This window comes from Microtus pennsylvanicus, chromosome 3 (genome assembly GCF_037038515.1).
Source record: "Microtus pennsylvanicus isolate mMicPen1 chromosome 3, mMicPen1.hap1, whole genome shotgun sequence".
Classification (NCBI taxonomy): domain Eukaryota; kingdom Metazoa; phylum Chordata; class Mammalia; order Rodentia; family Cricetidae; genus Microtus; species Microtus pennsylvanicus.
The window spans coordinates 41,267,378-41,555,735 of NC_134581.1; the positions used below are offsets into that span (position 1 = coordinate 41,267,378).

Genomic DNA, 288,358 nt, shown 5'->3' on the forward strand with positions numbered 1-288,358 from the left:
GCTGCGGATGGCATAGAGTGAGGGACCAGGGGTTATCCATTCCGCCGTTCTGAAACTAACAGCAGCTTCCCACTTCTCCATTGTTCTTAGGAAAGTAAACGTATTAAAGAAATTCATCAGGATAGGGAAACCCGAGCCCCTTGCCCTCCCCAAGCGGAGGAGTCCGCGGCGGCCTCCCTTGGCAGGGAACCCGTCTGCGGCTGTCCCCCTCTCTCCCTCCCTCCTCCCCGCCCCCGGAGGGGCATTGCTACTACGGCGATCGCCACCTCACGCCGATGGAATGCTCGAAGTATGCACACGTTCCCAAAAGTAGACCTCCTTCACCGCCGAGTAGCATACATCACCCGTGGCAGCCTTCCACCTTCTCAGGCGTTTCGTAACCGAGTAAACTGAGAGCCGGGAACAGCCCTCTATTAAGTAGCCCGCGGCGCGGAGCCTCTTCCCAGTCGGCGAAGGCGGCCGCCGCAGACGCGTCCGCCCTCAGCTGCAGTCAGTCCCCCTGCCTCGGCTCTGCGCTCCAGTCGCCACTCCTGTGTGCTCCCGCTGCCCTTCTCACGCTGGTGGCCGCCAGGTGTTCCCAGAGCGCAGCGCTCTCACCGGCCCGGGGGGTCCCACACGCTGGCTGCAGGACGCCTGCTCCCTCTGTCACCACCGACTCAGGTCAGTATGGCTTCTGTTCCCCCCTCACCCCAACCTCGAGCGGCCTTCCCCAAAGATAACTGGGAAAAGTCGCTTCATGCTAGTATCTTAACCCGGGCCAGGCAGAACGCCCGGCGGGAGCCCGTTCGCTTTGGAAGTGATTGGTTCGTGTGTCTGAGATAGATCTGCGGAGCAACAAGAAACTTTGCGATTTCTTTGGAGTTTTGAAGGGCGAAGGAAAGATGGCTTATTCGGCTCTATTTTGTCCATCTGCAGGGGATTGTCCCCTATAGACGGTGTCGCCTCCCTTGAAGTGCATGGGCTCCGTAGGTCGCTTTTTATTATCTGGTGATTGCAGCTTTGCCAGGGTTGCCGGTTTGCAACATGGGCACAGGACATTGCACGAAAGCGAAGAGAAGTTCTGCACGCGCAGGGCTGAATTACTCGGAGGGCCAATGGCAAGCGCTCGGCGCGGCGAGGTTAGGCGCGAGTGGCATTTCCAGATGCTCCCGGGAGCGGCCCTGGCTTCATCCTCTACTGCTTTCAACGGGTTGGTGGCTTAGGCTGGTTTTTCACAGCTGCTGAAACATCCTTTTGGGCTTCCCCTGAAGGCACTGGGATTAAGTCCTATTTAGGATCAGTCAGAGGGACCCCTGAGACGGCTTCTTCTTCAATCCCTGGGTGTAGAGACTGAGTATCAGACAGTGAGGATTTTGTGCATTTACAGAACTATGCCAAAGGGGACCTGCATCTGGCTTCTTCAGCCACCCTCCCTTGACCAGTTCGGATCTCTGGTATACCTGCCCACCCCCAACTTCAAGGTTGGATGGAGTTTTCTAAGGAACCATGGAGAGGGTTGGGGGATGGGGGGAGAAATGAGACTGAACTCGTCCTTGGCTAACTAAGGTCAAGATTGCAGTTATAGAAGAGGCATGTGGCGCCTGGAATCTAGGTGGGCCCATGGAACATGTGTATGGCTGTGGGTGCGTTTGAAAAAAAAAATTAACTTGAGAGAGTTAAGGAGTTGGCCGTTTCCAGCAAGGTGTGGGGGAGGGGCGAGTTGTCCAAAAGGGACCAGTTCCCATAGCGCCCCCATTCCTGGCAGCTGATGCATTTTCATTCATGAGGGGGAAGTGAGGGAAATCCTACTGCCACGTAGGGGCGGCCGCTTTCAGCCATCTCTGTCTGAGAATGCTCAATGAAGTGTTGCTAAGCACTCCGATAAATGTTTTGGCTAAGAAGGAGAGAGACGCTTTTCTTTAAAACATATACGGACGGAAATCTTGGCTGGCTAAGACGGTTGAGTTATTCATCGGATACCCCAATGAGAGATGATTCATTCTTGATGCTGAGTCAGGAAGCCGATAGGTGGCGCACTAGACCCAGATAAACGCACTTCCAAGACTCAAGGTTTTGTTCGGCTTATTAACAACTCCCCCAAAAGTGCAAACGGATTTTTGTGAGCATATTGCCACACTTTAAGTCTTCGTGAACCCAACTGCCAACTTCATTCCAAATTATTATATGAACATTATGGTCAGGTGACGGCAACAATGGGCCAGTCATGCTTTTTTTATTTAATTTTTATTTTTTAACTAATGTAGGAAAGGGTTAGAATGTCAGAGTTGTTAATTAGGAAAAAGACATTACTAAAATCCCCTAGATCTCCTCGCCGCGCCAAAATTTTAATCTTGGCTTCATAAAAAGGAGCTCTGGGCAATTTGGCTTGCCTGCTCATCAGACATGTAAAATGCAATTTACACTCAGATGAAGAAAGCTTCCCTAACCTGTGTGCCAAAGATTTGGAAAGCCATGGTTGGAGACTGTCAGCTGCTTTTCTCAAGGAGAACCCAACCTTTGGCTTATTTTTGGATTCCCAAGCACCAGTTCCCCTCCCCCTTTCATCTGTCTCGAGACCTAGGGTGCTGCCTTACAGTAATGTGTGTGCCTTTGAATCCACCCCCCATCCTGTGTGTGTGTGTGTTTGGCCACAGGCACCTTCTCAGTCCAGCTCACTGATGGTAACTTTTGTTTCTGGATTGGGCCTTAGACTATTAGGACAGCCCATTAAACAGCCACCGTGTGTTCGGGAAAACTACAAAAGAAGAGTAGGCCTCTTGACCATTAAAAAATCAACAGAGTTGCAAAGTCAGGGAAAAGTCAGAATAGAACCTTCTTGCTCTGGAGCTTATATCAGTTGTAATCTTCCAGCATTAAAAACTAGTTAAAAACAAAGATGAGTTATTGAGGATTTTAAAACTCTAAGAACGCTTAGAAAACAGACAAAGGTATTTTGCTTCTTTATATTGTTTTGACTCTCTTTATGATGCATTTTAGAGTTGGTTCCCCCTCTTCTTTGGTAAAGGGTTTATCAGAGATAAAAACAGCATAGTTATCAGAAGAATTGGGTTTCAGTTGGGCCTTGCATATCCCTGTATAATCTATTCCAGACCTTAAAGAGTTGCATAGCTTTAGTCAGGATAAACTGAAGAAAAAAGAATAAAAGAGGTTTATTATTCTTTCCAAATTATCTTGGGACCACTAAAGCACAGTTACCTAAAGAGTTCAGCAGTTAGGAAAAAATGGTCAAATGAAATCCCCAGCTGGAAGAGACATTTGGTTGAGTCAGGGATAAAAATCGCCTCTAAATGATCCATCATCCTGGCAGGATGAAGCCATGTGCGGTCTGGTCAGGCATTCACAGAGCATAGTACCCTGGAGAAGAGTAGCTTCTTTAAGCCAGAATTTCCTACTAGGTCCCCGATTAAACCTATCAGCTCCACAATAGGTCCATTATGTGCTGGGCTAGCCGCCGTTTTTTATGATGGCAAATTTGACTGGGTTCTGGACCACGTTTAGGCTCCTGTTTGACCTGTCCCTGGCCTGCTCAAGATGGGTGCTGATGGATCACTGCTTCCTCCTGCAGATCCCTTCATGAGGCTGTGAGCCTGAGGCCAGAGCATGCAGACCAGGCTTCCCCGAGCGCTGGCCGCCCTGGGCGTGGCCCTACTGCTGTCTTCCATTGAGGCAGAAGGTAAAATGCTTTTACTTTCTCTATGGCAAGTGATACTGAAGAATTCAAGAAAGGAAAAGGCTCTCCTCTCTTCTGCTTCTGTGGCTTGCTCTGTTTCCTCTGCACTTCTCCTGTGCTTTCTCTTCTCCAGAGAAATCGCCTCCTTCTGAGGTGTGTCCGTTTCCAGACTTTCAGGTCCAGCTCTGCTATTCCGCTTCCCCTACTCTGTGCAGTGCTGTCTGGTCTCTCTGTGCTTGTCTGCAGTGTGCTGTCCACACTGCCACCGACGCTGCTGCCTTCCCTGAGGACCAGTCCCCTGCATAGGGCAACAGCTGCATCCAGCTCGACCAAGAGGATCCCTGGAGGGCTGGGTACCAGGAATCTCAGAATATGGACATCCTCACAGGATCACCTGGGTCAGGACTGTGACCTTGGTGACAACATGAAATAAAAGACTCCAACATCGCCAGCTCCGCGCGTCTGGTTTTCTTTTCTTTTCTTCTTGAGCAGATTAGGGGACTCCAATTGGCTCGGCAGACTTTTAGGCAAAGGATTCAACTGTCAAACTGACTGTCACTTGATTTGGTGGGTAGGGGAATGAGTGACAAGCAGAAACCAATTCCTAGGGGGTACCCACTCAATCTAGGGACTCTGTTGTTGGTGTTTGGTTCCAAAGTCTCTAAAGCATGTGTCCCAGAACAACCCAGCTCAGGAGGATTGGCTCTGGGCCAGGGTTTCCAGCCTGGAGGCGGCTGCGAGCCGGGCACCCCCTTGGCGTGCTCACCCTTGCTTGGCTCAGGAAGACCTGGCCGCGTCTGACCTCAACGCCTTGGCACTAGGTGACCAGGCACACCACAATGCAGCTCCGAATTGGCTCCTTGTGACCCTGCCCTCTAGAAGACTTCTGTTAAACTTTTAACCTAATTTTATTTTGTTTGGTGCGCTTGATGCTTTAATATCTTAGTATTTATTGACGAAGCCACTTCTAAGTTATGACCTCACCGGCTCTTTGAAACTATCATTTGAGATTTGGCAAATTTATCATATTCTGCAATATTAATGAGTTAATCTTAATTTTTTACCCTTTCCAATGAAATAAACACCTTTAATGAAGTTGGGGAGGAGACATCTGTAGCCTCTGGAAATTCCAGGGTGGAATGCCCTGCTTGTAGAAGGGTAGGCATGTAGGGATGTTTCTTGGCAACCCTGATTTGTTTTTTTTTTAAATGTTCTACTTCAAAACTGTGGGTACAGAGAACTAATGTTAGGAAAAGAAAGAGTCCCCAAATGTGTAGCTGGTCTAAGATTCAGAGATGCTTGCTGGTTCGGCCCACCTGATGAGGAAATACAGAGGCTACCCTGGCTTCCTGAAGGAGTTTTCGGATGAGGTGGCCTTGCAGTAATCTTTGCTGTGTCGTCAGTTAGGAAGGAATTTTATTTGAGAGGCTTCTGGAAGCACTACTAAAGATATTTTTAGATAAGTCACTGAAGTGGCCCGTTTCTTGCTCATTAAGAAAATGGTTCTTTGGAAATAAAAGTTTTGAGAATTCTCCAGTATAGGGTTAGGCTGGAGATACCGGTAAGTGGAAAACGTGGGTTCTGAACTGGCAATGACCAGTCAGCAAAAGACGGTTAAAAAGGACATTATACTATGTGCCTTCCTGATTATTCCCATTGTTTCTCATATTTTATCTTATGACCTTGTATTAATTTTCACATGGTGTAGTTCTTTCTTTCTTAAACTCTTGTCTTTTGCTCTCTTAGGTCAGTATCTTTTAATAAGATTCATTTTTGGATTGTTTTCTGGTTTGGCAGCATCAAACAGAAATATGATTCACATTTAAAAGTCATATATCTAACTTAAACATTTTTTATAGTCATATAAAGAAATTAAAGGGACCAGGAAAATTGATTTTTATGAAAGGTTTTTAACATAATGCCATTGTTTCAACACGTAATGGATAGAAAAACCATAGGCCAGCTCCTCTGAACTTCTGGGCTAAGTTTTGGGAGCTGGGCATGCGCTTCCCACTTGCAGCCTTTTTCATTTCAGACTGGCCACACTTCAAGGGCTCAACGGCCACCGGAGACTCTTTGCTCCTTGTTGGGCAGCTCAGCTCTGGTGTTAACTACCAACTAAGTGGCCCCAGGAGCCTGTGAAGAGCTAACAAAATCTGTGGCCAAAGTCTTACTGAAGACGTTGGGCTAGAAAATAGATTTCTTTCCCCCCTGAAATCTCTCTGTTGGGGCATTTCAAAATTTCAGCTTGTCCCTCTGTTTGCAACTTTCTGCTAAGGTAGCCAAGGCTACTTTGCTTTCTTTTGTTGACTCATATGTTCTTGTAGTCCTATGGTTCCTGGCTCTTTTTAATATACTTTTTTATATGCTAGAAACACAGTTTTTTAAATGTTAATCTAAATTATTTTGAAATTTGCATTTAGAAACCATGATAATAATTTTCCACATTGCCTCTATTTGCATGATGAATTATATTTCCATGCCAATTTACTGTGTCCAATAGATATAAAGGCAAAGACTGCTTTCTTTTTTGGCCTTAAGTAATTATTAAATAGACTAGCAAACTTTAATCTTTCCAAGTGCTCTGTATGACCTAGAGTGTATGCATTAGGCTGGGATCATGTATTTTAAAAGGTTTTTAGATAAGTTAACTTTGCATTAAACAGTCAAAGGTCAGTGTTCCTCTTTCCTTTATCTAGAGTTTGAGATGGACACATATTTTGTGAAATACAGAGTTTTAATTTTTGTAAGTTTTATTTATAGTTTATAACATAATAAATTATTATTATCAGTTCATTAACAATTTAAAGTCATGCTTTAACTATTTCTGTGTCTAGATTAAGGGACTAATTTAATATATATTTCTATAATTCTGTAATCTGACATGCAGCAAAACATTCATACCAGAGAACATAGATGTCATGTATTCTGACTGTTTTATTTTCTAAATGAGGAGGTGAGAATTCCTTAAGTTGATATATCTTTTTAAAAATATATTTATTTTTATTTTTGTGAATTGGTGTGAGGCTATGAAATTCACTGGAACTGTAGTTACAGACCGTTGTGAGTTGCCCCATGTGTGCTGGGAATTGAACCCTGGTCCTCTGTAAGAGTAATCAGTGCTCTTAACTACTGAGCCATCATCTCTCCAGTACCTCAAGTTGATATTTTAATGTTGCTATTAGATTTTTTTGTCTATAAAATATTATATTGTACCCATCTATTAATCTATCCATCCCTTCATCCACCCACTCTCCTACTCCCTCCCTATTCATCCTTCCATACAAATACTTGCCATGGTTAATTCTTGGATATAGATTCTTGTTGGGTGCTCCAACTGGAAAAAAAGGTTATTTTTCCATTAGAACAAGACAGACACACCAGTTTTAAAATTGTTCAAACAATAATGTGAAGTTAATATATCAAATTCTATCTATACCTACATTGGTGGTACAGTGGTGAACATTGCTGCCTTCCCAATTCTATCTATATTTGAGTTGCAGATGTCAGCACGCCACATGTGTATTACTGCACAGACACAATTTCTTCTAACAGTGACTTTGAGAGAATAGAAAACTATGTATATATTAACAAGTACTGTGTGCTGATCCTAACGTTTTTGACTGAAATATTTCTTCTATTTACTTTTAATCTAATGTGATAAAAACGATATAGATTATAAGATAAAATTGTTATCTATGAACTGTATTTACTTTTTTGAAGTTAATTTGTAGATCACATCACAGATTACAAGGCATATAGTTAGGTTATTATAAATACAAAAGGAAACAACAAGTAAAATGTCTACATGTCTGCATGTTGTATAAAAGACATTGAATAGTTTTTACATAGTTTGATTATTTCTACCATGTCCTAAATCCTACCAGTATGTGTAACAAAAATCTCATCATAAAGATACTTTTATATCACAGTATTTTGATAACAAAAACATCCTGTTTAATTGTAAAATTAAACTACCAGTTACAGATACTTAATGTTTCCTTTCTTTCATGCACCAGATTGCTAGTTATAATGTTAATTCTGTTTCCCTTGTCTTGGCTATGGTGGCTTGTATTTGCAAACCATATGCAGTCAGTTAGTGCTTGTACAATGCTAGCTTCAGCATTACTTTTGAGAACACCTAGACTCTGCGACAATGTAATAATGGTGGTTGTGAATTAATGTAAAACATTTTCCAAATCCATAAAAACAAATATGTGTAATGATTTAAATCAATGGAGGCCATACCCTCACACCTACTTCATTTTTTTTTAAATGATAGCTCCCAAGCTTTGTAAACGAAATGACAATCTTGAAGGGCTGTATGTTTGGTAAACTCAGTGAGTACAGCGGGGTAGGTTCTGATTTTCACACTGATAGGTCATTTTTCCTACTTTCGAATCCTGTGTGCCACATCTGACTTCCCATGAGCACCTTAAAATCCTCTAAAATGTTCAAGACTTTTCCCCCACAGTCATTTTTTCAGTCTATCTGGAATCCTGGTCACTTGGATATCAACAAGGTGGGCCGCTGCTGGCCTTCAGCAGTTTTAACCTAATGTCCGCTGCTTCAGGTCTATTTCCTCCAAGGTTGGTGGTACTATTTTTCCATGTACTGAGTTTTAAAAAGCTGCTCAGGCCAGTTGTGTCTGCCTTTGCATTAAATTTGTCCTGAGCCATTGCTATCGGAACAATATTTTATAATGATATTCTTAATACCCATCGTCCTATTAACATCTGTTGCATGCTTGTTACATATACTAAGTGATGACTTCAGCTAAACGTTGCAATACGTAACAGACAGGAGAATGCTGAATGATTAAGCTGTGCATGCAGATTAATCGTCCTAATCTCACTGCCTGTGTATGGATAGGAAGAAAGTAACATTCGTTCTTCTACTAGCGTAGCCAATAAAAATAAAGACCTCTCCTACAGCTGGAGGTGGCGATTTATTAAAGCAGATGTTTGCCTAATCAGTTCTGTTTCCTTTAAAAATGTGCTATGAATGTTAAAGACAGCTAATCTAATCCCCGTTAAATTCTGAACCGTGTCTCAGAGTCATTACCGCATTTTGATTGACTTTCATAAAATTCTAAAGGGAGATGGTACCCTCTTAAAACAGAGGTAAACCACCCCACTCAGAAGAAGTAGTACCTGTAGACTAAGGTATTTAAAGTAGAATATGGTTGAAAATCATCTATTTTATTGAACTTGCTTCAAGTGTAATGATTTTCAAGGCGTCGACCATGCACTGACAGTGAGTCAGTATAAGGCTGCATGAGGAGGCATGACCATTGTAGAGAATATCATTATAAAATATTTCAGGAATGTCTTTGTGTAACGACTATTGTACATGGAAGCTGTTGTTCATTGTGGGAAACTAAAAATAAGCCAACATTTCATTGACACATGCATGATGCTGTACAGTTTTGTATGTAAGCTGTTCCTTTCCGTACTTTGCAGTGATTTCTGTCATTGATTTCTCCACGTTTTTATACAGTCATGTCTTCCAATGCTGATCCTTCATCACTGTGTCCTCCAAGTTCTGTAAATAATTTCCCATAAATATACATTGATGTTGTCTTTTCATAATGAATCATTGTTTTGTAGAGGGCCATACTGGCATTTTAGCTTAAAATGCTACTTCTAGTATGGAGTATGCCTACTACCAAGGCAATGACTGTGTTGGTTTACACCTTGGGAGCACAGAAAATTGGTGTAAACAGGCAGAATATGGTTTTATAAACATATCTAGTACTGCTTATATACTCATAAATTATTAACATCTCATTTTAATATTTGCCTATATTGATATCAATATACACTTCATGTATATTTCCTTGAAAGACATATTTCACTCTTTTATGATTTCACCTTTCCACTCAAATACATTTTTAAAATCCTCTGCCCCAGACTGAGATTTATCAAACAACAATCATCAAAGCAACAACGCGGAAATTGAACCTAAACCATCAGTGATTTTCTTTCCACATTATAAAAATGTATGATGTCACTGTTCTAAATTAACATCCATGGTTGTAAGCAGGTTGTGATTTGGCATGCTTGTTCAAAGTGCACTCAGCATGTATTGAATTTCCTTAATCGTTATGTGAATTGTTTGCATATGTGGTTATTATATGTGATTTCATTGTTCTTGTATCCAAACACATTTCTATTCTGCTTGATTTTGCTGGCCATTCTTGAATGACCTAGCAACTCAAGAATCAAGTGTTCCGTGCTGTCTTCTGTAATTTGTACACTTTCTGATGTTTTGTCATATCTTGTCAGCTTTTAATTTTATTCTGATCCAACAAGATATTTTTTATACTTGTTGGAAACAAATTTATGCAAAGACAACTTTAGTAAGCTTTGCTCATCACAATTCTTCATTAATATATTAACCATTTTCGGATGCTGGAAAATGCAACTAATTTCAACTCTCTTTTTGCAGTTGACCCACCTTCCGACTTGAATTTTAAAATTATAGATGAAAATACTGTTCATATGTCATGGGAGAGACCATCTGATCCAATTGTGGGTTACAGAATAACGGTGGACTCTACAACAGGTGAGTTCTGAGGTTTTGGGACAGATACCAAGATCATACAGTCTGTTTGCCTAACCTCACATTTAATCACAAGGAGGTCAAGAATAAGCAAGCCAGAGGGACTTGGTTGATGTCACCTGGTATTTGGGGGACTCAGGGCTACAGAGTCCAATCCTCATATTTATTGTAAGCAAAGCGAGGTAAAACAGAGCTTCTTTCAGATGTTCTGTTGTGTGATCGGTAGTGTTAACCATGTTGGCCAAGTGTGGAGAACCAATGTCTAACAGATGGGAAAGTGACTATTTGTATTGTCTTCTATCTGTATTGAAGATAAGAAATCTTTGGTTGGCAATGAATATGGCCATTGCCCATATTGCTAACCACTTGAGCTGTGCTTATTCACTCTCTGACCTTTAGAATACCAGTGGTTTAAAATGCTTCCTCATCAGGGAGCTTTTAAAAATAGGTAGTATGGCTAAAGAACTGAAGAAGGGGTAAAAACTCCCCCGTTTGCCATTTCTCTCTAAATTCCTTTGGTCAATGGCTTCATCTATTTTAAAGAATATTCTAAAAGAGCCCAAAAAGGATCCAGCCCATTTCTAGATACTGGAATATTGGCTTCCAGTCTTCAAAACAGGCATCACAAAGATCCAATCTAATATGTCCCCAATGTCCTCATGTCCCATGGTGCTCTGACCCACATAGATACAGTACATGGCCTATATAGATATCAGGAGCATTTCTCAGAGTTTTCTTACATATGCTACTTTTCTTCATTATGCTTTGTGAATTGTTTTATATAATTTAGTATTAGCAGACACGCAGTCCATAGGAGCTATCATGCTTTCTTATTGAACTGAGAGTTAAAAGAATCTAGATGGAAGTACACTGTCATTATGTAAGTAAATACTCAGAATATGATATCATGACATATGTGGTACCCAATTTAATAAATTCAGAGGACTATTGGTACCTAGCAGAGTATGGTCCACATTTGAATATGGTTCTATTTTTCTGTTCTCTTCCAATTTATAATTTAAAATTGAGTTACTTCTTGAGTCATCTTTTATTTATAACTTGTTTTATTATTTCATGTTTTTAACAAAAATGATGCTATATTTTTGGTCTGATAGTCTAATGTACCTTGAACTTAGAGGAATTTCAAGCTTTTAAAAAGTATTGAATGTGACTGTCAGATAAAGGCAAGACTATTGTAAATATTGGGTTTTCTAAAAATGCAGCATCTTCTTTTTGGAAGACAGTTAAAATGTTGGGATGTCTTGGCAGAGTACATGGCAAACCTTTCAGTGATGGGGATACATGTCGACTTCCTTTGTCATATGTTATTATTGGGATACATTCATATTTTTCTTTTTGTATTTACAGAGGGGCCTACTAAAGAGTTTACCCTTGCAGCTAGCACCACAGAAACTCTATTAACAGACCTTGTTCCTGAGACAGAGTATGTGGTGACTATAACTTCCTATGATGAAGTAGAAGAAAGTGTGCCAGTTATAGGTCAACTGACAAGTAAGAGCACATACACATTGGAGCACTTTCATAATATCATTATATCTCTTCCTTCCCTCCTTTTTATCCTTTCAGCCCCAGCCAATCCCCTTCTTCCAACTCTGTCCATGTCCTCCCCACTATCAAATTGATAACCTCGTTTTTTTGACTATAACTGTAACATAGATAACATGTATATACATTTTGCAGACAATTTTCCATCCTCAAATTTAATCTCCTATTATATAAGTAACATATCAGCACCACTTTCTATGACCCTTGTTATTAGTACTTTACAAGCAATCCATTCATGCTTTTTAACCTTGGTCTCTGGAAGTGGCAGAAATGTTCTGAATGAAAATGATTTGAAACATCAAATTTTCAAGCGATGAAGTCTTTTTGAAATATCTCGGACATTTCATTAAATAACTTATTAGTAAGGAAATTGTTGTTTGTCATTCTAACAATCTGGGCAAGACCAAACATTTGAAACACAATATCAAAGAACAATGTATATGTTCTACACACACACATCCATACACACACACACACACACACACACACACACACACGTACATATATTTGGTTATTTCTTTTGTTAATGATGGGTTTTTGACTCAGTTCAAACAGGTGATCCAGCGAAGACAGGGGAGAAGAAACCTGGGAAAACAGAGATACAAAGTGAGTTTCTTCCTATACTTTTGCTTGGATTTGTAGAAGTTACAAGTGTCCTGCCGTAGATGTTCTAATTATATATAAAGCTTGATTATCTTCTCTGTATTAATAGCTATAAACTTTTTCTAGAAGGAGTTAGCAAGACGAGAGAAATGTATAACTAAATAGTTATAAACCTTGAGATCTGACCTCCTGGCTAATATGTCCTCCTAAGACAAACTATAGCAACAGATGGTACTTACAGAGGTTTGGGGAAAGACTGAGATGGCCTTAGTGCTCAAAGCAACTCAACTGCTATGAAACACACTTTAAGTCTATTTATATATTGAGCTCATCTCTGGGATATTTCTGAGTTGGCTGATGGATGTCAGCTTTCCCAATCTTTCCAGAGTTCCTGCAGCCCATCTCTAAGAAATTGAATATATAACCAGATGAAAAGCACTTTTATTTAGTCTTGGCTATGAGGCTGCTAGCCTTCTTTTGTCTGGCAGTGCTTTGTGTGACTTGCTAGAGTGAACTCCTTAGGAGTTTCTTGGACTTCTGATTTTGTCACTTTGTAAGTTGTCTTTATGACCCAGATTGATCATAAAAACATTATAAACACAGAGGCCTCTTTCTCTGGAAAAATTTCCTCTAAATCACTGTTTATCATTCTCTCTTAGAAGTCCAATAATCTGAAATGGAGTTTCTCCTATGCAGTTACATTAATATTTTCCCAAACTATCAGTATTTATCCTAAATCAAAATATTCTGCCAGATATGGGTTTTAAAAGACTAAAATTGCTCTCTCTATTAAATAGCATACAAAAATTATTTAAGCATGCAACTTGAAATTGCCTTGCACAATTTTCCAGGACCTTTTTCTGCTTCTCTTTGCCAAAATACTTCTTTTATTATCTACCAACTAACTTCAAGGACAAAAACATCTTCAGAAATCCAGTAAATGTTGCCTTACAAACGCAGATTTTCATGAAAACCAATGTGCTTCTTTGACCACGGAAGAAGGAAAGATAACGTGTGGTCATAAAAGCACACTGCATTTTAATCCCTTAAGGATACCATGTGGCCATATGGACTCTTACATCAACAACATTTCCTCTTAGAGTTTAGTAATGGAGGTCTTAGTTGTCAAATTTGAATATAAAGATAATGAAGAGAAGATATTTTGGCTACTTTGTGTGACTGTATGTGTAGACTACCTTGACTATAAACTTGGACATTTATATTGGGAAATACGACAGACTATGAAATATTTGTTCTTCTCTTCAACTTAGACTGATCTGCTTAAAGAGCACAGATTATATTTCCTTGTTGATAAGTAACAAGGCAGGAGACACTCATTTCTTGTGGGTCTCCCAGATGTTTTATTGAATCTTCATTTGGGGAAGCATAAAAATGTAGTTTAGAAATACAGGTAGGCAGGGTGCATGCTGGGACTGCGTTCTCCTGGGCAGTGTGTATCGGGTGTCTAGTTATTTCTTTGCACAGAATGTCTTACCTAGCAATTTAAGGACATCCAATCGCCAAATTGGATCTTGGTAACTGAAAATTCTTCGAAGTTCTAAGGTTTTATGTTGTTTTATGTGTGCAAATGGAAAATAATGGGTCCAATACATTATAAGCAATAGAATGATTTGGAATATTTTTTGCAATGTTAGCCTGTGTTTTTTAAAGGTGGACTGTTCTAACTATTTAAAAATATGTTTAATGTGTTACAGAGTGCTCGGTCAGTGCCTGGACTGATTTAGTCTTTCTTGTGGATGGCTCCTGGAGTGTGGGAAGAAATAATTTCAAGTATATTTTAGACTTCATGGCTGCTCTTGTGTCTGCTTTTGATATTGGGGAGGAGAAAACAAGGGTCGGAGTTGTTCAGTACAGCACAGATACCAGGACTGAATTTAACTTAAATCAGTATTACCGAAGAGATGATCTGCTTGCTGCAATTAAAAAAATACCATACAAAGGTGGCAACACAATGACAGGTATGTTTAGAGAGATTCCTTTATTGTTTAAAATAAATGAAGTGTCTATATTGATTGCATAGCAAGTGCCTTTGGAATTAACCTCTTAGGCTCTAACCTTGGCAAAGGCGTGAGAACCTAGAGTACACGAGCCTGTTTCTTTTTTCCCTGCAGGGGATGCCATTGACTACTTAGTTAAAAACACTTTCACTGAATCTGCTGGCTCAAGAGTCGGCTTTCCTAAAGTGGCAATAATTATCACGGATGGCAAGTCGCAGGATGAGGTGGATAGTCCAGCACGGGAGCTTCGCAGTATTGGAGTTGAGGTTTTCTCTCTGGGTAGGTGACGTCTGACCAGCCATTTTCTTTCTAGATCTCCTTCATTGCACTTAATGCTTCAGAAGATAAAGGTTGAGTCCTCAAGGAAGGATGCTGTCAAAAGTGCTCACTGTATTTTATAGAATGGTATTAAGCCAAGTTGTCTTTGAGTAAACATTCTGCTTATCTGTTTCCTAATAAAACTCTAGTAGCATATGGATTAAGTGAGGTGATGTTAACGTGCTTCGCCAGCTCTCTACTTTTCAAAGAACATTCTGCCAACGATTCTAATAAAGACCCTCCTTGTATTATCATTAAATGGATTTTATGCATTCTGCATTACATAATACTTCAAGTATTCACAGTGCTCTAGCTCATTCAGCACTTTGGAATAAAACATATTATCTTCACAGATGTCAGAGACAAGTGATGGCACAGTTAAAATAGGGGGCTCTCTCTATTAACCATTTGTTTTTCTCTTTGGCTGGTTACTTTTTGTGAAATTATAAAATCCTTTGTCATTGAACATTTGTTTGCCATTTATCTATCATCTATCATCTACCTATTCGAGATAGGCTTTCACTATGTAGGTCTGGTTGTCCTTGAACTCACAGAAATCTTCTGGCCTCTGCCCTGAATGTGGTGGGATTAAAGGTATGTGTCAAAGTAACTCTGGATTTTGACTTAAAAAGGGTTAATAGTATCTTCAGTTTGAGACTTAGAATTATTGCAAGGAACTTCTTGCAGTTGGTAGGGTTCCCATTTTAACATAGTTTAACCCTTTGTTTTCAAGGTATTAAAGCTGCAGATGCAAAAGAACTCAAACAAATTGCATCCACACCTTCCTTGAACCACATTTTCAACGTGGCCAATTTCGATGCGATTGTGGACATTCAGAATGAGATCATCGCCCAGGTGTGTTCAGGAGTGGATGAACAACTTGGTGAACTGGTTAGTGGAGAAGAAGGTGAGTGCTTGTTTGTTGAGAGGTATTTAGATACCAGAACTTTTTGACAGCAGTTCTTGCTTTATAGGTATTCTAGAATAGATCCATCTTAACTGTATCCTACAGTGATTGTCTGGTTTCTGAACTCAACTTGTTAATACAATGGTACTATTTCCTCCATCCAGGGGGAAATTTGACAAAATACTTAGTTTCTGTGAAGTTCCTGAACATTTTTTGGGAGGGTAAAATTTGATTAGACTTAGTTTATTTAACATTTTTAACTTTAATTAAAAAATTAAAATATAAGGACATAATTTCTGCTCTCTATTTTATTCCTCCAACCCTCATATGTTCCTCCTTGCTTCCCTTCAAATTATGGATTATTTTTCTTTGTTGTTGTTGTTGCATTTATGTTTGTGTGTGTAGATGCATAGATATATGAATACAGCCTTTTTATTTATGCTGAATTTGTTTAGTGTTGCTTGCATGTATATGACTTCCAGGGTCTACTTGGTATTGGAATAACAGTTGGGGGCTCACCTCTAGGAAAAGCTACTCCCACTTTCAGTCTTCCTTAGTTGCCTGTAGTTCTTTGCCTGGGGTGGAGCCTTATGAGATTCCCCTCTTCCACTGATTAGACTTTTATAAAAAAGTCTTTTTGTGCATATTGTCTATCCACAGTCAGGCTTTTCTGGTATATGCTTTAATTATTTTATATGTGGACCTAAACTTTGGCAGATTGCAGACACAACAGCATCCTAGAACATGAAAGACTGATAGCATTGTATCCATCAACCGCCCAGGGACAAGGGCTTCCCATTAGTGTGTGTTCCCTAATGCATTCAAAGCTTAGAGCTACTTCGAAGATTGGTCTGTTTGCTACTCCCACATTTGAAAGGTTTTCCCATTTCACCAGTTATTGCTTCTAAGTACACAGAAGAGAGGGCAGTCATTGCAAAAGGCATTTTATAAGTATCTACTTGAACCCCGAAAATCCCAATATTTTCCCATGGTGGTCTTCCTCTCACTGTGGGAATGGACAAGGGGTTAAGTATAGTTTCCATGTGGTTCCATCTTCAATCATATTTTGGTAAATTCTTTGGCTTTGCTTCTCCCAGGACTTCTCCACGCTTCCTAGGCTCTGAATTCTTTCTTTATCTTTACTGTTGAATGGCTAACTTTCCTCCACCCCCACTCTGCATTATCACAAGATCCATATGCCCGCTTTGACTTTCCTACTTTGAACAGGCTAATTCTTAGACAAGTGTAGTTTTGTGCTCGCCAAGATCAGGCAAAGTTTTTGTTGTGTGGCTGTTTGAACTTCCTGCATGAGTAGCCACGACCACATCACAGCTACGTCCATCTTTCTTCAGGGCCTGTAGTGATTAAATCATCAATACAGAGAACAGTTTGCCAACATCTCTATTGGGACATGAAAATAAAGACAATGAGTAAAATGCCAAGTTCAAAATGAAAATTGTGGTTTCAGAGGATTAAACATTGAATCTACTTTCATAAGTTTATTTCAAATTTTTTTCTTCACAACCAAATTATTCAGTCTACTAACTACAATCCTGGCCATAGAAACAGTTTGCTTTTTCATACAGGTGGATTAGGGGGAGAGGGTATGCATGAACACGTTTTGATGTAGGCATCATCAATGTGAATAAAGAGAATTGGAGGTTCAAATGTAAAACCTAATAGAGCTGTACATTAACAACCACCGCATTTTTTTTTCCTAGTCGTTGAGCCTCCTTCAAATCTAGTTGCCACAGACGTGTCATCAAAATACATTAGGCTGAGCTGGAATCCATCTCCCAGCGCTGTGACGGGCTATAAAATCCTCCTGACGCCAATGGCTGCAGGAAGCCGACATCACGCCTTGAGTGTGGGGCCTCAGACGACCACACTCAATGTTCGCGACCTCTCAGCTGACACGGAATACCAGATCAGTGTTTCTGCCATGAAGGGACTGACATCCAGTGAGCCGATTTCCATAATGGAGAAGACTCAGCCAATGAAAGTTCAAGTGGGTAAGTCAGTCATTTGATCACGGGGGTCGGAATACCACAGTATGGCCTACTAGTCCAGACTTTGTTTCAAACACAGTATTTGCGGTAGTTTTCTTCTCCCGTTCTTTTGTTTTGGAATGGATGGGATCTTTCCTGGAGCCTGGAGCTTGCTGTTTTGGCCTAGACTGGCTGGGTAATAAGCCCCGGCATCTGCCTGTCTCCATGCCCCCGGCACTGCATTAAGGTCTACTTGATTCTTATGTGGGCGGCTAGGATCCAAACTCAGATCCTCTTGCTTGCTCAGGAAGCGCGAGACCCACCAAGCTGCCTCCCTAGTCCTGCAGCAGTTTTTGAAAAGAAGTAGACTTATGAAGAAAGTGAGATATCTAGAGCTATTTATATCTTAATTTTATTATATTTTAGTTCACGTTTGTTTATGTGTGGATTTTCTTTCTCTTCACAGAATGTTCACGTGGTGTGGATATAAAAGCTGATATCGTGTTTTTGGTCGATGGTTCCTATAGCATTGGGATTGCAAACTTTGTTAAAGTTAGAGCCTTTTTGGAAGTTCTTGCCAAAAGTTTTGAGATTTCACCAAACAGGGTTCAGATAAGCCTTGTCCAGTACAGCAGAGACCCTCACACTGAGTTCACATTGAAGGAATTTAACAGGGTTGAAGACATAATCAAAGCAATAAACACCTTCCCCTACAGGGGCGGATCCACAAACACAGGCAAAGCAATGACTTATGTCAGAGAGAAAATATTTGTGCCTAACAAAGGCTCAAGAAGTAATGTACCGAAGGTCATGATTCTCATCACTGATGGGAAGTCATCAGATGCTTTCAGAGACCCTGCTATAAAACTCAGGAATTCGGACGTGGAGATCTTCGCAGTTGGCGTAAAGGATGCTGTTCGCTCCGAGTTGGAAGCCATTGCCTCTCCTCCCCCCGAGACCCATGTGTTCACAGTGGAGGATTTTGATGCCTTTCAGAGGATATCGTTTGAACTCACACAGTCCATCTGTCTTAGAATTGAGCAAGAGTTGGCAGCTATAAAGAAGAAAGGTTGGTAGATTTTGGGAAAGTTATTTCGCCGTAAACAAAGTTTCCCAATTCTAAAACCCTGGGTAGGATTCTTCTTCGATTCACTGGGTACAGGGAAACTTCCCACTGCCGTTGAAAACCATCAAATTTAGCGTATTTGGGTCTGACACATAACTTTCTCCAGGGTATGCACATCATTTCTTATTTGCTGAAAAAGATTGTTTACCCAGAGAGTCATGAAAGTTCCCTCCCTAGATCCCTGGGGGAGTTCAGGACCCAGCTCCATCACACTGTTTGTCATAGCCAATTAAGCAACCACTTACTGAGTTTCTACTGTGTAGCTACAGATCCAGGTCCTTTGAACCCAAGGCAACTAAAAGTCTTGGACCTTTGGATTCTTTTTGTGCATTCTCTTTTCTTGTTTTGGGGCTCGATTCTTCACATCTGGTATTCGCTATTCTTTCTTCTTGATGTGTCTAAATTCTGCTTTCCAATGTTTAGATAGAAATATTATCCCCTTTCTAAACTCTCCTTCAGTTTTCTGGTGTATGACATATTTACACATGTCTTTTTTTGTTAGTAACTTTATACATTCCCATCTCTCCTGTTTGTATGTCTCCCAGGGCAATGTGCAGTAAGCATTGTCTCTTCTTCGGATCAGTTTAAGGCATGCTCAATTTAATATTATTTTGAAAACCCTTCCTTTGTAGATGTGTATATGTAGTTGTATGTGTTTGTGATGATGGGCATGCACATGCCATGGCACGTGTGTGGAGGTCAGAGGCTTGAGGTGTTGTCCTTGACTCCCACCTTATTTGAGACAGTCTTTGCTGCTCAGTCTTCAGGCTGAGCTCTCTTGACTCCAGACCCTCTTCTTTTGCTGTGGAAGCACTTGGGTTACAGAGGAACCCCACTGCACCCAGATAGAAATGGATTTGGGGCATTCACACTCAGTCTCATGACAAGTGCTTTCCACACTGAGGCTCCATCCCAGTTACTATAATTATTCATATGGCAGAAAATGCCTTACTTTGAAATATCTGCCTACCTGTCACTAAGGGTTAACATGCAAGGACCAGGGTGACTGGGAAAATTGTTATGGTTCATTTAAAACCTGCTACTGTTTAGACAGACACTTGTGGGGGAACATTTATCCCATTACTGTTTTGTCTTGAGAAGCTCGGAATTCAAGTTCCATTTTAATCAATTGCTTCCTTTGTATAATATCATCACTGTTGTGGAGAGTCAAGGAAAATGACCCGGACATCCTTTTAAGAAGGAGGCCTTCTCTCAGCGGCCATATGCTTGATTCTCAACGACCCTGCTCCCAAATCAATATCCACAATTTCAGAAGCACAGAGGCAAGGGGTCTATTTTTATTCCATAGATTTGAAAAAAATTCAATTATTTCTTTTTTATTCTTTTAAACAGCGTATGTGCCACCAAAGGATCTGCGGTTTACTCAGGTGACTTCTAATAGTTTCAAAGCTGAATGGTCTCCAGCTGGAGAAAATGTTTTCTCATATCACGTGACATACAAAGATGTCAACGGGGATGATGAGGTCACAGTGGTGGAGCCATCTTCAAGCACCAGTGTTGTTCTCAGCAACCTGAAGCCGGAGACCCTGTACTTGATCAATGTGACAGCGGAATATGAGGATGGCTTCAGTATTCCCCTGACTGGAGAGGAGACCACAGCTGAAGGTACGGTGCCGTCTCTCCCACGTTTGCTCAAAACCTTGGGATTCATTAGATAGCAAAGTTATAGCATGAATAAACCACTTGCTTTTAGTACCTGATAATAAAATGAAAAACAAACAAACAAACGCTTTTCAGCCATTTTAGTCAACAGGTGAACATTTCAACTGCACGAAGTGTATTGACCTTGTGTAGCCATCACCAGCACCACCCATGTGCTGAGCTGTGTATAACCAAAGCACTGTAGCCATAGCCGATCTCCATCTCCCAACGCCCCGTTCTCAGACTGTCATCCTACGTTCTGTTTCTTTGAATCTTCTATTGTAAGCCCTTACCCAGTGTAATCATGTGATGCTTGTCCCTTTGTCTGACTTCTTTCACCTGGAGTAATTCCTCATCCATGATGCAGCTTCTGTCAGAGTTTATTTATTTATTGAAACAAGGTCTCACTATGTAGTCCTGGTTGACTTTAATTCTCTGTGTAAATCAGGCTAACGTTAAACATACAGAAATCTGCCTGCCTCTGACTCCTGAGTGCTATGGTTGAAGGCCTGTGCCACCATACTTGGGCAGAATTTTATTTCTTTATAAGGATGAATGCTGTCTCATTGAATGACTGCACCATGCTCTGGTTATTTATCTATTTAGGCTGTTCCCACTTTTAGCTACTGTGAAAAACGCTGCTGGGATGTGAGTGACTCAATCCTACTGGTGTCTGAGATATATCATCTTTACTGATTAGAGCTGAATGCATTTAGGCATAATTAATTTCATTTGACATTTAGTCTGGCCAAGAAAAAAAATTAAGATACGACAACTACTCTTAACATGGAGACAGTGATTACAAGAGATGTGGCTTCTTTTCCCTGTTTTGACCGGATGCAAGGGAAAGGATCCAAAGGGCATCATGAGAAGTTAAGATGTACAAGAAGAACTTGCAGAGAGATCCAGCATTTATTGCATACCTTACTGATACAGTTATGGAATATCTTTGTTGCTAAAACATTTTTCAAAGAAGATTGATAATTTTCTTTTGTACAAGATAGAGGAATAGTTATGACTGTAGGCCAACTGAAATATCTAACACATTTTTTGTGTGTTTTTATAACTTAGATATTTGCACTTAAGATATTTCTGCTTCTTTGTTGATTGCTGATACTGCCTAACACAGCTCAAGAAGAAACTTGAGTCTGACAGCTTTTAAAAACTGAGTGTGAAGCAGTCTGCCTAGCTGTTGAATTGAATTTTCCTGTTTACTTCTGATATCTTCTGGCACAAATAGACTCACTGTTTGTACTGATGGTTTTGCATTCTCCCTGAACACTAAGGTTTGATGCTGTTGGGTTTTATTTCAGCCCTCTCTTCAAACAGAAGAGAGCAAGTATAGTTTTCTGTAGTAACAGGTGAAAGGCACATGAGACAACTATACTATTAGTCACTTTAGGACACTAACTTAGGAATTAAGCACCTTAAAAACAGTTGTGTTTTCTGTACTTGGTTTTATTTTTCTTCTTTTTTTATAGGCTGAAAAACTACCATGTTTACAAATAAATTGACATTGTTTGTTTTTGGCCTCAAGGCTCTGTTTTTTTATGTAATATTACGTATAGAGTTCTTTTTATTATGACTTCTTTACATAAAAATAAACGCTGGAAAGAAACACACCACATTCTCACTTTTTGTCTTAAAAAAAGAGGAAGAAGAAAAGGGAATTTGAGTGGTAGTCATAGATACTCAAGTTTTTAGACACTTGCGACCACAAAAGAGCTTGATGCCTATGCTTTTCATGAAATTGTGGCATCTAAATTTCATTTGTAAAGAGCCGAGTTTTGACATTTAACATCTTAATTGAGCGGGTGGTTTTTGAGCCTGTACTAGGTGTCATATGTATACTAAATGTTTCCCATGGATTATCTTATTCAGATATTTTAATAATCTAATAAGTAGTCATGTTTAACTGCTGAACAATCTGTGCCTCAATTTATGCATCTATTAAGCTTCAGAGCCAGGATTCACAGCCATTAGTCATTCATTTGTTTTGACTAATTGGTCTTTCTTCTTGACATAGTCAATGAATCATAGATAAAGTTTGCAAACTACAACTTCTCCCCTTCCTTCCTTCCTTCCTTCCTTCCTTCCTTCCTTCCTTCCTTCCTTCCTTCCTTCCTTCTTCCTCTTTCTTTCCTTTCTTTTCTAGGGGAGGGATCAAAGTCTCACTATTTAGTTCTAGCTAGCTTGGAACTGGCCATGTACACCAAACTGGGCTTTAACCAACAGAGATCCACTTGCCTCTGCCTTCCGAGTACAGGGACTAAAGTATACAACCACTGCACCCCACATATTTCTTTTACTGATGGATTTTTTCTTTTCCTTTTTCTGTCTGGAGTAAGCTAGCTGTGTGTTGAACTTTTCTTTTTAAATTTTGATACATTCATTTTACTTTTGTGCATTTGGGTGTGTTTCCTGCACATGTATGTACCAGGTGTGTGCAGTGCCCTCAGAGGCCAGGAGAGGGTATTAGATACCCTGTAACTGGAGTAACAGGTGGTTGTGAGCTGCTGTGTGGGTGGTGGGAACCAACCTGTGTCCTCTGGAAGAGCAGCCATACTTTCAACCACCGAGCCATCTCTCCAGCACCATGATTGCTGACATTTTAAGTAAACTTTTAATTCTGTTTGTTGGCCGCATACAACCACATTACACTGCAGCTGTATCTCAATGAGTTGAAAACTCGATGACTTCGAGTTCACCATTATTGAACGTGTTGTCCATATACACAGTCTTTTTTCTTGAGCATGTTTACCAACCATAAAGTCCAATGGTTTTCTCATTTGAGCTCTTACTTGAAAATTTAACTGAAGACCCTAAGTCTGTGCTATACACATTGCAATTCAACTTTGAGATTTATATCTAATGATATTCATTAAGTGCTTATCACAGACTTCCCATTCACATATATGTTTTTCCTCTACAGTAAATGACCATACAAATAAAAAATTATTTGCAGAACGGCTTCAGAATCTATTTAAGATTTGGCTAAACAAATGTTGTAACCAGAATGCTTACAAATAAAGCTGGCCCTGGAATTTAGTTAGAAAAATACTATAATTAATGTTCAAAAGCAAGTTTTTTTGTACTCACATAAAATCGGCTAGTTTTAAAAAAGAATTATGCATTTTTAAATTTCAGTAAAAGGAGCACCACGAAACCTGAAGGTGACAGATGAGACTACGGACAGTTTTAAAATTACCTGGTCTCAAGCTCCAGGGAAAGTCTTAAGGTATCGAATTATATACAGACCAGTATCTGGTGGAGAAAGCAAAGAAGTCAGTACCCCAGCCAATCAGAGGAGAAAAACACTGGAGAACCTGACACCAGACACAAAGTATGAAATATCTGTAATTCCTGAATATTCCTCCGGACCTGGCTCTCCACTGACAGGAAATGCAGCCACCGAGGAAGGTAAAGGAAATACACGGATCACATTACAACACACATTACCTGGTTCCACTTATGGGAAAGCTTTAAGGAGAATATTTTATATGGCAGATTTTGCACAAAATATTTTTTTCCTATGAGACAGAATGCATATATGCATCCAGGCTAGCCTCAAACCTATGATATCTCTATCCTACCTTCCTAAGTGCTGGGTTTGCAGAAGTACGCTACTGTCTGACTTCTGTAGAAGATTTAATTTGTATAAGCACAGAAAAGGAATTCGATGCCATTTGCTCATTGTTTACTATTGTGTAAGACCCTATTTAGCAAAGCTTATATTTTGTTAGTGAGGCAGTGGTGTATACTGCCATAGAGTCATTACATAGGATGTAAATTGATATAACACATATATGAAAAAATGAGTGTTTTCAAGTCATTTTAAAAAAACTAAATAATGCCTTTTGATACTATTATATTTTTTAATGAAGTTAGAGGGAATCCAAGAGACTTAACAGTTTCTGACGCTACAACATCAACTCTGAAGCTGTCTTGGAGTGGGGCACCAGGAAAAGTGAAGCAGTATCTTGTCACATACACCCCAGCAGCAGGAGGCGAAACTCAAGAGGTCACTGTGAGGGGAGAGACAACCAACACAGTGTTGAGGCGACTGAAGGAAGGGACACAATACGACATATCTGTGACAGCCTTGTATGCGTCTGGGGCTGGAGAAGCCCTTTCTGGTAAAGGAACAACCCTTGAAGGTAAGTAATGCCCTGTGTTCCAGCAAATCTTGAGTCTGTGTGATTCTGCATGAAGAAGCTGGAAGTGCTTTTAGAGAATGAAATATTGACTGTGTAGTCTTTTTTCCTTAAAAGGAATGTGTATTTAAGATGAATACTATAAATCAACCTACTCTATATAGATAAAGTGTGAACAACTGCCATAAAGACACGGGCTGCTGCAGTGAAGAACATGGACAATACTCAAGGGAAGGGACCTGGGGAAACTTGTCATCTGAGGAGCTTTTGGAGGGTTTGTGGCCATGACTCCATTTGCCTGTGGGGGCCACTCTCTGACTTTAGTTATGCCCTTTTCATAATTGCTTAAGGACTATGACACCACACTATACTATTTTACATTACTTATGCAAATTGGTAATTAGAAAAAAGTTAATCAGAAGTACATTATGAGTGAAAAAAAAATTGAAAGAAAACACTGGAGTTGGGCAAAATACCCATCATTAGTTTGATCCAATAGTTCAGAGGCTTTCCTCCCCCTTCATTGACTGATGTTGGTAGGGCTAGTCTGCAGGTAACCACAGTTGGTGTGAGTAAATGTTTACCATAGCTGCATCCAGTCTGAGAAATGGTATTGCATAGCCATTCACCCCATCTTTTTAAAAATAATTTATTTATTTGTATTTTTATGTACATTGTTGTTTTTGCCTGTATATATGTCTGTGTGAGGGTGTCAGATCCCCTGGAGCTGGAGTTACAAACAGTTGTGAACTGTCATGTGGCTGCCGGGATTGAACCTGGGTCCTTTGAAAGAGCAGTCAGTGCTCTTAACCACTGAATCATCTTTCCAGCCCCCACCTCATCTTGATTTAAAAAAAATGAAAGCATCCTTCACCAACAATAATGTACTAGAAATCTCACATAGCAAAATGCACTTTGCAATCTTCAGCAAACATTTTCTTGTCCTGTAAATTTTCTTAGTTCAGATAGGTAGCATAATATTTATAAATTTATAACTTTATACATCAAGAAATTGCCAAATCATCTGTGTGTGTGACTGTAAACACACACACACACACACACACACACACACACACACACACACACCCCTACATGTATTTGACCAGAAACTGTTTCTGAGGAAGATGCACAGGAAGTAAAATATATAAATAAAAAAAGCATTGTTTCTCATTTGTTGAGAAGGAAGAAAGCTAAATAGTTTGTGAACTCGCTGAAACTAAATTGTGTCAATCAAAGACGTCTTTGCCACTTTAGTGGAGCTCTTGGCCTATCATGAAGATTACAAAAGTGCTGTCCTCCTGCTTTTATGGACATATTTATTCTATTGTGTTATGTGTGGTAAACTTGACGAGTCTGTGAAAGTGTAGTTGTGGCTAGATTAGTAGAAGATTTTTGCCCCTGCTTCTTCCATTTCATTTTATTATACCAGTTCAGCCAAATCCACATACCATGTACAGGAATAGGATACGACGATGAATGTAGGGAGTGGAAAGCCCAAAGAAGAGCCAGGCAAATGCTTTTGAGGGCTGCTGTTTTTCTAATCTGGTTTTCTCCTGGGAGAGGAGGTGGTAAGAGCAGACCTTGAAGGAATGCTTCTTCTATCCAGGGCCTGGAGTCAACCAGCAAGAGCTTTCTGTAGGTTAAAAATTTTGCAGATTATCTCGAGAACATGTGGCTTTCAATTCAAAGAACAAAAGTTCTGCCTTATTCTTTTTTAGAATGCCTTGTATGGTCTACAACCATTTCTAGCCGGAATTTCTTTCCTCGCACTTTTTCCCTTTGAAATGCAGGCGGTGCTCTGAAAAGTTCCCCTGCCTCTGGAAGAGAGATTTATTAGCACTGGCACCGGGCAAGTTCATGGTTGGCTTAGGACTGTTGTGTGATAGAATCACAAAGGCAGAGTTTATGACTATTTCAGATCCGAACTTCGGAGGAATCTGAGCAGAAGCCATTACTTTTGATTTATATTGTCCCCAACTGCCGTTGTTGTCATTAAAGTAGATAGACTTAATGTAATTAAAAACGCGGCTGTGCATGCAAATGCACTTTACGTCTGGATAGAACTCTTAGCACTGACTGTTGGGATGCGACAGAGAGGGCAACCTGCTTTGATAAATCTAAGTGAATAATGCTTCGCTTTGATTCAGGGATTCGCCACAAAGGCATGGATATATCAGTTTGGGAATAGTACAACTCTGTTTTTGAGTTTTGAGTATTTTCTAGCTATGGAAACCATGCCCTTTCAGGATTTCCTTTGTTTCAGTTGCTGTAGCAACCTGCTAGTGCCTGACCTATGGATGGCTCCCTACAGATCAAACCAAGTTGACTCAGCTGACATTTTGTTACAGTGAGGTCTTCAGCACAGTGCAGGGGTTCTGCTGTATGCACAAAACCATGGGCTTCTCCAAGGTGGACTAAACAAGGCTTCTCTGTTTTCTTAGATTTATTGCTGTCTCATAATTTGAAAAATCATACATTGAGGGTACAAGCACTCTGACATTGCCAAGGAACTTTATCACGATCACTGAATGCCAATTCAGTTTCTTGTCTGTGATTTAATTGCTTGCCAGAGAACTCCAGCTAAGTCAGATTTGGAGAGGCAATAATTAGGGAAGACAGACTTCTACTCCTGCAGCTCTGAAGCTGCACTGCAGTTTTGGGAGATATTTACAAACTGCTTATTCCTTTAAGTAGCTAAGCTGAGTCGTCAACAGTGAACTTTGCCCTCTGGAATGGTGACTCTGGTTCTGTTCCCACATGAACGCTCTCCAGAAGCAGGTCTTCTGCAGTCTGAGTTGGAAATGCTTTCCAGAAGCAGGTCTTCTGTAGTCTGCGATGGAAAGTTGGATGGCGTTTGAGCTGAGCTCTAACGGAAAAGACAAATTGATTTAGAAGAGCATTTACATTACGTTTGGAATTGAACTTCTATTTTTAAAAGTGCTGTGTGAAGGCTGGCTGGAACAATCTATAAGATGAAGCACAGCTTCGTTACAGGGTGACTCATTCTTCAGCTATCATCGTTGGTTAATTTATATTTTAATTATGTTTGAATTGGATGCTAATTTCCTTTTCGGAAGGCAAATGGAAAAGAGCTAAGGAAACATAGGAAAGTTACTTAAATGAGACATTGGTTCTTTGGCATAGCGTGTGGAAAAACTGTATAATTCAACCCTTTGTGGATGTTCAGATCATGAGGAATACACCTGTCTGCTGCACCAATTCCACAGCATCAGCAATGAGGTGATGCAAGCAGGCACGAGAAAAAAAATGCATTTTGAATATATATTCACATATATGCTCATATATTGTTAATATATAGTAATATATATTATATAATCATGTTCATATAAATATGAACATTATTTGTAGTCAGGAGATGCCAAACACCAAAATTGTTTTAAAGAATATTCTTATTTTTTAAAACAATTTCATACACATATACAATGTATCTTATTCTGATTCTCTTCCCATTTTCCCTGAGCATTCTCCCTCTCATACTACAGACATCCTCCTCCTACTTTTATGTCCTCATTAAAAAATACAACCTCATTAAAAAGCTACTGGAGTCCCATTGGTGCTACCTGAACGCACTAATGAATGGACATGAGGCTAGCTACCTGAGCATAGACAATCTACTAACGGCCATTTGCTCTTAAGAAAACAAAATGAATCGTCCTTCCCCAGCAGCTAGTAACAACCAATAGCTTCTCAGCTAAGGGTGGGGCCTCATGAACTCCATTTTGAAATATTAACTGGCTTGATTCTGTGCAAGTTGTTAAGGTAGCCACAGATGCTGTAGGTTCATGAGTATAAAGGCCATATCAGGTCCAAAAGATGGCGTTCCACAGCTCATTTTGCCCTCTCACATTCTTTCTACTGCTCTTCTGCAATGTTCCCCTGAGCCCTGGATGTTACAATAGGTGCTCTATTCAAAGCCAAGTACTCAAAAGTCACTTATTCTTAGTCCTTTGGCTCAATACCAAGATTTCAAAATCCGATTGAGTTTTCTACTTGAAAATCTTGGACAGAAAGATACTCCTATTCCTTGTACTTACACTGGTGCTAGGAAGATTGTATAGGAATGCGACTGAGATGGAATCAAAGGGAAAAGAAGAGATGGCACTTAGAGAGACACTTGAAACAAATGCCACAGATTCTTTTCCAGAGATGAATGAAATATAGAAACACAAGTTCGCAGTTCAGAGCAGGAGAAAACAGGCACTAGGAGATTAGCATTATTGAAACACACCACTAAGGAGAAACCCCCTGAGCAATCTCAGGGCCATAAAACAAACATTGGAGGAGCTCACGCAAGAGGGAGGGAGCAACCCCTCCAGCAGATGTGGATCTCCTCTCAGCAAGGTGGGGACAAAGGAACAAAGCCTGCTGGGCTCTGCTCACTGCCAGGAGACCAGACTCTAACTTCTGGTTTTCTTTTTTCTCTTCTCACTCCTAATGTATTCCAAACATGGATGCTTGTTCAAACCCAGTCTTACCAAACTAAAATATTTTCTGGTAGTTACTGGTAACTGGAGCTTCCCTGATGGCAGGGACTATAAATAAATTAAACAATCAAATGCCTGCCTTGACAACAATGTGATTAAACTCACAAGAGTGCCATTGAGTGTTCAAAAACAGGCATGTGTTGAGAGTCGGTTTCTTTTAAGCAGGATAGGCCAGAGAGAAGAGAAGGAGACATCCCACATCTCACTGAAAGTATGTGACGGTCAGTTAAATCAGCTTCCCAGGTCTCTGAGTGTCAGTCTTGAAGTGACTTTGAGTCACGTGCATGGCAATAAAGCTATACATACAGAAAGGGCCAAGCAATCATAACCATAACCCCCATTTTAACCAGTTTTGCTTCTCATGAATTCTTCATTTTCAAGGAGCCATTATTCTAGACCAAAGCAAGAGTGAAGACTCAGTGACACCCTGGCCAAGTGTATCTTTTGCTCAAACAGCTCTCAGAGAGGAGCAACAGAAAGAAACTAGACATGAGTGGTGTGTGTGTGTGTGTGTGTGTGTGTGTGTGTGTGTGTGTGTGTGGTGTGGGGGGCGGAGAGTAGAAGGAGACTGGAGAGTGTGTGAAGGAAGACACCAAAGAGTGAAGAGCCCTGGAGGAAAGAATCACAGGGCAGATTTAAAAGATTTTTAGGAACTGCTAGTATTTAGACAGAGTCTCATGTGTTCTGATCTGAGCAGGGCTGAGCTTTGCCTCTCAAAACATTGTTATGTTCCTAATCACGTTGAGTCCAGATTTTGCTGCGAAGGCACTAGGGAGTGACATAGCTTGCTAGTGGCCCACTCAGGTGATTGCACCCTTAACCCCAACACCAGCCTAATGCTACCCTGTGTCCTGCCTGTTAAACCTATACGGTTGCTTAGCTTTTGGTAATCTAATGTTCGACCAAACCAAGACCCCACTTATTTATTTATTTTTTTTTTTGTTTTTCGAGACAGGGTTACTTTGTGGCTTTGGAGCCTGTCCTGGAACTAGCTCTTGTAGACCAGGCTGGTCTCGAACTCACAGAGATCCGCCTGCCTCTGCCTCCCAAGTGCTGGGATTAAAGGCATGCGCCACCATCCCCGGCACAAGACCCCATTTAAAAAGAAAACAAAAAACATCATAGGTTGTAGGCCTGATACCTAGTCTCCTCAAGGAACTGTCTTTTCTAAAAATCCACATGTTACAAAGCATCCTGTATTTCATTAGAATGTGTAGCCTCCTGTTGTGGAGGCAAAGAGCAGTATGCGGGATAACAGCCTAAACAAGGAGGGATACTCTTATCACTCTGACTGATGAAAGAAACTGGGTTGAGCATTTATCTTTGCGGTCATGGCTTCTGAATTAGACTTTCGTCTCCTTTCCTTGGGGTCCGAGCTGCAACTTCTGTGGGGATGTGGTGATGTGTGTCTACAGATGATGTTCATATACCTTTGTCAGAAGCTGGGCGTTAAAGGCCCGTTCCTTGTAACTGAGAATCTTCTCTGGGGTCACTCAAGTCATTGTTGGTGTGCCTTTAATGAGAAGTCAACTATCCTTTAGTTGCTATTTCATTTGTATCTTAAAAAGGCCTTTTGCAAATAAATCCCAGGGCATTAAGGCACTTGACAAAGTCTTTATTGTGATTTTGTTTGTATTTTGTTCTAGTTTTACAAGGTTTTTGATTCTTAAAATAGTTGGTTAAACTCATGGGAAGACATGTCTAGTGATGAGGGAACGTTTTGTTTTAAGCTCAGAAATGTCTCCGTGAATACATTTTTGCTTCAACCACAATTCTCTTCCTGTTATTTTTCTCATAGTGAAATTATTTGCTTGTGTTTGTGAGACTGATGCTTGTTGTCATGGAAACAAACAATCCCACAAATTCAGTGCTTTAGAAATTAGGAAGAAAAGCAGATTGAAAGACACAGACCTTAGGAAAAGTAGACATTGGTGATTACTCTGATATTAATTTGGTAGAAAATTTCTATTTTCTATATGCTTGGAGAATATCATTAATGCATTAACTAGCTTCTTTAAATCCAAAGTCACTATTAAGTGAGTTCATTTCCCTGTAGTCCTCCTGACTGCAGGCCAAGAAATTCAGAAGCAAAGGCACATGTGGAAAAATGGCCTATAGTAAGCAAAGGGAAAGTGTGTTGCAGACTTGAAACGTTGCAGAATTGTGGGAAATCAGTCATCAAAACAAGTAGAAACCAACAAACAACCAAACTAAGCCAAGAAGCCAGCGACAGGAAGTTGCACTTTCATATTCTGCAAGTGAAGAAGATGTAGCGGTTATCACCATGCAAGCAACAAATTCTCAGGGCAAAGGGTTTTCATCTTTAAGTGCTGAGGAAAAAAGTCACTATGTTCTTGAAAATAAGTGTTCTTGGTTTCAGTGAAATATGCAGCTAATTCCGTCCCAGAGATGAGATGGCCTGTCTACTTTCAAAGTCATTTATAATGGACTAAGAACTTTCCATTAGGATCTGGTAGCCTTTCCAGCTTCTGTTTTATTTATCTTTCCCTCTACATTCTACCATGTATGAGGAGAGTGTTTGTGCACTGACATTTTTTCATTAATACTTATCTTTATTTTTGGTTGATGCTTAATTGTTTATGAGTAGTTCTGAAATGTTCATTGCACTCCGAGTTAAAAAAACAGCAGCTTTCAAAAATCTAGTATGTGCACTGTCATTTACATGAATGTAAAACAATTATTGGCATAATGTATGCTGAGGAGGCAGATAGTTTTATAGTTATGTCACAGTGTGGTATAAACCCTAGCAAAAGCATTCAATATAAAGTGACTAGTATATTTATATTACATTTGAAATATGGAAAATGAGGGTTTCAGTAAGAGACATCTGTGCCTATCATAAGTTTAGGTTTCTATGTCTTTCCATTTAGGGGAAGAATAGATTAATGAAAGAGCCATGATTTGGTAGCAGACAATTTTGATCAGACAGAACAAGAAGTGTGCTCTATTTGATGACTCATTACATTTAAGTTGTCCAGAATTATTGGTGACACAGTTTCATTGGAGTGAAGCTGTGTCAAAAGTTTGTACTTTTGCTCTCTTGAACCAAATACTCAAATTAAAGTTTATTCAGAAAGCTGGGGTGGAAGCTAAGATTTGCAAGCAGTATACGATGGTTGTAGTAACTGTAATTCATAAATTGAAATGAATATATTAAAATTAGAGAGAAAGGAAAACATCCTGGTAATGACATGGAGACCTTTGTGGAAGTGGGCTTTGTCCCAAAGTACTCTGACATCTGATAAAATATTGACATTCAGACATTGTTCCTTTTAGAAAAAAGTTAAAAGCATTCATTTCTTCGAATCTGGGTGTCTGCCTTGACCTAGAGGGCCCCGTAATACAAATAAGCACATGGGGGTTGATAGTTAGGAATTGTGCAGCATGAAGTTTTCTTCTGCTGATTTGCTCCATTGATGAAAAATAGCCCCAAAGCTCAGAAACAATGATCAATTTTAGAGAGACTGAGTTTGAGTCCAGTAAGTTAGGATGTCTACCAGGATGAAGGAATACTTAACTATTCAGGTGACATTTAAAAAGTGATACTCTTTTAACCTCTGTTCTAGAACGTGGTTCACCCCAAGATCTAGTTACTAAGGACATCACGAACACATCGATTGGGGCCTATTGGACATCTGCTCCAGGAATGGTTCGAGGGTACAGAGTCTCATGGAAGTCGCTTTATGATGACATTGAGGTTGGAGAGAAAAATCTTCCTGGAGATGCAATTCATACTATGATAGAGAATCTACAGCCAGAGACCAAGTACAGAATTTCAGTTTTTGCAACTTACAGCAGCGGAGAAGGAGAACCCGTGACTAAAGATGCCACAACCGAATGTAGGTAACTTCCCAAGAGTGTGGGGATACATGTTGGTGCTACCTAAGAACTAATCAGTTCAGGTGACATGAAATTGAGCCACTGAGGTTTTTTTTTTCACTTGGGAATAAGAACTGAACATGAATGATGGTTAAGTGTGGCTTAAGTTCCAATTAGGTTCTCATCTGAAAAATAATATATTTGGACCATTTTGAATTCTTCCCAGCCATGCGTATGTGTCCATTTTGTTTTCTAGTAAAAGGGTCAGCTAGCTAGGATACTAAACAAGTGAAAATACAGCTCCCATGTAGACCAAGCAAATTCAGGAGGCTTTGTGACTGCATGACCTTAGTCAAGGGCCTTCGCTTTCTTCTGATGTCAGTTTCCTAATCTGTAGAATACAGATGATAAATGCCTTCTCTTGCAGTGCCATGAGTATTAAATGAAATGATAGTAGACAGAGCACCAGGTACAGTGCCTACCTAGCCACTTAAGGATGTTCTTCCTGTTTTCTGAGTGACAGTGTATATGTTCAGTAATTTTAACAAGGGTACCACCTTGGTAGGGGTGTGGAGAATGGAAAAAATTGTGTGTATACGGAGGCAGGGAAGGATACTTGGATATATCTGTGCTTTTTGATCACTATTTTCTTTCTTTTTTTTTTTTTTTTGAGACAGGGTTTTATTACGTAGCCCCTGCTGGCTTAAACTAACTATGTCGATGAACTAGTTCCACATTCACAGAGATCTGCCTGCCTCTGCCTCTTGAGTGTTGGGATTAAGGGCGTGTGCCAGTAGATCTGGCCTCTCTTTGCTCATTTTTCCTGTGATGTGAATAGTGGTCTAAGGGATCACACTGGAAGGACTGTCTCAGGGAGGAATATACTCAGTTCACACTCTATCTGGTATGAAGATGTCCTTATCTAACACTGTAGCATGTACAATGCATAGGCATAACAAAAGCCAAATCGGAGCAACCCCAAGAAAGCATAGAATATTTAAACCTAACAAAACCAAAGCAACCAAGCCAAACCAAACAAGAAGGCAGCCATGATAAAACCAAATAACAACAAGCATCTGTTAGTCACAGACATTTCTACACATTTAGAGAAAAGCCTTTTCTTCGTTTGTTTTGGAAAGGTTCACAGTTTTACATGGGCTTCTTCACGTGTGCTTAGAAGTGTGTCCAGCATCACTTTAAACTGAAACTTAAGGACATGTCCCATGAATGTTTATGCCATGAAATAATGAGCTGGGATTAGAATATGGGTTGTCCCTCTTCACGATGACTAGTTCAGCAGTGGCATGGGGGCAACACCGTGAGCTGTTGAAGCTACAACGGTGCCTTTCAGAAAAATACAGAAGCCTACTAATTTTAGTGTTTATAAACATTGGTGATGATCTAATGAGAAGAACTTTCACTTTTCTTCTCTTTTACTGTAAGATACAATTAAAATATTTTTAAGGTAGCACATAAGGGAATGAGTTTCACTGTGGCATCTTCATAGACAGGCTCAGGATGCGTTTTATTTTGTTCTCCTCCCAGACTATAATCTCCGTGTTTCCAGCTTTCTTTCCCTAGTTAGTTCCCTTCTACCGTTTTCCAGTTACAGATATTTTATTACTCTATTTCCTCCCCCAAAATCTCTTCTTCTTCTCTTATGAATCCCCCCTTTGCTAGCTTTATGACCTACGAACACACACATACACACACACTTAGGTTCTTTGCATCAGAGTTGGGGATAAGGGAGGGTGAGTTTGACCTGGTTGGTATCTCCACTTTCTCTACTAAGGTCACTGGGCACTGATATCATTAGATTAGGACCTCATCTACATAAGCTTATTTAACCCAAAGGTCCTGTGAGCATCCACATTGGAGGTTAGAGCTGCAACATGATTTTTGGGGAGAACACAATTGTTACATCCAAAATTTAGGTCATAAATTTGTTCTTGGTGTGCCATATAATTTTTATTTGAGACCAGATATTTTGAGTTTTATTTTATTGGGTTCTGGAAAGTATATTACTATAAATATTAATCTTGTTCCCCTACCTAGAATGTAGTTATTTGGAAATAGTTTGATCTTTTTGAAATTCATGTTAAGACCTGTTTTATTTTAGAAGTACTTTTGCTTTGTTATCTGTAATAGGGAGAGGGTCTGCTTTTGGTCCCAGCCACCCCTTTATCTTAACCCCCGAAATAAGCTCACAGAAATTGTATTAATTAAATTACTGACTGGCCCATTATCTCTAGCCTCTTATTAGCTAACTCTCACATATTAGTTTAACCCATCTCCATTAATGCGTATCACCACTTGACTGTGGCTTACCAGCATGAGTCTAACCAGCGACCGCCTAGGGCAGGAAAACCATGGCATTTGCCTGACTCTGCTCTTCCTCCCAGAATTCTGTTCTGTCTTCCCCGCCTACCTGAATTCCACCCTATCAACTAGGCCAAGACAGTTTCTTTAATAACCAACGAAAGCAACACAAATACAGAAGGGCCTCCTACACCAGTTATCGAAGCAATCCCCTGCTGTACACCTTGCATGGCATCACCTCAATTCTAAGGTTTGGTCTTCTGGCTGGGGGAAGCTTTCTGACCACATGTGAGCTTCAAGAGTGGTTCTGTTTATTTCGGGTGATGTGTTCTCTAGTTTGTGGTACTTTCCTCATACACATGCCCTGACTTACCCTGGGTTGGGGACCCAAGGAGAATTTTCTGTGTGTTTGGGGACATTTTCTCTGTGGCCTTCTCTCTGCTGCAGTTCTCTGTCTGTGGACTCCATTCGATGTGGACTCCCACTGTCTCATCAGTTAGGAAAATCACAGGGCTCCATCTGGGTCCCACCTGCCTGTGTTGGTGCCTGGAAGCACACCAGCAACAAAATGGCCAACACAGAGTCAGCCCAAGTCTGTTCCTAAAATCCCAGGGTTCACTGGTGCTAACTGACGATCATTGTCTGAAAACTATTTTAACAAAGTTTTTTCCCTCCCTATTTAAAACTGTTTCGTTATGATTCTTACCCACTTGACCATGAAAATTTCTTCAAAATCAAAGAATACAGTTGATTTTGTTTCCTTCAGCTTTAGCGTACTTGCGAGTCTTCTAGTATTGAATTAAATGATTCTGATGATAAACTTATTATTTATAAGAAAGGGGATATTTTTGTTTGAAGATATTGGATGATCTATTTCTGACAGTTATTCATAATAGTTAAATATTGCTAAAAGAGCTAGCTGAGTGATGGTATTAGCTTCATATTAGATACATGTTAACACACAGTGCTCCCTAACATACTTGGTATGTATGCTTTCATCTGCCAGCCTTGAGATGTTTTCACCTATTAGAGTTGCTATTCCTTTGTGTTCATAGTCTTACATGCACATGGAAATCAGAAGATGGCTGTCAATCATCCTGACTCTGACCAGTTACTTACAGATTGTAGCTTCTTCTGAAAAGGCCTGAATAAAATTTCTAACTCTTTATTTTTGATCTTTAGTATTCCTTGTGGCTTTATTACTAGAGGAATTCTTTACAGAGAAAGCACAATAAAAATTTAAAACCACATCTTTGGAGATGAATTTCTTTTCCTTTACTAAAGTTTCTAGAATGCAACTAGGAAATCCATGCAATATGAACTTTCATTTTTTTAGTATTAACTGGATAAAGCAAAAGCATCCCCACCGAGGCCATCCTGAGATTAAGCTCACATGCCATCATGAACCCAAGAGACTATGATGCTCAGCATTTGTGTCCACACTTAAGAATACAGTTTCTTCTCATGTGAAGGAGGTGGCAAACAAAATTAGTTTTCTTTTGACATGCTATAGATTATTATTTTTTTTTGTTTCACAGTATCCCAAGATTCCAAAACCTTAAAAGTGGATGAAGAAACAGAACACACGATGAGAGTTACATGGAAACCAGCACCAGGGAAAGTTGTCAACTACCGTGTTGTGTATCGCCCTCAAGGGGGAGGGAGACAAATGGTCGCTAAGGTGCCACCCACAGTCACTTCAACAGTGCTAAAGAGGCTTCAACCCCAGACCACATATGACATCACAGTTCTCCCGATGTATAAGACAGGAGAAGGAAAGCTTAGGCAAGGATCAGGGACAACAGGTATACAACAATAATAATACGAATCATGCCTTTGGGGGAGAAAGTATGCTGCCTTTCAAAAAGAAGGTTAGAATGTATCGATTTCATCTGTAAACATTTCAAATTGAATCTGGGGTGGGGGGGTCTGTAGCTGAGTTGTCGAGTATTTGCCCAACAGGAGGGAGACCCTGGATTCAAGCTCCAGCACCATGCATGCAAACACTTTCAATTTGTAATACATTAAGTTGTATTTATTAGGGGGCATGTCTAATTAGTGCATTATTTGCTTTGCAAATCTAGTTCCTGGTAAAATGATTCTACCGGCTAATATATTAATCTAAGACTTGCCTGAATCGCGAGACTTGTTTATGCCGCTCTGGCAACACTCCATTTCACAGGGCTTTTAGCGACCCTGACATCTTGTGCTATTGGACTTGACTCTCTATACAGTCATATTTTTGTGGGTGTGAATAAAAAACACGTAAGCCTATCTTATTGGTAATCTTTTTAAAAAACCTTTTTCATTTTACAGCTTCTCGGTTTAAATCACCAAGAAACCTCAAAACTTCTGACCCGACAATGTCAAGTTTCCGCGTGACTTGGGAGCCTGCCCCTGGGGAAGTGAAAGGTTACAAAGTCACATTCCACCCCACAGGGGATGACAGAAGACTAGGGGAGTTGGTCCTTGGACCATATGACAACACAGTTGTCTTGGAGGAGCTTAGGTACGAATGAACTGTATTTGTGCTTAAAGATTATATCACTTATATAAATGATCAGGTTTGGCACATAGAACCTCCTCTTATCTGTTTTCAGAAATAAGCAAAGAATTAAGATTAAACAAATAGTTTGTATTTTCAAATATTTTTTGTTATTAAGTGATCAGGGATAACTTTTAAAAAAAGGAATCCCTGGATTTTAACATGTCCTTATCACATAGTTTTCTTACAATTGCAGCCATGTGGAAATGTGTGGCCAGGTAACTCATTCTGAGACTCCCAGTGTGGGTGTCCCTGCAGTGAAGCACACTGGAGCTCAAAGGCCAGCGTCTGAGCTTGTTGCCAGCTGGCAAAACAGCCTTGGGTTGATTCAAGGTCTAGTTTCAGACAGTGAGCTGGGAAACAGAGGAGTGTGAGTTTGAACAGCAGCACTCCACATCCATCCAGTCATACCGACCTGCTACTGGGTGTTCCTCTTAGAAACTTCCTCTGTTCGAGTGTGCATTCAGTAACATTAAACCTGTTAATGCTTGCTGTTCATGATCACTTGTGTAGATTGGAAGAAAGTTGGTGATGGCACTGTTTGACGCTGCCCAGTGCTTAGCATCCTGGGTTACCTTGCAGACATCAAACATTTCAATCTCCTTAAGCCTCTGAGATTCACTCAGAGGCAACAGAAGAAAGGCAGCTCCTTCCTCTCCTTTCTGAGGCACATCGGGGGAATGCTGCCTCTGGCAGCAAAGCCAGTCCAGAAATGGTGCTGTGAATCCCCGGAGCTCCCTGGAATGCTGGGTGGCTGCTTCCCTGTGAGTCAGGCTGGAATGAGATGGCAGCTATTTTTCTTCTTTCACAATACTGAACATTTTAAGTTCCTGTGGGTGAAAGTTTGTTAGTGAAGGCGGATATCTTTAACAAGTTGGAAACTGCTTCCCTGAACCCATGGTCCATACCCACTGTGCACATCCCTGTTCCAGGGCAGGCACCACCTACAGAGTCAATGTCTTTGGGATGTTTGACGGAGGAGAAAGTTTGCCACTTGTTGGGCAAGAGATGACAACCCTTTCTGATACAACCGTGACACCATTTTTATCCTCTGGTAAGAAACTGAGTTATATTTCTATAGGAAATAGTATTGTGAAACTATCTCATATGTGAAGTGTTAGGTTATTAAACAGTGACAAGTAATTATAATTTTTCACTGCAATATATTTAAATAATTCACATACTATTTTATGTTTGAATGAACTGCTTCAAGAAATCCAGCTGAGTCTATTTTTGGTTTTTTCTTTCATTTTTGCATTAATTAAATACCGTTATTTAAAAATGGGTTTTATTCAGTGTGACAGCAGTAGTTACACTCTCTAATTTTTCTTTTTAGTTATACAATTTTCTTTTGGTATAACGATTATATATTTTTACTTCAGTGGCTTATTTGGGCTGAGAAAGAAGGTTTTACATATGAAAAAGTGGGCAATCAATGACTTGCAAACAAAATGGTAGCACAAACCCTTTAGACATTCTGCCCCTTGCCATAAATACAGGTTTTATGTGAACCAAGACAGCATTTAATAGAACTGAAGTTGAGAGGAAGAGGTAGAGTTTACTTCTAAACTTTTAAAAAGTCATTTGCTAAAACGAGTCAGTCTTAGCACAGCCAGAGATGTTAAAGGTGTAGGTCCTAGGAACACTGGGAGTCTTCCGTCTTGGGAAAGGTATGACACACATGGCATTGTGTAGTTGGTAGTGTGATGGGCATCACCTAAGTTTCTTTCCTTTTAAAACTGAGAGAAAGATGATCTGATAACATTGCAATGAATGGGGAAGTTTAGAGCTGGGGACTCAAGCTTCATGAAAAAAGAGGATTTAAAGTTAGACGTGGCGGGAAGAAAGTCACATTTTGATATTTTGCATTGTTTCATTGTTTCTCTTATGATGACATTAACTGGCTTATATTTTTATTTTGTAGCTTGTCACTGAGGATATTGGGATTATTTTCTCTTCCCAAACACCTTCGCTTTGTATCTGTGTTTGTCTGTCCCACAGCCCTCGATTCGTGTATTTCTTTGCATATTTTTCCTAATTGTCTTCCTCCTTCCTCAATTCTTTGAATGTGCAAACTTTGCTGTCTGAAATTATCTACAGTAGATGAAAAAGTTAGAAAAATAGCAGTGAAACAATAGAACAGTGTGTTAGATTTTCAAAGCATGTTTTTACTTCATAAAGTTCTGATTTCAAGAGTCATGTGTCTAATCCTTATAACTTGTAATAGTTACCTGGTATCTTAATTATTATAAGGGATATTTTTGGCTCACTTAAACCATTTATGGTTTATATATTTAATCAGTTCATCTTATATTTATTTGCTAATATCTTAAATAGTGAAGAATGCAATATCCAAATCTTATTCAAATTATTTATAATTATTGTTAGATAGCTATGCATTCTCATTGATTATTTTAGGTATTGATTGTGTGAGCCTTTCAAACTGACCATCATGGTTTAATTAAAATCTCTAGGTTCTATGATCATGGTCAGGAAATAGAGTCAAAGATGAAGATTTGCCACTGAAAGAATCTTTGGGGAAATTGGTTTTTGTGTGACTTATTTTAGGTTAATAAATTATAGCTGTGGCTTTGAATATTAAGCTTACCTGGTATGTTGAACTAGAAAACTTGGGTAGCAGCAGCTGCAAAGGGAGCGACCTGCCAACTCTGTGTTCCTTACCGTCCTGTCTCACGATTGCTGTGTCAGGGATGGAGTGCCTCACCAGAGCGGAAGCAGACATTGTCTTGCTGGTGGATGGGTCATGGAGTATCGGCCGCGCAAATTTTAGAACCGTGAGAAGCTTCATTTCTCGTATTGTGGAAATCTTTGAAATTGGTCCCAAGCGAGTCCAAATTGGTAGGTTTCCGACAACACTGAAGATCTTTGACAACTTAACTGCGATCTTTAATCCATCCTAACGTCCATGGTTTCATTTTAGCTCTCGCTCAGTACAGTGGAGACCCCAGAACAGAGTGGCAGTTAAATGCCCACAGAGACAAGAAGAGTTTATTACAGGCTGTGGCGAACTTACCGTACAAAGGAGGAAACACCCTCACGGGTAAGTCAGGACGCTTTGCTGCAGATTTGGCACGTGCTTTTGGTCAGGCAGAGAGTTGAGAAACGATGTGACTGGCTGTCTTCTAAAAATCCCCCTAGGCATGGCTTTGAATTTCATTCGCCAACAGAGCTTCAAGACCCAAGCTGGCATGAGGCCTCGCGCTCGCAAAATTGGAGTTCTCATTACCGATGGGAAATCACAAGACGACGTGGAGGCTCCATCAAAGAAACTCAAGGATGAAGGAGTGGAACTGTTTGCTATTGGTAAGACCTGGAGAAGATAGTGATGCCCTGGGTGGCAGATGGGCTGAGGACATTTTTGTAGTTAAAAATATTATTGGATTACCATAGTCACTCAAACCAACGAGGTGGTAGAATTCTTGACACTTCTGAACAAAAGTCTCGTGAGAGAGGAGTTGAAATAAATTAACAAAGGGGAAAAAGCTAATACTTACTTTGACATTTCAGCTCTAGTTGTTTTGGAGTGATCAAGACCTGGCTACATCTGAGAAGAATAAGATTCCACCAGGGATTTATTTGCCTACAGAGGCCTCTGTGGGCGCTTGGCGCTCATCTGCATGTACCCTTATACAGACTCAGTGGCAGAGCACTTTCAAAAGGAAAAGGCCTGAAGCATTTGCCTCATTCCATCACCATGTCCTGAACGGTGCTTTCAATTTGTAATTAACTGTTTTCCAAGGTATTAAGAACGCTGATGAAGCTGAGCTAAAGATGATCGCCACGGATCCAGATGACATCCATGCATACAATGTGGCTGATTTTGAGTCATTATCCAAGATTGTGGACGACCTCACCATCAACTTGTGTAACAGCGTCAAGGGCCCTGGTAAGCTTAGCTAGGTGCTGCTCTGTCTGGGTGGGGTCCTCACTCTGAAACGCTCAGCAGTGTTAGAGGCTTTTGCTTCCTGGCTGCCAGGAGCATCCCCTGAGTTGTGGTGAGTAGATATGACATACAATTTAGGTTACCTGCATCTGGCACACAGTGGACAATCGAAGGCTTTTAGGAAATTAATTGTAAAATTTTGTCCTTGTTAGTGAAAATTCCTTCCTTTTTATATAGGAAGAGTTTGGTAAAATTGTTCTTCATTTATTTTTCTTGGTTCTGGGAAAGTTAGTATGAGTTTAACCTTACAGAAATAGTAGAAACCATTCTAGACTTTTGTAGAATTGTCTTTACTGGTGCCAAATGTCTTCTTGGGGGGAACTTCCTAGTTAAGAATCTCTATTTTAGTTCATTTGTAAATGATATATTTTGGGGGGGGTTGGGGCGGAATCAAACTAGAAAATGGCTTCTAGTGTATTTAAGGATTTATTTAGGCCATATGGCTCAGCAAATGCACAAAAGTGGGAGAAGAGAATAAAGGAGAGTTAAGAGACACCCTTTCTGGTTCGGATCTGTTCTGTAGTGGCGCAGTTTCTTGTTAGTGCTATGTCACACAGATGGCAACGACAAGCTCAGAGATTTGGATTGCTAAGTAATGTTTGGTAGCCTCTTCCAGCTTCCTAAGACATAGGCCTGGGAGAGGCATCCTATGCCTGCTTTCTTTTCTTCAATTGTAGACTGTCAGATCTGCTGCTCTACGCTGATAACCCCTGGATGTGAAGAGAAGTTACAGTCCTAAACTTGAGACTTTTAGAAATAGTGCAATCCTTCTTTACTGGCAGAGACATAGATACCGAGAAGTTACTCAGTTGGGGTCAAACGCCTAGGGATGTTGTTGTGGGGCTTTGAATGAGGTAACCATGGAAAGGGATTAGGGGTTAGAAACAAAATTTCAGAACTGGGTTTGTAGTGACAGGAGAGGGCCCAGATAGATAGGACATTGAAAGAACCAACACTGAAGGGCTTTGCAAAAATAACGACACACAAATCCATGCTCCTTAGGCTGTGAGGACGTCTCTGTTAGACATGTGAATTGTGTGCAGACAGTCTGTCATTAACTTGCAATGGTTTCAGAGAAGTAGGGTGGTTCAGTAAACAGAGTGGCAGAAATGCTTCACAATATTTGGGTCCTTGGTTACACTCACATTTTATTTTTCATGTTCCTTCTTGAACTTCTGTCTCCAAACTTTTAAAGATTTTCTCTTTTGGATTTTGAACAACAGTCTGACCTTTTCCCTGGAGAAATAGACCAGCTGGGCAGCCAGAATTTGTAGGCTTCTGGCTTTGGGTTAGCTGAGAGAAATGTCTTTTTTTATTCAATTGGAGTGAACTCTGAGTGGGGATGAAAACATCTTTTATCTTTATTTATTTATTTTTTTAATCAACCAAGTAATAGTTGCATTCATTGAAGTTTCCCAGACAGTAAAACTACTTGATAATTTTGTAAGCTTGACTTTGACCCAAGTAGACATGCTCACCCAGTTTGGGCTCACAAAGAATCCCAGAAGAGTTTATAAGAAAGTGATTTGTCATGGTCATGGACTCATAGGAGTGACTCCTTTCTCTTTAAACTATTTGCAACATATTTGCTATTGTCTACAATGCATTTGTCATGTCCATTTTTATTGTTATTTTATAGACACTGTTATTTACTCTTATCTACCCACAGACTGGCTATTTTAAAATAGTTATTTTTATATTTAAAAATATCAATACGTGCTTATTTTCATTCTTTCTTGAGTAAAAAATAATTAGATTTTCTTATTGCCTATTTAGACCTAAACACATAAGAAGCTTAACATAGACAGCAACTAGTGTTATCTTCATAGAATATAACATGCCTAGGAATAGTAATGGGGTAGTGATCTTGGTCTAACCTCAGACAATGGAAAAGTTGAATTGATTGGTCTTTTCCTCTGATTATGCGAATGGGTTGAGAGGGGAAATGGTGCCAGAGATGACTCAGAGGTCTTGGGTCGAGGTGACATTTTGACTAGTGGTTTCATGAAGAACAGGAGATCGTGTTTAAAGAGCTCTAGTTTGAACCTTCTGAGATTAAGGAACCTTTTGACCATTTGTTCAGAAAGGTCAGTGAGCAATAGGTCTCTATATAGATTCATTACCCTCTTCCCATGTGAAGGAAAGGCTGTAAAAACTTCTATGTAGATCAGTGCTGTTTCAGTCTAATTTCCTACTTCCCCCCTTGCTACAGAAATGAAAGAGTGTGTACACTTTATCTCCGCACACAGGTGACTTGGAAGCACCATCTAACTTAGTTATTTCGGAGAGGACTCACCGTTCCTTTAGAGTGAGCTGGACACCTCCTTCTGACAGTGTGGACAGATACAAGGTGGAATATTACCCTGTTTCTGGAGGGAAACGCCAGGAGGTGAGTAGATGACTCTTAAGCCCTCCTTCCTCATGCAGAGATTGGGTGCTTCTCATTAGAGCTCAGAGGAAAATGTTGGGTGAGAAACAATAGATGAATGGAGAATGGTCCTCTCTGTTCCTCTCAAGGCACTGCTCTTTGAACTTCATGAAAGGGAAATAGTTTTTAAAAAAAATGTTCCTAATGCTCAGAATATCAATATGATTTTTTCAAACAAGTTAATTGATTCATAAGTTTGAATTAGATGCATAAAGTTGACAAGTGAATCTTATTAAGGATGAGAATTTATTAGTTTTACAAATACGGCAATGAAAGCTGGGAAAAATTATGTTATCACCTCCTAAGTAAATTGGGAGCATGGGGACCTTGGGAGAGGCCTAAAGGGGAAGGGAGAGGCAGGGAGGGGAGCAGAGAAAAATGTATAGCTCAACAAAAATCAATAAAAATGTCAAAAAATAAATTATGTTATCACACCTGAGATCTTTCTGCAATCTAGTAATTTCTCAAAATAAAGGACAAAGCCTCGTGAGATACCTTCTAAACTTACTTCAGACAGCTGCTTGGAGGTCTGGCTTGAAGAATGGAGTTGACTGTTCTTCCATTTATTCTCCCCTCCAGTTTTATGTGAGTCGACTGGAAACCAGCACAGTGCTGAAAGACCTGAAGCCTGAGACCGAATATGTGGTGAATGTGTACTCTGTGGTTGAGGATGAATACAGCGAGCCTCTGAAGGGCACAGAGAAAACCCGTAAGTCCCATGGGGAGCAGCAACAAGGATGTAACTCCATTGTTTCTTTTCCAAGACAAAGAAAGAGGTCATGGCACATGGGAAATTTTTGCCAGCCTTTGACAAACTCACTGTGTTCCAGTCATTGATGTCAACTCACATCTTAAGTATGTTCTTCTTTCTTTCTTTCTTTCTTTCTTTCTTTCTTTCTTTCTTTCTTTCTTTCTTTCTTTCTTTCTCTCTCTCTCGCTCTCTCTTTCTCTTTCTTTCTTTCTTTCTTTCTTTCTTTCTTTCTTTCTTTCTTTCTTTCCTTTCTTTCCCTCTCTCTGTCTTCTCCTCCTTTTCTTCTTCTTCTTCTTCTTCTTCTTCTTCTTCTTCTTCTTCTTCTTCTTCTTCTTCTTCTTCTTCTTCTTCTTCTTCGAAATGAAGTGAAATAATGGGTTAGTAACTTCTGTCTGAAGTTCTATGACAAAAGAATAAAAATAGCTTAGTGATGTTCCAGAAAAAGGGATTAAAGTCTCAGAAAGCTTATCTATTTTGGCTTTCATATGGTTCCATTGGAATGCCATTTGTAATCTGAACTTTGAGCGTTTTCCTCTTTTTAAGAGTTGGAATGTGTATCCTGGAGAATGAAGTGCAATCAACACTGACATTGGGTCTTTATGGGTAAAGGGAGCTATAGTAAATCATCAATTTCTCAAGCAACACACTTTCTGTTAACATATATGTTATCAACAAAATAGGAAACATTTATTTGAAGGGATTCCACTGATGTCCACTTTTGTGTTTTCATAGTGCCAGTTCCTGTAGTTAGCCTGAATATTTATGACATTGGCCCCACCACCATGCATGTGCAATGGCAGCCTGTGGGAGGAGCTACTGGCTATACTGTGTCACACCAACCAGTTAGAACCCCTGAAGCAGCAAAACCCAAAGAGGTGAGAGATACCTGTTTCTTAATCACTCTGCTCTTCTCAGACTTTATAGGTTGACAGTTCTATTATACTGCCAATACTTATGAATCAATTTATGACTCTATACCCCAACCAAAATAGAAATGAGGTTTGTGACCTGTAACCCATTAAAAAAAATACATTGGTATGAAAGAAAAAATAATCCAGTTCTTTTGAATGTAAAAGCTGTGTTCTAACCTAGTGGTTACTAACAGGCCTCTGCTGCATCTCCCAGAAATTGGAAGCCCTGACTCACATGTTTTATTTTCCCCCGGCATGCCCTTGTGCAGATGCGTGTGGGTCCAACAGTGAACGACGTGCAGCTGACTGGCCTCCTTCCTAACACTGAATATGAGGTCACGGTCCAAGCTGTCCTGCATGACCTCACTAGTGAACCTGCCAAAGCTCGGGAAGTCACATGTAAGATGTTACTGGCTTTTTTCTTTTTCTTATTGCTGTTAAAGTTAACATTTGTTGGAATATTTCCACACGATGTTAGTGATAGTTTGATAATTAATGCATAATTGTAGTTATTATTTTTGTTAATATATGAAGTAGTAGGTGTAATTTCATTATTCCATATATTTATACCACGCACTTTCCTTATATTTGTCCTTCACTACTCTGTCCCTTTCCACTCTCCTTTATTCCTCCAAGTAGAACCTTTTCTGAGACTGTATTCTGTCATATCTGGCCATGTCAGCACTGATCAATCAATCAATCAGCCTATCTTTTTGTTTTGTTTTGTTTTTCAAGACAGTTTCTCTGTGTAGCTTTGGTGTCTGTCCTGAAACAGGCTCCTGCAGGCGAGACTGGCCTTGAACCCACAGAGATTCTCCTGCCTCGGCCTCCTAAGTGCTGGAATTAAAGGCAGGCACCATTACCTCCCGGCTATCCTTTTTTATGTTTAATGAACCTTATTTTGAGGCATAGCCTATCAGCAGTAGAGTGTTAGAGTTGCTCTAAGCAATGTGTTAATCAAGGTAGAGACATGATATAACACTGAATGGTTTAATCTCTGAAGTACAGCATGTAAGACACATGTGACCAGGACTATTCTGTGGCTACAGTTTGGAGAAGGGTATTTAAGTTAAGTTCAGGCATTTTGAGTTCCTGTTGAAGTGGAAACTGGCACCTATGAATGCTCATTTCAAGTATGTCAATTAGTCAGTCCACTCCGTCCTACAATTGAACACGCACTATGCTTGGAGTTGGGGACATGCCACTGAGTGATAGAAAGCAGTGTGTAGGAGGCCTTTTCTTGATCTGCAGTGATTCTGTGTGCTGGTCGGTGTCTTGGGCTGATGAGGGTTGTTCCCTTGAGGGTTTAGTGAGTTCCCTTTATGAGAAGTGTACTTTGATTTTGCTTGGAGAAGTAAAAATTTCTGAGATATATTTGTCTTAAATGTAGTGCTCCTTAGCCTACCTTCTAAGGAAACTGAAGAAGGAACTTGATAGAAAAAAAGATATTGAGGAAACATAAGCATCATGTGGCAGAGAAAAGAAAGAGCCTGACAGGATAAATTTGTTGACGGTGTATGAAGATTTATCATTTTTATGTGCTAGATACTAACCAGGGCTGGCGGTTTTGTGGATGTGGGTAGTGATACAAGAGAGGGTGGGATTTAGTTTAGATTGGAAACACATGTTGGAAAACCCAAGACTCGCAGTGAGATGGCAGATAAATAGTACCAGCGATTTGGGAATGGTTCTAGACTACAGCAGTCCAGGAAGGAGATGGGAGAAAGACGCCAATGCAGAAAACCAAAAGCAATGGAAATATAGAGGGGACAGAAGATGGTGGCAGAAATAGGGATTCAAGATGAGAGACCCACAAAGCTGAAACAAAAGACAAAGAGAAATGGTCCAGTGGGCAGCTAGAAGGAGGTAGATACGTAAAACAAGAGAAAAATAAAAATAAAAAATAAAAAACCAAGGGTGGTAGTGTGCAGCTTTAATTCCACCACTCAGGAAGCAGAATCAGGCAGATCCTGTGCATTCAAAGACTAGCCTGGTTTACATCATGAGCTTCAGCTAGCCAAGGCTGTATAAAAAGACCCTGTGCAAAAAACTAACGATGTTTTTCTTTTGTTCATTATCTTCTTTTTAAAGGTAATCATTTGTTTGATTTGGCAAAATTTTGTTATTTATATTTTCTTCCAACAATTTAGGCAAATATTCTTACAAGCTTAGTGGTTACCTAACATTGGTCCATTTTTATTTTTATTTCTCATAACTGTTTTATATAGTAACCCCTATAATATTCTTTTATTAATTCTTGGAGATTTCATGCAGTGTATCTTGATCATATTCCCCCAGTGTCTCCTAGATTCACCTTCCTTCCCTAACTACCTAACTTTGTGTTCTGTTTTCCTTTTAAAACCTATTGTGTCCAGTTTGTGCTGCTCATATACCCTTGGCATATAGGTAGCCAACGAAGCACAGGTCCACTCACTTAAAGAAAATTGACACACTCATTCTCCCAGAAGGTATCAATTGCCAATGGCATCTCAGCAGGGGTGGGACTTAATGCCCACCTCCAATCTCCTTTTTGGATTAAGTCTGGCTCAAGTTTGCACAGGTCTTGTGCATGCTGTCACAATTTCTGTGAATTCATATGTACATTTTTTTCTGTTGAGTTTGGAGAATACTGTTACCTTGTAGTCATCTACCACATCTAGCTTTTAAAAGCTTTCTGTTCACCTTTCTCAAATGATTTCTGAGGAGAGGTTGTAATGTAGATGTATTGTTTAGGGCTAAACCTTCCCAATATCTTATTCTTTACACCTTGACCAGTTGTGGATTTCTGTTTTTAGTCACCATCTGTTTCCCTGGTGATGGCATTAATTTATGGATACAGTGATAAGTCATAGGGCGTTGATTTAATATTTTATTTATTTATAAGAGTGATAGTAGTACGTTCTCATCTATGGCTTATGACCTGCCCAATCACAGGTTGTTGGCTTTGATAATGGTGGTGATGAGTGTGTATTTCATCTTTTGGAGCAAGACAAATCAAATCAGAAAGTAGTTGGTTATTCCCATGGCTTTCATGCCACTAGTGGATCAGTGAGCATATCTTGCCAGCCCGGTCATTACTGTAGCCCTCAGCATTCACAGCTGTGTAAGGATGATGGTTATGGTAGTGTATAGAACCCTTTCTACCACTATGAAAGTTAATCAATAGGGATTCAGTTCATAGGTTATGATCAGCTGGACTTATTCCATGTTCTACGACTCAGGTATTTGGTGATTTCAGGAATAGGGTCTTACTGCCCAGTTATGAAAAGTAATCAAGAGAGGATCTGTAACATCCTTAAGGGAGCACGCCTTGATTGATTAATTTTTTAGTATTATCTTATTTAAATATCTGAAGGCACATCATTTATGGTGAATTTATGATTCATTATGGCTGAGCAGCAAGCAGTTAATGTAAACAAGAAGTCAGCAGGGCAATGAAAGAATATATCCTATTTCTAAAAGACCTTCTAGAGAATAAAGCAACTCTGTCTGGTAAAAAAAATGGTATTTCTATTATTTCATTAAAAATCAAGCTTGGCATGGTGGTGCATGCCTTTAATCCCAGAAACAGAGAGGCAGAGGCAGTTGGATCCCCGAGTTTGAGGCCAGCCTAGTTGAAAGAGTGAGTTCCGGGGCAGTCAGGATTACACAAAGATACCCTGTCTCTAAACAAAACAAAACAAACCCAAAACCAAAATAAGACAAAACAAAATACCAACAAACCAGTAGCTACGCACCTTTAAGTTTTCTCCAAGCAACTTCCTGAAGGCTTCAGATGCTGAAGACTGTGGTGGAGGCTCTACATCTGGTTTCTAATGTCTTGTGCTTCTTCAGTACCCTTACCCAGACCTCAAGATGTGAAACTCAGAGATGTGACTCATAGCACCATGAATGTCATCTGGGAACCTGTGCTTGGGAAAGTTCGTAAATACATTGTTAGATACAAAACTCCAGAAGAGGAGTTCAAGGAGGTAGGTTGGAGATAAGACGATATATGGAAATAGTTGTTTTCCTGCAAGGCTTAACAACATAACTTTATCAAGGGTAGACAGATGATAGTGTGTTTTGAACACTTGCCACTTTGTTAATGAAAGGCGGAACATTTGTGAGGTTAAGATATTTTTTTGAAAAATCAGTAAGATATTGGACTGTGTTAGATTTAGTTTGGAAGTGTTCTGCTGTGTGGTGTTCATCTCAAAAACATCATCCCTCAGTAGATAAAGAGTTATAGAATCCACGCGGCATTTCCTTCCTGTCTAGTTTCCTTATATGGTGTTCTCTAGTCTATGGAAGACTAAAAATGCACAATGTTCTAAAAATCCGAGGTGGTGAGAAGATGCAGTTGAGGGAAGGGAGTGTAAAAAAGATAGTAAGATGGTACAGGTGGGCAGTTCAGTGAGAAAGGCTGTGAGAGTGAGGTGCCTTTTGGGATGATATTTTTGAGGTGATGTTGGGGTGCATAACTTTTTATACTGCCATGTGGGAGCAAAAAGGGGTGGCTTCCTAGGAATACGGGTTTAAAAATTGGGTCTGCTTGAGGGCTTTTAATGCCAGAATTCTAGAGGTATTTTTGAAACCAAACCTTTATGCCTTTGTATATCTTTGTCATTTATGTAGTGCACAAATTTTAATTTATATGTCTGTACACATTTATTTTATTTTGGATTTTCATTTCAAATGAATTTAATGGACAGTGGGCCTCACAAAGTTCTTTGCACCCAACAAATGAGATATGTATAAGAGAGCATTGCTGAAAGTAATAAACAATGATATTAAAAGACGCAGATAAAAATGGCTTGGTTACTTGAAGCCACAGGCATTCAGTGCTTGCTTGAAAATCAGACCATTATGACTCCAGTCCATATGATTTCTGGAAGCATTTAAGTTGTGCCCATGTTTTGGATTCTTAAGCAAATTGAAAATTCTCCTTTTTTTGGAGTCACGACTCTTCTGTTCTTGTGCTGAGAGCTCTAGTGAACATCAGAGAGGCCACAGCAAATCCTTGAAGGAGCGGTCCCACTGTTTTCTTCCTGTTACAGGTGGAGGTGGATAGATCAAGGGCCAGCACCACCCTCAAAGACCTCTCCTCTCAAACCCCTTACACAGTGAGCGTTTCTGCCGTGTATGATGAGGGCGAATCTCCCCCGGCGACGGCTTATGAGACAACCCGTGAGTTGTGCCCTGTTTTATGGAAACATAGGGAATATTTAACGTGCTTGCAAATTTGCTTACTAATTCCGTTTCTAGTGCTCTTTGTCCAGCCTTTGATTCTAGGGTTTGTAGATAACTTTCTCTGATTTTCTTCTGAAGTAAAACACTATCAAACAGTAAATATCAGCCTCTTCCCCTTCAGCAGTTCACAATTTAGTTGTCAAGATCAAAGATTAATGGAGAGTTTCAAGGTCATGGCAAGATCAAGTGAGTGGGATTCAGAATGAGTGGTCAGATCCCAGAAGAGGAGAGGAGGCCTTAGTGGCAGCATGGTATAGAAACACAGGATAACCGGCAAGAGCCTCCCCCACCCCATCTTCCTTACTCCATTCTGCTCTAACTTCTGTGGATGTCAGCTTTTCTCTCTTTTGGTATTTCTGTAGTGTTTAACTTAGTTATCATGCCTCCTGTTCCATTTTTTTATTTTAAAATTTTTGTTCATTTTGCAATATCAGCCACAGTTCCCCTTCCCTCCCCTCCCCATCCCATCTTCTGAGAGGGTAAGGCCTCCCATGGGAAGAAAACAAAGCCTGACATATCAAGCTAAGGCAGGACCAAGGCTGAGCAAGGTATCCCAACTTAGTGAATGGGTCCCCAAAAGCCAGTTCATGCACCAGGATAAATCCTGGTCCCACTGCCAGGGGCCCCACAAACAGACCAATCCACACAACTGTCACCCACATTCAGAGGGCCTAGTTCTGCCCCATGCAGGTTCCCCAGCTGTCAGTTCTGAGCCCATGAGCTCCCACTAGTTCAGGTCAGCTGTCTCTGTGAGTTTCCCCATCACGATCTAGATGCCCCTTGCTCAGTTCTGTTGTTCCTTTCATAGTTACTGGGTTTCCCGTTTTTTTCCCCAACGAGACAGAGAATTTTATTTTGTATCTCTAGCTCCTGTAATTTAATTACTTAACCTAGTGCTAAGCATATGATGTTCTAATCAAGTGTTCCACTTATAATAACTTAATCACAATATTGATTAAAATGAAAGCTGAGAGCCAGTAGTATTCTAAACAAGTAATAAGAGCTTCATGTGTAATTTAGAAATCTCCAGCATCTGCTTTAAAGAAGATAAGGTGACACATAACATTAATAAATGATTTTATTCAAACCACAAAATGATAAACCACAAAATGATTTCAATTCTTCAGTATAACTATAATAAAGTATTTCACTATTTTTAGGGAAGTTCTTATATTTTGCCTTCACAACACCTCTTAGTTAGGACTAGCCACATTAATTTCTCATTAGCTACATCTGCCTAGTATCTCCAGCAGGAAGCACAAGTCTAGAGACTCTAAATAGCTTTCCGTGCTTCATTGGTAATCTACTGGTGGGCCAGCACTAAGGTCTGGAACTTTTGCAGAGGCCAGGGTTCAGAATCTTTGCCTCTGATACAGTAAGAGGGCTGGCAATGATCCCGAACCCAAGCTCAGCTGCTTAGTTGATGCCGGTTTGTCTATATTTGATAGACATTCCGGAATTCAGGCATGCACCTTGTTCTCTCTTTTTAAACTTTGCATTTTGTAATGATGTGACATTCTGTAGTCACTTTGTTGTCCTGTTGTCAGTTCTTATGTGGTAAAATCGTAGGCAGAGATGACAATGACAGAGCCGAACTGACCCCTCTGTGTAAACAACAGATAAGAGAGGAAAGTCAGGAAACAGATAATTCAGTAATGACATTTATACTTTCAATGTGTGTTATCCAAAGCTAAGATTTTAAATTTAGGTAGCTCTAAAGGGCCACTTTAACAGTTGAGTTGTTTTGAGTCATAGTGTGGAGGTGGTATCTGCAGTACTATTTCTAAGATGAGATATCTCTTAATCTCAACCTTTGGAACTCTAACGGACTGGGTGAGGTCCATGAGCTGTTCAATTCCGTGTCCAATTGCAAGTCACAGTTTGTGCTTTGTATATGGTTGCTACAACAGATCCTCAAAGTACTGAAGACACAAAAACTTTTGGGAACCACTGTAATAGAAGAGTATTATGAAACAGTACTTTAAAAAGGTCATCATTATAGTAAACTTGCATATTTTACATATTTTAGTAACCTACATTACTCATCCTATGTTTTTCAAATGAGCTAAGCTGGTAAAATAATTTCATTATAATGCTATGTGTTTTGTCAGTTTTTACCATATCGCTTAAAATAAATCATTTTAATTGTATTAAGTTGAGTTTGTATTCCCATTGAGACATGGACTCTTGCTTTTTCTATGATAGGGCCTGTTCCAGCACCAACGAACCTCCAGTTTACTGAAGTGACACCAGAGAGTTTCAGGGGTACTTGGGACCACGGAGCTTCAGATGTGTCTCTGTACAGAATAACCTGGTCACCTGTTGACAGTCCAGATAAGATGGAGGTAACCTTAGCTCGCCGTCTCTCCCTTTTGTCTCACTCTTTTTCCATTTGCTTCTAGGGAAGCATGGCCAAAATATTTTTTACTTCTATGTATCAGTTACTTTTGCTGTTATGATAAAACGCCACAGCCAAGGTAACTTACGGAAGGAGGAGTTGACTGGGCTTAACCTCCCAGAGGGTTAAAAATCTTTTATGGTGAGGAGACATGGCTGCTGGCAGACATGGCAGCTAGAACGGGAAGCTGAGGGATTATTGAGGACCGAGTATTCAAATATCCGAGCCTATGGGGGACATTTCTCACCCAAAGCACTGCATTCTGTTACAAATAAGCATCATTTCTGGCTAGTAGGTTTGGGCTCGTGTCTTAGAACAGTACAGAGGAACATACCTAAAGATGTCAGCTCAGTGTCATTGGGTGTGCCTGATATGAACGGATTATTTATTTAGTGTGCATATGATCTTTCCTCTTTGCCTAAGACCATCTTAAATGGAGATGAAAATACCTTGGTGTTTGAAAATCTGAACCCCAACTCTCTGTATGAAGTTTCCATTACTGCCATCTACCCCGATGAGTCTGAAAGCGAGGACCTGAGTGGCACCGAGCGCACACGTAGGTGTTTAACTTCCAGATAGGACCTTGATAGTTTGAAGTTAAATGTGAAGAAACAAAGCTGCAGCTGTATTACTAACGTTTCTCCAAATTCTGTTTTCTTTTAGTGCGTTTGATACCTTTAACAACACAAGGTAAGACACTGACCTATCAGGTTGTCTGAATGAACAAGGTGTAAATTAACAAACAGGGCCATAAAATGCATTGTGAACAAACCTTCTGCATTTTAATTGTAAGGTGTTGCTTTCCTCGAAACCAACCTTTCTGGAGACACTTTCTGTTGCTTGTGGAAGGATGTGTGAGTCGGCTTGGGCTTCCATAACAAAATGCTGGACTGGATGGCATAAGCAGCAAATATTCATATACCTATAACTCTAGAGAACAGAAGCCAGATTTGTGCTGCAGGCCTGTAATCCCAGTTGCTTGGGTGGCTGAGAAGGAGGATCATGACTTCGGTGCCAATCTGGCCAATTTAGTGAGACCCTGACTCACAATAAAAAAGAATCAAGTTTGGGCAAAATGACTGTAGGTTAAGGTGCTTGCCATCAAGCCTGGCAGTCTTAGTTCAAGCTTCAGTATTGACTGAGTCAAAGGAGAGAATTGACTTCTCCACATTGTCCTATGCCTACCACACATAAGATGTGGTGGGCATGTGCTCTGCTCCAAACAAATGAAAACCAACAGAATAACAAAATGTCAGTACTAGAATACTTGTCTAGCATCTGTAGGACCTGATCTTCAATCTCTAGCCCTACTCAAAATAGTCTGGAGAATAGGAAGTCCAAGAGCAAGACAAGATGGCAGCCACTTCTTGGGAGTAGGGTCTGTATTCATCTTCTCATTGTGCTGTTACATGGAAGAGAGAAAATGAGCTCTCTCTCTCTCTCATGCCTTTTTTTTTTTTTTATAAAGACGAATCCGTCTTGAGTAATCCACTTTCATGACATCATCTTCAAATGCTCCATTTGCAAATTCTTCCATATTGAGTGTTAGGGTTTTTCTATGCAAGAGGGAAAAGTTTGGAGGAGACTAACACATTCAGTCCATATCAAATAGCTGTTTAAAATTCAGTGACCATATTATTGGTTTAAATTTAATTCTAAACCCAGTACTACATAATTCTCTTGATTTCTTTGGAAACTACAAGTTGTTTTTTTTTATTTATTTTTGGTTTCACAAAAGAAGGGATTATTATATGTGTTTAATATGTTTTCAACAATCTTATTTCAGCTCCAAAAAGTGGTCCCCGGAACCTTCAGGTGTACAACGCCACATCTAACAGTTTGACTGTTAAGTGGGATCCTGCTAGTGGCCGTGTTCAGAAATACAGGATCACTCATCAGCCTTCCACAGGAGAAGGCAATGAACAAACGGTAATTCATTCTGTAAAAATTTACATTGGAAATATTCTGCCTGCCGCTCTTCAGCTATTTCCCCTGAGTATTTACAATATTAACCTTGTTAGGGAATGTGGGATTTCCTGTGCTGGGTAGAACCATTTGAACCCAGCTGACCCTCCTCTGGAGTGCACGATGGAGGCACACAGGATGCTCTGGTGAGACCTGAGAGTTGTTGTTCATAGGAAGTACACATTAGTCCTGTGCTCAAGTAGCATGACGATCTCCAGAAAGTCTCTGAGTCTATGTAGATCTTCAATGTTTCTGATTATAAGAGAGCAATTATTTCTAGATCTAGAAGTCCACTGACCTAATTTAGATATTTATCAAATGGAGGTCTGCAGTTGGTTATTTTTACCCTTTGGGGGCCCACCACCCAGCTCCCAAATAAATACACAGAAACTTACTATTACTTATAAATGCTTGGCCTTAGCCTGGCTTTTTCCTAGCCAGTTTTCCTTAAGTTATCTCCTATACCGTATGCCTCTGGGCTTTACCTTCTCATTTCTATATACCTTTTCCTCCCTTTGTATTTCGTGTCTGGCAACGCGACTGCCCCCTTCTTCTTTTCTCCTCTTCTTTCTCTTCTTCTTTTCTATTTATTCTCTTTGTCTACCAGCCCTGCCTATTTTTCTCTCCTGCCAAGCTATTGGCCGTTCAGCTCTTTATTTGACCAATCAGGTGTTTTAGGCAGACAAAAACACACCAGAGTTAAACAAATGTAACACATCTTTGCATCATGAAACAAATGTTCCACAGCATAAAAGAAGGCAGCACATCTTTAATATTCCACAACAGAGGTCCATGCGAAAGGCGATAACACCGGGAGCTCAGCTGTCATCTTTACTATCCCAGACCTTATTTAATAGTCTTTGTCTGTTTCTCTTGTTTAATTTAGCTGCTTGTCTGGATTTCACCAGCTTTGCCTTTCATGAAGACACCTTACAATTTTTATATAGGTTCTATTGTCTGGCTTATTTTAAATGTCTTTTTGTGGTCAGCTCTAGAACTCTGCTAACTTTGCGGGGGGTGGGGGCAAGAGTTATTTCCTTATATAACCTCATAGAGAGACAAGGTTTGAATTTCTAAGCAGTAAATGTGTTATGCTCAAGCAAATGGATCATACCTTTTACCAGTTTAGAAAGTTAGTAGAGTTGAAGTTGGCAGTGGATAAGTATATATAGCAAAGGGCACAGCTCTTACCTGGCAAATGAACTTAGCTGGACCACGTATGCTCCAGTCCCATTTGAATACCAGTCTATAAAGTAATCAAAATAATCAAATAACAAATCACCAATTCTGGGCCTATTTTGGAAAGATGGAGGGAGATGTATAAGTAGACACTCATTTCCTTCCTGATAAGATTAGCTCTCCTAAACAAGTTCTTTCAACCTGCTACATGTCACAGTTCTATAAACATGGCTTCTGCCTGTCCTGATCTCTTTCTCCCACATCCTCTGATTACAGTTTGCAGTGTGCCTCTGTAGCTCATTTTCTTCATTTTGAAGATGGTTACAGTGATCCACAGAGTTTTTCCTCCTGCCCCGGAACTCCGACTGTTGGAGTGAATGGGTGCTAAGTTGGAAACATCTGTTAGTGCTAATACATCCAGCAATTTTCATGAGCGCTCACTGTGGGCAGCGTGCCGTTTCTGTGCCATTTTCATGTGGTTTTAATTACTGTGGCATAAGCATCTGAATTCAGTAGACTGTTAACAAATCGTACAAATTTTCTTTCAACAAGATAGCAAGACAGCCTTGAGCAATGAATTAAAAACTTCAGACTCCATAATTGGAGGAAATTGAGACGCTTCATACCTCATGGCTTGTATCATGGAGATCACTGGGAACCCCTGCCTGAGTGTGGCTTGGCGAGCGGTCTGGTCACATCATTTACACAGCTAACACTGTTAGAATTTTTGGGGGAAACACCAAGAACTTCAGATCCTTTGCCGAACCATTTTAATGTGTTTCTAAAGCAAATAAAAAACATCTGTAAAATAGCAGGAAAAATACCAAAGGGTGAGGAGCCTCTAAAATTGTGCAGTTCTTTGGTATCTTAAAGACCCTTTGTAACTCATTTATGATTAATGCCTTGTTTTTGGGAAGAGTTCTGTGAAACGTGTTTTGGATGAAATTTTGCAATGCTGGGGCTGCTAGCAAGTTGAAATATCTTTTCGAGGTCTCCAACTTAAAGCTCGAAATTCTTTTCATGACCCAAGACACATACTCTACATTTAAAATTATGCCATGATATATATTTTAAGCCTTCATTGTGGGACGTGGTTCCAGAACTTGGCAAGGGTCTCGAATAGTTCCCCCAGAGAAAGAGCTATATTTAATAAACCAGAGAGTTGGAAAGCATAAGGCTGATGCTTACCAAGAAGTGTTTTCCTCAAGACCACAGTAGGAGGACGGCAGAACAGTGTGGTCCTGCAGAAACTGAAGCCTGACACTCCCTACACCATCACCGTGTCCTCCCTATATCCTGATGGCGAAGGCGGCCGGATGACTGGAAGGGGCAAGACAAGTAAGTGAGAACCTGCAGCTTCTTAATCATCACCATGGAATGAAATCACGTCTTCTGCAAACACCGAGGAAATGGAATATCTTACTGATGTTTTAAAACTTTAATTAAAAAAAAATTAAGAACATTTTTAATTGAAATAGAACGGTATCACTTCTTATTCCCTTTCTTCCTTCTAGGCCTTTCCGGCTACCTTACCTCAAACTGTGCCCAAGACCCCTCCCTACTATCAAGACTGCCTGCCCTCCCTCCCTCCCTCCCTCCTTCCCTCCCTCCCTCCCTCCCTCCCTCCCTCCCTCCCTCCCTCCCTCCCTCCCTCCCTCCTTCTGAGTCAGATTCTGTCTACATAAATTTGATTGTCCTGGAACTCACTGTGTAGTTCAGGCTGGCTTTGAACTTATAGAGATCCATCTACCTCTGCCTTTTAAGTGCTGGGATTATAGGCCTGTACCATCATGCCCGTCAATAGCCTATTTTTCTTTGATTATATTTGTTGCGCACACATGCGTATGTGTGCGTGCGCACAAATATATGTAAATACAGCCAGCTAAATCCATTTTGTTGTTTGTATGTATATGGTTTCAAGGCTGGCAACCCTGCATTGAACAACCAATTAGGGGCCTCATCCTCGGGAGAGGCTAATTTTCCTTCTCCCAGAAGTCAACTGTTGCTTGTAGTTGTTTGTCTAGGGGTGGGACCCCATGACACTTTTCCCTCCCATGTCAACATGCCTATTGATATTGCTATTGATCTGATCTTGTTTATGCAGCCATTTTTAGGAGAGGCTATTTCACTGCAGCCTTCCTGGTCCTCTGACTCTTACAGTCTCTCTGCACCCTCCTCTAGGATGTTCCCTGAACCATAGATGAATCTTTTAAGATAGTAGTTGTTGTTTTTAATATCCCTGTTTGTAATTATGTCTTAATTTGTATCAACAAAAGATGTTATTATATACCAGGATTAAAAAAAAAATTCAGGGAACCAAAATGCCTGGCAGATAGATGAGACACATATACCACAGAAGTGTGTATCTTTTATATCTTTAATTACTATTCTAACAAATATCTGTGGGGTGTCTGCTATGTTCTAGGTGGGCTAAAGATATTGTTTGACCTGTGTTTCAGATATATTTGCTAGTTAGAGCACCACTACAGCGTACTTCTTGTGTATTTCAGAACCTCTGAATACTGTGAGGAACTTGAGAGTGTATGACCCTTCTACCAGCACTTTGAATGTTCGCTGGGACCATGCAGAGGGCAATCCTCGCCAGTACAAGCTCTTCTATGCCCCAACAGCAGGTGGTCCAGAGGAACAGGTAATTAGTATCTTTTGAGATAGCAATTCTCTGTGTAGCCCTGGCTGTCATGGACCTTGCTATATAGAGCAAGTTGTCCCTGAACTCACTCTTAAGTGGAAAATGTTAGTCTGTTTAAACTTTAGGTGATTGGTTTTAAAGGACATGGAAAGATTTAACTTGTTTAAAGGTGAAGAATTTACATTAATGCAAAGGACTTGATAGAGGGCATATATTTGGTGCTTTGGAGCCTGGGGAGTAAGAAGACCGTGGGGTGGGTGCTGGTTGGAGTGGGAGATATAGAGAGACACTGTATGAAGAGAAGTCTTCATAACCTCTAGCAATTGCCTTGAGGTGGCATTTTCAGCTGGCATTTTATTTTTAGGACTAGCTCCTTTACCATTTTGAAATTCAATGCTCTGTGTTTTATTAACATCTTTAGGTACCAATCCCTGGGAATACCAACTATGCCATTCTTAGGAACCTGCAGCCAGATACTCCATACACCGTCACAGTGGTTCCTGTCTATACAGAAGGTGATGGAGGACGCACGTCGGACACTGGAAGGACGTGTGAGTAAGAAGCAGGAGAGTTAACTTTTCATTGTAGATCTTGCTGTTCGCTGTAAAGGTCTCATTGGCCATGGAAGAAAATTATAAAGAATTTAGAATGAGATTAAAAATATAAATGACAGTTCACATTTCAGACACCAACTATTAACCTCTTGGATAAAGTAACCTTTAAATAACGTTACTTTGAAATTGCAATTTCAGAATCTACAAATGTATGTTATATTCATCCTTGTATGATCTCAGTTATTCTCTTTCTCTGACCAAAACATATGGGGTTGTGCTTTGCACCTTGTCAGTTTGAATGAAGCTTGGTTTTGTCACTGGATTTTATAGCATAGGTTGTTGAAACCTGTTCGCTCTATTACTTGGTTGTGCATTTTTTTCCTGATTTGCTGCTGTGGAGCTTTTGGTATTAAACATATGTGTGCTTTCATTCATGAATAATGTAGACAAATTAGCTTAAATGCTTTTGTTGTGCTCTCTGGATACTGCCGAGTCTGTTCTTGCACACTTATAAATATCTTTCTGACTTTTCAAACACGCTTGCGGCCGGTTGAAGAGGAGAACAAGCACGGATAGCTTCCTCTGGGGAAACATTAGCGATCTAGAGAGAGGATGCTGTTGGTTAAGTGAGAGTTTGGGGTTGGTATGCAGATTCAATTCTCTAAATTTTATTGGTGGAAGTTAATTGAGAACTGACTTGTCTCTTTGTTTGTCTTTTTAAAAAATAAATCACGGAAGATGTTCCATAGCTAGTGTTGAATAAGGCAGGAACCAACAAGAGGATGAAGGACTGAAAGCAGCTAACTGAATCTGAAGGGCTTCACACCTTTCTGTTGGTTAGAAGGCAGGCTGTATAAAATCTCTTCTCTGGCCCCATTACTTTACTGGAAACTCATCTACTTCTGTTTCCTCTTTCTAGTACCATGTCCTTTCATGGCCAGCCCAATCCTGTTGCTCATACTCACTTATTTTTATTGAAAACGGCATGGGCTCCACGTTGGCAAAGGCTAATTTTGTCTTTAGAGAGTTTTTAATGTGCTTTCGTGTGTAGATAGCAGTATAAAGTGGGTAGGATTTTATCCCATTAGAGAATGTAACTTGTGGAAGAGTGATGAAAAGCGTGACATGTGTCAACAGACATGAGAAACAGGCATTGGCTTTCCTTTCCTCAGTGGTGAGAGGACTGGCAAGAAATATCCAAGTGTATAACCCTACGCCCAACAGCCTTGATGTCCGCTGGGACCCTGCTCCAGGACCAGTACAGCAGTACCGCATTGTATATTCCCCTGTTGCTGGCACAAGACCCTCAGATTCCGTAAGTAATTTCGTCATCTTAGAGCTCAGCAAAGAACCTTGTAGATTCTGCTGGGGCTTCCGCCACAGCAGATGGTTAGGAACAATCAGCCAATTATTGGTGTTGCTGCCTTTCATGAAGATTACACTTCCTGATTATTATAGCTGCATGTTTGAGGCACATTTAGGAGCCTTTAAGAAGATAACCCACCATTTAAATGATTGTGTTTGATGAGTTAAGACATGTTAATTATAAGTTTGCATTGAAAATAACTTGGAGGGGGAAACATGAATTAGTTGAGTTAGTGATAATAATAAGAGATGCAGCCCATTTCTAGAAGTTTCAATAATAAATACATTGGGAAAGTTCACATGCCTTAGCTATGAATATATGTTAAGTATGCCTTTATTGGTTATTACAAATTACAGTGTCTCTTCAGCATTTTATTCAAGTGCTGGCCAGACTGTTTAATTTTTTTTTCAAGACAGGGTTTCTCTGTAGCTTTGGAGCCTGTCCTGGAACTAGATCTTGTAGACCAGGCTGGTCTAGAACTCTCAGAGGTCTGCTTGCCTCTGCCTCCCGAGTGCCGGGATTAAAAGTGTTCACCACCAGCACCCAGCCAGACTGTTTAATTTTTGAGACCAGATGAAATCAGGCATGGCCCGGAATGGTATGGTCATAGACTTGCAATCATCTTCCTGATGCCATTCTAGTTCTGTTTGTGAGTAGGCCAATAAGATTCAAACCATAAATTACTTATGTGAATAATAATAGCAGCACAACACGGAGGGGGAAATAAATTTATGGACTAACAAGTCTTTGCAAAAGCAAGAAATGATGGGAAAGATAAGAAAATGATAAGCAATGGGTGTATTCTGCAGTAGTGTTGGTTTTAATGCCCCCGGTATATGATATGACATACTCATACAACATTGCCCTTATCTGAAATTTCTGTCTTACCACTAAACCTCTCTGGCACTGGCATGGGATCCCTTCTCTCTTGTGTACGTGACACTCAGGTTCTACTCTGAGAAAACGTGCATCCTAGATATCCCACTTACAAGTATTTATGAGAAATGCAAATGGACGATAAGAAGCAAATCCGAACATTTCTGAGAATAACTTGTATCTAATAATGTGCTAGAGGCAGATCTTGCTGAGAAGCACACTTGGCTCCTAACGTGCCTGGGCTCGGCCTTTTACAATAAATACTATTATGCTGACTAACTGAAGACCTGGCAAGCATTTGGGTGGCTGTCAGACAGAGTTTGGCGCGTTCTCTCCCCTTCAGATTGTGGTGCCAGGGAATACCCGCACGGTACATCTGGAGAGGCTGATTCCTGACACACCCTATTCTGTGGACATCGTGGCTCTCTACTCAGACGGAGAGGGGAATCCCAGCCCCAGCCAGGGCCGAACACGTGAGGCAAAAATCCCATTTTCCACTTTATCTCTTGTCTTTGAGTGAGGAGTGGCTGGTGGGTGCTGAGTGAAGGATGCTGAGGACTCTCTGAAGGGGAGGGTAGCCTCTGCATGTGCCTCTGCCTGGCATTTCCCACACTCACATTTTGGGCTCAGGCTATGTGTGCAAAACTGTCTATTGTGATAAATTAATTTAATTTCATCGTTAAAAAATTAAAAATCTGGACTCTAGATGAAAGAGGGCTTTCCTCACCCCCTTCCTTTTTTATTGCCCTGGGTTTTCTTGCCAAACAGGTACTTTGGAAATGTGAAGTCTAAGCCTCTCTATTTCATTAAATGGAGGTAGTTACAGTGGCGAAAAGGACACCCTTCTTTCCCAGTCTGCATATATAGGCGCAAAGCTAGCTCTGTTTTGTTGAAGTTCAGCACGTAACTGTAGCTCTGAAATGTAGCATGTTATGCTGTGTAATGTCACATTAAAACCACAGAAGAATGTGGACCGTATCATAGGGGAGTGAGCATCATGAATGGTGACGTTCTAGCAAGATCTTTCTGTAAGCTGACCTGAGAAATGCTGTCAGGCAAGCAGCAAACCCGACCGTATTTTATTTAGTTCCACGAAGTGGTCCAAGGAATCTACGGGTCTTTGGGGAGACGACCAACAGCCTCTCCGTAGCCTGGGACCATGCTGATGGGCCAGTTCAGCAATACAGGATCATCTATTCTCCTACCGTTGGTGATCCAATTGATGAATATGTAAGTATATCAACACAAAATTTCCTGGCTCAGCCTCCCTTAGTCATGTAATGACTTGGGGATCACTTCTATTATAAGGGCTAACTGAAAAACCATCTCATTTTATATGTCTAACTGCCTACTTACATTGAAAAATCTACTGTAACATGCTACATATTAATCTGTAACATCCAAATTAATGTTCAGATCATAGGATTATTTGAACCTTACCCTTCAAGTCCAATTCCCCTGCATGATCTCCCCTCAGTATCTCACCTTCGGTCTCCATTTTCTTTAAACTCATATTTTTTTTCCTGCGCTTTTTTTTTTTTTGCTTTGGAATGTACACCATTTCTTGTTAGTTTTTTTCTAAGCTAACTTTCTCCTTTTCTCCTCCACCCCTTCTAACCTTGATTCTCTACTAAGACTTGAACTCAGGACTCTGGGCATGAGGAACAATCTCTGTACCAGTGGCTTTAACCTAGTCTCTCCACACCCTTTGCACTGCCGTATTGTCTTCCTAGACACAGGCTACAGCTCTTCCCTTTTCCTTTGTGTGGTACTGGGGAATCAACCAGGACCTTGAGTGTGTTGCCAAGCACTCCACCCCAGAGCCACCATATTTTGCTCCTCAGGTTTCTTGGAGTTTCATTATAGCTGGAAAAACACGCACAGTGACATTTAATGGATTCGTTTTTGTGATAAACTCCTAGATTCCCTCAAATGGTGACTGTAAAGTATTTAGATTTGTGGTTTCCAGCCCTTTTCCCATGTGCATCCTTTTAGAATTGTTCTTCTTCCGTGCACTTACTTCATGTGAAGAAATATTTTATCTCTTGATTTAGACGCGACAATCTTTAATTGAAGTCCTGTTTTATTAATAAGAAATAAGTAATTGTCAATTGAGTTTTTAAGAATCAAAATGAGGTCAATGATTTTACTACTCATGTTTAGTGTTTTTTCTTCCTTGCTGGGGAAAATTGTTCCTAAGCTTTCTGAAAACATTGAAAATAGAATTTCTTTTAGTACTTCACTGTTTATAGTTACGGGATTTCAGGCCGGGAGACTTAGCCACGGAGTTTGTACAAGACTAGAAGCAAGGTCGAGAGATGACTGGTTCATTCATCTTTGAGGAGGAAGTCTAATACATTTTCCACTTCCTCCTTTTCAAACTTAACCGTAATTAGTACCAGCTAAACTAATATTCTTGAGGGTTGAAAACTGCCCATTTTGCTGATGAGTGGACGCATGGTCCATAGCATTAACTGACACTTGTCCTCTTCCTGAAAAATGTGATGCGCTATGATGAAAGATGAAGCAAAGTCAGATGCAGCAGGCTCAGTGATGCCCTCCGGGATGTTGTGTGCGTTGTTGTCTTTAGTGTCCCTACTCTCCTCCAGCGGTGCTCAGTCACATGACTCTTAGTGGCTGGTCTGGGATTTGAGCCCAGATCTGTCAGGCCTTAAGCTATTCTCCCAAGCTGTGTAGAGGCAGGCTGGATAATTTGCCTTTCTCTGAACATTTTGAAACAAAAAGAAAGCATAAAGAATCCATTTTTCTTATGAGACTATATAAAAACAGCATCGGCTGTTTGATCTAGGTGTCTTCTTCTTGGAAATAAATATATAATTGAGCTTTCTTACAGACCACAGTCCCAGGCAGAAGAAACAATGTAATACTGCAGCCCCTGCAACCTGACACTCCATATAAAATTACTGTCATTGCCATTTATGAGGATGGAGATGGTGGCCATCTAATCGGAAATGGAAGGACTGGTCAGTGTTGTCTTATAATTTTTTTTTGCTCTTTAACAAGCTCATGCCTTTGATGTCAGTCACTATACCATTTAAAACTGTGAATTTCTGTCTTCACCAGCATATCTCATATGCTACATTAATATAGCACATAGCACAGTCTATGTTAAACACTGAATTTTGTTAAAATGATGGCACAAGGGCACAATTTCTTAATCTTTTAAAGGTATAATAAGAGGAGGAAAAGGGTGGTAAGGATCTGTTTATTTTCCTTTGCTTGAGATCATTTTATTTTTCTTTATACTATACCCTGAGTAATGCATGAAGTCAGGTGAAGCTGTAGTTGTAACTCAATATAGTATCAGCCAGACAACCTCTGTTATGATTGAGTCTCGATACACAAATAAAGGAGCAGAATGATTATAAATCAGCTGCCTAAAATGTATCTAAAAATTACCACTTCAGATAATCTACGGAGAATAACCAGTGTTCTGGCCCACTCCTTGATCTATATTGGTGGCAATTTCATGTGGCTTAAAGATTCTCTAAATTGTCTTTATTATTTTTACCTGAAAATCTTTTCAAAAAGTGCTTACCTGGGAGCCTTTTCCAGAGGAGCCAATGCACTTGGCCTGAGATGTGGCCTGTGGTTCTTCTGATGTGCAGCAGCCAAGGCTGAGAACCACTGTTCCCACAAGGCAGGCTGGACTCCACTTCCATAAACACTGACATCGTGTTTTCTTGCTTCATTCAGAAAATCTACTTAGCTAGCATGGTTTATATTTCTTTATCCACTCACTTGTTCAAAGTCTGTTTGGGTTTAAGTGTTCTTGAGAACATCAGAGAACTTGTGAAAAGCAGCACCGAAGACACTTCTAACAGAAAAGCCTCCTGGAGTTGATTCAACTCTGTGCCTACAGCCTGGAAATCTGTGCTATTTACTGATGCTCTAGTGACTAGATCTTTTTAGCTGAGCAACCCACTTTCTCACTTTCTCATATTTAAAATCTATTTTGTTAACTTTCTGGGGAAAATGGAGTATTTCAGAATTTTGTGCTTACCAAAATGTTAAATAAACGTTGACTTCTCTAGAAAGGGCCAAAGGCATGTCTAGTTTTCCCCATGGAAATACAGTTTTCATGTTGTAATTTCTTTAATGTTACGGGTAATAAATAATTCAATGGATCTGTAGAATACCACGTTAACAGCACTGATTTCCAAGTTACACATTTTGGGAAAGATTGTAGGTTTAGGGCTTAGAGTCTCTGAGACTGAGACTCTAGGCTATGCGGAGGACAGGGAGGGGTGGGAAAGAATGTTGTTTTACTCATTCTTGCTGGTCTTTCATGAAAATCATATCCCATTTATGTAAGGAGGTACCTGCCATTTAGTCTCTAATGTACCTTCTAGTTCTATTACTGTGCAGTACACTCATTGTAAAGAAGATTCTGAGATCTCTCCAATTGCCTACAATTTTGAGCCTTCTTCCACACCATGTCTGGCCTTGTTACTGAGGTCTTTGAGTCCATTTGAACACTAAGCTTTCTTTGGAAACTGACAGTGGCTTTGTAATTGTTTTCTGGGTAAAGAAATGATAGGCTATTGGAAATTAAACTGTTCTCACAGAAGCATCCTAACAAGGCAGTGACGTTTGCCAATGTTTGTTTGCAGTGGGATTGCTCCCTCCGCAGAACATACACATCTCGGATGAATGGTACACCAGGTTCAGAGTGTCCTGGGACCCTTCACCCTCGCCGGTTCTTGGATATAAAATTGTGTACAAGCCAGTTGGTAAGGAGGCCCATTTATCATCACAGGAGGATGTTGGAAAGTTATTTGCATATGATTGTACCTGACTGCATTTCCCACTGCTGGGTTCTTTTGTAAAAACAAGACCTTTTGCACTGGAGGTACTATTTCTGGAAACAGTCTAAGTTATCGCCATTACGCTGGGTGTGCATGAGGCAACTTTTACAATTGAAAATCTTGCTCTGTGACCAGTCTCCAGTGGATGGCCTCACACTGCAGAGCATATTGTCAGTTTAATATACAAAATTGGACTCAGTGGGCTACTAAACTGAAAGAATAGAAAACCAGAGAGAGTGGGGTGGAAGAGGTAGATCTGGGAGGAGTTGGGGGGAAGAGTGGAAACGAGAGTATGACCAAAATCTATTGGGTGAAATTCTCAAAGAATTAATAAAAATATTATGTCTAAAAGGGAAAAATTTTATTTGGCACATGAAGTTGAGCAGATTAAAGACGCTTATTTTCAGGCACCACCCATGTCGTTATGATCATGAAGTAATCACCATACCCACAACGTCTATGTTTTCTTCATTACACTAAAAATTTATTCCTTTTCAGGCATAGGTTTTATGCATTTTAGTTTGTTCAGGCTTGCTTTCAACTCCCCGGTGGGATTTTCAGCTAAATCATCATCACTTTGAGTAAACAATTTGATATCTATGTATATTCTGTCTGCTTGTGTAAATGTCCTAGGGCGTCTTTCATGTGCCCTGGAAGATGGTGAACAATGCAGACAAAGGCGAGAAAGCAAATGTGAACATGTGCCAGAGACGTGTGGCGTTGGTAATGGAGGCCCTCCAGTAGAGAGTAAATGTAGAACGTGGTCTGAGAGAAATGTCCTCAGATCACCACTATGGCAAACACAAATGCTAATTGAGTCCGTAGTGTGTGGAAAGCACTTTTTTGGCAAAACAAGGCTTTCAGAAGAAAGGAGAGAATGGGTTCCCTAAAGGGTCGTCGGTAAATGCTGACTTCATTCTCTATACTGTGCTATGCTTTGAGGATAAAACTGCAGACTTCAGACTGGACTTGCAGATCCCTAGTCACTGTACACTGAGGCACGTAGATGGTAAAACGTGCCCAAAGGATGACTGGAATCCATATGTTCATCCTACCATTTGATTTTTAAGTTAATATCTTTAATTTTGAGCAAAAACTGAGGTGAGCGATTATCTAATTCTGTGTTCTTGCTGTTAAAGGGTCCAATGAGCCCATGGAAACCTTTGTTGGAGAAGTGACGTCATACACATTACACAACCTCAATCCCAGCACTACCTATGACGTCAGTGTTTATGCTCAGTATGACTCTGGACTCAGCGTTCCCCTCACAGATCAAGGCACCACATGTGAGTTGGGCATCGCTTTGGGATTATAAGAAATGGTGTAGCAAAACTTTCCAGGCCATCTTGTTGCAATTTACTTTTCTCTAATGTACACGTTTTCTGTAGTATCACACTGGTAAACCATTTTGTGTCTAGTTAAAATATCCAGATGAATCTCTAAGCAACTTAGATTATATGCATATATATATGAGGAAGAGGTGATACTAATTTGATGGAGAATATTATACTTTGATTTTTATAATATTAAGGTTGTACAAAATCATTTAACCCACAGTGATCTGTGTTGCTGTTTTTTTTTGATATTGGATGATAATGTATCACTTGCAATTATTGATATAATCTGATGAAATACCAAATCAGTGATTTGTCCTCGGATTTTGTTGTTCCAAAGGCTTTTTTTAAAAAATAAATATTGTAGGATTAAGCAGCTAGTATTTCAATTTTTTTATTACTTTCCCATAAGTGACACTCATAATTTTTAGGGATTATATAATCTCTTTCCTTGAAAATCACTGATGGAAGAGAGGTGTATGGTGCACTCCTTTAATCCCAGCACTTGGGAGGCAGAGCAGGTGGATCTCTGAGTTTGAGTCAGTCTTGTTTAAATAGTGAATTCCAGAATAGCCATACACACATACACACACACACACACACACGCACGCACGCACGCACGCACACACACACACATATACATACACACACATGCATACACACATATATGCATACACACATATATACATACACACACACACACACACACACACACACACACACACACACACACACACACATAAAGCAAGGCCTTGTCTCAAGGTAAAAAGCTAAGGAAATCCCTGGTGAAGAAGCAGAATGTTTCGGCCCCGTTTTCATGCATGTTTGATGTAAGTCTCTCATAACAAGACATGGTGAGATTTCAAGCATTTATTTTTAATTTTCTTCTATTGTGGATATTTGAACACTGTATTATGGTGCAAAGTATGCTTTTATCTTTAGAATACAAAGTGAATCTATTTCTTTTTCTTCTGTAGTGTACTTAAACGTGACAGATCTGAAAACTTACCAGGTTGGATGGGATACGTTCTGTGTCAAATGGTCACCTCATCGGGCAGCTACTTCCTACAGGCTAAAACTGAGCCCTGCAGATGGTATGTGTGAGAGAAAACAAACTGAGCCTGTAGTGGAAACACCTTAACCTGCAGCCTTGCAGGTTTTGTTTATAAACCATGGTGACGTGGCCTGACAGATGATAGGTGATTAACGCTTGTGTTCCCCCTTGCTGTCACAATTAGGAACCAGAGGACAAGAAATTACAGTGCGAGGATCGGAAACCAGTCACTGCTTCACTGGCCTCTCCCCAGAGGCCGAGTATGGCGTCACCGTTTTCGTGCAGACACCGAACCTGGAGGGGCCGGGAGTCCCCATCAAAGAACAGACCAGTAAGCTCTGAGTGACCGGGACAGTAGAATGAGAGGCACACTGGTACCTGAGCAAGCCCTTCCTCCCGGGGGCGGCAATACGAGGAAGATGGTTCCCAGAAGCAGAGTATGTGGCTAACTCAGGACCTTTGTAGCAATGGTCTTCGCTGGTGGTATTTTAAGGCAAGGGTTGAGGAAGGGAGAGATGGCTTTGATGACAGAGAGAAGGTGAACACGTTGCTGGCTTTTACTCATGTGGCTTCTCTGAAGGCCCCATGTTCTCCTTCCGAACTTCTCCTTTTCGCAGCGTCATTGATCTGAGAGCTGACTGAGGATGCAGACCAGACAGAAAGTCATCTATCTCTCCTTAGACATTGCTGAACCTGTGCTTTCTAGGGCCCAAAGAACTCCTTTCCTTGTGGGGTAGGGAATGTGCACGCGTGCATTTTTTCTAACTATTCTTTGGAATTCTAGCTGTAAAACCAACAGAGGCTCCTACGGAACCGCCCACGCCTTCTCCTCCTCCCACTATCCCACCTGCCCGTGATGGTAAGTAAAGCTAAAATAAAAACCAATCAGCCTGCAGGGATCCTAGGAATCACTCCACATACACACAATTTAGAATTGATAAAGAACATTCTGATACTATCTTTGCTAAAGAGTTTTTACCGAGTAGTTTGTTTCCCCTTTTCTAGGCACATTTTGGGGTGAATCAAATCAGTCTTAAACTAACCCAGCCCTTTAGCTGGGACTCCGTTTCCTCAGTTTTGCAGCAGATCTAACAGGACCGTCCATCGGCCACAGTCACACTGGGCAGGCGCTGTGAACCTTTTAGGCTGTATCTGAAATGTTAGATTTCCTGGCTTCTGAACTGAGAAGAGCCCCAGATTACACAAAGCTAAAAATATTTCCATTCATCAAAATCTGAGACTCAATTGTCAGCTGCAGTGAACTGGTGAAAACACACTGAGCTATTAACCCTGCTGTTTGAGTTATTTGGGGACATTTTCCTTTCTTAGTGTTGTTGCATTAAGTTCAGTTTAAGCAAAATAATTGCTGGTTTATTGTTTTTCCCACTTTTTGATATTTAGAAAACATTTATTTTTTTCTAAGTGTTTTTCTTTCTAAGTTTTCTAAGTGTGTTTTTCTAGGTGGTTGGACTCTTATAAAAACTGTTATATAACTAAAATTAAACACTTAAAGTTGGGTATGGTGGCACATGCCTCTAATCTCAGCACTCAGGAGACAGAGGCAGGCACATTTCTGTGAGTTCGAGACCAGCCAGGTCTATAGGGTGAGTTCTAGGACACCCAGGACTACACAGAGAAACCCTGTCTTGAAAAACCAAAGAGCAAATGAAACAAAAAAAAAAAGTATACTATTTAAAGAGTAAAATAAGGACCCTCTTTAAATTAGACTGTTGAAAAAAACTTGTTTCATTTCCTAGGAAAGTCGTGGATTCACAGCAAACTGAGCAAAAGCACAGTTATCTTTATTCTCCTGCTCTCTCCTCCCCATCTATCGCTCTCCTGACCAGATTGGTGCATTTGTAATGTGGTGGAAGCCCCATTCACACACTATTGCCACCCACAGCCCAAACTTCCACCTTGCTTTTCAAGTAACACTTGTATACCTTAAGTGTGAATGAGCTAAAGTTTTCTTAACATTGCCCTAGAAATGGTTTTTTTTTTTAGGCTGCAAAAATGAGTCAAATTAAAGATTTTATCTTTTTCTTTCTTATTTCCCCACTTATGGTCATGATGTTCTAATTTGAAAATGAAGGCAACCTTTTATTTGTGCTAAATATATGATAATTATATTGAAAAATCTCCAGACCCACTGGTGGCCTTCCTTTAACTTTGGTTATTATTGCTTTTAATTTGAGTCCCTTTATTTATTGTTTGAAGCAGCTTGAAGAATTGCATGGGGCAAGAGGATAAATTACATAATGAATCTAATTAGTGTATTCACAGAGCCCAAACTGAAGGTCACTTAGATCAGGGCTCTTTAACTTTATTGTATATTTGCACCACCTGGACATCTTACTCTTTCTGACTCAGGAGCCTGGCTGGGTCCAGGAGGCCGCATTTCTTATTGGCTTGAAAGCAAGCAGTTCCCCATGTAGCCACACGTTGAGTAGTGAGGTTTTATATGCTTTTCAGTTATACAGTGCCAAGTGACGAGAAAATTAAGATTTGGATTTTTCCTTTTTATTTTTTCAGTATGCAAAGGGGCTAAGGCAGATATTGTGTTCTTGACGGATGCCTCTTGGAGTATTGGAGATGACAATTTTAACAAAGTTGTAAAATTTATCTTTAATACCGTGGGGGCCTTTGATGAAGTCAACCCTGGTGGGATTCAGGTGAGTGTCGCATTAGCAAAGCCTGCTTAGCTGTAATGTCCTGCTTTTTTTTTTATTAGCAGTGCCTACTGTTTTCTTTCAGCTCTCTATTAAAGTAGAAAGACATTTCAGTATCAGTTCTGTCTTTTTACCTTACGGTTTGCTACGTCCATTGCACGTGTCTTTGGGAAAGAATTTGGTGCTGGGGATAAGCGAATAGAAAAGTAAATATTCGTTTAGCTTTCCTCTCTGTTTAGATGATATTCCTCTTGGAGAATTTAGGAGATTCTGACTCTAACGTCCTGCTTGAGACTCCCCACAAAGCTCATTCCGTGGAGGGTCATCCAAAGTTCTGCACATTAAATGCATTGTCGTGTCGTGCCCTCAGCATGAGAATAGTGCTTGGAAAGGGTGTGTGTCTAACACTGCTATTCCATCGTATACATCACCCCAGCCAGAAGAACGTCCATTAGTGACCCAAGGCTAGTTTGTTTTTCTAAGATGGTAATTGCCAATTAAATTCCTATGGAATCATTTCCAACGTATTTTCTTTGTACTAGAGTAGGAGCTAGAGAAATTTATGTTTATGCAAGAAGCCTCAAAGAATGATTAGTCATTTTATTGTAACCTGTCCCAAAACTAAGACCCTCCTCCACTGTTCCAGGACACTCATGAATAAATGAACATCCACACTCTGACTCTAAACCCTTTGAGGTGATCTGCCAAACTCCTTTGAGAATGTTATCCAAGCTATTATTTGCTATTTCTTGGATTTCTAAAAACAATACCTATTAATTGCACTTTTAGCTTCACTTGAATATATGGTTATCAATACTTAAGATGATCCTACAAGGTAAATATAATTATCCTGACTTTTTTGATAAGGAAATCAAAGTCCAGAAAGGTAGGGACTGTCCAGTATTACACAGCTATAGTTACCCAGAGCTAAGATTTGAGCATGTGAGTCGACTATAAACCTCTAAATCACATAAATCACAGTAAATCATACTGCTACTAAGTTTGTTATGACTAGTGATTATGATCATGCTATGACATTTTTGTGTACTGTGTTGAACGAGTGCGGTCCATGAGAAGAAGCAGGTGGCTGAGAAGCCAATAGTCCATGAGCCATGACGGTGCGCTCTTGTTTCTGACCCTGGGCTATCACTGTCACTCTGCTGGACTCATCTGCTCTTACATTTTGGAGAAAGACACATATGAAATTTTCGGCATTAATGTAAAATGATTGCAGTTTCATTAGAGACTGGAAATTAGAGACAGTAATGAGACCACAGCAGTCACAGTTTCAGTATTAGGTATTGAGTTTAAAATACCTTGTTAAGTCCAAGACCCCTAAGTCCCCACTTTGCCACTGGAGGAACTTCCGGAAGACCGAGGTCAAACTGAATAACTGACACTTGTCTCTAAACATATTTCCCTTCAGGTTTCCTTTGTGCAGTACAGTGATGAGGTCAAGTCTGAGTTCAAGCTGAACACATACAACGACAAGGCTATGGCCCTTGGAGCCCTCCAGAACATTCGGTACAGAGGAGGAAACACAAGAACAGGTACAGTGCAGCATCACTGGTGCAGGCCTTCTCTTCCCAGGCCTGGCAGGATGATGGAAGCCAGCTCCCATCTGGTTCTGATAGCCATTCCCCTGTCACCTGGGCATGGTCAATGGAAGTTCTCACCGACGTTGACACTAAAGCACTCATACCCCACTCTTCAGGCAAGGCCCTCACGTTCATCAAGGAGAAAGTCTTGACCTGGGAGAGCGGCATGAGGAAGAACGTCCCAAAGGTGCTCGTTGTGGTTACAGACGGCCGGTCACAGGATGAGGTGAAGAAGGCAGCGTTTGTCATCCAGCAGTCAGGTAAGCACAAACACGAACTCTATGGCATATAATACTTTAAGTTTTAAGTATACAAGAGGGAGTATAAGAGACCCAAACTGCTGATTTTACTCTATTACTTTGTTTTGTTGTGTGCTTCATAATTAAAGTGTTAATTTGTATTGAATTAGGGAATTAATTGCTAATTTCTTAAGAATGACATGTGATGTGACTCACATCATGAGGTGTGTGTGGTTCAGGGTTGTCAACTGACTCTCCCCATGGATGGCGGAAGACTACAGAAAACCATGGTAATGGAATAATCCTAGGGAAGGCTTCTTGCGTTATCCGAGATGAATCTTGATACTGGTTCCTGTGCAAGGGAAGCCATAGGATTCCTTCCGCCGTAGTTCATCCTTGAGGATGCAGACCAAATGCAGATCACTGAAAGGCAGACTGCGAAGAAGTATGAGATCTCAGGGTGATGGTGCTGGGGCTGATTTCGCCAACCAGGCATCCTAGGAGTCCCTTGGTAACATGGATCTGTTGATTCATTGTTTAGACTTGTTAGACAGGAAAGCACGCTTTTCTTTCCTTTTTTAAAAAGTGATTTTTGTTGAGCTCTACATTTTTTCTCTGCTCCCCTCCCTGCCTTTTCCCTCCCCTCCAGCCCTCTCCCAAGGTTCCCATGCTCCCAATTTACTCAGGAGATCTTGTCTTTTTCTACTTCCCATGTAGATTAGATCCATGTATGTCTCTCTTAGGGTCCTCATTGTTGTCTAGGTTCTCTGAGATTGCGATTTGTGGGCTGGTTTTCTTTGAAAAGCAGGTTTTTCTAGGATTTGTATTAAGGTTGTCTCTTGCACCATTGCCCCAAGCAGGGCTTCAGGTGAGCATATTTTGGGAAGTATTCTATGCTAGGTGTGATCTGCTGTACTCAACAGTAGAGAACTTGGTTGCACGCAAGTTGTCATCAGCTCACGCAATTGTTTGTCTGAGACTGTAATTCACACTTAGTATGAAGCCATTCCATTTTCTTTTAGTTTTAGTTTTAAATTATCTTATAAAATAATAGTTTACCTTATGGAATTTCCATACACACTTGACTTTGGCTGCTGCTCTCCCACCTGCTTCTCTTTGCCATCTCTTTGAACCTCTACCCCTGTTTGTATCCTTCTACCCCAAGTATTACTCCAACTATTTTCCTATGGTATGTGTTCCCTTCTCTTAAGGTATAATTTTCTCTTGTCATGGGCTCTTTTCTAGTTATTGGCCTCTATCCACACTCAGGACACATGAGGACACATATATACAAATTAGGAGCCAGGATCTGCTTTTAAGAGCCCAAGGAGCTTTTCTCATTCCGAGCCTTGTCTACCTCCCTTAGTAGAACAAATGAACTGATGGCAAAAATGTGATATATATACACAAGGAATTTCATTCAGCCATAAAGAAAAGTTGAGAATATGAATGCTTGGGTCAGTAAATATCTCAATCCTTAGATAACCTGTTTCTTACGATGTCAAATTAAGCATTTAGAATGAAAACTTTACTTATATTTGCTTAAATAGTAGAATGTTTGTTTCCAGTAAGCACTATAGTTTTTATTTTAAAGATAGTCAGTGTTACCATTGAGCACAAGCTTGATGAAAAAAAAGTCAGGTTCGAGAATTCAAATTTAAAACAGCCTGTTGTGCATTTAAGTTGTTAATGGAACCCAACAGAGCTGTTGGACTTGTGTGTTTGCATTGTGGGTCTGTGGAAGATGAGGTGCACTGCACAGTCCTTTTGCTACTAAAAGGTTCACATTTTGGTTTTTAGGGTGTCATTTGAATTGAGTTTTATATGCCAGAAATAGGGTGGCAGGGAAAAGGTGTATCTTCGTTTAAGAGTACACAGTCTTCTCGGAGGCTGAGTTTGTGCTTGAAAAGTACTTGCTGTCCATGCTGAGAGAATACAGCATGATCTCTGATGCTCTCATTTTTGATTGCTCAATCAATAAATGATGGAAAGAGGATATGTGATTCCCTTGTCAACGGGACTTTGCAGGATTCAGTGTGTTCGTTGTTGGTGTGGCTGATGTGGACTACAATGAACTCGCCAACATTGCCAGCAAGCCCAGTGAAAGGCATGTGTTCATTGTGGATGACTTCGAATCTTTCGAGAAGATCGAGGACAATCTCATCACATTTGTTTGCGAAACTGCCACTTCAAGTAAGTCACGGTCAGGGCAGAGTCATGACCTCATCTGAGAAATAGCTGCTTATAGGCATTTATCCATACTGTGTGGGATCAAGCCCAGGGCATAAATAGACTCTGGGAAATCACTTGAAACTAGTGAATCATTGCTCTTTTGAGATCAGTCTAAATGTGTGCTTGCCTGAGGTCCATTTTTAGCCTTGAAGATATAATAACCCCCACATGGAAACAAATCATTTTAATATATCCCTTTCCTACCAGCCTAATGGCTATGGCATTTGGTAAGGCACTCTTCAGTTTTGAAAGGTATATTTAGGAGAATTTCAGTAAGGTGGTTTTCTGTTTGTAATCAGTTGGTCTCTTGCCAGTTTCTGCTCAAAGAGAACACTGAGAAAGCTAGCCTTTTCCTTTCGCTTATTTGTTTTTCTTCTTCTGGAGTGCTAGAGATAAAACCTAGGATCTAGCATGTGCTAGGCTAGTGCTCTGCCATTGAGCTGTGTTCTCAGTTCAGTCAGTTGAGGCTTAGTTTTTTTTTTTATGTAAAAATTTCAAGTTCAGTTTTCCACTACAGATGCTAAAGGTAGATTAAATCCCTTTCTCTTCCCCTCAACCATTAGCAACAGTTCCTGTGGTATTAGATGATGGAGACGACTATAAGAAAAGTTCAGAGCGCTACTCCTAGGCAGGGCTGTACTTATGTGTGTATAATGCCTAGCAATAAACCGTATATTAAAAATGAAAAACTCTGCTTTGTACATGTGAATTGCTACTTTCTGTGCATCTATTTAAATTATGCTGGTGACTCATACTGAAAGAACATTGCATGTTCCAGGTTGTCCTCTCATCTATCTGGATGGCTACACCTCACCAGGTAAGCCTTTGTATGTCCTCCAGGTAATTGATTTCAAGATTTCAAGATATTCATCCTAACATAACTATAATGTACTCATTTAATATCGTCTCCTTTGATGTCAAGGCTTTAAGATGCTTGAAGCTTACAACCTGACAGAGAAGAATTTTGCTTCTGTCCAAGGGGTGTCTTTGGAATCAGGGTCTTTCCCCAGCTATTCCGCCTACAGGCTTCAGAAGAATGCCTTTATCAACCAGCCAACAGCGTAAGTTTGAAAATGGGACTCCCCTTTTCTTCGAGTGGTCAGGAGGCTCTTGGAATTGCTGCTGGTTTCCTAGAATCTTGGAATTTAAGGATTGCCAGAAAACTCCTTATGGTTGAGCTGTTTTGCTTTCCTAAACACAGCTTAATTATATTCCTAGGGTTATGTAGCAGCTTGTCCACATAAAACTGTCTCCCAAACCTCATTATTCCCAGACCCAAGCCTCTTATCCTGGTAACAACACGATGGATCACACACTCTTGAACCGAAGGCTAGGGTTTCAGTTTACTCCCTTCCTCTGAGGGAGGCTGTTAAAAAGGAAGGCCGTTTATTATTTTGAACATTTCACCCCTGTGGTGCAGAAGTGCTGAGTGGAATAAGCGAGGAACGAGAGCAAACGCTCTGGCTCGTGTTTCAGACCTTAGAAAACGAAGGGCTTGCCTACAATCAGGCGGGCTGAGGGTAGTTGTTACTGGCAGACACTCTAGCAATCTGCTGTGTAGCCCTAGATGTATTCTATTTCATGAAAGTTTGCACCTGGGTATGATAACAGACATTAATATTTCTTAGTCATTAAAATGAAAGTGTTTTATTTTGAAAAAAATATGTGTTTGGCAAGTCCAGGGAAGGCAAGGACAAGAAGAAACAAAATTTCCAGAAAGGTAGAAGAGGGTCAGAAAATAATGTCTGAAGTTTGAAATGCTTGAGGCAAGCTAATTCTAAAACCAAAAGAAATTTGCTTTAAGGAGGAGCACATAGTGTAGTTTGATCCATTATAAATTCTGAAATTTTTTATACTTAGTTACAATGGTTCAATATGCTAAGTTTTCCAGTAGACAGTATTACTCTATATTTAACTTTTTCTGTCACCTCAAGATATGAATTTAAATGATGGCAGCCTATTGTCTCTTCAGAAGTCACAATTTTTGACTTGAAAGGAAGAATAAATGTAATCAGATTTTTGTTGGTTCACTAAGGAAGGAGAAAAATGGGCTAAATGAAAGAGATGGGGGTAATAAAGGAAAAAAATCAGAATCAGTATTTTTAACTGGAAACATGAAAAGATAGCTCTTAAACATGTAAAAGGCATCATGTTAGCTTTCTCAGAGATTATGCCCAAGGAGCAAGAGGACATCATACCCTGGCACATGTTAATGACATTGCCTCAGGACACTGAGCCTTCAGAGGCATCCTGTACCCCCTGCCAAAGCTTGCGGAAGAATAGCTTCTTCCTTCCTAGGATCTACTCTCTAGGCTTTTGTTCTGCCTCCAGGGAGAAAGTGTTACATAGTATCAGACAGAAAAGCATTAATTCTATTTCAAACATTCTCCCAGAACAATGGTTTATTCAATGTTAGAAGGACACAAGGGATGGAAATATTTTGTCTCATGTCTTTAGAGCCAAAACTCATTTCTGTCTAGTTGAATCACATCCTTGTTTCATTACTAATTGTTTGCATATGTACGAGGCCTAAACATTTACAGTTGGTCCTGTTTTGGGGAATATGTAAGTTTATTGAGGTGCTTTATTTAACATTCAGGGAAGAATTTAGAAGTATAAAAGCATAGTGAGAACAAGAGAGAAATTACAACTTTAAGCCATTTTATCTACATTGCCAGAGCCCTGCCACTAGAAATTAAGTATATTTGGGTAAGACTCCCTCTCTTTATTGTATCTACAGTCATTGTGTTTGCTATCTTAAAGTGAGTACTTCCATGTGTCTAGAAAAAAGTAGTTATGGATAGGAAGATAAAGGCTATTTAGTAATTTCCCACACTTTTGTGACTTGATCAATTTATTAGCAATCTGTTAAGTGTTTGCTTCTTTGTTTGTATCACAGGTTTTTTCTTCTGCTCTAAGGCCTGGTGACTATGATTAGGTTTTAGTATTACCTATAATGAGATTCTTGTGTAAAAGTTTAAAATGGTCTCTTACTGATGAATAATCCCATTTACTTATTTATTTTGCTTCATCCAACAGAGAACTCCATCCAAACGGACTCCCTCCTTCATACACGATCATATTATTGTTTAGACTTCTCCCAGAAACTCCCAGTGACCCCTTTGCAATTTGGCAAATCACAGACAGAGACTACAGACCACAAGTTGGAGTTATTGCTGATCGTAAGGGACTTTATCCTATATTAAACCCTATGTCTAGTTTTTTCTTTTACTAAAATTTATTTATTTTGTGTCCTGGCCACAGTTTCCCCTCTCTCTTCTCCTCCAAATCCTCTCTTCCCACCCCCAATTCACTCCTCCTCTGTTTCTGTTTAGGCAAGGGCAGGTCTTCCGAAAGTATTAACAAAATATAGCATAGCAAGTTGCAGGAAGACTAAACACCTCCCCTTGTGTTAAGGCTGGGCAAGGTGACCCAGTATGAGGAGCAGAGTCTCAGAGCCAGAGATGGTCCCTGCTGCTACTCTTAGTAGTCCCAAAACAGGACCAAGTTACACAACTGTAACCTAGGCAGAGGGCCTAGGTCAGTTTCATGCAGGTTCCCTGGTTGTTGGGTTTAGTCTCTGTGAGCCTAGATCGGTGCCTAGCCCAGTTGTCATCAGAGGGGTTTCCTCCAGCAACTGATGGAAACAGATGTAAAAATCCACAGCTAAACATTAGGCAGAGCTCTAGGAATCCTGCAGAAGAGGCAGAGAGAGGATTGTAGGACTTAGAGGGGTCAAGTATATCACAAGGAAACTCACAGAATTAACTAAACTATGTATTGTTTTGACTATGCTTTATCCTTTCTTTCTCCAGAAACCTTCTGGATATATATGTATTGATATATATTTATTTACTTGGTATATATTTTAAATTTAAATGTCTTCAAATAACATGTCAGCAAACACTCAAATTGCATCTTCTCACAATTGAAATAATTCCTTTTTCCTCATTTATTTCAGAAAATTATTTGTTCTTGGACAATTTTTATCATACATAGTGAATCTTATTTCTTTTTACCTCCCTTATCCTCTCTCATCTCTCTTCCTTCTCTGCTGCAACCCTTCTTCTTCCCAAGAGCCCTCTCCCTCTGACCCTTATTTATTTATTGTTTATTTGTGAAGCCCTAAATTTAATTTGGAGTCCATACATGAGTGAGTGGGAAGTTATTTATTGGAGTGTGGACAGCATTTCAGTGGCTACACCACTGAAGAAGCAAGCAAGCATCTCCCCAGGCAACCATTAATTGACAATGGTTGTTTAAGGAGAGGTAGGGCCTCATGAGCTCTCCTGCATCCATGAAGAATGTTAATGGATCCAATCTTGTGCAGGCAACCAAAACTGCAGCAAGCTCATGAGTGCAATTGTTACGCCATGTTTAGAAGACATTTGTTTGTTTGTTTTTGTCGTACATTTCTCTATCCTCTATTTTTTTAAACTTTTTTTTGCCCCCTTTTCTTCAGTGTTCTCAGAGTCGTGGAAGGAGTGATCGAGATGTCTTGTTTAGGGTTGAGCACTCCACTATCACTTATTACTGACAGTTTGACTAGTCATGAGTCTCAGCAGTAGCCATTGCCTGCAGTGATAGGAAGCTTCTCTGACAAAGACTGAAAGTGGTGTTAACCTATGGTTACGAACATGTGTATTCAGAAGGTAGTCTGATAGCATGCTCATTTACCAACAAATAGGAGCAGCCTCCCCTCCCCCGCTCTGATTCTGGCTGATGGCCTCCTCAGCTGTGGGAGCCTCTTCAGCTGTGCCAGACCTGAAATCCCTCCTGTGGAATGCAGCACAGATCCAATCAGAGAGTGGTTGGTTACCCCAATGGAGCTGTGCCACTATTGCACCAGTGGACACATCTTCCCTGGCAGATAATGAACTTCTTTTCAGTTTTTCCAACAAGAAATACTGTGTACTTTGAATAAGAAGCACATCATGTATACACTTTGACAATGACTTTATCTTGATTGCAGCTTCTAGCAAGACACTATCTTTCTTTAACAAGGATACAAGAGGCGAGGTACAAACGGTTACATTTGACACAGACGAAGTGAAGACATTATTTTATGGAAGTTTTCATAAGGTAAAAATGTAAGCTTATCTGAGTCTTATTTTTAGAATAAGAATATGAGCTTAAAAGCAATAGCTTAAGTATTTTGTTGTGTTTAGTGTTACACTAAATTAGAATTCTAGCTATGTCTTTTGCAAACTTTTATTTTAATTGGTTTGATTAATTCAAAAGATAAAATTTAAGTAAAACAATAGCTGTCATTAGTATTCTGATATATTTTCACTGTATCTTTCAAAGTTTGAATTAATAATTATGTATAATGAAGCCCGCTTGTTTTTCTGCTTTTCATTTTTCTAGTTTAAGATTTAATGATATTTATGTTTATGTTGTTTGTCTGTGTAAATGTATGCCATATATATATATACCCTCAGGAGTTACGTGTACCACTTGACCTTGGAACTAGGAACTAAACTCAGGTCCTCTGGAAGAGCTACAAGTGCTCCTAACCTTTAATCCAACTCTCTAGCCCCTCTACTTACCACTTCATTGTAAACATTTCTGTCATTTATTTTGAGGAGTTTATAATTTAATGGATTATATTTTAGTTGGTCATATTATCATTTTATTGAGTGCAGGCACTTTCTTTTTCTTCCTTGCCTATTAAAATGTTACAAGCATGTAAGCAAACTGTAGAATAAACATTTCTAAATCCAAACATTCATAATAATTGATAAAATGATTAAGGTAAATATGTAATAGATTATTATATGAACACACAGTCTAAAACATTAATTTCTTAATGCAGAGTTTTCTAAATAATCACATTCAAGTTCTAAGACATATTTGAGATGGTTTCTTATACTTGGAGATCTTGAGTTTTTTTCAGCATTGAGGGGATTGTTGAAACTTATAGGTTTCTAAAGGACAGTCACTTGACAAAGGCTAGTAATGAGATTGTATAGTAGTAGGCCACTTGTTCGTTTCCTGGTTGCCCAGATTCCCAAAATAACCACCCAGAAACTGTATTAATTAAATCACTGCTTGGTCTATTAGCACTAACTTTTTATTGGCTAGCTTTTACATCTTAATTTAACCCATTTCCATTATTTTATATTTTACCAAGAGGTTTGTGGCCTACTGGCAAGGTTCCAGCATGTCTGTCTCTGCTGGTGGCTCCATGGCTTCTCCCTCACTCCGCCTCCTTTCTTCCAGCATTCAGTTTAGTTTTCCCGACCTACGTCTACTCTACCCTATCACAGGCCTAAGACTGTTTCTTAATTAACCAATGGTATTCACAGCATACAGGGGGGAATCCCACATCAAGACTGGATTATTAGAAACAAAAGGAACAGTCTAGTTTGGGAATACATTTTTAATGCTGTTCTTCACATAATGGATTGTGTTAATAGTAGTACAAAGTTATTGTACTGATAATCTAAAATTTTTCTTTGTATTACATACCAAAAGAAGAGCCACATACACAAAAACATGTCTTTTTAGTTCACTCTAATCCCCAAGTGAAACTAAAGAGACTTTCTCTTGTTTGAATAGGTCAGTGAGGTCTCTTTCTGCCTAATTTCTTTCCATAGCATTTTCTAATTCATGATGTAAATTTCTTTCCCCTCTGTATTAAATAGCATTAGTTCTTTGAGATTTTTCTCAGTCTTTTACTTAAAATAGATTTCTTTTTCATATACTATATTCTGATTATGGTGTTCTCTTCCCCTACCCCTCCCAGTTCCTCCCCCACCTCCCCTTCCATTTGGATCAACGTCCTTTTTTCATTCTTTAAAAAAAACAAATGAGCATCTAAGAAATAATAATAAAATAAAATAAGATAAATAAAAAGCAAACAAATTGGAATATGACAAAACAACAAGACAGGAAAAGGAACCAAAGAAAAAGCATAAGAAATGCTTAGAGATGCAGAGATACACACATTCACACACTCAGGAATACCACAAAAACCCCAAGTCAGAAGCCATAATATATACACAAAGGACCTGTAATGTAGAAAAAAAAACTCACTCTGACTTAATGTTACGAGACAATGAACAGACAAATATGCTATTGAGTTTGTTTCTCTAGTGAGATTCTTAGATAAAGCTTAGTTTTCATTTGCATGTGACTATCAATTGTCGAGAAAGCTTCTGGATTGGGGATGTGTGTGTGTGTGTGTGTGTGTGTGTGTGTGTGTCCACTTTTCTATTCAGCCCTAGGACCTCATATGTTGTACAACTGCACAGACTCTGTGCATGCTGCCACAGTATTTGAGTTTCTATATATGCCAGTCCTAGTGTGTCTAGAAAGTCTTCATTCTTTGGTGTTCTCCAACCACTCTGGCTCTTATACTTTTTCTGTCTCCCTTTCCTGAGAGTTCCCTGAGCCCCGAGGGGAGGGATTTGATGGAGATATCCTGTTTAGGTCTGAGTGTTCCAAGGTCTCTCAATCTCTGCATATTGTTTGGCTGTGGGTCTCTGTATTTGTTCCCATCTGCTGCAGGAGGAAGTTCTCTGATGATGGCTGAGCAAAGCACAGATCTACGAGTATAGTAGAATGTCATTAGAAGTCATTTTATTGCTACATTCCTTCAGCATAGCAGTAGTATTTGATTTTCCTCTAGGTTTCTGGGCTATCTTACGTTAGGTTCTTGGTCACCCAAGCAGCATTGGGTGTGGTTTCCATCTTATGGACCATGCTTTAATTCAAATCAGATATCCGTTGGTTGCACCCACAAGCTTTGTGCCACTATTGCACCGGTGTATCTTGCGGGCAGGTCACCATATAGATAGAAAGGTTTGCAGCTGGGTTGGTTTGTAATTTTCTCCTCTGGTAGTGTGCAGAGTAACCTCCAGTGCCATGAAGACTATCCATAGAGGTGAAGGCTCTAGGCAGGCACTAACTTGAGTTCTCCATGGACCTTGTTATCAGTTAGTGAAGAATCATTAATATTCTTGACAATAGCCTGGGTTGTTTGGGGGTTACCATGAGACCCTTTTGGCCAACAATTTGACGATATATAGTCCATTCCCAGTATTGAAAGGTTTATTTGGTGATGATAGATGTCCAGTTGGGGCTCTGTCTTTTCTGTTATTTTGTGATTTCATTTTGATTGATTTCACATATGTACATATATTGCAGAAAACTTCTACTGTATTAAATTTTCATATGACCTCTCAAATGGCCCTTTATTTTAGCTATCTCTCCCTTCATTCCCTCCTTCATCACTTTTTCATTCCTGTTTTATCCTCTCATTTCTGTTTTCTTCTATTTATTCACAGTAGAATAGATAGTTATAGATTCTTAATGAGAGTCGAGAAGGGCTTTCCGATTGCTTAAAGAGACAAGAAGCTTCTTTTTTATGGCTATGGGGAGCAATAATGATGACAACAACAATACAGCAATAGAGAAAACCAAAAGATATCCAAATGCTATAGTAGAGTATTTCTTGCTTAAAATCCTACAGACCTTGATGCAATTACAGTAGATAAGTTCCTTCTTGGGAAAGGACATTCTCACTTGAGGATGTGATTGATTTTGACTCATTCTTATCTAGCAATAGATGTTGATTCTGGCAAAGTTCTTAGGAACAGCCTTAGCTCATTGATAAACCTATTAAAATTATAATTGAGTAGCATGCTGAGAAGATGATATTATGCCTCTGTCATAGTCACTGGAGATAGTAAGAATTTAATCTCTGAACAACTTGCAGTCATTTTGTAGCCATTTAAAAAAATTTCCAACTTTCATGGAACCCTCCATTTTATTGATGCCAAATGGGCAGTATTTTAAGAGATCTGTACTGCTAGTAATTAATTATTGCAAATCAAGATAAAATTTTCTTGGCATTGCCTTCCTTGAACTGTTTGTCTTCCTAGAGAAGTGTCCATACTTTTAATATTTCTTTATTCTCAGTGGCTGTCTCTTTCCCCCAAATTCTCTATGTTCTTCTGTTTTTGTCTTTTTTATTAGTATTTTGACAATTTCATATATATCGAATTATACATATAAATGTATATATGTGTTTACATTCCCCACCCTCCTTTATTCCTTTTATCAGCACCCCTGCTTTATGAATCTTTTCCCCATACTTACCAACTTTTAATTAGTTTAGTGCACATCAGAGTTTAACTTGGCCCATCTGTTTGAGTCTGAGTTTAGAACTAATCACCAGAGACTGGTTGGTTCACCAGTGGCTATACACTTGGACCTTATACCTCCCCTTCTCCAAGAATCTGCTAGTTGCCAACAGATCAACAGTCAGTGGTAGGGTCCTGTGTTCTTCTTCCCCACCAACAATTAACTTTTAGGGGTTCCTCACTTGTTTGGACCCACAGCCGCTATGAGTTCAGGACTGCTGTGACAATGTCCTGCTTAGAAGATGGCATCTTACATCTCTGTTTTCTGAATCTTACATTCTTTCTGCCTCTTTTTCTGTGGGGCTCCCTGAACCTTAAGGGAGTGGTGTAAGTCTCTTATTTAGGGCTTAGACCTCAATCATCCCTTTTTCTCAGCATCTTGTGCAGTCGTGGGTCTCTCTTTCACCTTCATTCATTTTAAGGAGAAACTTCTCCGATGAAGACCGAGAGTAGGCTTTGTCCGGGGTGGGCTGGGCCAGGCCATGTGTACCTTTCTTCTCTTCATACTCTACTGTTTTAAAGTTGTTGTTTTTTTTTTTTTTTACAGTGTTTCCTCATTCCTTTTCAACACCATTCTCTATTTTATTTTAATTTTATGTGTCTGAGTGTTTGCTGTGGGTTAAACTAGGGCTCTCTGTGTGACCATGAGTTTCAAATTATCTATTGGGGCCTGAGGAACTTACTTGTAGTATACATTGGGGACAATGAATGTCTCCCCGGCCCCAAATCTACTAGTAACTAATAACTATGAATCAGAATAGGCTCTGGTCCCGTGAGTCCTTCCCATCTACGCTTGACTGGTGACAGGCACAATCTTCTTCAGGCCCAATGCAGGCAACCATAATCCTGAATTCTTGGGCCAGTGATCTACTGATGAAGAATCCATGTTGAAATGTAATTATGCATAAGATTAAAATGCAGTAAACTGAGTGAATAAATTATAGCAAAATGTATCCTTAGGGTGTGGTCATTTATGGTTCACATGAAAGACAAGTGTATTTTGAATGACACAAATTAAAAATGGTTTTGCTTTTGAAATAACCCCTGTGGATTCTTGTTTCTGCGGTTGTTCATTTAAAGGCCCATAAAAAGTTTTAATTTTTGTTACATACTAAGTATCCTAAAAATGCTTATGGGATGTTCTTGAGTTCAGTATTAGCTGACTATCTCACAGATGTTTAAACTTTATTTTTAGTAAGCCATGAATCACTTGTATACAAAGACATGCAATTCCTATTTATCATAGATGTTATGAGCCAGTGCTTTGGTGATGACTCCTTGTAAGAAAAATATTTAGTTTTAAAATAAAACTTTAGGAAAACTTCTTATTCTACCTGCTCCAGAGCAGTCAAAACTATTTCTGATATTTTTAACTTTCTGTAAACTTTTCACCATAATCTCCAAATTCTTGCTTTGGTATTTGTGCTGAGATGGTGCAATCCATAAGCAGAGCTGTGAAGACAACAGTTACCCACAGCCATTCTCTTCCTTGCGTCTATACAAACACTTCACTAATTTTCTGTGTCCGTAGACTTTCTAATGTCTGCCATCTCCAATAGCAGATGCAATTCAATCAGTGTGCATTTCTTTCTTCAGATGAATCTTGAGTTCTATTATTTCCAGCTTTGACTCTAGATGATGTGCTAACTCTTACTATGTCAGAGAGCTGTGAGATACATAGTTTACTTGTGAATGGGAGGAGTGAGCAAGTCAGAACTGACATCAATGGGAGATATCTAACTAATAACTCTGAAGATCATTTGTATTAAATGAAATATATAGCAGTTTATTAACCTATTTTCAGAGAATTCTTTACTGTTTACAAGCTCTTTCATCTACTACATGCTCTCTGGTTTCTCACACAGTGGGAATTTATGAAACGAAACCCATGTACACGGGTGACAGACTTTGAAAATTCAGTGAGTGGCCAGTACCGTTTCCTAGGACATCATTTGAAACCCGGGTTCTTGGATTTTTAACCAAAGACCTTTGGCTTGGAAAGAAGTGGTTCAAGAAATAGTTAGGAATAATGTAATATAAAGTATGCAAAAAATCAGCTTATTTTTTGAGAGAAATTTCATAATGGAAATTGTCTTTTTAGGTCCATATTGTAGTGACCTCAAAAAGTGTTAAGATTTATATTGACTGCTATGAAATTGTAGAAAAAGATATCAAGGAAGCTGGAAATATCACAACTGATGGCTATGAAATTCTTGGAAAACTTCTTAAAGGGGAGAAGAAGTCAGCCACAGTAAGTAACGCATTTTGGTATTTTTGATGTTTAGTGCCTTTTAGTAAATAAGATTGGTGTGGTGTTTTCTAAATCTCTCTGAATTTTATTTATTTCCCTCAGTGTGTTTTAAACTGTCAAGTTTATTAGTCAGTTTGAAGGTATGGAAAAGTTACACTCAGAGAACTTGCTACCAAGAGAACACTATAATGTGCTTTCTTTCTTTCTTTTTTTTTTTTTTTACTACTGCAGTCAAAATGAGGTACTCAGGCTTCAAGAGACACCACGAAATCTCTTAAAACAGGGTCACGCTGGAAAGAAACAAGGCAAATAAATGCTTACATATCCAGTGAGGTCGCAAGAGTTCATGATTTCAAAATAATTGTTAACCTGAATTTGTGCAAGTGGGACATGAAGCCTCCACGGTCATTAGCTGTTCCTGTCACCCGCAGAGAGGGTTGTCTTAGAACCATTGCCATGGCAGTGCAGCCAACTGAAGCCCAATCTCAAGTTTCATTGCTTTGGATTTAAAGCAAGCACACGGCCTTTATTCACACCGTGATGCAGAAATGGAGACTCAAGTCTCAAACTTTCACTGTCCCAGGCTCATTAGACATCCTAAATGTCAACCAATAAACATTGTCCTAGAAGCTAACAGTTTTGGCTTCTGTTATTATTATTTTTGAATGTCATTATTTTAGCTTTCTTCTGTAGACAGGAAAAGTTTTTTGGCTATAGTATGGGAACAATTGGTATAAATTTAATAGAATTATGATAGACCTAATATTTTGATGAATATTGGCTTTGATATTTAAATAAAAGCTATTATAAGATATTTTTGTTCCTGATCCCTCACGTTTTGAGACCCACTGAGTTTAACCAAAATTGGCCATGTGACCATAGATTTAGAGCTGTCCTTTGGTATCTGGTGGGCTCATCAGTAACTGAAGATGATGTCTTCCTTTCTCCCAGAATTTATCAATTACTAATGGTTAATGGGGAGAAGTGGGGCCTCATGACCCCTGGCTGATCCCCAATTGGCCCATTACAAGCATCCACCATGACAGTAAGATGGCTTCCTTGGCTGTGTAGCGCCCAGAAGACAGCTTCTCATAACTCTTATCCCTGTCTTCCAGATAGGACATTCTTTCCTGGGCCATGGGGTGGGGGCATAAACAAAGCTACAGAGAATGTGGCATAAGTGTCCTGCTCAGGGCTGAGCACTCACGATTGTGTGTTCTCAGCATCTTCAGCAGTCATGTATCTCTGCCTTCTGCAAAGAGAAGCTTCTCTGATTATGGTTGGGGATCATATTTGTCTATAATTATTTAGATGGCAGAGTAGTACCATCACAATTAAAGAATTAAGACCTCCTTAATCAAGGGTATTTTGACTGGGTTTATAGTTGAATTCCATCTAGAGGAGGAGGTCTCAGATCCTGACAGAGAACAGTCGGTGATGTAGTTGGCAGGTTGGTATTGTAGTTTGTGAGGTTGATGGCTGGGGGAAATGTCAATGTCTTTTCTCTTCCAATAGCATGTACAGTACCTTCAGGCTGCAGAGAGGAAACAACCAGCAGATCTTTAAAGGAATGGCTGTGTCTAGACAGCCTTTTTCTTTCTGTGTAAACAGTTCTGTCTTAAATTCTATAAAGAGAGATGGCATGTGCCTCACTGAAATATTCATCTGAGGGCCATAAAAACTATTAGTCGATTTTTCCAGACAAAAATTTCTAAAGCAAAGGTCATCAACTATAGAATAAGGTGAAAGTTTCCATAATATTTCTTTTCTACAAAAACACATCTTTAAGGATTGATTTAAATGTGTGTAGCATTCAAATTAATTTAAACACAGAAACTAATGTCCTTAAATTCCTCACTCAAACGTTTCTTTTCAGCAAGTGAATCGAGGATGGGATCTGGGTAGATGTAGTTCCCATTACTGTCTCTTTTAGGGCCCACATTTCCTGCTTCCCCTCACCACACAGAAGCATAACAGTGTTCTCAGGAGTGTAAGCTCTAGACAGACTCTGTCTGAAGTTGGCAAGATTAAAATGTTTAAAGTGTCTTCCTGCATGCTTAGCTGATGTGGCTGTTGGTTGTTTGCAGTTCCAAATCCAGAGCTTTGACATTGTCTGCAGCCCGGTGTGGACCAGCAGAGACAGATGCTGTGATATTCCCTCTCGGGTGAGTAAGTCCTGTCCTGGCTTTATCTGTCCCCCCAAGAAGAAACCCTTATGATGCAAATGGCCTGGGACAGGAAGTAGCACTCAGCAGCTGCAGTTCTAGATTGGAGCCCAGAGATGTGCAATGTGTGTGTGCTTTTCAGCTGCTACAACTCAGGCTAGAGCTCATGTGACCCTTCACCAAGGCGAGGCATGCACAAGACCATATCTGGAAATTCTCTCAGCAACAGCTAGGAAGGTCGTGCTGAGCCAGTGTGTTTGATAAACCTACTTACTGCAGACCTCCTACTGCGTAACAGCCTTTTACCGAATAAGCTATTATTTTTCTGGATTACTAAGGGTCTTTTGATGGAAGGAGTACATACATACATACATACATACATACATATGTGTGTGCATGTGTGTGTGTCTGTGTTATGTATAGGTGGTATGGGTTAAAGTTCATTGTTGGTGAGAGGATGCTTTGGCAGGCACAGCTGCATAAATCTACTAGGTAAATGTTACTATTAAATATTAGTGAACATTTGTTACAAGCCATCAACCCCTCAATACGCTAGGGTTGTAGCAGTAAAAAGGACTATCTGTGAAAGGCAATGAGAGAAATTAACAAGTAAATACATTGGTTCTCCCTTACTCTGGACTTCTTAGCTGTGGGTTCAACCAAATGCAGACTGGAAATATAAAAAAGATCTATTGAACTTATAAACATTTTTTTCTCTAATGTTTTCCTAACAGATATTACCAACCTCACACAGACATTTTTCTTGCCATTATTTTCTAGGTAGCATAAGGTGCCAGCTATTCATAGCACTTCCGCTGTACTAAGTAATCTAGACATGGTCTGAAGTATGCAGGGGGATGTATTTAGGCTACATGCAAAAACTGGCATTTTCTAAGATGGATTTTAGTGTCCTTAGGTCTTGGTATTCTCAGGAAGTCCTGGAACAAATACCCCCAGATACCCGTGTTATGCTGCATAGTGGGGGACCTAGGATGAAAACCAAGTCAAGGAGAAGTGAGGGGGAGTGATGGCAGGTGCCATCAACTTTTGGTGATAAGAGTGTTTAGCAGAGGTCCCAGTGAAGTGAGGAAAACACTATGTGGATGATAGAGGAAGACAAAAAGCTTTGCTATTTAATTTTAATTTATCTGAATTAAATGGAGTTGGTGTTTAAGATATGTAGCATTTCTATAACAGGGATTAAAGAAAATTGCTTTAAATGGCCAGTTGTTCCGTTAATCTTGCGAACATTACTTTATTATATGTGGGGTTTGCTCAAATAAAGATCAGAGGACCAGAGAAGGTTCTATGTTAGATCATTTATAAGCGATGATAACTAACAGCCATTTCTTCCAGTTGGGAAACAGATTCTCATGTATGCAAATAGGGTTAGTGGATAGGATGTCACCTGTCACTCCTCACTAAATTTATCTGCAAACAATCTTTTCAACATTTCAGAGAGATGAAGCAAAATGCCCTGCTCTTCCGAATGCTTGCACGTGTACACAGGACAGCGTTGGACCTCCAGGCCCTCCAGGCCCCGCAGTAAGGAGACCAAAATAGTCACTTAGAGCGTTGTTGTTTAGTTTGGAAATCTTTTTGGAGGGGGAATCTATGGAATGATCACCTGTTTGCTAGTACGGAGACCATGACATGCTATTTTCCCGTTTGTGTTCTTGGCGATAAAATATGCTAAACTTCTAGCCATCTTTAAAATAGATTTTGAGATCTGAAGTGAAGTAAATCACAAAGAAAATTTGGGAGCTGTCAAGATGAGTCAGTGGATAAATGTCCTTACTGCCAAGCCTAATGACCTGTGTTTTATTCCTGGGACGCCAAGGTGAAATAAAAGAACCAGCTTCTTCAAGTTGTCCTCTGATTTCCACTCATGTGCCATGAGTGTAATAAGAATTATTTTTTTTAGAAAGATAATTTGGTTCTAGTGCTTGGCCCATTTCTATATCTGCCCAGGGTTAATAACATTGGCACTCTTTAAGACTTTTCTCTTAAAAACATAAGCTTGGGTTTCCATTTGTAAATTCAAGAACTTGGAAAGTCTTACATTTCCTGAAAGTTTCTTGCATGAATGGAATAGAGCCATGGTTTGGAAAGCTGGTCAAGAACAACTTACTTAGAACCTAGACATATGAACTTGACATGGACACACCATGAACATGAACATGATACATGAAGACGACAACTCAAATATATGGTCATAGTCTAAGCGCTGGGAGAAAGTGCTAGAGTTTGGAATAACTTGAGTGGAGAGTCTATGACTGGATGCTGTGCAGTGGGGATGGGAGACTAAGAAAATGCAAAGTGAAACATTGAAGACTACAACTATGGTAGAGAACACTGATCAATCAGGGTGTACTCCTCAGTTTAGGGTTGAGCTGACTTGAGCAGCATTGAAGAATAAAAGTGATTGCTCTGATTTCATTGACTTAAGACAACAAGTTATTGCTATGGGAGCAACTCAAAGATACCAAGAACACCAACCCTTGTTATTCTTGGGTTATAGTAAATAATTTATTTTAGGTTAGTTACAAGCAACTTTTAATAAACAGATTCAAATGTCCCTGGAATTAGTATCATTAATTTGATACGTACTTGACATATAACTTGGATCTTACAGATACTTTTCAGGGTTTTTTTTTCCCTCCAGTTTTGAGGTACCATTTTCTGACTTCATTATTATATTTATTTTGGCTTTGCTTGTTGGCTCTGAATTCTTGTTTCTTAAGTACATGCTCCGAGGTCCAGAGAGATTAGGATATTTTCCTCGATCAATATAATTCTTTTGGTCATTTTTCTTTGAGAATATAATTCATATAGTTCTCAAATGTATTTTTCTTTTTATTCTACTGCTATAAGTATAATAGGAAGAAACAAAGAATGTGAAAAGTTTTGAAATTCTATTCTTTTGTGTGTTTGTATGACACAAATTTATTTCTCAGCCATGCGGGGCCTCAAACCAGGGCTTTGCACATGCTAGGCCAGCGATTAGTCACAGTGCTGCACACCAGCTGTAATACCAGAGTTTTACTTTATTATTTTGCATAAAATATTTTATAAAATAAAATATTTATTTTAATAAATATTAAAAAGTCATTTTTAATAACTGTAAAGGTATTAACTGTTTAGGGACTATTTTTTCCTTCTTTAAACACTATTTTTATATATCCATCTTTATTTTCCTTATGCTCACACCAAAATGTGTTCTTTTTATGTGTTTTAGGGAGGACCTGGTGCGAAAGGTCCCAGAGGTGAAAGGGGCATCAACGGGGCGGCTGTAAGTACATTTTAATACTCCAAATATTCATCAGCATGTTGAAGTGTGCTTGTTTAAGTTTCTGTGAAGGAGGTATATGACCTCAGTTTAGTGTGTCCCAAGGTATATCACTATCCTTGGTTTCAGAAATAGTGAGCAATTGTTAAAGATTAAATCTAACGAAATTTCAACTTTGGGCTCTTGGGAATCTATGAATGCACTCTGTATTATATAATGCTTTTCACTTTAAAAAGTCTACTTTTAATAGGGCTTTTATTGAAATCTAAGTGTTCTTGTGAATTCAGCACACATTCTGTTTTTTAAATGTGTAGTAAAGGGAATGAAAGAATGACATCAACACAGTTTTCTACAAGTATGTATTTCCACAATGTTTATGAAGACTAAGTGGTGATGCTTTCAGGCTATGAAGAAACGTCTAAATGTTCCTACTAGAGGGTATTACATCACTGCCCTCCCCTCCAACCCCCTCTCTTTTCCTCATATATTTTAGGGGCCTCCAGGTCCCCGTGGAGATACAGGTCCCCCAGGCCCTCAGGGTCCTCCAGGCCCCCAGGGACCCAATGGACTCTCCATTCCAGGAGAACAGGTAGGCATAAAGGCTTTCTGTAGTAAATAAAAATTATTTTAGATATGTAAATGGAATATGCAATAAATAACTGCAGAAAAATTTGTTCTACTTATTTGATCTCTCAAAAACTTCCTAAATTTAATGCACATATCACTTTTATTAGATATATAATCATGTAATTATATAATAGCATCTTATAATGTAAAGTAGAAAGTACAGAATGGCATTTACTGGAGAAAGTGAGTGACTAATGATAATAATAATAATAATGATGATGATGATGATGATAACTGGTTTATTCATCTCCCTTAAAACAGACCTATGTGCTCGTCTCTGAACCTTTGCACTGGAATAATAAATTGATAAAAGTCCATAAGTGACTCATTTCTTCCTTTAAACTTAATCTCCATAATTTCTGAGAACCATCTTCTCTCTGCCCACTCCAGGGTCGCCAGGGAATGAAAGGTGACGCAGGAGAGCCAGGGCTTCCCGGCCGGACTGTGAGTTCTCATTGAAAAGCTGTCTTTGAGTGTTGCGAATGTTTGTTTTCTAGAGAGAGACAGACAGACAGACAGACAGACAGAGACAGAGAGAGACAGACAGACACAGAGAGAGGCTGTAGAGTTTGGTGGGTGAGGTGGAAATGGGAGGAGTTGGAGGGAGAGAAAAACATGATCAGAATATATTATATGAAAAAGGAATTTTAATTACAAAAGGTGAAAAAGTGAAGTAGTGAAGCGTAAGGCTGCATGCGTGCTTCACTGAACCTGCATTTCTCTGTTCTTAGAGCTCAAGGGTATAGTGTTTAATTCAGATTCTGCCTTGCTGACTGATGGCTGTATGCCTGGTGCTGTGTTTGGCTATGATCTTCTGTCTCTTTTCAGAGCCCCCCCCCCAACTGTGTCTTCCTTTCTCTGTCTCTCTCTCTCTCTTCCTTCCTTCCTTCCTTCCTTCCTTCCTTCCTTCCTTCCTTCCTTCCTTCCTTCCTTCCTTCTTTCCTTCCTTCCTTCCTTCCTTCTTTCCTTCCTTTCTCCTTATTTTTTTTAACATTTTTGGAGGATGTTAATCATCACTTTCTACACACGCAGTATTTCATTGTGCACTAATTGCTTGTTCCCCTTTGTGCAGGGAACCCCAGGATTACCTGGCCCACCAGGACCAATGGGACCACCAGGAGACAGAGTAAGTTTTGGGCCACACATCTGCATTAATTACAGAATCCCCACAGTCCTGTTTGCACTGCTGGAGATGTGGAATTCACATATTTTGTGGAAGGCTTCAAACTGGTATCAGTATCCAGCATCAGAACCACCATGAGTTCCCTTAAACAAATTGATGAAATTTTAATTTTGAGAATTTTTAAGTTGTATTAGATTCAGAGCACAGTAAATCATTTTTTAACCAATTAAAGAAACTTATAAATTGTTTTAGTTTTTGAAATTAAAACCTTTATCATGAGGTAGATTTTATATAAGTTGGAGAGTAGCCTTAGCTTTCATAGCATTGTCTTTGAAGTCCTGAGGAACTCTACACCTCTAGAAGACAAGTGTCCCTTCTGAGATTGACGCGGTGCAGAGAGCTGGTATTCAGTAGGGACTTTATTTGCAGCAGCATTCCAATTTGCTCTTGACTCAAGGTAATAACAAGGTAGGAAAGCCATTCCGTTCTGGGACAGGCTAATTGGTAACCTTGTGAACATGACATTTATGCCTCATTCACCAATGCTATGGGAACATTTATTTCAAGAAGAGACCAAAATTGCTTTAGTAAGAGGAATTTAGAGATTTAAATTCCTCAAAGCCCACAAATCTTGCAACTTTTCATCATTTTATGGTTTCAACAACAGCGTGAGGGCTGTCTGCACTCTATCAGTCAGGCTAAACTGCTACTATCAGCCTCTCTGGAAGGGTTAGTGTTATACCCGCTGTCAGTAAGCACGTGATTTGCTAACCTTAATATCTGTGAGTAATTGCTGGCGAGGATGTATCACTCTGGAAGCAATGGTTCACCAAGACATCTCAGAATAGTGGGTGGTGTTCTCCAGAGTGCTGTTTCTAGAAAGACTGAGGGAACCTGTGCTTTTTGTCTCTGAAACTGTAATCCGGGACCAACATTGTGGTGAGTCTATTCTGGTCTGGGATGAAAATGAAGAAAGATTTCGAGAACTCATTCCCCCCTTCTTCCACAGCTCCGTCTCCCTACCTATTTCTCAGTACCGCCTCTGAGGCTAAAGACAGGTGCGCAGAGGGAGCAGGCCACAAACAATTTCAGACATCCAGAGAGACTGGGTAGGGGGATCTTGACCAACAAAATAAGAAAGAAACAGGCTTAGATACGGAAGCAGGAGAGTGAAGCCAAGGATTGAGGGTCTGCAGGAATAGCAGGGCATGTGACAACGGGGAAACAGCAGAAGAACCCCAAGCACTTGTATCTGGTATACATATTTATATAAAATGATTGCTAGTCTCTTCAACACTGCCACATGGGTGAGCATAACAGCTGCAGGCCTGCAACAAGAAATGCAACTAGAAGTTGAAGCATGGCGGTCTGCAGGTGGCTCAAGATAGCCCCTTTAAGGACTATCAGACTAAATCACCTCTCCTCAATTTAGATGTGTCCCTTCGAAGTCCCAAGCACGACTAGATTGTTGAAAACATCATACTCACTAAAGAATGAGAAAGAGCATACTAGGTAGCAGTTGGCTATGTTTATATGGAATAAATGTCATTCCGACCATCTCAGCAAAGCTACTGGAACATTTTTATTTCTTAAGTGGCTCTCAGAAGTAATGTTGGTTTTGTATCAGATAGACTCAGAATCTGGTTTGTGTTAAGCTGGCCTCGCTCCTTCAGAGAGCAGTCTGAAAGTTTATCCCTTTGAGTTTCTGAAAATATATGTTTTCTGGATATGAAGTATTTCAAAAATTCCCCTAAATAAAATCCTTTAAGTTTCTGCTATTGTGAAGTCAGTGACTAAGAAATATAGATGCTGAATAATTACGGACAAAATAATTATTCTTTCATGCTCGATTTTTCAAAGCCAGACTGGCCCAGAACTCACAGCCACCCTTCTGTCTCAGCTTCCTAAATGCTGGAATTACAGGCATGGAGCCACCATGCCTGGTCCTGATCATTCTTACTCTCTGCAGAAAATGGGAGAAAAATCATTTCTGACGGAGGAATGCAGCAAACATAAACAGAAGGCTGACTCAGAAGTCCTCGGCTGGGGTTCAGAGATCTGTTCTTGGGAATGAAAGCAGACTAGGTAGCAGGGTGACTCACTCCGGGCAGAGGTCATTTGGCACCGTACAGAGAGAAGGAGCTCATCAGCTGGGACAACGGGAGCCAAAGGGCAGCCCTACAGGGAGGTGCACCCTGCCCTTTTTTTGATGCTCACACTGACACTGCTTGGCTCTGTGGAAGAAGGGAGAAAGTTTAACGCTGGTTGTGAGAATGGAAAACTTCCTTTCCTCTTAGGGTGTAGGGCAGTTAATACAGTTTTTCCCTCTCAGAGAGCAACTGCTTAGTAGACAGAGTCAATCTCTCTTGGCCTTTCTTTACAGTCTTATAGAAGTAAAAGCCAGAATCTGCCTTATTTAACAAAGATTAGTTTGGCATTTAAAATGGTTTTGTGTGAAACTCCACAAATTAACGAGCATAGGAACTAATTGCTCTGTAACAGTGTAATGTAAGTTGAAATGAGTTGTTTTGAAATGGTCTTCGTGTTGAAAGCTTATCTACCAAACACCAAACTGTACTCAGTCCTTCGTATTTCCCATTCACTCTTAATGATCTATTCAGCTTCCTTTCACTTGTTCATTTTCTTCCTAATCTGTAATTGTGATTTCATTCTTACCTAGGGTTTCACTGGAAAGGATGGTGCCATGGGACCGAGAGGCCCGCCTGGGCCACCGGTAAGAGCCGAGCGGGTTACATGGTCTTCACCTGGTCCCAGGTCTTCTTTGCCTTTGTTCTAATTTTGCTAGTGAGAAAACATGGTTTGAGTTACCCTCTGTCTGTGCTCTGGAGTATATTGTTACACGAGCTTTGTTTTTTAATAAATCAAAATGTGCTAGAGAAAGCAGATATGTCAAAATACAGATGCTTAATTAAGTTATGTTTTAGAAAAATCTCAGACTGACTTGGCCACTAGCTGGCTAGTCTCGTGATTTTCCTCCGTGTTGAGTGGTTATGTTCAGGACCTCAATGGTTACCTCGTGATTCTGAAGCTTGTGACGTTTAAATGTTAAGGACATTATTAATGAGTAACCATCAGTCATTCAGGGGAAGTAGGTTTTATCTACAACTTAAAGGGTCTTCTTATTATTTATGGAGAAGATACTGAAGATAAGAGATTCTGAAGCTTCTTAGAGGAGCACTGCCCATAGGTGAGGTCACAGTGGGATGGAGACAGTGGCTGTGTCCCTGTCTGTGTGGCAGGATTTGGAGATTCTGGAACATATGTTTAAGTGATTTTATTATTTATCTTTAATACATATGTTTTCAGGTTTAAATATTAAATCTAAGTGTTTACTGTAGAGTTCATGTTTTTTGCATAAATTGACAGAGAACTATTTAAAAATCTTATGATTCCATTTAATGGAAATGGTAGGCTTTAGAACAAGATGTATTAGATATTATATTATAAATAGCCCAGTAGATATATGGCGGAAATGCCTGAAAGTTGACTTAAAAGCAACAGGGAGAAATTCTTGTGGTTTTTCTGGGTTGAAGAGTGCCGATAGGCTAGAGAGACTTGGAGCCTGGGGAATGTCCCTGAGGAAGAAGTGATTTCTAGACTCGTCTGCGAACATCAGAAGTGCGGCCAAACCATGATAAACCCAGCCACCTTTTTAATCCCTCTCTAGCCAAAGTTTCCATCCCTGATTTTTGGAGCTTTTATTTTTATTTTTTTGTTTCAGAAATAAGCTAAAAATTTAGGAGTTTCCTTCTGTAGATATGCACTGTAGCAAATTATTGGGGTTGTAGTCCAAAGATTGTGAAGCTGGTTATATGTGTGCATGTATTTTTTCACTGGATTCAAGATACAGTGCAGACCAAAATGCCAAGACTTAGCCCCCTTCATGTTACCTCAAAATGTGATTGTCCTTTTCCTTACCGTGTAATGATAGTCTGCTTCTCTCACAGTTTTTAAACCTGGCTGCAGTTCTTTAGTTACTGTGAATAGGATTTTTCCTCACCCTAACATTGCCTTTCTTGGTCTGTGATTGTAGGGAACCCCTGGTTCTCCAGGAGCCACAGGGCCAAGTGGAAAACCAGGGAAACCTGGAGACCATGGCAGACCAGTAAGTAGATGCCTTGCGTGTTTACTGACTTCTGTTCTCTTGTGGATACAGATAATGAGAACTCCAAGGCTTGGGCATATTTAAGTTATCTCAGTCATAAATGTGTTTGGAGCCTTGCTGAAACAAGGATAAACCCATGGATTTGACTTGGGAATAGTTCTAAAGATATTTTTCCCCCTGCTGGGTTGCTATAATTTCCTGGGATGAAAATTGTGGTCATTGGGTTTCTTTAAAAGGAGGAAGAGAGTATGAGCCAAGACACATATTTCTGCACTGCATAAACACTCAGAGCTTCAGAGCTGGGTCAGCAAAATCATTCTTTTTATTTATAAGTGGTATGCTGTTTAAGGCATAAAGCTGCATGATCGGAGTGCAGGGTGCCTACTTCCTTAGTTTACGAATGTTAACCCTTTGGCAGACAACACTGCTTAGCTGCACCATTTGTTTCTTGCTCCGTAGCTGAGGATGCTGAAGCATCAGACCAGTGTTAGAAGTGTTTACTGGGACCTAAGGAGATGGCTTAGTGGGTAAAAATGCCAGCTATACAAACATGAGGGTCTAAGTTTGAATCTCCAGAACATTTCTAAAAAACTGGACATGTATGAGTATCTGTTATCCCAGTGTTCCTACAGAGAGACGGGAGGAAGAAATGGAAGAATCCCTGGAAGGGCTCAGGCTAGGGATCTGACACCCACAGTGGAAAAACAGCAAAGAGACTTTGTCTCAAATAACATGGAAGTTGAGGATGAACACCCAAGGCCGTCCGCAGGTCTCTACATGAATGCCATGGCATGGCACACATGCACCGACATATGTATATTCAAATGCCCTCACCACACATGTGCGTGTGCAAACAAAATTATGTGCTAGACTGAGGGGGTAGCTCAGTTGGTGTAGTGCTTGTCTACCATGTGCAAGGCCGTGGGTTCAACAGTTAGCACAAACAAATAAATAAGAAGCTAAGCTTATTTTACTTTTTCTAATGTGGTCCTTCCTCAGTTTATATCTGATTTATCTCTCTCTCACTCTTATGTTTAGTTAGAAATAAGAATTGCAATATCATTATACCTATCATGTGCTTTCAAATTAGTACCTTCCCATTGAATTTGGAGTTTCTAAAATTTCCACAAGTATTTGCAATAACCATTAGACTTCATACCCTTCATGCTTAATTTTGCATTAGCACAAGGCAAGGGTATTGCTAATCTAGCAAGCAGAGGCTCAAAAATTTCTATTGCTTTTACTGGAGATGGATTTTCCAGTAACTGGTAGTAAGAATGCTTCTACAAGATCATGGACGAGGGGATGGGGAAAATATTCCCATGAACTCCTAACGATATGATTGTCTAAACAGGACTGAATAATGACAATACTAGTTGTCATGCCAACATGTATAGGGGAGATACCACAAGGCCTCACCCCTAGATGAAGAACTGAAGGCAGTAAATGCCCCTGGGAGAAGGAAAGTTAATTTCCTTTAGACATGAGACCCAGATGATGACCAACCCCAAATGGTCATCCCTAAACATATGCACACAGGAGAAATACTAAATTCCCTTAGTAGGGTGTCTGTGTGTGAGTATGTGTGTGCAAAACAGTAAGAATTGAGGGGGGCGTACATGAGAAGACTTAGTGGGGAGCTGGAAGGGTAGTTGTGACATACATATGGTACTTGTGAATCTATTTCTCGAAAAATTTAAATAGTCAATTTGGAGTAGGAATAAAATAAAAAAGTAAGTCAGAAGCTTTTCAAAAGAGCAAGAAATAAAAAAAATAACTGCAGTTTGCACAAAATTCCGTATTCAATATTAATATTTCCACCAAAACATAATACTCTTGGCAATAAGAAAGCCAAGCACAAGTTTTTCTTAGAATAATTCTAAGTCAGTATGTATTTATTTGGAACTCATATGAAGGGAGACAATCTAATTTTGCTTTAAGAATACCATTCTTGCATCTGTATTGAGAATAGGCTATTAGGAACAAAAGCAGGAAGTAGCGAGGGCAGTTAAGAGGATATTGGAATAGTTACACTAGGCCTTGATTTGAACTACAATGGTTTCCATAGAAACGGTCTAAGTTGTTTTGGCTGGAATAGTATCCCTACATCAGATTTGTTAACGACTTGGATGTTCCTTCTGTAATGGCAGTTGGCAATTTGAAAAGATGCTACCGAAAGATAGGAAGTTCCTGCCCTCAAAGGCTCTCTCTTGGACAGGGAGGGGCTTCTGATTGAGCTGGTAAAGATTATGTGGTTGTTTGGATGTGAGACATTAAGAAAGAAAAACACTTTTTTTTTCCTATTCAATTCACAAAGATTAGCTGGAGGAAGAATTAGCTAGATTAATTAGATTTTGCTGGCTTATCAGATGATGGGCTCTGGCCTCTCTCTTGTCATTTCTGTCTATGCGTCACTTTAGACCAGTGGCTCTCAGCCTTCTTAGTGCTGTTGTGAGCTTTTAATACAGTTCCTCACGCTGTGGTGGCCCCCAATCATAAAATTAGTTTCATTGCTACTTCACAACTATTAATTTTGCTACTGTTATGATTGTAATATAGATATCTGTGCTGGCTGACCTTTTTAGGTGACCCCCGTAAAAGGGTCATTTGACTCCTCAAGGAGTCATCATGACCCACAGGTTGAGAACTGCTCTTTTAGCCCCTATCTTCCTGTTTCTAAAGTGTGACATTCCTGTGTTTTAGGGCCAATCTGGGTTAAAAGGAGAAAAAGGTGACAGGGTATGTATTTCTTAAAATTTGACTTAATTTTGTTTCAAGAGTTAAATGTTGACATCCAAAATTATAGAAATAATATTTTTTTTTTAAAATTTAATTACCCAGGGAGACATTGCTTCCCAGAACATGATGAGAGCAGTTGCAAGACAAGTCTGTGAACAACTAATAAGTGGTAATTTATTGTTTACCATCTGAGTCTGTGAACAACTAATAAGTGGTAATTTATTGTTTACCATCTGAGTCTGTGAACAGCTAGTGAGTGGTGATTCATTGTTTACCATCGGAGTCTGTGAACCACTAATAAGTAGTAATTCATTGCTTACCATTTGAATGACTTTTAAAGTAATTCTAGGAATCCTACAGGACTTGAGTCATAGAGTTGATCAGAGAAATTCCCAATTCAGACAGCGCCTTGCCTGAAGACGGATTGTGGGCTAGACTTGAACTCAGGGCTCTCTCTCTGAAAATGGAGAGCAGGCCAGTCTTGAACCCAGGGCTCTTTCTCTGAAGATGGAGTGCAGGCAACCTTGAACTCAGAGCTCTCTTTCTCTCTGAAGATGGAGTACAGGCCAACTCAGGGCTCTTTCTCTGAAGTTTAGTCAGTGTTTCTCACTGCACGATCCTAAGGAACACATCCCCTCAAATTGTTTAATTTGCTTGTTAGAAACGAGAGTTCCTAGACCATGTTCTAAACCCAGTGAATTACTGTGCTTGGAAATGAGGCCCAGAAATAATATATTTTTCAGGGTACGCTTACAAAAGTTCTCATTTGTGCTAAAATCTGGGTGTCATTGCCTTAGGTACCTAGAAAAATGACACACTGTCCTAATTTCAAAAGGGCTCACTTTTGAGTGACATCATTCAGCACACTGGAAGGTAGTGTATTTCAGAGCCACCCCCCCCCCCCACTTTGATAATTCTTATATTTACACCAATGCTCATGGCTTGAGTTGAGCATTTTTGGGAAATGACCTTCGGTCATTTTGTACTGGGTGGCTGATGTATCTCATTATTTTTTATTGTTTGTACTAATTAGAACATTTCCTAGAGAGAAGGAAGGAAGAAGGTAGATATCTTTAGATGCCAAGAGAAAGCAACTACCCAGCCTCGCACTTCCCTTCCTGGGTTTCTTTCTAACAAGTCTTTCTATTTTACAGGCCAGATGAGCAGATTCAATCAGATGCTGAATCAGATTCCAAATGATTACCACTCAAATCGCAACCAGCCTGGCCCACCAGGGCCCCCAGGGCCCCCTGGTGATGCTGGAGCCAGAGGAGAACCTGGGCCTGGGGGGCGACCAGGATTCCCTGGCACACCGGGGATGCAGGGACCCCCTGGTGAACGAGGTGGGTCTTTCTGACTTTACCCAGAGATAAAGGAAGAGCTTGCATCTGCTAGAATTGGGGCAGGTTGAAAATACTGGGAGAACAGAATTTGGTGAGTCACTCCCAGACGAGCTGCCTGGGAGCCACCTTTGCCTGTGGTAATTTGCAGTTCACAGGTGTGCATCCTGGTGATAGGGGTGCGAGAAAACAGATGCCGCTTTCAGCGTATCTCAGTAGAGACATTTCTATCCATTGAGCTTTCTGTGGCATTCGTGGGAAGCAGGGTCTTGGCACGTGGAATCAGGCCTCACATTTGACCGAGTGTTGCGACTGTGGCAAGAACTGAGAAGCCACCCAGGACATCTGAGCAGCCCAATGATCTTAGGTCCAAATTTTTTCTATTCCTTCATTCAAGGCCTGGCACTGGTTCTAGGATATTTGCTTGACTTTAATTTCATGGTAGATAAATGAAATTAAAAGGGGGGGGAGGTAAGAAAAACAAGATTTTTCTGCTTCCAGATGTTTCAGGTCAGTGAATGCCAGTTTAAGAGTTATGTAACCCTGCTATCTGATGGTGTTAATGCTGTGCACACACAGCTCCTAAAGTCTACCTGAAGGGCCTTCTCTAAGACCTCTGCTTTTAATTACTATTTGACAATATATTAGGCATATTTGTATCCTTCAAATAATTCCCCTCTGACTTTCAGCCAGATTTGTTTCTTGGCCATGAACCTGGAATTACACAAATGTCTAGAAAGAATTTGGCTTCAGGAGTGAACTTCTGGGAAAAATTAGGTTCTGTTTTCACTAAGGAAATGAGTTACTTGAATTATTATTATTTAAGATGAAAAATCATGTTTCCAGATAAAAATTTCCCATGCTTTTCTTCTCTCTCTCTCTCTCTCTCTCTCTCTCTCTCTCTCTCTCTCTCTCTCTCTCTCTCTGTAGGTTTGCCTGGAGAGAAAGGTGAAAGGGGTATTGGGTCTCCAGGATCTCGCGGGCCGCCTGGACCGCCAGGTAGGTTTGTTAAGACATCAGATTGGAAAAGTCTATAAAGTGTGAGAGGCAACTTCATAGCATCAGTTTTACACCAATATGGCGGGCTCTGAGTGCACAGTCCAGTTGGGTTGTTCTCTTTGTTAAAGAGAATGCTCCATTGGGTTTGCTCACAGCTTCTGTATATGAAGGTGGGATGGTCGCTGACTTAAAGAAGGAAGGATTATTTTCATTTGGTAGGGACTTTCTGTGCAGTGTTTTGTATCGTTGTTTGCTTTATACCCTCTAAATGCTATTTTTCCAGTATGCTTCAATACGGAGTTATGAGAGTGAGAAAATTGAAAGACTTGACACAAACTTTCCTTTACAGTATTTCCCCAGTGTGTTCCAAGGAAGCAAGAGCTGTCCAGTTGACTTATGCATTGTTTTCACTAGGTTGACAAGGAATTTTTCTTTTCTTATTTAAAGATTAAAAAAATCCTCTGTCTGTCTGTCTAAATATCTGTATCTGTCTGTCTGCTTGTCTGTCTAGTTATCTTCCTGTCTGTCAGTCTAAATGTCTATTTATCATCTATTTATTTGTGTGTGTGCACGTGTGTTTATTCCATGATGACGTGAGGATGTCGGAGGACAACTTGGAGAGGGTGGTTCTCTTCTTCCACCATAGAAGTCCTGGGGATTGAACTCTGGTTTCTAGGCTTGGTAGCAAGTACTTTTACTCACCAAAGCCATCTTGCTGCCCCATATTTTTCTTCTCTTTATGTGGTTGCTGGATCTTTGCACCCAGGGTCAACCTTATGATTAAGTCTTTACATTTACATTAATCATGACTAAGTGCCCCCTTTTCCAGAAAGAATTTTACTTGTGTCATATAAACTGGGGGTGTGGAGCACATACTCACCTACCTGCCTGATGCAACCATTCCAGGCATCCTTGTCCCCATATGAATAGGAGCAAACAAGAGAATTCACAAATAATTTTAGCTTGTCTTACTTCTTGCTACATCAGTTCTCCTTAAATTAAATTGCTACAGAGGTGGTTTGCTGGCATTAACTCATCACAAGGAAGTTCTTTGGTTCTTACGAGGAATTTCTTATGGAATTGCTTTCTTATGCACTGGTGAATGACAGTGTAACCTCAAGTTAGGGGAGATGTCACTTGAGTATTGGAGCCTGCCTCAGGTGTTTTTTGACAAGAGGGGAAATGTATTTGTTTTAACTTCACACTAGGTCCACAAGGAGAATCCAGAACGGGTCCACCAGGGTCTACAGGCTCAAGAGGCCCTCCTGGTCCCCCTGGCCGTCCCGGAAACTCAGGTATCCGAGGACCCCCAGGTCCTCCTGGGTATTGTGATTCATCGCAGTGTGCCAGCATCCCATACAATGGGCAAGGCTATCCAGGTATGTGGTTGTCAACCTAAGGATCTCAAGTCCTCACAAGTAAGGAGCCCTAGAATGGAAGGAAGGTAGAGTTAAGGATTTTGTGGAGATGCCAAAGCTTTTTGCAGTTCTGTGTTTTGGATGTTGCTGCCTTCTAAAGCACAGAACACCTTTCACTATTAGGGTTTAAGTCACCCTTTCCTTTCACTATTAGGGTTTAAGTCACCCTTTCCTTTCACTATTAGGGTTTAAGTAACCCTTTCCCTTGCTGCATTTCTGGATCTACCACATCATAAACCTCTCTGCAACTCTCCTGGGAGGTAAATGAATGCTACCAATTCATGAGTTTTGCTTTTTTTTTTTTAATTTCTTAAAAGAATAGAGAGGTAAACAAAAAATAAATACAGTTATAGAATGCTGAAAATATATAGTGAAAGTATTTTGGGAATCTCATTTACATGTGATAGCACAGGACATGCAACTGAAATAATTCACTGTCTCGTACCAGCCGTGGAATTGATGCTTATCAAATCTGGAGCTTAAAAGTTTTATAGGGTTGTCAATGAAATTCTAGTGTTCCCTACTTGTAGACAGCAGAAGTCTCTGTCCTGACACTGGGGATGTGAGGTTTGGGAAGCATGCTGGTCTGGATAGAAGACAGGCATGTTGTGGTCAATGGCGACTTTTTATTAGTGCATCCTCATGCATCTTGCAAGTTTAAAAATGATACTGCTGTTTGATATGGTTTGCTACTAGCAAATAGTGCATGAGTAGTTGAATACCTAAATATCTATATATCTATATATTTATGTGCATAATTTTATATTATCAAAAGTAATAAATCCAAATGCATAGTCCTATGTAACTCATTCGTAAGATTATAGTTTAATTCTTTGTAAAACAAATTTAAATTATTACTGCCTTCTGGCATATGTGAACTGAAAATATATGGATATATATATACTTTAACATTTACATAGATGGATGTGTATATATATATTTTGCATAGTAATTCAACTTTTAAAAACTATCATCTCTGACCTGTTTCAGGTTCCGGCTAACAAATTTTCTAAGTCTCCAGTGCTGCTTACAGTTTGAATACATGAAAACCCTGTTTCTGAGATGTTTGCGCACGTGCTTATTAGAAAATGAGTCTGTATGGAAATCTCACCGCAGATATGGTTAACGACCTGGGTCGGCATCATACAGGAGGGTGGAGACTCGATACTAACCCGAATGATACAAAAGCAGTGGTGTCAGCCCGATGCTTCTCAGCAGTAATGTAGAAAACCATCTTTTAGAAAGTTCAGACACAGCCGCGAGGAGCCTTGGCTGTGACGAAGGTGCCTAATAAGCTACTAACCAGCAGAGATACGCCATGTTACGAACGACGATTAACCTGGTTGAAGAGAAATGTCCTATGTAAATAATAAACTAATTGAGGCTTGTACATGATCTGGATGGGATCCTACCCACTAAAATTCTGTAACAACCCAACAGTCTGCTTCTGCACCCAAGCCTGCTGGCTGCTTGCTCTCTGCAATAACAGCGAATGGATCTGCTCCCGTCTTGCTTGTTAGCAGTGTGTCTGAGTTCAGCGCATGCGTGAGTTCAGGGCCTGTGTCTTCTCAGTATTCCGTGTGCATACTCCCATTTGGTTTTTTTAAGCACAGTTTTTCAAACCAAAGTCTAAAATCACCGTTCCTTCCTGTTTGGATGTGGTCCCAGGTGTTTCTCACCCGTTGACTGGAACTCTGTGTGAGACCCAGCTGCAGGGTAACCCGGTGACAGTTCCTTCTGACCCGAGTTCAGTTTTTAGGCGCCAATTCGCTTCATGTCCTCAGCTCTCCAAGTTGTTCTTTGACGTGAGGACTTTGAAGTTACGAACAGTTATTTAGGGATTTGTCAGAAATTCTACCTACGTACTGTGTTTACAATTCTTTGGCCCATAATTTCTGACCCTTGCCAGGGTTTGTCCATTGATTGTATTTACTGCTGGATCTTTGAAGGTGTGCCCCCCCCATTTGATTACCAAATTCTCTCTGCGCATGTGCACAATTGAAGAATTGGACCACTGTAACGCATTTATTTATGGTTGTGAGATTAAGACTGGAGGGCCGTCACCTCAGGTGATGACTTAACTTTTACTATGCGTATGTACATTCCAAGTCATGCCGTAACTGTAATGTTGAATCGGACAGAGCCTTATGTGCCCGAGGGTGGGGCCTACCTGCCTGATCGTGAGCCCTTCATCGTGCCTGTGGAGCCCGAGAGGACAGCAGAATATGAGGAGGACTACGGTGCAGACGAGCCTGAACGGGAGCACCCTGACCACATGCGTTGGCGGCGTGCCCTGCGCCCAGGCCCTGGGCAGTGAACCCGAGACCACGGGTTCATCGAGGTGGGAGGTGTTGGGATTCTCATTCACAGGTCAGGCAGGGCAGCGTACGTCTTTTCTGTGATGTTTTCTTCGCGTTGCTTCATCCACCAGTGCTCTTTTCTGACTGTAGGGAACCTTGTTTCTTCAGGCAGCCTAGTCTGCGACAGTCTGTAGACATTTATAAGCCTTTGCCGTTCAAATGCTTACAACAACACACGCTGTTCACAGAAACTGCGAGGAGAGAACACGCCCAGGGTGGGCTGTGGCAGCCAAACTTCCAGGTTTAAGCAGCAAGCCCTGGAAACCAGAGCAGCTACATATTTGGAAAGAGCCTTTGTCTTTCTCAGTACTAATCTGCAATTCAATCACATCCCATTTCCAGTCATTCCTTTCCTTAAACCAAAATGGAGGGACACACCAACTCATTGCAATGTTTCTCCTTTTCCCCCTTCCTCCCGTCCCGCTTTAGGGCACAGACTCTTAGTCTCTTAACAACCACAGACCTTCCGCCACGAAGCTGAAGCTAGTGTATCAACTGGATACTGTTTCCTATTGCCGTAGACCTCCTTGTTTTGACACACTAACATTTACGCCAAATCGCAGATTATTCTGCAGAAACGGAATTGCATGTTTGTGTTGTATAGTTAGAATGAACTTTTTGCAGAACTTGTTTCTTAGTTATCAAAGCAGTTGGAAATTGTCTTCAAGACTATGAACATAGAGTTGCTGCTTTTTATATTTTAACTGCAGATTGTGAATTTCACTGCCTTATATTATTTATTTCTGAAACAAAAGAGGCATTTTTCAATAAAACTACTGAAAATTTGATATGGCATGTTCTTTTTCTTTGAAGGGCCTTTTGGAATGCTCGAGTGGTTGTTACAACAAACAAATTAATATCCTTGGATACAGTTACAAATCTTACTAATACTGTTAAATTATGCTAAATAACTTTAGATTTTTTTTTAATGCTATGGTGAAGTCATTGAAGAGAGTGGTGAGAGCCTTAAGAAATCCGGCAGATTCCAAAGGTTTTATTAGGAATGTAGAGGATGTGTGGGCTGGTGGAAAAATAATGAGGTATCCTAGGAGACCCCAAGCAACCAAATAATCTACAACCCACATGATTTTGTGTGCATTTAATTACTTTCCTATACTTTGCCCAATAGCAAATTTAATTGCAAAGAGGAAAATTCCTTAATGGAAAAATTTAATTTAGGTAAACTTTTCTTTTCCACTTAAAAATGCAATAAGAGCATCTTAAATATAAAAAAAATGATGTAAATGTCTGTTTGAAAGAAACCAACATCAACTGAAAAGCGAGGGGCAGTGGAAGAGCTTTTCATGGGGCAAGACATGCAGTGAATTTTCCTTGGAGTTCAAGATGAGAAAGCATAGATGGTACATTAGTGGATGTCAGTTAAGAGGCTTTGAGTAGATTGTTAACTTGTAGCATTTTTCTCTCATTCTCGACTTTTCACTCACATTTTAAAACTGGAGGAGAACACTGAGGTTCTGTTAGTCCCCCTCTTCACTAGGCTGTAGGAAGAACTCAACTTTGCTCTAGCCTAAGAAGAGGACTGATGCTCTTTCTTTCTTACTACGTAGGCAGATGTGTTTTCTGCCTCTCCCCCAGCCCTTTACAGCTGAGTCTCCAGGCAGGGGCTCTCAAACCTCAAAGATTTCCCCAATGTTGTTTCTTATTCATTTGTGGTTTGAATGTTCCTTGACGAGCCCTTGGATTAGGAGTCTGAAAATGGGTCCTCAGGTCTCTGACTCAGTGAGGTCCCAGCCACATGAATTTGAAGCACAAAGTAATGATTGACTAGATGGGGGTTTGTAATGTCTTGGTTCACCACTACTTTCTAGTTTGCTCTGGAAGAAAGGACTGGGGCCAAGCCATTCCTGAACAGAGCATTAGTAAGGAGCTAGAATACATGTGATTTTTGTAATTGAAAATAATTTTTCATGCAATTCTGACACACATGATTTTTATTTTCATAACATATTTCATTATTAACTGTGCATATACACAGTAAACTTTGAAGAGAAGAGATGATGTAGTTTGGATATAAACAGTGACAAAATCGCAGAAATGTCAAATATGCAGGTATTGGTTTATTTATTGAAAATTTCTTGGAAGAGAATGCCATACAACACAAAGGACATTCTTAGTAATGTTTCAATATGAGACCACTCTAACATCCACTAATGTCTATTTTGTGTATATGAAGGAGAGGCTCCAACTTCAAGAGAGAAAAGGGGCCTCAGGTTTCTATGGCCACAGGTTATTACTTCTAGTGAGGTCTACAGCTGGAAAACAGCATCTAAACAGACCCTAATTCCTATATATTTTATATAGATATTTTGTATACTAGCATTAGCAATTTAACAAATGTAAATATAGGTTACACGTATATTTTCTTAAATATGTGAGCATTTAAGCATTCAGTTGGGTCTGTGAAGAATCATGCTCTTTACTTCCATACTATTTTCTGTACAAATGAAGTCAGTGTAAATTTCCAAACATTTTCTATCCATTGGACTGGGTTAAGCAATATGAGTCTTTCTCTCTTCGTTTTTTTTTTTAAATCATAATTTCTTCTTCAGTGGAAAGGGTTTGGACTCAACAGTCGTAAGGCGACATAAGTGGTTCATGAAAACTAACCACTCTTTGCAAAGAATCGCTGTAGTCACTGCTGTCTTCACGGACGTTATAAATACAAAGCAACATTGACTTCTAGGTTACTTAGAGTTTAATGTGGCTATCTGTCCAAGCAAACACTCACCAACCTTTGTCCTCTTAGATCAGGCTGTTTAAAGTTGGGAACAGAATCATAGTCCTTTCCTATTTTAGAAGGATCTGCGCTCCCTTGTCTTCAACTCCAGTGTCTAGTCCAGTTCCCCGCCAACGTTCAGTTGTGCATCCCTCAGGACAGGCTTCATGCTCAGGAGTAGCTGGCCAACATGAATCAGATGTCATCTCTGTGTGTGCGCGTGCATCCACAAGCACGCTTCTGACTTTTTTGTTTTTGAAGAGTAGGAAGGAACATGAAATTTGGATGAGTAGGGAGAGGATCTGATAGGAATTGCCAAAAAGGAAATAATATGATCAAAATATACTGTCAGAAATTCCCAAAAAATAAATATAAAACATAAAAGTGTTTCCTTGGTACCTCAAATTTAACACATTTATTAGGATTAGGTTCAGCTATAATAGAAAGCTGCAAAATAAGCGGTTTTAAGAAGAAATTTCTTGGAGCTTAGACATGTAATCTCGGCTATTTGGGAGACTTTCATAGGGAGATTACAAGTTCAAGACCAGTCTGGTAAACTCCATGAGACCCTGTCTTAAAACAAAACAAACCAATAAAATAAAATTCTGAGTATCTAACTCAAGAGTAAAATTCTTGCTGAGTGTGGTAAGGCCCTGGGTCCAGTCCTTAGCACTAGAGAACAATTGTCACCATCAAAACAGAATTTCCTTTTATTTCTAGTGTAAGAAGACATAGACTCATGCTCATGCTTTTATATTTTACTGCTCCACCTTTTGTGGTTGTCATGGTTATATTAAGTAAATGGCCCATGAGAGTTAATAGACCTGTAATTATCATGCTCATATCATCCAGAATGAGAAAGAGAAAAATAAAATATCATTCATTTGATGCATATTCTTGAAAGCTATAGGTACAAAGCATACTACGTATATGTATCTAGAACTCAGTCTTTTCATAACATCTACCTCTGAAGTAAAACAAGGAATGTTATCTGTCTTTGGAGTTATCATTTGCCCAGTTAAAATAGCAACTCCATTGCCGTTTTCACCTGCAGCTAGCTACTCATTTAGTCAGGATAGAAATGTGAGAGTCATTGCAATTGTGCCTTCTGCTGCTTCCCACTGTCAGTCAACCGGAGCTACATTGTTCACCACACTGTTGACATCATAGTCACTTCAGCAGTTCAGTAGATATTCCAGCTAGTGGTCCTCATTGCTTTCTAGGATGAAAAATCTGGCACTTTCTGAAAGATCTCAGCATCCATGTTGAATAACAAATCCAATAGTCTCAATTATTTGAACTTCCTGTCATCAAAGACTTTTACTCAAGCTTGGCTACTCAATCTTTCCAAGGTTATTAATACAAATTTGTTACAAGCTACTGGTTCTTTAAGATCCCTGATGGGGACACCCTGTCCTTTTGGTGCTTTCTGCTTATTTACTCAAATATCCCCAGTGCCTCTATCTTTTGGTTTTGTCAGAATCCCTGTGCTTCCTTGACCTTTAGCCCCTCCACGCCTCCATTTGATGCTTCTCCAGCTTGGTGTCTGCGCTATGGTCACGAGCTACATTAACTGAAGGACATACTAATTTTATTTTTGTTTGGCCATTGTCTTTAGTTATGCTTAGTTACCATTACTGTCTTAGAACTATATTGTTGTAACAAAATATCATGACCCAAAGCAATTTGGGGAAAACATGGTTTACTTCATTTTATCACTCTCAGGTTGCACTCATTTACTGAGGAAAAGCAGGGTAGGAACCCAAGGCAGGAACTGATGCAGAGGCCATTCAGGAGTGCTGTTTAGTGTCTTGCACCTCACAGTTTGCTTAGTCTCCTTTCATATGTACTCCAGGACTACCTGCTCAGCAATGACACTGCCCACAGTGACCTGACTTCTTTTACATTAACCATTAATAAAATATACAATACACTTAACTGTATGCCAGTCTGGTGGGGGCATTTTCTCAGCTCTTTCCAAACGACTCCAACTTGTATCAAGTTGATAAAATACTAACCAAGACAATTGCCCTTCTTAATTTGACATACCAATGCATTAAAATACTAAACCACAACCTTTTCTTACTAATCCCTAGTACTACTTGTTAACAGGTACCATCTCAATATAAAACACACTTTGTTTTAAAAGTCCCATAGTTCTAAAGAATTCAAACACTTTAATCTCTTTAAAATATCTAGTCTATGTGAAACTCCAATTTGGGGAAAGACAGCTAAAATTAAGGTCCATTTGTGGAAAAGTACACAAAAGTTCCCCAAATATATATGTCTATGAAGGGAGTCTAAATGAAATCTCCAAATAATGGGGGAGACAGGGTCCCACTGACTATTTCTAGTCACCAGATGGAGTTTCAAGTACCATGATTGGGTTACTTCTAATTGAGTTGTTGGCCAAAGAAATCCCACAGGAATCCCCAAACCACCCAGGCTATTGCCAAGACTTTAGGTTGCTTTCCACAAACTGACTGGCAAGGCTCCATTGCTGCTGGAGCAACACCTACACAACTCATGGAGCTCAAGAAGTCCAGCTTGTGCCTACGTAGAGCCTTCCCCGCTAATATCTTTGGAAAGGTAGTCTGCACCTACCAAAGTGGAGGGGGAACGTCAAGCCAGCCACAAATGTTTTGATCTACAGTGGTGCCCCGCCTGCCAGATATGCTAAGCAATGGTGACACAAAGCTTACGGGAGTAACAAACCAATATCTGATTTGACCTAAGACCACTTTGAGATGGAACCCATACCCAATACTTCTTGGGTAACCAAAACCAGAGATTGAATAACATATGCACTTAGGGTACAACCAAGTACTACTTACTGGTCTAAAGAAACAAATAAAGAAACAAGCAACACAGTGTAATGGAGTTTGTGATTCCTTGGGAAAGATCCTAGATTCAATGCAAGTAAAAGTAAAAGATTTATTTATTAGCTGCTAGCAGGACAAAAAAATCTGATTCAAATTCGAGATTGCCATGAAGGAGAAGAATGGGAAGGGTGTTTTAAAGGCAAAACCCACACAAAGACCTTCAATATCTATGCAAGCAAGCAAAAATTGGTCTGTTTTGCCAAGTTAAAGTGGCAGCTCAAAACAATAACAGAACAGACTTCTCAAACAGAAAAAAATCAAAACTTAACAGACAACTCAAAACAAATCCAATTATGTGTATCTGCATAAGAAAGTTACAGAAGTTAAAAAAGGCAGTAAAACATATCATAAAAAGTAGATATTCACAATTATACATTTTTGGATGGAGGTCACTGAGTCACAATTTCTGGAAATTTCCTGCCCAGGGACTGGAAACAGAGACAAATGATTAGTGGGTACCAAGATGGATGTCAAAGACCAGCCTTGACGAAATTCATACATTCCAGAGTAGTAGCATGAGGATTAGAATTATAAAGCAAAAGGAACAGAGATATGAGAGAAATAAGAGGCAGAAGCACAGAACAGCATCGAGAGGGAAATTCAGTGAATTGTCCACGTTTGTTTTCCACATACCTATATACTTGACTCCAAAAAGGGAGTGGGGAGGCAAAGGAGTTCATTAACATGATGTAAGGTATAGACTTGAATTCTCCTACCTTTGGTTCAGGTGGAACAGATTCACCTCTATACCCAAAATAGTAAGCAGCCACACCCTTGGTCAGAATCTCAACCCATATCTGTTGTCAACAACTTTGAGAGAGCAAAACGAAGCTCAAACTCTTTGACCTATAGTCAAGGTGGAACAGGCTCACATCTGTAGGCCCTCACAGATGGATTCCTGGCATAAAATTGAGTTTCATTAGCCGTCAGAGTATCTATAAAATGACTCCTAATGACACAGGCTGCTATGCTCATAAATCAGTACCTTGCTCAGCCATTCATCAGAAGCTTCCCTCTGCAGCAGATGGGAACAAATACAGGAACCCACAGCCAGACATTATGCAGAGAGTGAAAGATATTGGAACACTCATCCCTAACTGGGATGTCTCTATCAAGTTCCTTGCCTCAAGGCTCAGGGAACCCTGCAGAAGAAGAAGCAGCAGAAAGAGTGTAAGAGCCAGAGGGGATGGAAGACACACACACATAAAAGGCTCCCTAAATCAACAGGATCAACAGTCATATGAACTTGAAGAGCCTGAGGCAGCATGCACAGAGCCTGCACAGGTCTGCACCAGGTCCATTGTGTATATATTATAGCTTCCAGTGTTGTGTTTTGATGGGATTCTGTGGTGTTTGAATACATGGGTCTCTGATTCTTCTGCCTTTCTTGGGCTCCTTTGCTTTTCTGTTTGTTTGTCTTGTCCAGCTCTGGTGTGTTAGGATTTATTTTATCCTATATTTTACTTTTAACGTTATTTCTAATATTTATCTGCTATTATCCCTTGGAAGTCTGTTTGCTTTCTAATGAGAGATGGAAATGGAGTGGATCTGGATGGGAGGGGAGGGGAGGAGGAACTGGGTACTATATTTGAAAAAAAAAAGTCTATTTTCAATGAAGGACAAAAAAAAAGCAAAGCGAAGGAAAACATGACAAAGTATCTCTAAGTAGCTTAATCATGGCATATGGCTAACCAAAATACGATTCTGTACTGTAAAAAAAAAATAAATTAAATAAGAAATCGACACACATATTTTTAAAAAACCCAAAAAACTCCCAAGTATTTATAAAATATTCAAAATCTGTCAACTGTGGGCTCTAAATTTAAATCCACAGTTCAACAGGGAAAACATTTCAGTGCTTCACAGCTGGGACACACTCATGGTCCCTGGGTTCCACAGGACTTTGGCAGCTCTATTTCTCTGGCTCTTGCCTTCTGAAACACACAGAGATTGTTTCCAGGCCCAGGCCAACAGCACTCCAAAGTTATTGCCATATTTTGTGGTCATCCCATAGTACTGGCATCTCCAAAATTCTGGGTTCCTTGCTGTAACTGGGTTTTACTTTCACTAATAGGCTTTCCTGACTTTTCCTCAGTAACTCTGACCCTGCTGTATGGTGCAAAGCCTCAACTTCTCTCCATGAGTGCTGTGGAATAAACCTTCTGTACACTATGTGAATGTATATTACTATGACTGGTTTAATAAACAAGCTGACTGTCTAATGGCTGAAAAGGATAAAGTTAGGTGAGAAAGTCAAACTGAGAATGATGGGATGAGGAAAGGTGGAGTCAGAGGAGTCACCAGGAGGTGGAAGAGAAGCAAGAAAAGCATGCTGTGCTGAGAGAAGGTACCAAGCCATGTGACAAAGCATAGATAAAAATATGGGTTGATTTAAATGTAAGAGTAGTAATAAGCCAGAGTTATTGGCTGAGCTTTTATCTTTAGTCTTTGAGTCAGTTATTAGGGAAGCAGCTGCTGGTTATTTGGGAGCAGGTAGTTGGGACAGGAAGCTTCCACTTACACATGACACTTTCAGTTCTGTAGCTTTTACTGTAACTGGAACTGTGCCTTTTTCAATGGTCTCTCACAACCTCTCATAGTGACAAACGTCAATTGTTGTCCATGACCCCTTCAAAACTACTCCAACCTAGGAAACTCTTACACAATACCAACTCTGGTTGCCAGCCTTGGCCCCTTTGGACCATAGCTTCTGTGTGTTGACCCAGAGGAAACATTTTTTGGACAATTCGTTTCAGTGATGTTGATTTCTTCTTCTTCTTTTCTTTTTTTTGATAATTAATTTTTTATTTAAAAATTTTTATATAATCTATTTTGATCATATGCGCTAACTTTCTCTGACCATTTACTGTTCCTCTTCACCCCCCAGCCACCAACGGCATGGTTTTTTCTCTTTTATTCTCTCTCAAAAAAGGGCAAAAACAAAACAACCCCTCCCACAAAAACACAAAATCAAAACATACTAAAACCAAACCAAAACCCAAATATGACAAAAAAACAAAACAAAACAAAACCATTCATAAGATACACAACTAAATAAAACAACAACCAGAAAAAAGTCTCTCTGTGTTGAGTAACTTCTTATGGAATAAGGCCTACTCTGGAATGTGGTTGATATACCCAGTGACTTTCCATTGTAGAAAACGGATTTTCCCTTTCCCAGAAGGTATCAATTACAAATGACTTCTTGGTTAGGGTAAGATTTTGTGTCCTTGCCTCTTTTTCCATGATCTGATTTAGTATGCTTTGAATCTGTGCAGGTCTTGTGTATTCTGTCACCATGTCTCTGAGTTCATGTCATGTGTGTATCAGTCTGCTTCTGCATGGCATTGTTTCCCTAGGGATAGCTACCAGCTCTGGCTTGTACAATCTTTCCACATCCTCAGGAGCTGAGCCTTGAGCTGAAGGGTCTGATAAAGACATACGACTGAGGACTGAGCACCACAAAGTCACTCTTTGCACATTATCCAGTTACGTTCTCTGTCATTTTCCATCTACTGCAAGAAGAAGCTTCTCTGATGAGGGTTGGGCAATGCATTGATTTATGGGTATAGCAACATGTCATTAGAGTCAGTTTCTTGCTAAGTTCCTTTAGCAGAATAACAGTAGTAGGTTTTCCCCTAGGGCCCATGACTTACCTAGTCTCAGGTTCTTGGTCACTTTACAGTGACAGCTATGGGTTCCATCTTGCAGGATAGGCTTTAAATATAATTTTTTAAAGTGGTTAATTATACCCATAACCTTTGTTCCTCTACTCCACTAGTATGTCTTGCAAGCAGGTCACTGTTAAGTATCAGGGTTTGTGTTGGATGATATTGATGACCTCTTCTCTCCTCCACTAAAGTGCAGAGTACCTTGCAGCACAATAGAAGCTAGTCAGTGGGCCTGGCTCATCTCATTGGGAATGGCTCAATTTCTTCGTGATTGATGACATAAGTAAGTTATGTCCTTAGCAACAGGGCCTTACTGATGTGCGACTCCTCTCTGTATTTTGTGAATATCATTGGTTAATAAAGTAGCTGCTTTTGGCCTATTCCAGAGCAGAATGAAGCAAGACAGGATATCCAAGCAGATAGAGGAGGAGTGAGTAGGTGGAGTCAAAGAGAAGCCATGTAGTTGCCTCAGTGGACAGATGCTGGATGCCAGACAGAACCTTACCAATAGGTCACAACCACATGATGATACATAGAATAATAGAAATGAGCTAATTTAAGATATAAGAGCTAGCTAGAAATACGCTTAAGTGATTGGCCAAGAAGTATTTTAGTTAATACAGTTCCTGTGTGGTTATATTGGGTCTGGGTGGCTGGGAACAAATGAACAGCCTCTCCCAACAGATTGGCACACCAACGTGGGGCTGAATACATCCATGTAAAACCAGAGAAAGCTGGGAAAGAAATTCTAAACACAGAAGAACAGAGTTAAGCACAGGTTCTTGGTAGCTGGCATTTTTTATTTTTCAGATGGGCTCTGTTTGCTGGCAGTGAACAAGGTCACCATGGCTCTTTTAAGAGAGGTGTTCCTGATTCAGCATTATCAGCAAATAGCTGTATGGCTTCAAAACGGTGGCTTCCTGGTTCATGCTATTTGCACAAAGAGCTCTGGCCTTTCAGGAGGCCAAGCACTTAAATGGGGTTTGTGAGCAGCATGTTACCAGTTGCTTAATAGTGACATAGAACCACTGTGACCCTGGAGCTGGGGCAGTGTGCACGGCTCTCAGAGGCAGGAAACATGCCTCAGCAATGTTGGTCTGGGCAGAGACAGCAGGCAGTGCCACAGTGTTGGGCCTAGTTATGCCCCCTTAGCACTTAAAAAAAAAGCACTCCTGGTCAGAAAATAACTACAGATAATGCAATAAAGACAGATCCAGATTTTAAAAAAACATCTAAATGGGCCACAGTGTTGGATAAATGTACATAGGCTTGGGAGAGAGAAGAAAAAAAAATATAGACAGTTATAAAAAGCAGTAAATTTTTTAAATAAAACAAAGTCTTTAAAGAGACACAGTATAGACAGTCATAGATTAAAGGAGAAAAGAAAAATAAGCCATGTAAAGGTAGAATATAAACAGAGAGTCTGTATTATGTATATTACTGTGTTTTCTTTGAATTCTCATAGAGTTTTTGTAGCCATTTGGGCAAGAAACTGCTCTTGCCTGGACTGCTTGATGTTATACTGTATGAATTGGACATGCAGGACCCACAGAAAAGTGACTGCTGCACTTGCCTAATTGTGAGATGTTCCTTTGGGGTTCCTGTTTCGTGAAAGAGTCTGCCAGACATTTTGCAGGACAGAGAAGAAAGTGACTGACAAATTGCCAATATAAGTATCTTTGATATTTCCTGCTTTATGGAAAAGTCTGCTGGGTACTATGGACCTTTAGGCTAAAGATGAGTGCTCCAATGTTACAAAGAACTTTGGGTGATTGTCCAGGCAGTGAGATGTCTCTGTTAGTTCTAGAATTTTCGAATTTGTTTACAGTGCACTTTCTGTTTACTTAGGCAATATTATATCCTTCTTCAGTCTTTGATGGAGCTGAAGAAAGATAGTTATAATTGTAAAAGAAAGATTTGATATAAAACTTTAGATTAAAAAAAACTTTAAACTCACAAATATAGGATAGATGATAAAGCATTTTTCCTTAATTTGCCAAATATAAATGGACTAAATATTGTAACTGTAGTTCTTGATTGATAACTATTTTGTTGTATGCAATCTTATTATGTTAAAACTAAAATCTTCATTTTTAATTAGACAGAAATGGAGAGGTGATGTGGGAGTCCCCTCTGTATGCTTTGAATCTTGATAAGGCCTGTACTGAATTTCTAGGTTGCTTTGAGCATGGGAGTTCTTTCCACCTTCTGATTTCTTCTATTTTTTTATTCAATGAATTAAAATTTTTATTATACAATGTTTTTCTTGCTTGGTTAGAGTTATTTCAAGATATTTCATTTTTTAAGCTACTGTGAAATATAAAATGTTCTAGCTAAGACTTCAACCCACTATATTGAATAGATATGGAGAAAATGGAAACTCTTGTCTTTTTCTTGATTTTAGTGGAAATGCTTCAAATTTCTTTTCATTTATATTGACGTTGTCTGTGGGGTTGCTGTAAACTGCCTTTATTTATGTTCCTTGTATCCCTAGTATCTCTAGGACTTTTATCATGAAGGGATGTTAGAGTTTTGTCAAAGGCCTTTTATTCACCTAATAAGATGTTCATGTGGTTTTTGTCTTTTAGTTTGTTTATGTGGTGAGTTTTGCTTACTGATTCTTAGATGCTGGACCATCCCTGTATTTCTGGCATGAATCCAACTTGACCATGGTGGATAATCTTTTTCATGTGTTCTTAAATTTTGTTTGCAAGTAGTTTATTGAGAATTTTGGATCTATGTTCATAAGAGATCTTAATCTATAATTTTCTTTTTTTGTTGGGTCTTTGTGTATTTTTGATAGTAGGGCAATAGTCACTTCATAAAAAGAATTTTAAAATGTACTTTTAATTTTTATTTTGCGTAATAATGTGAGGCATACTTACATCAGTTCTTTGAAGGTCTAGTAGAAAGAATTCTACTATACTGAGTCCATCTGGCTCTTGTTCTCTTAACCATAGGTGACTAGTATTGATTTTCTCAGCAATTAAAAGACTTGCCTTTAGTGCTTCTTATTTACAACCAATTCTTCAGCCCCATCTGACTTTAGCTATAGATTCTCAATCCAAAATATCAAACAGTCAAGCCAGGTCTCCCTAGTTTCATTGCATTCTACATTCTTACCTTCCAAGCTTCTAGAGAACAGATCGCTTAGCTATGAACACTCAACATCATTTCCAGCTCAAAGTTCAAATGCCATCACAATCTTCTCAGAAACACAGTCAGGCTTGTCAAAGCAATTTTGTACTCCTCTTACCAGTTTCTAGTTTTCTATTACTGTGATGAAAATCAGTTGGGGGTGGAATAGGATTATTTAATCCGGCAACTCCAAGGTAACAACAGTCCATCATGAGGGAAGTCAGAGCAGGAAACTGGAAGAAAGAACTGAACAGAGGTCATGGATGAGCAAACCAAACATCAGCACTCCTCCATGACCTCTGGTTAAGTTCCTGGGTCAGCGGATGTTTCCCATGGTGCTTGCAAGGGCCCTTTCCAGTGTTTGTTTATTTTCAAGATGACCTCTTCTGCAGCCCAATCCGCTTTGCTTCCTTGGACTAATCCACAGTTTTGCTTTTGGCTAAGACAGTCCCCTGGTCTGAGATCCTTTTAGAAGTGATTTCATCATGTTCATTCAAGACTTGCTACATAAGAACGGTCTATTTGACAACAGGAGACTCAAGTCTCCCCGTCAAGTCAAATGAAAGAAAATTCTTCTTGAATGACTTTTCTATGTCTTGTTGAGTTGCATTTATCTCTCATTATTGATTACATATGTATGTATGCATATCTACTATGTCAGAGCTCATCAGTGTAGAACAGAACACCATGTTTGTCACGTAGGCATCCTTTAGTCTCTGTGAGCAGTTTTCTTAGACTCTCTTTTACATGACTCACTTCAGGGGAGGGTTTGAATCATCCTGCTGTGGATGGGAAAAGCCACAGCTCTTCCCTAAGACAGTGATTACTGGTTTCAGCCGATTCCTGGCTCTCGTCTTTTCAGATATAGTCTATGGGGATGATGGAACAATAGTTTTAATGGCAGAGTTGATTCCTCCAGTTCCTGAAAATCCTCTGGGACTGTGCTCTGTGGTTCTCTTTAGAATGTGAATGGTCAGTAATTATTGTTTTCATAGCCTTTTGCCAAGTTTTGAGTCAAGAGTACAAGTTCCATTCAATAGTGTGCAACCAAATAAACTAAACTCCCTGACTCCTTTATCCTTCTGTTATATCCGAGTACTGAATCCCTAATTTCAATTGCTTTCCACCTTATATTTTGAGATCCAGTGTTCTATTGCGTCTGGAGATTTGTTTTGGTTAATATGGGTGGCCAGCAAGCTTTTGGGACCCATCTGCCTATACCCTGCCTCTCGTGCTCCCCCTGAGATTATGGATGCCCATGGCCAAGACTGGCTTGTACATGTGTGCTGAGGATCTGAACTAAGGCCTCTCATTTGTACAGCAAGTACTTTCTCCTCTCCAGTACTCTCTCTGTCTGTAACTTGGGGGTCCCGACTTGTCTGAGCCTCTGTAAAAAGCTAGATTAACTTCTTGTCTGATGGATTTTGATTCTTTTAAAGTTCAAACCCTATTGTTGATCTCTAGAGAAGTTGAATCATTGAAGAATATTTGATTGGGCAAATAGGAAAGAATCCTTGAAAGCACCAACTATCACGGACAGGAGGAGGTGGTGAGAATGCAAGGAGCTAAGCAATGGACCGTTAGGGGAAACAGAGCTCATCTGTTTCCCAAACGTGATGCCAGGGTTGACACCATATGGCCAAGAGCTCATATTCAGTGATTCTGTCATTGAGGGGGCATTTATTTCTGGGTGGGGGTTGGAAAGAAATGAGACTAATACCCAAACTTGTAAGATAGGGGTTAAGGAGATGGTTGAGTGGGTGAAAGTGTTCATTGCCGAGCCTAACCTGAGTTGAAACCACAGAACCAGCATAGTAGAAGAAGAAATTTGACTCTTACAAGACTTCTCTCTCTCTCTCTCTCTCTCTCTCTCTCTCTCTCTCTCTCTCTCTCTCTGACACACACACACACACACACACACACACACACACACACATACACACACATAGAATGAACATAATGAAAAAGATAAAAACACCTTGTGAGACGACAGCACATAGGTGTTTGGGAAAGCAATGCCATCATTATACTCACTCTGTCAGCAACACAAATTACACACTGGATTCTGTAGTATCTATGTTTATGAAAATCTATGGAAGACAGAAAAAGAAGTTGGATACAGGTGGAAAAAACACAGCTATCAGGTGCTATGGCCAGAGAGACAGTAAGATCTGGGAGTGCAAGAAGCTACTCTAGGAGGAGGAAGGTCCTCTGAACCATTGACGCAATGGAATCAGAACTTAGTAGGACCCCAAGGTGTGAGTGTGGGAGAAGTCTTAGCTCGACAGTTGGGATGATGGTATCATGTGCATGATTTCGGTTCCTCTCCAACTTTTTTCTTGGAGCTTCCAAGACCAAGGGCATGAAGTAGTCTGAATTGTTGCACAGTTCTCCTACACAGGCTCATACTGCACTTTAGTGCTGGGCTTAAGAAGAGATGTTTCTTGATGCTCAAGGATCAGTTTGGTCAGCAAAAATGTCTTATGGTTTTTAGGAATATTTGAATCACATACTCTTTTTATAAGTAACATTATACAAAGATGAAATTTCAAGTTAAGTGTTAACTCTTTTTGAATTGGAAACATTCATGCTTCTGGAGGCTTGAGTCATACCTTCAGAAATAGAATTCAAGCACGCCTCCATAAAACATGCTGCTTACTGCTTCTCCATCCTTCTTTAGTACTCCCTAGATCTAGTCTCTCCTCCCAGAGTCCTGAAACCGACTCCTTTGGAGTAGATCTCTTGGGATTGGGGTGGTTGGGTTCAGGTGGTGACTGAGAAGCACCAAATGGGGACTGAGAGAGGCTGTAGTGGTTCTTCCCCCGAGTGCTGGGATCTTCACTGTACTTCTTGCTGGGACTCCTCCTCTCCTCAGTTTAGATTGTGCGGGATGCTCTCTCCCCAAGCTCTTCATTCCTATGGTGGAACCCAAATTCTGTCTTTCTGTTTCTGGATACTTCCAATCCTTCCTTTATTTTTTTCATCTTTCTCACACCTCTCTCAATCATTCTGTCACTAGAGCTTTATCACTTCCTGTGGGAGAATTTTTTCTTCTTCAGGGACTTTGAACAACACAAAAAGGGGTACTATTTAAAAAAATAACATTGAGTAAGAATTAGAAGTTGATTGGCCACTAATTCAGTAAAGAAATCATTTTACTTTTCAGTCTTTATTTACCTCATATAAAAAGGGCAGGGAATTATCTTCTGATTCAAAATCAAGTTGGGATAAATGACTACAATAGAAAGTAGCAGGTTAGATTTGAAAATTCAAAGTTATTTTTAGAGACTCAAACTGATATGTGCTGGTTAAACTGGAAGTCATCTCAGATTCTACAGGGGGATTAAAAAACTTCTCGGGAGGCAGAGGCATTCAGATCTCTGTGAGTTTGAGGCCAGTCTGTTCTACAATGTGAGTTCCAGGAAAGCCAAGGCTATTCCATAAAGGAACCCTGTCTCCAAAAAAACAAACAAATAAACAATCAGATAAATAAATAAAAATAAATATATCTAACTATCTACCTATCATTTATCTATCTTGTTTTTTTTTTTGGGGGTCAGGGCTTTGCCATGTCCTATTTTTCTACTCCAGATGGGCTCTCTCTCTCTCTCTCTCTCTCTCTCTCTCTCTCTCTCTCTCTCTCTCTCTCTCCATCTTTCTTTCCTTCTATTTATTTGTTTGTTTGTTTTTACATCCCAATTAAAGTTTACCCTCCCTCCCCTCTCCCCATTCTCTCCCTCCATCCTTATCCCCTCCCTCGCTATCCCATCCACTCTCACCCATGGTATATCAAGCTGCAGTGAGACTAGGCACCTCCTTTCTATTAAGGATGGATGAAGCAATCTGGTAGGAGGAAAGGGTCCCCAAAGCAAGCAATCCCAGAGATAGCACATAGGTTACATAGGTTCTTTTTAAAACGTACTATTCTGTCCCCAGATCTTACAAAGAAAAAGCAAAACAAATCCAACGCTTGTCTTAGTTTGCTTTTGATTGGTGTGGTGAAGACCATTACCAAAGACAGTGTGAGGAAGGAAGGGTTTATTTAACTTATATATCCTATGCCACAGTCTATTGAGGGATGCTGAGTCAGGAACTCAAGAAAGGAACTTGGAGGCAAAAATGGAAGCAGAAACCGTGGAGAAACATTGCTTTCTGACTCGCTTTCCTGCTTTCTTATACCACCCGGAATCACCTGCCCATAGGCTGTATCACCCACAATGGGCTGGGCTCTATCACATTAATCACCAATGAAGAAAATGTCACAGACTTGTCTATGGGCCAATCAGACGGAGACATATTCTCAGTGGAGGTTTTCTCTTCCCAAACGGCCCAAGCTTGTAACAACTTGACAAAAAAAATCAACCAGCATATCCCTAACTATTACTAACTATTTTGTATTTTATTAAAACAACAGATACCCTTTTAATAAAAGCAGATCTATCAATTAGACTCACAGAGTTCTGCTTTCATGGAAGATTTTGACATATGGCTATGGCTTATTCAGTGTGGCTGACGGTAAACTACCACAGCTGGGGATGAATGAGAGCTTATGGAAAGGACAGCGATCAGCAGAGGATACTGATCCAGATGACAGAGAAAAGGAGAGATTTGTCTCAGTGGGAAGGAGAATGATCATTACATGTTTTAACCTGTTAACTAAATATAGTAGAAAGCAAAACCATCTCCGTGGTATTTTCTTTTCTTTTTTTCTTTTTCGAGATAGGGTTTCTCTGTGGTTTTGGAGCCTGTCCTGGAACTAGCTCTTGTAGACCAGGCTGGTCTCGAACTCACAGAGATCCTCCTGCCTCTGCCTCCCAAGTGCTGGGATTAAAGGCGTGCGCCACCACCGCCCGGCTCCGTGGTATTTTCAAAACTTTTGTTTAATATTTAATTTGGAAACAAAGACCAAAAAGAAATCCTAAAGGTGATGTGATGTTTAATCTTGCTTGAGACCTTGAAGAAGTTTAGAATCACCAAGTCAGTCACCGCTAACCCTGTATGGGAGGGGCTTTAGGCTAACTGAGATAGAAAGACTCACCCTAAATGTGAGTTAGCATTCCATGGGCTGGGGTTTGAGACTGCATGGAAAGGAGAGGGTGAGCTAAGTCTAAGCACCCGTCCACTGCTGTCTACTCCTGACTGTGGACATGTGTGGCCAGCTGCTATCTGCTCCCAAGTTCATATGTTCTCTGATATGACAGGGTATCCTCTGTAGGTATAAGACAACATGAACCCGTCCTTTCTCAGGTTGCCCTAGTCAGGTGTTTGTCACAGCGATGCAACAAACAACCAATAAAGGCAGTGGCTCACAGAATTTGATATTCATACACATATATGGTGAGTGTACTTCCAAGAAAGTTCACCAATAATATAACTAACATAACTTGGGAAATTTTGAAAATGTAAACAAATGGAATAATAATCACTACTTGAATTTGTTCATTATTTTCTCTTCATTATACAAAGTGACAGAACGTTCATTGGAATTAGCAGAGGCGTTCTCACTAAAACTTCAGCCCTGTTTAATTGATTTCTGTGTTTGAAATAGCTTCTCTAGGGTCCTTCAAGCCCAGGATGCAGACACACACTCTAACCCCAATGCCGTACAGGTTGTGTTGTGAAGTTCTGCCAGCTTTTATCAGTCATGCCTGATTTCACTTGGGATTTATTTTTTGAAATAAACATCAACAACACACAAAGGCTCCAAAAATTTCCTCATTTTAAAAGCAGCTTGAATCAATTCAGCTTTGGCACATCAGAGAAAGACCCAAACATTTCATTCTATTATGTCATGTTTTGGCATATACAGTTGTCCCTCCATGTCCATGGAGGGTTGGCTCTGTGATCCTACAGATGCTAAACTCTATGGTTGCTCAAGTCTCTGTATGAAATAGCTGGTATTCGCACCACAGCCTATGCACATCCTTCTAGACTTTAGAGTTTTTTGTTGTTGTTTTTGAGACAGGGTCTTGCTATATTGTCCAAGAAGACCTTGTCTTCTAGACTCAAGCAATCTTTCAGCTTCAGTTACCCAAGTAATTGGCTCACCATCTAGTGCTCTCATGTACTTAATTTCTAGATTACATATAATACCTAATGCAATGCAAATGCTATACAAATACTTGCTTTGTTATATTATTCAAGGAATAATGGCAAGAAAGAAGTCTATACATATTCAGCCCAGATAGAGTTTTCCTCCTAAGAATCTGTTGTTCATTAGTGTGTGAATGTATATGGGACCCACAGACCTTCCATTGTCAGTACCCACACCACTTTGCTCTGTTGGCATCTGCATTTCCGTTGTTGCCTTACTCACACCTTACACCCCTCTTCTCTGAAACTAACAAGGAATTATTTGAAGGAGATTAACAGAGAGCTGATTTAAATTTAGAAACTATTGGAACCTGGGGATAGGAGGAGAGAAGGTAGGTGAGAGTAATACAAAAGATGAGCTGGGTTCCCAGTTCTCAAACATCTTGTAAGTATAGTTATTCCTTCTTGATACCCACCACAAATTAGAAGGGACAGCTTTATTTCCCCCAAGAACGCAAAAGTAATTAGAGCAATTAGCTCTACTCAGCAGTAGAATCTAAATATCTTCTGGTTATATGGGATAGTCATGAGAACTGAATTAAGTTTCTTGAATCACAGCTACTGCAGAAGCTTCAACTGTAGTTCCTAATGAACTTTTACATTATTAAGAGTTAATTACTATTTTTTGAACATTTTTAGTTAAGAAATTTTGATAATGATCATTGATTCTAACATTCCCTTCAGTATTTAGGCTGTAAACAACTTTAAGGCGTGAGGGTTTATTTAGGCTCACAATTTGAGGGTACAGTCCATTAAGGAGGGGAAGCCATGGTGACAAGAGCATGAGACATTGACCACAATGTATGGCAGTCAGAAAGCAGAGGGACAGACAAAGGCTTATATTCGTCCCACTTTCTCTTATGTAGAATGGTGATGCCTGTAAATAGCATGGGTATTAGGATTAAGCCACAGAGTGCCTTGGCAGGTTGGAGCCAAGGTGTGCCATTAAGAGACCACACCATGCAACAGATCTCATGTAAGAGGTTTATTGTGGCACACTGCTCAGGGGTGGGAAGTGGGGATGCCTTAGAGTGGGGATATGAGACATAGACAGACACAGGGACAGGCAGACAGACAGACAGACAGGGAGACAGGGAGACAGAGGGAATGAGAGGAAGCTGTGATGTCAGAAGGGACTTTTTAAAGGTCATGTGTGTTGCATAGGAAACTACACAACTCGTAGTAACAGATAGGGTCCTAGTGTTGCTCAGACCCATGGGAGGGGAGCAAACAAGCATCAGGCAAGCTTACCAGGTCACAGGCACCAAGGTTAGGTAGGATATGTGGTGAAAGGAATCGAGGCAGGTTGGGGTCAAGGTGTGCTGCTCAGAGATAGCTTCCATGACAGGGACCTAATGCAAATGATTTATTGGTGGCGGGGGGGGGGGAGAGAACAGAAGGGCTGCTCGGAGTGTGGAAAGGAGAGAGAAAGGTGGAGACAGGCAGACAGACAGGGAGAGATACTGGGAGACAGGGAATGAGAGAGAGCAGCCTGCAGTGCAGTCCAGAGGGGTCTTTCAAAGAGCGCATGTGCTGCATCTGGTGGCTGTGTTGCTGGCGTAAGCAGCTGGCGTTGAGTCGCTACAGAAGAGGCTGGCGGAGCGCCAGATTTACAACAGTGGATCTTCAGTTCTATTTCATTATTATTATTAATTAAAAATTTCATTTATTTTACATCCCCATTGCAGCTTCCCCTCCCGCTTCTCTCCCTCACCTGTGTTGTCTGTCACCATCCACCCCCATGACCGCCACCTACACCTTCTGTGTGTGTGTGTGTGACAGTTGTGTAGCTCGGTCTGTTTGTAGGGTTCCTAGCAGTGGGATCAGGGCCTTGTCTTCAGTCTTAATTAATCCAGTCTAAAAACTCCTTCACAGACACGTCCAGAGGTTTGTTTACTAAGTTAATTCCAGATTTTGTTAACAGTCAATATTAACTATCATAGACTCTAAAAGTATAATACATAGAATTTATCAAATTCAACCAGAGAACAAGGGAACAACTGATGTAATCACTAATATCAGGTTGCTTGCACAGAGCCATGTTGAGTGAGGGACGGTGTCTGAAGGGACAAAGGTAAGTCACCCATTACAGCTTCTGTAAAACGATGGTCAGAAGATGCGGAAACACACTGTCTTTTGCTGTAGTCTATGGAGCGTAAGTATCCCACTCACGTCACAAATTAGGCTTCACAAATATGCCTTTGCAGTGAGGTCAAAGGACAGGGCTTCAGTCATTGCTAGGGAATGTGTTTCTAAAGAACAAATAAGTCATTAATTTTGAACTTTGCTTCTCCTCATCTGTTTGTAGGAACCAATTATGAAACAAGCGTAAGTGTGCAGGGAAGCATGAGCCTGGAACCTCATTTCTTCATTCAGTTCTGAGAGTGTCTGACATGAAGAGGAAATGTCCTGGGAATGGACAGAATATTAGATGCCGCAGGATTAATGCAGGCGGTGCGCATGTATATTACACATAACATGCTTCTATCATGTCAGAAGTGTATTGCTGATCTCCTGTAGGCCGGAGTATCACGGTTCTGTCCATTTGGGTCAGAGATCATCATAAGTTCAGGAAGGATCATATCTGTGACATGCCACAGACAAATGTCAGTCTTCTCTGGGTCTGGAGCTCTTTCCACTGTCACACCTCAAGAATAATCCCAATGATGTACAGGACTGATGAGGTTTTAGGGGTTTCATTATGATGGCATGTGAAGTGATACATCACTGTAAAATTTTAACATGTCAGGGCTGGAGAGATGGCTCAGCGGTTAAGAGCACTGGCTGCTCTTCCACAGGACCTGAGTTCAATTCCCAGCACCCACGTGGCAGCTCACAACTGTCTGTAACTCCTGTTCCAGGGCATCTGATGCCTTTATACAGACAAATGTGCAGGCAAACCACCAATGTATATAAAAGAAAAATAAATAAGTAATAAAAAAAGATAAAAGAGAGAACCCTGTGTTAGGATGAGATGTTTAATTTAAAATTTTTTTTTAACGTGTCAGGATGTTAACCTATGATGGAAGAGTGTCATTAACATTAACTCTTGTGTATCAGAGTATATGTCAGAATATATACATTTAATTTCTTTTCTAGCCCTTTTTTTAAATTAAAAAATTTTAGTAGTGAAAAGGTCAAATCCCCACCTAGGATTTTTTCAGGAAAATTAATACATTTAATTCTTTTTTCTTTTTTTTCTTTCTTTCTTTTTTTTTTATTTTTTTATTTTCGAGACAGGGTTTCTCCGTAGCTTTTTGGTTCCTGTCCTGGAACTAGCTCTTCTAGACCAGGCTGGCCTCGAACTCACACATTTAATTCTTTTTAATTAAAAATGTTTTTGGGGGGGCTGAGAGATGGCTCAGAGGTTAAGAGCACTGCCTGCTCTTCCAAAGGTCTTGAGTTCAATTCCCAGCAACCACATGATGGCTCACAACCATCTGTAATGAGATCTAGTGCCCTCTTCTGGTCTGCAGGAATACACGCAGACAGAATACTGTATACTTATAAACAAATAAATATTAAAAAAATGTTTTTGGTAGTTAGTTGCAGAGATTAGTAAAATAGGTCATAGAAAACATCATGATGAGGTCTTACCAAAGTCCCTCTGGTTATTAAGAGATAAACATCTGTTTTCTGGTACCCAGTATGTGAAAGAGTTGTCAAAAGTGGACTGGTTAAAAATATCTACCAAACAAGTCTGTGTAATTTTCTCCAGAAAATAAAGATGAAATGAACTCTTCTGAACTTACTTTACCAAGTCAGAATTTCTTTGATCTTAAAATATATCAAGATACTACAAGAAAATGACTACAAAACTCATGAACATCTACCAAGTATCATCAAACTACAGTCTATGGACTGGCTATCTGCAAATAAAAAGTTGGCTAACATACAAATTGACTCCCTTTTTTGTATATGTGTATACTTTTTGTTTTGTTTTCATATTGCTTTCTGTATTTTTGTAGTTTGTTTTGACTTTTCTTTTTCTTTAGAGAGAAAAAAAGAAGATGAAGTTGGGTTGGTAGGGAGGTAGGGATGAGCTGGACAAGGGGAAGAGCATGATCAAAATACACTGGATGAAAAAATATAATAAAAATAAATTAATTAAAAATAAAGAATTTTAGAATACTGACACCTCCAGCCATTTGCTATGGCAGAGCTGAGCAGCTGCAGATATAGCAGAAATATAAACAGTCAGAGTGAGAGTCAATGACCTTTACTATATGATTCTCCAAGAATTTTGCCAAATCTCTACATAGATATAGTATTCCCTATTCAAATTGTAAATGTTGAGTCTGAAAGTCTATATACTAAGTTCTCTTGGGAGACCTGAGGATGGGTCCAAGAGCACAAGCAGAGGGAACGAGGCCTCTACACAGCACAGAGGGCTTTCAGTGGCTGCAGAGGGCTGTTTGGAATCCAAGTAAAATGCGGTGATCCTATGTCAGGAGACTATGGTAACAAAGTAATGGTTACTTACATGGAGACAATTTGTGGATATAGAACAACTTTCTTGAACCAGAAAGTAAGTACATATCCCAAACTTAAAATCCTGAAAATCAAAATCATTAAGATAGGTCAAAATGTAATAGGCACCAATAGAGAACTTCCTACTTACTAAGGCATAGCTAATTAGAGCACCAAAATAAGAAAGGATCAGTGAGTTCATACTAATTTTTAAAAAAATACACACACAAATAGACAAAGCATCTGCTCTTCAGGATAGGCTGCCCACTAATAAGTATAGATTGAATTTAAAAGTTACCATTTGGTAGCTTTAAAAAGCTAATTAATTCAGTCAAGAGACACCACAACATTCCAAACAGAGGTAGGAGTGTACTGGAATCAGCGGTTAAAGCTTCAGGAATTCTGAAGGTTCATTGTTAAAGTTATGACCATCTAAATTATCTGAATATACAAACAATGATATTCGAAACAAAGCTCGTCACTTGGGCTCAAACTCCCTCCCCTGAGCACTCATTAACTTTTCCCTCAACACCCTGCACCACACAGCTCCTCTCTGTGCTCAGCACCAATGCCCTCTTTGCCCTACACACATTTTACCTCTTTCTCATAGGTGAACCCGCATCTGATCGGCTTTCTAGGTGAGACTGCCACCTTCAGCTCTAGACTTATACTTAGGAGGTTAATACAGCTAGAGTAAGAAGTCTTTCCCCATAGTTCTGGCAAATCTCCCAAAGCTGACACTGATTGGCTCAATTTAAGACACACAAACGTTCATTAAGCAATGTCTGTGTAAAGACAGCTAGCCAGGAGGCTTGGGAAAGAATATGCTGATTAGACCAGCCTAGGTTGATGCTGAGCCCTGAAGTCAGGAATCTAGCTTAGCCAATTCAGGACTACAGGGCCGAGGCTGAGGCAGAAGCTGCTTCTCAACTACCAGTCAGTGAGGTGTTAGAGCCAGAAAGAGATCAAGCAGGGCAAGCCAGACAACCAATGGACACCTACATAGGGAGGAAGCAAGGCAGCTGAGTCATCAAAAGCTACAAGAAGGAGCAATGACTCAAAAAGCAATTGCAACCTGCTAAGGCCATGGGAAACACGGGAAGAAAGCTGAGAGAGGAGAGAGAGAAGGGGGCCAGGGAAAGAGTTGCTATGCTGCAGATATTTGGGAAATTATACAGGAGGAAAAAATAAAATGCTCTCATGTGTAGCGGCTGGCACCCTCCCGGGGGCACTGAAGTAGAATCGTGGGAATGCTTAATGAATTCTGTGGACTCTTGATGTATTGTTGGAGAAGAGACAGAAGCAACAAAGACCTTATATTTTTCTGTTTTAATGGAAAAATTTAATTTAATTCAATTTTTCATTAGTATATAAAGTAATGAGTTTCACCAAGAGAACTTCCAACCTACATGTCATTTTGTTTTGTGGTCATTTTCTCCCTTTCTCCTCTGTCATCCCATGGGTCCCTACATCTTCTCCAGATGTCTTCCCCCAGTTACTCTGTGTTCCTATTTCATGTATATTCTTACCCTCTTTAGTTTCACCTTTCTTTTTTATTTTTATACATTCTCTTTCTTTCTTTTAATGAATTTTTAAAAAGATCTTATTTATTCATTATATATACAGTATTCTGTCTGCACATCTGCAGGTCAGAAGAGTATGTCATATCTCATTACGGATGGTTGCGAGCCACCATATGGCTACTGGGAATTGAACTCAGGACCTCTGGAAAAACAGTCAGTGCTTTTAACCACTGATCCATCTCTCTAATCCTATTTTTCATCTTTCTTAAGTTCTTTTCTCTCTTCTCATAACTTTTTTTTTTAGTTTATAGAACACACACGCACACACTTTTAAATCTAAGTTCTGCATCTAAGAGAAAATGTGCAGTATTTATTTCACAACATAATATTTTCTAGCTACATTTTTTCTACAATTGCGATGATTTCCTTTTTCTTTATGGCTATATAAAATCCCATTATGTATCCAAAACACGCTTAACAAATTGATCATCTGTCGATGGATATCTAGACTAGTTCTGTTTCCTGGCTATTGTAACATTGTGATAAATATGGATGTATAAATCCTCTTTTTGGTGTGTTGACTTACAGTTCTTTTGCTATATACCCAAGACTGGTATGACTGGGTCATATGGCAGTTCTGTTTTGAGAATGGTCGTACAAGATTATATTCCCACCAAAAATAGATACGAGTTCGTTTTTTTCATAAGCTCTCCAGGATTTGTTGTTATTTGCTTTCTTTATGATGGCCATTTTGACCTGAGTTGAAGTTTAATCTCAAAGTAGTTTTAATTTAATTTCTTTCTTCCTTTTTCATTTTTAATCTTCACAAACAGGACTCTCTGTCACTATTAAAAATCTGGATTTTGAACAGCTTCTTTCAGGGGTGGTTCATATCCACCAGATCGTTCCTTTAGCACCTGTCTCATCACTGGTAGCTTTCCCGGAACTACCTTTTACCTTGGAGCTCCATGAGTTTTCCCAATTCAAATTTGCATTTCGTCAGCACTTTTTACTTTTCTAGTGAAGGCATCATGAAGAGGACAAATGGACTGGCAAGTCTTTTCTATGTCTTCCCCAATGCTGTCTGGAAACAATTTATTAACCATTTCCTTCAAGTCTGCACTTCTTGGATTATTATTTTCATCATCTTATTTAGGATCTGTGGACCCAAATGTGCTGCACATAGGTGGACTTGCCTATCTTCTTGTTGCATTTTTTAGTGAACCCAACACAGAACAGATGACACAAATAACCATCAGTCGTCTTATCATCAGCCTCGGCCTCAATTAAGATCTGCTACTTTTTGACCATAGAATACAGTTGTGTTCAGAGTAAGATCCATGACATGGAAGATAGTCAGACAGTTTTGGACCCGGACAGTCTCAGTAATTAGCTTGGAATTTTAAAATGCAATTTTGTCATTCTGTAGATCAGCAAGACTCGCTTCAAACACACAACTCTTGAGGACATCAGAGCAATTTTGGTTTCTCCCTTGTGACTAGTGTTTATTCAATGTTTCTAATACTGAACATACTCCGAGCCTTCACATCATAGCAATCCTTCTTAGAAAATGGATCAACCATTTTCTTCTTGGCTGCCTCCTTGCCAACTGCCATAGTGTTGCTCTTAGAGCCAAAAGTAATTTGGAGTTTTCTAATACTTAACAAAGCTGAAAACCTTTTCAAATATTTATAAGCCATTTTTTTATTTCTTCTTTTGAGAGCTGTCTATTCAGTACATTAGCACATTTATTGATAGGATGATTTTGGTGTTTGGTGTTTAAGTTTCGAAGTACTTAATCCCCTGTCACATATATAGCTTGTCAGGATTATTTCCCCATTCCCCAGGAAGTCAGGCAGTTTCTTTAGTCTGACAGTCATTTCCTCCTGTCAGAAGTTTTAAAATTTCTTGTAATTTCATTTTACAATTCTTGAAATTAATTTCTGTTCTTTTGTATTATTTTTACAGAGAATCATCATCTCTGCTATGTCTTAAAGTATTTTCCTTGCTGTCCTTTAGTATTTTCAAAGATTTAGACCTTATATTAGGATCTTTGATTCATTTTTAACTGATGTTTTATCCATCTTGAGAAATCTACACCTACATTTATTTTTCGACCTGAGAAAATCTAGTTCTTGCAACACGATGTCTTCGAGGTTATCTTTTCTCCACTGTATGTTTTTTGACAGCGTTATCAAGATTGTACAAGCCAGAGGACCAGGATGTCTGTTGTGAGATTGTGTCTTCTTTTATGACAGGGAAGTTCTACCCATGAAATCTCAATAATATGGTTGACAAAACAAGACCTGGAAAAGAACATCAACTGATATTAACTTGGATGGGGCAAAATCTCACAAGGTTCTACCCCTAAATGAAAAACTGCAAATTGATGAGAAAGGGAGAAAGCATTTTCTCCAGGGATGAACTCCTGATAGGTCATCCAATCCCAAATCATTGTATTTATAAGTTTACATATATGCATACATAAAAAACATAATTAAAGAGAAATAGGCCATGAATTTGAGGAGTTGAAGGGACAAGGGAGTAATTGGAGGGAAGAGGGGACATGATGTTAAAAATAGTACTTATCTATCTATTAAATAATTTAAAGCCGGGCGGTGGTGGTGCACGCCTTTAATCCCAGCACTTGGGAGGCAGAGGCAGGCAGATCTCTGTGAGTTCAAGGCCAGCCTGGTCTACAAGAGCTAGTGCCAGAACAGGCTCCAAAGCTACAGAGAAACCCTGTCTCAAAAAAAAAAAAAAACAAAAGAAAAAAACAAAAAAAAATTAAGAAATGAGGTAGCTGTAACTTTATTTCCGGGCTCTCTGTTGTATGATATTAGGTTTGGTGTTTCTCTTTGTGGTAGCACCGTGAGGTTCTCTTTGAAGTTGGGTATTGTGCTGTCTCTAGCATCACTCGTTCTGTTTTGATCATTTGGGGTTCTCTTGCTTTTATGTGAACTTTTTGATTGCTTATTCTAGTCCTGTAATGAATACTATTGGAATTTTTATGGACCGTCCATGGAACCTATGGATTTTTTTAAACAACAGAAACAAATATTGTAAAAATAGCCATTTTTTACAGTATTAATTATACCAATGAACAAGAATGGGAGGTCTTCCCATCTTCTAGTGTCTTCCTCCCTTTCTTTCTTAAATGTCTTAAGGTTTTCACTGTTAAGGTCTTTCCCCCTTTCGGTAAGGTTTGTTCCTAAAGTTAATTGTGGTGGTTTGAATATGAAATGACCCCAGAGGCTCACATCTCTGAACACTTGGTCTTAGCTGGTGACTCTGTTTGGAAAGGTTGTCGTATCTCTAAGTACAACCTTGCTGGAGGAGGTACATCACTGGGGCACACTTTGGGGCTTTATAGCCTTATCCCAATTCCTGTTTCCTTCTTTGCTTCCTGTGTGCAGATGACATGTGATCAGCCAGATTTCTGACTTTGTCACCTGCTGCCATGCCTTCCCTGTCACCTAGACTCTAGTCCCTTAGAACCTTAAGCCACAGTAAGCTCTTACATAATCTGTTTTGGTCATGTTATTTCATCACACCAGCAGCGAAGTAACTAATGTAGTTATTCTTAATTAAAGCATTTGCAAGTGGGATTTCCGCTCTGATTTCTTTTAAGTTCATTATTGGTGCACAGGAAAGTGTCTTATTTTTGCATGTTGATTTTGTTTTCTGTTACTTTTCTAAAAGTGTTTATCAGGTCTAAGAGTATTTTTCATGGTAGAATTTCAAAGGTATTTTCATTTTAGGGTTATTTCCTGTGCAAATAGGAATAATTTGACTACTTCTTTTCCCATGTTTCCTTCCTTCCTTCCTTCCTTCCTTCCTTCCTTTCTTTCTTTCTTTCTTTCTTTCTTTCTTTCTTTCTTTCTTATCTAATACTTTACTTCAAGCATTATATATATCAAGTAAGAATGGAGAGGGTGGGCAGATTTTGGAAGAAATGCTCTTAATTTTTCTCGCTTAGTAAAACGTGGGTGTACAGCCTTTTTATTTTTGGGGTATGTTCTTTTTAACACCAGTTTCTTCATAAGTTTTATAATGAAGAGATATTGAACTTTGGACATAAAAGATTTTTAAGTTGACTGAAATTTATCTTTGCAAATGTGTGACCATATTTGTCATATAAATATAGCTATGCCTATACCATTGAATAGTCCACTTAACTAAAAATTCAAAATGTCAGTTTTGTTGCTTTTTAAGATTTATTTGGATTTTTTACTTAACCTGGATGCATTTTTTTTATTTTCATGGTAACAAAATTGTGTTGTTTATAATAGCTTTACAGACACTTTTCTTTTTAAAGGTTTATATTCTCTCTCTCTCTCTCTCTCTCTCTCTCTCTCTCTCTCTCTCTCTCTCTCTCTCTGTGTGTGTGTGTGTGTGTGTGAGGTTGCCTACTGAGGCCACAAGAGGACGTTTGTCAAGAATGGTAGAAAGGACCGAGGCTCTTTTCCCAGAACATGCCTTGAAGGTGATCCATGGTGGTATCCCGTGCTGCCACGGGCTTACCAAGTTGGAATCCTGTTCAAAAAAATGGATCAGAAATAGATTCACATATCTGGAAAATGCTGTGTCTTTGATTCTTCGTGGAATGTCAGCTTTGCCTGAGCACTGCAGAATGCCAACTTTTGATGTGTGCTTGTTGGAAGAAGAACAAATCTTTCACATAATTCCCTTTCAGTAAGCTTTTTTTCCCTCTCTCTGGTTGAAATAATTATTTCGGGTGCATTTATTAAAAAGCAGTTTGTCCTACTTAATTTTCAGTTGACACTTGTTGAAAAGAAGATATTCTCTGCAACTTAAACCTATATTTTGAAGTTATGTTTAAAAGTCAAAGTGATGCCGCTTACTATGAAAATTCATATGATTATATTCACGTTTTTCATTGTTATCCATAAGCAGCAACAGTTGCTGCAGTATTTGAAGGTGATGGAAGGAAGAAGCTTTTACAACCAGGAAATTAAACCCACCCCATGAAAGCCATTACTGTGCAGAGACTCTTTTCTTTCCCTTTGCTTTCAACAGATGTTAGAAGCGGAGAGAATTTTTTGAGTGGTTAGATTTTTGGAGAGGTGTCCATGATGTTTCTTTTAATTTCAAGCCATGAATCTTAAATTGTGCATGATTCCTGTGGCTACAAAAGATTCCTTGGTGTGTCTGCCGCACTGTCAGGGATATGTGGACTCACATTGCCCCTTTAAGCCCCGTCTTTGAGGGTATGTATAGAACAAACTGCATATGAAATATTTTATGGATGAATTTAAACCACATGAGGGAAGCGTTCAGCCTTCCTAGTTATAAGACCTCATTTATTACAAGAGCAACATCATCCACCACGTTCATTGAAAACTCATTTTCTACTCTCCATGGTTGTGAGTTTGTCAGCATCTTTAATAATGCCATTTAAATGTCTTTCCTTAAAGTCTTAAATAATTTGAGTACTGAAGTTGGTGGGGAACCTTTGCATTTAATTAAAATGGTTGTTTTATGAGACTGAAAACTTGAAGTTAGTTTGATGCCTGCAGTTCTTAGGAGGGTCTTTTGAAACTCATGTGAGGCAGAACCCGTTGAAGAAATTTGCTTCCATTTTCTTGAGAAAGATTAAGTCCGTCTTCTTAAAATTAGATACTTTTGAATTAGAATATCATATCAGTCTTTATCCCTTCTCTTCCACCTCCCATAGACAGACACCTTCATGAAAAAGGTTTATTACATTCATACTATTTATCAAATGCTATTTACAGTCAGAGAACTCATATTTCAAAAGCTCAGCTCTTAACATTCTGAACAGGAGCTTAGACTAAGTGGTGTTAAAGTGTCAAGATTGACAAGAATAAGTTAGAAACTTGGTCCCAGCTAACTTCATGCTTTATTGCAACACATAGAACTGATGACATTGGTGGTCTTTGTCCAGCAAACAGAGAGCATCCTAAAAGAATTGAAACACATTTCACCAACATGTGCCCACCTTTTAGGAACTATTCAAGCCTCATGAAAGAATTTTAAGCTGTCTCACTAAGAGGCAGAGAATTTTCCATTCCTGAAGTTGTCAGGCCAGCCAGATGTGATTCCACAACCAAATTATATGTGATACAATATTTCCCAAGATACTGGGTCTGTTTTGCCATCCAAAGTTAAACCCTTTCTCTTTCATGTGCTCTATGAGATGCTGACTGACTCAAAAGCACACAAAATGAATGCAAATAACAAATCCTGTATTTTTCACAGAAGGAGAGAACATACAGTTCTAATTAGCAAGAAGCTATGATTTTCTTTATCTGACTGAACAAAAATTCAAAAGAGCTTTGTTTATTTGTCTTTTGAAGGGGTGCACAGTTGTGCGTCTTTTCAGGGAATCTGAGGTATCTGCCTAAACCTGAGTACATGCCTTTAATCTCAGCACTTAGGGGGCAGTGGCAGGAGGATGTCTGTCTGGTCTACAGGGAGAGTTCATGGACAAATAGGGCTAAATACAGATAAACTCTGTCTTGAACCACCCTCTCCCCAAAAAAGAAATAAAAAATTAAGATGTAGATAAAACAGCATCAAATTTCTCTCTCTCTCTCTTTTTGTTTCATCTTCTTTTTTTTCTTTTCACTTTCATTCTTTTCAAACAAATTTTGTCAAAATCACGACACCAGGTACTAGGGACCAGAAAATAGGAAGAAATAAGCAAAAGCTTGAATGTAGAAAAGAAAGTAAAGATGAAAACAAAACCCCACAAACAAACAAACAACCCTTCCTCTCCCAACCATTACTGTCTGCACAACCATGGCAAGGGTCCATGTGGCGGCCATGTACAGGCTCCTAAAAATGCTTATCCCTAATCTTTGAGACTTCACACATTTATATTGCCAAAAGAACTTTGAAGGTGTGATCAAAGATTTGAGAACTATCTACACTATAAATATTTCTATACTATATCTATACTATAGATCTTATAGCCTTCGGTCTAATTTCATCACAGAATCATGAGAGTCACCAAATGTTTCTATACTGTATTTAAGGTAAGAGGAATACATGGCTGTGTAGGAATGGTCAGAGACGGAATGCAGAGGACACTGAGAATGGAAGATAGGAATCATGGGCTAAGGACTGCAGGCCATCTTTGAGGAACTACAAAAGGCAAGAAAGTGGATTCATCCTCAGAACCTGCAGAAAAGAATATAGCCCTTCACAGCTCCACTTTCCAGCATACTGTACTGGACTTCAAACCTGCACAACTTTGCAGATAAGTTTGCATTGTTTAAAACCACTATGTGTGTGAATTTCTTACAGGAGCCGTTAGAAGGTTAACGGAGCCTGCATGAACTGAGTACCCTTACTTTTCTCTAGAACCCATCTCCATTTTGGATGCAAAACTAGCAACCACCTATGATTGGTTGGACAGAGTGAAGGAGAACCAGGTTGAAGGCTGAGAAGGAGTTCTAGGTCAGGCTATGGTGGGGCTGTGTAGCCTGGCCCTGGAATCCTCTAGCTCTGGATTCCCAATGAGAATCCTAGATTTCAAGGACCTGTCCTTGCTTTATTTTGGAGCACTTCGCCTCAATGGCCCCAGCTTTCCTTTGGAATACTGCATTTACATAGATTCACCCCAAAGCTCATGTGTTTGCCTAACTTTATGGCTCATTGTTAAGGAGTGAGTTTTGAAAAAGTTTTAAATGCGAAAGGATTTAGATGAAATCTGGGGTCCAAATCTCTTGTTAGTATAAAACAGATCATTTGATATATTAAACAAACAACAGCAACAAAACATTTGCTTTTCTAGTTTGCCTGGCCATTCTTTTCACCCAGAACATCTTCTACTCTGTTGTCAGCACACTACCTACATTATTCGGTTTCCATATATTTTATTACATTTAACCATTTGATTGTTTTTAATACTATTGTATTCATGGATTGTTTTAAACTCATCACATCAGTCTGTCATGATTTCTTCACTTTTTTCACCCCCCCTTTTTGCTATTTTATTATCCTGAGAAAATATATGGGCTCTTTCATATATGGGCTCTTCATGTACACCATTCCTGGATCTCCCCCTCTCCCCTCCAACTCCTCTCACCTCCCATGTCCTCCAACTCCCTTCCAAATTCATGACCTCTTCCTTGTAATTTAATGTGTGTGTGTGTATACAATCTAATGAGGTTATTTAACATTGCTTGCATATATATGTGTCCAAACTGATCGATAGTACAACCTACACAGGGGCTTGTTCCTGGAGAATATTGATTTCCCCATTTTCAGTAGCCATTGATTGCCTGAAGCTTTCTAACTAGGGATGAGACCTTACAAAAATTTCCCCCATCCTTGTTGACATGTCATTTGATGTCATCATGTGGGTCTCATCGGCAGCCATATTGTTGAGATTTCCGTGGGTACAGTTTCCCTGTCATGCTCTTGTCAATAGGTGTTGGTTCTCAGGCTTCTACAGTCTTTCTGTCCACTTCATCTCACTTTTCCCTGAGCCTCAGGTATACAAGTTTCTTTGTAGGTCAGTTGTGGTTGAGCACCTCATGACCACTGTGTCTGACTAGTTGTGGATCTCTGTGATTGTCTCCATCTGTTACAAAAAGAATCTTCTTTGATGAGGAGTGAGAGTCAACTGGTCTATAGCTATAAAGATAAGTATTAAGAATATAATTAGACATTACATTAGTTTAGGAAAATAGTAGCAGTCTGTTCTGTTCTAGGGTTCATGACCCTCCAGTCACAGGCAGCTGGCTAGATTTGCAGTACCAGGCATGAGCTCCTTCCTGTTATGTCTAATTAGACAGTTGTCCAGTACCACAGAGGTATAAATTGTCACTATTGCTTCAGCGGAGGCATCCTTCTTGGCTGACCACTGTGGTTTGTAGGTCTTACACCTACATAGACCACTGATAGCCCTTTTAGGCCACTTACACAACACCTTCTAATACTATAAGAGCTACTCCTCAGGTTTTTAGGTTAGTTCCAGCTCAATTTCATGTGTGTGGTGTCTTCAGAAATAGAGTTTTGATTTCAAGTTCCATAGGCAACCAAAAGCATTAGAAATAGTCTTAGGAGTCTTTTGAACTCCCCTGATTAGCAACTTGAGGGGGAGGTTTCCCATGCATGGCACTGTTTTTATTTTATTGTATTTATTATATGTTTAATTAGCTAGCCTATGTCTCTTAAGGGAAGCATCATCACCGCAGGTGTCATAACTCCATTAAGAAGTCTGGGGATTTCCCAACTACTCTTAGCATTACTCTCTTCTCCTTCCTCCCCCTCCTTCTTCATTACCCTTCCTTCCTCTACCCACTTAAGGACCCCCATGCCCCCGTATCCCCCCTCATAGCACCACTGTCCTGTGATGTCCCCTCTAGAGCTCCTTCTCCTGACCCCCATGCTCCTTTTCTTTCCTGGCTTCTGTGGTTGCTTGAGGTTACATATTTAAATCTACAATGACTCTGACTCTCATGAGTATGCTAAAGAAATGTGGGCAGAAGCCAATCCTATATGTGTCATTCATAAATTTTGCAATATTAGATGCTCGGAGCAACTGTTCTTTTCCTCTCTACGCTGAGCCAAGCCAGGGTACTATGGGGTTCCTGATTCCAGTCCATACCAACATCTTGCTTCTAACTTTTCTAACTTCCCACAGATGATTAGGTTATACTGTTTTTATCCCCAGAGCTTCAAGACAGCCAAGATTGATGCTTGTCCCATGTATGATCCCCAAAGAAGCTGTGACATTATATATATATATATATATATATATATATATATATATATATATTCACATATACATACCCTAAATTCTTCTCCCCAAAGTAGATATGGGGGATTGAGGTTTTCCTTTTTGTTGTTTTGTATTGAACCTGGGGAGGAGATATGAGGGTGTGGTAACTGACTGACTACACTGTTGCTTCTGGTCTCATTGACTGTAGGCAGTTAGGTTAAGAAAGGCCATGTGAATGTCCCAAGATAAGCTTGATAGACGCCACTCTGCTGGGTAGCTTCAGGGGAAATTGAAGTGTGGCATTTGAATTTTAATTATTTTCCTTTTAGGGAGAAACTAGGGGAAGGGGCTCTCTCTCATCATTTGGTATTGCTCAACATTCCCTGGTTCCCCTAGCGATCAATGTTGGTGTGGATCACTCCATGCTCATCCTGCATTTGAGCAGCTTTCAAGTAGTTTCTTACTCACAAAGGCAACTTGCCCGTTAGTTGCCAAGATGTTGTGTCTGAAGAAATGAGACGAGAACTTGTTTTTCCATGCTGCGGATGCCTCTCAGCTATCACTAGTGCGGATATTTGTTGCAGACCATTTAAAGTATTTAAAGTTGATCGTTTACTAAACTTACTGAGGTTATTAAAGAGTTAAAGCCCAGATATAAAATAAATTTTGAATGGCTAATTCTAAACTGTCACTGTCAAGGAATTAATATTTAATTTATTGCATGTTTTGAATTTTGGAAAGCCAGCTAGCATTTCATGGTAATCTCAAGATAAAGAGAAGCTATTGGCACACACCATGAAAAGAACACTGGCATCAGGCTCAAAGGCTGGGATGTGCGCCCTGGTGCTGATGTGTATTAGATATGTACTCTTGATAGTTCTTTTGTATCTCTGGTGTTTTGTTTGATTGTATTCTCAATAAGGGTACTGTTAAGAATCTTATCGTCTTTCGATAATAAATAATTTAGAAAAAAACTACCTAGAACTTAGTAGGTGGTCAATAAATCATTCCATTGTTGTGTATAAATCAAATTGGTGCTGAACACACGGTGCTTCTACAGCATTCGTTGTAAAAGTCATTTGCTGCCCCCATTGCACTTTATGGGGTCCAATGCTTACATCCATGCTAGTGTGCACCAGTGTATAGTGGCTTAGCTTGCTTGCGCTGCAGATCCAGCACTTACAGACATAGTCTACACAGGGGCTTGCAGATGCCAGGATCCTCTCACTGGCTGGAAATCACAGGCCTACATTTCTTTTCTCTCATTGGCATCAAGCACATAGGGAGTTGTTACAACAATTTTCTTTTTCACTTTTCAGTCTACTTTAAATATTTCTCATTTTTATCAATTCATATTATCTTACTTATTTACAATACATATTATTGAATTCCACTATCCCATTCTAGACTGAAGAAGAATACCAAACAACAACAAACATTTATATTCTCGCGTGTGTTAACTCTCATTATTATAAATCTTTAAGTTATACACAATCAAGGAAGAAGTTGCAAACTACCAATCCTCACTCCTTGACTGCCTCAGAGGATAAGACCAATTGGATATATTTTTTTTTATGAAAAATGACTTAATTTTCACGGAAATCTTTTTTCTTGGAAACATTGCATGCCTGATTTGTAAAACATTTAATAAATATTACAAAATCTGCCTGTATACATTTATAACAAAGTGTTTTTAATACACTAAGCTCTAGATTAAACCAATTAGCATCCAATGATCTTGATGGCAATTTTCAATTTTCTAACTATATAAAAAAGGAAACTTTACCACTGAGTAGTACTCCACTGTGTTAAATGTACCACATTTTTTTTTTTAATCCATTCTTTGGTTGAGTGGCATCTAGGTTGTTTTCAGGTTCTGGGTATTACAAATAATGCTGCTATGAACATAGTTGAACAAATGTCCTTGATATGACTGAGCATCCTTTGAGTATATGCCCAAGAATGGTATTGCTGGGTCCTGAGGTAGGTTGATTCCCAATTTTCTGAGAAACCACCATATTGATTTTCAGAGTGGTTGTACAAGTTTTCATTCCCACCAACAATGAATAAGTGATCCCCTTATTGCACATCCTCACCAGCAAAAGCTATCATGGTGCTTTTGATCTTAGCCATTCTGACAGGTGTAAGATGGTATTTCAGAGTCATTTTGATTTGCATTTCCCTGACGGCTAAGGTTGTTGAACATTTCCTCATTTGAGATTTTTCTGTTGAGAATTCTATTTAATTATGTATCCCATTTTTAAATTGGATTATTTAGAATTTTGATGCCTAATTTCTTGAGTTCCCTATAGATTTTGGAGATCAGTCCTCTGTCTGATGTGGGGTTGGTGAAGATCTTTTCCCAGTCAGTAGGCTGACTTTGTCTTATTGATGTGTCCTTTGCTTTAAAGAAGTTTCTCAGTTTCAGGAGGTCCCATTTATTTATTGTTGCTCTCAGTGTCTGTGCTACTGGTGTTATATTTAGGAAGTGGTCTCCTGGGCCCACGTGTCTTGAAATTTGCATGCAACTGGATAGAATGAGAAAAAAAACATTCTGAGTGAGGTAACTCAGACCCAGAAAGATGAACATGGTAGGTCCTCACTCACTTTCTTAAGGTTATCATTTTAAAAAACTTGACTTGTGCACAAATAATATCTAAACTTTAGTTTTTCTTGGACCCCTTTATGGGTTTGATTCCAGAGATATTTTTTTAGATGCTATTAGATCAAAAAGCATGATTAAGAGGGGCTTTTATCTCCCTAGCTCTCTCTTTTGCATGTTACTTGTGACAATGTCATTTCACAGGGATGTTTTTTTTCTCTAAGTCAGATTTATTGTGGGAACCTGTTCTGTGTGGTAACTTCAGTTCTTAAAAGAGAAGAGTCCTTGACTAGTCACAAAGCACAGTCCATGGATGTACACACATGACACATATCTAGACCGTCATATGTGAGGCATGAAAGTTTACCACTGTTTTTTATTTCTATTCTCAAGTTTAATACAGGTCCTGTGGTTTGAGTCCTCAAAAAACATCGCATTTGGGGTGACACCTCCAGAAAAGTTTGTTACCGAATGACCATGAAAGATGGTTTATTACAATGACATCATGAGGGACATATTTGTTTTTCTTCTTCATCATTTATAAAAATTGAAGATGATTTTTTATATATGCTCTGATAACATTTTTCCCTCCCTCTTCTCCCAGATCTTCCCCACTTTTCCACCCATCCAGACCCATGTCTTCTCTCTCTTTCTCTTTAGAAAACAGACAAATAAACAAACAACAAAACCAAAGTAAAAGAATAAGAAACACACACACACACACAATATACAAACAAAAGATCAGTAAAATTAAAAAAACAAGTCCCAAACAAAGCAATATGAGACAAAGAAAATTCTACCAAAATACCACGGAGTTTATTTTGTGTTAGCTATCTACAGATAAGCCTGGGGCCTGGTTTTAAGTATGGTTTGTATACCCACTGAAACTCTGTTAGAGAAATCTAATTTTTCTTTTGGAAGCACTTGTAGATAACTTCTTAGATAAAGATGAAGCTTGTGTTCACTTTCCTCTCAGCAAAGTGACCCATCTGACTTCAACCTGTGTAGGCCTGTACCTACTTCTTCAGTTTCTGTGAGGTCATATGTACATCAGTTTTGTATATTGAAGGCACTGTTTCTTCGGTGTCATCTATTCTTCTTGGCTCTTATAATCTTTCTACTTTCTCTTGTGCAGAATTCCGTGAGCCCTGAGGGGAGGGTTTGCTTAAGACATCCCATTAAAAACTGGGTGGTCCAAAGTCTTCCACTCTCTGTACACTGTCTAGTTGTACTTCTCTGAGTTAGTTCCCATCCACTGCAGGAGGAAAATCTCTCTGATGATGACCGAATGAGACACTGGTATATGGAAATAGCAGAATGTCATTAGGTGTCTTTTTATTGCTCTGTTCCTTTACCAAAATAAGAGTATATGGCTTTCCCGTAGGTCCATGGTCTGTCCAACCTCAGTTCTTGGCCATGTCAGATATGGATTCCATCCCATGGATTGGGGCTTAAATACAGTAAGATAGTGGTTGGTTATTCCCATGTTTCTGCCACTCTTTTATCGGGTATGTCATACATCCAGGGAGGGATACATTTTAATCACTTTATCTAGGTTGAAAGGAAAAATGCATTCTTGGTGACTCTCACATCCTGAGGTTTCATCTGTTCAAGGAAGCAGAAAATATTCAAGTAGCCACAGAAGTGGTGAAGTGGAAATACTAAGCATCCCAGAGTGTGTGCAGAAGAATAGGTAGGAGTAAAAGAAACTGCCAGTCCTAGAAACACAGGCCATGCCTTTTCCAAATAGGTCCCATCACCTAATCCTGGGCAACAGGCCACAAAGAAAAAAAATACATAGTCATTCCTTGCACTGAGTAGATTTTATTTTATTTTTTGATTTTCTAAAAAGGAAACCTCAAAAACAAATTGTTTTGACAAAACATTGTTGGAAGCAGTGAGACCTCAGATCCTGAATTTCTTGTAATCCCTGGATCTGCGTGCCTACAGCTGCCCTGAGCACGAGACCTTCAGGAGTTCCTCATGGCAGGAGAGTGGTTTCTGGTGGGTTTGGCTGGGCCGTGGCTATCTCTATATAATCTGCTCCTGAACACAATAAAGGGGGCATTCTTGGGGAATTCAAGGATGACCCGTGTCGCTGTCTCTCTGTCTGTGTGTGTCTGTGTATTTTAACCTCCAGTCCCTTGCCCGAAGCTCGTGAACTGGGTCCCAGCACACAGAGTGCAGACACGGGGCCCGGTGCAAAACATGGCATAGCAAGACGCAATAAGACTAGGCAAAAACCGTCATATCAAGACTGGGCAAGGCAACCAAAGAGCAGACAAAATAGACCGAGACACCCTAATCCCACTGTTAGGAATCCCACAAAACCCCAAGCTAAACAATCATACCATATATAACAATTCTTTTCTTGAGGGAAATGGTGGAGCAATGGGTCTGTGGGAGAGGGGAAGTAGGGGAGGAGACTGGAGTGAGGAAGTTGTGGTCAGGATGTATTGTATGAGAGAAGAATAAAGAAAAAGAAAAGAAAAACCAATAAACAAAAAAACCCCAAATTATTTTGAGCATTTCATGTCCCCAAATGACAATTACAATAAAGAAATAAACTAAAGACTAAACTATTTGAATGATACAGAAATGTGTTAGATATAACATGAGTGTTTTTGTCTTGGATTTGTCCGTATAATTTCATTGCTTTCCCCATGGTAACTATTTCTACCATATTCCCATGTATTATTCCTTTTTTCCTGCATATATGTGTTGTAAATTTCTATACAAATGTACATTTTCTCTTCTGATTGAGATGAAATCATTTTAAAACCTATTGTTGCATGATGAGATTTTTCTTTTCATATCTATTTTTCACATTTATTTTGTGTGACTACTCCTGAATGCCACAGTCCATGTGTGGAGGTCAGAAGACAACTTGTGGGAGCCAGTTCTCTCCTACCACCGTGTGGTTTATGCCATTAGTCTTCAAGCTTGGCAGCGGGTGCCTTTGCCCTCTGCAGCATCTCATCTGCCCATAACTTGAGGATTTAATTTACAATAAGTCTTTAGAGAATGTCAGGTGTGAAGAACTGGAAGCAAAGGTAAGTTATTATTTTCAGCATTTTCCTGTTTTCTCTTGAAAGAATATTAAGGGGAAAATAAGAGTCAGGGCTCAGGTGCCTAGGAACATTGGCTTTGCTTCGAGTTTACCAGGGAGGTGGAGTCAGCTCTGCTGTGCTAGCCCTCAGGGCCAGCTCACCTGTATTCCCTGCAACAGGATCAGCTCTCCCGTGCTGCCCAGGTGAGGTGCAAGCCCGTGGTGAGGAGTGGGGTCATCTCTCTTGAGGTGTTGGGGGCACCTTTCCTCCTGTACTATCCAGCAAGGGACATGGCCAGCTCAGCATGACTCTCTCACCTCAACACATGTGATTGCTATGATCCTTTGTGGTAATACAATCCATGGACGGCAGTACAGACCCCAGCTGCAACAGGACCCTGGACCCAGCAGACATAATCCCAGACCTCCTTGTCTGCTTCAGGACCTTGAACCAAGACTTGACTTTTGGCTATAGTCCAGGCCTGGACAACGTGGGTGGCAAGCAGGCCATTCACATCGGTCTGTTCCTCAGTACCCTCACTTGTTCACATCTGCCTCTCTCCCCAGGCCATGAACCATTCCACTTCTCTCTGCCACCTCCCCACCCTGTAGTCGCTCACCATAATGGTGCCTAACAGCCCTGCATCAGAGGCGCCGGACAGGCTCCTGGTTGGCTCAGAACTGTTGCTGTAGTTCTCGTGGGCCCAGGGCTAGAAACCCCGGACTGCACTTGATTGAGTCCAGCTGGCTCCAGCCACATGGCAAGGCTCAGAGCTGTTGCTGGAGTCTTCTCGCAGGTTCCTTGTCTGTCTGTCTGTCTATCTACCTGCTTGTTTTATTTCTGAAGCACAATTCTTTTATCACCAAGGAAACTACCTTTCCGATAAGTTGCGAATGTGTTGTAAGTGTAAATGAGAGTAGAGACTGCTGATTATGATTAGTGTGCACTGAATGACTGACAGCTGCTGTTTTGGTTTTTGCCAATGACTATGAGAAAGCAGGACACTGTTGCAGCATCCTAGGTCTCCAGATCTCATGCCTTTTGATGCTTGTTGCAAAGGGAATTGACAGCGAATCCTTGTAGCAGGAAGATGTTTGAAGAGGCTATGATTTAAGTGGCCATCATTTTGTTGTTCCATGTAGAATCTTGGATGGCTTCACAGAACTATACAATATATGAGACTAGCGCGGTAATGATACCCCAGTTAGAAGACCTTCATTATCTCCGATTCTTTCCACCACCACAAACCCTTCACCTTTCCTAACAGCTCCTTTCACTTCCTGCGTTTTCATTTTCATTCCCCTGCAGCTGTGTCATTTCCAAGGAAAGTAAAAAAAAAATATCCCAGAGGCTCTTTGTAATGTTTGATGAACTGTCACAAGAATACTTAACTTGTTACACAAGAGCACTTAACTAGAGATCAGAGAAGTGAAGTAGTGAATGGCTTCCTATAAAGACTCGATCAAAACCCAGATACAGTCAGTCATGAACTAAAATCTGTATTTCTCACTGGGACACCAAGCTCTCTCTGTATTTTGAACTAAAAGATACTAGGTTCAAATCCCAGCTGTATCCTGTATTGACTAATGTTGCATTTGGTAGCAATGTTCTCTGTCCTGGAGAATGGCCCATCAAACTTAGGAAGCAAACAAAACCTGCCTTTGAGCAGTTTATGCTCATGCAAATACCCCATGTCCATACTCCTGTAAGAAACTCCAATAAACTCACCGGTTCACTGAGAGGCTCGAATAGAGCCATTTCTCTGCTCTATTGCTATATGTGGGGCGAGTACATGTTTGTTTGTATGCCCTTAGTAAAAGTCACACAGTGCCTTAAAATTGGGTCTCAGTCTCAGTATCTGTGAAACAGGGAATTGGAATACCCAGATGAAGGATAGTTGCATTCTGGCGCAAAGTAAATCCCAAAAAATATGGTACATCTTTCTTCCCCCATAATAAAATTTCTTTGAGTTGAACTTTCCTACCCCAGGGTTTATCTTTAAGTGAACTCAGGCAAGTTATTTATCATCTATCTATCTATCTATCTATCTATCTATCTATCTATCTATCTTATATCTATCTTTTGCTGTAGAAGATAAGATTTTTTTTTTGTGTGTGTGTGTGTGCACAAAACTTCATTTGGTAAGGATAAAAGAATTCCATTGGTGGATGATAGTAATTCTTGCAAATTATTATTTTTTTTTTTTTGGTTTTTTTTTTTGAGACAGGGTTTCTCTGTGGCTTTGGAGCCTGTCCTGGAACTAGCTCTGTAGACCAGGCTGGTCTCGAACTCACAGAGATCCGCCTGCCTCTGCCTCCCGAGTGCTGGGATTAAAGGCGTGCGCCACCACCGCCCGGCTTCTTGCAAATTATTATGAATATGCCTAGTTAAAATCTTTAATAAACTTGGATTACTTTTAAGGTTATTATAAAAGATGATGCAACTAGTTAAATGAGAGCATGGAAAATGATCTGACCTTTCTTTTCTTTCTTTCCCTTTGCTCACTACTTCTCAGTGATGACATTTGGGATGATAGAATGGGAAAGGACTAGGGCTCTGTAAAAACAACTGAATTTGTGGTTCATTTTGGAATTTTAATTACAAGACCAAGAATGTTCCTCCAATTGAATTTTGTTGTTGTTAAAAAATCCATTTACTAAATCTTGAATGAAGAATTATATAATATGCATTCTTCATTTTATAATAAGTTGAACTCAAGATGAATTGCAATTTACGCAAAGAAGAGAATCTTATCTAAAGGGTCTTTGAGGTGAAACGGATACACAATAGAGAGATTTGCTTCTTAGACACCACTCAGATATGCTCCTCCAGCAGTAGCTGGGTTGTTTATTTAGATGAAAAGTTCAGGCATCTTTGATATCCAAATCTGAGGTCTATGAGTAGAGGAAAGTACAATTAACTCAGCAATCTTAAAACCGCATCCCTCCATCTGTTGAGTAGCTGGGTCCGATTCTGAAGAATTGATGTGGGAACTGGGACAAACAACACCTCATTGACAAACAAGCTTTTGTCTTTCCACTGTTGTCTTGTAGTGCAATTTGTCTTGAACATCTTCTTTACGTCATACGCACTTCTGGTCCTTGATACACGAGGAAAGGGAGTGTTCTGCCATGTGGGTCGCATGCTGTGGGTTTGGCAGGGCACAAGCATGGCTTACCAAACCATTTAAACCCACGTGAGTAATGGAAACCAAACTCCTTTTCCATTTCCCACCCATACACACATCTGTAGAAGGAAAAGACTAAACAAAATGTTCTTTTTTTATCCTACATAAAAACAAATAGAAGAATGAGTGGAAGGATATGGTCAAATTTACTGTAAGTGTCTCCAGAAAGAGGCCTTACTTCAGTAACTGAGAGCTGCTTTTTCCTGGGCTTTTATTTGCCCACAACAATCAACTTGTAAACTCTCAGCATGATGATGCTTTATCAAGTATCAGGTGTTTCTTCCTGCCAAAGAGGATGCTGTGGGCTAACTGTAGTGTGCTCTTCACCTTTAAGTGCTTAGGATCTTCTTTTCAGTTATTTTATTTAACTTTTTCTGTCTGGTTGATAAACTGAAAAAGTAGTAGGCATATTTGAATCTCTTCCTGTCAAATCGTGCTAAAATAATAAGGAAATGAAAGAGGTATGAACAAAAAATGAAAAAGGGAGGTAACAGCAGTGAGAGATGTTTGTAGGTTGTTGGGAGCCAGAAAGGAAATGACAAAATACAGCTTATTTAAAAGAAAGGCATACTGACATTTCCTACTTTCAAAATGGTACTCTTCCCTGCACGAGGTCAGAAACCCTTTTTTGGAAAAAATGAGAAAACAAACAAACAAGCAACAACAACACAGCTTTCTGTTGCGTGGAAATAAGTAATAATTCATTTTGCTCGCTGTAACGGAAAACATTGATCAGGAAGGACTATGAGAGTCAGCCTTGGCAAGAAAGTGAAATTTTGTCTAAAACAAATCTGTCTTGCTTTCCAGTCAACCCATGGCGTTATACTTCAATTGGCAGGGATTCCCCAATTCATCAATCTCTGTATGGAGGGCACTGAACCATCCTCTTAAGCCTCATTCTTACCCAGGAATTGACTTCCAAGACATAGAAAAAAAAAACTTTTTCTAAGGAATACAAAATACTAGATAAATGGTCAAGGGGGAAATAAATACAATGAAGAAAAAGAAAAGAAAAATAAAAAAAGATAATTAGAAAGAGTTATTATACTAAGAAGGATAAGGCTGAACACGTAATAATAGAATACCAAAAGAGAGTTCCAAGTTATAAATATATTCCCAATTAACAAGAGATAGATGTGTTACAAGGCAATGTTGATGAAATGTCAAACAAATGCAGCATCTCACAGAAAGGAAAAGAGAAGAAATTATAGACTGGAATTCAGTTTAAAAGGTCTTTGAAAGGAAACTCATAGAAGACCAGAAAACTGGACAAAAACAATCAGTATCAAAACCTATATTTCTAGATAAAAAAGGGCTGATGACTGCCTGGATGTAAAACAAACAATAAACAAAAAAACAGTGAACGAACAAGAAGCCCAAATATTTCACACCAAGGTTTATTAGAAAATAGAGAGAAAATTCTGAAAACACCCAGATTGAAAAAAAAATTCAACCCAAGGCATAGATTGCTCAAAGAAACTTTGTGAATGAGGAAAAAAGGGGAGATTTTTTTAAAACTAAGAAGAAAAATTATTTCCTCCTTAGGAATTATAATACTGCTTGACCAAGTTTTTGAAAAATGACCTTCTCTGGATCCTCTCTCAAAGAAATGTGGGTGGATAGAAAAAATAGAAGCATGGGAGAAGCAGAGGCTTCCCAGGGTCATGGCTGGGGAATGTCCAAGGTTAACAGCTATGTCTGCAGACAGTTATTTACATATTCATAAAAATATAATAGCAACTGATTACTGTAATCAAATTTTAATAACTTTTATTTATTAAATGTTATTCTTGATGGCTCTGAGGTGATATTGTGGTATGAGAGTCAAGAACCCTGACTTTCCATAAGAGAAGTAGTGCTTAAAATGAATTAATTGGAGAAACAGAAATAGAAGTTTATTATTTAAAATTAAATAAAATAAAATTTGCTAGAAGCATGAAATTATTTGCTTCTGGGAAATGAACTAGTGTTGGTCACAGTAAAGCAAGATTTATACATTGTTTTTGCATTTTCAAACATTTATGATCTATTTTTACTCTTTTTCAATCAGTAAATTTTGTTCTTTCATATATGTACACTATGTATTCTGGAAACTCCCTCCAACTCTCTGCCTTTTCCTTCACAGTCCTATAAATGCCTCTCCACTCTCTTTCACCTATTCATTATTTTTGTTTTTGTTTAAAGTCCAATGGAGTTTAATCATGGCCAAATGTGTGATAACCATCAGAGCCTGGTGGGCTCCCTACTGGGCACATGACTTGATTTTAACAGATTGGCATTATGTCACAAGGCCCTGAGTCCCTTCTGCCTCCTCCCACTTTCCCCTCCCACCACCCTCCCTCTCCCTTCCTCTCCAGTCCAAGGAGCAGTCAGGGTTCCCTACCCTATGGTAGTCCAAGGTCTTCCCTCCCTGCTCCCCCCAGGTCCAGGAAGGTGAGCATCCAAACAGACTAGGCTCCCACAAAGCCCATCCATGCAGTAGAATCAAAACCCAGCTCCATTATCCTTGGCTTCTCCGTCAGCCTTCACTATCAGCCACATTCAGAGAGTCCAGTTTGATTACATGCTCCATCAGTTCCAGTCCAACTGGCCTTGGTGATCTCCCATTAGATCAGTCCCACCATCTCAGTGGATGGACGCACCACTCGTGGTCCTGACTTCCTTGCTCACGTTCTCCCTCCTTCAGCTCTTCATATGGACCTTGGGAGCTCAGTCCAGTGCTCCATTGTGGGTCTCTGTCTCTATCTCCATCCATTGCCAGATGAAGGTTCTCTGGTGATATTGAAGATATTTATCAGTGTGGCTATAGGATAAGGCCAGTTCAGGCACCCTCTCCTCTGCTGCCCAAGGAACAAGCTGGGGACATCTCCTTGGACACCTGGGAACCCCTCCAGAGTCAAGTCTCTTGCCAACCCTAAAATGGATCCTTTAATTAAGATATCTAATTCCCTGCTTCCACATCCACCCCTCCTCCATCCCAACCATCCCATTTCCTCAAGCTCTCCCCATCCTCCCTTCAAGGAAATGTAGGAAATGGCAAATAAAAATGGAAAGACATCAACAAACCCCTTAAAGTAAACCATGAAAAAGAAATCAAACATGTGAAAAAACATTCAAGACTTGAAAACAGAAATAGAGTCAACAAAGAAAATACAAGCTGAGGAAATTATAGAAACAGAAATCTTAAGAAAACAACCAGAAAACACAAATGCAAGGCATTAGCAGCAAAATATAAGAAATGGAAGAGAGAATCTCAGGTGCTGAAGATACAAGCAAACATTAAATCTAACAAAAGCTTAACACAAAATATCCAGGAACTATGGGACACCATAAAAAGACCACACCCAGGAATAATAGGAATAGAAGAAGAAGAAAAAGTTCAATTCAAAAACACAGAAAATATATTTAACAAAATCATATAAGAAAACTTTCCCAACCTAGAGAAAGATATGCTTATAAAGATACAAAAAACTTACAGAGGGGCTGGAGAGATGGCTCAGTGGTTAAGAGCACTGGCTGCTCTTCCAGAGGTCCTGAGTTCAGTTCCTGGCAACCACATGGTGGCTCACAACCATCTGTACTGAGATTTGGCACCCTCCTCTGGTGTTCAGGTATACATCGAGGCAGAATGTTGTATACATAATAAATAAATAAATCTTTAAAAAAAACCAAAAGCTTACAGAACAACAAATAGACTGGATCAAAAAAGTCCCCTTGCCACATAATAATCAAAACACTAAACATACAGAATAAAGAAAGAATTTTAAGAGCTGCAAAGGAAAAAGGCCAAGTAACATATAAAGGAAGACCAATCAGAATTACACCTGACTTTTCAACGGAGACAATGAAAGCCAGAAGGTCCTGGTCAAGCGTTATGCAGACATTAAGAAACCACAGATGCCAGCCCAGACTACTATACCCAGCAAAACTTTCAACCACTAAGAAAATTCGGAGAATCATAAGAACATGCTTTAAACATCTGCATTCCATAGACAACAAGCCATTCCTCCATGGCATCTGCTTCAGTTCTTGCCTCCATGTTCTCGTCTTGAGTGCTTACCCTCACTTCCCTCAGCGATGAGCAGCTGCTTCTAAGTGCAGGGTGAAATACATCTTTCCTCCCCAAGTTGTCTTTGGTGTTGATGTTCTACAGCAGTAGAGGGTAACCTAGGGCCACAGGTTTCTATTCTGACCACTTTTAATGTGAGTTCTATCTTCCATGGCTTCCTGGTAGATGTGTACTGTGACCACTCAGGTACAACCAATGCGTACCTCTTTGAAAGGAAGTGAAGATATTTTTCAGAATCAAACATACAGCACATTGTAATTTTAAAAACACCAAAGTAACTTTACCTGAGGCCATCAGTGAAGTGTTTCCTCAAAGATTTAAATTTCTAAATGGCCACTTATTTCATCCTCAACTTTCCCTTTCTGTGACTGATTTCACAAACTAAGAATGTTAAAAAAGAATCAGTCACCAGCTTATAGTTGCTGGTTATAAGCCTGATTTATACACACACACACACACACACACTAGTTTGTGGGCTGCCTGAGAAGCAGAAACCATTTTTCAAAGCACTTTTTGATTTGTAGAAAAAGTACTGCTTCATGGGTACATGGATATGGATAATGGAATACAAAAGGCAATTTTATTAGTGCTGATGTTTTCTTTTTTCTTTTTTGTATATGTGAGTGTGGTATGTATGTATTCATGTCTTGTGTTATGCCTCTGTGTCTTATTTCTTTGAGACAGTGTCTCTCACTGAATCTGGAGTTAGGCTGGCCACCACCAGTGATACCCCTATCTTCATCCCTCTCAGTGCTTTTGTATGTAGGTGCTGGTGATTTGAATTCAGGTCTTATGATTCTGTAGCAATATGACAACTCTTACAAACTGAGCTGTTTGTAAGAATATGTTATGTTTTTCACTCATATGCCATGATCCTCTCAGATCTTTGGAGAAAAGTCTTGTAATGAGCCACTTGGTTTCTGACTGTTGTGTGTTTTTGTGGGAATCTTGATATTTCCTTGAGGATACATTGTGGGTAGGACTAAGTTTCTTCAACAGAAATGTAAGTATGAAAATTTGTTTTTGGTAACCATCCTTTTAAAGTTATGTATTTCATTTAAATTGTCAAATTTATGCTATGTTGGTACTTACATAGCTCAGGTAGCCTGGAACTTACAATTCCAGGATTGTAGACATGTGCCATCACACCTGGTTAAAAAGGGTGTTAGGTGACACTGATGACCCTTCCTTCAGATTGTACACCTACAATGCAGAATAGCATCAGATCTCAGACAATGTAAGCACGGCACAACTCTTATCACCAGTGGGGACCTGGTTTTCTGGTTTAATTCTACACCCAGGGAAGCATTTATGTATTCTTATACTTGCTTTTTTTCTACCATACTGGTTTAGTTTTCATTTATTGAAATATTTCCTGTGGTAATTATTCTTTTTTATTAGAGGAAGTTCTTTTTTGTTTTTGTTTTTCATACTATTTGAATGACCTATATTGACATTTTTTCAGCCCTTAGATATAATGATTCCAATATTTTCCATCTTCTATCACTATATCTCAGACAGTGTTCAAATTTTCTGTTATTTGAAGGCAAATAAGTTATCATTTTGTTTACTTGTGCTTTTTTTTAAATGTATGCTGGACTAAGAAATAGACAGCGCAGTTCTGTGAATGAGTTACCTCATATTAGTTAGTGGGATCCCATAGACCCCAAACCATTACAGACTATCGCCATTGCTCTCCAGAACTTGATGCTGAGACCCTGTTGTTGAACATACTACATAGAAACATAGAAAAATCTAGCTGATACGGATCTGGAAGCTTCATTCTTAATGGCTAGGTCTCATAGGGCTGGGAGGTGCTAATCACACTACCAGAGGAGAAAAGTAATCATCAGTCTCACCCAGATGCCAACTCTGTGAATTATACTAATGATTTACTGGCAAGGTGCAGTGATATTTCATTTGTACTTTAATGAATAAAGCTTGCCTGAAGTTCAGAGAGTAAAACAACCGCACTCATCAGTCTTACAGACCAGGCAGTAGTGATACATACACCTTTAATCCCAGTAGCCACATTAGTTTGCCATAGAAACTGGGCGGTAGTGGTGCACACCTTTAATCCCTGCACTAGAGAGGAATATAAGACAGGAGGAGACAGTTCTCACACACAGTCTCAATCTGAGATTCCTAGAGGCAGGATTACCATCCTTTTTGGACTGAGGTAGAAGGAAGAGCCAGTGACTGCTTTGCTTTTCTGACCTTCAGGTTGAACCTCAATTTCTTTCTCTGGGTTTTTATTAATTGTGCTACAGCAAGACATATCCACTGGTTTAATAATGGCATGAATGCCACGGGAGTAATCAACCACTCTCTGATTGGGTTTAAGGCCCACTCCACAAGATAGATCTCATACCTGAAACATTAGTGGGATCAAGAACCTGTGGATAGACAGGCCATAAGTCTTAGAGGAGAATCTTCTATTATTTTGATAAAGAGCATAGTTCTTAAACTAGTTCCTAATGACTTGTTTCTATATCCGTAGATTAGAGCATCAACCCTCATCAAAGAAGCTCCTTTCTGTAGTAGAAGCAGTTCATATAGAGACCCATATCTAGTTAATGTTCAGAGAATAAGAGATGCTCTAAATGGGGGCATCTATCTCACACTTCCTCTTTGTGAGGATCAAAGACCTTTGAAGAACAATGTGAAACACAATGGTAAGAGACAGAGGCAGTGGATGACTCCAACCAAATGGCATTTTCCAAGCACAAAAGGGCAGTTGCATGTATCAATTCATGGCAATTGTAATAGCATGCAAAAGACCTGCATAAGCTGATGCTAGACAAAATCTCGGCATGGACTTGAGAGGTGATCAGGAAGTCCCACCCCTAGCAAAAGAGATATTGGCAATTGAAGGCTTCTTGGAGGGGTAGGGGAACTCGTTTTTCTTTATGGGTGTGGCCCTGGGCAGGTAGACCAGCCTCCAGCAAATGCCTAAACACACAAGAGTATATGAACAATGGAAACTGGATCAATGAGTTAAAACAGAAATCCGAAAAAGAAAGAAAGAAAAGTTTTTAATAATGAATTGAGAAGGGAAAAATCTGGGAAGAGCTGAGTATGTGTATGAATATGATCAAACTGAATTGTCAAAGAATTAAAAAACATAAAGTATGTCTGCTTTTCCTATTTGTATTCTGTTTGGGATAATTGGATTTTTTTACATTTTTGTTTAGTGAATTCTTTGGTTATAGAATATTGCAAGTTCAAATGTTTCTGTCACTCTTATGGAACATTCTATGTTCAAATGTTTTTTTCTCCTACTCAATGTTTCTGTTTACATACGTGCTTCCCCACCATGTGCCATGATCGTCTCTATTCTCATCTATTCTCTCTGGCTCACAAGTGCATCAGTACCACAGAATTGGCCGTTTCCCATATCCCCTCAGCTCAATGCAGCTGATTATGGTGATTTCGGTGTTTATTCATCATGGAGCGAGGGAATTCCCATTGGATATTTCTAATTCTAATTTTGTTGGCAACACTATCTATGTCATTATTCACTTTCTGAGAATCAAAGGTATTTTAAAGTGTACATCTGATAATCTAACATACAATTAGTTCTGAGTTCATTTTTATTGTTCATTTTCTTACTTGGCCTTCTCTTATGTGTTTGATTGTATGTGTATAAAATGATAGAAGCTATGGAAACTATTATTCCTAAGAGGATTAATTCCAACTTCTGCCCAGATAGGATAATGGGAGAACAATTTTGTACACAGATGTAACCAATTAAAATTTGATTTTGCCTTTTGTAAAGTCTCATGTATTTATAGTTAGTATAGACTTAACATGGAGTCCTTTAGCAGTTTAAATACAATTTCTGGAGAATTTAATAGGATCCTGTACACCATCTAGGAACTGGCACACACTGCTGGAGAAAGGAGGGGCAGGATGCCAGGCACTGCTATTTTTGTCTCTTTGGAAATTTTGCATTTGAATTTTCTTGCTGTGGTGCCTTGAACTGTTTTTGGCCACTCAGCATTGTGAGATTGTGGGAAGTTCTACTACACTTCTCAGATTTTACACAATTATACTTAACAGGAAATATGTTCTGGGCAAAGCAGGTTAGCATGTCAGAGCTGTCTCAGTGCCCTGCCTATACCCAAGGATCTTGATACTTCAAGTCTTGGAGGCTGTGGCATCTCAGAGACAATTTCAAACATGTATTTTTTTTTTAAGTCAATGGTGTGTGTGTGTGTGTATCTGTGTGTCTGTGTGTCATGTCTTAAGGATTGAATCAAATAACAGCTTTCCAAAGTTTGTTCTCACCTTTCATCCTGTTGAACCAGTTTTTCTCTTGTTTCTGCTGCTGCTGTGTGTATTCCAGGCCAGACAGCCTGAGAGTTTCTAGGCAATTCTCTTGTTTCTGCCTTCCATCTCACCATAGGAGAGCTGGAATCAAAATGCATGCTACTTAATATGTTTTTTTAAAAATGTGAATTCTGAGGATTGAATTTATGTCATCAAGCTTGTGAGACAAGAGTTTGCAACCATGGAGTCATCTCCCTGGGCCTCCACTGAGGAGTTTTACTCTGGTTGTTTGTGTTGAATAGGTGAGTCTGCTACCAGAAAGATTAGTGATAGACAATTCTTCTTCAAAAGTGATTTTAAGTTGAAAATTCTTTTGTGGTTATTTCTTCTCTCGCCTCAATTGCCACTCTAAGTGGCTGTGCATGAGTATCACGGTCCTTTGTCCATCATGCTCTTGACTCCCAATTTTATTAAACCATCATCAAAATGGTGGAAGGAAAGTTACTTCTTGATTGTATGTATGTATAATACAATAATATATATATATAATGTATTGTATAATATGGTGATTTCATTCTCTTGAGATCTTATAGGCATTTAAACGTGATTATCTACTGAGCATTTCTAGACTGTTTGGAGAATCCATTGCCTGTCTCTTTTGGTTTTAGCTGCTGTGTTTCCTCCAACAGATCACTCTCCACAAACCCTTGTAGTCTCTTGAGTGATCTCTCTCTATTTCTCTCTCTCTATTTCTCTCTTTATTTCTCTCTCTCTCTCTCTCTCTCTCTCTCTCTCTCTCTCTCTCATCCTTTTTGCCTTTCTAGGAATTATTGTTGGCAAGACTCAAAGTGGCTTTGGGTTGGCTCTATTTTTCATCCCACATTTTGTTCACAAGAAACAATCAGTATGTTTGCCTCTGCTGTCAGTAAAAATGAGAGTTTTGTTTTGTTTTAGCATACCCTGCTATGCTTGCCTAAGGCTGATAATTACACCCATTTGTTTTTAAAACCCTTGAGTCTTTTCTTCTATCATATAACAATCTGTTTGATGGCTTTCGATTCCAGGAAACATATTATATGCCCACTGATCACTTTGATGTCTCTCTGCCTCTGGGGAAAATCACATCCCAGATCTCTTACTGACAGGGTGCACTGACAGCTCTCTTTAAGAAAACTCTATCTTAAAAGACAAAAACAAAATCAAAAATTGAAAACATCTTCTAAACTGTTTTTAATGCTTTTTTACCTTTCATTACTCATGGAGCTGTCTTAGCAGTATATTTTAAATTTGGGTTCCTAAAACTAGCATGTTATTATCTTAGTTCTAGAGGCTAAAGTCCCAAATTGTAGAATTGGTAAAGCCACACATCTGCTCGTAGGAGTCTTTCTCATGACGTTTCTCAGCTTTGGGTAGTTTTCTGACCATCCTTAGCACACTCTAGTTCTCCCCTGTTGTTCTGCCTTCCCATGGAGATTCTATAAGGACATCAGTTATATTGAATAAATGGCCCTTCTTAATTATTCTAGAACTTAGTTGCTTTTGATTGTTTTGGTTGCTTCTTAATGAACTTAACTCTAAGCTAGATAACCATATATTTGTAGAACTTTCTCCTAATTTAGCACGACTTTCTTGTGGCATATAAGGTTTTTAACTCCGCTGTAACTTTCAACACAGTTCTATCATATTTCGATTATTTTATCATCATGATGATAGAACATATCATTTTCTCCTCAGTCTATGGGGATGGTTCTGTTCATTTCTTTGCTATTGGGGTATCTTTAATAATTGTCTCAATCTTTCCATTTATTCCATTTTCTTAGAACTTGAAAATAAGTTAATTTACACCATCCAAATGCTCTGTAAATTACCACTCTTCACTTTTCCACATGATAACATTTTTCATAATATTTGCAAATATTATTTGTTATTTAAGATTTTGACACGTCATGTTTTGATTATGTTCCTTTCTCAGCTCCTTCCAGGTCCACCCTCACCTCTCTACCCACCCAACTTCCTGCTCTTTCTCTCTCTCTTCTTTTTAAACCCATCAAGTCCAATGTGTTGGTCAAATCCTCTTGGTCCAGAAGCCTGCCCTCGAGTGGGGTCAACCAATGTGTGTCACACTCTTAAGGAAAACCAACTCCTTTTCTTCCAGCAGCTATCAAATGTCAACAGTAACTCAGCGAGGGGTAGGACTTGGTGCCACTTTATCTGCTCCGTACTGGGACTTTGGAAACTGTCTACAAATGTCTATTCTATGCTCCTATTCCAATCTAGATTTTTGTATGGGATGCTTGATAGCTGGTACTATTAGCTGTCCCTTTGTTCCAACATTTCTTTGTGAATTCCTGGGATACTGACTCTCATTTTTTAATTGTTTTTCTTTTCTATTTTTTTGTAAAACATAATCTTCCACAAACCTATGAAGAAAGGGTGCATTACATATTCTCTCTCTCTCTCTCTCTCTCTCTCTCTCTCTCTCTCTCTCTCTCTGTGTGTGTGTGTGTGTGTGTGTGCGTGTGCATTTGTGAACACAGGCATGTATGCATGTGTAGACCAGGGAACTACCTCAGGACCATTCCTCAGGCATTGTACACCTCTATTTGAGGATAGGGTCTCTCACTCTCCTGGAATTTATCAAGTAGGCTAGGCTGTTTGGCCCGTGAGTTCTAAGGATCTACTTATCTCTACCTCCCCAGTCCTGGTGCTCCAAGTCTGCCTTTCTGTAATTCATTTTACATCCCAACCACAGTCCCCCTACTTTCCCATCCCACCACTCCTCCTACTCCCCTCCAACACATCCCCATCCATTCCTCAGAAAGGGTAAGGCATCCCATGGGGAGTTACCAGGGCCTGACAGGTTCAGTTGAGGCAGAACCAAGCCCCGCTCCACTGCATCAAGGCTAAGAAAGGCATCCCACCATAAGGAATTGACTTCAAAAGGTCAGCTCACGCACCAGGGATAGATCCTGGTTCCACTGCCAGGGGATCCACATTCAGACCAGGCTACAAAACCGTTGCCTACATGCAGAGGACCTAATTCGGTTCCATGCAGGTTCCCCAGAGCAGGTGCCTAAACTGGCCTTCCCCTGTCATCAGATTGGTGACTATGCAAACTATCATCATAGAACCTCCATCTAGTAACTGGTGGAAGGAGATGCAGAGAAACACAGCTAAGCATCAGGCCAAGTAATGGGAGTCCAGACAAAGAGAGGGAAGAGGCATTATAGGAGTGAGGGTGGGGTCAATATTATGACAAGGAAACCCACAGAGACAAATGACCCAAACTTGTGGAAGCTCACAGACGCTAAGTCTAGCTTTTAAAATGGCTGTTCTGGAGACCAAATTCACATTTCCATACTTGCAAGGTAAGCAGGCACTTTATGGGAAAAGATTTCTCCCCAGCCCTGTGTTGTTCTGTTGCAAATCCCTAAGACTCCAGACCCGGACAGAGAAAGTTTTAAGAAGATAGACCTATATTTTAAAACCTTTAAAGGTTTATTTTTTAAGATTTTACATTTATGAGTGTTCTGTTTGTATTTATGTCTGTGTACCACATGGGTGCCTGATTGCCCACAGAACTCAGAAGAGAGCAATAGATCCCCTGGGACTGGAGTTACAGATAGTTGTGAGCCACTATATGGGTGCTGGATACTAAAACTAGTCCTCTGCAAGAGTAATAAGTACTCTTAACTACAAAGTCATCTCTCCAGTCCTAGACCTATACATTTTATTTAGATATTCTTTTTTTAAAATTTATTTATTTATTAAAGATTTCTGTCTCTTCCCCGCCACCGCCTCCCATTTCTCTCCCCCTCCCCCAATCAAGTCCCCCTCCCTCCTCAGCCTGAAGAGCAATCAGGGTTCCCTGCCCTGTGGAAAGTCCAAGGAACCCCCACCTCCATCCAGTTCTAGTAAGGTGAGCATCCAAACTGCCTAGGCTCCTACAAAGCCAGTACGTGCAGTAGGATCAGAAACCCATTGCCATTGTTCTTGAGTTCTCAGTAGTCCTCATTGTCCGCTATGTTCAGCGAGTAAGGTTTTATCCCAGGCTTTTTCAAACCCAGGCCAGCTGGCCTTGGTGAGTGCCCAATAGAACATCCCCATTGTCTCAGTGTGTGGGTGCACCCCGTGCGGTCCTGAGTTCCTTGCTCGTGCTCTCTCTCCTTCTGCTCCTGATTTGGACCTTGAGATTTCTGTCCGGTGCTCCAATGTGGGTCTCTGTCTCCTTTCATCGCCTGATGAAGGTTAATATTCAGGAGGATGCCTATATGTTTTTCTTTGGGTTCACATTCTTATTTAGCTTCTCTAGGATCACTAACTATAGGCTCAATGTCTTTTGTTTATGGCTAGAAACCAAATATGAGTGAGTACATCCCATGCTCCTCTTTTTGGGTCTGGCTTACCTCACTCAGGATAGTGTTTTCTATTTTCATCCATTTGTGTGCAAAGTTCAAGAAGCTCTTGTTTTTTACTGCTGAGTAGTACTCTAATATGTATACATTCCATACCTTCTTCATCCATTCTTCTATTGAAGGACATCTAGGTTGTTTCCAGGTTCTGGCTATTACAAACAATGCTGCTATGAACATAGTAGAGCATACATTTTTGTTGTATGATAAGGCCTCTCGGGTTATTCTTAAAGCATTATTGATGTAATAGTACGCTATCTGTGTTTAATGTGTACAATTTGCTGTTTTGATATATGCACATACTCAGAAAACTGAAAACACAATGAAGATAATGAACGTATTTAATATTTCAAGATGTTTTCTTTTTTTAATATTACATTTTACTTATTAATTAATTAATTTATTTATTTTACATCCTTATGGTTCCCCTCCTCCTTTCCTCTGGTTCCCCTTCAACCCCCATCAACCCCTCCTCTATCTCAGTTCAAGAAGGGGCAGGCCTTTTCTTATACCACAATAAGGTAGGCCTTGGGTTGACCCAGAGTACCAGCGACACTCAGGCTGGGGATCTCTGCTGTGTGTGGCAGGTGTATCAGCTTCGGATTTACCTGCCCAGCTCAGACCATGAGATGGAGCCCCACCTGGAAAACGCCAGACTGACAAGGCTAAGTGTTTGGTTCTCTGCTGATGCTGGAAAGACTGAGTTTCTTTTTCATTTTTCTTACTCCCATGGAGGAGTGTGAACTTGTTTTAGGAGCCAAAACAAACAAACTTGAAGAAGATCTATATCATATCTAGCCACAAAAGGATGGGAATTATAAAAGGCAGAAGAAATGGCTTTGGCATGCTCCTTAGTTTCTGCCCATGCAGCTCACCCGATCATCTGTGAAGATAGTGCTGTCAGCCATGGGACCTCCTTTTCTCTCCCGATCTCTCTCCCTAGTATGAATTTGGGTGTGTACAATGTAATTGCAGATAGAAGGCCCAAATAATGCGCTTTTGTGATGGAAGATTACAGGGGCCTGAACTCACATGCAAAGCCTGAGGTGTGAGGAGCCACCCTGTCGATTGTAGACAGGTCCTGCGGGAAGTGAGTAATAGCTTACTTTGGCATGAATGTTAGCCACATTTATGTGAAATCAATGCTGGTAATTTTCATTGACACCCATTGCCTTCTAAAGACAATCCATGTAGGCAGAAAGCAGTCTTTCACAATTCTAATCAGAAAAACGGTCGTTTCTTGTCCTCTACAATTGGGTGTAATCAAGATGAATAGGCTTTACATTAAATATTTAGTTTTAGATGGCAGAAATATTAATACCTCAAGCAGGTCCAAACTCTTTGTTTGAAGATCTTACTCAGCCTCTTGCTTCCACTAGGGGGGTTTAGACTAGAGGTCAAAGCCATTTAATGGGTGATTTATCTGCTCGATTTGTCAAGAGGCCTGGGAGCACAGCACAGGGGTTAGGAAGATCTCTGTGGACCCTCTGTTTGGTTGCTTTCAGCATTTGCCTATTCTTAATAGTGCTACTGTGTTTTCGTATGTGATTTTTGATGTGTATTAATTTAGGTATCTTTTTCTTTTAAACATATTTTTTATTTTTAATTATGTATATGTGTGTGTGTCTGTATGTGGGTATGTGTTAGTGACTGCAGGTGCCTGTTGAGGCCAGGACCATTGGAACTCCCAGAGTTAGAGTTTCAGAGAGTTGATAGACCTGGTCCTGGGACCTGAACTCTTCACTGCTGGGACATTTCTCCAGCTCCCAAGTTAGCATTTCTAAGGAATCCTGTAGCTATAGGGAGAGCTGATGATTCACAGGTATGATTCCGTTCTGGTCTGGTAGCTACAGCCAAAGGGTAAGGACATATTTGCCTTTTCTACTTTCCTCACTTCATGTTGCATTTCCTTTGCTTGAAGAATTCCTCTTATTAATTCTCCTCTAGGCTTTGAAGCAAAATAGTTTGTTTACTTTTTATTTGTTTGGGATTTATTTATTTATTTACTAAGGCAGAATCTTGCTATGTAACATTGGATGTCCCAAGATTGATAATCCTCCTCCTATTACCTCCTAAATGCTGGGATTACAGTCATGGGCAACAACAATCGGATCTGCTTAATCTTAACAGCTATTTTTGCTTGGCATAAAATTCTAGCCAGTGTTTTCTTTTAGCATTCTAGAATGTTCAACCCATTAGCTTACCCTTTTCATTCTTCTTGACCAGAAACAAGATAACAGTTGGTATTAATATTTTTCCATTACATAAAATATGTCTCTTTGTGCTATTTACTGTTAGAAAATGTTTTCATGGTTTCAAGCTGAAAAATGTATGCAAATATAGTTTTGTTTGTATTTATCTTGTTTTTGTATTCTTGTTTCTTGAATTTATTACTTACATTTCACTAATTTCAGTAAATTCTCATTCCTATCCTAGTAAGTTGCTTAAGATATTAAGTTTGCTTTTCATCTCATGCTCTGTGGAATAAGTATGGTTTTGTTTATCCAATTTTAATTTGGAACTTAAAAATTTAAAATAAACTACCTTTAATTTTCCCCTTTAAGTAATATTTTCATTTACTCTTTGAAAATTACATACCTGAATACAATGTATCTTAATCATAGCCACTCCCAATCTTCCATTTTTTCTCAAGAACCCCCAACACATCTCTATCTACTTTATGCCCTATTATTATTATTAAGATTTTCTGTTTTATTCTAATCTGACCATGCTATCCTACAAACTTTTCTATTTCATCTATCTTTTCAAGATACAGTTGTTAATATGATTTCCATACAATTCTCTCCTTTTCCCTGTTGGTTTGTTAGAAACCTTTAATTTTTTATTTTAGTAATTCAATTCTCCATTTTTTTATCCTGAAAAATCTATATAGATACATTTATATTTATAATAGTTTTGTTCTGTCTTCTCTTTCTTATTTTACAGGGCTCACTTAAATGACACATACATATACACATATATGCAAAAATATGCATTCTATGTGTGTGCTATAACCTATACAACTCACATTCTATTCTGAATTTCATTTTTTTCTCCATATTTCAGTTTAGTAATTAATTTTTAAAGAAGATTCATTTCATTTCGTGTGTGTGTGAGTGTTTTCTATGTGCACGTGTGAGTGTATGTATTCTTTTGTGCAATGTGCATGTCTGCTGCCTGTGGAGGTCAGAAGAGCCATCTCTCTAGTTTCAGTTTAGGGGCTTTTAAAAATTAATATGTGCGCTGATTCCCTTGTTTTTTTTTTCTCTCTGGCTATTTTGCAGGTTAAATTCATTGTATTCCTGGTACAGTTACATTTGTTTGCAGTTCTAATTTTTTTTTGTTTTCTTATGTAGTTACATTTTCTAGGTTGCAGTTTCACCTTATCATCTGTCTACTTAAAGATGTGAACTAAACTTACTTAAAAATTCCTGTCTGAGAACTGTAAAAGTACAACCACCTGTAGGTGTGCTTTTGTGTATTTATAATTTGATAATTTTAGAAGACCTAGTAGTTTCTTCTTGAGGTATAGCTACTGTAAATATCAAAGATATTTAGAGAGACATTGTCTCTCATCTTAACAGAACTCTTGCTTTATTCTCTAACAGGTAGACTCTAATGCTCTCCTGACAATGATTCATTAAACATATAATGTTATTTAAGAAATGGAAGCCATTTTTTTCACGAACAGGCTTTAGCATTAATATACCACTAGGAAATAGATTTTTGAAGGCTTTGTTGCACTGTCTGTGGCTGCATAAAAGTCAGTACAATAGTTAATTAGAGGAATTAATAGAATTGTATATATTATTATATACATTATATATCACAATATTATATATAGTATGTTAATATTATACCATAAGATGCTTAGTACTTGAATACAATACTATCCCTTGATGAGATGTCGTATACTAGCCAGCCTCTGAGGGAGTGGTTGATAGCAGGACATTGTTAGTAAAGTGCATAGTAGAGATGCTCACTATGAGGACTGTTGGGAGCAGTGAGATCCCAGATCTTGAATTTCTTGTAATCCTCTGATCTGAGTGCCTACAGCTGCTCTGAGCACGAGACCTTCAGGAGTTCCTGATGGCAGGAGAGTGGTTTCTGGTGGGTTTGGCTGGGGCATGGCTATCTCTATATAGCCCTGAACTGCCCTTGAACACAATAAAGGGGGCATTCTTGGGGAATTCAAGGATGACCCGTGTCACCGTCTCTCTGTCTGTGTGTGTCTGTGTATTTTACCCTCCAGCCCCTTGCCTAAAGCTCGGGAACTGGGTGCCAGTGCACAAAGCTCAGACACGGGGGTGCGGTACGCGGCAGAGGACAACAGTGTCTAATTTTTAGAATTTTTTAAGGTAAAAAAAATCAATCAAACATAAATTAATAAAATGCCCTATACCATTTACTTTTATTACATATTTATGAATATCCAATAGTTCTTAAAATTATTGATGGATGTCACACATCTTTTCTTTTGCTTCTCTTCCCTATCCTTTGTGTATTGTTACCTGCTTCCTTGTTTTGTGGGTCTGGGGACTACATCTCCATTTACTCTGTTTCTCTATCCAACACATTCTGGTCATTCTACATTGCAGTTGGAGTATTTTACCCAGTGTTTACCTTTTCAGGTCACCATGACTATCTTATAAATGCTAATGTGAACCATCTACTATAATACTTGTGAAGAATTACAGGAAAAATAATTTCTGAGACAGTGTGGGCCAGTGACATAGTCTCTGAAGTTTTTGCCTGATTAAAGTAATAGATACAGACACAAGGAAATGTTAGACACCATTTCAAGGACTCTTGTGACACAACAATAAGATTGAGAGGAGATTTTTGTATCCATATCTTACCTTCATAGGAATAATGAAACCAATTTTTATTTTTTTTAAATTTATTTATTTATTAAGGATTTCTGCCTCTTCCCCGCCACCGCCTCCCATTTCCCTCCCCCTCCCCCGATCAAGTCCCCCTCCCTCATCAGCTCGAAGAGCAATCAGGGTTCCCTGACCTGTGGGAAGTTCAAGAACCGCCCACCTCCATCCAGGTCTAGTAAGGTGAGCATCCAAACTGCTTAGGCTCCCACAAAGCCAGTACGTGCAGTAGGATCAAAAACCCATTGCCATTGTTCTTGAGTTCTCAGTAGTCCTCATTGTCCACTATGTCCAGCAAGTCCGGTTTTATCCCATGCTTTTTCAGACCCAGACCAGCTGGCCTTGGTGAGTGCCCAATAGAACATCCCCATTGTCTCAGTGTGTGGGTGTACCCCTCGCGGTCCTGAGTTCCTTGCTCGTGCTCCCTCTCCTTCTGCTCCTGATACCCAAGAGAGGCCCTATCATACAACAAAAGTATATGCTCAACTATGTTCATAGCAGCATAGTTTGTAATAGTCAGAACCTGGAAACAACCTAGATGCCCTTCAATGGAAGAATGGATGAAGAAAGTATGGAATATATACATATTAGAGTATTACTCAGCAGTAAAAAACAAGGACTTCTTGAATTTTGCATACAAATGGATGGAAATAGAAAACACTATACTGAGTGAGGTAACTCAGACCCAAAAAGAGGAACATGGGATGTACTCACTCATATTTGGTTTCTAGCCATAAATAAAGGACATTGAGCTTATTATTCACGATGCTAGAGAAGCTAAATAAGAAGGTGAATCCAAAGACAAACATATAGGCATCCTCCTGAATATTTAGCTTCATCAGGCGATGAAAGAGACAGAGACCCACATTGGAGCAGCGGACAGAAATACCAATTTTCTGCTTTAGAAAATGCCATCTATAGAATTACCTGTGTTCACTGTGACCTACCATTGCCATTACCCTCTCTTATCTCTTCTACTGCTGCTGACTACCTATCCCCAACCAGTACCCTTCCCATTTCCACTTATTTTTTGTTTTCATGCATATTTTGTGTAAGTAGCTGTAGCTGCCATGTGTTCACAATCACAACTGTTATGATGTTTTCAGAAGGCAGTGTTTCATAGCACTCCTTTCTATCCTCAGCTGTCATACATAGTCTTTGTGTTCCCTCCTCTGTGATGCCCTTAGGCCTTGGAGGTAGTGACAGAGATGTCTCATTTAGCAGTTAATACTCATAGATTAGAAGTATTAATATTGTGAAATGGCCATCTTGTCAAAAGCAATCTATAGATTCAGTGCAATCTCCATCAAAATTCCAACACAATTCTTCACAGAGGAGAGGCTTATATCCTGACATAGCACTAACAAATGCCCCCGCAGGTCTTGAAGGTAGTGGAATAGCTGCTTTACTGAGGGTTGAACACTCAATAGTCACTTATTCTCAATGATTTAAACAACTGGGAACTTCTTCATTGATAGTCACAGCCTACGAAAAGAAATTCTTCTGTCTGAGTCTGAGAATAGAACTAGTCTATGAGTGAACACAAATGTTTAGGAGACAATATGGTTACATGCATGCCCATTTAGCAAAAATCACCAGTAGTTCATTCTCTTCTAGGGCCTGCGATGTCTTCAATCACGGGCTTTTAAGCATACTTACAGTTACTAGGAATGCATTACCTCCCTCCTATGGAGCAGTCTTCACACACAACTGGGAACTGATTGGTTAAACTCAAGACATTCTTGCCACTATTGCGTTGGGAAGCACATCTTGTCTGATAGGTCAGAATTGTAGTACACAGGGTCCATGTGAGAAGGACTGTTGATAGCTTTTCTCTCCCAGTGTACAAACCAATGCTTTGCCAATTCTTTTGTAAATGAAACTATTTACTATTTTTTATGTTTTAATTTGTGAGATTCAAGACCATTTATTAAAGTATCTTTGCAAAGAGGATCCATAAACCTCCTAGTAAAGATAAAAATCTTTGGAGCCCATTCCCTGTGGAGGAATACCTTGCTCAGCTTAGATAGAGGGGGAAGGGCCTTGGCCCTGCCTCAAGTGATATTACAGACTTTTGACCCCCATGGGAGGCCTCACCCTCTCTGAGAAGTGAGTGGGAAAGAAGGTTGGGGAAATAGGACGGTTGGAGGGAGAGGGTACTGAGATTGGTACATAAAATAAGATTTTTTTAAAAGATAAGAATCTCAGATTTCTTCTATCAAGCAGATCATTTTCAAGGTCAAGTAGTGCTAATGCTTTTGTATGGAAAGAATCTCAATGGAATATGAATCTCTAAGTTTTCCTTAAAAGAAAGCACATTAGTAATCTGCTGAAGAACGCTGACATTGTGACAGGTGACAGAAATACACGGTTAGTCAATGGCATGTTTAGACTGGATTACTTTAAGAGAAATTAATTGTTAAAGCACCAACCAATAAAGCAGAGAAACTGGGTTGGGATTTGCAGCTTCCTATCCAGATAAGCAACTGTTATTGGGACATCAGTATTTAAGAAATGCATTATCCTCTGTGAATAACTGTGTTAGACGTTTGATGGGTATTGCACTGAATTTGTAGATTGGTTTTAGAAGGATGCCAATTTTCATAGTATTAATACTACTAATCTTTGAGCATGGAAGTTAATTCCATTTTGTGGAATCTTCTCAAAGTTTTCATTGTAGATGTAGTACATAGGGTTCACAGAAACAGATCTATTATCATATGATTCAGCTGTACCACTCTTGGGCATATCCTCAGAGGGCTCTATATCCTAATACAGAGGTACTTGCTTATCCATGTTGATTGTTTCTTTATGTACAATATCCAGGGATAACCAAACTACTATGTGTACTCAACAGACTATTATTTAACTATAAAGAAAAATACATTTATCCAATTCATAGGCAAATGAATAAAGCTGGACATAATCAAGTAAGGTAAATCAAATAAAGTAAATCAGACCCAGAAAGATAAACATTACATGAAAAATGATTGATATAGGAGGACCTAGGCCTCTGTGGGCAGTACCATCCCAGGACATGAGGACCCGGGGTATATATAAATGATTAGCTGGACAAGTCAGAGGCCGCAAGCCAGTAAGCAAGGTTCCTCCATGGTCTTTGCTTCAGTTCCTGTCTTCTAGTTTCTGTCTTGAATTTCTGCCCTGATTTCTTTCAGTGGTGTATGTAATTAATAAGCCAAATGAACACTGACTTCTCCAGGTTGCTTTTGGCCATAGTGTTTATCACACAACAGGAAAATACCTAAAACGCATTATCACATAATAAAGGGTTCTAGGAACATTGTCTTTGGGAGTGATCAGGGAGACAGGCCATCTCATACATCACAGTGCTGGGAGAAGTGCCAATTGCTATTAATTTCTAGAAAATAGCACTTTATGATTCATGATTAGGAACCTTGTATTACTATAATCATCTGGGAATCTTTTCTTCAGAAATGACTGTTTTTAGAGACAAACTCTAAAAACAAGAAGGATTTTGCAGATGTAGACTGACAAATAAGCAGAAAAAAATCATACAAATGTCCAACAAAATTAAATAGTAAAGTAAGATAAATAAATAAATTATATAATTGATAGAAACTGTGTTTTCATGAAATACTCAAGAATATGGAAAACTTCTCATGGTATTACACTGAATGAAACATGCTAAAGTTTATACATATAAATGTGTATTTGCATACACATGTTCGGGGCAAATCTGTTTGAATATGTTAAAATAACAACAATAATTTTTCTAGATATTTAGAATATAAAATTGTCATTGTTCTTGTTACTTTAGAGAGGGTGTCCCCACGTAACTTAAACTGACTTAGAATTCATGGTGTCAGTTTCTCCAGCCGTTAAGTCCCAAAGAAATCACACAGAGGTCTATATTTACTATAAACTGATTGGCCTAGTATCTCAGGCTTCTTATTAATTCTCACAACTTATATTAGCCCATCATTCTTACCTGTGTTAGCCACATGGCTCAGTACCTTTTTCAGTGAGGCAGACACATCTTGCTTCTTCTGTGGCTGGGCCAGGACTGCAGAAAAAGCTTTCCCCTTCCCAGAATTCTTCTGTTCTCATTGACCCACCTCTACTTCCTGTCTGGTTGTCCCACCTATACTTCCTGCCTGGCTAGTGGCCAATCAGTGTTTATTTAAAATATAATTGACAGAATTCAGACCATTGTCCCACACCATTTTTTTTTTCAAATAAACAGAACAATGCAAAAAAAAAGCAGACATGCCTTAGGGGATGTTGACACCATTTTTCTTGGTCAAACACTGATAATTAGCAGATAAAGAAGCTAGCCCAAATTGGTAAGCCTTCATTGTTTTAGTAAAGGCAACTATCTCCACAGAAGGAAGACAGTGTGATCAGGAAAGGAAGCCCATGGGCATACTCTCTCGCCCTGTCACTGCTGTCATGGTTTACCCACTAATCACTCTTCAGTCTCTTGAACTGCTGTGCTTCCAGGCCGTTCCCAGTTTTCTGCAGCCTTTCCATGGCTGCAGAGGGACAGCTGTCTCCCAGTCCTCAAAAGGGTACTATCCCTGGAGAAGCTTCAGAGACTGAAGTCAAACGACCTTGCCTCAGTTTTCTGTCTCACTGGCCTCTATAAAACAATTGGGCTTGCCATATCCTCTTACATTTAAAATTGCCCCTTCCTGTGTTCCAGGGTCTCTGTGTCACCTCCAGCACACATGAGATCTTTTTGAAGATTTCACTGGCTCCTTGCAGTCTTGGGGAATAGCAAAGGCAAAATTATGCTCTCTTATTTTATATCACATTATCACAAAATCTGTTAGCTGACTAATTCCTTTCACAAACAGCACATATCATGTTCTCTGTAGGTAGACGGGAGTTGGATACATATAGATAAAAATGATGATGATGAATACATAGGCTTGAGAGCCTTAGATGGATTAACTAATTGCTGAAGATACCACACACTTTGGACACAGGACTTAGAGGAATCAAGCCTCTCCTGGACGTCACATAGTACTGGGAGATACAATTCAAGATAACGAGGGAGAATAGTTTTAACAACTGTAAAGCCTGATGATAGGTCGTATCATACTAAGCAGTCAGCCCCAAACATATGTGGTATAAGTAATAAAGTGGACTCAATAGGTAGTGTGTACACATATATGTAACAATAATAATTTGAGAAACATTCATTAAATAGATGAGAAAAGTATGGATATGGAGAAGTTGAAAGCTGAGAAAGAGTAGTGGAAATGGTGCAAATATGGTGTACTCATATATCTCATCTATGAAATATTCAAATAGTTAACAAAGCAAATGTTTTGGGAAACTTCTGTTACCAAGGATGGCTTCCAGCAGGCTGAGAAGGGGAATTGTAAATGTAAGACTCGAGGTGAGTGAATGGCCAGGGAGTAAGGACTTGGGAGGCACAGGTTTGTGAAGAAGCCAGAAGAGGAACTAGGGGATGCATTCCCCAGGAACAAGGACACGTAAGAGACGGCGCTGCCAATGAGCTAGAAAGAATTGCCAGAGAACGTTTTGTGCAATTTTATGTCCCTTCAAATTCATAAAGGGTTTACCAGTCTCTTGCTTAACGCTTGACTTTCAATTCCATGATGTCCTGGGAAAGTGCCATGGGAGCAATGTTGGAAATGACTGGTTGGGCTTTCTTGCTCCCCTTTGTTTCCTGAGTGACATACAAAGGCCACTCAAGGGAAAAACTAGGAGGCTCTGCAATGTGGTGTACATGAGTTCTGCTTGGCTGATCAGATGAAAATAAGCAACCCCATTCTCTGAAATGAATGTGACATTTGAGACAGGGACCTGACTACTTTTTATATCTTGATTCCATGTTCCCAAAACAACTTTTCTGTGGTCACTTTTAAATTTAGATTTTATATTATAGAATCACATGGCAACACCCAAGAGAATTGAAATATATGACTCTGAAAAGGCCCAGCAAGATGTTCCCAGCAATGGTATTCTCCAAGGCCTCAAACTGGAACAAATCCCAAAATGTATCTGCTAGTGAACACACGGATAAGCTTAAAAAGTATTGTCATCAGTAAGTAAGAATAAACTATTTGATATTTGTGTGGTATAGACAAACTTCAAAAAATAAATTTAGTCAGCCAAGGAAGATTACATATTTTATGACTCATACTAACTTTTTAAAACCACACAATTTTAAAGATAGATTTCAAGCAGTTGGTTCCTAGGGAAGGCAGGGAAGCAGGAACTTGGTGGAAGAGGGTATAGGAAGTTATTAGAAGCAATGACAATATTCTAAATATCAACATATTTATTAATAATCAATGATGATGTGAATTTTATGATATTTATGTTATATACAATAAAAATTTGTTTTCAATGAAAGTAACAGCACCAGCATCTGTTACTCCTGACTTGATACTCTAACCTGGTATTGGATTCTTCTCCTTCCATATCCTTTCCTGATTCTGGTTTCCCCTCTGCCTTCTGCACACAGCAGCCTTTGTCTTGAAGTTAGTTGAGAAGGGGCAAAAAGGACAAGAGAGAAAGTGGAAAGAAGTTCCCTTTCCAAACAACTAGAATCTCTGGAGTTTAGTATCTGAAATCAGTATAGCTGTCTTTCCTAAAGATTCGTTTGAGTCTGGAGCAGAAAGGATTAGTTATTATTGGGAAAACTGATGGTTTCTGTTGATTTTCTCACTTCCATTTTTTTTTCTGAAAATGCCAGTGTTGCTTCTAACTTAGCAAACTTTAAAGATTCATTATTGATTAGATGTGCGACATTTTGATTGATTTTTCTTTATAGAAAGCTAAATGTCAGAACATGAAGTAGGATCAAAACCCAGTGCCATTGTCCTTGGCTTCTCAGCAGCCCTCATTGTCTGCCATATTCAGAGAGTCCGGTTTTATCCCCTGCTTTTTCAGTCACAGTCCAGCTGGCCTTGGTGAGCTCCCAATAGATCAGCCCCACTGTCTCCGTGGGTGGGTGCACCCATCTTGGTCCTGACTTCCTTGCTCATCTTCTCCCTCCTTCTGTTCCTCATTGGGACTTTGGGAGCTCAGTCCAGTACTCCAGTGTGGGTCTCTGTCTCTATCTCCATCCATCGCCAGATGAAGGTTCTATGGTGATATGCAAAATATTCATCAGTAAGGCTATAGGATAGGATCATTTCAGGTTCCCTATCTTCAGCTGCCCCAGGAACTAACTGGGGACCTCCTTCATGTTCTGGCTTCGTGGGAGCCTAGCCAGTTTGGATGTTCAATCTCCTAGACCAGGATGGAGGGGGGAGGACTTTGGACTTTCCACAGGGCAGGGAACCCTGACTGCTCTTTAGACTTGAGAGGGAGGGGGAGAGGAGTGGGGAGAGAGGGAGAAGAGTGGGGGGACAGGGAGAGGAGTAGGGGGGGAGGAGTGGGAGGCTGGGAGGAGGCGGAAATTTTCTTTTTCTCAATAAAAAATAAATAAATAAAAAGAAAGCTAAATGTCTTTCCTCCTCAAAATGTGGCAGGAGTAAATTTCTCAGGGCACTCACAGGAAGGCCCTTCACTAAAATGCCTTGCCCAATATGCTCATTTACAAGTCTCATTGCTCTTTAACGGCAGAGCTAAGACCAGAGGCCAGTCATCCATATGAAATTCCTCAGTTGTTTAATGACAATCATCACAGCTTTATTCCAAGTTCTTGTGCTCTCTCCTCAGGGCTGACTTGTTTTACCCAGTTTCAACTAAAAATGTTCCTTTGCTGATCAATGGACATTTCCCTCCCCACAAATCAAAAACCCAATATTCATAATCAGAAACTTTGCTAGTTTCAGGACTGATGGAGGAAGGTCATTGGCTAATAAAGGAACTGCCTCGGCCCATTTCATTGGTTAGAAGATAGGTGGGAGGAGTAGACAGAACAAAACGCTGGGAGGAAGAGGAAGTGAGGTCAGACTCGACAGCTCTCCTCTCGGGAGCACACGCCTCAGAGAGGCGCCATGCCCCACTCCCAGGCAGACACACGCAATGAAGCTCCGACCTAGAATCTTCCTGGTAAGACCGGTGCTCACAGATTATTAGAGATGGGTTAATTGGGATATCAGAATTAGCCAGTAAGGGCTAGAGCTAAGGGCCAAGCAGTGATTAAAAGAATACAGTGTCTGTGTAATTATTTCGGGGCATAAGCTAGCCAAGCAGGCAGTTGGGGTGTTGGGGACGCAGCCCCGCCGCTGCCCATATTACTACACAGGACATCGTGCATAGAGTTCTAGTATTTATTTGGTTTAATTGTCTACAAAATAAACCTTAAAAAATTCTCCTTTTATTTGGTTTGTGGTAGACAAATTAGAAAATAAATTTATTTCTCACAGTTCTCACTGCAGAAAAATTTGAGATCATGGTACCAGAACAGAGAGGTTCAGGTGCAGACCCTCTTCTGAGTTACAGGCAACTGTTTTATTTTCTTGTATTCTCACATAATTAAATGAGATGAGTGCAAGACATCTCTTATTACCAAATGAAGCTTAAGTGCTGGGAACAATTTAGATCTTATCAAGTGTTGGCCAAAGGGTTCCTATGGGAAGTTCCAAACAAGTCAGGCTGCTACAAAGGCTCCACAAAGTGATGGCAAAGCCCCATAGCTGAAAATAACACCTACACAAGTCATTGAACACAGCGAAGTCAAGATGGTGCCTACTTAGACCCTTCACCCCTGCTGGCTAGTGTTGTTGGTATGGGAAGGTACTCTGCATGGTACCCAAGGATAAAAGTAAACACCTATCCAGCTATAAAACCTTCAACTGACAATGGTGGCCTGCCTGCCAGATATGCTAGTGCCGTGGTGGTGCAAACTTTTTTGAAGTAACCAAGCAACATCATATTTAAGGCCCACGCCAGGAAATGGAACCCATACTTACCACTGCTCTGTTGATCAAGAGCCTGAGACTAGATAGGATCCTGGGGAAAATTCAAATAGTACTGTTCTACTAAAGGATCATAGCAATACAATGACTTGTAATGACATTCTACTATATTTGTAAATCAATGTCTTGCTCAACCATTATCAGAGAAGCTTCTGACTGGGCAGATGGGAACAAATAACACAGACCTTATGTAGGGAGAGATGGGGGTGGGGAGTAGCAGAGAGACAGTCCTTGGAACACTCAGCCATATCTCTAAATCAAATCTTTCTTAGAAGACTCGGGTAACCCTGTGGAAGAGGAAGCAGAAAGGGTTTTATGGCCTCCATTTCTGTATTTTTCAATGGGATTCCTGAATATGTGAATGAGTATGTTTATATCTGTTCCTTCTGAGAGTTTGAGAAGGAATTCTAGACACAAAAGAATAGTTAAGTATGGCTTATTGATAGCAGCACCTTCTTAGATGGGCTCTATTTGCTAGAGGCAAACACACCTCATTTAAGACAGGCTTCCAGACTCAACTTTACCTGCAAAAATCTTGGCAGCCCTTTTAAGAAGCTCTGCCACAAAACACCCAAATGGTATTTATGAATAGCTGACAGCACACTTCTTGGTGGTGGCAGGGATCATGAAATACCACAAAGTTGTGGCAATAAACATGGTCCTGGCCAGGGCCTTCACCATGAGGCTAGTCTATCAGAAAGCCAAGAAATGGAGTAAATTTAGCCATCAAAGCCATGGCTTTAATCCTAACCATATTGCTTAGCAAATTAAAGACTCGTGTGATCAGAATAAGAGATACATACAGTAAAGATAGATTTAGAAGAAGAAAACATCTAAATGGTTGACAATGTCTTTAAAATGTATGTAGGCTTGGGAGAGGAAAGATAAAGGCTAAAGTCATTAAAATAAAAAAGAAAGAGTATTTGGTTACGGTGGCTTATACCTTTAACCCTGACACTTGGGAGGCAGAGGCAGGCAGATCTCTGTGAGTTCAAGAACAGCCTGGTCTACAGAGTGAGTTCCAGGAGAACTAAGATACACAGAGCAACCCTGTCTCAAAAAGACGAAAATTAAAAATAAAAATAAAAGAAGTAAAGTTTAAACTAAAGTCATGTAAAGATAAAAAATACACAGAGTCTGGATACTGTATGTTATTGTGTTGTCTTTAAATTGTTTGATGACTGAGGAAGGAACAAAATCTGCTAAAAGACATTTGATATTAAATACTGCTAGATTGATCCAAGATATATATTTTGAAAATGCCTTGACTTCAAAATTTAAGTCAAAAGGTATGTTACTTTGGAGAAGAGGTTTTGCTTTTGTTTCCATAGGAAATGAGAGGCTGTGGATTCATTCTGGGCTAAGAAAAATCAGATTTTATCATGGAAGACCCCCTGAAGAATCTCCAATAGGAGCAGATGGTCCAGATGATCCAACATCAGAGGACCTCTGTTGGAGTTTCCTCTGACTTCTATATCCAGAACAGTTTCAAGACTGCTAGCTGAGACAATCAAGCTTCACAGAATCTTCCAGTCAGATTTGACCATAATTCTAAATTTTCTTTAGGTCCCTGTAAGATTATCAGTGCCACCAATCATCAGGAAGTATCCTGGAAAACTATGTCCGCATTTCCAAAAAAATGGATTATGGATGTCTTTCTTTGTTTAGAGTGTTAGTTACAAGATGTATGGCTAATGGTCAGGAAGAATGCTAAATAAGGGAGATTCGATTCAGAGTTCTTATTTTGAAAAAAAAGGGGGGGGGTAGGTTGTGGGACAATGGTTTAGACTCATTTCTTGTACTTGTTTAATAGAATGCTGATTGGCCAGTAGCCAGGCAGGAAGTATAGGTGGGGCAATCAGGCCAGAAGTAGAGATGGGGCAATGAGAACAGGAGAATTCTGAGAAGAGGAAAGATTCAATCTGCAGTCATTACTCAGCCACAGAGGAAGCAAGATGAGAATCCCTCACTGACAAAAATACCAAGTCACATGACCAACACAGACAAGAATAATGGGTTAGTGTAAGATGTAAGAATTAGTTAATAATAAGCCTGAGCTAATAAACCAATCAGTTTATAATTCATGTAGGCCTCTTGTGTGTTTCTTTGGGATTGAACAGCTGTGGGACAGAAACCTTGATCAACAAAAAAATCTCTGTCAACACCCACATCATGGGGTCAACTCTACTGTGTTGCTCAGGTGAGGTGCAGGGCCTGTTCTCCTGAGTGCTGAAGTTGGTGAGTGGCAGGGAGAGCCTTTACACTCTTATGATCCAGAGGTCAGTTCTCTGCCTCCATTAGGCATCAAGTGGCAAAGGGTAAGGGGAAGTATCTCTCCCCTGCCATGCACCATATGAAAGATTAGTAGTGGTTATAACTCTTCCATGCTCATATCCTTGGGGCTGGTTCACCTGTGCCCCTGTTAGCAGGGCTAGTTCTACTGTGTTGCCCAGGCAAGGTACAGGACCTTCTCTTCCAAGTGCTGCAGCTGATGAGGTGTCAGGTCAGTTCAACAGTTCTCATGATCTCAGGGCCTGCTCTTACACTTGGAAAAAAAAATCTATTTTCAATAAAATGAAAACAAACAAACAAACAAACCAAAACAAACAGTGCAGGGGCTTACTGAGGCCTCTTTTGTAAAAGATAGTAGTTCTACTGATGATGTCTCTATCCTGATACTAGATCATCTTCACAGGATCTCATTTCCTAATACCATCATATTGAGGGCTAAGATTTCTAGAGAAATATTAAGGATGGGGAAAACATTCTACCCACCACAGGTGCTATCACCAGAGTAGTTTTATGCTATATTGGGTAGAGTCCTACATAATTATTTCCTGTTCCTAGTTTCTCAGCCATCCTAAAAACAAGTTCCTAAAATGATATTTCCTGAATAAATTTTTACTGCTTACATTTGTTAAGCCTGGCCGATAGGACCATAAACCATTTAAAACTTAATCGTTCCATGTGCGTTCTCTTTTGGTGTACATGGCATCCCTCATGTGTGAAGGTCAGAGGACATCTTGCCAGAGTCTGCTTTCCCCTTTTGTTCTATGGGTCATGAGCCCTGAGCTCAGGCCATCAGGCCTCATCACAAGCATCTTTACTTTTCAGTCATCTATTTCTAGAACAATTTTATTTTTCAAGAGAGAGTTTCTCTGTATAGCTTTTGGGGTCTATCCTAGAACCAACTCTTGTAGAACAGGCTGGCCTCAAACTCACAGAGATCTGCCTGCCTCTGCCTCTCATATGCTGTGATTAAAGGTGTGTGCCACCATCAACTGGTTCTAAAACCATCTTTTAAAAGCAAACAATGTTTATACAGAATAGGGAAGTATGAAACCAATCAGTATTTTTAAAGATGAGTCTAACAAAGAGCAGGATGTTGGCAATGTTCTCACAGGTTTTCAGTCTAGGGTTTTGTTGGTTTTGCCTATGAAGTGTACAATGCTTGGAATCGAACTTGGGTCCTCACATGCTTGGTGATCTACCCATCAAGCTCTGAGCTGCTGTGCTGTGAGTTTTTAAATGATTTTAGGGAAAGAAACAAAGCATGTTTTCAAATAATGAATGTTGCCTGGGTCCATTGGCTGTTTTACTTTATCTGGAAATGATTAATACAAGTTTAGCGCTATGTTAGAGGTAAAAAGAGATTAATTTTCCTTAATTTTGAGTTTTTGTAAAGAAAGCTTGCTAGCCTGTTATACAAAGTTCCCTATGGTATTGTGCAAGCTTAATTGTGAGACCCTTTCTTTGTGTTTATAGGTGGGAGGGGCAAGACATGGCTGAGCACCAGTAGTTAGCCTTCCCAACCACGACATACAAATAGAACACGTGTTTTCATGTTCTTAAAGATAGAGAAAGGCCCAGACTCCAGCATTTAATGAGACAATGCAGGTGCCAGGTCACTCTCGGTCTTCGGAAAGAAGAGTACGGCCTACGCCTTCTGCACAGTAGCTTTGACAAAAATTACAGCGTCAACGGGTCACACTCTTCACCACAGAGAAGGAGGAAGGGTTCACCCACATTCATGACAGGTGTTTTTCTTTCACTTACAAACTTATTTGGAAAGGCTTTGGCATGCACAAGTTGTTGGCACAAGGGCTTAACCTGAAGGAAGTGCCAAGTAGCAGAAGGCCCTTTCTTTGGCTAATAAAATCCTTCTACCTCTTTCATTACCAATCTCCTCCCTCTGCTTCCAGGAATTTCTTATTCTGAGAGGCCTAAAATGGCTCAGGCCAACATCTTCTCAGTGAAAGCTTAATTCTGTCCTTTGGAAGACTGGAGTGTAAATCCCAGCGTTTGCTCACTCCTCACATTGCGTCTGTGTCCCTTTTTCAGATTCATTGTCATCCCGGGCCTCAGTCAGCCCACAGCCATTTCTGTAAAATACAGACAGTATTAGAATTGTCTTGACACATCAGTCCAGTTAAGTTCGTTTTGGAGTGTTCCATACACATCTCTTGCTGAGCTGGCTGCAATTCCTTTCCTGGTCAGTGGCTTCCTTTCTCCGCAGTTTCCGTCCTTTTTATTTTCTTTGCACCATTGCCTCTCCTCAGAGTAATAACGTTTACCCTTTTCATTATGATTTTTGCAGTTCCTCTAAAAAAAGGTAAAAATCGAAGACCAGATGCTTCATTGGAATGCTTGTGGCTGGGAGTGGCACAATCCTCTTGTGTTCGTGTACATCCAATGGCAGTTTGCTTCTTGTTCATAAAGAGTCTCTGGGTGGTGAAGACTTTTTAAGGACCAGTTCCTGCCTCAAGGGACTCATCCACTGTTCTCCATGCAGATTCTTTGCCAGTGGGAATTTTATCATCTCTCTAGTGTTCAATAGTGCCTCCTAGGGAATTCTGCTCTCTGCTTAAGTATGCACATAGATGACACACACTGGACAAGGTCGGAAGTGCTTTTGTCTCTTCATTTCAGAGATGGTTTACTTCTTGATTCAGGTCTAGGTCTAGTTACAGAGGCTGTCTTGTTACTAACTCATCACACTTACTCTCTTCTAGCTTGTTCATTATGCCAACAAGGCATACTAACTGGGCAGCCCACAACTATGCTGGTAGGCAAAGATTGAAAGATGGCCTCAGTGAAGATCCTCAAACCAGGACAGAAGTTTAGATAGATTCTAGAGGCAAGAAATACTTTTCTTTCCCTCAAATCAGTTTGATGTCAAATCACCATGAAAATTTATATTTTTTCTACATTTGAGGAAAGAAGAAGTAGCCAATATTCTCCTTTTAGCAGCTGTTGACATGAATAGTTTATGGAATCAAATTGTGAACATAATTGATATGTAACTCTCATGATTCATGGGCTTAAGAGTTACTGAAGGCTGGGCCAACTCAACAGAAATTCTTTGATTTTAGATTTCTTTACCTGAGCCTCCACTTTTGCATCATGAAATTCTGCTTCTCATAACTCAGATTTGTTCAACGCTCTTCTCTGTTCTACTTCTCTCCCTTTTAAAGACCCAAGAAAAGAGGAAGCATTGCATTCATAATAGCTAACCTTGTGAAACCTGTGCACATCAAGGGTAGTGGAATAAAATCCACTATGAAACGTCTTATAGAGTTTCAATTATGGCATGGAAGGTACAGTTTGGTGCGTTTGATTCTATTCTGTGGAAAATACAGCACAGAGAATTTGGGGTCATAGTTTTGGAGCTAAAACTGACATGTATTTTGGAGACTTTTGAGTGATAGCAAGTCCTAACCTTTGTGGTCGAAGCTGAAACGCAGTCAGGGCATAAGAACATGCCATGCTGGGTTGATCATGTATCCTATCTTCATAAAGCCTGCCCTCATTGTACTAAATTTGAGTGTAAATATTTCTTGATCTGACTTTCTCATTTTAAATTAGCTTCTGGTGAAGCATAAATGACATCATTGATGGGGAAGCTAACACGTTATTAAAATTTCTTAGAAGTCACTTTCATTTCAGCAATGCTTACAGTACAGGCTTTGTGTAAACGGGTTTCAGGATATAATTACCAAATTTATTTGAAAGTCACATCCAACAAATATAAAAATCCATCAGTCCTCTATAATTTTTTAATGGGATTGCCTTCCAACGTAGAAGTACATGAAAAGGAAGAGGATGAAGTCATTATTCACTTCAGCCTGGAACAAAGTGCAGCTTTTCTCAAGTGTTTAAATAAGTCACCGCTTACAAGACGTTTTTAGGAGGAACATGGTAAAATAAGCACATTTCACACGCGGCCTTTACAAAACTCTAACTTTGAGGCAAGACATTTTGATCTTAGTTGAGCTAAATGTTCATATCCTCAATTCATTCTCACTTTTGTGCGCACGGGATGTATGTGCAGATGTTTGGGTGTGCATACACCTGTGGCTGTGTAAACAGAGGCAAGAGGACAGGAGTTGTCTTCCACTGCTTCTCTCCACCTTGTGTTTTGAGACAAGGTCTCTCACTGAACCCGATGATCACCATTTAGGTTATGCTGGCTGCCCGACATATTCACAGGTTCCGCTTGTCTGTCCCATGATGCTGGGATTATAGGGATGTCTGTCTGGTTGTTTACTTTCAGTTATATGGCACCTGTCTCTCTCTCTCTCTCTCTCTCTCTCTCTCTCTCTCTCTCTCTCTCTCTCTGTATGTGTGTGTGTGTGTGAATATATATGCATGTGTGTATGTTTGAACACTTGTGTGTGCAGGTGTGTATGAATATGGAAGACAGCAACAGTTTTTGGTGTTATACTTTAGCTTCTTCCTTACATTTTTGACACAGGACTATTCACAGGCCTGGACCCCTACTTGAATCTGCTAGGTAAGATCTAGAGATGATGAGCAAAAGCTCATGGCAGAACCTTAATCAAGCCTATGTGAGTGCAGCGGGGACTTTGTATTCATCGCATCAGCAGGAAGACTATATTCAACCTGCTGATGACTCACCAGCTGCAAGACACTGGAAACAGCAAACGGTCAGTTGCTTGGTGACTGTTCAGGGAAATGCTGAGAGGATGCACACTGCTATTTTTAGAACTCCTTTGCTCTTCTCTGGCTCTCCGGTGCATCTCTGCTGCAGTAGAATTCAAGTTTCTGTGGGGAACAACTACCACATGTGACCTTGATGAAAGTGGTTCTCGGATTTCCTTTCAACTGCAGGGGACACTTCAGAATCCTCCACTTTCCCAGACGCATTCAATGTGTGGCCCTGTGACCCATGGGTGCCACTTGGATGCTGACCCTGGGAGTTCGAGGATGTGTTAAGAAGTGGCGAGTCCAGAGTTTCTCAGAATCTCTCTTTGCTCTCCAACTGCTAAAATCCACTGACCAATTATCATCATACTAGAAAATTGAGAGGTTTAGAGTTAGTGTAAGTCAATTAGTATTTTTAAGTTGAGGGCTATATACTGATGCCACTTACACAATTAGGAAAGTTGAGTGGTTCCCACAAATACTCTATACCATTCCTCTGTCTGCAAAAGGGTGCCCAAGCTGAAAAGCTAGGACAATTCTAGGTGGAAACAAAAACTTAAATTGCTGAATTCTTGCCCAAAGTGATTGTGGTTTAACAAACAATGGGTTGACCATCCATCCATTTTATCTGTACAGTAATCTGCTATCTACACTCTTCCATGCATCATTTTCTCTTCCCTTTCTTTAAGCCCCCTTCTCTTTCTTTCCATTCCCATGAAAGATTAAATGTTTTGCCAGGTTAATGAAGGCTGTTTCACAACAATCAAAGATAAACTCAGAGGGACTGATATCTGATTCAGGGCTGTCACCATTTCCTGAGAACTATGTGAAAGACTGCTGTGAAGATGGTAGCTGCTCTCTTGAGTGAAGTCAATCTCATTGACCTGGCAGGATGAGGGGACCTTCCCAGAGAGGGCTGCCACTGTGTCTTGGGAGTCACCTCGTTTCTGACTTTGGGAGGTATAGAAACAAAGTATGGCGGTTCAAGTCTCAGAATGTGCTTATTCCTTCAGGGATCCAGGGACTTGGTGGCTATCTGTAGAGGGAGTGGTGGAGGCGGGGTGAAAGAGGTTGCCCTCAAGAAACAGGCTCTGTAGCCAGGTTGCCGGAACTCAGATTTCTGTTAGTCTGTGACTCTGAGTGCCTTGCTTAACTCATGCTCAAAACTATTTCCTGTTAAATGAGACTTGCTAAAGTTTCTTCAGGTTAGACAAATGTGTCCCTATAATCCAGTGCTAATAAATCTAATAGAAATATTGGCTAAAATCTTCGGGAAAAGTAGAACAAAGACACCTTCAGATGGGAACAGCCTATTTATTCTTTTAGTGTCTCCTTTCTGAGTGCACAGTAGGTACCCACTGTGGCTCTGAGTGGGTAGGCAATATTTGGCTTAAATTTTCAATTGCAGCTTAAGCAATATTGTCTTCAGATTTATAACACTGTCCTCCGTCTCCTCATATTTTTTTCCTTCTACAATACATATACGTATAGAGAAATGAAAACAGATTTGTACACCAAAATGGAGCAAAAAATGCTGGAGAAGTGTGTGAGTCAAGGCTTGATAAAGTTATAGGCACCTGGGGTTTCTTATGGGAAGTTTGGAAAGTATTTATCATTTCAAATTGCCTCTTCATACTCCAACCAGAAATGTGGTTTTATGAATGTCTAGATTGTGCCAAGCAATGGTGGCACATGCCTTTAATCCCTGCACTTGGGAGTCAGAGGCAGAGGCAGGTGGATCTCTGTGAGTTCAAGACCAGCTTGGTCTCTAAGAGCTCGTTCCAGGAAAGGTTTCAAAGCTGTTAGAGAAACCTTGTCTCAAAAAGCAAATAAATAAATAATAAAAAATTTTAAAAGTCTAGGTTGTAATGTATACTACACACATATAAGTCTGGCTTAGAATCCATCTCCTTTTCTTGGTCAGGAGTCAGTAAACACTGAAAACCAAGAATTTCTTAGCTTATGCCAGTCTCTTGCTAAGTTGAGGCATTCAGCCACCTCGATGAAAAATCAGTTATTGTACCCACTAATAGTGCCAGGGATGTGAGGAGATTTATCGTGATTGTAGCTGACAGCTCTGGCTTGGTATAATGAGCTTCTGATTGTTGGACTTTGCTTAAGTGGAAGCTTCGTTTTGTTTTCAATTTTAGCTCTAATATTTTCTTTGTTCAGAACCAATTGTTCTTCCACAGATGGTTAGCTGTTGCTCTTTTTGAACAAGTAACCTTGTGAGAATTTTACACAACACTCAGCTTCAGCCTGAGTCACAGGACTGCGGTGCTCTGCACCAAGTTTTCCTTGCCCCCGAGGCCTTTGGCAACAGCCTTTCTGATATGAATACCATTTGTATTTTGCCTACAGTTTTAATAAACCCTTTCTGCTGGAATCAGCATTGCTCCTTCCAAGTCGTTGCTTGCCCAAGAAACCAATGCCTGTAAGTGCCACCATATGAGAAAGTATCTTGCAAAACCCATGTCTTTGGTTTTGTATACAGATGTTCAGGAGAAGTCCTCCTAGGATCTCAGGTTATTCAGGCTCGGCTGCATTTTTTTTCCATGTTGAAGCTTGTTTTTAACATTTTAAAAGGTCCTTTAAACAATTCCAGAGATAGACATTCCTGTAAGTAAAATAATGAGAAGGAAGTCAGAGACCTTTTCCTTGCCTCTTGAAACTTCACAACAATTAAGAAGTTGGACAATCACAATGTCCAGGGAACTGGATAGATGCTGCAGTTCTCTGGCGTAGAAAAAGTGTTAGTCTGTTAATACCCACCTGACTAGCGTTTTGGCCACCCACTCTTTCCTCATTTTCATTCCTCTTGTTCCTCCTCCCTTGCCATGTGGAGCAGGGAGTCTTGTCCAGGAAGCTGCAGTGAGCGCATCAGCTCACAAGTGCACACTCCTTAGTGTCTGAGACTGGAATAGACTCTCCCCAATCCATCCATTCAGCTAGATGCTTAAGATGACCTCAAAAGCATCTTTGCTAAAAAAAAAAAAATTAGAATTATCATGAAAATTAGTTCAGCTGGTGGTGATTATGTCTTTGCTTTCCTTGGGTAATTTTTCCTCTTATTTTCAAGGTGAAAAGGTGAAAGAGATATTGTTTGTTCTATCTGTAAGACAATATGTGCTTTTTTCAAAACCTTATCCAGATATTAGAGGAACAAATATGAAAACAAAATTAGAGTTGCCTCATTCCCAACATCTCGAGATGGTCTTTCTGGATGATTGGATTTTCACTATTTCTCAAGTGGTGCTCTGAGAATCCTGGTTCAGATGACAGATTGCACTTTCGTTTTTAATAAGAAGAGTGTAGCTATGAATTATTTTTGAGAGATGTTGGCTTAAACAAGGTTGAGTGTGTAGTGTGTTTTCCTCATCTAGGCTTCTCTGAACATGTGGCATCTGGTTATGTTGTAAGGGTCCATGTACAATATATTTCATACTTATGAGATTAGACTTCTGCTTCAGAAAACAAAGCAAAAATATTGAAAACGTTACCCATTGAGTATTGTATATTGATACATTTTATGCAAATAAAATAACCAATTTTAAGACAGTATTTATCCTATTTTTATATTAACACCAACAGTATGTGATGAACATTTTCCATATTAAAAAATAGCAATCTGTGCCATTATTACAAAATACCATTTCTATATTTACTGTGCATGGCAGTGTGTTACATATGGAAATTTTAATATAAGTTTATATTGTGCATTGAGCATATACCCCCATACCATGTTGCCTTCAGTTTTGTAGTTTTGTACCTTTTCTCTCCTTTTAGACTCCTGGTCAGTTTACTTTTGTTTTCATGTCATATATACATACATGAGTTCATGTATTTACATAAATCTAGGTATCATATTTGATAGAAAACATACAGTGTGTGGGTGCACCCCTCGCGGTCCTGACTTCCTTGCTCGTGCTCTCTCTCCTTCTGCTCCTGATTTGGACCTTGAGATTTCAGTCCGGTGCCCCAATGTGGGTCTCTGTCTCCTTTCATCGCCTGATGAAGCTTAATATTCAGGAGGATGCCTATATGTTTGTCTTTGGATTCACCTTCTTATTTAGCTTCTCTAGGATCGCGAATTATAGGCTCAATGTCCTTTATTTATGGCTAGAAACCAAATATGAGTGAGTACATCCCATGTTCCTCTTTTTGGGTCTGGCTTACCTTACTCAGGATAGAGGGGTGCACCCACACACTGAGACAATGGGGATGTTCTATCGGGAACCCACTAAGGCCAGCTGGCCTGGGTCTGAAAAAGCAGGGGATAAAACTGGACTTGCTGAACATAGCGGACAATGAGGACTACTGAGAACTCAAGAACAATGGCAACGGGTTTTTGATCCTACTGCACATACTGGCTTTGGGGGAGCCTAGGCAGTTTGGATGCTCACCTTACTAGACCTGGATGGAGGTGGGTGGTCCTTGGACTTCCCACAGGTCAGGGAACCCTGATTGCTCTTTGAGCTGATGAGGGAGGGGGACTTGATTGGGGGAGGGGAAGGGAAATGGGAGGCAGTGGTGGGGAGGAGGCAGAAATCTTTAATAAATAAATAAATTAAATTAAAAAAGAAAACATACAATATTTTTTTCTGAGATTGGGCTAACTTGCTAAATTAAACAATATAACATTGTTCTTTAGCGCCACTTAAGCATCTACATCACATAATCTATCAGACACAATGACTATATTCCACATAATAGAGTAATTGCAGTTTGCATGCTAATGTAATTACCCATGAATGAAAACTGATGTTTAAACTAAAGAAATGGTAATAAAATACACCAATAGCATTTTCAAAACTATGATAAAATCAGTAAGCATATTTGCATATATATATATGACAACACTTTACATATATATGTATACACACAGATATAAACACACACATATATGTGTGTGTATGTAAAGAGTTATTTTAGGGTTTCTGTTGTTGTGAAGAGACACCATGATCATGTTGACTCTTATAAAGAAAAAAAAACATTTAATTGGGTTTGCTTACAATTCAGAGGTTTAGTTCATTATCATCATGAGGGCCATGGTGGTGTGCAGGCAGATATGGTGCTGGAGAAGGAACTGAGAGAGTTCTACATCTTGATCCACAGGCAACAGGAATTAACTGTGACAATAGGCTTAGCTTGAGCATAGGATACCCAAAGCCCACCTCACAGAGACACACTTCTTCCAACAAGGTCATACCTACTCCAACAAAGTCACATTTCCTAATAGTGCCACTCCCTATGAGCTTATGGGGGCCAATTACATTCAAACTATCACAAGTATAAAGATGATTCATGGAAAGAAAAGTAACAAGCATGAATTACTAGCAGAGTTACATTGATGTAGACATATGAGGACATCATATTATATTGTTTAATTCATTAGACTGGTAAAGAATGGAGAGATTCTCAAAGCCCAGAATTGGCAAATGTTCGGAAAATGTATCAAGAAAACCATGAGTTGAAAAGACACTTACAGCTAAGGTATCCACCAATTAAGTGTTACAGTGGGCTTGCTCTTGATGCTGGCAGGTCTATTTTACATACTTGTACATCCTTGCTAAACTCCTTGTTTAGATTTGCAAAAAAGATAAGTCTCTGTTCTTTTTTCTTCCTCAAGAAGCTGACCATACTCATACTTTAAGCAAATCAAGTTCACCGAGAAACCTTGAGGCTCTCCAAACCTTTTGAGTTACCAGCAAAAATAATGAATTTGAATAAAGTCATGATTAGAATACAAATACTAATCAGTCTCTTTCTAAACAAAACATTTCTACTTCCTGTAATGATTAGAAAAACTTTATATTTCCAGAATTTCCTGGCCTTGGTAGCTTGGCACAACTGAAAAATCTTTCTAGTGAATGTAAGCCAATGAAGGGCACGTTTTGACAATCAGGATTTCTGCTCTGGGAAATGATGGCTGTCTTTCTGCACATAACATTTTTTATTCCCATAATGTTTTCATACTGAGTGGAAGGTTTCTTCTTTATTAAAAAAATGAATTCTGATGTGCACAGAGACAAGCCCGTTCAGTTAGAAGTTCCTTGAGGGAATGGGCAGCCTTGCTGATGTGTACTTAATTGCCTGTGGCCAGTTGTGTGAGATAAACACCTGTTCCTCTTTTCAGTGATATATTGCATTATCAGGGCTATGAAAGCAGAGTTCTGTATCATATATGGATCATTTGTTGGTATAGGAGGTCCTTTTGTCTTTGTGTTGCTTTCTTGGTTTATAAAGAAACTACTTTGGGCCTGTTAATAGGGCAGAACTTAGGTAGGCAGGGAGACAGAAGTAAATGCTGGGAGAAAGAAGGGCGGAGTCAGATGTACACCATGGATCTGCCAGACAGATGCTGGGAATTTTACCTGGTAAGCCACTGCCATGTGGCGATACACAGATGAATAGAAATGGGTTAAATTGAGATGTAAGAATTAGCCAATAAGAAACTAGAGCTAATGGGCCAAGCAGTGATTTAATCAATACAGTTTCTGTGTGGTTATTTGGGGCTAAACTAGCCGGGGGGCTGGGATTAACAAGCGCCCACTCCCTGCAATAATTTGTGGTCCTCAAAAGAATCTATTCTTCCAAGGTGGGGCAGCACAGGACAATAGGTAAAGCAAAAACTGAAACATGTCCAAATCAGTAGCATTTGGATTTGAAACAAGACAGTAGAATTCCACTAATGGATATAAGTAAAAATAACAAAACTAGTGATGACAAGTTAAATATTAAAGACAAATCAGGCATGGTCTGCTCTCAAGCCTGGTCTAAATTTCTTTCAAATTTATTCTATTGGGTAATTCTCTAATTTTGATGGTTTTGCAATAATGAAAACAAAAGACAAAAGAGAAGAAAATCTACCCACCTCATAGATGATGAACATATGATACTGATTAAAATTTATAACATGGTTTTTCTTTATTTATAGACCAAGAATTTGAGTTATTCTTTGAAAAAATATTTAATTTGTCAAGTGGTGTTTTTTAATGGCTGTGTATCTAGAAAAAATAATTTGTTTATAGATGGATCAGATGATTTCAACTAATTTTAAAGTGACCATATCAGATAATATATTTTCTTTATTATGACAGACCGCTAATTGTATTGTTTTAAATAAAGGAAATGCACATAACTTGATAGAAGGAATAAAATGATATTTCTGTAAACTTTTAAGTTGGGAACAAGTGATAATCTTTGGGGGTCCACAGGTTGGCATGTAGCAATTTGAAAACAGCAGTACTGGCCGCTGTTGTGAGCATCAGTGTTGCTGACGAGGTACTTGTGGTTGCTTCTATAACTTTGGATCTTGATTCTCCAGTACAGAAGCCATTTCCCACATAGAAACATTTGTGTTCACAATTAGTAAGAGAGTCACACTGTGGCTTCACATGCCCTCAGGAAGAGTCTTCACTATAAGTGAATGTACATTCATTTTTTAGTCTGTTGGGATTTCTCTTTTTCTGAGGCCATACTAGAAAGCAGAGGTCTTAAAAGGGCCACAACACAACCTCTAGCCTCAGCCCTTCTAGGCTGCTGCTCCTGCCTTCAAGACCCACATGTTCTAGGCCACTAATGCCTATGATGATGTGTCTCCTGAGCTAGAGTGAAGTCAGGGATCTTGGCTTCCGTTGAGAGCTTTGGCTTCTCGGGCTTATCTTATAATGCACAGCCTACTATTCTGGAATATTGCTGAGATGTGATGCTCTATGGGGGGAGTCACTACCCAATATTCTTGTGATCTAGGTTTCTTTCTCCTATACACTTCTTTTATCTTCCCCCTAACCCCCTCTTCCTCTATGTTTTGGGGACATCTTGAGCAATAAGTGCACACTCATGCCACAGTTTACAATCCAAGAAAACATTAAAGTTCTTGTTTGTTTGGAACACTAAAAATTTGAAGTAGCAGCGATCACAGAGTATATTAATGTATGGCAAGGTCTCTTATGTGGTTTCCTTACTCTGGGGGATGCAGCAGTCATGGTTTTATGGTTTTATGCAAGGTCTCTTATCTGGTTTTGTTACTCTGGGGGTTGCAGATGTGGGCTTATTTGTCTAGTCTGGGTTTTTACGAGTGCTTAGGTCTTTGGTTCTGTACAGCTTGAGCCCCATTCCCATCAGCTTGTATGCCATGTCCTCCCAGAAGCTAGGAAATACAGAGTTAGTATGGCAATGCACAGGCGTGACTGCAGAGCTGTGAAGCAGAATATCCTCATAGACGCTGCAGGTTGCAGAGTTAGTACTGTGTCTTTTCCAGCTTCATTCAAAACCACTCACTCTCCAACTGCTTCCAGCAAGGAGCTTCTAAATTTTGCTTTGAGATTAAAATAATTACATCATTTCTCCCCTCCCTTTCCTCCCTCAGACCCTCCTCCCTCTTCTTCAAATTCATGACCTCCTTTTCACTTTTTCAGAATACATATATGCATAAACATACATATTCCTAAATATAATCTGCTCAGTCTGTATAATGTAACTTTACTGTAATTTTTTTTAGTCTTGCTTGCTTGCTTTTCTCTACCTATGATGGTCAGTTATTTACCTGACATTGAGCTAAATCTCTAGCTTTAAATCGCCCCTTGAGGAAACATTTTCATTGGCATGGAAACCCTTGTCTTTATGCAGATGGAAGATGTATTTGATTTTGTTTGTGTTTGGAGGTTTTCTAAGGAAGAATGGGATAGGAAAACACTAATGCTACATTATCAAGCTTATACACAGTCAAAAATACATGAATAAATGCCTTTTTTGGACATTTAGGAATAAAAAATTGCCTTCATCATGCCAATATGCTTCTTTGATGTTCCTCATAGTAGGTTCTGTGTCAGTTTCATAAGAGTGGAAGCATTTGCTGATCACACATGTTGATACATTCACAGGGAAAGAACCATTCATAATGCGAACGGCATGCTAAAATTGTGTTTCAGACTAAAGTCCCAAACAAAAGATACAGAAGATGGGTCAAATTTCCGACTCAATTTCATAATCATTTGTTTATTGGTTGTATTTTAAATAAAGGAAAATTATCTCAAATGAAATCATCCATATTAAATTCCAAATAAAGTAGAAGGAATGATCAAACTTGAGTCAGTGACCAGAAAGAGTTTATTTGAGGCTCTATGATGTGCTCAATACTATTGTAAGTGCCAAGGAATGCATGAAATATAGTCTAAGAATTGTGTCTGCCCATGAAAGCTCTTTAAATATTTTATCTAAAACATTTTGTGTGTGTATTCCTACGCATGGTCTGTATACGTGTGTGTGTGTGTGTGTGTGTGTGTGTGTGTGTGTGTGTGAATGTGTGTGTGTGTGTGTGTGTGTGTGGAGACCAGAAGAGGATGTAGAATACCTTCATCTACCATTATTCGTTAGAGGCATATGGTCTCCCTTAATCTGGGGATTGCATTTTCTTGTCTAGGTTGGAAGTCAGGAAGCCCCAGGGACTCTCCTGTCTTTCCTCCCCTCAGAGTTAATTCAGAGATGTTTACAGGGATGCTCAGCTTGTTAGGTAGGCACTCGGACCCAGACTTTGTTTGTCATAGGTTTAGATCAAGTGTCCTGAACTTCTAAATCTCCACTCCAGCCTAACATTCTTTAAATATTGACTGAACAATTGTTCTTAGATAACACTCAAAAACAATGTAAGAAACAACAGATTTCTGCTTTTAAAATTATTTATAGTGTGTGTCTGTGTGTATGTGTGATGTACATTCTAGGGTTAAACTCAGGTCACCAGGTTGTCAGCAAGCGCTTTAACAACTTGAGCCGTCTTGCCAGCTCAACAACTTTCTTTTGCTAGGTTGGAACAATGAGTACAATAGTAACCAAACTGTCATCTCATTGTTCTGTCAGTTAGAAAGGAACAATCTTCATAGAACAGATGAACACACAATCAGAGGTAACTTCTTTAGTTTAGGGACATGTGTGAAGTCTTGCTGGAGATTGGACAGAGAGGCACAGATTCCTAGTGGACTTTATTAAGATGCAGATATCACTGGTCATGCTGGGCTGCCCTTGATGCTCCACTCATGCCAAGTGCATAGCAGGGAAACCATTCCAAGCAAGAGGATGAGGTAAAAATGAAACAACCAGAGTGTTCCCGGGTTCAATCAGTGTTTGTACAAACTGAAGAGGCCAGGGTGGGAACACAAATAGAAGTATAGCAGTATAGAAAGGAGATCATGCACTAGATTTTGTTTGTGACTCATTTAAGTGAGCCTATGATCTTCAGAGTGCTTCCCTGGTGAATTATAAAGTATCAGGTCCAGTTTGGATCTTGGTCTATCTTTCTTCAAATCCCGTATTCCTTCCGGTTTCCACTCTTTGGAAGTGTTTCAGCATGGGTGACATCATATAAATCACATCTTTCACATGTTAAATTTTAGAATTGAGGTCAAATCTATTTTAATAATAAAAATATTCTGTAGTCAATATGAAATCTGTTTTTAGTTCATAGTTGACTTCTGGCTTTGTATTTCACAGACTGTGTGAATAAGGTACTGTGTCAGGTTCTATCAATGGAAGCTTTCTACCTTTTTTTTTTTTCCAATCAAGAAATACATTTAACCAACAAAGGATTATCTTCCTTATGGTTTTGCCTTTACAATTATGACCCCATCAGGGAAAGATGAGAAGTATGCCTACCCTAAATGGCAGGTAATTTTTCCAAAGCTGTCTGGAAATAACAGCTTATCTAAGATAGCTATTTAAAATACAGATTTCCAGATACTGTCCTGGACTGAGGCTAAATCTCTTAGGATGGGAATTTAACTCTCATTTCTGGTGTTTCATTGATGCATTTTTTTAAAAAGCTGTATTTATTTTTGTATGTATGTGTGTTTGCTTGCATGTATGTAAATCCACCATAGAGAGAAGAAGAGGGCATCAGCTCTTGTGGGATAGGACTTAGAGACAACTGTGAGCAACTGTGTGGATTCCTGAAAGCAAACTTGGGTATTGCCATGAGCAGCAAGGTCTCAGAAATGCTGAACCCTCTCTGCAGTCCCTATGGTTGTCATTTTTGTCAGTAGATTGTCATAGTCTAGATTTGGGTGAATATATTTTCAGATTTTTCCAGTGAAATAGTGAAGTCATATCACATTTTTAAGGCACAGTTCATGAAGAGAGACGAAATATACTTACTTTCTCATCTACTTCCCTGCCAGGATTGTCAAATATCAGTGCACGAGCATCTTCCTAGGTAAACAACAGCACAGCTTGCCTACAGGATCACTGAACTTTCGAAGAAGCACTTCTGCAATCTGTACTTGGGGAATAGCTTTGATGCCAGCAGATCATTCCTTTGGCAATGTTGTATCCACCACTTCCAGGTCATTCCACCTGAGTTACTAATTTGGGTACAGGAAGGCCTGTAATCATGTGTCTTATCTTTAATAGGGTTTTTGTGCAAATACAATTTCCCTTAATGCTGACACTGATGGTAGATAAAGGAACATGCGCAGATCACAGAGTATAAAAGCCCATGGCTCTGCTAAAGGCCAGAGAAGCACGAGAAGCCTAAAGAGCCAAACGAACTCTAGAGCTGGAGAAAAGACATGTTCAATATTCTAATGTAGGTCAGAAGACAGAAGGAAAGGAATTTGACCAAACAATGTGAAAATAAATTATATTTTAATGGTCCAATGGATTTTATAAAGAACCATTTCAACAGTTGTGAAGCAATCTAGAGTTAAAACGTCTGTTTTCTTTATGTCTTGCCAGAAGGGAAAATCCCCAAACATGTATTCAAATACGATTTTTTTTATTATGCATAATGACCTGTAATTTCAAGCCTTTTAAGGTCATGCTGAGAGAGAGGTTTAAGATGAGAGAGTTCTTTTTTTTTTTCCTTTTGAAAAAAGAAACCTCTGGTTTTCCAGACATATTTCACAAACCTCTGGAACTCTTTGGTGTGAGCCAGATGTGGAAAGTAACTGGAGCTATTTGGGAAAAATTAGTAGTCACTGTTGAAAGGGGCATTTATCAGCAATTCAGACAGCCAGAGAGACTGCGCTTGCCGAACAGAAACTGTGGCTAGGAGCGACCAGGCACTGGCCAGCATTGGGAAGGCAGCCTGGTCTAGAAAAGCATTAGATTCTCAGGATTCATCAGAGCACCATGAGTGGAGTGGCTCCAAATAGAGGACACCACCTCGCTCACCAGTCTGGAATCAAGGAGTTCAAGATCAGTTTTAGAGGACTTTTCTTTTTGGGGGCTCGAGGGAACAATCAGAGCTGGAGTTGACGTGACCTTTGTTGTCTGTCACTGACTTGTGGACTCATGGTGCTCACAAGACAGTCTCTTGTGCAATGGTTTCTGCCTCCTCTTTTTTTTTTTTTTTTCAGATGTGATTCTGCCGAGAATCTCCTTGAATCCTGGAACACCCTCACGGGACTGTCCTTACTCCGAGGACCACAAACCTAAGCTTTTCTGAGGGATTTTGCTACTGTTGGGTAGCTTGCAAGCCACAGCCACAAATTCTTCACACTCTCACGCAATTGCATTACATAACATTACATTAGATAAGAAGCAGAGACTGACCTTTATTCTGAGAATAACCACAGAACGACAGCGAATGTGATTCAGACAGGCTCCGAAGTGCTGGTGTATCCGGACATAGTCACACTGACCCTATGATTTGGACGTCTGAGACCAGAGAGACATTAGAGTTGTGACCCACCATTTAGAGCTGGACTAACTGGCATAGACACAAGCCCAAGTACCAAGATAAAAGTCTGAGGGAGAACATTCTAGCTCCTCTGGTCCTAGCTAAGTGACACTTGATATCAGAGACCATCAAGTCATAGAAAATCAGAATCCTTCAGCTGACACACAGGGCCCTGAGAATGGGAAACTCCATGGCTCTCTTTTTTGGAAGGGCAGTTTGCTGCACAGCACAACTAATATGTATGATTCCTTTATGTTACCAGCCACAATCAAGCTTGGAAACTCACTGTTCCCTTTTTCTCCTGCGATTCTATTATCTATTTTAAACTTTGAACTTTGCAGAGTTAACAGACAGACATAAAACCTGAGGAATTCTCTTCATCCTTCTTTGGCTATTTTCAAGACAGACTCAGCAGCAGGGAACATCATTGGCCAAAAAGGCCTTAGTCAGCTGGTACTAAAACAGTCCCCTGACTTAGAATGTTTTCTTAACTGTGTTATTAGCTGTGCAAATTAATTCCTTCCTTCTCCTTCCACCTGTTAGATTCATCTACCTGGCAGCAGTTACATTGTATACCTGTAAATCTACATTCCAGAAAGCTATGAAATTAGTTATGTCATTAGTCTCATTATAAAATAATGTGTATAAAACTATAAGCCAATTAAGGAAGTCTGGATATAAAAATGTTACTAATAGCTCAAAAGTAAAAAAAAAGTAAAAACATTTGTGCTCCAAATTCCATTGAGTTCAATCAAAATGGTGTTTTCAGGATATTAATTTAGATCTTTTATATTTTAAATTTTTATATTATATGTAAGAGTTTTGTGTGTATATATGTGTACCCTTAGGGTCCAGAAGAAGTCATACAGTGCTCTTAATTGCTGAGCCATCTTCCCAGCCACACGGATAGTATATATTCTTCAGGATGTGTTCATTGAGAGACTCTTTCTGGAAAAGTCTTAACATCAATATAAAGTTGGTCCTGCTAGTCACTTTCAATGAGCACAGTGAGAGAAGATACTCCATTACAGACTAGTGAGAGGGAGAAACACGATGTGTGTGTATGTGCGTGTGTGTGTGTGTGTGTGTGTGTGTGTGTGTGTGTGAGAGAGAGAGAGAGAGAGAGAGAGAGAGAGAGAGAGAGAGAGAGAGAGAGAAGGAGGGAGAGAGCACACATGCCAAGACCGTTAGACCTAATGAGAGTATTAGCTGGATGGTAGGGGGTAAAAGAAGTGCTGGAGTGTGTGGAGGGGAGTGGCTGGGAAGCAGAGGTGAATGAATTGATGACAAAGGCCAATTTTTAAATCTTTTTGTGTTTAGAGCGCCTGTTATTATTTTTCTGCCTGCCCTCTCTTTCATACGACTTTCTCCCACTGTTCTACCTTCTTGTTAACACTGGAAAGCTTCTCAGTTTATTGTCATTGAGAAATTAATCAATGACAGAATCAAGATTTTACTTAACTATATTTTACTAGTTATTTGTGAGGTTTATACATACTTTGATGACACTCCCTCAACTCTTCCTAGGCTCATCCACCTTCTCTATGCACCAATATTTTGTGCTACCCAAATTTTTGGGATATGTGGTCTTCCACTGGCGTCTGGTACACATACCAGGGCCTGTACTCTTAGAGAAAATGGGCTCTTCCTCTTGAAGCAGCTAATGATTCTCCACAGCTCCTCATCTGGGGGTGGGACTAATCCTCCTCCTCCTTTTCTTTGAGTTATTTATTTATTTATTAAAGATTTCTGTCTCTTCCCCGCCACCGCCTCCCATTTCCCTCCCCCTCCCCCAATCAAGTCTCCCTTTCTCGTCAGCCCAAAGAGCAATCAGGGTTCTCTGCCCTGTGGGAAGTCCAAGGACCACCCACCTCCATCCAGGTCTAGTAAGGTGAGCATCCAAACTGCCTAGGCTCCCACAAAGCCAGTACGTGCAGTAGGATCAAAAACCCATTGCCATTGTTCTTGAGTTCTCAGTAGTCCTCATTGTCTGCTATGTTCAGTGAGTCTGGTTTTATCCCAGGCTTTTTCAGACCCAGGCCAGCTGGCCTTGGTGAGTTCCCGATAGAACATCCCCATTGTCTCAGTGTGTGGGTGCACCCCTCGCGGTCCTGAGTTCCTTGCTCGTACTTTCTCTCCTTCTGCTCCTGATTTGGACCCTGAGATTTCTGTCCGGTGCTCCAATGTGGGTCTCTGTCTCTGTCTCCTTTCATTGCCTGATGAAGGTTAATATTCAGGAGGATGCCTATATGTTTTTCTTTGGGTTCTCCTTCTTATTTAGCTTCTCTAGGATCACCAATTATTAGCTCAATGTCTTTTGTTTATGGCTAGAAACCAAATATGAGTGAGTACATCCCATGTTCCTCTTTTTGGGTCTGGCTTACCTCACTCAGGATAGTGTTTTCTATTTCCATCCATTTGCATGCAAAATTCAGGAAGTCCTTGTTTTTTACTGCTGAGTAGTACTCTAATATGTATATATTCCATACTTTCTTCATCCATTCTTCCATTGAAGGGCGACAAGGATGCCCACTCTCTCCTCCTCCTCTTTCTGTGCTAGGCTTCCGTCTGACTGGTGCAGTCAGTTCACACATGCAGTTCCCCGCTGTTCTCAGAAGAGACTGTTTCCTCATAGTCAGCTATCACCTTGACTCCTGCACTCTTTCCTCTCCATCTTCTGAAATCATCTCCTAGCCTTTGAAGGAGGGGATGAGATTTAGAGGTCCTGTTTAGGACAGAACATTCTGCAGTCTCTTATTCTCTGCACCAATAACAGTTTTGAGTCTCTGTGTTAACCGTCTACTACAAATAGAATTTTCTCCAGGGAGGATTGAGGGCACACTAATTTATGGAAACAAAAAGAAGTCATTAGGAGTCCTTTGAATACTATGTCCACTTTACAGAATAGTATTAGTAGATTCTTCTCTCCTAGAGCCCAAGACCTATATAGTCAAAGAGTCATGAACCAATAAGTTTGCCAGGCATGCAGTGCATTTTTGGGAGTGGTACTTAAGTCCAAGCAGAAAGTGATTGGCTACTCCCATGATGTTCATGCTATTATTGCACCTGTGGGCATGCCTTACCTGGTAAGTCAGTTTTGTATGTCACAAGAGTCATAGCTGGGTGAAATTTGTAACTATTTTTCTCATTCTGGCACTCTAGAAGCTAGCCAGTTGAGATAAAAAACAGTTGAGCATCAGCTTGACACCCTTATATTTTATTATTTAAGAATGTGTTAGTTTCAGCAATATTGACTGACCATTAGGTTCTGGGGAGTAACCAAGAGCCTTGACAATATCCTGTAATATCTGGGGATCTATTGAATCTCACTGGCCATCAGCTCTAAAAGAAATAATGAATTCCTGGCACTGAGCTTTTTATTTGTTAGCTTGTGGTGTCTAGTAAGATCATTTGTCGCATAATTATAAGGGGAATTCTATTTTAATTCTTTTATGGAGCTGTCTGCCTATACTCTATCTATCTATCTATCTATCTATCTATCTATCTATCTATCTATCTATCTATCTATCATCTATCTATCTATCTATCTATCATCTATCTATCTATCTATCATCTATCTATCTATCATCAATCATCTATCTGTCTGTCTGTCTATCATCCCTTTTTATTCTATCATTTACCTATCATCATCATTATATCATCCATCTAACCATTCATCTATGATTTTTCAAAGTTTTTATTCTTCCCTGTATCCTCCTTCTCTACCCTGCACTGTCTCATCTCAGTTTAACTGTTTCTATTCCATTATTCTGGTTTCATTCCTTTATACCAGTGTGTTCCATCTCTCCTCCTCTAAAAACCCATGCCATTCCTTGACCCCTTAGTAATTCATAACCATCATAGATAGTCCAAATGAAACATGCATCTCTGAAGATTCAAAGCCAGCACCCATAAATGAGAGAAAACATTCAACGTTTGTCCTTCTGAATCTGGGTTACCTTACTCTGAATGATTATTTACAGCTCCTTCCATTTAGCTGTGAATTTCACTAATTTTATTGTGTAAATATACCCCATTTTCACTATCTATCCACTTGTTGATGACATATAGGGTATTTCCATTTCCTCGATATTATGAATATAGCAGTAGTGAACATGGATGTGCAGTTATCAGTATAGTAGGATACAGAGTCCCTTGAGCATATGTCCAAGACTGTTATGATGAGATCATGTGGTAGATCTGTATCTAGCTTGTTGAGGAACCACACTGATTTCTATAGTGATCGAAACATTTTGGACTCCCACTACCAGTGAATATTGTTCCACTTCCATGACAATAAACAATTATTACAGAAAAAGAGAAAAAGAATAAGGAAAGGAAGGGAAAGGATGGAATTAATGAAGGAAAGAAGGAAGGAAAGAAAAAAGAAAGGAAGGAAGGAAGAGGAAGGGAAGGAGGGAGGAGGAATGAAGAAAGGAAGGAGGAAAGGAAAGAAAGATTGGATTCATCTCAAATTCATCCCTCTGCTTCCACCTGTACTTGTAGGAGACACTTGACCTAGTTATAAAAAAAAAAACAAGCAAGCAAGCAAACAAACAAAAAAGCAAAGCCCTAATTTTAAAATGCCAACTAGTCAATGCAATGAACTTGCTGTTCCAGGTATATTTATACCTTGACATCTTGAAGAGCTACGTGTATAGATTATATTCAAGTTAAACAGAAGGTGATAGCAGGAATTCTTGAGCCACTAGAAGACTGAGCTCCTGAAATTTCTAAGTGTATCCGTTTTAAGGATTCGAGGGTGTGCCTGAATGCATTTTTGGCAGCAACAGTTGTGGCTAGGTGAAATTATTCAGACTAACCACGAATGGGAAAGGGTTGCTCATTGGGGCCGAACATAATGTGATCAACATAACTGCAGGCAACAAGATAATCAGACGGCTGCCAGCTGTGCCCGTGTGTTCTTGTGTACCTAGGATATTAGGGAAGTGGAGAAATTATCTCCCTTTTGTATGAGCATGCTGCTCAGATTCCTCATCCCGAGCTGCATTCCAACCATTTATCGTTCATGCTTCCTGGAAAACAAAATGTTCGCCAGTCTGGAAGGCTCTGTTACTTTCTTATTATTGCCAGAGTTTCATTAGAGCACTATTTACTTGAACGCCTTTGGAAAAATTTCATATACAAAAAAGAAAGAGCCCTTTATTATGCTGATACAATTTTGACAAATGATGACTAAGTTGAAAGAGACCTACAATTCTTTGGAGGTAACAATTTTTGTCTGAGTATTTATACATATAGCAAACCAAATGGTTATGCTATACAAACAGAAACAGAAAAGGTCTTAATTTTTGCTTTAAATCATGCTACAGAGATAAAATGTAAAGACGTAGGAGAAAAAGTGGCCAAGACAACACAAAATCCAGTTCTCCTGCTGTCCAGACACTGAGAGCTGAAGGCTTGGTTGCAGTAAGATTATTGCATGGACTTCTGTCTCCTCTCTTCTCTCCTCTCTTGGTCCCTCTATCTCACTGTCTCTACATCATCTCACCTCTCTGTGTAATCAGTATCTACACCATTCACCGTTTAACAGTCTCATGAGTTTGTATCCTTAAGTTGGTTGTGAGGCTGTTAGTGTGTTATTGGAATCCGAACATGTTGTTTCACAACTACAAAAGCATTATTTAGAATCAGTTAGTAGGGGTAAATAAATCCATCAGCTGAGTTAACTGACAGTCATATACAACTTTATCAATATCTCGATGAATGACAGAAGTTATTACACAAGGGCTTCTGGAGATGACCCAACAATGTGTCAGCATCAACATCCTGAAAGCATTTCTCTGTGAAATAAAGAAGAAAACTAAATCTGGGGCCTTTTGAGGTATAAGCTAATTTCTTAACCCTGAGTGTTGGCAGAGAGAATTGAATTAAATGTACCATCTTCAATTTCTACAGACAATCGTACCTTCTATAATAAAAAAAAAACTAGCTTAGGAAAATTTTAAAAAACTTGTGAATTTTGTTTTTCTTATAGTTTTTTTTTTTGGCATTTCACAGGCTGGCCTTGAATTCATTCCTCTTGCTTAAGTCTCCCAAATGCTAGTATCACAGAGGTGTGCCAACAGACCTGTCTGTGAAATCTTCTTCCAGATACCTCTCTTTCATGGATTATATAAATGTAAATATTGTTTTATGTTGGTTTAGGCCAGTGGTTCTCAACCTTCCTAGTGCTATGACCCTTTAACACAGTTCCTCATGTTGTGGTGATCCAAACCATAAATGATTTTGTTGCTATTTTATAACTGTAGTCTTCCTACAGTTATGAATCATAATGCAAATACTAGATATGCAGGATATCTGATATGTAACCCCAAAGGGGTCATGACCCACAGGTTGACAACCACTGGCTTAGGCTTTTAACATTTTATCTAGTAGTAGTATTAGTAGTACTGTGTATGCTCCTGCATGCAATCACATGCTGCACTGTTCTTGTAGAGGTTAGAAGACAAATTGGGGGAGTCAGTTCTTTCCTTCCAGTTAGATTCCAGGAATTGAACTCAGGTCCCCCAAGTTGCACAACAAATACTTTTACCTATTGAGCCATTTGTCAGCCCTGGCTTAGATTTTTGATGTACTTCTGTCAGAGTCTAAATCAATAACTAAAATTTGAAAATAGCGATCTAAGAAACAAGTCACACGTTGATGTTAATCACCTGGGATGCTCTTGTGAGGTGAATGGAGAGCATCCATCTTACTGAGTCACTCACATGTGCGTAAACGGGCACTGTAATTAAGGCAACTATAATTAATCTGTCTTGGGATTCTTTTCAAAATTGAATTTTTTTGAAATCCATTATATCATGTTTTGTTGTGTGGCATGCTAAACATAAACGGTCAGGGTTACATTTTCCTCTGTGGTAGTTCGTGGTAATTTGAAACAGGCAAGACTCTTCCATACTCTGCATCTGTCCCACGTACCAGAATGCCTCACTGAGCACGGAACACACCCTCTTCTGTCTGGCAGTCCTTGGATTGGCCTCTTAGGATTTCCTCCCCATCTCTTCCACATCCTCTCTTTCCCCATTCCTTTGGTCTTTGATTATTTCCCATCTTTACCCTCTTCTTCTTTTCCTTTTCTTCTCTGTCTTTTTTCATTTATTTTGTATATTTTACAGGTACACACACACACACACACACACATATATATATATATATATATATATATATATATATATATATATATATTATGTGTACAGTATGTGGAGGAAATGGCCTGTTAGAGTGAGAGAATATAATGAATAAGCATTGTGTCATAAGCATCAGTCATAGAATATCAACTTATACCCTGATGCATAGAGTGAGCATGCCGTATTTCATATACGCCTATTCCTTCTGAGCTCTGGTTAGTTTGTACATTATGTATATGCACATCCACATATGCACATACATGTTTGCACTTGTGTTATTTGTTATTTTAGAAGCTCATTTTTCAATTAGCTGCATCCTTTCCACTGTTTTTGCATTTCTCCTCTCAACTGTTACCTGAACCTTATTTGCATTTGTCCCGTGGGTTCCAGAAAGATCCACTACTGCCTTGACAGAACAGGATCTATCTTACAGGCACAATTTGCATTTTGTGATTATGTTCTGTTGTGCCTCTTTTCATCTGGAAGAGGCCTATTTATCATGATGACATGGACTTACCGAGAAGTAAGCCAGTCCTTTCTTGAATATGCTGTTTAACAATCACAAGAGGAATGTCTTTATAAGTTATCCTGGGACTGTGTGCTCCTTACACTGGTATTACATTGGTGTCCTGGACACAAATGCACAGTGAAGCATAAGTTAATAGGTAACTTGTGGTAATCAACTTCAAATATTTTTCTTATCTGCCAGTATCTGCCTATGTGTATATGTTTTCATAAAAAGAGACTAAACTTTAGCTTGCATTTTAGTGAGCAGATCTAATTTTTCCCCCAGCTCAGAGGCGCCATTGTTCATGTGCCAATTCTCTTTGTGCCTTCCCACATATTCATTCATGACTTGCCAAATCTGTAGTTCAGTTTTCTTTCATTATATAATTTTCACTTACTTCTTACTGGGACTGATTTTAGGATTTAGTAGTGTGGTTATTTTTTTTATGAATTAACTTTAAACTAATGATTATGATTGCATAGTGTCCACTTCTGCTTTATAGTGTGCTGCTTGGTCTTAGTTTGAAAATAATGATCGTAATGTCTAGATTTTTTTTTGGTTTGAATTATATGTCTATAAGTAGTAGCACTGATTTCATTCAAATGGTTTTCTGTCTCATAGTGTAATTCCTGACTTGAGCCTATTCTTTTATACTACAGTATAAATAGATAGTTATTGTTTTTCCTCAAAGATCTGGAGCACTTATCAGTGGTTGAAACATTTGTGTAACAGAAAGCATCCCCATACTTCTGGGCTCTGTGCAAGATTTGAATTCCCTCCTCGAGTCTCTGGAAGAAGCCTCTCTACCTTCTCTCATTCCACAGCCTCTTGGGCATATGAGGGTAAGACAGCTTCTTTGTCTTGGAAACTAGATCCTTGAGAGAAAAACCATAGCACCAGAATCCAATACACAGCCAATTTTGAGCCCATGCCAGAGTGAAACTGAATGATTGCTACTCAAGTTCCCCACAGGAGTAAAAAGCAGGAAGAAAGATGATGACTAAGCAAACTATTCCAAGCAAGTGGATCTGGACAAGGCAGAAGGACACAGCTACAAGAGGAAGGTGGGGCTTCAGGAGGCTCAGGCACAGGCCTCAGAAACTATCTAGATTTAGCTCCTGAGTGTCTCACATCTGCCACATAAAATTAGAATGTCTTTTGATCCCCTTACCTCAGTATCTTTAACTGCAGAATAAAGAATAGGAATACTGTTTGATTTTACTCCATATTGTAGTTCAATGAGACCAGAGAATTACTAGATTAAAAAACATGTAGAAAAGAGTATGATATATAATATCTCCTCAGTAAGTGCTAGGTTATCTTTCTTTTTCGAATTTGAGAACTTCATATGAGTACAATATTTGCATTATTTCACCCCTTCCTTCCTGTCCCCCAACTACTCTTATGTCACTCCACTCCTCAAATTCACGATCTCTTTTCTAATTATATACACGTGTATGTAATTGCATATATATATATATATACATATATATATATATATATACGTACTCTGATATGTTTATTAATCTTTTCTCATATGAACATGTGTTTAGAGGTAAATCCTTGAGATCTACTGGCCTATCAGGGCCTTGTAACTAGAGCATTAATTCTTTCTCAGCAACCATTAACTCCCAGTAGTTCTTCATCCAGGATTGGGGCTCTGCGATGCCATTGTTATGCTGCACATTTGTTTAAGAAAATACTATAAGAGTATATAATATGAGTACCAATCTGGAAATAGAAGAAATCTATAAAGGAAATTTAGACATGGTAAGCACTAAACTGTATCAGCAAACCACAGATAAGAAGGTGGAATGTGAGTATCTGGAAAGCTTGGATGGGGTATGCATCATGTTTTAATTATTATTAAATATGTCATTATGATTTTGTGTAGGTATGTGAGCATGTAGAAAGAAAGCATTGTGGTAGTGGAAATAGGAATGTTGTTAGCGTCTTGTTATTAGAACAATATACTTGACATATGTGTCTGATTAAGAGAGACGGGAAAGAGATTCTAACTATTAAAGATGGAAAATTACACCAGAACCTTTAAATTAACATGGGAGTCACAGTAATGAAACCAAGGGGAAGAAAAAAGTAGCAACGAGGTAAATTAGGAGGAGAAATGCAGCCAGATGAAAGAGGAAAATCAAGGGCATTAGACCGTGAGATCAGGAGGAGCAGGCCAAGTTTCTCCCTTCAAAATCAGAAAGTCGTACAGGGTTGAAAACAGATGTATGAGTTCGTTAAAAAAATATCAGGCAGGAGTCCAATGAGTCAAATGTCTCCCTGTTTCTTTTCCTCCAACAAAGAAATGGGCAGTATGAGGAGATGCAAACCAAAGAAACCCTGGAATTGTAGTAGATTCTGACAAAATATTAGTTAGGTTAAAGGATTTTTACAGAATAATTGGGCATTTTGTGTAATGATACAAACAAAATTGAGGTTGAAAAATTATTTTGATGGAAGAAAGCCTCCTGTCTTTGGTGAGGAAGGGAAGGCAGAATCTTCCCGATGACGTACAGTGCTCACTTGGACTATCTTGTGGTTTTAGTCACATTGGTGCAGCACTGAAGAAACCCAACTGTGAAGCACTCATCAGTACTCTAACCAATATTAATCAGCACTGTGGCTTGACATTTTAGTCTTCCATAGATATTTCAGAATGGCTTCTTCCTTTGGCAAATAAATCCAGTTCTTAACTGATGCAGAACATTGGGTCTTCTGGAAAAGCGATTGCAAGGAAAAGAACAAAGGTGATACGGGCTTACGTCTTTTGCTGCTGTTTACACACAGCTTTCTTTCTCATTTCATCATGGAAAACTGTATGAATGATTAACCCCAAGGATATGTGACATTCGATTGATTGGATTGGAACACCACGATACTCTAAACTTTTAAATGTCGGCAGTAACTCATGAAATTCCAGGAAGGGGAAGAGGCAGGGGTCTGGAGTCTTCTTTAATTTTCTGGACCCTCTTCTGTTTCCAGCTCTTGGAAGTCCCCAGCATTTACACAGGTGACTTACACAGGTACTTAGTGATGTCAACTCATGCTAAAACATCAATAGCCAAGAGAAATATTAGGTTGCTAGTTCAAACCCCAATTTTAAGCATAATAAAAATAAGATCTACACAGGTTCTTGTTATTGAAGCAGATGCTTCCTCTGGAGCCCAGGCTGGCCTGTAACTCACGGCAATGCTACTGTCTCAGCCTTCCTACTATTGTGATTACAGGCCTAGCTATCAATCTTGGCGAGAACCATAGACTTCTAAACTGAAGAGAGGATAGAGTCATTAGAAACTAGAAATTGGGGGCATACTTCTTAGAATCTAGTTGATTGTTTTCTTGTATTATTATTTGATAACTCTTAAATAAAAAATAAGGTAATAAGAATTTTAGACCTGCATGAAAAATATATTTAAGACAGAATTTAAATACAAATCAAAAAAGATATATACAGAAGTATTTCGTACTAAAAATTTTATGTATTGCAACCATAATGTCTAAAATAAACTATGTTTATATGTCAAAAGAGATATTTTTATTATGAGTTCAAGTTAAGATACTTATTTTTGTTTATATGAAAGTTTACTTAATCACATGACCTTTTAGAATGATAGACGAGAAATTAGGTCTCTCTTTCTTTCTTTATACTCTGAATAGGAAGTCCCTCCTCAGAGTCCCTGAGAAGCTATCTCTTGTCTATGCCTGTACATTTCTAGTGACCAGAAGCATAGTTTGTGACTCAGTATTTATTTTGTCAAGATGTCATAAAATTCTTCTATATGCAGCTGGATTTAGTCCCACAGGCCCTATAATTTCAACCCAGTATCTTCAGTTCTTTTTGCTTCTATAGAGGAGTGGTTTTATTTTTATTTATTTACTTTTGGCTTTCTGAGGGGTAGTCATCACATTTTAGAGGGTTGTTATTTGTATACTGAGTGGTATATTCTGTTGCACGTTTCTCCTTTCTTAAACTGTTTCATAGTAAACTTGACTTTGAAATTCCGAGCCACTTATTCGTTCCCGTAGAAACAGTGATTTGTTAACATACCTATTACAACCGACTTACAAACAACTGCTCAGCATTCCGAACAGTTTTTTTCAGTTTTCATTTATACATATATTTCCAAGTTTGTTTACCAGTTGGAGTAGGCTTGAGCTGTCTTGGATTGGGGCATGTTGAAGTAGGAAAGAGGTTCAACAAAATTGTTCATTACTTTCAACCTGAACCTTGGATAGCTCACCCTCCGTCTTGTCATTTAAATCTTGTCCAATTTATATGAATTGCCTCTCTCAGAACCCCCCCCCCCAATCATTATGAAATACAAAGTGATCAATAATTATAAAAGAAAAAGAGGGTTTCAATTTGAGAGTTGGAAGAACATTGGAGGGGTTGAAGGGAGGAAACAGAAAGGAAAAGTGATAATTATATTTTAATTAAAATGTACTAAAAAGGAAAAAATCAAATACAAAACTTCAGGGTTTTTCCCCCAATACTCTTTTCATGTTTGTTTTTTTTCTCACAGCTTTCTGCTATTTTGTGCTGGTTGATGTTAGTGACAACATACTCAGGCTGTTGGACAACCTGAGGCTGAGGCAAGATGAGAACAGAATCCAGAATTGTACGCAGTGATAGCTGGGAACCTGGATTGTGGGGCTAGGAGGGATGTTATGGCCTTTGCGTGCCCACAGAGATAGGAAGGAAGGGGGTGCAAAGGAGAGTAAGCACAAAGAAAAGGCTTAAAACCAAGCTGCACCTGGCTGGTTAGCTCAGGCTGCAATCCCAGCATCCCAGAGGATGAGGAAGACCTGTGAGTTGTTCTACAACAGAATGGGTTATAAAACAAGAAACTCTCAGACATAAGCAAGCAAGCAAGCAAGCAACCTCTTCTAAAATCCTCATAGCCCCTAACTCAGAGCAAGCTGTGGTTACCAGTTTAAGACAGGGACCAATTCCATTCCATCATGGGTGGAGAAGGCCCTGCATCTTTTTGAAGAGCTGTAGGTAGTTACTGGTTGCTGCGGGAAGAGAAGGAATACTCTGCAGTGATGTATGGTTCAGTTGCCTGTACTCCAGTGACCCCCCACTGGTGCTAACCCAAGCAACTCTAAGTAAACTCAGTGGGTCACACCTCATACAAACAGCAAACAAACCCACATGGCATGAAAGTAGGAGGGGAGAGAAGGAGTTTGGCATGAGTGGGGGGGGGGTGACAGAGGGTGATTTGGGGTGAAAAGACCCAAAATATATTTCTTCATGTATGAAATTATCAAATAATTAGGAAATAACATTTAACTTTGAGTAACAGGAAAAACTGCTTACCAATTTATAGTTTTGTCTATGATGCCTGATAACAGAGTATTTTTAAGGGTGTATTTTGTAATATAGGATCTACTGTTTATGTAACAAAAGATCATGGGACAGGTTAGTGAAAGAGTTTCTGCTATTTTGTTTACAGTATTCCCAGAGCAGAGTTTTTGAGGGTTGGCATTATTGGTATTTTAGGCTTTGATTCTCTGCTATGGGAGAATGTGCTGCGCATGATGTTTGACATCACCTGGTGTACTAGATTCTAGTAGCTCTTAACCTGTCTATGACAAGCATCTCAGCTCTGTGGGGGGGGGACAAAATAGTCCTTAATGGAGACTGCATAGTCGCAATAGTGTGCAACTAATTAGCTTTATGAGGCGAGGTAAAACACAGAGGTTAAAGCTTTTCTCATCTAGTCATCAGTAAATAGCCATCAGCAACCACATCTGATACTGGCCTATTTCCATGCACATGTTTGTTCATGATCTAGGCAAGCGATTATCTAATTTTTTTACTTGATGTTTCCATGCAGTTAGAAAGATCTCACAGATATTCCTTCGCAAGATATTATTCATTGGTTGAGTAAATATTTTTTGCCTTCTACAGTATTTTTACTAAATTCTACACACTGATTAATCAATAAATAAGACATAGAAAACCCAGTTCTTACAAAAGGTATGTGTGTGTGTTCATAAGCAATTCTGTGCTAGATGTGGGATGACCAAACAATGAAAACTTAGAGTACTACAAACTGATGAGTTGCTTGAAGAGAACTAAAGGAAGATAAGACACAGAGCGAAGAGAAGATGGGTTCTGCTGCGAACTGCTGGAGATGCTGGACTGCTGGAGGAGATGACATCTCGAGGTCACACAGAGGTTGAACTATATTAGTTCTTAGGAAATGACCCCTTTAATCAGGGTAAAGAACACTGTTTTGGACTAGATTATGTCCTCCCAAATTCAGGAGAGTGAGCTTGAGCACAAGGTTTTGAAAGGGACATTAAGGCAAAGTAAATGGATGTAGGTGGTTCCTAATTAAATATGACAATTGTTCTTATTTCTAAAAGAATGCTTGTTACAGACATAGGAGCAACAAAAGACCACTTGAAGATGTAAGAAAGCAGCCACTTGCAAACCAAAGAGTCTTAGAAGAGAGCAAGCCTTCAAATCCCTCATTCTTATAAGTCTAACCTCACAGACTCACAAAATACGTTCTCAGAATTATTCTGTAGCCTATAGATATGATAGCCCCAAAACTAATAGGAGCATATTTATTGGAAGGAAGTGATGTGCTTTGATGAACAGAAGGGCCAAATGGAATAGAGAGGGTGGTGGGAATACTGACTGGAAAATAAAAGACTGGGGGCAAAGTCTGTGGTGATGAAAGCTAAGCTTTGCTCTTGGTGTACTGTGAACAGGTGTTTTGAGTTGAAGTTTGCTCTAATTGACTTATAGTTTAGGAGCGCAATGTAGCTGCAATGGAAAAACTTGGCTTTGGAGAGCTGGAACAAGGGTCAGCTAGTGAACAGTGCACACAAGAGGCCATGAGATGAGACAACGATCTGAACTAGACTGACAGTGGTGGAAATAGTGAGAGCTGGCAAGATCCAGAACTCTGAGGGTGGGGCCAATGGAGTTGGCTGGTAGACTGAAAATACTGCATAAAGGAGGCACATAAAATATAAGGTTTATCATCTAATCAAAATAACTAATGATACTTCCGTTTTCTGAACTTTGAAAATTTGAAGGATGAACACTGAATTGCAGGTTGCTGTATATTTTTAAATGTTTTATGCACAATAAAATATGTATTTCATTTAAAACATTATAAATGCAATATTTTTGTGAAGAAGAAATGAATGTAGACATTTATAATAACAAGGTAATAATGAATTATCCTCCTAGTTAGTCCTCAGTTATGTATTGTTTAGTTAATGGTTTATCTCTTAATGTCCCCCCCCCTTTCTTTCTACATACATTTATCCTTATCCAAACAGTCTCAGAAATTGGTTGAGTTATAGGATAATGAAAAACATTAGAATTTCCAAAATTCATAGAACTTAATGAAATGCTCTATCTTTCTTCTCCTTTTCTGTTTTAAATGAGCTGGACTTACATGCATAAGGTCTGAAGGTGGGTGGTTCACCACTTCTCAGAGGAGGAAATAATATCTAAGAGGGCTGCTATTCTGAGCTTTGGAGTTTGCATCGTTGTTTTCAACAGGATTTGGTTTTTATTAAGGTGAATTTTGTTCAATGGATTCAAAGGTTATTTGTCTAAAATTTTATAAGATACTTTCTTTTGAATTTGATGAAAAGTATTATATATTCTTCAGTGGAGTGTTTTTTAATTTGATTAATTTTTATTACAGATTTTGGGTCTTTCTATGCAGTGATTTCTTTTTATGCCTTTTTATGTAATTAAATGAAATGAGAAGGAGATTCAAGAAACCAAATTTGTTTGCTAAATTCACCAACTCTCCAAATGAGAAAGCCAGAAATGAACAGATTCCACATAAAACATGCACCAGAAGGGGCAAAATATATTTAAATTCTTCATCTGAAATACTTTAACAAAGTAAATATTTTAACACATAAAGACACTATAAAAATAAAATGAAGTGAAATTCTCTGCATGATTTTTATAATATTCTACTACATGGAAAACACTGCATTATGCTATGTGTGTGATTCTGGTTTTTTTTTTGTGTGCTGCTTTACTTTGGTGTTCATGTGAGAAATATATTCTAGAATGAATGAACTACCCAGTGCTTCCAAAGAGACTGAGCAAAGTTTGATAACTACAGAAACCTAGGAGGTACAAAGCGTGAATGACATGACCAGCATTGTCAACTTGAGAAAGATATGGTATACTCACACTAGTACTGCGATGCCTTTGGCCTTGGTATCTCCCAGAACTCTTTATCAATGGTCATGTAGTTCCAGAACAGGAGAAGGAAAGCAGGCTGTGGACTGTTAAGACAGGACTCTGCTCCACAGCTTCTGCCGTGCATCTGAACACTGAGTTACAGTGTCCTAGAGGATTCATAATGATATGTCAAGTAAAATTTATGATCATATTCCTTTGCTGTATAATTAAAACCTAATACTCACTGTGGCTTTGTCATCTCTTTATCTTTAGGTCTTAGCTCTGAGCTTCATTCAGAGTACACTTGCAGTAGCTATGAATTATGGTTTTATCATTCCAGAAGGACACACATACTCACGCACACACACACACTACAAAATATAATAAGAATGAGAACTAAGTGTGTTGTCAATGACTTTCAGGATAGACTCATTAAATGGGTAATGAATTAATTTTACTTAGCTTTAAATTTTTCATCGTGTGTATCCTTCACACGTTGTCGTGTTACATAAAGATGTTTTTATACAAGCATATGCTGTACACCAGGTATAACCCTCATATACTTATCTTCAACCCCTTGCTGTCGTATGTTAGATATATTTTTAGTATTTTGAAGACCCTCTGACTGATTTCCACTGTTGCAGGACTAGTTACATTCTGGCCAGTAGTGTATAGTGGTTCTTGTCTTTACTAGAATTTGTTTTTTCTCCTTTCTCAATAACTACAGTTCTGACTAGAATAAGGAGTAACGTTAGTGCATTTAGAACTTACTTGTTTCTGACAGTGAGCCTGGATAATTATTTCATTTTTTTGCCATTTGTATCTTTTGAGAACTATTTGTTTTTTTCACAAATCCATTTGATTCTGTTACTTTTTGTTTACTTTTTTGAGTTTTTAAATATTCTAGATATTAATCTTCCCTTACTTATAGCTAGCAGATTTCTGTCTAACAGAATGTAGTCTCAAGACAGAAAGGCCTAGAAACCATTTTTTTTTTCAGTCTACAAGGCTGGATGTCTTCATAGTTGCAATCTGGTGCCAAGGTTCTGAAGACTTCTTGGGAGCTGTTGGGATTTTGCTGTTGTTGTTGTTCTGTTCTTTTTTTCATAAATGTACTTTTTTTTAAAAAAGCTAACTTAATGGCGAAAATATCTACATTTAAATTCTGTGGCTCAGGTATTTTTTTTATTGAAAATAGATTATTCTCTCAACACCCAATCACAGTTTCCCCTCTCTCCACCCCTCCCAGTCCCTTCAGCCTTACCTCTATACCAGATCCACTCCCCCTTCTGTATCCCTTCAGAAAAGAAATCTTCAATAGACAACAGCCAAACACAACAAAACAAGACAGATTAAGACAAGACAAAAAGCTATTATATTGAGACTGGGCAAGGCAACCCAGTATGAGTCCCAAGAGCAGGCAAAAGAGTCAGAAACATAACCACTCTCACTGTTAGGAGTTCCACAAAACACCATATGTAGAGGACCTAGTACAGACCCATGTAGGCTCTGTAATTGTCACTTCAGTCTTTGTGAGCACATATTAACCTTACTTAGATGATTTAGTGGGCCATGTTCTTCTGGTATCCTCTATTCCCTCTGATTCCTATGGTCTTTCCTTCCCTCTTCCAAGGGCTTTTCTGAGCTCTGAGGGGAGAGACCCAATAGAGATTTATAATTTACACTTTCTCTTCACATAATGTCTGGGTGTGAGTCTCTGCATACACTCCTATATGCTTCCAGAAGAAGTCTCTCTAATGACGACTGGGCAGGACACCAATCTATGAGTATAGAAGAATATCATTAGGAAAAATTTAATTGATTTTTATTGTTGTTACTAATCGTATTTGCTTCTAACCTAGGTCTCTGGGCTATCTAGTCTACTGTTTCTGGCAAAAGAGGCAGTGTAGGGCATGAGATACCTCTCTTGGCATGAACTTCAAGTTAAACCCTGCAAGTTAGTATTGATTGTCAACCTGACAGGCTTTACAATAACTCAAGATAAACCACTGGATACTTCTTTATGAGATTATCTAGATCAAGATTAGCCACTCCCACAAGTTCTGCACCACCAATTCCCCAGGTCAGGTAAAGGGTTTTGAGGCTGCCTTGGTGTCCAGGTTTCTTTTTTCATAGCTTGCGGAGAACCTTCTGTGCCAAAAATATAGAATTTAGGGGTGATGGCTCCACACTAGCACAGAGTTGCCGGTTTTCAATCTACCTTGGAATATTGAAGAAGTTGCATTTAATCCTGGTCATAGTAGCAGGATAGGCAAACTTGTCATCAGTGTAAGCAGACAAAAAGCAGTCTTTTTTCTACAATGTCCTTATAAGTAGGCTGCCAACAGAAGGGGTTCCCCAGATTTAAGGCGGGTCTTCCACTACGAATAATCTCATTAAGAAAATCCCCCCCAAGAGTGCCTGGCGACCTTGGTTTTAGTTGATTCCAAATGCAGTCAAGTTGACAATCAAAATTAGTCATCACAAAAGGTCTTCCATCATCAAATAATATAAACAAGACAATCCCTCACAGACATTTTAAAAGACTAATCTTAATCTAGATAATCCCTTACAGGATTGTCCAGAGGGTTGTCTCAGGTTATTCTAGAGTCTGTCAGGTTGACAATAAACACTAAGCATTAAATAATCTTTGAGACCATTTATGCATACTTGCAGCTGGGAAATCAATGTTTGATTTATTCCTTCTTTTGTTATTTTGGCCAAAGATGCTAGAAGCGACTTTAGCTTCATTACAGTCCTTAGTTCTCTGGAAGTGTTCAAAAGTATGTTACACAGAATTCCCCAGAATTTTTGCCCCTCATAAGTAGTGACTGAACACTCTCAAATGCATTTATTTTGTTTAGTTCTGAACAATTCACACAGTGAACTATTAGTGTTATCCAGATTACCAAGTGTTTTGACCATAATAATACTACATCAGCCATCTAAGCATATCAGATGTGATGGACATTGATAACATTGCAGGTTGTCTTGGCTACCGCAAAGGAATGGCAGGAGGATGGGAGAAGGTTAGGCTAGTTAAGCAACCTGAGAAATGCCACAGTAAGACTCCTTGGGCTCTCCTTTGTGTGCTGCCTAGCATCAGAATAGTTTATTTAAGTCCTGCTTTCTCTTATTAGCTTTATAATTCTTACATTCGTCTTGTATGCTATTGAGAGTGAACAATGTGAGCTTCAGTTTTTACGACACGTGCTCCTTTGTCAGCCAGTTCTCAGCCGTGTGGAAGGAAGACATTGAGAGATGCACTGCATTGTGAATTAATCATGAGGGTAAGTTTTTCCAGCAAGTTGACGGGGAAAGTATTCCGAGCCACCCTAGCATGCTAGACCGCAGCTTCTGTATTTTATGGGAGGAAAGCAGGCTGGCAGCAGCTGCCTAAGATCACACCGTGTGTGGGGAGCATGGCTTGCCAGCTGGTGGTCTTTTCCGCCACATCAGCATTCCCAGAATGGGCTCTGAGGAACACCGAGGCAATAACTGGAGCTCCCCAAACAAAGGGTTCCAGGGAGAAAAACAATCTTGGAAATACTGGATGTTAAACCCGTTTCTTGAAGGTCCAAAGTTCACATAGCACCTTAAGAGAAAAAAAAAAGTTGCAATTAGAAAAAGAAAATTGAGCATTACTAACTGGGTAAAATAACTTACTTACAGTGGAGGTTTTCTTTGTTCACTTGACTGTGAATTGTCTTTCAACACCAGTGGGATGACATCACTACCCTTCTTCTCCATTTCTCAAATTTAATGTGGCACATCAGGCTTTGCTGGAGGCAGCTGAGCTGAAGAGGATGTGGAATCCTCCTGAGAAGACAACGCCTCTATGGCAGGGTTTTATAACTGCAAGTGGACAAGAGAATGGTGGGAGTCCTCCATGCTATTTTATTGAGTGTCAGCAGATGAGGCATGCACTAGGCTGAAATATGAACTAAGTGTAACTTGTTCCACATTCATTGAGAGAGCAGTAAGTCTAACAGTTAAGAAATACCCGATTTTTGGTGTCTTCTACTCTCCTTCTTGTCTTGCTATGCCGTTTAGCATCTCTGTAACCTTGGAAGGCTATTTTAGCTCAGAGAACTTCCAATTTTTATTTTGTAAATTAAGTTGAATTATCTTCAAATCTCAGAATTTCTGTAAGGGCAAAAAGCTTCACTAAAGAACTGTTAGTACACTACATAGGTTGTTCACTATTAGCAGAATTGTTGGCATATAGTATGTCTTATGCTCACTGTTATGTGTTTTGCATAATAGTTTTTATTTACTGAGAACATGTGATGTGGTCAATGGGTACTTCAGCATATCCACCCATATACATAACATACACACATGAGCTTCATGCCCTGTACAATAGCTATAATGGCTACTATTTAGTGAAAGTCCATTAACTCTAGGTGGTTTACTAAAGCTTTTAATGAAATATTGAATTTCTATAATGATCATAAGAAGTTCATGCTATTGGTGTGTGCTGGTTGGTTTTTGTCAACTTTACACAAATTTAAAGAAGAGGAAACCTCAAGAAAATGCCTCTATGGAATTAACCTGTAGCCCAGTTTATGGAGGACTGTCTTGCTTAATGATTGATGTAAGAGGACCCAGCCCTTGTGTGGGGTGCCATCCCTGGGCAGATCTTGGATAATACAAGAAAACAGGCTAAGGAAGCCATGGGAAGCAACATGGCCTCTGCGCCAGTTCTTGCCTCTAGGTTCTTTCCTTGAGTTCCTGACCAATTTCCCTAGATGAGGGACCACATGCTGTAATATGAAATAAACCCTTTCCTCCTTAAGCTGAGCTTGGTCGTGGTGTTTTATCACAGCAATAAAAACTCTAACTAAGACATAGTGTTTCTTCTGATCGAGGAGAGAATTGAGTTACAGAAAGATTAAGTCACTTGTGTGAGATGGACAACTGATTCATTACTATATCAGTCTTGAACCTAGAGAAATGTTCCTGTTTCTCTTCTTCAACTAAAATAAATGATAATTTCATTGTGATTTTTTTCTTTTGTTTCTTTTGAAACAAGGTCTCACTGTGCAACTCTGGCTGCCATGGAACTCACTATATGACTCTGGCTATGAACTCCCAGAGATCCACATTCCACATTCCTCTCCTGCTGACAGAGGTTTCTGTCCCACCCGCTCCTGCAGCTCTTCAGTCCCAAAGAAACACACAGAGGCTTATATTAATTATAAACTGGTTGGTCTATTAGCTCAGGCTTCTTATTAACACTTACATCTTAAATTAACCCATCATTGTTAGCCATGTGGCTTGATACCTTTTATCAGTGAGGCATTCTCATCTTGTTTCCTCTTGGCCTGGGTGATGACTGCAGACTTACCCTTTTTCTCTTTCCAGAATTCTCCTGGTCACCCCGCCTATACTTCCTGCCTGACTACTGGCCAATAACACTACTTTAATAAAGCAGTGATTAATCTTTACAAGGTACAAGACCATTGTCCCACAGCACTCTTCTCCTCAGTGCTGGTATTAGTGGTGTGTGCCACTAGGCCAAGCTTCATTCTGGATTTTAGGTAGATGATAAAACTAATGATTTTGGCGAATTTTTTCAATATTTTTAGAAGAATGTGGAAATAAGTTTTAAAATAAAACTATATATAATTATTAAACATAATTTTCATGTGATATACTAGCTTTTAACTTTTGCCCACAGTTTTCTGTAAGTGTAGTAAGTGCTATGCTCCTTTTAAAGAATGAATAAATCTGCTGGGTGGTGGTGGTGCACACCTTTATTTCCAGTGCTGGGGAGGCAGAAGCAGGCAGATCTCTGTGAGTTCAAGGTCAGTTTGCTCTACAAGAGCTAGTTCCAGAACAGGCTCCAAAGCTACAGAGAAACCCTGTCTTGGAAAAAATGAATAAATCATAATGGGTTTAGTTTTATAATTATCATTGATACCTGTATAATATTTCATCAGGACAACATGATTCAGTCAATTAATTGTTCTTCTATGGTCAGAATTTGATCTTTTCTTAACCTTGTGTCTGTTCTTTATGTATAATCTTGTAATGTTAATCAAGGTCCATTCCTTCTGGGAATGAATAAATAAAAGCAAATCAATATCACCAAAAATTGTCTGTTTTGACTTCATTGTTTCTTTAATGAATTTAGGATTCTTTAGTGAATTTAGTGTTTTAGGATTCTGGTTACAGATATTACTGTCTTTTGTAAAAGCTGCTTTTATTTTGAACTTTCACATTCTGGTTGGTCCTGTAAATGTTACGTGCTCACATAAGCATCCCCACAGGACACTTAACTACTAGACACACTTACAAACATGGGCGGGACTAACTGAACAGGTCAAAGTACCGCAGAAATGCAAAGGAGAGCAGCCTAACATGGCCAGGTGACTACACAGGAAAGAACATGCTTCCCATTATTATCGCCTCTTGAAGTAAGCTGTGCAGCATCAGACGCTCTTATTAGAATGAACTTCCATTGTTGTTTGGCTGTTTTCTGTTGTTTTTCTTTTTGATTGTCCTTTCAAGTCATATTTAGACTACCATAATTGATAAAAGAATATTCCTCTCTTATTTCTTTCATAAGATGAAAGTTATTCCTTAGAATTTGTGGATGCAGAAATGATATTTTTAAATATATAATTAATCTACTTGAGCTAAAGTAACAATTTTCATACTCCCAATTGCCATCATGACTGCAGGAATGGGAGATATATATGTTCACTGTAGTCACTGGAATTTTTCAGAGATTATGGGATACATACAGAAGTGACATGGAAACAGTTCATTTTGATATCTAGCTTTTAGCCACAGAGTAGAAGGGAGTCATATCATATTAGAAATAACAACTCATGAGGTGTAAGAACTTTCCCTAGTTCCTTCTTCCAAAGTGAGATAGACCTTGGATTTGGAGTTGAAATGTATCCAAACCCTGCACATCTGCAGGAGATGTTTTGCCTTTTCACACTGCACTGAAAGATTAGTGTTTATATGTCTTTCCTGGAGGGCCAAGCCATGTTCATTTGCACAAGCCTTATATTTATATATTTTACATCGAAAATGGCAAGCAATAATTCACTCAACACTCCTTCAGGAAGATCAAGTTATGGAACTCATTTTCTAAAACCGTTGGCTCTATGACATATTTACATTAGGAACCCACTGTTTTCCTTGAGCCTTTGAGCCTTTATTTTAAGACCCACATTGTTCTAAAGTGGCAAGTCTTCTGCAAAAGGATGGAATTTTACAGGCTAGGTTACAGACAGGGTGCGGGTGGAAGAATGCGTATGTTTTCACACTTGATGTTGTTAGGAAAATGGGATTTGGGTTCAAATTGGCATTAGAAGGCAGGAAAGTCTTGGTTGGTTGAAAGAAAAAAGCCTACTCTGTTGAGCCACAAAGATGGAGCTCTTTTTGAGTAGCATTAATTTTATTATACTTTACATTTTCAAGTAAACTTATAGGAAAATATGGGAAAGGAAGAGGTTTTGAGATCATTGGTGGATTGTTGCAGACCTCATCTTGAGTTGTGGTGCAATGTTGGGTCTAACTGAATGAGCTCAAGCTAGAACCCTTGACCAAAATTACCAGGCCCTTTCCCTCAGACATCCCCATCACCTGAAACTCGTATCAGCCAACAACTCTTGGGCTGCCCTCTAAAACTGCTCCTTTCATCATCATTTTCTCATCCCTCAGATATAAAACATTTATGCCAGCTTTGATTACTTTTGCTTCACATTCAATGGATCACTAATTCCTGTTGCTTTTCCTGCCATTTTATCCTTTTTTTTTCCCCTGTGAGCCTATGCTTATTGCCTTTCCCTCTTATGTCTGGCCCGAAGGCAACACATATAAAACCAAGTTTAAGGTTTTAGTTACACACCCTGGGATTAAATTTCATCTCTGTCATTTGCCAGGTTGTGCAAATAAAATAGGATTGGTACAACCACCTTAAAAATTGCTGTAATTATGAAAAATACTATACATAAAATTGTAACGTTAAGTAAAAATCAAAGTTTTTTGCATTTGCAGTCTAGGAATATTAACCCACCCTTTTCTTCTTGCTGACCTTCCTCTCTTCTAGGCTCAGGACAGTCAGCTAATTCTAACTAAACCACCTCCAGCAGGATCGCTCCAGCCACTGGATTCCCTGATGATCACCAGCACTTCAAAGTCTGGTTCTAAGTTACCCAGTTAGCAATTGCTTCCTCAGTGGGCTTAAATGCTCAACCAACCAGAGTTTTCTTCTTCCTCCTGCCCCCATTCCTTTGTCTCATCTTTCTTTTCTTTTCCTTCTTTCTTTCCTTTCTTTCTTCCTTTCTTTTTTCCTTCCTTTTTCCTTTTTTTGTTTCTTCCTTACTTATTTCCTTCTCTCTCTCTCCCTCTCCCTCTCTCCTGATACTCAACTGACTTCCACATTTTCCCACCTCTTTATTATTTTTAACAAAAATATTCACACAATATTTTAATTATACTCCTTTCCTTCCCCCAACTGCTTCCACCTTCCTACCCACACAACTTCATGTTCTTTCTCAAAATGGGCAAAAATAGGAAAAACCCACACAAAAGCCAAAATCAAAACAAACTAAAAAACAAAACAAATAAGACTAAAAATAGTCAGGCAGTAGTGGTACATGCCTTTATCCTAGCATTCAGGAGTTTGATGCCAGGCTGGTCTATAGGACAGGCTTCAAAGTTACAGAGAAACCTCATCTCAGAAAGCAACAAACAAACAAAACAACAACAATAACAAACACACACGCACAGAGAAACATATGAAATATTACATAAATCACAGAGTCTGTGTATGCTGACCAACTACTTCTGGGCATGGGTCCTGCCCTGGAGTGTGGTTGAAATATTCAGTGACACTGTATCGTAGAAAATGATTTTCTATTTCCTATTCAGAAAGTCCTCGGCTGTAATAGTAAGTTCAGGCCTAGTCCCTACTTTCTCTTCTATCACATTTAGGCTATCTGCTTTTATATTGAAGTACTTGATCAATTTGGAGTAGAGTTCTGTGCAGGATGATATAGATCCATTTTCACTCTTGTAGATTTCTTAGTCCAATTTTCTAAGGATGATGTCGTTTTTTATCACTATGTATTTTTGTCCCTTTTCTATTAAAAATCAGGTGTCTGGAGTTATGTGGATTTATGTCTGGGGTTTCAATTCTATTCCATTGATCAATGTGTCTGTTTCTACGCCATGACATGCTGCTTTTATTACTCTAGTTTTCTAGTACAACTTGACATCAGGGATGGCGATATCTTTAATAGTTCCTTAATTTTATGCCAATACCAAGCTGTTTTCAATACTGTAGCTCTGTAGTAGAGTTTGAAGTCAGGGATGGTAATGCCTCCAGACGATCCTTTGTTGTATAAGATTGTTTTGGCTATCCTGGGTTTTTTGTTTTTCCATATAAAGTTGATTATTGTCTTCTCCAGATCTGTGAAGAATTTTGATGGGATTTTGATGGGGATTGCATTGAATCTATAGATTGCTTTTGGTAGAATTGCCATTTTTACTATGTTGATCCTCCCAATCCAGGAGCAAGGAAGATCTTTCCATTTTCTGGTGTCCTCTTCAATTTCTTTCTTCAAAGACTTAAAGTTCTTGTCAAATAGATCTTTCACATCCTTGGTCAGAGTTACCCCAAGATATTTTATGCTATTTGTGACTATCGTGAAAGGTGATGCTTCTCTAATTTCCCTCTCTGTTTCCTTATCCTTAGTGTATAGGAAGGCCACTGAAATATTTTCTATCCTGGTGTCTTCAGGGTTACTAAGGCTCTGATGAGACACCATGAGCAAAAGCAAGTTGGGGAGGTAGCTTATGGCTTCTATGCTGTGAAGAGACACCGTGACCACTTAGTTGGGGCTGGCTTACAGTTTCAGAGGTTTAATCCATTATTGTCACAGAAGGAAAAATGGTGGCATGCAGGCAGACATGGTGCTGGAGAAGGAGCTGAGAGTTCTACATCTTGATCTGCAAGCCAAGCAGCAGAAGGAGACTCTGTGCTACTCATGGCATAGCTTGAGCATGTGAGACTTCAAAGCTTGTCTCCACAGTGACACACTTCTTCCAACATGGCCACATCTCCAATAGTGCCACTCCCTATGGGCCAAGCATTCACACACATGAGTCTTTGGGAGCCATTCCTATTCAAACCACCACAGGAGGAAAATATGCATTTGGTTTCCCCTTCCACTTCTTAATTCATAATTGAAGGGAGCCAGGAAAGGAAATCAAAGAGGGCAGAAACCTGAAGGCAGGTGCTGATATAACGGCCATGGAGGAGTGCTGCTACTGGCTTGCTCCTCATGACGTGTGCATCCTGCTTTCTTATAGAACCTAGGGCCACCCACCCAATGATGTTACTATCCACAACGGCCTGGACCCTCCTCACATCAGTCACAGGCCAATAGTGGTGGCACATCCTTTGATCCCTGCACTTGGGAGGCAGAGGCAGGTCAATCTCTGTGAGTTCAAGGCCAACCTGGTCTATAAAGAGAGTACCAGGAGGGCCAGGACTGTGACACAGAGAAACCCTGTCTTGAAAAACCAGAAAAAGGAGAAGAAGAAGCAAGAGGAGGAGGAAGAAAAGAAGGAAGTAGCCCTACAGGCTTGCCTATAGCCTGATCTTATGGAGGCATTCTCTCTATTGAGGTTCCCTCTTCTCTTATGACTCCAACTTGTGCCAAGTTCACCTAAAGCTAACCAGCACATTTGGGTGTCTGTCCATTGTTATCGTTGTTGTTGTTGTGTGTATTCAGGTACATAAGAAGTTGATTTTTTAAAATTTTTGTGAAGAATTCTGTTGAAAGTTTGATGTTGATTGTGTTGAGTCTGTAGATTACATTTGGCAGGACGGCCACTTTCACAGTGTTACTTACTGAGCCATAGCATGAGGGATCTTTCCTTCTTCTAGTGTTTCCAATTTTTTAAATCAGTTTCTTAAAGTTTTTATTATTTGAGTCTTCCACTTGCTCAGTTAGAGCTATCCAAAGATATTTTTGAGACTATTGTGTGTTACTGTTTCCCTAATTTCTTTCTCAGAGTGTTCGTTATTTGTCTATCAGAAGGCTACTGATTTTTGTATTAGGTGAGCATATTGTTGAGAATCAATTGGTGCAGCTCCCTGGAATATCTAGAAGATGCTATTTCACAGCAGATCCTGGTTCTCTAGCCCTGACAATCTGTCTGGCCCTTTTTTGTGATCTTAGGTATAAGGGCTGCGATGTAAATGTGTCAGTTGTGAATGGGCCCTGCATGGCCAGTTGTTCTTTGCAATTTGATCTTTTGTACATTTCTGTGATGCTCTCTTTCTACTGCAAGAAAAAAAGGTACTTTGGTAAGGGGTAAGCTCTACACTTATGTGTGGGTAGAAGGGTAATTATTTAGAATACAAATTGTAATTACACCGATTTAAGAATATGTACTAGAAGATTCTCCTCTAGGGTCTATGACCTAACCAGCTACTTACTGTTGACTAGGTTTATAGAGTTAGGTAAGGATTCTCTCCTTTTGAGTGGGTCTTAAGTCCAATTAATTGACTGTTGGCTGTCTCCAAGATACAAGTGCCACTTTTGCACCTTTGGGGATATGTTGCCATGGTGCTTATTGCTGTGATTCAAAGGCTTTAGTAGAGGGTGGGGCTTTTAATTGCTTTTCTCATTTGGTAGCTTGCATAGTACTTTTGGATGCTGTGGAAGCCAGTCCTTAGGGAGATGCTTCTAGGTTAATACTAGCTCCATTTCTATGAGTTACACGTCTGAAGCATGTGATGTATTCAGCAATAGGGCTCTGAAAGGTGACAAGAGCAATGCAGGCCAAAGTTTTTAAAGCCTATAGGATTTGTCACTTGTGAGCCTGGCCCTGTGATATTCCTTATCCCATATAGTCTACGTTAATGCTCATAAAATCTGATGGTCACAGATCTGTTTCAGATGAGTAACTGGAGGCTTAGCAGAGAAAACCATTTGACAAGTTCAGCCATTTGGTAAGCAGGAAAGGCCACCTCCTTTGTTACTGTTGTCTTTCTTTAAATACAAATGACACCTCAAATGTCCTCTTCCATCTTGCTCACAGATAAGGATCATACTGATATGCTCAAAAGACTTCAATGCTTCTTATTGACTACTCGGTCAATCCATGCTGATTGTAGTGGTCTGGAACATGCATAAGGATGTTTACCCTATCAGTTCCTGGCTGGATTTAGAAAAGGATAAGAAGCCATTAGAAGTGAAAGTCTGGTGGTAGGAAGATAGAAAGACAATGGGGAATGCTCTGAAAATAAGATGAATTATTCTGTTTTTACTTAAATAGCATCACAGAAACAACTTGAGAATAAAGAATCTTATTTTTATGTTATCTCGAAAGAGAAAACTTAGATATGGTGGTAGATACCTTTAATCCCAGCACTTAGGAGGCAGAGGCAATCATTTTCCCCATAAGTTCAAAGTCAACCTGGTCTATATAAAAAGCTCCAGGCAAGGTAACATAGTATGACTTTGTCTTGAAAAGAAAAAGAAAGAAATGAAGAAAGAGAAAAACAAAGAAAGAAAGAAACAAAGAAAGAAAACAAAAATCACATACACAAACAGACACATACACACTCTACAGGAGCACCTAAACAATGGGAATTTTCAGAATTTCTGGAAATCAAGTTTGAAATTAAAATCTTAATAATTATTCATTATTTATGATTTTTCAAGACTACTTTTTTTTAAGACAGGGTTTCTCTATAACTTTGGAGCCTGTCCTGGAACTAGCTCTTATAGACTAGTCTGGCCTCAAACTCATAGAGATCCATCTACCTCTGTCTCCTGAGTTCTGGGATTAAAGGCATGCGCCACCAACACCTAGCCCAAGGTTAATTTTTAAGTGTCTACTTTTGCAAATTGTCAGGCAGACATGTTACCAACATGTTCAGGAACGTTAGCACTAACAAAATTAAACAAAGGCTCATTTGTTTGAGTCTTTTGTTAATGTAAAATTAAAGCCTGAGGAGGCCCAGGAGTATGTTAAATTTTTTTTAACATTTTTTTTATTGATAAAAGAATAAAGAAAAAAAAGCAAATTTCCACCTCCTCCCAGCCTCCCCTTTCCCTCCCCCTCCTCCCACTCTTCTCCCCCTCCTCCCACTCTTCTCCCCCTCCTCCCACCCCTCTCCCCTTTCCCCCACTCCTCTCCCCCTCTCTCTCCAGTCCAAAGAGCAGTCAGGGTTCCCTGCCCTGTGGTAAGTCCTAGGTCCTCCCCCCTCCCTCCATATCTAGGAAGGTGAACATCCAAACTGGCTAGGCTCCCACCAAGCCAGCAGATTGCGTAGGATCAAAACTGCGTGCCATTGTCCTTGGCGTCTCATCAGCCCTCATTGTTCGTCATGATCAGAGAGTCCAGTTTTATCCCATGCTTTTTCTGGTAACAGTCCAGCTGGCCTTGGTGAGCTCCCAGTAGATCAGCTCCACTGTCTCTGTGGGTGGGTGCACCCCTCGTGGTCCCGACTTCTTTGCTCATGTTCTCCCTCCTTCTGCTCCTCATTGGGACCTTGGGAGCTCAGTCCAGTGCTCCAGTGTGGGTCTCTGTCTCTATCTCCATCCATCGCCAGATGAAAGTTCTAAGATGATATGCAAGATATTTGTCAGTATTGCGCTAGGATGGGGTCATTTCAGGTTCCCTATCCTCAGCTGCCCAAGGAACTAACTGGGGACCTCAGCTTGGGCACCTGGGAGCCCCTCTAGGGTCAATTCTCCTGCCCACCCTAAAGTGGGTCCCTTAACTAAGGATTGTGGTTCCGTGCTCCCCTATCCAACCTTCCTTTATCCCGATCCTCCTATTTCCCCAAGTCCCCCCTCCTTCCCTTCTACCTTTTCTCTCCCCATCTCCCCTTACCCCCTTCCCACCCCACCCCCAAGATCCCACTTTTCTCCCCGGCAATTTTGTCTACTTCCCTTATCCAAGAGGATAACGATATGTTTTTCCTTGTGTTCATCTTCTTACTTAGCTTCTTTAGGTTCGCCAATTGTAGATTCTGTGACCCCTATTTATGGCTAGAAACCAATTATGAGTGAGTACATCCCATGTTCTTCTTTTTGGGTCTGGGATACCTCACTCAGGATAGTGTTTTCTATTTCCATCCATTTGCATGCAAAATTCGAGAAGTCATTGTTTTTTACCGCAGCGTAGTACTCTAGTGTGTATATATTCCATACTTTCTTCATCCATTCTTCCATTGAAGGGCATCTAGGTTGTTTCCAGGTTCTGGCTATTACAAATAATACTGCTATGAACATAGTTGAACAAATGCTTTTGACATGTGATAGAGCATCTCTTGGGTAAATTCCCAAGAGTGGTATTGCTGGGTCCAGGGGTAGGTTGATCCCGAATTTCCTGAGAAACCGAAACACTGACTTCCACAGTGGTTGCACAAGATTGCATTCCCACCAGCAATGGATGAGGGTACCCCTTCCTCCACAGCCTCTCCAGCAAAGGCTATCCTTGTTGTTTTTGACTTTAGCCATTCTGACAGGTGTAAGATGGTATCTCAAAGTTGTTTTGATTTGCATTTCCCTGATTGCTAAGGAAATTGAGCACGACCTTAAGTATCTTTTGGCCATTTGAAGTTCTTCTGTTGAGAATTCTCTGTTCAGTTCAGTGCCCCATTTTTTAATTGGGTTAATTAGCATTTTAAAGTCTAGTTTCTTGAGTTCTCTATATATTTTGGAGATCAGACCTTTGTCTGTTGCGGGGTTGGTGAAGATCTTCTCCCAGTCAGTAGGTTCCCTTTGTGTCTTAGTGACAGTGTCCTTTGCTTTACAGAAGCTTCTCAGTTTTAGTAGGTCCCATTTATTCAATGTTGCCCTTAATGCCTGTGCTTCTGGGGTTATACCTAAGAAGCGATCACCTGTGCCCATCTGTTGTAGGGTATTTCCCACTTTCTCTTCTATCAGGTTCAGTGTTTTCGGGCTGATAATGAGGTCTTTAATCCATTTGGACTTGAGTTTTGTGCACGGTGATAGATATGGGTCTATTTTCATTCTTCTACAGGTTGACATCCAGTTGTGCCAGCACCATTTGTTGAAGATTCTTTCTTTCTTTCATTGTATACTTTTAGCTCCTTTATCGAAAATGAGGTGTTCATAGGTTTGTGGGGCAAAATCCGGGTCTTCTATACGATTCCATTGGTCGACTTCTCTGTTTTTATGCCAGTACCACCCTGTTTTCATTACTGTAGCTCTGTAATAGAGTTTGAAGTCAGGGATGGTAATGCCTCCAGAAGATCCTTTATTGTATAGGATTGTTTTGGCTATCCTGGGTTTTTTATTTTTCCATATAAAGTTGATTATTGTCCTCTCCAGATCTGTAAAGAATTTTGATGGGATCTTGATGGGGATTGCATTGAATCTATAAATTGCCTTTGGTAGAATTGCCATTTTTACTATGTTGATCCTCCCAATCCAAGAGCAAGGGATGTCCATCCATTTTTTGGTATCCTCATCAATTTCTTTCTTCAATGCCTTAAAGTTCTTGTCAAATAGATCTTTCACTTCCTTGGTTAGGTTTACCCCAAGATATTTTATGCTGTTTGTGGCTATCGTGAATGGAGAAGCTTCTCTGATTTCCCTCTCTGCTTCCATATCCTTTGTGTATAAGAGGGCGACTGATTTTTTGGAGTTGATCTTGTATCCTGCCACATTACTAAAGCTGTTTATCAGCTGTAAAAGTTCTTTGGTGGAGTTTTGGGGGTCGCTTATGTACACTATCATATCATCTGCGAATAACGAAAGTTTAACTTCTTCCTTTCCAATTCGAATCCCCTTGATCCCATTATGTTGTCTTATTGCTATTGCTAGAACTTCCAGCACTATATTGAAGAGGTATGGCGAAAGTGGACAGCCTTGTCGTGTTCCTGAGTTAAGCGGGATGGCTTTGAGTTTCTCTCCGTTTAATTTGATGTTAGCTGTCGGCTTGCTGTATATAGCTTTTATTATATTTAGGTATGACCCTTGTATCCCTAATCTCTCCAAGACTTTTAACATAAATGGATGTTGAATTTTGTCGAATGCTTTTTCAGCATCTAATGAAATGATCATATGGTTTTTTTCTTTCAGTTTATTTATATGCTGGATTACATTGATAGATTTTCGTATGTTGAACCAGCCCTGCATCTCAGGAATGAAGCCTACTTGATCATAGTGGATAATTTTTCGGATGTGTTCTTGGATTCGGTTTGCCAGTATTTTGTTGAGGATTTTTGCATCGATATTCATGAGTGAGATCGGCCTGTAATTCTCTTTCCTGGTTGAGTCTTTGTGTGGTTTTGGTATCAGAGTAACTGTAGCTTCATAAAAGGAATTTGGTAATGACCCTTCTGTTTCTATATTGTGAAATACATTAAGGAGTATAGGTATTAGGTCTTCTTGGAAGTTCTGGTAGAATTCCGCGTTGAAACCATCTGGTCCTAGGCTTTTTTTGGTAGGGAGGTTTTTGATAACCTCTTCTAATTCTTCGCGACTAACAGGTCTATTTAGATTGTTCACCTGGTCCTGATTTAACTTTGGTAAATGATATTTATCTAAGAAAGTATCCATTTCCTTTACATTTTCCAGTTTTGTGGCATATAGGCTTTTGTAGTAAGATCTAATGATTCTCTGAATTTCCTCTGTGTCTGTGGTTATGTCCCCCTTTTCATTTCTGATCTTATTAATTTGCAAATTCTCTCTCTGCCGTTTGATTAGTTTGGATAGGGGTTTGTCAATCTTGTTGATTTTCTCCAGGAACCAGCTTTTTGTTTCATTGATTCTTTGGATTGTTCTCTGTGTTTCTATTTTATTGATTTCAGCCCTCAGTTTGATTATTTCCAGTCTCCTACTCCTCCTAGGTGAGTCTGCTTCTTTTTTTTCTAGAGCTTTCAGGTGGGCTGTTAAGTCTCCAATGTGAGCTTTCTCTGTTTTCTTTAAGTGGGCACTTAGTGCTATGAACTTTCCTCTTAGGACTGCTTTCATAGTGTCCCATAAGTTTGAGTATGTTGTTTCTTTATTTTCATTGAATTCCAGGAAGACTTTAATTTCTTTCTTTATTTCTTCCTTAATCCAGGTATGGTTCAGTAGTTGGCTGTTCAGTTTCCATGACTTTGTGGGCTTTCCGGGGGTAGCCTTGTTGTTGAATTCTAACTTTAATCCATGGTGATCTGATAAGACACAGGTGGTTAGTAATACTTTTTTGTATCTGTGGATGTTTGCTTTGTTACCGACTATGTGGTCGATTTTCGAGAAGGTTCCATGAGCTGCAGAGAAGAAGGTGTATTCTTTCCTATTTGGGTGGAATGTTCTATAGATGTCTGTTAAGTCCATTTGTTTCATTACCTCCATTAATTGTCTTATTTCTCTGCTAGGTTTCTGTCTGATTGACCTGTCCATTGGTGAGAGAGGAGTGTTGAAGTCTCCTACTATTAGTGTGTGCGGTTTGATGGCTGCCTTGAATTTTAGCAATGTTTCTTTTATGTACGTGGGTGCTTTTATATTAGGGGCATAGATGTTCAGGATTGAGACTTCATCCTGATGAACTGTTCCTGTTATGAATATAAAATGCCCCTCTCCATCTCTTCTGATTGATTTAAGTTTGAAGTCAACTTTGTTAGAGATTAGTATGGCCACACCTGCTTGTTTCTTAGGTCCATTTGCTTGATAGGCCTTTTCCCAACCCTTTACTCTGAGTAGGTGCCTGTCTTTGTGGTTGAGGTGTGTTTCTTGTAAACAGCAGAATGTTGGATCCTGTTTTCTTATCCAATCTCTTAGCCTGTGCCTTTTTATAGGTGAGTTGAGACCATTGACATTAAGTGATATTAATGACCAGTGGTTGTTAACTCCGGTCATTTTTTTTTAGTCGTAGAGTTTGTGTGTATCCCTTCTTTGGTTTGTGTTGATGAAGGGTCTCTAGATGCCTGAGTTATTGTGGTCATTATTGGACTCCTTGGTTAGTGATTTTCCTTCTATTACTTTCTGTAAGGCTGGATTTGTGGCTGCATATTGTTTGAATTTGTTTTTATCCTGGAAAATTTTATTTTCTCCATTTATAGTGAACGAAAGCTTGGCTGGGTATAGTAATCTGGGCTTGCATCCATGGTCTCTCAGTTTCTGCAGTACATCTATCCAGGACCTTCTGGCTTTCATGGTTTCCATGGAAAAGTCAGGTGTAAGTCTGATAGGTTTACCTTTGTAAGTAATTTGGCCTTTTTCCTTTGCCGCTCTTAATATTTTTTCCTTATTCTGAATGCTTTGTGTTTTGATAATTATATGGCGAGGGGATGTTTTTTTTTGATCCAGCCTATTCGGTGTTCTGTATGCTTCTTGCACCTTCATAGGTATATCTTTCTTTAGGTTGGGAAAGTTTTCTTCTATAATTTTATTAAATATATTTTCTGGACCATTGAGCTGCACTTCTTCTCCTTCTTCTACTCCTATTATTCTTAGGTTTGGTCTTTTTATTGTGTCCCATATTTCCTGAATGTTTTGTGATGAGAGTTTGTTGGACTTGCTGTTTTCTTTGATCATAGTGTTTATTTTCTCTATGGTATCTTCAGAATCTGAGAGTCTTTCTTCTATCTCTTGTATTCTGCTGGTTATGCTTGTTTCTGTAGTCTCTATTCGTTTACCTAGATTTTCCATGTCCAGCCGGCCCTCTGTTTGTGTTTTCTTCTTTGCCTCTATTTCAGTTTTCAAGTCTTGAACTGTTTCCATTATCTGTTTGATTGTTTTTCCTTGGTTTTCTAGGGTATCATTCACTGATTTATTCAATTCTTCAAACTTTCTGTTATATTTCTCATCCATTTCTATAAGGGCGTTTTTTACATGCTGTTTAAGGGCGTCAATCACTTTCATGAAGTCAATCTTTTCTCCTTCTTGATTAAGGTGTTCATGTCCTTCTGTTGTGAGGTTGCTGGTTTCTGGTGGCTTCATGTTGCTTTTTAGTTTGTTGGGCAAATTCTTGCCTTGGCGTCTGCCCATCTCTTCTTCCAAATACTCCCTTATGGATCTTCTTTTACCAGATCAGGTCTCCTTGCCTACCCAACGCGGCCTCCCCAATGTTCGCTCTCCTGGCACCAAGGGATCAGGTCTCCGTGCCCAACCCTGGCTCGTCCCAATGCTGATTCTCCCCAATGCTGGTTCTCCTGGGGCCGAGAGATCAGGCCTCCGTGCTGGTTGGGCAGCTCGCAAACAAAGCGCCTACCCTGCTGGGTGCAGGCAGGCCACAGAAACAAAGGAACTGCAGCCCGCCTGGACGCAAAAGGGGGGGGGGAAGTGGGGGGGGCTCTGGATGGAAGCTGGGTGTGCCAGGAAGAAAGAGGCAGTAACCAGGGAATAGAGGTCCTGCAGAGAGCCCAAGAAAGACAGGAGGCCAAGGGACCCCCGAGATCCCCGTCCCTGGCTGGCGCCACGGGCCAGATACTCACCCCAATGCTGGTTCTCCTAGGGCCGACAGATCAGGCCTCCGTGCTGGTTGGGCAGTTCGCAAACAAAGCGCCTACCCTGCTGGGTGCAGGCAGGCCACAGAAACAAAGGAGCTACAGCCCGCCTGGACGCCCCAAGGACTGGGACCCAGCTCCCAATGCCACGCGCCAAAAGAGGGGGGGGCAAGTGGGGAGGGCTCTGGACGGAAGCTGGGTGGTCCAGGAAGAAAGAGGCAGTAACCAGGGAATAGAGGTCCTGCAGAGAGCCCAAGAAAGACAGGAGGCCAAGGGACCCCCGAGATCCCCGTCCCTGGCTGGCGCCGCGGGCCAGAAACTCACCCCAGCGCTGGTTCTCCTGGGGCCGAGAGATCAGGCCTCCGTGCTGGTTGGGCAGCTCGCAAACAAAGCGCCTACCATCCTTGGTGCAGGCAGGCCACAGAAACAAAGGAAGTGCAGCCCGCCCGGGCGCCCCAAGGACTGGGCGAGTATGTTAAATTTTACACTCCCCTTTCCCCACTTATATAGATTGCATTTAGAAAAGAAGCAAGCAAACACAAATGTTAAGAACCCAAATACGCTGACATTTTGATTAATGACCGTCTTCCCATTTAGCTTTAATGTCTTCACCTCTGCTGTGCTTAGTAATGTATCTGAGTGGAAATACAACCTTCATTTAGTAACAAGATTCTTAACTCTAATTAGAAAGTTGAGAAAATATAGAAAATTAAAGAGTGTTTATCTCCATCTTTTCCATTTTCCTCATGTTTAACAAACTACCACATCATGGAAATAGAATGTGGTTAGTTAGTTATTGTCTTTTTCATAATTTTAGGTTCACTTTAAAAGAAACTATAATTAAAAATACAATTAGAAAAATTACACTATATATTCAATTCTGTGTCCTTCTACAAACAACCATGTAATTTTGTTCAAATTACTCCCGAATAAATTATTTTCATAGATTCATTTTAACTTGTAGTATACATGTTTGAGAATGGACGGGTCTCTTTTATCTGATTTTACTTTTCTTAAACGTCAAATCTGATCATGCTTTTTGAGTTATGTGTTTGTCGTGTTTGGCAGTTTATCCATGTTTGGCCGTTCCTAAGCTTCTGTTATTCCTTTGAGGGTTCTGGAAGGTCACTGTGTGGCCTGACCTCCTGCTAGGTGAACTGCTTTTTTCTCTCTCCAGATGTTTTCTTGGTCAACGTTTTTACTGCCAAAATCTGTATACGAGTCATAAATGAGAACCATCAAATATTGTCCAATGGTGAAATTAGGACACTTTCAAACTGGAGGGACATGTTAGCAAGGAGCACCTGGGCCGTGCCAGTGTTTCCCCTGGCATGCCTGCCCTGCGAGGCTCTGTGCCCTTCAGACATCTGTGGTTCCATAAACAAACTGCAGTGGTTTCTTCTCCTGATTCAAATCCTAGCAGCTGGACTCCTTTCTTGTTCCTTTGAAGTTGTGACACCAGTAGCAGCGTGCGTATGAATCGCGGTGGGTCTTTCTGCGCTTAGGGATGCTATCGGGATGTCACGTGGTCCACGGGACTTTCCCATGTGGGGATCCTGCAAGACACGTGCTGGAGTACATCCACAGGGCCTCCTGAGAAAAGAAAATAGTGTTTGATGCCCTCTGTCCAGCTTCAAATGTGCCGTTTCTTCTCTTTCATAAACCAGGCACGTTTCCTCTTTATGTAACTGTTTTCATCTGTGAAGTGCCCTTCTTGCTACAACAGTCCAGCATCCACCAATGCCACCCTTTCGCCATTATGTTAGATTAATTTCAAAGTGTTTCATGAATAAATATTTTATTGGGATCTCTAGATGTAATAATCTTGCCTAGTGAACATCTAAATATGTATAGTTACTGCATATATGCATATATGTTGTGTTAAAATTATGTAAATAATTATGTCATACATTGGTTATATAATTATGTAACATATTTAACATTTTTCAAACATAATACAACTCTTTTGCTCCTACTTAAACAATCCAATGTAAATAATTTTGTTTTGCAATAAGCGAACATTTTTTAATGTTATTTTCAGGATGCATTGCAATTGATGTTTATAGTTTACTAATATTTCCTTTGAAGAAGAGTTCTGTATCAAAGGCAAACTATTGCTTAAAGTGAATGTCAAAGACCTGGGAGATGGCTCAGTGTATAAACTGCTTCTCAGCAAGCCTGCGGACCTGGATATTTCCCAGCGGCACATATGTAAAAAGCCAGTACCTATAATACCAGTGTGGGATGTATGGAGACAAGGTGATTCTCAGACTTGCTTACCAGTCAGTCCAGCCAAACTGGTAATCTCCAGGTTCAGTGAGAGACAATATCTCAAAATGAATAAATAAATAAATGGTAAGTGTTAAAAAAAACAAACTTTACAAAAGTAAGAAGAAACTGTATAATTCACGTTCAGAGATGTTTGCAAGCAATTAGACACCTGGTAGTGAAAACTAACTGACCCCAAGACCAAGAATTCAGACAAAAATTAAGGCTTTGAAAATATATATTTTACTATGATACTAAACATAAATTTAGCAGAACTTCTAAGTAAATGGTGGACATTTGCTCTTTTCACTGATAATTGTCCTTAGCTTTGTGGGATGACATAAAATTGAAATTGGCTATGAGTCTTAACCTCTTCCCGTTACAAGTTTTTACTTCATGTAGGAGTATGTCATTACACACAGGAAACTAGTTTTCTGGGTTGAATAGAGTAAGATAAACTACTTTTCTTGAAGAAATAAACATCTGAAATTTCCATTATTAATGAATTTCATAAACATTGTTCAGTATCTAGTATTTCACAGCAGGGGCCCATTTCCATTGGCTAAAAGCCCCAGAAAATCAGTGTCTTTTGATGTTTACTGCAGCTGAGGGAACGGGCAAAGAAAGTTGTGAATATTAGATTAACGTCTGCAGTGACATTGCAAGAACGCTTTAATAGCTAAGGATAAAACATCCCCATCTGCTACCTGACTTGTTGCATGGCTTATAGTGAGGAACAAAGATCTACTCAATTCTTCTTCCCCATACTCTCAGACTGGAATATATAACTTCCAAATTCCCATGCAGTATTATTTCATCAGAATTTCTACAAGAGAGGTATCATCTTGTAGAATGAGTGTTTGACCAGTATTCTGTTAACCTGATAGTGAAGCAGGCTGCACAGAAGTCAGAACAACATAAGAAAATAATATAAATGATCAGACTAAGTCTGCTAAATGTTGCAGAGGGAACGTTCTGGGATCCACAGAGAGGATAGTATGGATGGAGTTGGCCTAGGCCAGGACCCACAGGTCTCTCTGGACACGAAAGACTACTTCTGTGTCAGGAGCCATTTTAGGCTTCTCCTTTCTCACATCTCACAGGGCCTTGAGGTGGAAATCTTGAGACAAAAAACTTAAAGTTAACTAAAACATTGTGTGCTAACCTTGGAGATTCAAGCTTCAGATGGCACCTCAGAGTGTCTTCTTTGTTTGCTGTTTCTCACTAACAGCAGATGTTTTAGCCACTGACCTTACAACTGCCCAGTTTAGCTGCCTAACTACCGAGCCCCTCCTTTCCTTCCCCCCTTCCCCCTTCCCCAGTTCCCTCTGCCCAAGCTCCTCACTGAGGAGTATTTAAGACATAGAACTTGCTTCAATAAACGGATGCCTTGACAAAAAAATACCGCTTGCTGTCCGTCTCTCTTTCTGTCTCGTCCATGTCTTTCAGATAGTGCCTCTTCAGACCCTGGAATAACTTAGGACCTGCAGGGTGGGTCACTTCTGTAATATTAAGTACAAACTAAGAAGATGAAGGGAGGTGTGTAAGGGAAACACCAAAGAGAAGGAATTGAAGGAAGAGGAGGTGTGGGGGTGGGGTGGCAGCAAACATTGGGGAGTTCCTGGAGAGGAAAGGCAGACAAGGCAGAAAACCATTGTACTCAGTGTCTAGTGATGAAGGCAATGGACTGTTGGCATGTAGGAGGATTTGGAACCTATTTTATGTTATTGCAGAGGGGGCGGTACTGAGGATGGATATTTTATGAACAATGAGATATTTTCAATGGCAATTCTCAGAATTCCTGCTTGAAGAATTGGCTAAGGTAGAGAACAGGAGTGGAGACAGAGATTTGCATATACTGAGTCTGATATGGGAACTTCAGGGGGTGACATTCAGAGGTAACATTCAGCCAACAATTGGGTGCATGGAGATCAGAGAGAGTTGAGGCTAAAGCTGAAAACTTTTAGAATCATCAGAAAGTATAAGTGTGACACTTAAATTGTGAGATTATGAATGAAAAGACCAATTATTGGCAAATTGATCAGTCCTGAGAGTATTTAAAGAAGTTTGCTCTTTTGGTGGATATTATAAGCCAAGTTTAGTTGTTAATGACTAGGATTTTTAGAAGTAAAATCATGCCGAGACTTTCTTTTTTTTGACTCGTTCGCATATACATTTCTAAATGTTACAGAAGTATTTTCATATCAAAGAGCAGCCTCTCATTAGAGACATTTATGTAATACACATGTTTATTCAGGCTAAAGTTTGTTTTGCGAAACTCAGACACAGAGATGGCACAGCCTAATATTTTGTTTTACTCTAATTTAACTTGGCTTCTAGCCTCCAGGCTCTAGTGTCAGAAAATTCAACCTGAGCTCTGCTTCTCTGAGAGGACTCATTCCTGCTCTGGAGACATAATTAGCCAGAAAGTATGGGCCTGGACCCTCGGAACTCTTTCCTTTCCAATGGTTGATTGTCCATAGTGTCTCTAGCTACATGACATATTAGAAAACTGTGAAACTGTCCTTATCCCAAAGGAATTCTTTCTACTTATTTATTTATTTATTGTTTGTTTGTTTGTTTGTTTTTCGAGACAGGCTTTCTCAGTAGCTTTGGAGCCTGTCCTAGAACTAGCTCTTGTAGAACAGGCTGACCTCAAACTCAGAGAGATCTGCCTGCCTCTGCCTCCTGAGTGCAGGATTAAAGGGTGTGCGCCACCACTGCCCAGCTCCAAAGGAATTCTTTTTATTTATTTATTTATTTATTTATTTATTTATTACTAAAGATTTCTGCCTCCTCCCCGCCACCGCCTCCCATTCCCCCCCCCCGCCTCCCATTCCCCCCTCCCCTGGTCAAGTCCCCCTCCCTCGTCAGCCCAAAGAGCAATCAGGGTTCCCTGCCCTGTGGGAAGTCCAAGGACCACCCACCTCCATCCATGTCTAGTAAGGTGAGCATCCAAACTGCCTAGGCTCTCACTAAGCCAGTACGTGCAGTAGGATCAGAAACCCATTGCCATTGTTCTTGAGTTCTCAGTAAAAGAATGTGATTCTGTACAAAATTTGGAGCTGATCTTACAACCATAGTCTCTGAACAATTTTATTCACTTTCCCCATAGATAGATAATCTTGTTTGTTTCAATGAACCTCCATTTCATGTTGTTACTCCATTTCTATACTTACAGACCTTCTATTCAGGTCATCCAGGCTGTGAGCCATGAAAGCATTTCCTGCCATTAAGAGAGGCTGATCCTCCAGCTCTCAACCATCTCTGGGGAATATTGAGTTCACCTCCTTTACTTAGAGGATACAAGATTACTATGTTGAGGAACCAGACAGTTTGTTTCCCTAAATTATTTGTGATTTCCCATGTCTCTTAGCCCACTTTTCACACATCTAATTTCACATGGATACGCATTTCCCGAAGCAAACATTCTCATCTTCTTCATGAACAAAGCTAACTTCCTTCCCTTCCTACAGGCGTCTGCCTTCTTCTGCTCTGCAGTTTAACTCCACAGTGATTCTCCCAACAAATTCATGAGGTGTTACTTATTGTCTAACCAGCCACATGGTAGGCAGCATGATGGATGCCCTTTTGTGGACATGAGCTCCCTTGCTCTCGTGTTTTCAGTTCATATGGGGCCTCTGGAAAGGAGTCTTCACTAGGCTTTCTGAAAGCTTTTCCAAGAAGCTCAGAGGAAAGCAGACCAAGTATCTGTTGTGCCTGCAGCTGCTCTAGCTCATTAGCCCCCAGGTTCACCTTTGTTTCCATCCATTTGACAATGCCCCCTTCAATGTGCCATCACTTTCTTACTCTGGTCTTCCCATCATTAGCATCAGTAGTTGAAAGATGTGGGAAGAGCCAATTATCAGTCAGGTGATCTGAGAACAAAGCCAATTGCCTGGCTGTACATGTTTTAAAGAGACATTATAAAGGTCAGTTTATGCTGCTATAACAAACAATCTTTGAGTGGTATATAAACAACAGACATTTATTTCTCACAGTCTGGTGCCGGGGAAGTCTAAGATCAAGTAGTTGGCAGGTCCAGTGTCTGGTGAAATCATGTTTCCTGGTTCAGGGACAGCTGTCTTCACAAAGTGTCTTCATATGGTAGAGGGAGACCTCTGGTCTCCTTAGCCTCTTATTAAGGCATCGATCCAATCCATAAAAGCATGCTCTCCTGGCATAAACTGTGTGTTTTATGTGGGTCATGTGTCTGCCCCACCCCTCCAGGTGAGCCCATTGTTACAGTCTCCAGATACCAAGCTGTCTTTTCCAGTGGCTTCCTGGTAATTATTCTGGTAGCTGGCATGCTCTTCGATATTCAGCCACATCCAAAAGCCTGTTTGGATCACTTGAGCTTTTTATTTAAAGTCACATACACACTGATGGCTTGGAGAACATAAAGACCTTGAAAATTTTGTTCTCAGACACACTGTGAGCTGCACCCCACCTTTTAAAGTAGTGTCTCTAAGCCACAATGCCAGTGTCTCTTGTTCTAAGATACAAATTTTGTTTTTACAGAATAAACTCATTTATTGATCATTTATTTTTACAGCTAAAGGGCCATAGCTTTTTACCACTGCCTGCTAAGTTGTATTAGCTGGTGTCTTGATTAGTGTATTTAGGTGTTGGATCCATGAAGTGTTTTCATGCTCCAGGGCTTTGGCATCCTATTCTCTGGTGAATGCTTCTTATTTAAAAAGAGGTTTTCCTTTGGGAAATTTGAGGTCGGGGGTAGGAAGTTTAAAGTCAGCTGCTGTCCTCTTCCATTTTCAATGTTGCTTTAGTGAAGATAAGAAATGGGCAAACTAGGACTGCCTGTCTTTTCTCTCCCCACACCCCCAACGAGCCTGAGTCTGTGCTTTCACAAGATATTTAATACCTACTGTGCATTCTTCAAACCTAGTTTTGTTACACTCATTGAATTTCTCACATCTATCTTTACAAAGCTTGCATTCATCTTTGTAAACAGCGTTCTAACAGGGTCACAGCTGTAACTAGTTTCTTCAGCAGTTGGAACTCAGTGGGAGTGAGTACGGAACTGGTCTGTTTTTCCCCAGCCAGGGGCTGAAACCATGCTCAAATAAACCCTTCTTTCTTGGATCTTAACATCTTGGATGAGTTAAAATTCTGTTCACTTTTGGTTATTTAAAGTGAGTCTGTTTCGAGACTGTAATCTATCTGATTAAAGTTCCCTTTCCTCCCCAGTGACTCTGGAATGAAGAATGGGTGGGACTGGCTCCCTTGTTGCTTTACTCCCACAGAGGTACCCAGGACTGCAGTCCTCCAGGGATAATGCCACCACTCTCTCTAATTGCCCCTTCAGTGAAATGAGGCAAGGGGCAGAAGAAGAAGAACACTTCAGCTTTGTGGCTACTTACTATTGTCAATCATCACCTTTTCTGCTCTTGCAGCACTGGTGTCCTAGAGGGGCAGGTGTGTGCTCCAGAGGCCCTCTGGGTCTTCAGTTCCACCACCTTTTTGAAATGACTAATCTGGTTGTAGCTCCAGCTCTTCTAAATGTTTGTAGATTTTCATACAGTGCCAGTTATCTTCCTTCCCGCATTCCCAAACTGCTCAGGTGTTAAGATTGTGCTGTTTAAGTTGTCAGTGACTTGACTTAGGGTCTGGTACTTTGTGCCTCTTCATGGCAAATGCCATGCCCTACTAGCTTTTGGGGCTTAGGAGAGAATTCCACTAAATAGAAACTGCACCATGAATCAGGATAAGTGAAGTTATATGGAAGCTACAACTATAAAATCTCAGAGAAACATAAAACATTGGTTTCTTGCTCATTGCATGTATTCATCACAATTTAGAAAAAGAGCTTGAACTAGTCTGAACCAGTCTGAACCAGTTTGAACCGGCCCGAAGCAGTTTGGGCCAGAACTGGTTTGGACCAGATTGAACCGGCTTGGACCAGTCAGAACTGGTTTAAAAGGGCAGGAACCAGTTGGAACCTGCCGGAACTGGCTTGGACCAGTCTGAACTGGTTAGAACCAACCTAAACCAGTTTAAACCCGCTGGAACTGGCCTAAACCGGTTTGAACCGGTCAGAGCCGGTTTGAACTGGTTTAAACTGGTCTGAACTAGTCCGAACTGGTTTGAGCCGGTTTGCACTGGTCTGAGCCAGCCTGAACCAGTTTAAAGTGGTTGAAACCGGTTTGGACCAGTCCAAACTGGTTTGAACGGTTGTAACCGGCTTGAACCAGTCCTAACCGGTAGGAACCGTTTTGAGCTAGTTTGAACTGGTCTGAACTGGTTTGAACCGTTTTCAACTAGTCAGAACTGATTTGAGCTGGCCAGAACCGGTCCAAACCAGTCTCTGCCAGTTTGAACCAGTTTGAGCTGACCTCGACTGGTGTGAACTGGTTTGATCTGGTCTGAATCGGTTTTAATCAGTTTGAACTGGTCCGTACCAGTTTGAGCCAGTCTATACCAGTTTGAACTGGTATGAACCAGTCTTAACAAGTCAAGTAATCATCCACTACAATCAAGTGGGCTTCACCCCAAAAATGTAGGGGTGTCAACACACTTAAACCGGTCAATAAACCATATAAACAAACTGAAATAAAAAAGCCACATGATTACCTTGTCAGATGCTGAAAAAGCCTTTGACAAAATCTAACACTTCTTTATGATAAAAGAGTTGGAGGGATTGAGAGGAGGAAAGGGAGTAGGAATTTGGATTGGTATTTTTTTAAAAAAAGAAAGAAAAAGAAAAAAAAATAAAAGTCTTAGAGAGATCAGGGATACAAGGAACATACCTAAACATAATAAAGGCAATATACAACAAGCTGACAGCAAACACCAAATTAAATGGAGAGAAATTCAAAGCAATTCCACTAAAATCAGGAATAAGACAAGGCTGCCCATTCTCTCTTTATCTATTCAATATAGTACTCAATGTTCTAGCTAGAGCAATAAGGCAACAAAAGGAGACCAAGGGGATACAAATTGGAAAGAAAGAAGTCAATGTATCTTTATTGCAGATAATATGATAGTATACATAAATGACCCTAAAATTTCTATCATGGAACACCTACAGCTGGAAAACACTTTCAGTAGCTGGATTCAAAATTAACTCACAAAAATCAGTATCCCTCCTATGTATAAACAACAAATGGTCTGAGAAAGGAGTCATGGAAATTATAAAGGATTTTAAATATGTCTTCCTAATTAGAATTCATGAAATCTATTATATATTTTTAAAAATGTATATGGCAAACAAATGTATGATAGAACATGGAAATATAACATAGAAAATATTTCAAAATCATGAGACAGTCACATGGCTAATTTCTTTGCTATGTGGCATGAACAGCTCTTCCAAACCAGTGTTTCAAAGGGCAAACAAAAACAAAGCAAAGAAAAAGGGTAGGGACGGTTCACTAAACCTAAGAGAATATCTACTAATGTCATAGAAATATCAAAGTGGTTAAGGTGGTTTGATACAGTTTTATAACTATGATATCGGCAGATATAATTCTCTTGTTTGGACCTGGTGTTTGACAAGTGGAGACAAATCACGGTTGTAGAAAAAAAATGTGAAACTTGGATTAAAAGAAAATCTATCAATAGCTATAAAAGCAAATAAAGTTCCATCATGACTTTATTAGACAGTTTCTGTTAATACTTTATTTTCCTGAAGTGTTTTGAAATGCCCTGCGTTTGAGAAAGGCATGATGATGTCAATGTCATAGCTTTGTCTGGTGTCAATGTTCCTAGATTCTGGAAATCCACAGACTACTAGATTCTGGAAATTCAGAGAGACCAAGGAGTAGATTTTTGTTTCATTCCTTACTGGGAGGAAACCTTTTCTCTATACTCTTGACAGGTATGTACAATGTAGCAATTCTTAGGATGGAGCCGTCCTGGAAATCACATAGTAACTGTAAACGCATCAGGCATTCATTGCTGGGGTCACAGGAAGGGACTGTAGCTTCCCCATGCAGGCCTGGCTGTGGTGTCCCCTTCCTATGTCCCCCATTCTCTAGCCATGCTTGTTTGCTGACAGTCTTCCATACTGATGTTTCTGACTGTCTGCAACATCTGGCCTACAAGCACTAACTCAAAAAAAAAAAATGGTAACAAATTAACCTCTTATGTCCCTGTTATGTTAATCTAGGATATCCTCTTTGAGATGTAGAAAAAGGACATTTATTTAGAGCTGCCAGACAAGCCACTTAGCTGTTTGGCTCCCAATTTTAACTTCCCCAAGCCCCTCCCCCTCCCCCTCTCTCTTTCTCTTTGTAATTCCTCCTTGGTTTTCCCCAGAGGCCTCATGCCCCTCCATATCTGGCCATGTTTTCCCCAAGCAGTAGCATTGAAATTTTTTCTGTTAGAGAAGACAGGGTTTTCATGAGGTCAAGAAAGAGAAACGGAGACAGAACAAATTTTGGGGACAGTGACAAGTAATGCTCAAATCTGGCCTCAAGGTCCAGAATGTGAACCCAAATTTCCAGGAGGAAGCTATAAATCCTTCATTTCTGTACAAAAACTGTTGTATGCTTTCAACAGCATGTAAGGTCAAGAGAAAGACATTAATCTTGTCTGAGCTTGTAGCGTTGCTCCAGTCCCAGACTGCGGGGGAGACAGGCAGCAAGGATGTGGAAAGCCCCAGATCAGCTGGTACAGGCAGCTCCCTGCAGTAAGAAGCTATGCGTCTACATAAAAAGGCTTTTTCAGTCTGCCTTCATTGCTTGTGCCTGGACAGGAGGTCTCTCTGGTTCATGGGTTTCTTTCAGCGAGGTGCACTAGCGACTGCAGTCATCCCTGGCTCCTGCTTCTCTGCAGTTGCGTATTTCTGTCTGTGATAACAATGACCCACAAACACACTCAACCTCTCTGTTGCAACCCAGAGGTGAATAATACTCTATGATGAACTAGAACAAAACTGGCCCAGTGTGGTCTAGAACAAAATTGGCCCAGTGTGGTCTTTGCAACATCTAGGATTCCATTCCTTCTTCAAACTTAAAGGTCGTTGTTTCCTTACGCAATTATTTTATGACTTGCAGGTGATTCATAATTTTTAAAATAAAGCGTTTTCTAATTAGCGTCTAAACGAGGCTCTTGGAATGCGGAGGGGTTTTCCTTTGGCTCTTCTTGGAATAAAATATCTTTAAGGATTTGTGAGCTGAAAGGATACTAACACTCCTAGGTTTAAATGTGTTGAGTCATGGGAATGGCAAGGATTTCCTGGTGATCTGGCCGTATTACAGCAAGTGATGTGTAGGATAGTGAGGCTGGGAGGCCTTAGCATTGCACAGAGCATTCCAGGATGTTTTCATTGCTAACGTAACCGCAGACATCCATGAAACATCAGCAGCAGTGCCAAAGGGAATCACATTTTTGAAATTCTAATGAGCTTCTGAAAAGAGACAGAAAACAGTCCATCAAGGTGGCCTCCTTTCTTCCTTGTTCTTCAGTTTTCCAGTGTGTCCTGGCTAGTTTTATATCAGCGTGACAAAAGTTAGAGTTATCAGAGAGGAAGGAGTCTCAACTGAGGAAATGCCTTCTTAAGATGGGGTTGTAGGCAAGCCTGGAGGCCAACAGTGCAGGACATTTTCTTAATTGGTAATTGATTGAGGAGGGTATAGCCCCTTGTGGGTGGGACCATCTCTGGGTTAGTGGACCTGGGCTCTATAATAAAGCAGGTTGAGCAAGTCATGGAGAGCAAGCCAATAGGCAGCACTCCTCCATGGCCTCTGCATCAGCTCCTGCCTCCAGGTTCCTGCCCTGTTTGGGCTCCTGTTCTAACTTCCAGACAAACATGAGATCCCAAAACTTCTACCAGAAAACTTATAAAATGACAAACAGATTCAGCAATGTGACAGGATACAGAATCAATTTGCACAAATCAATACTTTTCCTATACCCCACCAACGAACAAACAGAGAAAGAGATCATGGAAATACTCCTATTCACAACAGTCTCAAAGAGATAAAGTAAGTTAAGGGTTTATGAAATGAAAAGTCTAAAGAAAGAGCCAGAGGAAAACATTAGAAAATGGAAAGCATTCATCCCATACTCATGGATTGGCAGAAACAATATTATAAAATCAATAATTTTGTCAAAAACTATGTATATATTCAAGCAATCTCAACTAAAATTTCTACCCCATTCTTCAGAGGAGAACAAAAATATCTTAAAATTCATAGGGAACCACAAACAACCTAAGGTAGCTTAAACAACTATGAGCAAAAAAAGAACAATGGTCGACGGATTACCATTACAAATCTCAAAATATATTACAGAGCCATAGTAGTGAAAACAAGAAATTGGCACGAAAACATGCATATAGACCAATGGAACAAAATTGAACACCCAAACAGCCACATAACAAGCCATTTAACATACTTCAGAAAAAAGAAAGTATTCTGGGAAAACTGGATACCCACATGTAGAAGAATAAAACTAGACTAGACACCTGTTTATCATTTTGCACAGAAATTAACTCAGACCATTGGCTTAAATGTGAATCCCAAAACACTCAAGAAAACATAAGCAGAACTCTATGATAAAGGTGTCAGAAAGTATTTTCTGAACAGGACTCCATATGCCCTAGAATTAAGGCCAACAACTTACAAGTGGGGTTTCCCAAAACTTGAAACGTTTTTACACAGCTAAAGAATCAGTTGAGAGAAGAGGAAGCCCAGAGAATGGGAGAGAATCTATTAGTTATAAATCTGGTAGAGAATTAATAGCCAGAACATTAAAGAACTGAAAAACAAAACAAAACAAAACACAACAACAACAACAACAAAAAAACCCCAAAGATTTAATAAAACAAATGATCAATTCCAAAAACTGGTCTGGACTTAAGCAGAGAATTTTCAAAGAAAAAAAATGGCTAAGAAATATCTCAAAACTGTTCTGCATCTGTAGCATTAGGGAGCACAAATCAAAACAACTGTGAGATTTCATTTTATTCCAGTCAAAATGATAAAGATCAGGAAAACCGGCAATAAATGTTGGAGGGAATGTAGGGGAAGTGGAAGCTTCATTCACTCTTGGTGGGATTGCAAACTAGTCCAGCCACTCTGGAACTCAGTATGGAAAATCCTCAAAAGGAAAAAAAAAAAGGTTTTCTCATATGGTCCTGCTATACCACTCCTTTGCATTATTCCCAAAGGACTCCACAAGTACTCAGACATGTTCACTGCTGTTTTCATGAATTCTAGGAGATAGAAACAACTCAAATGTCCTTCAAATGGTGGATTGATAACAAAAATATAGCACATATACACTGTGAAATAAAAACATGAACTCATGAACTTCTTAGGCAAATGGGTAAAACTAGCAAAGGTCATAGTGAATAAGGTAACCAAGACCCAGAACAACAAATGTTGCATGTTCTCTTTCATTTGATGCTCCATCCAAATCTTCAGATGTGAGTAGATATCCTGAAGCAACTTCATATACCAGGAAAGTAAGAAGAGACCATTGCCAGGGCAAGTGGTTGGGGGAGCAATAGAGAGAAAATAGCATGATAAAAGTGATCAGATAGGGTAAATGAAAAACTCCTGGGTTGGTTAATTAGGTATGAAGAGGGAGATAAACACAGAAGAAGGAGAAAAGGGGATGAAATAACAAAAATAGACATAAGGAATCATATACTAGCTATGTACCTAAAGACACCTACTATACATGTAAGTTGCTGTACAAATACACATATACAGAGTAAAAAAATTTTTCCATCTGGGTTGACAATGATCCCTCTAAGAGCCAAAGACCCCATAACAAATTGTTAATCCCTATGGCAAGAATAATACCCCCACCACAATTTGAGTCAAATTTGAATCAAGCTTAATTTTTATTGGGGTGTACCCAAGAGTTGGCCAGTGACTGCCTCCTAAGTCAGGTTAAAGAGCAGTTCCGAACCCATCTCTTGGGTCCCCTTTATGGAGTAAAATCACAAGCAGTTTTATGGAAGGGAGAATATAGGGACATATGGAAATACAAAAGTTTTTTTTTTAAAGCATCATGTGATCACCAAGTGATTAGAGAGGTGTTAGGGAGGGTCAGGGTGGGCAAAGGTATTCTTAAAAACAAATCAAGATCATGTGTTGGGGAACATCAGGTTCCAGGAAACAGAGAACAACTCAACTCTCAGAGTAAATAGAAACTTATTTTAAAACATTTAGCATATTTTTTTTTAAATTATGGTGGTGGTGGCGCACGCTTTTAATCCCAGCACTCGGGAGGTAAAGGCAGGCAGATCTCTGTGAGTTTGAGGCAAGCCTGGTCTACAAGAGCTAGTTCTGGGACAGGCACCAAAGCTACAGAGAAACCTTGTCTCAAAAAAACCAAAAAAAAAAAAAAAATTAGCATAATGCCTTCTGACTTCAGTCTGGAGTTAGGCAGATTCCTCCAACACCAGACGTAAGAAACCCTCTTTTATCTTGGTCAGTACTGTCCAGGAGACTTCCAAAACATTATAGGCTTTGGCTGTTGCTCTTGATTGCCTTCCAGAAATGGAAGGCAAATTCTTATTGATGAAGACACTATGTACTTTATAGAAGGACACTGGGGGTCCTGAGCTAGCTGGAACTGACCTGAAAACCTCTCCCTGAGGACTAGCTTTGATAGTACCAGAAGGCATTACTCAAGCTTATAACAGAGAAGAAACCAAGAGTCCTACCCAGCTATACATGAACCACAATAACGATCAGTATGGTGTGATAACCCTAAAAATGTGGTAGTGGCATCCATACCTTGGCAGTAACCAACTGCTCTGTAATTATACTTAAAACCAGCTCAACAAGAGGAAAATAATACCTGGTACTGCAAGTCATGAATCTTGAAGGAGAACCTACAGTTGCTTCTGTACTATCCCATCACAGTCCTTAACTACATCTAAATATCTGTCCTCATACCCACAAGGAAGTGCAGACCTCACTACTCATCAAGGAAGAAGTTCTTTGCCACAGACAGAGACCATTACAGGAAACCACAATCAAAATTCATATTTGTGGTGTCCAGTCCCAAAGGATACATCACCAATACAACACAGCTTTCACACCTAAGGCTCAGAGATCACTGTGAAAGAGAGGCAGAAGAGGTTGTAAGATCCAGAGGATCAGGGATTCTCCTGTGAGACTGTGTTTCCTAGAAGTGCCAGAAGCTTCACCCATGAAGTCTCACCAACATGACTATCTAAACATGAGCTGAACCAGAGCAACAATAGACGTGCTAAAGTGAGCAATGGAAACCCTAGTGATGTGGGAGTGTCATATATCAATCTGTTGATTTCTTTGGCTAAGCAATAAAGAAACTGCTAGGCCCATTTGATAGGCTCACCCTTAGGTGGGTGGAGTAAACAGAACAGAACGCTGGGAGGAAGAGGAAGTGAGGTCAGACTCCACAGCTCTCCTCTCCGGAGCAGACGTAGGAGAGACGCCATGCTACCTGCTCCAGGGAAGATGCACGCTATGAAGCTCCGAGCCAGGATGGACTTAGGCTAGAATCTTCCCGGTAAGCGCACCTAGGGGCGCTACACAGATGATTAGAAATGGGCCAAAGCAGTGTTTAAAAGAATAGAGTATCTGTGTAATTATTTCGGGGCATAGGCTAGCCGAGCCAGGCGGCTGGGGTGTTTGGGGACGCAACCCTGCCGCCGCTCATATTACTACACCCTAGGAGGTCTCAGTCCTACAGCAGCCAAGGAGTACTGAGAGATGGAGAAATAGTCTTCCCTAGGGAAAAGCACACTAATTCATTATTCAATACCAGATAGTCAGTTGTGGAAATATATTCATTCAAGTAACATTATACAGACTGTTTAGGTTGTATCTATTCCTTTAGGAATACACACACACACACACACACACACACACAACACACACAAAAGCTTATGTACACATGTAATAAAAACTTTTTTAAAAAAGAAGCCATGGATTTGAAAGAGGGCAAGAAAGAGGGGGGGCATGGCAGGCTTCTGAGGGGAAAAGATACTATTATAATCTCATGAAATGAAAAACTTTTTAATTAAAAAATCATTTTGCTTCCTTCCTGCTACTAGGCTATCATTTAGTTCCGAGTCTGTGGCAGGGAGTGGTCGGAGAAAGAATGTGGAGGTGATTGTGGTCTATGACAGCACTGAAGGAACAGTGTCCAAAAACACAACGCGAGGGAGAGGATAATCTTCGTTATGTCCAACAGTGAGATAATTTCAGTATGGGTTTCCAGCCTTCAGCTACTACAAGAATTTTCAAGATTTAAAAATAAATATAATATGTTCTATGTCACATTCCCAGACACGGAAGGGCTCCTCAATCACATTCTCAGACTCTGTGGGTCCGGCAAGACATATAAAACAGAGAAGGATGTTTAAGTCTGGACAAAACTGAGCCATAACCCAACGCTCCACATTCCAAAAGGAAAAAGAAAACCCTTGAAATAAAATCGCATCATGTTATATCCGTGCAGACATAGCTGAGGGTAATATGAAAAGTATTAGGTCTATTTTTTCCTCTCTTTCTGAGAATAAAGTAGTTCGCAAAGGAGGAAATAGAAGTTAGGAAAGTGGGCACATTACTCAAAGCTTATTATTAGAGTGTAGAGATCTTTCTGAAAGAACGCTGAAGTGTAGATTAGTTGAAGTTTTGAAGGCAGGCACATTTTGTCAAGGGAAGAAGAAGGGTCAAGTAGTATGCACACCATCTAAAGAGCATCCACGAGGGGTGTTTAGCGTGGTTCTGACAAAGAGAACGCAAATGTCGTTTGGTTTTTAACTTCCTACTGCAACATATGTAAGATTCAAACTATACAAATAAACTTTTACCAACTCATTCTAGAAAACAGTGTTCCATGTTATCTTGTTTTCAATTCTGACATTAAGGATTTTATCCAGCTGCTACTGTCTGTAACCATTACTTGTCAAAGCCAGTGACTGCACCTGAGACCACACCTGAGAAATCGCTTTGTTACCAGGAAACTCATGCAGCTTACTAAGAATTGTTTTTATTAAAAGGATGTTAGAAATATGTTGTTGAAGAAAAGTCATACATTTTTTTTCATGTTCAGAAGCACACAGCTTCTACCCTCTGTAGAGAACAGAGTTTATCTGACTCACCTTAAATGAGTTCAGCCTTAGCAAAACAATGGTCCTGACCTTTGCTTATGGATAAAGTCAGGCTGAATTAACCATGTAAAATATCTCTACATTTTAAAAATTAATGAATCTTTTATATTTTAGCCAACCTAGAACAGTTGATCTAAAAATACTGTACAATACCGTAAAATGAGGTTTTAAACATGGTTCTTTGGAGAAAAATTACTAAATTTATTCTGCTTTTGTAATTAAGAGGATTTAAGAATTAATATTTTTAATGTTAAATCATTGTCCCTTTTCTTTATTATTACATACCCACACACATATACACATATATTCATGTGCATATATAAATATAACTTTCTGAGTCTGTTTGGATTGCTGATCACTTTCTATTGGAAAATCATATATCGGTCTTACCTCTAGGAGAGGCTAATTCTCCTCTCTCAGCAGTTGTTAGTTCCTGACATTCTTTCTTTAAGGTAGGATGCAGTGGGTGAGATCTCCTGCTCCTGTATAAGAATATCAGCTGGTAGTGCCATTGTTCAGGTCTTGTTTAGACAGCCACACAGTTGACTTACTGTACCTATAGCTTCCTCCCATTTTTAGCAGCCACAATCGCACAGCAGACTTTCTGATGCCCTGACTCTTACAATCTTTCTGCCCGCTCCTTCATGACATTCCCCGAGCCTTATGGTCAGGTCTTGTGTTGTTGATATATATACATTGGGGGCCCAGGGGGCCTACCGTCAGCTGATCTCTGCCTTATGATCAGTTGTACTTTCCTGCAATGGTTTCTTTCTCCCGCCAAGGGAAGCTTTGGTTAAGGATGAAAGCTACACTTCTCTGTGGATAAAATTTAGAATACAGTAGAATTTATGCAAGTCTAGTGAGCAAAGAGGTGGTAGTGGGTTCTCCTGTAATATCCATGACCTCATTAGCCATCGGAAGTTGACTAGGTTTCTAGTGCTAGGTATAATTTTCTTCCTGTTAACTGGATCTTAAGTCTAATTAGACAGCTGATGGCTGCAGCCAAGATACTAGTGCCACTATTGCTTCTTTAAAGGTAGCTTGCCTTACTGGTCATTGTTATGGGTCATGGGTTTCACGGCGTGAGTACAATTGAATGCTTCCCTTCCTTGGCAGCTTGTACAGCACCTTCTGATACTATGAAAGTTAGATTGCAGGAATAAGGCTTTCAGGTTAGGTTTTGTTCAAATCTTCAGGCTCTATACCAAAAGTGTGTGTGTGGGTGGTTGGGGGTCTTTAGCAATAGAACTCACTTTCAACCTCTGAAAAGCAACCAAGGGCAGCATCAATAGCCTATACTGTTTTGGGGAGTCACTTATACTACTTAGATCAAGAGCTCTTTGGAAACATTGCTAGTCTAAATCACATAACTTCATTATATATATATGCATATATGCATATATATGTATATATGTGTATATGCGCATGTATATGTATGTGTGTATGTATAGATATGTATAATGAATAAAATGAGAAAAATATGAATGCATATATATATGCATGTATTAAAAATAAATAGCATGACTTCTTGAGGCTTTATCAAAGTCCTTAGTATTATTTGTCTCTTCTTCCACTGACTCCTTTGTAATGTTTATTTACTTTACTTGGCATTTAATTTGCTAATTATGTTGTTTTTCTGAGTTTTCTTAGGAAACTCCTTAGGAGTTTGAGGAGAAAATGTTGCATGGAATGCACTACCTGTTTAATAGCCAGAAAGTCAAACTCTGAAATATATGCAGCCTCGAGAGTTCCAGATAAAAATTTCTAATTCCTGAATACTATAAACAACAACAACAACAAAACCACTATGCTTTTCTATATGTCCTCACCAACATTCCCAATGCCATGCTCTTCTTTCAGCTTACAAGAAGTAAGGCTTTGTTCCTTTTCCTGGCACACATTATATACTATCAGGATGCAACATAGTTTACAATATTGGGAAAAAAAGACACTAAATTTTCTGCTTGTAGAACACTAGTTCTTGGCTGCTAGACATCCCACATTACCACGTTACCAGGAAGCCCAAGAACACTGTGTCAAGGTGGCATGCAGACCTAGATCCATGGTTCTGAGTCCTCAGCTGCATCCCACACTGATACATCATCCGTTTATGCATCCTCCTTAAAGGGAAGGTCTCCAGGAAAGCTCTGTTTGAAGTAATGGCCACACCATTTGAAATCAGTCATGAACAAAAGCACAATTTCAATTGTGAGAGGCCACTTGGGGAAGTTTCTTACATAGTCAGAGAGTGATAACAATAAGTGCCCAGTGAGGAGATTAGTTCTCTTAGGACCATGCAGCCAAGGAAGTTCAAACTACCCAAGGAAGACACTTCAGGCAGAAACCAGGAACTCTGTCTATAAGCTTCCTAGGCAGTCACCCGAACCAGATCCAAACAGCATCAGCCTGTGAGTGTATGAGAGGTTGGTAAAGAACCTCTTGTCCAAATTCTTCCTGAATTCCTGATCCATGGAAACTGGGGGAAAAAATGAAATGATTGTTGTTCTTTTCAGCCACTATTTCTTGGCATAATTGCTGACATGCCAGTAGAGAACCAAAACATCTGCACGTAATTTTCAGACACCAAAATGGAGCAAGAATTATGAACTCATAACAAGTGGAAAGGCAGTGGTTTGAGAACCGCTTATCCAGGAGTTGAGCTGCACGTCCCTGTGGTCGTGGCTTCTGAGGCCCCTGCTTCTCTCTCTCTCTCTCTCTCTAATGATAGAGGTGTTTGACTATGTCTCTGGGAGCACTGAGACAGGGAGGTGGATTCTGTACTGCTGCATTTGGGTGGATTTTTCTCTGCTGAGTTTGCTGTTGCCTGCTGTTTGTAAGACTCTTTCAGATGGTGAGACGATGCATACATCTTTCAAAGTGGGAACTGTGGTCCCGTGACCAGACAGAAAGGGATGGGCACTGTTAGAACAGATACTTAAAGCAGCAGTTGCTTAGTTGTTGGTGTCTGGGCTTCTTGATGCTCAAATAAACTTTAGAAATCTTTTTGTTTTTTTTTCTTTTTTGAGAAACCTCCATTAAAAAATGTCAAATGGTTATTTTTAAAAATTTATTCTGAAACTCACGACAAGACTCGTCTGAGTTTGAAAGACTAGATAAAGTTACTTTTTTGTCTTTAGTGCCCTATTTTACCTATTACAATATTCTCCATGTATGGGTAAATCTCTCTAATACTTAACCTGTCTCTGGTACCCTCTACTCCATCTTAAACATATGGAAGATGAGGCTACACGGCATGTTATAGTCACAGCAGTACAGTGGATAGCCTGGATGCTGAATACCGACTCGTATCCTTTGCTATACAGTAGCTCCTGTACTTTTTCTTTCTCTTTTGTAGCATATCTCTTGGATACTTAATCATGTCTGTACTTTGACATTTGGATATGTTTCCTCACCACATATGCAGAAGGCAAGATATTACTCTTCTGCCTTGAAGCTTGCACGGTTCCTTTTTTTAAAATTTTTTTTATTTTTATTTTTTATTGAGAAAAGGAAAAAAAACAAGTTTCCGCCTCCTCCCAGCCTCCCATTTCCCTCCCCCTCCTCCCACCCTTTCCCCCTCCCCCCACTCCTCTCCCCCTCCCTCTCCAGTCCAAAGAGCAGTCAGGGTTCCCTGCCCTGTGGTAAGTCCTAGGTCCTCCCCTCTCCGTCCATATCTAGGAAGGTGAACATCCACGGTTCCTTTTTTATGGTGAAGGCTCTGCTAATGTTTGGCTTTGCTGATGAGGAAAGACCATCAAGATGAAAGTTTTATGTCATCATTAGGATTGTGAATGAGACAGACTTGTCTTTTCTGTTCCCTCCACCCTCCACCCACTTTGGAAGGGAGGAGAAAGCTCTGGCTCTTTGGTGTTTTAAGCTTGAAGGCTATCTTCCAAGCTGGAGTTCTGGAAGAGTCTATTGGAAAAGCTTTTTATCTTTGCTTGAGAATTGCTTTAAAAGACAAAATAGACATTTGCAAACAATCCTTGAACTCATTATACATGACTGCTCAGTATTATTTTCTGTAAAAGAATCTTGATTTTGTACAATAAGATTTTCTTTAAAAACTACAAAATATGTTTGTTCCTTCACTGATATCACTTACATGTCATTTAGTATTATACTTTGCCTCAAATACTGTTTTGACTTTTAGCCTTTCGGATAAAACGATTTTTTTTAAGGCATGAAAGTAGGAGAAGGCTTTGGAGAAGAAGATGTTGGGCAGGAGAGGGTGGAACAAGACATGATGAGGGGATGGATATGAGTATAGTATACTAAATATGTATATACAACTGTCAAAGAATAAATAAAATATTTTAAAAGCAAAGCAGCTATTTAGTCTATTTCTGTCATTTGAAATATGGGTACATTAGATCATATATGTTATTATGTAGCTTTAATTCAGTTTTTTTTCTCATGGGTGCTATGGATTGAACCCCAGGTCTGTGACTGCTAAGAACATTTCTACCTACATTTGGTGACCTACATCCACTCCCAATCCAGTTTAGAAATAACTTTTGCTATTGTGGCTATCTCTCAGTGCAGGCTTGAGAGTCACATAAAACTCTGAAAGTTCAACCATAGAATGGTAAACGTTAGTACTTGATAACGAAAAACCCGGTCTGCAGACTAGAGTCTGCACACATGAAAAACCTCTCCATTTGATCCCCAGTGCCAAGTCAGGACCTGTAAACAATGTCTAACTTCTTTACTTATTCTCACTATTGCTATTGCTATTGCCATAGATACAGTGACATGTTATGTAGTCCAGGATGGCTTGGAATTCACAATGCTCTTGCACTACCCTCCTGAGTACTAAGATTACTGGTGTGATCCATCACACTTGGTTTGAATGCCTTTGTTCTCACAAATGAAAAAATTAATCCAGAGAATAAGTATATCTTTTGAGTTCAGAAAGGAATGTAAATACCTAAAAATAAAGCTTAAAATATATGCAACAAAAATGATTTGTTTTCATAATATGTTCAAAAATTTTCCATATTTGGAAATTAATGAATGTGGATATAAAATACTATAAGAACAAAGAAGAGGGTGTAGATATGGATTAGTGGTTAAGGACATGTATTGCTCTTGAAGAGGATTGGGGTTTAGTTTCTAGCACTCATATAAGGCGTAGAAGGAGATTGATTGCTCTTTCATTTCCTGGCCTCTCAGAGCAAATAATCACACAGAAACTATATTAATTACAATATTCCTTGACCAATAGCTTAGGCTTCTTACTAACTAACTTACATTTTGCAAATTAATTCATTTCTGTTATTATGTGTATTGCCACAATGCTGTGGCCTACTGGTAACATTCCATTAGGTATCTGTCTCCTTCAGCAGATACATGGTGTCTTCTTGACTCTGTCTACTCTCTCTAGATATATATATATATATATATATATCTGTTCAGATTTCCCACCTGGCCTTACGCTGCTAAGCTATTGACTGAAACAGCTTTATTAATCGACCAATAAAAGCAACACATATGCAGAAGGATATCCCACATCATCTCCCCTTTTCTTTCTAATTAAAAAGGAAGATTTTAACATTAACATAGTAAAATTGCATATAACAAAACAGATATCAAACAAGAATTTCACTTACAATATTTTGCCGTCTATCTTTGTGAATCTAAAGTTTAGTATCTTATTTATTATTTGTCATAACCAAGGAAAACTATAACTATAATTGTCTTCAACTCTTCAAAGACCCCAGAAAGATATAATATTACCTAAATAAATAGAAAGTGCATTGTAAGCAACTTCCAAAACTTTAGAATTGACAGAGATATCTTGCTGCCTGGACAATTACCGAAAGTTCTTCTGTAATGTTGGGGCATCCATATTCAGCCAATAGGCCCACAGTATCTGGCAGACTTTTTCATGAAGCAGGAAATTTCAAAGACAGTTAGTCCTTAATCTATTATTTAATTTACAGAAACATATTACAAATAATTATGATGTTATCACTTTTAAATGTAAAGCTTGGAGTGGAGAACTGTGGTAGGACCAAGGCTACCATTTTTAGCAGGGTTTGCATACAAAGTTGACCCCTGAGCGGTACTGGTTAACATAGCTCTGGAATTTCACTTTTTCACTAAATGGTAAGGATGTTTTGCTGTGTTAATACTACTTATTCAAACACTGTCAGTTCTTAAGAACCCTTATTTCTGTTGGGAATCTAGAGTTGTGTTTATTAGTGAACAATGCTTGAGTAATCATTCCCAGTAAATGTCCTGATCTATCAGTCTCATGCAGACATCCCTGGACTTAATATTCCATGTGCCACTCCCTTTTCTCAGAAAGGCAATGGAATCCCTCACATTATCAGATCCAGAACCCACAGGTGCTTTTCTGCTGTTAAATCTTATTCCGTCCCTGTGATGAGTCTTTGCCGCAGTGGGATTATGTTATGAGTCCTACAATTCCTTCTGGTCAATCACTAAAGTGCGAGGATTTAGGTCATTCCAAACAGAAACATTTTAGGTTTATTGTATACCTAGAAACTTTCTGTATCATCATCTCTCATCATCTTTCCATCTTGGACACCCCTCAAATTATCTTGGTGCATGGAGACAAGTTCACTTTTTTTCATTGTATAAAACATTGTGCATATTGGTAACAAAGATGATGTTAACAAACGTAGCCAACCTCCACCAAGTGTGTAAAACTGTCTTCATATTAACCACACTTGTAATCCTCCACATTTTGGCAGGCTTCTTATCATCTCATCTTTGTATTGCTGTCCATTTTTCATACAATTTTTGAAGTTGATATTTCACAGAAATATTAGAATATCTTGTATATTAATGGCTCTTACAGATTACAAATGATTGGTTGTTCTTATTTTTCTCCATATATTTTCTTTGACTGTGTTTGATATGTAAAACTCATACATTTTTTGACTTGTTTCATACTGTTAATATCTGCTCAATTTTTGATGGAGGTGTGTAGAAATTATAAAATTTTCTGTTTTATATAGCTGTTTACTGAAATTGTTATCTTTTAATGGTTTCTTTTTATTTTTTGAATACTTATAGTTCTTGTCAAAGTTTTAGATTGCAATCTTTTCTCCCTATTCATCTATGTAGTATAACACATAGTCATAGAGTTTCAGGGTTAGAGGTGGATACTTTGTATTTTCTTCAGCAATTAACTAATATGATGGGGTTAATGTCAAGCTCAGTTTTTGTTATGTTTTGTTTCTTTGCCTGATTTTTTTCTAAGTTGACTGAGACTATTGTTAGGGTCCAGCGTCAGCAAGTTGTGCCCTTCTGATTTACTTTTGTTACTTTGTTTCTGATTAAGCCAGTGCCTTATTAAAAATCAATTTAGAGCTGGCTAGGTTAGGTGACTTGGTAGGTAAAGGAGTTTGTTGCTAGCACTAACAATTTATATCGGATCTACTGGACTTACATGGAGGAAGGAGAAAACTGATTTTCTTAATTTGTTGCCTCCAAAAAAAAATAAATGTAATATAAAATTTAAGAAGAATCAGTTTAGAAAAAAGTTTATGTTTTGTGTTATATCTTTTGTTTGCTTGTGGTTTACTCTCCCCTTAAGACCATCTTTGACCTGAAATTGTAGACTTGGCTTGGGGGAAATTGCCTTGCTTACATTTTTATTAATGTGACAAGATACCATGGCTAAGACAGCTTGACCGAAGGGTTTACTTGGGGTCTACAGTTTCACAGGGTTAGAGTCCTTAACAATCTTGGAAGGGAACATGGGAAGCAGGCAGGCAGACATGGCACTGGAACAATAGCTGAGGGCTTATATCTTGATCTCTAAATAGGAGAGGGCGAGGATGGGAATGGTGGGATTCTTTTGAAACATCAGACTACATCCCCAGTGTTATACTATCTCCACTAAGACCACACCTTCTAATCCTTTACAAACAGTTACACCAACTAAGGACCAAATATTCAACTACATGAGCTTATGGGGGGCATTCTCATCCAAACCATATGGTTAGTCTTTCCCACTTATACAAAAATCTACCCTCACCTTTTAGTTTATGTGGTGGTTTGAATAAAACTGCCCCCACAAATGCCTATAAGGATTGACACCATTAGGAAGTATGGCCTTGTTGTAGAAAGTGTGGCAGTTAAGGCTTGGCTTTAAGGTCTCAGATGCTCAAGTCATGCCCAGTGTGGCATTTAATTCCTGTTGCTTACTGATCCAGATGTAGACTTCTCAATTCCTTCTCCAACACCATGTCTACTTATATGACACCACACTTCCTGCCATGATGATAATGAATCAAACCTCTAAAAGTATAAGCCAGTCTCAATTAAATGTTTACCTTTATAAGAGTTACCCTGGTCATGGTGTCTCTTCACAGCAATAGAAACCCTAACTAAGACACTTAGAAGTAAGAACAGAATAAAAGTGGTGCTATGTAGCCAATTGGTGTTTCTTACAACCCCACCCTCAGTAATCATCTCTGGATGGAAGAAATATCCTGTAGATTATTAATATTTCATCCTTTCATTTCTATCTAGTCTCCAAAGCTTATGCCTATATATTTAGAATTATTTGTGGGGTATTTCATAACTTATTTCTTGGGTTCTCAGATTCCAAGATGTTCCTGCAATTTTAATCAAATTATAAAATATAAGAATATACTTCTTATATTCTTCAGTACATCTTATGTGAATTGTGAGATGCTCTTCAACTTGAGTATAACAACATATTCCTGCCTATAGTTTCTTATTCCATTACTTACTTCTAATACTGGGACTTCTCTACCACCACATACGTGACTTAGAAAAAGTACCTAGTCCTTATTAACAGATTAGAAAAATAGTCTGGTTTTGAATTGATAAAATCTAAATTAAAGAGCAGTTGAGGGAAGCAAAATAGGGTTGGGTCATCATTCAAGTTTCTTGGCTAGGCATAAACCACACAACCACAGCAAGCAGTCATGCACTAAAGGATGATAGATACGTAGCAAAATCAGTAGGACTTAATTTCCATGCAAAAGAAATCAATCTTCTGTCATAGTAGATTATAATTTTACTTATCTGTTTATTTAGTCATATTTCATTATTATCTCATTGCTTTTTAAATGAACTAGAGCTAATGGAAAAATACATTCCAGTAACCATTTTTCTTCTTTTTTTTCACAAGAAGAGCTGTGGGCAAAACGAAAATTTGCTGATCTGAGGATTGTGATACTATTTTAGGATAATTTCATCCAGATGCTAAACTTAAAACGTAACAAACTTAGGGTGTTTGACAAATGAAACATAGACCCTAGAATATTTCAGTATGTTATTTACCTAATAGCAATTTTTATTTTCCATTTTTAAAATCTGAATTTAATAACAGATGTTTACTAAGTAAATTACTGCAGACTGCTTTCTTTCTTTACATCAGCACACTGCAGACAAAGTTGTCTGGACAGTGTTCCACAGACCTGCTCAAGACTGATTTACAACAGAGCCGTTGCTGCGTTTAGCTGGAGATTAGATCTGATATTCTGGACCAGCAAAAGATTAAATACCTAAGAAAAATAAAACCATCTTTTAACAATGTTTCCGGTTAGTGTCTGGGGATGCAGATGATCTTGTCACCAAATATATACACAATGTTATGGAATTATGAGGTTGATTTTTAAACAGTGCTGACAATGTTTTCTGATTGCTTCTACTTATAATATTTAATGACTGCTGACTTGATTTTCTGAGCATATTAATTCTAGAAGCATGGAAATTGAAAGGCTTTGTAGTGGAGGGGGAAAGAGAGAGGAGAGAGAGAAGAAGAATTTTGAAAATTATTTTAAAAATCTTAGCTGGAAAAAATATTAGCTCATTATTCTTTTCAATACATCTATTAATATGAATTATAGAATATACTTAAAATATAACTGTAGGTAATCTCATTTTTTTGTTTAAAGATACTTGCTCCATGAAAAATTTTATGTATATATGCATACAATGGTATGGATATTTAGAATATTAATTATAGTAAGCACATAAATATATAATAATGTATATGACTATAGCAAAACAATTGCATTGTAGACTAGGGTCTGGCATTTCCATTCATCAACCATCAACTCCTTCCAATTTTGGTAAGCTAATACTGAGAAGAATACAATATATTTAACTTTCAATCTTTTACATGTTTAATTCATTTGTATATGTTATTTTTGCTTATATTTTGACAGACATCTGTTTGGTCTTGAAGTTACCTGAGGTTCACTACCACATTTCAGTTTAGTAAATACTCTTATTAGAAAGGCATCTTCTTGCAAATGGTTTGGGAAAATGTGTGACCCTATAACTTAAGACGTGGAAAATTTCACACCCTAATTTGGAATTTCAGACTTTCTACTGAGACTTAGAATATGACTTACCTATTTTTAGAAAAGAACATCGTGGAATACACATTGGATTTATTAATGCATTTTTGGTTAAAATATGAGTAACCTATCCCTGTGCACACCCATCAACCTAGTTTCCAGACATCGCAGCCCCATGGAGGGTACCATTTGGATCAGAACCCTGAAGCTGTCCTCAACACAGCAGCGGGTGATCAGTGAAGAGGAATCAAGCAGAAGTCTGGCTCCACGACATAACAGAAGATGGAAAACATGCATCTCACCCCAAATGAGAAGTGCTGATGAGTTATATATGAGTTATATATATATGAGCCTAGCAGATAGGACGAGGTTGAGGTCAGCTGGTGAAATAGGGGTTGTGTTATGGGGTTTTCCTGTGGCCTGATCAAGCTTAAGTAAGGACTTTGGATTTACACCTTTTTGCTAGGAAAATTTTTAGAGACAAGATAGAAAGTAGTAATTGGCTCCAAACTTTTAAAAGTCAAATTTGTGTCTGAATTGATGCTATAAGCTTCTATAAGAAAAATGAAAACATAATGTCATATATACCAAATATTTCCTGAACAGAGTTAGGAGTTAAAGGCTTTGTTATTGTCTGCTTGATAATTTAATATATAATTGATGGGCCAGCAAAAAGAAACAAATTTATCTTCACTTACCAACAACTTCAAGTCTGATGAAGAATGCATTGTGATATGATTTAGGGAATTCTGGGAGTTGGTTAAATTAAAGGAATTGTTCAAATGTTTCTCAGCTCACGAATGCATGCAAACAGATGCTTTTCAGTATCAAATATTTATCAAATTCTTAAATAACACTATAAAACACACAAAAGAAAAATATGCTGCCTATGAACTTGTATCTAGATTTGATAGAAAATTTCTTTGCAGGTTTAAGTAATTGAAAAAAATGTTTGCACGCATTGAAGAAAGTATCAACTCAAGTCGGATATGATGAAAATACCTTCATCTAACTGACTGTTATTTTTGTCCTTAAATCATGTTTCTGAAATAGGTGACTTTTAATTGTGCAGTGCCAAGTACCAATTAAGAGCACAACCATGACATTTTCTCAAACCATTCAAAATTTGTCTATTAGCCATGTGTTGCATTTGATACAGTAGATATTTGTAGTCTCTAAAAACCATTCAGATTATAAGCAGATACGACTAGCTCAATAACCCCTAGTTATTGAGCATGGTATAATTATTATAGGTTTGGATTTAGACTAATAGAAAATATGAGTAACAGATTTGTAGTTTGATTATTTCTCAGTAATACTAAATTTTAAGTCACCAACTCAATTCCCTCAAGTACTTTCTTGTGACACTTTCTAGAGGAATCTGCCAAAAGAAATAATACAATGTATAATCTGGAGCAAAGGCAGAAACCAAAAGATAAAAAGGGACATTTCAGTGGGGTGTTGGTAGAGACAATAAAGAAGGAAAGAATTAGGCACAGGTGACCTGAAGGGGGAAATGGGAAAAATAGAAGCTCTCTGGTTAGGATTTCTTTGTGTAGTCTTGGTTATACTTGAACTACCTCTGTGACCAGGCTGTCTTTGAGCTCACAGAGACCCATATTTCTCTGTCTTCTCAATGGTGGGATTGAAGATATGGGTCACCACCACCCAGATACACTACTACTTCTACTACTTTTTAGGGAAAACTTGACTGAATGCTAGGAGGAAGAAGGTAGACTGAGAGAGACACCATAGAGCCGCTGGAGACAGGTGCTGGGAATTTTACCCAGTAGGCCACAGCTACATGGTGATATACAGATTAATAGAAATGGGTTAAACTAAAATGTAAGAGTTAACTAATAAGAAGCTAGAGCTAATGGGCCAAGCAGTGATTTAGTTGATACAGTTTCTGTGTCATTATTTCTGGACTGGGCAGCCAGGAACCAACAAGCAGCCCTTCTGCAACATATAAAATTTTGTGGGCCATAAATTTTATAAGACGTTTTTTGCTATTGTCATAGCTAAATAAGACTGGACATCTAATTGCTCTACCATTTCTGAAAGTTAGGTATATATGCAGGAGAAAAGTATCAATTTGATTAATTGCAGTTTTGTTCCCTTATACATCTTCTGGTTCTGTTCTCAGTTACTCATGTAGAATGTCTGTCTATACTTTGATGGCTTGCTTGTAAAAATACCATACTAGAGAACTACCACTGACTTTCTACACAATGAACATAACAGTCTCTGTGGTCCCCACCACCCAAACCTCAAAAGTACACATACACACATACATTTCTGTTTCTTCCCCTCTCTGTTTTTCTTTCTGTTTCTCTCTCTCTCTCTCTCTCTCTCTCTCTCTCTCTCTCTCTCTCTCTCTCTCTCTCCCTCTCCCTCTTTCTCTCTGTATATGTGTGTAATTTTTGTTTTATTTTACCATTTTAAAAAATTATGTCTCATTCAGGATTGCATACATTTCATACCACTTGTTGGAAAGACCTGTTGCTTCCAATAAAGCTAGAAAAATTGACCTATGGTTGTATTTGCCACTTAATCATGTCCTCCAACATTTGTTCTCATAATCATTGAGTTTTCTTACCAAGGCTTGAATCTTATACTTAGAGTCTAAAGTTCTGAGCATCTAAAGCCCAATTCCTCAGAATTAAACTTGCCACTATGATCTTTGTCAAGTTCAAATGACATAGTTTAGGTGGGCCCCAACCCAAGATTATTAGGATCCTTAGAAGAACAGATCAACTCATAGATGTGACAGCATGCTAGAGAAAACCACACTAATGCAAAGAGAATAAACACATGTTAAAAAGAGAACAGCTGTATCTATGACTGTTAGCCCCAGGACTGTGACACAACAAATGAGCTCTCTGAGTCAGGTATACAGAAGATTCAGTTTTAGTAACGTGGTGGCACATCTCTAATCCCAGTATTGAGATGCTGAGGTAGGAGGATCTCTGTGAGTTTGAAGTAACTTGTTCTACATGGTAAATTGATAGTGAGACCCTGTTTCAAAAACTAAAACAAAATCTAAACCCACATAAAATGTCCCCAAACAAACAAACAAACAAAAAAGCAAAGAACCTGAACTTTTCTATCTATGAGCTTCTGTTTAGTTCCCATCTTGTACTGGGTAACTATAAACTCCTACTGATGTCCAAGAGGCTAACCAGCCTCAAATTTTTATATTTTAAAAACAATGTTTTTATTAATTCTTTGAGAAATTCATACAATGGTTTTGATCACATTCATCCCTTCAATTTTCCTCTCATATCCACTTCCTCCAACCTTCATCTGCCTGCCCACCTGGTGTCATCCCCCCCCCCCTTCCCACCATCAAGCCTGCTCTGGTATGCACAGGATCTAACAGAGGTCCTCTCTTTGAAGAGAGGTGATCCCCTGCTTTCCAGAAGCTAACAAATGCCAACAGGTTCTCAGATTGTGGTGGTATTTCAAGTCTACCTCCTGGCTTCCATGCTGGGTTTTTGTCTGGCCTGAGCCTGTACAAGTCTTGTATAAGTTGTCACAATCACTTTTATGTGCGACTGCCCTGTTATGCTGGGGCATTTTGTTTTCTTGAAGAAGTGGCAGAAAGATTCAAATCCTTACTTGTTCAAAAACCATCATTCAATGTCCTTTAAGGAAGTTATGAAGAAGTTGATGCTCACCACTAAATGCTTACTGAATGGAAGGAGCTAGGTTTTTATGGTGACTTACGCAGTGATATGTGATGACATATAGTAGCATGCGATGGTTTTCAAACCATCTTCATTTTCCTTTTGCACCTAATCTGTTTTTTCTCATTAAAATATGTTGTTTACCAGTAGCTGGGGAATTTCATGTTGTCATAAGATGGAGTTCCTGAAACATGTGCGCAAATTTTACTCTGATTTATTTGGAATTTTCCAAATACTGAACAAAAGGGGTTAAATGAAGTTTAGATCTTTTATCAGTGAGTAAAACATTTGTTAATAAAAAACATAAGTTTGAAGTTAAAAGATTCTTATAGACTCAAATTAGTATTCCTAGACTGAGTTAAAATAATAAGATAAATTTGTTTTACTTCAAAATATAGTTATAATCATATGGAAAGATGAAACATTTTTTTACTTATATTATTACTTTTATAAAACAATCTAAAATTCAAAACCAAAATCAAATCAGTCTTCCTCTCTTTCCATTTCTTTTTCTCTTCCTCCATCTCTCTCTCTTTCTCCCCTTCTTCCCTTTTCCCCTTCATCACTCCTTCCCTCCAGCCCTTTTCCTTCTCTTTCTTTCCCAATAACTCGGCTCTCTACTGCTATTTAACAGCTCATGCCTCTGTGTTCAGAGTAGACTCCATAAACTAAATTTATTTTGAAAGTAAAATTCTGCATAGAGAGCAAGAACTCCCAGCTCCTTCTGTCATTTCTTTCTGTGGAGGAGGAAAGGGCTGCTTTTTGTTTACCTCTTCCCACTACAGGGTTTTCCAGCTCTGGTAACATTTATTGCTAACATCTCATCTGCTTTGTTAAATTGAGATACTGACTCTAAGTCGGAGTGGGTTTTAAACTTTCACTTCTAATCCTTATTTGAATTATTTTCATGTACAGAATACAGTACACATCTTCCTTTAACATAATCTTCCCATACACTTGTGGTTTTCAGAAAGCATATAAACTCTTCCATTTGTCATTTAAGTGAAAACTGAGTGGTTTCACCAAATGACGTTTTTAGGCTTATGTAGTTTAATGACACAATAATTAGTGGTAATGGAAACAAAGCCAAATATGCAAATGCAAGCATCCTATTTTTAACTGTATGGACTCCCTCCTCAATTTGGTTTCTCCATATTCACTGGCTTTCCATCTACTGGTGAATCATTTTCTTAGGCAGCACAAACCCTGATCACAAGTTAACACAGGGACAAAGACTTCATAGAGAAAGTTTGTTGGGAGAGTGAGACAGATAGCTGCCATGAAGTTTCCCTGGTCATAAGAATGAGCAGCTTAGCAGAAGCCAAGGGTAAGACCCCGAGTCAAAGAGCTGACGGTTTCCTCTCAAAATTCATTCCTATGTGGCATTTTCTAAATTGTCACCTTTGGTTATTTAGTAAGGTGGACGGAACTGATAACTGCTGAGTTCTATTCAGCTTGATACTGGAAACTTGACTAGGGTGAAATGGAAACAAAGGTAGAGCAGATATTGAAGAAACAATAGAAACACACGCAGAGAAGCTGGTATCTGGTAGCTGTGTTCGCTTTGGTGGAGGGCACCTACCCAGAGACTTGGTGTGCTCATTCTGAAGGAGGAGGAGTTAGCAGGTCTTGGTCAGAGGTCTCTGTTGTCGTCATCCTACAGGAGAAAGCTGTGATTGCTAGGTTTTACACACCATGTCTGCAAACCCACCCTGATCAGAGGAAGGCTTTGCCCATTCTCTGGGTCTGACCCAAAGGCGATTTTCCCATCTCATAAGTCGGAGACACTCGGATCCTTGACAAGGCTCGTTCCATGTCTGTAAGAGACGTTGGTTTAGGACTTTATCCACTCCCCACTGGTAGCACGAAGAAAGGAGAAAAGGGCATCAGTGATGGGGGTACAAATGGCAGAGGATGCAGCTGCAGAGGAGGAGGCAACACCTGTGATCCCAGCAGCAGCGGTGATGAGAAGGAGCTGAATTGCTCCAGACAGTAGCCAGTGCCAAATTGGGATAACAGAGTAACAGACACATTAAGAGGCAACAGAACTGAGTGGAGAGATAAGGAAGAAGACTGAAGCTAGAAAGAAACTTGGGAGAAGGGCAGGCCCTGGTCATTAGCAGGGTTCCAAAAGCTCTAATTTCCAGCAGCTGTGGATCCTAACACCTTAAGCCCGAAAGCTGCAGAAATAACCACTGTCAAGGGCTGAGGATACCTAGGCCCGAGAGCTGTTTCACTTGTTACCTTGGGGCTCAGGGTTGTACAAGAGCCTGCTACTGCTTCTTGAAACCCGCTGCTGCCATGGCTTCTTCCAAAAGTTGAGTATTATTAAAAAAACTGCCGAGATCTGACTGAGGCTCCGAAGGCTAAAACTCCAATCTAAGCACATCTTATGGAATAAACAATCCATTAAAGCAAAACATTGGCCAGCCAGGATGGGACAGAATAGATTAAACAAAACTGGTGGTTCAGATCTAACACTGGTATCTCTAGGTGGTGAATTCTGACTGAAAGGGGATGTCAACTCATTTCCTCTCTGACCTAGAACCTAACCGTGTTTTTGATGCAGATTTTCGGATGACTCCACTGGCACCAACTTTTTAAAAATTTAGAAATCAAAGTAAACTTTGTTTCCATGATGGGTACATGTGTATATCTGTGGAGAAGGGGGAAACTAAGAGGCGCCTAGGAAGGAAAGCCAGTGCCAGGCACCTCAGATACGGTCCCTCTCTATGCTGCTCTTCGCTGCGTTTGGCATTCTGACAAACTTCTGCGTTCATCAAAACAGCATCACATGCTGATGCTCAGAGTCTGTTGTGAAATTAGAAGTTAAGTAGACCAGTCCTGGAAATCTTGATTAACGAAGAAATTGATATGGAATGTGTGCTGCTTTCTTCTGACCAGGCTCCCTCACCCCCATTCCTGGCACTTACCCGTATGCTCTCCAGGTTCCTTCTCTGCCTGTGAGACGCACTCTTCACTATTATGTGATACAATTATCTCATGAAACTATCTTGTAATTTCCAAGAAAATACTGTTTTCACAGTATTTATAACTGGGTTTTAATATTTAAGTTTTTCAAACATCATGACAAGTTGGCATTTTGTGTGACCAGTTTTCTATCACTGAACGCTAACCTAGAGTGGCCTGTTGATTAATGTTTACACTTTAATTACAATGGAAACTCACATGAGTCAGAAAACATAGTTGTAAATTGAGGCAAAAATTTAAAAGAAATTCATAGTCATGGGGATGATTGAGATGATTCCGTGCAATTTGTGAAAATTTTTCTCTGAAAAATGTGGAGGACATATGTAAGTGAACTTTTAAGTTTTCTAAACTTAGAGGAAACTGTTTACATAGTTTCCAGTAATATAACCAATTCCTAGGGGAAGTGTTCTTACTGTTAAGAAAGTTTATGTACACTTCACACAGAGATAATCTTTTAAAGACTGTGGGGAGGGGCTGAGGATACATCTTCCCCAGATGCAACTGGTTTTTCTGACCTATTTTTAGTATAGCATTAAAAAAATAAAAAGCATTGCAACAGACAGGGTTACCTCTTCTTAGAAGGGACATTTCTTAAGGGTGAGGTGTTCAGAGAGCCAGTGTAAAAAGACCTCTTTTTACAAGTAATGTTTATTTGTTTGTTTTTGATCAAGCAAAGTTGAGTAAAAATTAAGACATTTCATTCTTGTTCAACTCCAGCTAACTCCCTCAGAATTTCCTCCTGGAGAATTAAATATGTATCTGAGATAAGTAATACCACTGGGTATTAGTTAGAAGATTTTTGTCTGGTATGGGCTGAATTATATCTCCACAAATTCTTATGTTGACATCTTAATCACAAGGGACTATATATGGAAATAGGACCTTTAAAGACTTAGTGATGTTGGTTACTCTGGGTCATAAAAATGAATCCCTCATGTGATGGGATTAGTGTTCTTAAAACAGTAGGGACCAGCACCAGTACCTGCTGTATGTGCATTCAAGGATGAAAAAGTCATGGGAGGACTCAATCGGAAAATGACTGTTTCACAGTGGAATAACTGTCTCACACTTTGTCTCTCTCTCTCATTCTGCAATCTCTCCTGTATTTTTCTATATCTATAGCTTAGACTTGGTCCAAGGGACATGGTAAGTAGAATGCCCCTGCACTAAATCAAGCACAGAAGAAAATGATGCCGTTAAGATGAACAGAGACATGAACCCGTTGCCACAGAGCATGACATCCTGTTTTGCAGTGAAGAATTTTTTTTAAGCAAAAAGACTGTGCTCTAAAATAAAGAATAAAAACTTAGAAGTAAATGTACAAACTTGCTATATAGTTATTTACTGTCATTATCAAGTGTTCTCTTCTGTACATAACTATATTAACTGCATTTAATGCATTGTGTTCTATGATGTCATTATTGATATAATATTACTAGGCAATTACACCTTCCCAACTCCAGTACAGTCTCATAGCATGATCATCATACACACAGTCTGCCACTGTGTACTATTATGAGGCACAATGACTGTATTTAATATATGTTGAGAAAATAAGCAATAATGACTTACTTGTTTTCAAACTTAATGAAGTATGGATGGTTATATGAATGACTTTATAGATTTAAAAAAGATTTTGTTGAGCCTATGTAGAATTATCTGTTTAATAATGAAAATGATTTATAATCGTAAAACGTGATAGCCATTTGATTATTCTAAAAATACCTTTGATAGCAAGAACTATACCAAAGCAGGCATTGAAATAACATTTCTTGCTGTTATGTATCTAAATCTGCAAATAATCTGCTATAATTTCTTACCATGAAAAGTTCCATCAGGAAAATACTGTACATTTTCTTAATCCGAAAAGTAGCTAGAAAATACACGCGATTTCACTGCACAGGACAGCAGAGAGAGAGAGCTTACTTTGAAAACTGCAGCTGTCAATGTGCTTGGTCCTCTTGTGGGCTTGGGATGTACAAGCAATTTGGACTCTTTGCTCACACATGGTTTAAAGAGCTACAAGGACACAGAATGCCCTGGGTCCAGACCACAGGTATTTGGTAATCACTTAAAACAGATTTACCAATGGGTATTTCTCAATTTCTTTTTGTTTTTCCAGAAAGCAACTGTTTGCTTCTATGTGCTCAATAACATTCAATTTTGCTTAGTAATTTGTCCTCTTGAGGAGATCACTATGTTAGCCACCGTGAAGAATTAGACTGAAAAGCAGACTTCCAAATTTCATATTGAAGACACGCACGTACTTTCAGAATCCCTTTCACAACCCTGTTGGATGAATGAAGATGAAAGGAAAGGTCAGAAAAAGAGTAACTAACCAAGGGAATGTATCAATAAAATTTGGGGAGTAGGACCTGGGTATAAAATTACTGAAGTAGCAGACTGCCGAAATTTTATTCTTGTAAGCTTTTAGGACAAGTATGGGATTTTTTTTTTACCTGTAAGTTCACAACTTGAATAAGATATTAGGGCCAATCCAGCCATATAACCTTTGACCTGCAGTCTGTCCTGGCTGTGGAAAGCACTCAGATAAGGGTGACACAGAGATTGTGAGAGTAGCCAACCAATGAGTGGTCCAGACTAGACTCATGCCATGAGAGTGAGCCCGCCCCAGACACTGTCTGGAGCGCCAGGACCCAGAACTGGAAGGCCCTGGGACCTATGATAGAACCAAAAATGACTGAAGAAAAAAAATGTCAATGTAATGATGTCTAACAAAAAATGTCAATTAATGATGCCTAACAATATCTGCTCTACTCATGGATTGGTGCTAGTCCAATGTTGTCAGGAACTTCATCCAGCAACTGGAGGAAACAGATGCAGAGAATCACAATAAAACATTAGGCCCAGTTCAGGAATCCTGCTGAAGAGAGTGAGGAAGAATTATAGAAGACAGAGCAGTCAAAGACATCACAAGAAAAACCCACAGAATCAAGTAACCTGGGCTCATTAGGAGCTTACAAAGACTGACCCGACAACTAGGGAACCTTCATGGGATTGACCTAGGCCCTCTGCATATATGTGACAGTTATGGAACTTGGTCTTCTTGTAAGACTCCTAACCATAGGAGCAGGGGCTGTCTCTGACTCTTTTTCTAGCTTTTGGAACCATATTCCTCATACTGGGTTGCCTTGCCCAGAATTAATACAAGAGGAGTGGCTTAGTCTTACTGCAACTTGATACTCCATGCCTTGTAGCTATTTATGGGAGGCCTGCTCTTTTCTGAATAGAAACAGAAAAGGTGTGGATCGGGGAGAAAGTTGAGGAGAGAAAAGAGGGGAGGAACTAGCAAGTGAGGAGAAAGAAGAAACTGGTCAGGATGTAAAATAAATAGATAAACAAATAAACAAACAAATACATCATGAAACTTGACTCTTACCTTCTGGGCATGAGTTAAATGAAAACCACATAATACCTTATTACCCTTTCTCCAAGCATAGGAGCTGGAATTTGAAGCCATCTGCAAGTTCACTGAGTCTACTAACTGTAAGATTGCTACACTTTCCTGTAAAGCACGAGAGCTTGAAACTGATGGGCACACCGCCTCCATGTTGCTTAAGCCTTCCAGTCTTCACGATAAATTCTCATAGAACAGTGTTGAGTAACAGCTGGCTCTTTTTAAAAATTTATTTATATTTTTTATTTTATGTTTTCTACAAAAGAAAACAAACTATCTTTTTCATTATACATACCAACCCCAGTTCCCACTCCCTCCTTCGACACCCTCCACCTGCCTCCTGCCCTCCCATTCACTCCTCAGAGAGGGTAAGGCACATTGCTTTGGGGAAGGTCCAAGGCCCTCCCTACTATATCTAGGATGAGCAAGGCATCCACCCAAAGAGAATGGGTTCCCAAAAAGGCAGTACAGGCAGTAGGGATAAATCCTGGTGCCACTGCCATTGCCCCCACAATCTGTCCCAGCCATAAAACTGCCATCCACATTCAGAGGGACTAGTTTAGACCTATGCTTGTTTCTTCCCAGTCCGGCTGAAGTTCGTGAGCTCCCGTTAGCTCAGGTAGACTGATTCAGTGGTTGTTTCCACACCCTCACAGCCTGGACCTCTTTGCTTATATTCTCACTCCTCCCACTCTTCAGCTGGACTTTGGGAGCTCAGTCCACTGCTCCTCTGTGGGTCTCTGCCTCTATTTCCATCAGTTGCTGGATGAAAGTTCTATGTTAACCCAAGATATTCATCAGTCATATCCTAGAGAAGCTAAGCAACAAGGTGAACCCTAAGAAAAACAGACATAGATCCATAGAAAGGGGAAATAGACAAGATCATCTGACAAAATTGGGAGTATGGGGGTCCGGGAGAAGGGAGGGTGGAAAGGGAAGAGGAGGAGAAAAGGTGAGAGGGAAGGAGAACTTGAGGGAACGGGATAGTCAAAATGGAGAAAAGACAGAGAAGAGAGCAAGGAAAGAGGGAGCTATTATGGGGGTAGCAAGAAACCTGGCGCTAGAGAAAATTCCCAGGAATCCACAAGAATGACCCCTAGCTAAGACCCTAGCAATAGAGGAGAGTGCCTGAGCTGCCTTGCTCTATAGACAGCTGGCTCTTCTGAAAAAGTGGTGGATGTGGGTCCTGCAGTTGGGCGGGGTGTATTACTGGAAGCAGAGGAATCATCTGCTGCTGTTGTTGTTGTTGGTGGTGGTGTGCTCACGCTCGTGTGTGTGTGTGTGTGTGTGTGTGTGTGTAATGTCTGTGTATGATGTTTGTGGTAGTTTGTTGTGAGGAGCATTTTTCCTCCTCTCCCTCTCCTGTTCAATGAATCCTGAAAAGATCTTCTTACTGGCAATGTATCTCAAAGAAGTGACTGTCAGATTTTATAATTTATGATCACAACTTTCATTTGTTGAAAACCAGGTTCAACTAACCTCACAGTGCCATTTCTGCTCAGAACAAAATCTTTACTAGCATCATTTCTGGGTGGATTGGTCCAAAACAAGTACTTCAAGTGAAGTACTTCCTCAGCACCAAACTTCAAAAACGCCTGTTCAAATTGGTTCCTTCTGTCTAGGTTTCCATGAAAACACATATGTGATACTTCTACTCATTCCCATATCTTCTACTGCTGTCATGAACACCTGGAATCTTGAAGAAGTTTGAAATTATCCCTGGAGATATCCAGATCCTCAGTTTGAGACTAGAGATTTAGTAAATAAAAATGAGATGTCGCTGCAATGCCTAAATATAGCCTTCTGGGAGTATACTGGGACTAAGCCTCCAGGAGTCTGGAGGGGCGGGTAGCGTTTCCCCATCAGTCTACATCACAGGGGAGCCGATTTTAGAGAATGAGGATTATAGGACACAAAGTTCTTCCCACAGGAGGCAAACAAGAAGGTGCATCAGATGTGACTCACATTTCTGACTTGGAAACCAGCAGCTGAAGACTCCATCAAACTCCCGTGCCTCACCCCTGCTACAGCCATGCTTACATGGACTTGGTACCTGCAGTAGTCCTGTTCACATGAACTTTTCAGTTTGTATAGCCCATTAAATGTAGTATAGCGAAAGTTGAGAATATGGTCTAGAATACACTAAGCAGGTGGTATGGATGAGGCCAAGGAGAAAGTGAAGAAAAAAGATAGTGGGGCTCCCCAGAAGTATTTTTTAAATTTTTTATTGATTTTTATTGAGCTGTACATTTTTCTCTGGTCCCCTCCCTTCCACTCCTCTCCCCTTCTACCCTCTCCCATGCTCCCAATTTACTCAGGAGATCTTGTCTTTTTCTACTTCCCATGTAGATTCTATCCATGTATGACTCTCTTAAGGTCCTCATTGTTGTCTAGGTTCTCTGGGATTGCGAATTAATTAATGAGGCAAAAGAAGATCCTCTTTAGCCCAAAGAGTATTGATTGGTTTTTCAAGTAAAAAGCTTTTAAAAGATGGCTGTAGGCATCCTGACTTAAAGACTACAACCAAGCAGAAGCAGAGGTTACAGTGTAGTCGCACACCAATGCAGGCAGGCAGTATGCTGCTGGCTCCTAAGGCTATCCAATAAATTGTGGACAGACACAGAAATGCAATTCACTCACTGTCTGTGTATCAAATTCATCGGTTTATGAGAAAAATGCCATCACTTCAGTTAAGACATCAATTTGGGCAAGTCTAAGCGACTTTGCAGATGAGTTGCTGCAGGTCCCGTCAGAAAAACAAAGGACCAAAGTTGATGGCTAGGATGATGCTCCCCTTGTTCTTGAAAGGAGACAGCTTTCTTTCCCTATACTTTGATATCCTAACTCAAGTCTTTGTGAAGTGTGGTAGGAAGAAAAGATGTGGGACTCGGGCATCGTGTTTCAGCGTTCTTAGTTGTTTATGAATCATATTCTGTGTCTATTGAACCTGAATATCTGGGTTCATTATCTCCAAATATTTTGGTAAATATTGAATTCTGGTAAACATTGGTCTTTACCTTTCCAGCCATTTTGAATAATATTACTTAGAGGAATTCTTCCATATAACAATAAGGTCTCCTTCAAAATCTACCGCCTTCACAATGCATTCTCTTACTCTCGAACATATTGTTTTCTTTACTCTTACATTCTTTGATCTTACATTTCCTTTTTTTTTAAAAAAAGAAGTATGTGTGGTCACTCTGGCCATGTGACATCACTACAAACTTCCTTATGGAGCAGAAGATTTGAATTTTTTAATTTCACACCCTATCTATCTATCTATCTATCTATCTATCTATCTATCTATCTATCTATCTATCTATCTACCCACCCACCCACCCACCCACCCACCCACCCATCCACCCATCCATCCATCCATCCATCCATCCATCCATCCATCCATCCATCTATCTATCTATCTATCTATCTATCTACCCACCCACCCACCCACCCACCCACCCACCCACCCACCCACCCACCCATCCATCCATCCATCCATCCATCTATCTATCTATCTATCTATCTATCTATCTATCTATCTATCTATCTATCATTTTACATTCCAACCACCTCTCCTCGTCCTGATACCACTTACCTGCCCGCTCAGCCCATCCCACTATCCACTCCTTCCGTGGGGAGTCAACAAAGCCTGGCAAATTAAGTTGAGGCAGGATCAAGCCCCTTCCCCCTACATCAAGGCTGAGCATGGCATCCCACCATAGGGAATGGGCTCCAAAAAGCCAGTTCATACACCAAGGAGATTCTGGTCCCATTGCCAGGGGTCCCTCAAATAGACCATGCTACACAACTGTCTCCCACATGCACAGGGCCTAGTTTGGTCCCATGCAGGCTTCACATCTGTCAGTCTAAAGTTCGTGAGTCCCAGGAGCTTGGTTCAGCAGTCTCTGTAGATTTCCCTGTCCTGATCTTGACCTCCCTTGCTCGTGTAACCCCTCCTTCCTCTCTTCAACTGGATTCCTGGAGCTCTGCCTGGTGCTTGGCTGTGGATCTCTGTGTCTGGTTCCATCAGTTACTGGATGAAGGGTCTATGATGACAGTTGGGATATTCACCAATCTGATTACAGGGGAGGGCCAAGTCAGGTAATCTCTCCACGATTGCTAGAACTGTTAGTTTGGGCCATCCTTGTAGATTCCTGGGAATTTCTCCCTATCTCCATAATGACCCCCTCTATCAAGATATTTTCTTCATTACTCTCCCACTCCGCCCCTCCTCCAACTTGACCACCTTGTTTCCTCATGTTCTTATTCCTCATTCCCTCCCCTCTACCGTCCCTCTCACCCCTGGTTTATCCAGGAGATACCATCCAATTCCCCTCCCAGGGCAATCCATTCTTCCCTCTTAAGGTCCTCTTTGTTACTGAGCTTCTCTGGAGCTGTCACATGCAATTTTTACACCAGATTTTTATAAAATCCATGCGTATACTTTTGAACTTACATATTATCTTAAGAATAAAATAATCACAAAACATTATTTGAACTTATTTTTGTTAGATTTGTTATAGTTGTTTCTATTCTATTCTATTCTATTCTATTCTATTCTATTCTATTCTATTCTATTCTATTCTATCGTACTTATTACATTTAAAAATGCTTGAAGAGATCCTTTATAAAAACATCATGTCCCACTCATGTGTCATTAAAGTTGGTGTGAGTGGGAAATTCATTAGGGCTCTATTGCTCCTAGTACAGCAAGATGCAGGTTTCATTGGGGTTTCTTTCCTGGAGAGGTCCCTAGGATTGGAAACAGAAGAACATATTTTGAAATGGTTAGATTGTGGGATGAAAAATATTGGATATTCAAGTGTGATGGGATTATATAATTTACTTTGAGCTGAGTTTTGAGAGAAATATTTGCCTGGGCAAAAATGTTAAAAGCTTAAAGTACTTTTAAATGGTTAATTAAAAGTTTATGTTCCTAAGACTCAGCTATAGCATGTATTTCTTATAGTCCGTATAGTTGTTATGGTCTTATAAAATTAATAGTCCTTTCTCTGCTTTCAGACTTTGAATAATATATCTACTGTGGGTATATCAAGCAGATTGTCTTTTTAATTTCAAGAACCTAGCACAAAATTCTTCAACTATTGAATGCTCTAAACTATAAGCAAGCAACTAACTTACAGAAATGGCTTACACCACATGGCGGCACAAGCCTATAATCTCAGCTACCAATAATGAGAGGTTGAAGCAGGAAAAAATTCAGTTCAAGATCCAAATAGACATTTGCCCAACTCAAATTTAAGTGTCAAATAGACCTGAGCTATAGCTTTGTGCTACAGCACTTGCAAGCATGCATGAGGTCCTGGCTTAATACCCAGGACCCTAATACAATTACAAACCAGTGACTCAGTGTCCTTGAAAGTCCATTACAAAAATTAATAGAGCAAAAATTTATGTATATATCCCAGCACTCAGTAGGAAGAGGGGAAGAGGCAGGCAACTCTTTGTGTGTTCTAGGCCAGCCTGGTGTACAAAGTGAGTTTCAGGACACAGGACAGCCAGAGATACACAGAGAAATCCTGTCTCGAAGAACCCCCCTCAAAAAAATTATTAAAAAGCATTATATTTTTAGCATTTTAAAAATTAATTTGGGCACAAAGGAACTTGCTGAGAAAGGTGGTTTCAATCATACTAAGAAGTTAACACCAGCGCAAACTTTTCCATCAGTTTCTCACGAATGCCCACAGCCCATTTTAGCACACATCCCATTCACTATGGGATGATGTTTCCTGATGCTCCAGCTGCTGCGTTTTCTACATCTGCTTTCTGAGACCTTAACATTTTCAAGTAGTAGCTGCTTTGGAGAAAGTATCCCAAGCTAGCTTTGCCTGGTGTTTTTTCTCAAGATTAGACTGTTTGTAAGGTTTGGGCAAAAACTACAAAAAAAAAAAAAAAAAAACTCTCACACACAGAGCAGGGATGATACCAAGAAAAATATTTATGATGCTGGTCTTGATCACTTGGTTAAAGGAGTGTTTGCCTGTGCTCTCCTTTGCAAACGTTACTACTTTCTTATTCTCTGTTCCTTGGAATTAATCCAGCTAGTCCATTTCCCTAGAAGGCACTGATGTTTAGCTCCACTCCTGAAGGAAATAGTTACATATTTACAATAGCTGGAAGTTTTCTGTAAGAAAAAAAATGTGTTCTTTATTTTCTCCATTTGCCCTTACTATTTATTGAAATAAAATTTGTAACAATGTAGTTTAATGTAGTTTTTATGCCTTGGATTATATTTTTATTATTCCTTTGGTCACTCAAACTGCCTCATATTTAGACTATTTGAATTGTTGCTTTATTCCTATCCTATTTGACAGATAGCATAATATATTTTAGTAGTTTATTATTGTTTTGGTGTTATAAGGCACTCTAGACATATCTTGTATTATGACTGTCCCAGTTCTAGACCAGCTGCCTATTCAATTAACTAGAAGCTCCTTTAGTAAGATATTTGGAAAGTAAATTGAAAATAAGAAAAGAAAACACTAAATAAAGAAAATAGCAGAAATTAGCAACCCTAAAAGTTAAGATGAAATTAAAGAATAAAAAAATTATAGGACTAATAAGTGAAAGTTAAACCCAATTCTCTGAAAAATCTATTTATTTCTCTACTGAAATTATTTATTGAAAGGAGAAAATCTTTTATCCCCAAGTGTCGGTACAATAAACTGCGAGAATCTCAATGTAATCGTAGGAATGCACAAGTACACAAGACTAAAAGTGACTAGAAGAAAACAAAAAAGCATGTAAGTAATGGATTTAACTTTTATAGACTATGCAAGCCAATGTGAAAGCACAGATTAAATGGATAATTTCCTGGAAAATTATAGTTTATTAAAACTGGTCACAGTAAAGTCAGATCAGTATAGATCAATTATCACATCAAAGAGTGAAAAAGAAGTTATCCTCTCATTCCTATTAAAGAAACGAGAATTACAGTAAGAAGGTAGACATGGAAATCAACATTGACATATGTCAGAATAAAAAAATACATATATATATATATATATACATATATATATATATATTATACACAATATGCTGCAGCTTGTATTTCTGATTTAACAATGGCTCCCATATGGTCTATAGATTAGAATGAGTGAATTCCTAAATATTATTATTATTATTATTTCTAATTTCATCCAATCTTACTTATTCTCCTATTCTGTGTGTATGTATTTGGACCTGCTGGCCTGTGCGTCCATGGTGGATGAGGGTGCATGTACCTGTGTGTGTGCACATGCGTGCATGCATGTAAGTGTGCACACATTCACATGTTTTTCACCTTGGTTTATACAAACTATTTCTTTTTTTGAGATTATAACATCTCAAAATTATAACACTTCTGTTTTTTCCTTCTAACTCTTCACATTGCTCCTTCTTCCCATCTTTCATTTTTGAGACAATCTCTATATGATTTGCTTAGGCTACTGGTGAGCAAATCCCAGAGATTCCTCTGTCTCTGCCTCCTAGTACTAAGCTTACAGGTATGTAATTCTGTGTCTGACACTTCACAGCGGTGATGATTCTCTGGCTTGTGCTACACGCACTTCACCAATTAAACCATCTCCACAGCCAGACCTTTCCAGTGTTTTTACATAGGGTCTAATTTCATATTTAGTGGCTGTGATGGTTGGAAAGAAAATGGCCCCCATAGTGAGTGGCACTATTAGAAGGCCTGGTTTTGTTGGAGGAAGTGTGACACCATGGGGGTGGACTTTGAGATCTCCTATGCTCAAGGTATACCCAGTGAGACAGACCACTTCCTGTTGCCTGAAAGTCAAGTAGAAATTGCACCTCTGTCTTCAGTATTATGTGCTGTTTGCATACAAACATGTCACACCATGATGATAATGGACTGAACCTCTGAAAAAAACACCTCAACTAAATGTTTTTCTTTTTTTAAAAGATACCACAGTCATTGTGTCTCTTTTTAGCAGTAGAAACCCTAACTAAGACAGTGACTATACATGGCAATTTATTTAGTCTTTCCTGTATTGATGACTGAACAGGTTGCTTTAAGGATTTTGCTTCTGCAACTAAACGCTTTATTAAAAATCATATATGAAGATCCCTGAAGACCATAGATAATGAGTATAGAAGACACAGAAGCAACTCAAGAATACCAGAGATAGAAAACTCTTTCAGGAAATAGATACAATAGATACTCAGCCCAAAGAAGTAGTTGTTCTTTGCCCTGAAAACTTGTGCACCTTAAAGAACTGACACAAGTGATTATGATCACCATTATCTAAACCTTCTAATAAGCATCCCAAGATCAAGAATGCAATGATGTGCTTCCTCAGAGTAACTTTCAGGAGGACATTTTTTTTCCACTGAGAAACATTAAATATCATATTTCCCAAAAAAGTAGAATATCGGTCATGCACATTGTTCTCAAATAATTTTAGTCCATTAAATTCAAATCGAGAGCACCAACACTTTGGGATACTTCTTAGTCTATGAGATACATATTTAAAAATGAAACTATTAAGACATGCTATAAAGCTGTGGTTATTAGTCATTCAACTACCTGCCTAGTTTTATAAAACTACCCTCTTCTATTATTACTGTTTGTAATTTGTTTTCTGTTCCAATCTAAGACACCCAAAGGGCATTTTACTATGGCATTAACCTTCACATTGCTAATGACAAGCTTATCTATTCCTTAAATGAAATACTGTGTGAATTTCTAAAAATTTTTAAATTTTATTTGGTAATTTATAATAGTTGATGGGGTGTACATGTATGTGTGTGCTTGGTATGCATGTATGTAGGCACTTGTGTATTTATTTTCGTTCAGGCCTGTAGAGGAAAATATACTGTGTGGCTCATTTAAAGCTCAATCTTGCTGTGACAGTACTTACATATTGTTTTGCTGGAATAGTCAATCTCAGTATAATCTCATTACCCAAGTAAAAATGAACAAGGAGTTGTGGTGTAAGTGCCTTATGGATGTGGGGGAAATGGTGGCATTTGAACTATGCCTTGGATGTATGCTGCCTAGGGTTCACTGGGATCTGAATTGGTAGCCCTTGCCAGTAGGAGATGGCCTTCCAGGACCTGTAGCAGATGATGCTGATGTCTCTTGTTTCTGAAGGATAGGCCATCTGCCTTCTATGGATTCAGTTTCCCTTTAGTTCTGATCAGACTGTAGTTTTGAAGCTGGTTTGGGTCATTGGAAGCCCTGCCGGCACTCCTGTTAGAACACATACACCATTCAGGAAGTTAAGGAGTTCCAGGAATTCCTACAGATTACCGTCTCATCTGACTAAGCTGGTCAGTTCTCCTTGATAGTTTCGGACATGTTGGAACTTGGCTGTCTGCACAGTGGCTTCTTGAAAGCCAGACTTGGCATCTGAGCATGCATTCCTGTTCTCTGTTTCAGTTATTGAACACACCCAGACATGGGAAATCAGATGGCATGCTGTATCACTACTGGTTACCCATTCCCTCTCCTCATTTAGGATAAATTAGTCTGTAATGATCAGGAACACAGAGAAGAAAAAGGGTACAACACAATATTTGTATTGTGATGCATTGTGTTTCCATAAATAACATAAAGGGATATGACCACTCAATGCTCCTTTATTTCCTTTCTATCAGAAAAATAAATCCAGGTCAGGGATATAGCTCAATGGTAGAAGATTTGTCTAGAATGTGTGAGGCCATGTATTCAATACCAGCACTGAGGAAAGAAACACTAAGTTAGGGAGCAAAGATGAATTAATCTGATGTGAAGATAGTACACCAGTGAAAAGGAGCTAGTGTTGACTAAGGTTTCTGTCCTGACCGGTTCCCACAATTGTTAAGTTTCAAAGAAATCACACAGAGGTATACATTAGTTATAAACTGATTGGTCCATTAGCTCAGGCTTCTTATTAACCCTTATAACTTATATAGCCCATTATTAGCCCATTATTCTTATCTGTGTTAGTCATGTGGCTCAGCACCTTATTCAGCGGGGCAGTCACATCTTGCTTCTTCTGTGATCAAGTCAGGACTGCAGAGGAATGGACTTTCTCCTTCCTAGAATTAATATGAACAATGGTGTCCATGTTACTCATTGATTGCTAAAACTAGATAACCTTGATTTTTATTTAACATTAACATAGCAAATTATAGTGCTCAGTGGAAATCTCACTCTTTGTATTAAGTATATTCAATATAAAGACAAAGTGAACCAAATTTGAATTCACACAAGGCTGAACATTTGGTTAAAAAAAGTCACTTCACCAGCCAGAAGTTTCAAAAGATCTAACCTGTCAACACTGTGTAAAAAAAACCAGATGACTGGATTTTGTAAGATTTATTTAAAGACTTTCCCATAACACATCCTCAAATTTTGCCCAGGCCCCCAGGAACTAAATATTGAAATCCTTCATGCAAGAATTCTCTTAAAATTGTGCTTCATAGAAATGGAGATCTTCTATTCTACGGCTTGCACTCTCAAATCATTGCCTCTACTCACATCTTGCAGCACTTACACAAAAATGTTGTTGAAGCCAGACAGAAAGAAGAGGTGCCAACTGAATGGTGAAGAATCTGAGGTCTGCCACTCAACTGTGCCACCACAACAGAACCCCCATATCCAGCCCATGAAAGCCCCATCACCTACTGCTTAGTGTATCTTCTGACTACTTTGGTAATTTTGAGACAAAAGCAACTCACAGTAAAATGACGAAAGTAACTGAAAAATGATCATTTAGATGAACTCTTGTTTTCTTTATTTTGGTGTTAATAATCACTCTTTACTAGCCATATGCATTGGGGTAACATTTCATAAGAAAGGTATGTTGGTACAAAGTTCATCTAAACAATCATTTTCACTAGCTATGCATGTTGCTATAATCAAAGACATGAGTGGATATATAAGGAGGTTAAACCATTTTTACTTATTTTATTCTGAAAATTGAACTGAAAATACATGAAAACCCCAGGAGGAAATATATTGAGGGGGAAATAAAGACATATGCAGAAGTCAGAAAAAAGATCAGAGAATTGTTAGAACAACTAACTTATGAAGTCATGATTGTAACCACCTTTAGACCATGTTGAAATATTCAAAATGGAGTGTTTAAAGATTGTAAAGCTATGAGGTATTGATGTCATAACATATTGTACTCTGCAAAAATTACATGCAATGGTCTGGGGTGTTTTCTTAAAATTTCTACATATGTGACCAGAAAATAAGAATGGAAGAAAAGTTATTCCAAACTTGCATGGGATTCATAAACATGCATATAAGTTTTGGTAACACTTTAACGATGGGGTCAGCAGTTAGAGTAGGTATTCAGATATCTTATGCCTCAACCCTTGTCTCCCTGCTAGTGCTAATGCAATGAACAATTCATTACTTTGAGATAAAATTATACTCCTCATTTTGAGGGCTGTCTGCCATCTGATTATCTACACTCTGTAAGTAAGGTAACAGCTTCATTGTTAATGAAAAAATTCTTTTGTAAACTTAATCATTTAGATTCTTTTGGCCTTCCTTTCCCATAAAAAGGAGTTGGAAGGCATTACCTCTGAGATTCTCACAGATTCATTTCTTACAACTTGTATATGGAAATCCATTAGAAAGAAAAAAAACTCCCTAAACTCTGTTTGCTAATGATAAGAATAAAAGATGATTGACAGGCTAAGACCAAGAGCCTTCTTCTTGTAAATGATGTACCATCCAGGTCATGAAAGCACAGATAATATAGTTTTAGAAAAAGACTTCATCTAGTTTCCTGTTCTGAATTTCAGGTCTGAGTCTCTATCCAGTAACTTGGAATTAAGTTTTTGTACTCTGAATGTACTTAACAAAGTATGGTCCTTTATCCTCTTCAAGATCTGCTGCATATGATATTTAAAATGTTTGTTTCCCGAAGTGAACTATGACCATGCCTAAAAACAACCTTTGAAGTCGCCAGAAGTGTGGGGTTCCTCTGTAGATACCCCTCCCACCCACTCCCGAAGAACTGAGCCAGCTGCCCATGACTGGGGCCCTGGCTGAGGAGGGGAAGTGCACTGCTGGCTACCCAGCCTTGGGGTCCTGGAGACAATCAGATACAGCAGGGAGTCCAGTCAAGCAGGAACTTGTTTATTTCCTTACAACATGCAACTTATAAAGCAAAACCCCACAAATCCCAGAAGCAGCAGAAGGGGAATTAGCCAATCACATCAGCTGTCACGTCCGCAGGAGCCATAGCTCCTATAGCCCCTCATGAGGATCCTGAGGGCATCAGGCACTTTATATCATCCCACCCCATCTCAAACTCCAATTATCTTTTTGTAAATACATCAGATCCCCTCCCCCTTTGCTCCCCTTCAGTGCCATCTTGGCTGGGAGTATTCTTCACAAGCTTTGTGACATTCTCATTTTTGAATTCTGTGCTCTTTTCTAACTGTTACTCTTTTAGCATATCAGTCACGCTTTTGGCATAGCTCTTAAGCTTTCAGCGCCAACTGTGCCTTTTTCTAACTGTCACTTTTTTGGACGCTAACTTGGCTACTCCAGCCTCCTATATGCTTGCTTTGGCCCACACAGAAGGAGGATGGGGCCCCACAATGACAATTCCACCAGTATTGTAGTATAAGTACAATAAGCCGAAGAACACTACCCAAAGATAGGCTTTGGGCTTCAAAATGCTTAAGACAATTTCGAGGTGGCTAGTTGAGATGGTCCAGTCTTCAGATTCCTTCATTCTCCTGAAAGACAAAAACAAACCCATGGCCCAACCTTAACTTTGGGAGATTCCTTTTATGACTCTGGTGAGAAAAATACCAGATTCAGAGTCATTTCGTATTGTTGAAAATGAAAAAGATAGTCAAATAAAAGAGGAGAAAAAATTAATAATGCTTCATAAAAATGAGAGTCTACCAAAGGGTGATGGAAGTTAATTGAAAAAGCTTCCGGTTGGAACAATTAAAACAAGAAAATAAAAATAGTGGCATTAAAACATGACTTAGCAGTCATGCTGGCTCCACAGCTTCAGAATGGCTATTCTAATCGTATAGAAGGTCATTGAGATGTGAAGACTTTGGATGTGGTTCATTTCTCTGTTTTTTTTATTTATAAGTTTTTTATAATAAAATTTATGAAAATAAAAATATGATTTAGCAGGAAGATATTTTCCCCAAGTAGTTTTTCAGCCACTTTCACTGATCCAAAAGCAAAGGGATCATGGGACATGTCCAAGTGAAGACCAAAATCTGAGCATTTTTTCTATAGTGTTCACTCTGTTTTAGATTTCAGGACCTTCTTTCATCTGTGGAAAGGATTGGAAAATAATATTCAAGGTTAACTCAGATTGAACTTGCTACTGAACAGATATACTCAAAGGCCCACAAAGTCAGATTTACTTGACAAGAAATTAAGGTCATGTGGTACTTGTACATTTGGTTTTGAATTAATAAGTTAATGCCTGGTATACCTGTCACATGGTAAACTTCTTACATCTGTCTACTTCCTTTCAACTCTATTTTATACACTCATGATCTGATTAATTAAAATCCTCTCACTGTTATTATAACATGCCTATGTGGTTTCCACATTAGTTACAACATAGTTTTCATGTAGCTGAGAACTGTAAGGGTTCTAAGAACCAGACACACGCACACACACCATGCAATTATATTTTGTATATAAAACTTCAACACAAGATTGCTGATTTCTTGAAAAATAGTTTTCTAATGACTATTTTTATTTGTTCTCAAATAAGAATGAGCTGATAAACTGGATTCAAAGCCAGAATTCCTGAGTTCAGCCACAAGAATTCTTATACAGCATGTTTATTTGTTACGTATGATATGGGTCTTTTTCAGATAATTATTTGCGAAAGTAGAGAACAATTTATGTGATGATCAACTTATAAGTTGGCCAAATCAATACCTGAAGTCTTTGAAGTGTTGCCTTCTCAATGTTGGCTGCTGAGACATTTGGCTCATGCTCAGCATTGGCCAACTTCTTCACCTCCATCTGACATACATTATCCGTTCTTTACAACTTACTTTATCCTCTCCTTCCTTAAGACATGGTTCAAATTTCCCCTTCATTTAACTGTCTATATCTTATTTAGCTTGCAGTAACAAAAGGAAGAATTAAAACACAAGCTGATATACTTCTGGGTAATAACTATGATTTCTTAGCTTCAAATGTCATCAGTTCATCTTCTTAGATTTTGTCTATGCCGAGTATAATCTAATCATATCTGATCAAATCAAATCTAATCTAATGTAATCTTCCCTACTCAGTTATCAGTAAATTCCTGCTGAGTCTGTTAACCAAATCTGGACTAAGCCAAAAGGGCATGGATATAATCCAGACCCAAAGATGCATGAAGGGGCAATACGGAGATCACAGGCCAGCTAAACTGTTTCTCTCACATGGCACTATGATAGGACAGAGATGTAAAATTCAAATGGAAACAACTACAGAACTCAGGAATTCCAGAAGAAACACATGTCGGTAAAAGGAAAGAACTGTGTCTGCCTCTGGACTGACAGCCCACTTCCAAGAAGCTGGTAGGTCAGACACTTTGGGGTTTTACCTGAAGTGTAATGATAGATAGAGCCAGACAGTTCCTTAAATATCTCTAGTTCAATATCTCTAGTTCCTAGGAACAGCATAAGATAGCCCAAAGGAATAACCAAGAGTCATACTTTTCTACGCTCAATCCACAGAATATCTTTGACCTTACCTTTAGCGTTCTACTATCCTTTTCATCCTTAGTACCCTGTGGTCCTCAAGTCACTACAGAAAGGGGGAGAAGGGAATATGAACAACCCTGTGCTTGGTTGATATTAGCATTTACTGTCAAAATAAATGTTTATGTCTTTCATTTGTGCACTGAATTCTTGGAAACTGTGTAGAGTTATTGATTATATCAAAAGCCCATTGAGTGTTACTCAACAATGTTTTATATATTTTTAATGTGGTACAGTGCATCTTCATATAAGAAAAGAAGATGTATTATTTCCTTCTCTTATAAATTTAAGTATGATTTAAATCTTTAAATTCTGACTAGCTATCTTGTCAGGATATTTTATGAGTCATCTAATTTTATTCAATGATATTTTCTTTATTGTGCTTTGATGTCTATGAACCACTGGCCTTCCCTGTCTATAGTTTCTGTATTCTTGAAGTCAACTAACCAGATATCATGAACAGAAACATTAAAGTGTGGAATATATACATATTAGAGTACTACTCAGCAGTAAAAAACGACATCGTGAATTTTGCATGCAAATGGATGGAAATAGAAAACACTATCCTGAGTGAAGTAACCCAGACCCAAAAAGATGAACATGGGATGTACTCACTCATAATTGATTTCTAGCCATAAATAAAGGACACTGAGCCTATAATTTGTGATCCTAGAGAAGCTAAATAAGAAGGTGAACCAAATAAAAACATATAGTCATCCGCCTGGATATGAACCTTCATCTGGCGATGGATGGAGATAGAGACAGAGACCCACACTGGAGCACCGGACTGAGCTCCCAAGGTCCCAATGAGGAGCAGAAGGAGGGAGAACATGAGCAAGGAAGTCAGGACCACGAGGGGTGCACCCACTGAGACAGTGGGGCTGATGATCTATTGGGTGCTCACCAAGGCCAGCTGGACTGGGACTGAATAAGCATGGGATAAAACCGGACTCTCTGAACATGGCGAACAATGAGGGCTGATGAGACGCCAAGGACAATGGCACTAGGTTTCGATCCTACTGCATGAACTGGCTTTGTGGGAGCCTAGCCTGTTTGGATGCTCACCTTACTAGACCTGGATGGAGCGGGGAGGTCCTTGGACTTCCCACAGGGCAGGGAACCCTGACTGCTCTTCAGACTCGAGAGGGAGGGGGAATGGAGTGGGGAGGGGAAGAGGTGTAGGGAGAGGGGGAGAGGAATGGGAGGAGGGGGAGGTAAATGAGAAGCAGGGAGGAGGCAGAAATTTTTTCAACAAAAAATAAATTAAAAAAAAGAAAAAAGCATAGTTAGAAGTGAAAAAACTTTTGTAGGGAGCATTACAGACTTTTCTAGTTCTTATTCCTAAGGCAATAATAATAAAGCAACTACGTACACAGTGTTTACAGTGGGAGGCATTATAAATAATCTATGGGAGGACATAGCTAAATTTTATGCAAATTCCATGTCATTTGATCATTTGTTGGATCTGGTACCCATGAAGGGTTCTGAAACCTCCCCTATCCATGTAGTGAGGGTCAATAGTGTGTGTTTCCTTATCTGCAAATGGAAACATAGTAAGGAAAAATAGAGAAGCTACTGTGTTATTAAATATGCTGTTTTCTGATAGTCTTAACCTTTGCTACCCTTTCTTAATCTTTATTCCTTGTTGATTATCTCTCTCTTTGTTATCTTTAAGCTCTCAGAGAGAAATTAAGTAATTATATAAAATACATGAGTGCTACATAGTGAAAGTTTTTCAACAAGCAAGATACATATGTACCAACCAGACAATTTTTTTATTGAGTTCTGCATTTTTCTCTGCTCACCTTCCTGCCTCTCCCCTCACCATTTCAACCTTCCCACAAGGTCCCCATGCTCCCAATTTACTCAGGAGATCTTGTCTTTTTCTTTCTACTTTCCACGTAGATTAGATCGATATAAGTCTCTCTTAGTGTCTTCATTGTTGTCTAAGTTCTCTGGGATTGTGGTTTGTAGGCTGGTTTTCTTTGGTTTAAGTTTAATTTTTTTGTTTTTATTTTTTTCGAGACAGGGTTTCTCTGTAGCTTTGGAGCCTGTCCCAGAACTAGCTCTTGTAGACCAGGCTGGCCTCGAACTCCCAGAGATCCGCCTGCCTCTGCCTCCCGAGTGCTGGGATTAAAGGCGTGCGCCACCACCGCCTGGTCTTAAATTTAATTTTTATAGAAATTAAAGGACATTAAACAAAAGCGAATCGGTAGAAAAATTTTGTTTAGGGCAGTTATATTTCATGGGTTTATTTACATGTTAATATTTATGAACAAAAATCTCAAGATAATATTTTTTATAGTTTCTGAGAACATTCTGAGTTTGAACTTGAACTATATGTTTATATTCATTCATTTATAGCTAGTGAGCTCATATCTCTATTACATAAAACATGGAAAGTTCTTACCCTGGTCACTGCAAGGGTAGACTAGAAATCAGTTGACAAATAGTCACCATTGTAACATTTTCAAATAATTTGCAGGGTTGAAAAAAAAAACACTAAAGGTAGACGATGAAATAAATAGGAAGACAATGGAAGAGATAAAATTCTAGCAGAGCTATAGGAAAGGTATCTTTGTAGAGGTGTGCTTGATCCAAACCTGAAATGTAGAAAGAAGCTACATGGCTTACAAGCGTGGCTAAATGCTAGAATATAAGCAGCAATCTGGGTTTGATTAAAAGCACCACATTAAGGCAAGCAAAAGAGAAAAGACAAATATTTTAAAATGAAGAATAAAAGGAGAGAAGACTAAAAAAGGAATCAGGAATGTGAAAATGTAAGGGAACCATCCTAAGCTGAGTATGAGAGTCAGGTGAAAAGGCTGACCAATTGTGAAAAAGAAGCAGAAGGCTTCTAGCAAACCAGGCCTCCATAGATGGAGGGCATCACCAGGCCTGTGTAATGTGAAGCATCACAGTATGCAAAGCAATGCAGTATGCAAAGGGATCTGGCTATAGTCTAAGGCCATGAAGCCAAAGGCAGACCTTAGGCATGTGAATAACATCATCTAAAGGTGGACCACTTAAAGAACCATCTGGCTAGGCTGTAGTGAGTGGATTGGATTAATCTTCCTAAATCTTGATTTTCCTTATCTTTGTTTAACTACATCTTAAGTCCAACAATAGACTGTGAAAGGGCTAACCTGTCACAAGGCATGATGGTTTAAAGGAATCTGTTTCTTTTGGAGAGTATTGAAGACCATAAAATGTTTAAATATTGGCACATTGCCCACAGAAGATTGGGCAATAGGATTGTCAAGAGGATTCTAAAGTGCGTATCAGGAACAAAATGTTCTTTTCTCTATAGTATGCAGAATAATAAAAGTATAATATTCTCTATCTCTCTCACTCACTTTTATTGTTAGTAGATTGTTTAAATAGTACCATTTGTTATAACTGTTGTAAAAAAATTAACACATCTTTCTCTTGAGCTTCAGTCAACTATGTTACACAGAGGCAACCAAGCCAGACATACTGTAAATTTTATTTTGCTTGTTTTAATTTTCTCCTTTGATTACCTTTCACTTAATTATTTTACTATTCTCTCTCTCTCTCTCTCTCTCTCTCTCTCTCTCTCTCTCTCTCTCTCTCTCTCTCTCTCTCTCTCTCTCTCTCAGTGTGTGTGTGTTGGATACACTTGAGTGTACAGGTCCATGCATCTGTGTTCATGCATGCAGAGACCAGAGCAGGGCATAAAGTGTCTTCCAATATTACCCTCCATTTTATTGCCTTGAGACAGGTATCTCACTGAACCCAAAGCCTGCAGTTT

General features: G+C 39.5%; 1 protein-coding gene and 1 pseudogene across 4 annotated transcripts; one reads left to right on the forward strand and one right to left on the reverse strand.

The window, feature by feature from the left end:
• Window positions 1-321: 321 nt before the first annotated feature.
• On the forward strand, window positions 322-108,386 carry Col12a1 (collagen type XII alpha 1 chain). Of its 4 annotated transcripts, none has more exons than XM_075965135.1 (66): window positions 322-660; window positions 3,566-3,673; window positions 10,121-10,237; window positions 11,603-11,746; window positions 12,347-12,406; window positions 14,119-14,382; window positions 14,536-14,700; window positions 15,473-15,646; window positions 17,368-17,658; window positions 18,101-18,703; window positions 20,114-20,386; window positions 23,570-23,842; window positions 24,307-24,579; window positions 32,669-32,941; window positions 36,779-37,045; window positions 37,557-37,749; window positions 38,718-38,839; window positions 40,495-40,644; window positions 40,727-40,846; window positions 40,945-41,109; window positions 41,546-41,692; window positions 43,999-44,138; window positions 44,757-44,886; window positions 45,661-45,803; window positions 46,109-46,238; window positions 49,674-49,810; window positions 50,879-51,008; window positions 53,277-53,416; window positions 53,893-54,025; window positions 54,133-54,159; window positions 55,256-55,398; window positions 57,822-57,951; window positions 59,124-59,263; window positions 59,685-59,814; window positions 60,990-61,132; window positions 62,403-62,532; window positions 63,147-63,289; window positions 64,914-65,043; window positions 66,694-66,813; window positions 68,028-68,174; window positions 69,200-69,316; window positions 69,461-69,607; window positions 70,061-70,135; window positions 71,809-71,948; window positions 73,372-73,495; window positions 73,660-73,803; window positions 75,811-75,975; window positions 76,793-76,831; window positions 76,937-77,075; window positions 79,054-79,196; window positions 80,987-81,096; window positions 87,265-87,414; window positions 89,502-89,579; window positions 91,038-91,124; window positions 92,818-92,871; window positions 93,362-93,457; window positions 93,886-93,939; window positions 94,568-94,621; window positions 97,299-97,352; window positions 98,673-98,744; window positions 101,448-101,483; window positions 101,586-101,652; window positions 102,638-102,826; window positions 103,754-103,822; window positions 105,031-105,201; window positions 106,231-108,386. In XM_075965135.1, the coding sequence occupies exons 2-66, from the start codon at window positions 3,601-3,603 to the stop codon at window positions 106,239-106,241; spliced, it is 9,198 nt and encodes a 3,065-aa protein (XP_075821250.1). In that variant the 5' UTR covers window positions 322-660; window positions 3,566-3,600; the 3' UTR covers window positions 106,242-108,386. The 4 variants fall into 4 exon arrangements, with proteins under 4 accessions (XP_075821250.1, XP_075821249.1, XP_075821252.1 ...); XM_075965134.1 differs by having other exon boundaries at window positions 107,382-108,386; XM_075965137.1 differs by lacking the exons at window positions 10,121-10,237; window positions 11,603-11,746; window positions 12,347-12,406; ... (10 more) ...; window positions 37,557-37,749; window positions 38,718-38,839.
• Window positions 108,387-132,962: 24,576 nt separating this feature from the next.
• On the reverse strand, window positions 132,963-133,730 carry LOC142846742 (small ribosomal subunit protein eS1 pseudogene; annotated as a pseudogene).
• Between the last annotated feature and the right edge of the window lie 154,628 nt (window positions 133,731-288,358).

Coding starts and splice junctions, on each gene's coding strand:
- Col12a1 (XM_075965134.1), top strand. CDS start 3,601: ATGCAGACCAGGCTTCCCCGAGCGCTGGCCGCCCTGGGCGTGGCCCTA. Junction 89,580..91,037: donor GCTGTGATATTCCCTCTCGG/GTGAGTAAGTCC, acceptor TCAACATTTCAG/AGAGATGAAGCAAAATGCCC. Junction 98,745..101,447: donor CTGGAGACCATGGCAGACCA/GTAAGTAGATGC, acceptor CCTGTGTTTTAG/GGCCAATCTGGGTTAAAAGG.